At 36.6% G+C, this 281,730-nt stretch overlaps 6 protein-coding genes and 3 long non-coding RNA genes across 31 annotated transcripts; 4 read left to right on the forward strand and 5 right to left on the reverse strand.

Annotated features, from left to right (window-relative positions):
- Positions 1-33,271: 33,271 nt before the first annotated feature.
- On the reverse strand, positions 33,272-35,305 carry LOC127148778 (uncharacterized). The gene is made up of 2 exons (XR_007819866.1): positions 35,194-35,305; positions 33,272-33,435 (listed from the first exon to the last, which is right to left on the reverse strand). It is a non-coding gene; the product is annotated as an uncharacterized LOC127148778 (long non-coding RNA).
- A 73,916-nt stretch (positions 35,306-109,221) lies between these two features.
- LOC127148948 (uncharacterized) lies at positions 109,222-109,674 on the forward strand. The gene has a single exon (XM_051083382.1). It carries the CDS (start codon positions 109,222-109,224, stop codon positions 109,672-109,674), a length of 453 nt encoding a protein of 150 aa, XP_050939339.1.
- Positions 109,675-112,133: 2,459 nt separating this feature from the next.
- On the reverse strand, positions 112,134-113,006 carry LOC103503245 (uncharacterized). Its single transcript, XM_008467383.1, has one exon. The coding sequence runs from the start codon at positions 113,004-113,006 to the stop codon at positions 112,134-112,136; it is 873 nt and encodes a 290-aa protein (XP_008465605.1).
- Positions 113,007-117,795: 4,789 nt separating this feature from the next.
- LOC127148779 (uncharacterized) lies at positions 117,796-233,773 on the reverse strand. Of its 15 annotated transcripts, XM_051083077.1 has the most exons (8): positions 233,442-233,773; positions 232,990-233,156; positions 232,799-232,883; positions 232,613-232,712; positions 183,363-183,412; positions 128,527-128,663; positions 127,780-127,846; positions 121,147-125,111 (listed from the first exon to the last, which is right to left on the reverse strand). In XM_051083077.1, exon 8 carries the CDS (start codon positions 124,579-124,581, stop codon positions 121,147-121,149), a length of 3,435 nt encoding a protein of 1,144 aa, XP_050939034.1. In that variant the 5' UTR covers positions 124,582-125,111; positions 127,780-127,846; positions 128,527-128,663; positions 183,363-183,412; positions 232,613-232,712; positions 232,799-232,883; positions 232,990-233,156; positions 233,442-233,773. The 15 variants fall into 15 exon arrangements, 12 of the variants coding, with proteins under 12 accessions (XP_050939034.1, XP_050939031.1, XP_050939036.1 ...); XM_051083074.1 differs by lacking the exon at positions 233,442-233,773 and having other exon boundaries at positions 232,990-233,234; XM_051083079.1 differs by lacking the exon at positions 233,442-233,773 and having other exon boundaries at positions 232,799-232,890; positions 232,990-233,234.
- LOC103502003 (beta-galactosidase 17) lies at positions 133,721-143,930 on the forward strand. 8 transcript variants are annotated; one of them, XR_001764450.2, is made up of 20 exons: positions 133,783-134,110; positions 135,430-135,534; positions 136,042-136,237; positions 137,019-137,107; positions 137,952-138,032; positions 138,756-138,850; positions 139,613-139,683; positions 140,272-140,362; positions 140,442-140,543; positions 140,635-140,730; positions 140,817-140,865; positions 141,504-141,752; positions 141,846-141,923; positions 142,061-142,207; positions 142,573-142,623; positions 142,723-142,891; positions 143,035-143,180; positions 143,278-143,343; positions 143,446-143,694; positions 143,806-143,930. XR_001764450.2 is itself a non-coding variant. In XM_008465795.3 (19 exons), the coding sequence occupies exons 1-19, from the start codon at positions 133,922-133,924 to the stop codon at positions 143,578-143,580; spliced, it is 2,160 nt and encodes a 719-aa protein (XP_008464017.1). In that variant the 5' UTR covers positions 133,721-133,921; the 3' UTR covers positions 143,581-143,930. The 8 variants fall into 8 exon arrangements, 6 of the variants coding, with proteins under 6 accessions (XP_008464017.1, XP_016903128.1, XP_016903129.1 ...); XR_007819870.1 differs by having other exon boundaries at positions 133,792-134,110; positions 140,442-140,559; positions 141,565-141,752; XM_008465795.3 differs by having other exon boundaries at positions 133,721-134,110; positions 140,442-140,559; positions 141,565-141,752; positions 143,446-143,930.
- Positions 171,860-172,856, forward strand: LOC127148782 (uncharacterized). The gene is made up of 2 exons (XR_007819873.1): positions 171,860-171,912; positions 172,703-172,856. It is a non-coding gene; the product is annotated as an uncharacterized LOC127148782 (long non-coding RNA).
- On the forward strand, positions 224,657-228,362 carry LOC127148781 (uncharacterized). 2 transcript variants are annotated; one of them, XR_007819872.1, is made up of 3 exons: positions 224,673-225,034; positions 225,115-225,930; positions 226,705-228,362. It is a non-coding gene; the product is annotated as an uncharacterized LOC127148781 (long non-coding RNA). The 2 variants fall into 2 exon arrangements; XR_007819871.1 differs by lacking the exon at positions 226,705-228,362 and having other exon boundaries at positions 224,657-225,034; positions 225,115-225,798.
- Positions 233,774-258,745: 24,972 nt separating the features above from the next.
- Positions 258,746-261,209, reverse strand: LOC107992044 (uncharacterized). Its single transcript, XM_017047635.2, has 2 exons — positions 260,488-261,209; positions 258,746-259,828 (listed from the first exon to the last, which is right to left on the reverse strand). Exons 1-2 carry the CDS (start codon positions 260,503-260,505, stop codon positions 259,004-259,006), a joined length of 843 nt encoding a protein of 280 aa, XP_016903124.1. The 5' UTR covers positions 260,506-261,209; the 3' UTR covers positions 258,746-259,003.
- On the reverse strand, positions 260,578-261,072 carry LOC103502013 (uncharacterized). Its single transcript, XM_008465807.1, has one exon. The coding sequence runs from the start codon at positions 261,070-261,072 to the stop codon at positions 260,578-260,580; it is 495 nt and encodes a 164-aa protein (XP_008464029.1).
- Positions 261,210-281,730: the final 20,521 nt, after the last annotated feature.

Consider the following 281,730-nt stretch of genomic DNA (forward strand, 5'->3'; position numbering starts at 1 on the left):
TTCTACATACAAAAGAAGTCAAGAGTGAGGTTAGGAAAGATTTATTTTGTAAAATTCTTCACAAATTGAAAAGCAACAAAGAAGATAAACCTAGCCAAACCAGTTAACCTCTGTAGTTCTTTCTTCTTTCCCAAACCTTTCTTTTTATCATCTTCTTCTACTTATTAATCATTCTACCTTTAAACATCTTCTCTACCTGAAAGAGAAAGAGAGAAATTTCTCTTCTTTGAATGTCTGAAACAAAAGAGATTTTTTTTTATAGTTCTTAAATTTGCATGACTATAAGGCAGAGAGTAACTCAAGTTGAGTCCTTTGAATTTCAAGATAGAGCGCCTGTATGGTAAATGAAAATTAACATGGAATAATACTCTTATACAAGAAGATTTCACATTGTGTATGGGAAGAATAGTTGATAATCAACCAAGAAACAATCAAGAAGTTCTTGCGATAAACCAAGCATAGGAACAATCAAGAACAACCTCAAGATTTTCAACAATGGCATGAAAACAAACAACAAAACCTGTTAAGAAAGCAAGAATTACCTCAGAGTATTTTAGAATTTTCACCAAGAATTAAAGAACCTACATGATTACCTCAAACGATTGGAAACAGAAAAGAAGACCTTTATATAGATTCAAATTCTTCTAAGAGGAATTAATTCCTCAATCCTCATCCCAAAATTCTTTCAAGATTTCAGCCCCCAACTTTGTTTCAAACTCATTCAACATTACAAAAACATGAATCAAGAAAATTTTCAATATTCAAAAGAAGAATTTGACTCAAACAAAAGAGATGCAATTTCATCAAAAATTTCAAGTAAAAAAGACAATTATTTGCATACCCAATCTCAAATTCAGCAAACTTAGTTTTTTTTTTTTAAGAACAATCCACAAGAATTGCATGCAAAAAGAACCAAGATCGGATCTTATATTTGTATCCCTACCGGACCAACATTAAATTAGGGACTATATCAAACTTATTTTCATGAAGTATTCAAAACCTCTCAACTTAAACAGATTAACATTACTTGTCAAGATCGACATTAATATCGATTGCAAATGTTTCACAAATGGGAGCCATGGAGTCTCTCTCCCATTTCTCCATGAATCCAGTGCTCTTCTAGTTATGGTTCTTCCTTTTCATGTTAACTCACCTCCTTTTTCAACCTACATCTTTTAGAAATCGAACTCAATCGTGCAATTGGAACGAACAAAATTGGAATTCAATCAAGTCAATTCATTCTTGAAAATTTGAAAGCAAAACTACTTGGTTTTAGACTCACATATTCACATGTATATGTATGTGTGTACTGTTTTTTCTTGCTTGTTAACGTTTCCCTTTGTTATGTCATGCTTTAAAACTTAAAAATTTGAAACAACTTTCAACCTAAGAAAGAAACTCCATAACACAAGCAAGCAAAAGTGATTAATCACATTTTTGTTCAAATAGAGCTCACAATACCCTCCATAAGTCAAATGTGATGTGGGGATTTCAAACTTTGAGAGAAAAAGAGTTACTGAATGATTTCAGAATCAAACAAGCAAAAATCAAAATATATTGTGATAACTAGAGCATAATATATCTAACTAAGAATCACCAGTTTCACAACATAATAAAACACATAGTTAATAGGCATCACTTCATTAGAAAAACATTTGAGAAAATAGAAACCTATGTTGTCAAGATCCATACCTCTGGCAATGCTTCGACATGCTAACCAAGTTGGTTAGACAAAAAGAAATCAAAACAAAATACCTATTTTCTGATGTAACCATTAGGCTCATTGTTGAAGCACATCCTTTAAATTTCTACATGCAAAAAAAGTCATAAATGAAGTTGAGAGAGAGTTCTTTTAATAAAATTCTTCACACAGATTGAAAAGCAATAAAAAAGATAAACCTAACAGAACCAGTTAACCTTTGTTTTCTTTCTTCTTTCACTAACCTTTCTCTTCATCTTCTTCTACTTGTTCATTATTCTACCTTCAGAAATCTTCTATTTCTTCTCTTATGTACAATTGAAACAAAAGAGGAAAACTTTTGAGAGATCTAAGATTTGCATGACTGTAAGATGGAGAGTAACTTAAGTTGAGTCATTTGCATTTCAAGATAGAGCACCTATGTAGTAAATAGAAAATTAACATGGAAGAATCTCTTAATTATACAAAAAGATTTCACTTTGAGTATGGACAATTGGGTTTTAGAACCAATTGGAATAATAGTTGATAATCAACCAAGAAAAACACAACAGTTGCATCAAAACAAGCAACAAAACCTATTAAAAAACAAGAATTACCTTAGAGTATCCTAGAATTTCCACCGAAAATTGAAGAACTTATAAGATTACCACAAATGATTGGAAACAGAGAAGAAGACCTTTAGATAGATTTAGACTCTTCCAAGAAAGAGGAATTAATTCCTAAATACTCATCCCAACACTCCTCCAAGATTTCAGACCCTAACATTGTTTCATTCAACATTACAAAAACATGAATTAACAAAATTTTCAATGTTCTAAATAAGAATATGACTCAAATAAAAAAGAAATGCAATTTCATCAAAATTTAAGGGAAAAATACAATTATTTCCATATACAATATCAAACTCAGCAAACTTTAAGTTTTTATAAGAACATTCCACTAGAATTGACTATAATTGCATGCATTCTACTTAACCTAACCGACTGAACTCTAAGGGCAAGATAGGTCTGGTTTTGGTTACGCCAAAAGTGAAGAGTTCCCCACACAAGCTCTGATACTGAGGGAGCCCAACGCATTCTACTTGACCTAACCGGCTGAACTCTAAGGGGGAGCTAGGTCTGGTTTTGGTTAGGCCAAAAGTGAAGAGCTCCCCACACAAGCTCTGAGACTGAGGGAGCCCAACGCATTCTACTTGACCTAACCGGCTAAACTCTAAGGGCAAGGCTGGTCTGGTTTTGGTTAGGCCAAAAGTGAAGAGTTCCCCACACAAGCTCTGATACTGAGGGAGCCCAACGCATTCTACTTGACCTAACCGGTTGAACTCCAAGTGCGAGGCAGGTCTGGTTTTGGTTAGGCCAAAAGTGAAGAGTTCCCCACACAAGCTCTGATACTGAGGGAGCCCAACGCATTCTACTTGACTTAACCGGCTGAACTCTAAGAGTGAGGCAGGTCTGGTTTTGGTTAGGCCAAAAGTGAAGAGTTCCCCACACAAGCTCTGATACTGAGGGAACCCAACGCATTCCACTTGACCTAACCGGCTGAACTCTAAGGGTGAGGAAGGTCTTGTTTTGGTTAGGCCAAAAGTAAAGAGTTCCCCACACAAGCTCTAATACTGAGGGAGCTCAACGCATTCTACTTGACCTAACCGGCTAAACTCTAAGGGCGAGGCAGGTCTGGGTTTAGTTAGGCCAAAAGTGAAGAGTTCCCCATACAAGCTCTGATACTGAGGGAGCCCAATACATTCTACTTGACCTAATCGGTTGAACTCTAAGGGCGAGGCAGGTTTGGTTTTGGTTAGGCCAAAAGTGAAGAGTTCCCCACAGAAGCTCTGATACTGAGGGATCCCAACGCATTCTACTTGACCTAACCGGCTGAACTCTAAGGGCGAGGCAGGTCTGGTTTTGGTTAGGCCAAAAGTGAAGAGTTCCACACACAAGCTCTGATACTGAGGGAGCCCAACGCATTCTACTTGACCTAACCGACTGAACTCTAAGGGCGAGGCAGGTCTGGTTTTGGTTAGGCCAAAAGTGAAGAGTTCCCCACACAAGTTCTGATATTGAGGGAGCCCAACGTATTCTACTTGACCTAACTGGCTGAAATCTAAGGGCGAGATAGGTTTGGTTTTGGTTAGGCCAAAAGTAAAGAGTTCCCCACAGAAGCTCTGTTACTGAGGGAGCCCAACGCTTTCTACTTGACCTAACCGGCTGAACTCTAAAGGCGAGGCAGGTCTGGTTTTGGTTAGGCCAAAAGTGAAGAGTTCCCCACACAAGCTCTGATACTAAGGGAGCCTAACACATCTACTTGACCTAACCGGCTGAACTCTAAGGGCGTGGCAGGTCTGGTTTTGGTTAGGCCAAAAGTGAAGAGTTCCCCACACAAGCTCTAATACTGAGGGAGCCCAATGCATTCTACTTGACCCAACCGGCTGAACTCTAAGGGCGAGGCAAGTCTTGTTTTTGGTTAGGCCAAAAGTGAAGAGTTCCCCACACAAGCTCTGATACTGAGGGAGCCCAACGCATTCTACTTGACTGAACCGGCTGAACTCGAAGGGCGAGGCAGGTCTGGTTTTTGTTAGGCCAAAAGTGAAGAGTTACCCACAGAAGCTCTGATACTGAGGGAGCCCAACACATTCTACTTGACCTAACCTGCTGAACTCTAAGGGTGAGGTAGGTCTGGTTTTGGTTAGGTCAAAAGTGAAGAGTTCCCCATACAAGCTCTGATACTGAGGGAGCCCAACGCATTCTACTTGACCTAACCGACTGAACTCTAAGGGCGAGGCAGGTCTGGGTTTGGTTAGGCCAAAAGTGAGGAGTTTACCACACAAGTTCTGATACTGTGGGAACCCGACACATTCTACTTGACCTAACCGACTGAACTCTAAGGGCGAGGCAGTTCTGGTTTTGGGTAGGCCAAAAGTGAAGAGTTCCCCACACAAGTTCTAATACTGAGGGAACTCAATGCATTCTACTTGACCTAACTAGCTAAATCGTAAGGTTAAGCAAGTCTGGTTTTTGTTGAGTCATTTTTCCAGTGGCACATTTTATTACGTATAGTAATCACAATATTTAGAAAATGGATAGCATGTCTTCTACTCATTTCTAAGCTATAAAAGTATGCATTTTCAACATATTTAACATATTCAAATAACAAACACAATCACAAACTTGAGCTTCATGCTCAAAGGTTAGGCAGACATGCTTTTCTACGCTAAAAAACAAAGTAGGCATGGTATTTATTCTCAGAAAAATGAATTTTAAAATTTTTAAAATTTGGGCATTTTTGGCAAAATGAAAATTTTCAAAGGACATGGAACGTGCAAGGTTATAACCCCACCCCCCACTTAAAATTTTACTTTGTCCTCAAAGAATTTAAACCAAGATTCTAAAGATGGAAAAAAGAGAAGGGGAACAGAAAACCTCCCCTTGCTTGTAAAGGTTCCATGTTCGGTTATACTTCATTTTCCTTTATTCCTACATAAAAAAAAAAAACAAGAATTTCTATCAAATTTTATTAAAGATGTTAAACTAAAATTTTAAAAATATATAAACAGAATTTAAAAGAAAACCATAAAATTTTGCACTGTTTAAGATCGATCGTGCAACCGTACTTTCCCTAATTTAACCTGGATCAATGGCCAAGGGTTTCTCAAATAGTTTTAAACCTCACCTAGAAAACCTTCAAAACTTTTATTCCATAAGTCTTATATTTGTCCTTATTCAAGCATTGTCCTTACTCCAAGAACAAAATTGACCATTCAAACATGTCACTTTTAAGAGTTTTATTTGTTTTTTGGTCTCGATATATTCAATTCGAAGATAGTCTAGTAAAAAAGGGTATTATTTGTCAAAGATGGAGAACTTTTGGTGCTATTTCCAACCATCACCCAATTAAACTCTATCTAAAATGTAATGAAGCCTAGCATCAAAGACAATTTATGATTTAAGGAAGTGGGAAATAGATAAGCTTTAAAATACTATCATCTTACATAACTTGAAACAAAAGAACAACAAAAAACTCCTTTATTTTCAATTAAAGGAAAACACTTGGCTCTTATCACACTCTTCCTTCACTCAACAACACCACCATGCTTTTGGTCTGTCTTCAAAGAACAATCTTGAAATTGCAAAAAAGAAAGTCAAATTCAAATGTAAGATCACAGCTAAAATGAAAAAATTAATCGTAGAGATAAAAATTTAAGCATCTTCTAATAGTACAAAAGCTGCGAAAGAGCTCTTTTCAACCTCTATAATAACCGATTGAATGCTGACCTTTGTACAAATGTGCATATAATGGACATCAAAATTCTGCCCAAGCATGGTTTCTAGTGACCTCGCATTGATGTCAAATGGAATAGGTTTCAAGAGGTCCCATTCTGGAGGGTCAGTCCTCTTCTCTAAAACAGATTTGTCTACAAGATGTCAATGAGAGGTAAGGATGACATGATAAGAAGTAATGCAAATGTTTCGAAGCAGTTTAAAGACTTGAGGTAAAGTGAAGAACCATGACTTTGGAACATATAATGTATACTAGTTAAATAGGTTGTAAGTTATAAAATTTTTCAAAACCCAATACTTTAATCTCTAGTATATAGTTCCGTGAGATTTAAACACGCATTTTCTAATTGCCCACCTAAACATGTTTATTGCATCACATCCAATCCATTGAAGAAACAACAAATACTCTATCCATCCACAATCAATTACAATGACATACATTTTAGTTCCAGGAGGTCCACAAGCTGAGGTAAGTTCAAATGTAAACCCGATATTTTATTGGTTTAATTTCTTTAAATGTGGAAAGAAAAAAAAAAGAAAAAGAAAATGGAAATTAAGTGTAAATATATATATATATATATATATATATATATATATATATATATATTTATATATTAAATAGTTTTATTAAATAAAGTAAAGAAAAGAAAGAAAAGAAAGGATAAAAAGAAGAAAAGGAGAAGAAAATTTCATTTTTTCTTTTCTTCTTCTTCTTCTCTTCCCTTCACCGCCAAGATTTTAGAAGACATCCAAGTTCCATTTTTTTTTCTTTTTCCTTCTTCAATTTGCAGAGAACTTCTAAGAGAGAGTTTGGAAGAAGAAGAGAAATTTTACTAGAATTTTGAGGTTGAAGAAGAGGAGAAGAACTCAAGCAAAGTGTATCCATGGCTGAATTTTAGTTTATTCCGCACATCACTGGTTTTTAATTCGGTTTGAACTCTTCAAAAGGAATTAAGAGGTGAGAATTACATTTGCTGAAAGTTAACTCATTTTCAAACAAACTTTATGAAGAACGTTGGAGCAAATTCGGATATTCATTTGGTGCTTTTTGATGAAGAAAACAGGGCAGTTGGTTTTCACTCGAAATCAGGGGGTCCCTGGTTTTTCTTGTATTTCAGAGTGTATCGGTGCAGTTAGAATCTCTATTTGGTATGGTTGGAAATCTTATTCATTTACTACAACTTTCATGAAGAAATTGTAAACCAAAAACGACTAAACATCAGTTACATTGTAGGGACAAGTTAAAGAGGTCGTGTGCGCGCGATTCTGGAAGTGGTTCTGTTTTGAGGGTTATATGAATTTATGCACGGGAAATCAGATTTATATGTCTTCAGGTAAGTTTTATAAGATCTCAAAATGAAGATTTTGATATAAAGAACACTCATTTTGGTTAAGTATTGAGAAAGTTAGTCCTTTGAAGTTTATGTTAGAAATCTGGAAATTTTAGAGAATTGTTGAAATAGGATTTTATTTCTTAAGCTTTGTTTTCGTGAGCGTCATCTTTGGTGCGACATGTTATGTATATCTTTACGAAACCAGAATGTTTAGAGTTTTAATACTCGGTTGGGTTGTTGGCAGGTCGGGAAGAATTAAACCGAGCTTATAGACCAAGGATCTAGCCCAAGACTGTGAGTGACAAAACCAACTTTGAAATATTTTCCATAATTGTTATTATGATTGAATGCGATAAATGTTTGTTTACGAAGCCATGAAAGGTATTTGAATTTCATGACTATTTTCAAGTATACATTTGGAGACTAGATTTCTTAAAGAAATTTATGCTAGCACGTAGATATTAAATGTTTGGAAAGTATTTAAACCACAATATTTTAAGCAAAGCATGAATTAGTATGAAGTTTTGTTTTAAGAACTACAATTTTCCACGAAAAAGCTGAGTAAAGTTCGAGCTTTGTGTAAAATTTATAAGCAGGCATGTTTTAATATTTTAAGATGATTTATGAAATTTTCATTAACTACATGACTGAGATCTTGAGCCTGAGGCTAGAGATTACCGTGTGCACACTGGTTAGATTCCGTTGTTGACGTTGAGTGTACTCCGTAACAACGATGCTGTCGTGAGTACTGGGCGGGCCCCACTACATCGTAGTGCTTGGAAACGTTGTTGTACTAGGTGTACCCTACACAACGTAGATTCGTCATGTTAGTTAAAATGCTTCGATATACTTGATATGTCTTGCCAGATTTCAATGATGAACATGCTGAGTATTTAAGTATTATCCCAGCACATACTGCGAAGCCAAGAGGGATGAATTTCTAGGGTTGAAACAAGGATCACTTTCAGTGGCTGAGTATGAGAGGAGGTATACTGAGCTTTCACGGTATGCTGACGTTATTGTAGCTTCTAAGAGTGACAGGTGCCGAAGGTTTGAAAGAGGGTTGCGTTTTGAAATACGTACCCCAGTTACAGCCATTGCTAAGTGGACTAATTTCTCTCAGTTAGTGGAGACTGCCCTTCGTGTGGAGCAGAGTATAACAGAAGAGAAATTGGCAGTGGAGCTTAGTCGTGGGACTTCAACAGCTAGTGGATTTAGAGGCCGTGAGCTGCGGAGGTTCACGCCTGGGATAAATATTTCAAGCCGTCAAGATTTTAAGAATCGCTCTAGAGGCTAAGCATCGAGGAACGTGAGTTATGGTAGTGTTTTTCAGAGACAGAGCCAGAGAATACCTAGTCAACCCATTAGATCAACAGTAAGATCGCAACCAGGTTAGGAGTCCATTGCTAGTACCGTCAGGCGAACACCATGCACGAGTTGTGGCAGGAACCATCGGGGTCAGTGTTTGATAGGTGCCGGTGTATGTTACCAGTGCGGACAGCCAGGACATTTCAAGAAAGATTGTCCGTAGTTGAACATGACAGTTCAGAGAGATCAGGGAGTTGGGTCCCAGACAGTTGAGCAATCGAGAGTTTCAGTGGTTCCAACAGAGGGCACCAGAGGTGCAAGGCAAAAGGGAGTTGTTGGAAGATCGAGGCAACAGGGAAAAGTCTATGCTATGACTCAACAAGGAGCGGAGGACGCACCAAACGTTATTACTGGTACGATTCTTATTTGTAATGTACCTGCAGATGTTTTATTTGATCCAGGTGCTACGCATTCCTTTGTTTCTAGTATATTTCTGACTAAGTTGAATAGGATGCTAGAGCCTTTATCTGAGGGGTTAGCTATATACACTCCAGTTGGTGACGTTTTACTTGTTAATGAGGTGTTACGTAATTGTGAAGTTTTAGTAGAAGGTATCAGTTTGCTAGTGGACTTGCTACCACTAGAGTTACAGAGGTTAGATGTAATTTTGGGAATGGATTTCTTATTTGCTCACTATGCATCTATGGATTGCCATAGGAAGGAAGTGGTTTTCAGAAAACCAGGCTTTGCTGAAGTGGTTTTTAGAGGTATGAGGAAGGCCGTTTCTAGAAGTTTAATCTCAGTTTTGAAAGCTGAGAAATTACTGAGGAAGGGTTGCACAGCGTCTCTTGCACACATCGTAGAAGTGCAGAGAGAAAAGCTAAAGCCAGAAGATGTTCCTGTGGTGAAAGAGTTTCTTGATGTATTTCCAGATGATCTGTCAGGTTTGCCACCTGATAGAGAGATTGAGTTCACCATTGAACTATTACTAGGAACAGCACCTATTTCACAGGCCCCGTATAGAATGGCTCCAAACGAGCTAAAAGAATTGAAGATGCAGTTACAAGAACTAGTTGACAAGGGATACATCAGGCCTAGTGTTTCGCCGTGGGGAGCACCAGTGCTTTTTGTGAAAAAGAAAGATGGTACCCTCAGATTATGTATTGACTATAGACAGTTAAACAAGGTTACAATACGTAACAAGTATCCTTTACCACGCATCGATGACTTATTTGATCAACTAAGGGGAGCAACGTTGTTCTCTAAGATTGACTTAAGGTCAGGATACCACCAGTTGAAGGTTAGAGAATCAGATATTGCTAAGACAACATTTAGAACGAGGTATGGGCATTATGAGTTTCGAGTTATGCCATTCGGTTTAACGAATGCGCCAGCGGTTTTCATGGATCTTATGAACAGGATCTTCCATCGGTATTTAGATCAGTTTGTGATTGTGTTCATTGATGATATATTAGTTTACTCGGTTGACAGAGAATCTCATGAGGAACATCTGAGGATTGTTCTACAGACTCTACGTGAAAAACAGTTATACGCTAAGTTCAACAAATGTGAGTTCTGGTTGGAACAAGTAGTATTTTTTGGGCATGTAGTTTCAGCAAAAGGTGTTAGTGTCGATCCATACAAAGTAGAAGCAATTGTCAATTGGGAAAGACCAATTAGTGCCACAGAAGTACGTAGTTTCCTGGGTTTGGCAGGATACTATAGGCATTTTATTAAGGATTTCTCTCGATTGGCATTGCCTTTGACCGCTTTGACAAGGAAGAATGTTAAGTTTGAGTGGTCAGATAAATGCGAGCAAAGTTTTCAGGAATTGAAGAAAAGACTAGTTACAGCACCTATTTTGGCACTTCCTGTAACAGGGAAGGACTATGTGATTTATTGTGATGCTTCAAGGCTAGGATTAGGTTGTGTGCTTATGCAAGATGGGAATGTAATAGCTTATGCTTCAAGGCAGTTGAAGGAGCATGAGTGTAATTACCCTACCCATGATCTTGAGCTAGCAGCAGTTGTTTTAGCACTAAAAATCTGGAGACACTATTTGTTCGGGGAAAAGTGCCATATTTTCACAGATCATAAAAGTCTGAAGTATATTTTTGATCAAAAAGAGCTAAATCTGAGACAAAGGCGATGGCTAGAACTGATTAAAGATTATGATTGTACTATAGAGTATCATCCAGGTAAGGCCAACGTAGTAGCAGATGCATTAAGTAGGAAGTCAAGACTTCCGAAGAGTGCCTTGTGTGGTATTCGAGTAGCTTTGTTGAATGAGTTAAGAGGTTCCAAGGCAGTAGTAACTACATAGGATTCAGGAAGTCTCTTAGCTCAATTTCAGGTTCGGTATTCTCTAGTAACTGAGATTAAAAGAAGACAGTAATTTACAGAAGAACTTTGAGAAATCCAAGAAAGGCTTAGAGGTAGAGTTTGAGCTGAGAACAGATGGAGCCATTGTTAAATAGGGAAGATTATGTGTTCCGAATATCAGTGAGCTTAAGAATGCTATTCTAGAAGAAGCTCACGGTTCAGCTTACGCTATGCATCCAAGTAGCACCAAGATGTACAGAACTTTAAAGAAGACTTATTGGTGGTCTGGAATGAAGCAAGAGATAGCTGAATATGTTGATAGATGTTTGATTTGTCAACAGGTTAAACCAGTAAGACAGAGGCCAGGAGGATTTCTTAATCCTTTGCCAGTGCCAGAGTGGAAATGGGAGCATATTACTATGGATTTTCTATTTGGATTACCTCGTACATCCAGTGGACATGATGGTATATGGGTAATAGTAGACAGACTCACCAAGACGACACGATTTATACCGATTAAAATGACATCTACGTTAGACCAGCTAGCAAGATTATATGTTGATAAGATTGTGAGTCAGTATGGAGTACCAGTGTCCATAGTTTCAGATAGGGATCCGAGGTTTACTTCTAAATTTTGGCCTAGTTTACAGAAAGCAATGGGAACAGGGCTAAAGTTTAGTACATCATTTCATCCCCAAACAGATGGTCAGTCCGAGAGGACCATCCAAACTTTAGAGGACATGTTGAGAGCATGTGTCCTACAACTTAAAGGAAGTTGGGATATCCACTTGCCACTTATGGAGTTTGCTTATAATAATAACTATCAGTCTAGTATCGGTATGACACCATATGAAGCCTTATATGGGAGACCATGCAGAACTCCTGTGTGCTGAAATGAAGTGGGAGAGCGGAAGTTAGTAGGTCCTGAGTTGGTTCAGATTACGACAAACAATATTAAGTTGATTAGAGAAAATCTAAGGAAAGCCCAAGATCGACAGAAAAGTTATGCGGATAAGCGACGAAGAAACCTAGAATTCCAAGTTGGAGATCAAGTTTTCTTGAAATTATCTCCATGGCGAGGTGTTATTCGTTTCGGAAGAAAAGGTAAGTTAAGTCCTAGATATATTGGGCCATATCAGATAACGGAACGAGTGGGACCAGCAGCGTATAGATATGAGTTGCCAATAGAACTTGCACGAATACATGATGTTTTCCATGTATCCATGTTAAGAAAATATATACCAGATGCATCACATGTGTTGCAAGAGCAACCCGTTGAATTAAAAGAAGATTTGAGTTATGTTGAAGAACCAGTTCAGATTCTCGACAGAAAGGAACAAGTTTTGAGAAACAAAACGATTCCACTCATAAAGGTTTTGTGGAGACATCATGGAGCGGAGGAGGCAACTTGGGAACCAGAATATCAGATGAAGAAGAGATATTCGATACTTTTCAGTTAAGGACATTCTAAATTTCGAGGACGAATTTTTCTAAAGGGCAGGTAAGTTGTAAACCTGATATTTTATTGGTTTAATTTCTTTAAATGTGGAAAGAAAGAAAAAAAAGAAAAAGAAAATGGAAATTAAGTGTAAATATATATATATATATATATTTATATATTAAATAGTTTTATTAAATAAAGTAAAGAAAAGAAAGAAAAGAAAGGATAAAAAGAAGAAAAGGAGAAGAAAATTTCATTTTTTCTTTTCTTCTTCTTCTTCTTCTCTTCCCTTCACCGCCAAGATTTTTGAAGACATCCAAGTTCCATTTTTTTTTCTTTTTCCTTCTTCAATTTGCAGAGAACTTCTAAGAGAGAGTTTGGAAGAAGAAGAGAAATTTTACTAGAATTTTGAGGTTGAAGAAGAGGAGGAGAACTCAAGCAAAGTGTATCCATGGCTGAATTTTAGTTTATTCCGCACATCACTGGTTTTTAATTCGGTTTGAACTCTTCAAAAGGAATTAAGAGGTGAGAATTACATTTGCTGAAAGTTAACTCATTTTCAAACAAACTTTATGAAGAACGTTGGAGCAAATTCGGATATTCATTTGGTGCTTTTTGATGAAGAAAACAGGGCAGTTGGTTTTCACTCGAAATCAGGAGGTCTTTGGGTTTTCTTGTATTTCAGAGTGTATCGGTGGAGTTAAAATCTCTATTTGGTATGGTTGGAAAGCTTATTCAATTTACTACAACTTTCATGAAGAAATGATAGACCAAAAACGACTAAACATCAGTTAAATTGTAGGGACAAGTTAAAGAGGTCGTGTGCGCGCGATTCTGGAAGTGGTTCTGTTTTGAGTGTTATATGTATTTATGCACAGGAAATCAGATTTATATGTCTTCAGGTAAGTTTTAGAGGATCTCAAAATGAAGATGTTGATATAAAGAACACTCATTTTGGTTAAGTATTGAGAAAGTTATAGTCCTTTGAAGTTTATGTTAGAAATCTGAAAATTTTAGAGAATTGTTGAAATAGGATTTTATTTCTTAAGCTTTGTTTTCGTGAGCGTCATCTTTGGTGCGACATGTTATGTATATCTTTAGGAAACCAGAATGTTTAGAGTTTTAATACTCGGTTGGGTTGTTGGCAGGCCGAGAAGAATTAAACCGAGCTTATAGACCAAGGATCTAGCCCAAGACTGTGAGTGACAAAACCAACTTTGAAATATTTTCTATAATTGTTATTATGATTGAATGCGATAAATGTTTGTTTACGAAGCCATGAAAGGTATTTGAATTTCATGACTATTTTCAAGTATACATTTGGAGACTAGATTTCTTAAAGAAATTTATGCTAGCACGTAGATATTAAATGTTTGGAAAGTATTTAAACCACAATATTTTAAGCAAAGCATGAATTAGTATGAAGTTTTGTTTTAAGAACTACAATTTTCCACGAAAAAGCTGAGTAAAGTTCGAGCTTTGTGTAAAATTTATAAGCAGGCATGTTTTAATATTTTAAGATGATTTATGAAATTTTCATTAACTACATGACTGAGATCTTGAGCCTGAGGCTAGAGATTACCGTGTGCACACTGGTTAGATTCCGTTGTTGACGTTGAGTGTACTCCGTAGCAACGATGCTGTCGTGAGTGCTGGGCGGGCCCCACTACATCGTAGTGCTTGGAAACGTTATTGTACTAGGTGTACCCTACACAACGTAGATTCGTCATGTTAGTTAAAATGCTTAGATATACTTGATATGTCTTGCTAGATTTCAATGATGAACATGCTGAGTATTTAAGGAAGCTATTCTTACTACTACACATTTACATTTACGACTTGTGTAAACAGATTTATATGTGTAAAGTTTTCACGTGCTCTTATCTTTAAATTCATAGTTTTAAACTGAGTCACTCACTGAGCTTCATAGCTCACCCTTTCCAAAATGTTTTACCCATTTTCCAGGTAGAGATCGAGTTCCCGGTGCCTGATAGACTGCCTTAGTCTGCGGAAGCTTCATTATCGATTGCCAGTACGTGTTTTAAGTTGGGCATAGAGTCTGTTGTGTTGTGATGTATATACACCCTTGTATGTTACAGATACTCCACAGTTTGTATAAGCTTTAGGAGCTGTAGTTGTGTAAATTTTGTTGGTTATATTTTGATTAAGGTGTCTTTAGGTTTACTCGTGAAATCGGTAAATTTTGAGGTACACTTCATGTATGTGTTTGACTAGTTGTGTTTGACTAGCCTAGAATCCGCTGTGTTTTGTGGCATGTACAATAGTTTATATACTAGATTGGCAAGTTCATCACATGAAAGTTTTAAGCAGAGTCGACAGATACAGGTACAGAAAAACGTTGTTCGTCGGCTTCACGCCATCTTTCGGTCTAAGGTAGCAGGTAGTCCGGGAGGGGGTGTGACATCAAATGTTTACCTAGAAAAAATGAAAATTATTATGGTTAAGATCAAAACTAAATAGTTTCATTTGATTAACAAAAATTTTCTATTTCAAAGTTAAAAGAATCAAGGTAATTATGTGACAAATACGGATAGGGAAAAATGCAAGAGTTCTTATTAAAAGAAAGGGGATGGGGATAAACTCTGGCCTCTATCAAGGTTCCACCTTCGGTTGGGCGAACTTTTTCTAACTCACGAGCCCCTTAGTGCACAGGATTTTATAATGTTTTCCCTTCTCTTTTACTTTAAATAGTATCAAAGAAACTTTTTAGTTCTTTTTGTAGGGGAGAAACTTACCTAAAGAGACTCAACAGAGTAACAAAAGAATGTAGCACTAAATGGTGGTTATAACAAAAAGCATGCAGCATTTTCTTTGGCCATAACAGCCTCCACTTTTAGAGATATTCCTTTGTTTTCCTGGTAACTTTATCCTTTTTCGATAAGGGTTTGTGTTTTCCTTCTACTTCCCTTTAATGGGCCCTTTTCTAGTCCTTTTAATGCACTCATGACCTCACGTTAAATGTTCGTTTTCTCTAAATGAAAGTTGTGCCTTCATCAATTCATTAATGAAAAAGTAATGGAAATACCTTATACTACATAAAGCTTAGGTTTAAAAACTGTGTTTCTATCTCATACACACATAAATTACCTCGGCACATATTCTACTAACGGTTGAAACGGTTTCTACTGGATGTAATCCATGCAATGTCTCAGCCCCAAGAATAATTGCATCACTTCTTGCACACTCATGAGAAGACAGGTTATAAAAAACGTCATACAATCATACCCCCAGTCAGGAATGGAACTAAGAACCCTGATTTATACTAAATATAATGATACAATTGAACATAAAATAGATAAATTTTAAAAAAGTTCAACCCAATCTTCAACATCAGTTATTATGAGATCTGTGGCTTTAGAAAGTAGAGAGGGATTTAAAAGAACCATGACTTAAAAAATCCCTACATCTTCAGTCTTTAAACAATAGGAGATTTAAAAATTGAATAACTCAGCATCAAGTACAACATTGGCAACATCAATAGCTACTGCACGTGTAGGTCTCAAGTTTTTAGTCATGCTGTCTACCACACGAGTTAAAACAGCAGGCTTTCCAGCCATATTACATCTATAAAGGGCAGTTTTCTGAAACAAAAACACCTGTAACAATGTAGAAAACAGAAATAATCAATCCTAAGGTAAACTGAAGGAATGGAATTCCTAAAGCGAAAGCTTATGAACGCCCGTGCGAGTGAAATTCAATTTATGAAACCAATAAATTCAAAGAAAAATAATAAACATGCTTTTCATGGAAAAGGTGAAAATAAACTGACCTTTGTAGAACCAATTCTTCTTCCAAGCTTCGTGGCACCACAAAATCTTCCTCGTTATTCTCCAAGTAAAGAATCACAGAGAGTTGTGGGCTTCTGTAATTTTGGTGAGGGAAGAAGCTTTTGAGAGAATTTTGTTTTGTTGGGATACAGAGAGATCGTAAGATTGTGTTGTGCTATTAAAAAAGAAACCTTTTTTTTTATTTTCTTTTAAAACAAATCTCAACAATGGAGGGGGAAGTTATCTCATATAATATAAAATTAATATAAATTTAATTACAAATATATTATATCTCATATAATATAAACTTTATATTATATCATATATAATATAACCAATGATTTAGATCTCTCATATAATCTATAGTTCTAATATGAATCGAATTCAATTTTAACCTATAGTTTATTTATGAATCTCATTCATATTATTATTATTATTTGAATCATATTCAAATATTAACTTCTCTCATAAAAAACTTTACATTATAATGTATCAAATACATTATATTAATTGTATCATATACAATTTATTCCCTTTAATCAATTTGAACAATTCAAATTAAACCAAAATAAATTTGATTCTCATTTATCCTTATTGAGCTAACAAGGGGACCTTATGGACCTACAGATTGAAGCTCTAATGAAATGAGATTAATTAATTAAACTCTTTAATTAAATTTAATCTCTATTCATTAACTATTAGTCATTCCACTAAAGACTAATAGTTGCACTCTTCTAACTGTAGATATATTTTTGTGTCCATTAGATATAACCAATCAACAGTGCAATGACCCTTCACAAATTGCTCGTAAGTACAGCTAGGCCAAAAATTACCGTTTTGCCCCTGTAGTTACATCTAACTCCTTAAGTACCATTGATTCCTCTAATGAACAATAATTATAGTCCTACTATAACTGAACTCCTCTCAGGCCAAGAGAGGGTGTGGCGCCACATTGTTCAAGCCCTGAAATCAACCCTTAAGAGAGCAAATTCTCTACTTACTCTATCTATAGAGAAGGAGTGAATTCCTTCTTGTGTAGCTGCGTTCCCAGCTCCCCAATCAGACGAATCCCCAAAATGGTAAGCATATTGAGTCGGCTACATAGGCCACTCTCACCCATACAAATCAAAGGATCGCCTACATAGGCAGGAGTTCACAACTCACTCAAGATTCAGGTCAAGTCACCTATAGTCATCCTGGTGAAATGTAGTCTCAACTAATAACGGTGTTAATAAGAGAGACTATTCATTTCATGGTCCGGTCTTATACAAACTCTTTGTATAGAATACCCCCGCTCATAAATGATTAGGATCAAATCATTTGTAGCGCTTTAGAACAATTGTAACAACTACAAAGCAGACCGTATTCGTAGTGTCACCAGGATAAGGTATCCAGCCTTATCCATTTACTACAGACCATTTAGGTTATCACTTAAACATGATCCACTTGTATGTCTCTACATACATGTTTAGGTTACAGAAGATAACCTTGGATGTTAGTTTATTGGTTTTGTGAGTTAATGCAACTAAATATCAAATAAAATAAAACACTTTATTTTATTAGATAAATAAAAAGTTTGTATTATATATACAATTACAAACTACAAGACCACGAGATTTAGGGCATCAACCCCAACATAAACATGGTAAAGAATAAGAGTAAAAAGTGAGCTAACAATGAATTACCTCTACACTTTCAATCTTTGCAAATATTTGAGTTTGGTTAAGGTCACCTAGCTTAGAAAGAAATTGTCGAGCCTACATAAAAATTTAATTTAGCAATCAATATCCTCTATTCTAATAATCAACATAGTCAAATCACCCACAGTCGATCATTTGTTTAAAGTGAAGACTCAATGCAAGGAAATAATACTTGTCGAACATCTTCCACATGTCTAGCATGTGACAGAGAGAGGAAGTCAATCTTGTTTTTTACTCCCCACGTAGCTATGATCTAAAGTCACCAGTCAGCATCAAAAAATACTATGAGCTACCAATCATGTTAAGGTTGTATAAGCTAATTGCAAGCAATCAATTAGAGAGACTTAACAGGCATAACAAACAGGAAACAGAAGAATGTTACTCTGTCTTTCTCAGTAAGTGTTGGAAGATCAATGTGAATTTCAGCAGCATGCAAAGTGTACATTGTACCAACCAACGTGGCAGAGTTCTTTACCAGACAACCAACATCATCTCCTTTCACTTCGAAAACCTGATAAATCCCCAACAGACATAACTCAGCATAACATCATCTACCACGATTCCTTACAGTGAAAAAAAATTTGAAGATCGCTACCAATATGCTCCATTACCTTCAACCAGACAGATGTTTCACTTCCAGTAAAGAGGTACTGACCAAGAAAAAGGGTCTCCTTTCTTAAGGACCTATATAAGAAAATTTCAAGTTTAGTAATATGAAGGAGATCACTGTATAATCAATGCAGTGAAGGAAAGGACGCCTATCTTTTATGAAGTTTGACTTTGCAAAATACCTTATTTGCATAAACTAAAGAATATTAAAATCTCAACCTCTTATCAATTTTTAATGAAAAACTCACGTGTCTTTACGATGCAATTTTGACTGAGAGTAGATTGCATCAGGCAACAGACACGATGCAGACAAGTAATTAGATCATTAATACAGTCAGTTAACATTGGTTTAGTTGATGATTTTAGATTAAATAATAGTTTGGATTTATTTATTTGTTTTATTTTCTTGTAAAACAACAAATAGCCGCTTCTAGAAATATACAAGGGGCTTTTGAATATCAATTTAAAATACAACTTTAATTCATAGAAAGTTTTTCCTGAACTTCAGAGGCTAAAAATTTTCCTTGTTTGGCTATGGATTTGGCCTAATCTCAAATGTTCCACAAGTAGTATGAAGTTTTATAGTATTTCCCAACCTTTGAAAATCCACCATAATTTATAGGTAGCAGCTTCGAAGATGCCTCTAGTTCTTGATTGGGTGTTAGAACAACAAACCCATCTTCCTGAAGAGAGATAGATTTCTCACTTTAGTTACAACCAACACCTCAGGACCCGCTGTATCCAGCTTAACCTGAAAAAAGCAGAAGAATTATCTTACTTATTCTTTGGCCAAGTTACTAAGAAAATGGTAGGAAAGTTCAAATGATAAAATATACACTCAAACATATTAAAAACGAACATACAGCACAATGTTTCTTACGACATCATCGTTAGCCCAACTTTTACCAAAATACACTTAATCTTTTTGCCCTCTTACATTAACTGTTGCTATGGATTCATCTTAGAGGTCATGGACTCGTCGAAAAGAAATCTAAGAGGTCGTTAGTGTAACGCCCCAAAAATTAAGATAATTTTGGAGTTAATTATCTTAATTTTGTTTAATTAGACTTAATTTATTAGGCGTTATTTTGAATTTATTTAATGAGAATTATTTGATTTACGTGGGAATTGAAATTAATTAAATATTTGTTGGATGAATATTTAATTAATTAAAGGTTTTGGCATGTGGTGTTTGTTGAGTTTTTGATTAAATGGCAAGTTAAGATAATAAGTAAAGTTGGGGATTTTTAGTGTTGTTGAAGTTGAATTTAATTAAATAATTATGGATATTATTTAATTAAATTGTGGGGTGAAAAGTTTGTTGGAGATTTGATAATTATACGTGCACGTGGAAATATATATATATAATTATTATGTGGAAAGGAAAGATAATTATATTTACAAATATAATTATTTAAGGAAAAGATAATTGTATTTTGGAGAAAGGATATTTAGTAGGGGAGCAAAAGTGAAATAATTATATTTTGGGAAAATATAATTATTTGTAAAAGGATAATTACTTTAGAGAAAGATAAACAATAATTAATTATTGTGGAAGATAATTAATTATTTTGGAGAAAGATAAATAATAATTAATTATTGTGGAAGATAATTAATTATTTTGGAGAAAGATAAATAATAATTAATTATTGTGGAAAATAATTAATTATTTGGAGAAAGATAAATAATAATTAATTATTGTGGAAGATAATAAATTATTCTGCAGAAAGATAAATATTAATTATGGAGTGAAGTTGTTATGGTTGAGTTAACATAATTCATGTTGGAAGTTATAAGTGATTTATTGAAAAAAATTTGATTGATTAAATTAATTGAGGATTTAAGTTAATTTGAGATTTTGGAGGGAAAAGTTGGTTTTGGTGGAATTGGATTTAATTGAGTATATACATATATGAATATATATATTTAATTAATAATTTGGAAAAGTGAAGTTAATTATATGATGGAATATAATTATATTTGTTTGGAAAAGAAGATAATCCATGAGGAGAGAGATCGTTGTTTTGATTGGACGAAAAAGATATATATTTATTTATAAGAGAGAATAATGATTTAAATAAATATATATTTATTTTAGATTTTGGTGAGAGAAAATAATAATAATAAATAAGTATTATTATTATTATTAACGGTTATAATTGCCTAAGATTTTGTGCATTTAAGCATTTATTTAGGAAAGATATATGTCTATATTTGGTATTATATATATATATATATATATCCTCAAAGGTAAAGGAAAAGAAAATAATAATAATAATTGTTATTATTATTATTTGGGTATATAAATAGCATTGGAATGCTTAAGCTAGAAAGTAAAGGAAAAAGAAAAAAGTTCTTCATCTTCTTCTCTAAGATAACCCTCTTAGTCTCTTTTGAAAGCTTGAGGATTTAAAGTGATGAATTTTTCCCATCAAGAATAAGAGGATTTTTCAACCTCCATCTGAGTAACCTTGGTAAGCCAATGAAATTAAATTAATATTTTATTAATTTAATTTTAGATCTATTTGAGGTTTCTTTAAAGGTTCAATTGGCTAATTTTTTTTTAAGATTTAAATCTTGGATTTTTCCCAATCCAGATTGAATTGGTTTCAACCTCTTTTGTTTGAGAAGTTAATTAATTTGGGAAAATTTATGGATGTTAGCCAATTGCTAATTTCATTAATTAAGATACTGAGTTTTCCTTTTATGATTAGGATCAAGTTAATTGGAGATTTTTTTACTGTCACCTAGGGAATACTTTGTTTGGCTAAAATCTCAAGGTAAGAGATTCTACTACTGGACCTTCAAACTGAATTTACGAGATTGCATGTATTTACAATTATGCATTGATGGTTGCTAAGGCACATAATGCGATGCTATAGATGATGATTGTTATTGTGTTGATGATGACTGATACTATGATTGACAATGATGACTGGTATGTTTATGATATTTATGATACATGATATATTAATCACATGAATAAAGACGTTATGATTAATATTCATGTTATGTTATGATGTTTATGATGATGTTACATGCTTTGGATTGTGGTGTGTCTGTTAACTTGTCTGTTAAGCTTTTACCCCACTTGTATTGTGGCTCTATCTATGGGGTCACTCGCACGACAAAGGGTGTTCCTACGGGATCACTCGCACGATTAGGGGTGTACCTACGGATCACATGCATGATTAGGGGACAGTTATATTGTGTATACGGGGTCACTCGCACGATTAGGGGTGTACCTGCGTATTACATATATGTTTATGGAGTGTACACAGGGTAACTCGCACGACTAGGGGTGTTCCAACGGGATCACTCGCACGATTAGGGGTGTACCTACGTATTACATATATGTTTATGGAGTGTGTACCTGCGATCACTCGCACGACTAGGGGTGTTCCTACGGGATCACTCGCACGATTAGGGGTGTTCGTAAGGTCTCACTCACTCAGGTGTGCTCCATTGGACACACAACGTTATGATTATGTTTCTAACGGAAAGTTAACAGATCACCTAGCGGGACTAGTAGTGGGTCCCTTACTGAGTATATTTATATACTCACTCTTTCCTATGTTTAATATTTCAGGCTAAGGTAAAGAACTTAAGAAGCTGGCGAGCGACAGCGAGGGATTCGTGACATGTCATATGGGGACACAGTTTAGCTTCCGCACTCATTTATATGTCTTTCAGTATTTTTAAATTTTAACCATTTTACTTAAAGATTTTATTCTATTTATTTGTTTTTAGTTCTTTAAAATTGTTAGAACCGGTGGGTCACGTTTTCAAATTATTTTCGTTAATTTTGATAATCTTATGTTTTTCGTGAACGTTTTGATATTAATTTTCTAAAGATTTTAGTTATCCTATTTTTCAAAAAGTGTCCTTTGATGTTTATCTTTTTAGTAATGACCTTAACTTAGTTTAAAAGTTCGGGTCGTTACAGTTAGACCATTAAATGTGCATGTTGTAAACGGACAACATAGGTGGGTTGGCTCAATTGATATTTTCACCCCTCATTGGAGAGGAGGATAGTAAGAGCAAATTAGGATGTTAGTAATTTCACATATGATGGAAACAAAAGGTTTCAACAAAATAAAAAACTTTAATTTTAAAAAGTACAACATATTTCACTCATCTTCTAAATTTTTTAATGAACTATGATATTTAAGTAAATGGGTGAGCAGATTAATTGAGTTATTTTAATTTTCAAAATGCCTATATACAATCAAACTTATTATAATTTGAAATAATGACTCACAATAACACAACTTGATCTAATATTTTTTTTCTCTTTTCAGGTCAAATCCCTCATCCAGATGAATAAAAAATATTTATAGTCATAGTGTTGAAAGAGAGAAGAAGATTAACTGCACGAAACAACCAAAAGGGTTGCATCGTTAAAAAGATCCAACAAAAGAGAGCTCCATATCTTGAAAAGTTCCTAAATTCTTGACTTAACAAATACTTCAACTAAAAGCTTCAAAGAAGCTTCTCCCTTTGGAAAAATAGAAGTCAAGAAGAAGATTAGAGGAGATCAATGCATAAGTCAAAAGTATCGCAAATGAAATCCTTATAATTACATAACAAAAACATAGGCGTTTGATTGAAAATTGTGCTTGCAAAGAGCAGTAATAAGAGAGATAAACATACAAGGCATTCTTCATTGGGGACTATAATCACGAGTATCAACTGCTCTGTGGAAATAACTTATATGTCAAATCATAATCTCTAGGTATGTTTCAATAGAGGAATGGGAAAGGTCACATCTATCAAGCAATGAAAATTCAAAAGTGTGCAAATCTCAAACAAATATGGCATCTAGTGTTATTATATAAGCAATATATTAACTACAAGTTTCCTGACCTGACATTTCAAAAATGGAGCTGTCAAGTAAATTCTATTTATTGGTAGTAGAGTAATAGTGAAATTCACACATTCAACATCTGAATTTGATATGGTTTGAATCATAGATATTTTGATGACAAAAGCTGATGATCAGACGTGTAAGTGTAAGCCACTGCACTGTAAGGGATAATTAGTAAAAATTTGTGTGAAATTCAATAAATTGTTCATGGAAAATACAAGGCTACCATAACTTTTAAGATCTGGGATGTACTGACCACTCGAAGAGAAGGTATAGTTCTATCAAATACCAATTTGGCTTATAAGAACAGCTTATTTCGTTGCTTTGAACTTTGCTTTTAGATTGATTGCTAATACTAAAACCTCAGGAATCACAAACCTTTTCTCGAGGTAGTTCGTTGGGCCATAAGGGGTCTGTAAAATTTCACTCCTGCCTCTACAAGTTCAAATGCATCAAAGGATAAAGGCAATGACTATATGAAAAAACACGAACCTCCGGTTAAAAATTGAAGCTTCGAAAAAAGTGTTCAAAGAGGTGAAGACTATGATGTGATTTTTGACAAGTAACAAGTAAAAAGGAAAACTGCATCCTGCAAGTTACTTGAGCGAATATCCTCTCGCGTTGGGACGGAAAATATAGTGTCAAAGCAACTCAACTAAGATCACGAGTAGAACCCTTCTCAATATCTTATAGAGGTAATCTACTTATCTCCTTGACCATCTTGGAGTAAACAACTCTGTACAGATTAATAGATTACTCAATACTAATCACTTGATGTTACAATGCTATAAAAATAACTAAAGTAACAAAAAAAAAACGCACACACGAAGTAAAAAGAAAAAGTTTTATCTAATTGCAATTCATAAACAAAGATATATATACACACACAATAAAAACAAACTTCTTAAATCTCTGTATTATATATACTGATGTATAAAGCTTGAAATACCTCTAAATTTCACACGAAAAAGTTCCTAGTGAAAATGTCAATCTTCACAACAAATAAATACATTCAAATTTATAATTAATTTTTCTACTTTACTTTACTCCAGAAAGTATGTAAATACCACAAGGAAATGGTAATCATTATATAAAGCACATACACTCCATTTTAGGCTGGGTGTCCATGTCGAAAATGAACAAGCTCTTGTATATGCGAGTTTTTAGGCCAACTTACATGAACCCCAACTAATCTCATCAAATGGCCCACTTGAGAATCTAAATCAGGTTTGTATTTGCATTTTGTACGTTGTGCAAGGTTGTAGGACTTTTCGAGTAGTCAAAGTGCAGAAATGGCTTGAAGGATAGAAGTTTGATGGAATCAATACAACCAAATAAAAATTTAAGAGATTAAGCATTTTATTTTAAACAAGTCAGGAATACAACCAAATCAAATAAAAGATCATATTTCAAGATTGAAATTTTATAGTCCAGGATTCTACATACCTTGCCTCAACTAGTAATCTGTCACCCCAAACTACCAATTATTCATTAAGTTGACCGAGAAATTTTCCACAAGCAACATTTCTGCTCTCAAGTAAATCCTGCAGTATAATTATACCTTACTCAGGAATTATAATAAAAAAAGAAAGACTATGAGGCCCTAGAGCGAATTCCAAAGACCCAAAATTTTAGATCTAAAACTCATCAGTAGTTATAATACTAGAAAATAAAAGCTTAGGTTTGCATATCAATTCACTCCCTTCGTTGTTTTCCTGCAAAGAACTCCTCAAACCATAAAATGATATATATAATTTGGGTTATATACTCATACTTGATCTACGTACATAAAGTTCAAGTCTACACGAGATAGCCTTGGAACCTTAGTTTATTGGATTCAAGATTATAGTATTCTATTATTAATAATAAGTCCTCAATAACCACTTTATTGAATAGAATATAATTTAAACTACAAACTACGAGTTTTAGGACATATAAATTCCAATAGTTTTTACAGCTTAGGCACCTCTTGGACACTACTTAGGTTGGTTTGGCACTACAGTTGTTGCATTTGGGCACTTGGTTGCCATTTTTTGTTGTTAAGTTCTTTTTTCTCACTTTTTAGTAGATTATTAGTCGGGAAAACTCACACTTAAGCATTCTTTGGTTGCCTTTACAGCTTAGGCACCTTTTGGACACTACTTACGTTGGTTGGCACTATAGTTGTTGCACTTGTGCACTTGATTGCCATTTTGGGTCGTTAAATCCTTTTTTCTTACTTCATTTTATTTATTTATTTATTTATTGAAAAATACACTTTTAAATTTGAAATTTTGAGATTAATCCCTATTTATTTTAATTTATAATGTTTTAATATAATAATTTTGTTTTTTTTGTTTATAGATATATTTTTATTGAAAGTGTACTTTTCTTTTATTTTCAAGTACTAAAAACACCTATTCTATTTTATGAATTTGTTCATTTAATATTTTATTTTATTTTTAACATTTTCAAATTAAATTTATTTTTTGCAATTTCTTATAGAATTCTTAACCACATTCTAAAAACCGAAAACAAGTTTTTAAGTATTTTCTTTTACCAAATTTGACTTGTTTTTTAAAACATTCGTAAATAATAGATGACTAAACAAACAATTTAGCGGTACTTTGGTCGTTTATAAGCTTAATTTTTAAAATCCTTTTTTTTATCAAATAATTCTTTAACTTCTAGTTTTGAAGAAAAAAAATCTAAATTGTTTCAATTGGCTAATTAACGTGGAATCGATTTAGTATATGATTGAATTGACATATTGAAAAATTAATGAATTAACATCAATTAGTATTTAAAATCAATTTTCAAAATTAAGAATGTATTTTATAAAATTTTAAAAATGATAGAGAAAGAAATCTCAATTTGAATAAAAAAATATATTTTGACCTTCCTTCAATTCGTTTTATTCTTTTAATCTAAACACAACAAAATTATCAAAAATTCCAAGTATTTCAAATAAATATATTTTGTAAAAAGACAAATGTTTTAAATTATCAAGTATATTTATCATGAAATTTACTGTATCATCAACTACAAATTTTTCATTCATTCAACGAAATTGAAAATTCACTCTTTTTCTTTTTTTTTTTTGACAATATGTGGGACGATGTGGGGATTGAACCTCTCACTTAAAGATCATCATACATACTCGAAATTATTGATTTATGTGCGTGTTAAAAAAAATCATTCTCGAGAGGTAAAAAATAAAATAGTTAATAAATTATAATTATTATAGTTGTTTAAAAGATTTGATAATCAGAAACTTGGATCAGTCTTTGTACTTCAAAGAGTTCGTATATTTGGAAAACTTCAATTATTTTAAAAAAGTTCCAAAACATGTATGAACATATTTCTAATATGTTCGAGATTTTGTATCAATGTATTGCGAAGAGTCTAAGAGTAGTTTGAATTGAAACTTAAACAGATAATTATAAATCTTAACTTGTAGTCTAAAAAAATTCAAAATACTGTCTCAAAATAAAATGCAAAGAAAAAATAGAGGTAAAAGTTAAAATTAAAATTAAGAGATTGAGATTTACTTTAGAATCAATCATCTTGACACAAAAGAAAAAGAATAATTTTTTACTTAAAAAGCTTTTTATAAATTCTGCATGAGACTATTTATAGGGAAGATTAAGTTGGATATTTCAACGGTTTTTCTTTTATAGAATTTGAAAATATTAATAAAGATATATCAAAATAATATAAACAATTATGTTTTATATATCTTTATTTGCAAAAGACTTTCCAAATTCAATCGCTTATAAAAATTTGAAACCACATTTTTTGTTATTAGGAAACTAGAAGTATAGAATTTAAAACCAACTTAAAGAGGTAATAAATCAGTGAATATAACATTAAGCCCAAGTTGAATATGGAGAGAGTTGTGGCAAATTAACAATGCAACACGAGTTATACTAGTTTTAACATAAAAATATATGTCCAATTAGATACCACAATAAAAAATTATAATAAATTTTGTTTTAGTTCAACTTCTACGTTTTTTCTAATTGTCGATATATACTTTAACAAATTAAGTTATCTTGAATTACTAAATTCTTAGAGTAAGATCTTTTGTTTTTTGTTTTTTGTTTTTTTGTTTTTTGTTTTTTGTTTTTTGTTTTTTATTTTTTTTTTTGCTTCCATAAAATGTTTTTAAGTTTGGCTTTCTTGCATTGTACTATATGGTTCACTACAACTATTGAGTAAGAGGTAAAAAAAAACTATGACAACCAATATAAGATGCAAAATTAATTTTTTGGTGTACAAAACCATATTAACCTGCAATTAATATAAAGTTAATTACGGACTCTTGCAACACCTCATGAATTTATATGGTGGATGAACTTTTAACCAATTTGAGAATTTAGTTGACATGTTAAGATGGTATCAATGATAATTAGGTTTGAATTATTATTATTATTATGGATATTTTAAAATATAATAAAATGAGTTATCTTATTTACATATATAATAGAAGAGTTTACTTTTTACATGATAGATTGCAATCTAAATTTATTGCAATCTATCATTTAAAATTTTCTAGTATTTGTAAATATTTTCAATTTTGTTGTTTAAAACAATTTTCCTTCTTATTCTTATTAGTTTGTCACATTTGGTTATTGAAACTAATAAAATATATTCAATTTAAATTATTTAAGCAAGAAAATTTTTTATTTTCATTTATAATAAAGTTTTAAACTTCAAACGAGTTTAATAAATTTTTAACGTTTTTTTTTGTTCCAAATAAATCTTTAATTTTTCATATGGTACAATTTTTAAAATCACATAATTACTATATTTGCAACCTGATAATTCCTCAAGAAACACATCCAAAAATTCATGTACCACAACAATATCCTTTGGTTTAGTTTTACATGTTTGGAGATATACAACAAAGGCCAAGTAAGAACTACACCCTTTACTCAACAACCTCTCAGCTTTTATTGAGGATATAATACCAATAGGAAGTTGTTTCCTATCACCTCTGAAAACCTCTTCTAATTCACCTGGTTCTCTAAAATCTATGAGAAATCTACAGTCTTACAAGAAAACTACATGCACAAGGATCTGGTAGTAAATGTGACGTTGAAGATAACACAAAAACGATCTTCTTCAGAGCGAGAAACATATCATAATCATTGCGGTCTAGAAGGTTAAGTTTGAGCTGTGGACCATCGAACACAGAAGTTCAGTATTACTGGATCTCCGTACTTGAAAGAGTTGAAGAAACTTATGGTGTCGTTTAGAGCCTGGATAAAGTAGTCCACATCCTCATTTGTGTTGTAGAAGTAAAGGCTAACTCGAGCACTTGAGCTGACACCGAGAGATCGATGGAGGGGCTGTGCACATTGATGTCTTAATTTGATGGCTACACCATGCTACATTAAAATATTTTAAGAATCCAATCTATAGAAATTAGATGATTCACTCTAGTTATAACGTTAGTAATGATATTAATTAGCCCAAGTCCTTGAGACTGAAAAGGGTTAATGAAAAGAATTAAATTAAAATATACTTTAGTTCTAAACTTTCATCATTATTTGATTTTAGTTCTTTGGCTCTTAAGGATTTTGTTCAAGGATTGGAATCTTACATCAAAAGTATTTCAAAGGGACCAAATTCTGGGACATACCCGTTGATCGAGAAATGTTGCAATGTCCGTTGAATGAATGTCTCTAATATTGAAAGAACACAGTGCAGCTCGTTGAACATGTGCTATGGGAGATGGACCATATATCTGAATGTTATGGACAACACAAAGATTTTCATATAGATAATTCACCAATTCTTCCTGTTAGTAGACAACACCTCCTCATTGTTAAACTAAAATTTCAAAACTAGTAAACATATTTATCATCTCATTCTGAATTTTCAATGTTCTAGGTAACCTAGTTGATAGAAAAATAATACATAAATCCCTTGATTAAAGAAAATTTTCTATTACTAACTTGCTATGAAGGTACTTAGTTGATACCCTGATTTAGTTGCTTCACACATTCTTAACTTTTTCACCACCCAAAAAATCTCAAGCAAAGGGTTATTACATACCAAATTTCAGTCAACTCACTTCATAACTATGAATTTTTTGCATTATGATCCTAGATAAATAATCAATAGCAGCTCCCAAACTAATTGCCTCTCTAATTGCCAGCATCCCAGCTTCAAGTCTAATGAAGGGGGAATTGAATAATAAGTAGAATTAAGGACAAAAAATTGTTCACCAAAAAGACTTTTTAATGCAAATATCAAAAGGCATGTCACACCCCCTCTCGAATTACTTGCTAGTTTAGCTCGAAAGACGGCGTGAAGCCGACTAATATCGCTCTCCTCTGATGATATTTGTCGACTCTGCTAAAGTCTTGAACGTGATAAACTTGCTAATCTAGTATAAAATGATTATACATGCAACACAACACAACAGAACCTAGACTAATCGTATACATACATGAACCGTAGCCCCGAGACACCTTAACCAAAACATAACCAACAGACTCTATGCACAACTCTATCCACGTACTGGTAATCGATATTAGAGCTTCAACAGACTAAGGCAGTCTATCAAGCATCGGGAACTCGATCTCAACCTGGAAAGTGGGTAAAACATTTTGGAATGGTAAGTTATAAAGCTCAGTGAGTGACTTCGTTTAAAACTATAAATTTAAAGATAAGAACACGTGAAAGCTTTACACATATAAATATATTTATACAAGTCGTAAATATAAATGTATAATAGTAAGAATAGCTTTCTCAAATACTCAGCATGTACGTCATTGAAATCTAGCAAGGCATAATCAAGTATATCAAAACATTTTAACTAACATGACAAATCTACATTGTGTAGGACACGCTCAGTACCATCAACGTTTACAAGCTCTACAATGTAGTTGAACGTGCCCAGCACTCACGACAGCATCATTGTTACGGAGTACACTACTCAACACCAACAACGAAATCTAACTTGAGTGCACACGGTACCATATAGCCTTGGGCTCAATATCTCAGTCATGTAGTTAACGGAAACATCAGAAAATCAGACAAAAATGTTAAAACATGTCTGCTATCTTTATCTTTCGTAAAGCTTAAGCTTACTCAAATTGTTCGTGGAAAACTGAAAATCTAAAAATAATACTTGCTTAAAGTGATTGGGTTTCAGTTACTTTTCAGAAATTCGATAATAACGTGCTCATATATAAATTTCATCATAAAACTTTCTGCTTGAACGTATGCTCGAAACCTTTAATCGAAATCATGTACTATCTGTAGAAATATAATCATAGATAACAGTTTAGAAACCGTTCATAGAAATCATGTACTATTCATAGAAATATAGTCATAAATAGCAATTTAGAAATATGTTTGAAATCTATTTTGTCACTCACTGTTTTGAGCTAGATCCTTGGTCTGTAAGCTCGGTTTAATTCTTCTCGGCCTATTAACAACTAAATCGAGTATTAAAACCCTAAATATTCTGGTTTTCTAAAGATAGACTTAACAAGTCACACTAAAGATGACGCTCATGAAACAAAGCTTAAGAAATAAACTCCTCTTTGAACAACTCTATGCATTTTTCATAATTCTAGCACAAACTTCAAATGACCATAACTCCCTCAATACGTAACAAAAATGAGTGTTCTTTATGTCAAAACCTTCATTTTGATGTCCTCTATAATTTACTTAAAGATATACAACCCAAATGCTCAGTCGAGAATCTAAAAAACACCACACAATAAAACCACTCCAAAATCCCGCACTTACATACCTTCAACTTGTCCCTATAAATTAACACATTTCCAGTCATAATTGTCTCTCAGCATCTTCATAAAAGTTATAGGAAATTGACTAAGCTTTCCAACCATATTAATAAGAGGTTTTAACTCAATGTATACACACCAGAAAATGTAAAAAACCAGAGGATTTTTGATTTTGCATGGAAAACACCTACTCTACCTTCTCAGTCAAATATCACACAATTAACAACAAAATTGACTCAAACACCCTTCACAAAAATTGTTGAAAAATGAATTAGATTTCAGGAAATTCAAACCTTACATCTTAGTTCTTCTTGAGAAGATCAAACTGAATAAAAAACTATAAGTGTGCAGAGTGGTTGAAAATCTGCCATGATTGAAACTTCCTTTGAGTTTTTTCCCTTCTTCTTCAACCTTAGAACTAAGAAATCTTCTTCTTCTCCCTCAGGTTCTCTACAAATCTTCTCTCAAAAGAAAGCTCTGAAAGTTGGATGAAAATGGTGAGGAATGATCACTTTGGCAGTGGAGAGAGCTTGACCGAAAGAGAGAAAAATTTCTTTCCTTCTTTTCCTCTTTCTTTCCTTTTAATCCTTTATTTTCTTTTCTTTTTTTAATAAAACCTTTAATTATATAAAAATATTATATAATTAATTTTCATTTTCTATTATTTCTTTTATATAAAAAAAATCCAAAGAGAATCTCGATTTTACAAGGCATGTAGACAGAAAGAGATTACATAGAAGAGATAAAATGATATGTAAAAAGGCATCAATTAATGAATAGTTCGAATAAAATAGACATCACAAATGTTAACACCATTGAAGAAGTCATCTACTTAGATCTCATAATGACTCAAAAAAGATGATTTATCAAGTGTCAATTCCATTTCATACCACTCCCTATAAATAGAATTTTTTTTACTATGTTTTAAATATCACCGTTAGATCACATTGATATGCTCTAATCTATAACCACAAGAAGAAATCTGACCTTTAATGTCGGTTTTAAACCAACATTAAAGGTCTTTAATGTCACTTGGCAACCGACATCTTTGCGAACGTTATTAAAGGCCTTTAATATCGGTTGGGCTTTAATGTCGATTTAAAAACGACATTAAAGGCCTCTTTAATGTTGGTTTAAAAATGACATTAAGGGTCTTTAATGTCGGTTTAAAAACGACATTAAAGGTCTTTAATGTCGGTTTAAAAACGACATTAAAGGTCTTTAATGTTAGTTTTCAACCGACATCTTTAATAGTGTTATTGAAGCCCTTTAATGTTGGTTTGACTTTAATGTCGGTTTAAAAACGACATTAAGACCTCTTTAATGTCAGTTTAAAAACGACATTAAAGGCCTTTAATGTCAGTTTTCAACCGACATCTTTGATAGTGTTATTGAAGCCCTTTAATGTCGATTTTAAACCGACATTAAAGCCTAGTTTTTGGGTTCATTTTTACAAATTTATTTTTATTTAATTGTTGCATTATTGTCCATTTTTTATAGACCGACATTGGGTCCATCTAGATAAATATTTTTTCACGCCAAGAAATCAATGAAATTCATATTATTTTAGAAACTATAATATTTGTCTTTTACATTTGAATACACAAAATAAAATCTTAATATTGTGTTTATATATACATTCTACAACAGTACATGAAAAAAAATTCTAAGACAAGAATTAAATAATTAGAAATCCTAAATGCCTTCTCAGTCTTAAATTTTCAACGGTCGCCTTTCCATCTGCATACTCGCTTAGCTTTCAACCAGATATGACTTCAATTATCTACAAACAATATCCAAATAAACCATTATTTAGAATAGCAAAGCTGTTTGAAGCACTAAAATTGCAGAGAAGGATAAAAAGTTCTCAAGATTTTATATTCACACCCCAATCCACAGAAATCTCTTCAGTCTACCCCATCCATCAGGCTTTCCTAAATCTCTTCAGTCTAATATTAGAAATATTCCATAGATGCAATCATATACGATCCTTTTTCCCAAATTAAAAAAAAACATTTTATGTGGCAACTTATGAATTCTTGTAATTGATTAGCTCATAATATTGCTAGCCAAATGAAAAATCAACATTTTTTGCATAACATTATGAAAACCAATATCAATCTATAAGAAAATAGGCAACATGAACACAATAAGTTGAAAAGTAAATCAATCATATTTGTATACCTTGGGTGTGGAGAACCCTTCATTGGCTTTTGGCCATATTTCCTCCATGAATAATCATCATATCTGCTAGCTTGTTACTAATCGCGGGCACCTTAATCGACCGCTTCACTCTATGCTTCACTCTAGTGTTATTAAAGGTCTTCCCCTTTCCTACCATTGCATTTCTTAACAAAAATATCGACACAATATACACAATCAACAACCAACAATCCATTTGAAGCATCATTTAATCTTTAGAATTACAGCAACAAATATGCATTTCACACCAAACACTTTTTAAGGAATTTTTCTCATTTACAAAAGAATTACATAAACAAATATGTATTTTTTTTTTTTTGTCAAAGAATAAACTGACCCATAGAAGTATCTCTCTCCTTTAGCAAAGAATTACTCATACATTCAACTTTTAGAAACTAAAATAAATAGGCTTAACTTTTAGAAACCATGCAAAACTAAATTGTTAACAAACGAGATCTCTAAATGGTCAAATCCTAGTCCTTTAAATATGAAATTAAAGAAACTTACGCCCATTTGGGATCTAAGGCACCACAATCCGCACAAAATTCATATTCTCAAAATTCCAACTTGAAACAGTGAACAATTTAGTTCTAAAAAATCCTACAATTAAAGTTCTTAATCTCAACATCACAAGGCAAAATTTACAAATAAAAGTAATAGAGTCTAAAAAAAAAAGATCTTTTGGATATCATCGAGGTTGAACCCATAGACATTCCTTGCTGCGCAGCCCTAATGCCACATAGAAGAAAACATCTTAAGGAAAATTGTTCCTAGTTTTCAATTGACAAGGCCTCAATTCTAGTAGCATAGAACACAGAGTCATACAAAATAATTTCAACTTTTTACTCGGATTGGAACTAGTAATTAAATAAATGGGACATTGAGGGCTCATTTCATAGCATTCTTGTTTCTTATTTCTAGTTTTTCAAAAACATGTTAGACCTTGGTTTTCTGATACTTTTACACTCTCCAACACCAGTGAATAACAACAGATATGAGGAGAAAAGAACTTCCTACAGGGTCCTTATACTTAGTTTCCAAACTGTAAACTTCATAGCCCAAACTCTAGCAAGAGATAAATAAAGATATAAGAAAACAAAAAACAGATAGCAAAACCTTATATTACCACTCTCGACTATTTACTATAACTAAACTTCTAAATTCTGAGCAGTTACGTCTAGTCTATCGCTCACGGCAGGTTATGTAATAAGTAACACATATCCTATAGAAACTATTTTCATAAAAGCTCCCTAAATGAACTCAATTACAACCACAAAACCATAAAAGTACACCAGCAAGACACGTGAAATCAAATGCAAGCATCCAAAATAACACTGATAGCAGCCAACATCACATTAAAGTGTGCATAAGGACATTTAAAAATCAAAATGAATGTTTTCAAGCCCTTGGGTTGGGTACAAAGCAAAAGCTACATCTTATAAGAATTGGTTGGTGTGTGAATCTTCATGCAGCAAAGAAAAAAAATAAAAAGGCAAAACAAAACAAAACCCTACACCTTCAATGCAGCCTCAACAACATGGAAATATTATGACCAAGAGTTAAATGTAGATGAAATAAAATATAGCCTAATAAACATCGGATCTGGAGAAGATATCGAACGACGACAGGGATGGAAGAAACTTAATTACAAGGCGGCTATGGTGGTGGCAGCAGCTGTTGGAAAAGAGAGGGAAGAAAGTGATAGATTGAGAGGGAAGAAGGTAATGTGCTATTTGGATCCAGAGACCAAGAACCTCAACGAATCAGCCATAACAAAACAACCAACACCTTTAGACGAACCAAATTGAACACAAAGTCGTTTAATCATCTAATAAAAGTAATAGATTGATTCTTATCTACAAAGAGAGGAAAAGGAAAAGCAAGGAAAGTAATTAAGATCGTACCATAGAGATTTTGGCCAAACTTCTAAAGTTGAAATATTGTTTCAAAAAATCTTGTTGTGAAAACATGAATCTCCACAAATGCCTACAACAAACAACAACGAGATGAGTGTTATGCCAAACAACAACAACATACCAGTATTACCATCACCGACTGTAACGCCCCAACAGATTGGGGTTTTCATTTGTTCATCGCAAGAGTAAATTTGTAAATTCGAAATTGTTATGGAATTGGATTATTTTTTACCTTATAATTAATTAAGGTTAAAGAATTACTTTGGTTGATTATTTTTAATTATTGAAGTTTGAGGATAAAATAAAATAATTAAGTATGAAGGTAACAAAATTAATTAATGCCTTGGAAATGGTCAATTGTTGGGTTTAATGAAGAGAGAGAGAGGAGGGTTGTTATTGGATTAGAGTAGGAAAAGAAAAAAAAAAGAAAAGGAAGTAATAATAGTTTTTTTTTATTATTATTGGTTCTTTTAAAAAGGGGCATTGGGAGGCGTGTAACTCATCACCTTCCCAAGAAAACCCTAGCCCAAATTTTTCTCCACCATAGCCGCCGCCACCCTCCTCGCCGCCGCCGATCGACCGTCGCACGCCACCGAGCCGACGCCATCCTCCCAGCCGCGTCGGAGATCCGTCCAAGCCGATCCGCGCACGTCGAGCGTCTGCCGCATAGCCCGTCTCTCGCAGCCGTCGCCCGAAGCTGAACCACCCGCGCGTCTACAAGCCGAAGCCGTGTCGGCCAGCCAAAGCCGAGTCGCGCCGCTTCGATCCGGCGCAGAGCAGCCGAAGCCTCCGTCTGTAGCCGTCACCGAGCGAAGCCGTGGTTTTAGCCGGACCGCCGCAACCCGTCGCACCACCCGAGTCTGGAAGTCAGCGCCACGTTGCGCGAAGACCCGACCCGGCTGAAGCTTCCGCCCCGCGACCCGATCGCCCCGCGCAGCCGCTCTGCGTAGCCCAGCTGCGCCGTGTTCACCCGCAAGCCGAGCCGCACGCGCGCAACTCCTGCACCGAGCCGAGCCGCACGCGCGCAGCTCCTGCGCCCGAGCCGAGCCGCGCCTGCGCACGAGCCGATCCTTGCTCTTCCAGCCAATCAAGCCGAGCTGATCCCTACCTTTCGGAGCCACACAAATTTTGGCTGTTCCCCACGTTCCATGGTAAGTTTTGGAAGATAGTTGGGATTTGGTATACCCAACGAAGAGGAATTTTAGTTTCTTTAAATAATTTAATGGTTGAATTAAATTATTTTTTCTGAAAGGGGGCCGGTTGGACAAATTGGTGTTGGACCGTGGGATTCTTTCTCGACTTAAAGGGAGTTAGTGCAACCTTGATTTTAGGGTAAGTTGCTTCAAACGACTCTTGGGTCTCTATTCCTTAAAGGTTAGGTTTTGATTGTTGTTTCTAATCATTTAGGGCCCTGCTGCTTGGAAAGCATACCTTTTCTTACTTTTAGGACTCGACAACCAAATCTCTAGGTAAGAGATTTCTACTACTAGCTCTATATTTAGAACTACAAGATCACATACACCTTCAGTTGTGCATGTTAAGGACTAGGTTGTATGATACGTGTAATTAATGAGAGCATGATGCGATTGACGACATGGTTACATTATGGCATGATATTGTGATGACGTGAATTGTTATGACTGTACGCCGGTTATTGAGGTGAACAATGAGATGATGTTTAGTTGTTATGATTACATGATAATGCTACGTGCATGTATGTTATGGTTAGGGTACTTGTTAGCTTAGCCTATTAGAGTCGTACCTGCATGGGTATCCTTCGGGATCACCACCTATTTAGGGTTGTGTGGCCCGACGGTGCGCCAGTCTAGCATGGATATAGATATGACTCGAGTGACTCAACGGGGTCCTCGCATCCCGATTGTCCTAGGTGCTCCCCCGGGACACCGAAGACCAGATTTTCGTTCCTACGGGAGCGCATGTTGCACGTGTTCGGGAACGTGCCAGAGATTGGGTACTATTCACAGGACTCTAATAGGAAGCTAACAAGCACCTAGTGGGACTAGTAGTGGGTCCCTTACTGAGTATTTTATACTCACTCTCTTCATGTCATGGTGGCGAGCGACCAGAAGTGACCGTGGTGGGCCATAGGGATTTCTGCTTCCGCTTATACTTGTTTTTGACGTTAGCGCCTGGGTTTTATTTTTCTTCACTATTTACTATTTTTGAAAAGTAGATAGGGCCCGAGTAGGACTTTAGAATGAAATTTTATTTTCGCATATTATTTTGTTTGGATTTTCATAAATAAATTTCTCAAATTTTATTCGTATTTACTAAATTTTATGACTTAAACCACTTGTCCTACATTAGTAATGACTTCGACTCAACATAAGGAGTTGGGTTGTTACAGTTGGTATCAGAGCGCAGTGTTTTAGGTTCTGTAGACTGACCTACGATGTAAGTCATTGTTTTATTTTGGTTTTACTTCACCCTATGGCTATACGGTCCTTCGGCACTCGCCAGGTATGTCTAAAGCCTTGCTAATGTTAAGATTATAATGTTGCCTGAATAGACTAGAACTAGAGATAAGAGTGTTAAGTTCTTGTGGTGAAAAGTTTTGTTGGTGAATTTTAGGGAGAATACCGCCACGTAGAGGTGCACGACGAGGAGGTGGTAGGGGAGGCAGAGGAGCCGGTCGTGGCCAGCCGGAGGAGCAACCCGCTGCGCCGGCGGTCAACCCAAACGCACCGGTCACCCAGGCGGACCTCGCCGCGATGGAGCAGCGTTATCAGGACATGCTGCAGGCTGCTTTGGTGCCTTTCCTCGCTGTCCAGCAGAACCAGGCCGCCCCTGTTCAAGCCCAGACCGTCACTCCTCCAACCCCTGTGGAAGCTCAACCCGTGCCAGTTCAACTATCGGCTGAGGCTAAACACTTAAGAGACTTTAGGAAGTATAATCCTAAGACCTTTGACGGATCCATGGACAACCCCACAAAGGCCCAAATGTGGTTGACGTCCATAGAGAATATCTTTCGGTACATGAAGTGCCCAGAAGACCAGAAGGTGCAGTGTGCAGTTTTCTTCTTGGAGGATAGGGGCACCGCCTGGTGGGAGATTGCTGAGAGAATGCTGGGGGGCGACGTCAGCAAGATAACTTGGGAGCAGTTCAAGGAGAACATCTATGCTAAGTTCTTCTCTGCCAACGTGAAGCATGCCAAGCTGCAAGAGTTCCTAAACTTGGAGCAAGGCGATATGACTGTGGAGCAGTACGACGCCGAGTTCAACATGCTGTCCCGTTTTGCTCCCGATGTGGTAAGAGATGAGGCTGCCAGGACGGAGAAATTCGTTAGAGGACTCAGGCTAGACCTTCAGGGCATTGTCCGAGCTCTCCGGCCAGCCACTCATGCTGAGGCACTACGTATAGCACTGGATCTGAGCCTGCATGAGAGAGCTGATTCGTCTAAGGCTGCCGGTAGAGGGTCAGCCTTGGGATAGAAGAGAAAGGTGGAGACGCAGCCTGACGTAATACCGCATCGAACTCTGAGGTCAGGAGGTGTCTTTCAGAGACACCGACGGGAGCTTGCAGCAGCCGGGAGGACTCTGAGAGAGCTACCCGCTTGTACTACCTGTGGGAGAGTCCATGGAGGTCGTTGCTTGGCTGGGAGTGGAGTCTGCTTCAGGTGCAGACAGCCGGGGCACACTGCTGACGCGTGTCCTCGAAAACCCTTTGAGACGACACCGCACCAGCCTTCTGCTTCCCAACAGGGGAGAGTTTTTGCCACTACCCGGCAGGAGGCCGAGCGAGCTAGTACCGTGGTGACAGGTACGCTCCCAATCTTGGGGTATTATGCTTTCGTACTATTTGACTCTTGGTCATCCCACTCGTTTATATCCCCTGTATTCGTTCAGTATGTGGGTTTAGAAGTAGAACCCTTGGGTAGTGATTTGGCTGTTTCTACTCCATCTGAGGAGGTCCTGTTGTCTAAAGAAAAAATAAAGGCATGTCGAGTAGAGATAGCGAAGCATGAGTTAGACGTGACCCTGCTAGTGTTAGACATGCAGGATTTCGATGTGATTTTAGGCATGGATTGGCTGTCAGCTAACCATGCAAGCATAGACTGTTTTGGTAAGGAAGTCGTCTTTAATCCTCCATCGGTGCCTAGTTTCAAGTTTAGGGGGGCAGGCATGGTATGTGTACCCAAAGTCATCTCAGCCATGAAGGCTAGTAAACTACTCAGCCAGGGTACTTGGGGCATCTTGGCAAGCGTAGTAGATATTAGAGAGCCAGAAGTTTCCCTATCTTCCGAACCAGTGGTAAGGGAGTACCCTGATGTTTTCCTCGACGAACTTCCAGGACTTCCGCCTCCTAGAGAGGTAGACTTCGCCATCGAGTTAGAGTCGGGCACTGCCCCTATCTCGAGGGCCCCTTACAGAATGGCTCCAGTCGAGCTAAAAGAGTTGAAGCTTCAGTTACAGGAGTTGCTGGACAAGGATTTCATCCGGCCCAGTGTGTCACCTTGGGGAGCCCCAGTGCTGTTCGTGAAGAAGAAGGATGGGTCGATGCGCCTTTGTATTGACTGCCGAGAGCTGAACAAGGTGACAGTTAAAAACCGCTACCCCTTACCCAGGATTGATGAGTTGTTCGATCAGTTGCAGGGAGCCACTGTCTTTTCCAAGATCGACCTGCGATCAGGCTACCACCAGTTGAGGATTAGGGACAATGACATTCCCAAGACGGCCTTTCGATCGAGGTACGGACATTACGAGTTCATTGTGATGTCTTTTGGCTTGACTAATGCCCCTGCAGTGTTCATGGATTTGATGAACAGGGCGTTTAAGGACTTCCTAGACTCGTTCGTCATAGTCTTCATTGATGACATCTTGATTTACTAAAAAAATTGAGGCTGAGCACGAGGAGCACTTGCACCAGGTTTTGGAGACTCTTCGAGCCAGCAAGTTGTATGCCAAGTTCTCCAAGTGTGAATTCTGGTTAAAAAAGGTGACGTTCCTTGGCCACGTGGTTTCCAGTGAGGGAGTTTCTGTGAATCCAGCAAAGATCGAAGCGGTGACCAACTGGCCTCGACCGTCCACAGTTAGTGAAATTCGAAGTTTTCTGGGCTTGGCAGGTTACTACAGGAGGTTCGTGGAAGACTTCTCACGTATAGCCAGCCCGTTGACCCAGTTGACCAGGAAGGGAACCCCTTTTGTTTGGAGCCCAGCATGCGCGAGTAGGTTCCAGGAGCTCAAGCAGAAGCTGGTGACTGCACCAGTCCTGACAGTGCCCGATGGGTCGGGAAGCTTTGTGATCTATAGTAATGCCTCCAAGAAGGGACTGGGCTGTGTTCTGATGCAGCAAGGCAAGGTAGTTGCTTATGCCTCCCGTCAGTTGAAGACTCATGAGCAGAACTACCCTACCCACGACTTAGAGCTGGCAGCTGTAGTCTTTGCACTGAAGATATGGAGGCACTACCTGTACGGTGAGAAGATACAGATTTACACTGACCACAAGAGCCTGAAATACTTCTTCGCCCAGAAGGAGTTGAACATATGGCAGAGGAGGTGGCTCGAGTTGGTGAAAGACTATGACTGCGAGATTCTGTACCACCCAGGTAAAGCAAATGTAGTGGCTGATGCGCTGAGTAGGAAGGTTGCACATTCAGCAGCGCTGATCACCAAGCAAACCTCCTTACTCAGAGATTTTGAGAGAGTCGAGATTGCAGTCTCAGTAGGAGAGGTTACCTCACAGTTGGCTCAGTTGTCAGTTCAGCCAACCTTGAGGCAAAAGATTATCGTTGCTCAGCAGAATGATCCTTACTTGGTCGAGAAGCGTCGTTTGGTAGAGACAGGGCAAGGTGAGGACTTCTCCATATCCTCTGACGATGGTCTTATGTTTGAGGGACGCCTGTGTGTGCCGGAAGACAGCGCAGTCAAGACAGAACTTTTGACTAAGGCTCACAGTTCTCCATTTACCATGCACCCTGGAAGTACGAAGATGTACCAGGACTTGAGGAGTGTCTATTGGTGTAGGAACATGAAGAGGGAAGTAGCAGACTGTGTCAGTAGGTGCTTGGTGTGCCAGCAGGTGAAGACACCTAGACAGCGTCCAGCCCGGTTGTTACAACCCTTGAGTGTGCCAGGGTGGAAGTGGGAGAGTGTGTCGATGGATTTTATTACGGGACTGCCCAAGACCCTAAAGGGCTATACAGTGATCTGGGTTGTGGTCGACAGACTCACGAAGTCGGCCCATTTCGTGCCAGAGAAATCCACTTACACTGCCAGTAAGTGGGGGCAGTTATATATGACAGAGATTGTGAGACTGCATGGAGTACCCGTATCCATCATTTCAGACAGAGACGCTCGTTTCACATCGAAGTTCTGGAAAGGACTTCAACTTGCATTAGGTACGAGGTTAGACTTCAGCACGGCATTCCACCCTCAGACTGATGGTCAGATAGATAGATTAAACCAGATTTTGGAAGACATGCTGCGGGCCTGCGTGCTAGAGTTTTCAGGAAGTTGGGACCCCCATCTGCATCTGATGGAGTTTGCCTATAATAACAGCTATCAGGCTACTATCGATATGGCACCGTTTAAGACTCTGTATGGCAAGTGCTGTAGATCTCCTGTCTGCTGGGGCGAGGTTGGAGAGCAGAGGATGCTAGGCCCCGAGTTAGTGCAGACTACCAATGCAGCCATACAGAAGATTCGAGGCCGTATGCTGACAGCACAGAGCAGACAGAAGAGTTATGCTGATGTGAGACGTAAGAATCTCGAGTTTGAGGTGGGAGGCATGGTCTTTTTGAAGGTAGCACCTATGAAGGGTGTTCTGAGGTTCGTGAAGAAGGGGAAGCTGAGTCCACGCTTCGTAGGGCCGTTTGAGACACTGGAGCGGATTGGCCCCGTGGCCTACTGTTTGGCGTTGCCCTCATCTTTTTCTGCAGTGCATGACATATTCCATGTCTCCATGCTGAGGAGGTATGTCGCAGACCCGACGCATGTAGTGGACTTCGAGCCACTGCAAGTCAGCGAGAACTTGAGCTATGAGGAGCAGCCGGTCGAGATCTTGGCAAGGGAGGTCAGGAAGCTTCGTAGTCGAGAAATTTCACAGGTAAAAGTCCTTTGGCACAACCATGGAGTGGAAGAGGCCACGTGGGAGAGAGAAGAGGACATGAGGGCTCAGTACCCCGAGCTGTTCGAGGATTAGAACTTTCGAGGACGAAAGTTTCCTAAGGAGGGAAGGTTGTAACGCCCCAACAAATTGGGGTTTTCATTTGTTCATCGCAAGAGTAAATTTGTAAATTCGAAATTGTTATGGAATTGGATTATTTTTTACCTTATACTTAATTAAGGTTAAAGAATTACTTTGGTAGATTATTTTTAATTATTGAAGTTTGAGGATAAAATAAAATAATTAAGTTTGAAGGTAACAAAATTAATTAATGCCTTGGAAAGGGTCGATTGTTGGGTTTAATGAAGAGAGGGAGAGGAGGGTTGTTATTGGATTAGAGTAGGAAAAGAAAAAAAAAGGAAAAGGAAGTAATAATTGTTAATTTTATTATTATTGGTTCTTTTAAAAAGGGGCATTGGGAGGCGTGTAACTCATCACCTTCCCAAGAAAACCCTAGCCCAAATTTTTCTCCACCATAGCCGCCGCCACCCTCCTCGCCGCCGCCGATCGACCGCCGCACGCCACCGAGCCGACGCCATCCTCCCAGCTGCGTCGGAGATCCGTCCAAGCCGATCCGTGCACGCCGAGCGTCCGCCGCACAGCCCGTCTCTCGCAACCGTCGCCCGAAGCTGAACCACCCGTGCGTCTACAAGTCGAAGCCGTGTCGGCCAGCCAAAGCCGAGTCGCGCCGCTTCGATCCGGCGCAGAGCAGCCGAAGCCTCCGTTTGTAGCCGTCACCGAGCGAAGCCATGGTTTTAGCCGGACCACCGCAACCCGTCGCACCACCCGAGTCCGGAAGTCAGCGCCACGTTGCGCGAAGACCCGACCCGTCCGAAGTTCCCGCCTCGCGACCCGACCGCCCCGCGCAGCCGCTCCGCGTAGCCCAGCCGCGCCGTGTTCACCCGCAAGCCGAGCCGCACGCGCGCAACTCCTGCGCGGAGCCGAGCCGCACGCGCGCAGCTCCTGCGCCCGAGCCGAGCCACGCCTACTCCTGAGCCGAGCTGCGCCTGCGCACGAGCCTATCCCTACCTTTCGAAGCCACACAAATTTTGGTCGTTCCCCACGTTCCTTGGTAAGTTTTGGAAGATAGTTGGGATTTGGTATACCCAACGAAGAGGATTTTTAGTTTCTTTAAATAATTTAATGGTTGAATTAAATTATTTTTTCTGAAAGGGGGCCGGTTGGACAAATTGGTGTTGGAGCGTGGGATTCTTTCTCGACTTAAAGGGAGTTAGCGCAACCTTGATTTTGGGGTAAGTTGCTTCAAATGACTCTTGGGTCTCTGTTCCTTGAAGGTTAGGTTTTAATTGTTGTTTCTAATCATTTAGGGCCCTGCTGCTTGGAAAGCATACCTTTTCTTACTTTTAGGACTCGACAACCAAATCTCCAGGTAAGAGATTTCTACTACTAGCTCTATATTTAGAACTACAAGATCACATACACCTTCAGTTGTGCATGTTAAGGACTAGGTTGTATGATACGTGTAATTAATGAGAGCATGATGCGATTGACGACATGGTTACATTATGGCATGATATTGTGATGACGTGAATTGTTATGACTGTACGCCGGTTATTGAGGTGAACAGTGAGATGATGATTAGTTGTTATGATTACATGATAATGCTACGTGCATGTATGTTATGGTTAGGGTACTTGTTAGCTTAGCCTATTAGAGTCGTACCTGCATGGGTGTCCTTCGGGATCACCAACTATTTAGGGTTGTGTGGCCCGACGGGGCGCCAGTCTAGCATGGATATAGATATGACTCGAGTGACTCGACGGGGTCCTCGCATCCCGATTGTCCTAGGTGCTCCCCCGGGACACCGAAGACCAGATTTTCGTTCCTACGGGAGCTCATGTTGCACGTGTTCGAGAACGTGCCAAAGATTGGGTACTATTCACAGGACTCTAATAGGAAGCTAACAGGCTCCTAGTGGGACTAGTAGTGGGTCCCTTACTGAGTATTTTATACTCACTCTCTTCATGTCGTGTTTTTTCAGGTAGAGGCCGAGGCAAGGGTAAAGGCAAGCTGGCGAGCGACCAGAAGTGACCGTGGCGGGCCATAGGGATTTCTGCTTCCGCTTATACTTTTTTTTTACGTTAGCGCCTGGGTTTTATTTTTCTTCACTATTTACTATTTTTGAAAAGTAGATAGTAAATAAATTTTATTTTCGCATATTATTTTGTTTGGATTTTCATAAATAAATTTCTCAAATTTTATTCGTATTTACTAAATTTTATGACTTAAACCACTTGTCCAACATTAGTAATGACTTCGACTCAGCATAAGGAGTTGGGTTGTTACACCGACAATGTAAAATGTAAACTCAAACTTCACAGAGGCATTTATATAAACAGATTGCATACAAGATATGAATGACATGACAGAGCAAAAAGTAAATTGAGCACCTAAGAAAAGATTAAATCTATTAAGTAAAGAACTCACTCTATCATTATTATGGAGTATTAGAGCAAAATAATGACATGACAGAGGAAAAAACACAAGAGAATTAATGTAAAAATAGTAGGAGTGAATAAATTAAATGTAAATAGGTAGCATAACTTCTCTTAGCGAGTCTTCGAGATCCTACTTACATTGGCTCAAATTCAATAACACAAAAGGTATATCAAAATTCATTGTCCCCTTTATTTGAAATGCAATGGTCCCTCAAAAGCATATACCATTTCAAAAGCACAAGAATGAACGAATGAAATAGAAATAAAGTTTCTATTACTATCATCATTTCCTTTCTTTCAAATACCCAATAAAAGTATACATTTCAAACTATTATTTTTTTTCTTTAGAGTTGTAAAGATAAGTCTACCATTAACAATTATTTGCAAGGCCAAGTACCCAAATCCAAACACGCTGAATTCGAGTAAACAAAGCTAAGAAAACCCCAAAAATTGAAAAATCAAATAAGGGTTACAACAAATAAACGATGGAATAGAAGAAACAATACCTTGAGACCAAAACAACACATATAGAGAAAAAGCTTATCCATAGACATCCGCAAACCTAAAAAACACGTGATCAAATAACAATGAAGTTCAGTACTCAACTAAAGATATAGAGAAAAGACTAACCCATCATTCTTCAAAATTATCAATCAATAATCACACGTCCCACAAATTTTCAACCCCAGCTTGCAATGTGTTTGCGATCTACTCTCCCAATCACTATTTCTACAATATTCAGAAGTCGTTAAGGCTAAATAGATATCACAACAATATTGGCTATCATAAAATTAGTTTGCTTATATCTTATTTGAAAAAGGAAAAAAATTACATAAATAAAAAAATTCATCATACCAAAAAGTAAATCAGATAACTAATAGCAGCTTCTTTCTTCATATATTGACAATGAAATTATGATATAGCTGAATCAATACATCACCAGCCTTAACATTTAAGCATAAAAATTTGTCAATTGAATTTGAAGGTTTCTACACAAAGACATGTAGATAAAGCATGACATTACAGTAAAACTCGACCAAGAATTAAAGTACTATACAACGGCTCACCAAATAAAACTTCTAATAGCTTGCTCAAACTAATTTAAATCATTTCACTAATCTCCAACAAACCCACCTCACCCCAGCCCACATTCACCTCACCCCACCATAGTCAAGAACAAAACTGCGAATGAAAAAAATTGTAGGATAAGAGAATTTTTTATATCAGAGAAGCAAAGAACTAAATATTAATAAGAGCTTTGGACATACAATGAAATGATTGAATTACCTTAGATGCCCACAAAAATATCTATGAAAAAAGTGATTTTTTAACTCTGCCCTCCTAGATGTGTTACCTTGGTTGGAAAATCAATTGTTTATGGCTTTCAACTACAAGAGCTCCATCGTCATTTTACTATTTTTGACATTCTCTTATGTATCGTACCACAACTTCCTCAAAGTTCAAAGTCAAACAAAGAGCATAATCTGGTCATTTTGAGACTCTTTCCTCACTTTGACAATCAAACTTCAAAATAACAGAAATAAAATTGATAAACCAACCAAGAAAGAAATAGCAGTGACTCGCAAATAGCTGTAAAAATCTAGAAGATGAATGGCTCCATTGCTATATGTCTTTTTCAACAGAAGCACAATGTTATAAACCCATTAGTACCAAAGGGAGAAGTATGAGGAAAATAAGAAGAAACAAGAAGTTCAGTGAATTTGTAACGCCCCGACGTTCGAGGTAAAATTTTAGCATTTTAAGTAAATTGTTCGGAAATTTGAGTTTTGGTAAAACGATAAAATAATAATATAATATTGATTATATTATTATTATCGGGAATTATTATTATTATTTTTAATGTTAATATTTTCTTTTATTTTATTTAAAATAAATATTAATATTCTTATTTAATATTATTATAATAATATATATTAATATTCTATTATAAATTTATATTAATTTTATTCAATATATATATATATATATATATATCATTATTTATTTTTATTTTTATTATAATTAAGATTATTATTATTATTATTATTAGTTATTTTTATTACATATATATTTATTATTATTATTTATATATATATATATATATATATATATATTACAAAAAAAAAAAGAGAGAGAAAAACCCTACCTCGCGCGCGCACAGCCCCCTCCATCTTCGTTTTCTCTCCCGCACGCCGCCGGCCATCTCTTCCCCTTCATTCTCTTCTCCTTCGTCTTCTTCTCTTCGGCTTCTTCATCCGGCACACAGACGTCGCCCGCGCGCCTTCGTCGGCCGTCCACTTCTGTGTTCGCACATCACCGGCGGGAGGCATCAGCGACGGCCATCCCCGACTGCCCTTCTTCTCAGTTCCGCGTGCACGGCCAGCCGTCGACCGTTTCTGCCTTGGTGGTAAAACGTCAGCCGTCGTATTACCGTCGTCGACGAAAGAAACCGGGCAAACCATCTCTGCCATCGCCGCCGTGTTCCGCCGCCGGCAGTGTGAAGATTAAATCGGCTCCAAGCCGGCTGTCCAAGCCGAGCCGCAATCGCTGTCCAAGCCGAGCCGAGATCGCTGTCCAAGCCGAGCCGCGATACTTGTCCAAGCCGAGCCGCCATCCTTGTCCAAGTCGAGCCGAGCGAGCCGAGTGAGCCGAGCCACGAGCCGAGTGAGCCGAGTGAGCCGAGCCGTGAGCCGAGTGAGCCAAGCCACGAGCCGAGTGAGCCGAGCCGCGAGCCGAGTGAGCCGAGCCGCGAGCCGAGTGAGCCGAGCCGCGAGCCGAGTGAGCCGAGCCGCGAGCCGAGTGAGCCGAGCCGCGAGCCGAACCAAGCCGAGCCGAGCCGAGCCGAGCCACCTAAGCCTTCCTTCCTCCACTTCGGTTCACGGTGAGTCTTCGGTAAGGATTGTTTTGATGAATTCCCTAATGTTACCTCGTCCGATTCGAGTTTGAATGTTAGATTAAGATATGGCCCTACTTTTCTCCCTTGAAGGTAGTACAGAGTTGACGCTTAAGTTCTCGGGTTCCGCGACAGGCCTGGTTGGAGATAGCTTCCTTTCCTTGGGTAAGTCAACGGATGACCTTTTAAAACAACTGCTACTAAGGTCATCAACTAAAACTTTCGTGTTTCGTTAGGTGGATCTGTCGAGCGTAGTTTTCGATCGAGGGGCATAACCGAGTATCAGGTAAGGGTTTTCCTACTACTGGACCCCGAGTCCAGGCTAAAACCGTAGTAATCCACAGGGGATTACACGTTAGTGACTGTACTGAATATCTGTATGCGTGTTGACTGTTAAGTACTGATATTATATTTTGTCTGATGAAAATATACTGTGATTGCTATTTGTGGATTGAAATTTTATGTTGATGGACCTTAAAGTTACGGTTCAGTATGTAGTAAAACACTGGTCTGGATGTGGTTCATGGAGTTTGGACGGGGAAGGACAGTGAGTCCGGTTTTGGTTGGTTAGTCGATTGGACCTAGGGTTTCCTATTTGGTGTGCGAATCGGTAATGCATGTAGCAACTGAGGGTGTAGATGTTTAAACCTATACTATCTGACTGACAAAGCCTATGGCGGGACTGTGATATGAATGCCGTTGGGATGTAGTTGATGTAGACAGTTTAGTTGGGACTGAGGAGTAACGGTTAGCTTCATCTATGGGGTAGTGTGCCTTACGGATATGTGCGTCCTTCGGGAGTACTAGACTGATATGTGCATCCTTCGGGAGCACTAGACTGATATGTGCATCCTTCGGGAGCACTAGACTGATATGTGCATCCTTCGGGAGCACTAGACTGATATGTGCATCCTTCGGGAGCACTAGACTGATATGTGCATCCTTCGGGAGCACTAGACTGATATGTGCATCCTTCGGGAGCACTAGACTGATATGTGCATCCTTCGGGAGCACTAGACTGATATGTGCGTTCTACGGAACCACTAGACTGTTATGTAGGGTACCCCCGAATAGGAAGTTAACTGTTGTTCCCTAATGGGCCCAGTAGTGGGTCCCTTACTGAGTATGTTTATACTCACCCTTTCTCTTCTATAACTTTTCAGGTAGGGGTACAGCAAGGGGCAGACCGACGAGAGGCAGGAAGGATGCGTGAAGGCCATATGGACGCGTCTGGTTTTCTTTTCGCTTCCGCTATGTATTTTGTCAGAATATTTTGACTGTGATTTTGGACTGGTGACTGGACATTTTATTTTGTGACTTTTTTTGAATTATTTAAAATAGGGCCCGAAACTGTCTTTTGTAAGGTTTATAATGTTTTAATGAATCGTATCTGGTCCGTTTTAAATTTTATGTTGAATGGTCGAGTTTTGGTGTTTGGTAGTGACCTCAGCTTAGTCCGGAAAGTTGGGTCGTTACAGTTGGTATCAGAGCCTAAGTTTTAGGTTCTGTAGACTGACTTATAATGTGAGTCTGTGTTTTGTGTCCTTATGGCTGAAACGATCCTTGCCGCTCGTCAGGTACGCTCTCATGAAAGTATATGTATAACTCTACATGCATTACCTTACCTAAGTTAAACTGCAAATTCAATTACCAATTTATGACTAAAGGAATCGTTGGTGGTTGTTAGGGAAATGCCACCAAGGAGAGGTGCACGTAGGGGTGGTCGAGGAGGCCGTGGAAGGGGAGCAGGACGCGTTCAGCCTGAGGTGCAGCCTGTAGACCAAGCCCCTGACCCGGCTGCGCCAGTTACTCATGCGGACCTAGCCGCCATGGAGCAGAGGTTTAGAGATATGATTATGCAGATGCGGGAGCAGCAGAAGCCTGCCTCGCCAACTCCGGCGCCAGCTCCAGCGCCAGCTCCAGCACCAGTTCCTGCTCCAGCTCCGGCTCCGGTACCAGTTGCACCCCAGTTTGTGCCGGATCAGTTGTCAGCAGAGGCTAAGCATCTGAGGGATTTCAGGAAGTATAACCCCACGACGTTCGATGGGTCTTTGGAGGACCCCACCAGGGCTCAGATGTGGTTATCGTCCTTGGAAACCATATTCCGTTACATGAAATGCCCTGAGGATCAGAAGGTTCAGTGTGCTGTTTTTATGTTGACTGACAGAGGTACTGCATGGTGGGAGACTACAGAGAGGATGCTAGGTGGTGATGTGAGTCAGATCACGTGGCAGCAGTTCAAGGAGAGTTTCTATGCGAAATTCTTCTCTGCCAGTTTGAGAGATGCCAAGCGGCAGGAGTTCCTGAACCTAGAGCAGGGTGACATGACAGTGGAGCAGTATGATGCGGAGTTTGACATGTTATCCCGCTTCGCTCCCGAGATGATAGCGACCGAGGCGGCCAGAGCTGATAAGTTTGTTAGAGGCCTTAGACTGGACATTCAGGGTTTGGTCCGAGCTTTCAGACCCGCTACTCATTCCGATGCATTGCGCCTGGCAGTGGATCTCAGTTTACAGGAGAGGGCCAACTCGTCTAAGACCGCTGGTAGAGGTTCGACATCGGGACAGAAGAGGAAGGCTGAGCAGCAGCCTGTTCCAGTGCCACAGCGGAATTTCAGACCAGGTGGTGAGTTTCGCAGCTTCCAGCAGAAACCTTTTGAGGCAGGGGAGGCTGCCAGAGGAAAGCCGTTGTGTACCACTTGTGGGAAGCACCATCTGGGCCGTTGCTTATTCGGGACCAGGACCTGCTTTAAGTGCAGGCAAGAGGGTCATACAGCTGATAGATGCCCGTTGAGACTCACGGGGATCGCGCAGAATCAGGGAGCAGGTGCTCCACATCAGGGTAGAGTCTTTGCTACCAACAGGACTGAGGCTGAGAAGGCAGGCACAGTAGTGACAAGTACGCTCCCAGTGTTGGGGCATTACGCCTTAGTTTTGTTTGATTCGGGTTCGTCGCATTCTTTTATCTCGTCCGCATTTGTGTCGCATGCTCGCTTAGAGGTAGAGCCATTACACCATGTTCTGTCAGTATCTACTCCTTCCGGGGAATGTATGTTGTCGAAAGAAAAGGTGAAGGCATGCCAGATTGAGATAGCAGGCCATGTGATTGAAGTAACGCTGATAGTTCTGGATATGCTGGACTTTGATGTAATCCTGGGTATGGATTGGTTGGCCGCTAACCACGCCAGCATAGATTGTTCACGTAAGGAGGTAACGTTTAACCCTCCCTCGATGGCCAGTTTTAAATTTAAGGGAGGAGGGTCAAAGTCGTTGCCTCAGGTAATCTCAGCCATCAGGGCCAGTAAACTGCTCAGTCAGGGTACTTGGGGTATCTTAGCGAGTGTGGTGGATACTAGAGAGGCGGATGTATCCCTGTCGTCAGAACCAGTAGTGACGGACTATCCGGACGTTTTTCCTGAGGAACTTCCAGGGTTACCTCCGCACAGGGAGGTTGAGTTTGCCATAGAGTTGGAGCCGGGCACGGTTCCTATATCCAGAGCCCCTTACAGAATGGCCCCCGCAGAACTGAAAGAACTGAAGGTACAGTTACAGGAATTGCTTGATAAGGGATTCATTCGACCGAGCGTGTCACCTTGGGGTGCGCCAGTCTTATTCGTTAAGAAGAAGGACGGATCGATGCGTCTGTGCATTGACTATAGGGAGTTGAACAAAGTAACAGTAAAGAACAGATATCCCTTACCCAGGATTGACGATTTATTTGACCAGTTACAGGGAGCCACAGTGTTCTCTAAGATTGATCTTCGGTCGGGATACCATCAGCTGAGAATTAAGGATGAGGATGTACCGAAGACAGCATTTCGTTCCAGATATGGACACTACGAGTTTATTGTGATGTCTTTTGGTTTGACGAATGCTCCGGCCGTGTTTATGGACTTGATGAACAGAGTGTTTAGGGAGTTCCTAGATACTTTTGTGATTGTGTTTATCGACGATATCTTGATATACTCCAAGACGGAGGCCGAACACGAGAAGCATTTACGTATGGTTTTGCAAACACTTCGGGATAATAGGTTGTATGCAAAGTTCTCGAAATGCGAGTTTTGGCTGAAGCAGGTGTCCTTTCTGGGCCACGTGGTTTCTAAGGCTGGAGTCTCTGTAGATCCAACTAAGATAGAGGCAGTCACCGGTTGGACCCGACCTTCCACAGTCAGTGAGGTTCGTAGCTTTCTGGGTTTAGCAGGCTATTATCGACGGTTTGTGGAGAACTTTTCTCGTATAGCTACTCCTCTTACTCAGTTGACCAGAAAGGGAGCTCCTTTTGTTTGGAGCAAGGCATGTGAGGACAGTTTCCAGACCCTTAAACAGAAGTTAGTTACCGCGCCGGTTCTTACGGTACCTGATGGTTCTGGCAGTTTCGTGATTTATAGTGATGCTTCCAAGAAGGGTCTGGGTTGTGTTTTGATGCAGCAGGGTAAGGTGGTCGCTTATGCGTCTCGTCAGTTGAAGAGTCATGAGCAGAACTACCCTACACATGATCTAGAGTTGGCAGCAGTGGTTTTTGCTTTGAAAATATGGAGGCATTATTTATATGGTGAAAAGATACAGATATTCACAGATCATAAGAGCTTGAAATACTTCTTTACTCAGAAAGAATTGAATATGAGACAGCGAAGGTGGCTTGAGTTAGTGAAGGATTACGATTGTGAGATACTGTATCATCCAGGCAAGGCAAATGTGGTAGCTGATGCTTTTAGTAGGAAGATATCACATTCAGCAGCACTCATTACCCGGCAGGCCCCATTGCATCGGGATCTCGAGCGGGCTGAGATTGCAGTGTCAGTGGGGGCAGTTACTATGCAGTTAGCCCAGTTGACGGTACAGCCGACTTTGAGGCAAAGGATCATCGATGCTCAGAGTAACGATCCTTATCTGGTTGAGAAACGTGGCCTAGCAGAGGCAGGGCAAACGGCTGAGTTCTCGTTATCCTCTGATGGTGGACTGTTGTTTGAGAGACGCCTCTGTGTTCCGTCAGATTGTGCGGTTAAGACAGAATTATTATCTGAGGCGCACAGTTCCCCATTTTCCATGCACCCAGGTAGTACGAAGATGTATCAGGACCTGAAGCGGGTTTATAGGTGGCATAACATGAAGAGGGAAGTAGCAGAATTTGTTAGTAAATGCCTGGTGTGTCAGCAGGTTAAGGCACCAAGGCAGAAACCAGCGGGTTTATTACAACCCTTGAGCATACCGGAATGGAAGTGGGAGAACGTGTCCATGGATTTCATTACAGGGCTACCGAGAACTCTGAGGGGATTTACAGTGATTTGGGTTGTGGTGGACAGACTTACTAAATCAGCGCACTTCGTTCCGGGTAAATCCACCTATACTGCTAGTAAGTGGGCACAGTTGTACATGTCTGAGATAGTGAGATTACACGGAGTGCCAGTGTCGATTGTTTCTGATAGAGATGCCCGTTTCACTTCAAATTTTGGAAGGGTTTGCAGATTGCTATGGGCACGAGGTTGGACTTTAGTACGGCTTTCCATCCACAGACTGACGGTCAGACTGAGCGTCTGAACCAGGTTTTAGAGGATATGTTGCGAGCGTGTGCATTGGAATTTCCAGGTAGCTGGGACTCCCACTTACATTTGATGGAATTTGCTTATAATAACAGTTATCAAGCTACTATTGGCATGGCACCGTTTGAGGCCCTGTACGGCAGATGTTGTAGATCCCCGGTTTGCTGGGGTGAGGTAGGTGAGCAGAGATTGATGGGTCCTGAGTTAGTTCAGTCTACTAACGAAGCGATACAGAAGATTAGATCACGCATGCATACCGCTCAGAGTAGGCAGAAGAGTTATGCAGATGTGAGGCGGAAGGACCTTGAGTTTGAGGTAGGGGATAAGGTGTTCTTAAAGGTAGCACCTATGAAAGGTGTCTTGCGTTTTGAAAGGAGGGGAAAGTTGAGTCCCCGTTTTGTTGGGCCATTTGAGATTCTGGAGCGGATTGGCCCTGTAGCTTATCGCTTGGCGTTGCCTCCATCACTCTCGACAGTCCATAATGTGTTTCACGTTTCTATGTTGAGGAAGTACGTGCCAGATCCATCCCATGTAGTGGATTACGAGCCACTAGAGATTGATGAGAACTTGAGCTATGTTGAACAACCTGTTGAGGTGCTTGCTAGAGAGGTGAAGACGTTGAGAAATAAAGAAATTCCCCTGGTTAAAGTCTTGTGGCGGAATCACCGGGTAGAAGAGGCTACGTGGGAGCGAGAAGATGACATGAGATCTCGTTATCCCGAGCTGTTCGAGGAATAAAACTTTCGAGGACGAAAGTTCCCTAAGGAGGGAAGAATGTAACGCCCCGACGTTCGAGGTAAAATTTTAGCATTTTAAGTAAATTGTTCGGAAATTTGAGTTTTGGTAAAACGATAAAATAATAATATAATATTGATTATATTATTATTATCGGGAATTATTATTATTATTTTTAATGTTAATATTTTCTTTTATTTTATTTAAAATAAATATTAATATTCTTATTTAATATTATTATAATAATATATATTAATATTCTATTATAAATTTATATTAATTTTATTCAATATATATATATATATATCATTATTTATTTTTATTTTTATTATAATTAAGATTATTATTATTATTATTATTAGTTATTTTTATTACATATATATTTATTATTATTATTTATATATATATATATATATATATATATATATATATTACAAAAAAAAAAAAGAGAGAAAAACCCTACCTCGCGCGCGCACAGCCCCCTCCATCTTCGTTTTCTCTCCCGCACGCCGCCGGCCATCTCTTCCCCTTCATTCTCATCTCCTTCGTCTTCTTCTCTTCGGCTTCTTCATCCGACACACAGACGTCGCCCGCGCGCCTTCGTCGGCCGTCCACTTCTGTGTTCGCACATCACCGGCGGGAGGCATCAGCGACGGCCGTCCCCGACTGCCCTTCTTCTCAGTTCCGCGTGCACGGCCAGCCGTCGGCCGTTTCTGCCTTGGTGGTAAAACGTCAGCCGTCGTATTACCGTCGTCGACGAAAGAAACCGGGCAAACCATCTCTGCCATCGCCGCCGCGTTCCGCCGCCGGCAGTGTGAAGATTAAATCGGCTCCAAGCCGGCTGTCCAAGCCGAGCCGCAATCGCTGTCCAAGCCGAGCCGAGATCGCTGTCCAAGCCGAGCCGCGATACTTGTCCAAGCCGAGCCGCCATCCTTGTCCAAGTCGAGCCGAGCGAGCCGAGTGAGCCGAGCCACGAGCCGAGGGAGCCGAGTGAGCCGAGCCGCGAGCCGAGTGAGCCGAGTGAGCCGAGCCGCGAGCCGAGTGAGCCGAGCCGCGAGCCGAGTGAGCCAAGCCACGAGCCGAGTGAGCCGAGCCGCGAGCCGAGTGAGCCGAGCCGCGAGCCGAGTGAGCCGAGCCGCGAGCCGAGTGAGCCGAGCCGCGAGCCGAGTGAGCCGAGCCGCGAGCCGAGTGAGCCGAGCCGCGAGCCGAACCAAGCCGAGCCGAGCCGAGCCGAGCCACCTAAGCCTTCCTTCCTCCACTTCGGTTCACGGTGAGTCTTCGGTAAGGATTGTTTTGATGAATTCCCTAATGTTACCTCGTCCGATTCGAGTTTGAATGTTGGATTAAGATATGGCCCTACTTTTCTCCCTTGAAGGTAGTACAGAGTTGACGCTTAAGTTCTCGGGTTCCGCGGCAGGCCTGGTTGGAGATAGCTTCCTTTCCTTGGGTAAGTCAACGGATGACCTTTTAAAACAACTGCTACTAAGGTCATCAACTAAAACTTTCGTGTTTCGTTAGGTGGATCTGTCGAGCGTAGTTTTCGATCGAGGGGCATAACCGAGTATCAGGTAAGGGTTTTCCTACTACTGGACCCCGAGTCCAGGCTAAAACCGTAGTAATCCACAGGGGATTACACGTTAGTGACTGTATTGAATATCTGTATGCGTGTTGACTGTTAAGTACTGATATTATATTTTGTCTGATGAAAATATACTGTGATTGCTATTTGTGGATTGAAATTTTATGTTGATGGACCTTAAAGTTACGGTTCAGTATGTAGTAAAACACTGGTCTGGATGTGGTTCATGGAGTTTGGACGGGGAAGGACAGTGAGTCCGGTTTTGGTTGGTTAGTCGATTGGACCTAGGGTTTCCTATTTGGTGTGCGAATCGGTAATGCATGTAGCAACTGAGGGTGTAGATGTTTAAACCTATATTATCTGACTGACAAAGCCTATGGCGGGACTGTGATATGAATGCCGTTGGGATGTAGTTGATGTAGACAGTTTAGTTTGGACTGAGGAGTAACGGTTAGCTTCATCTATGGGGTAGTGTGCCTTACGGATATGTGCGTCCTTCGGGAGTACTAGACTAATATGTGCATCCTTCGGGAGCATTAGACTGATATGTGCATCCTTCGGGAGCACTAGACTGATATGTGCATCCTTCGGGAGCACTAGACTGATATGTGCATCCTTCGGGAGCACTAGACTGATATGTGCATCCTTCGGGAGCACTAGACTGATATGTGCGTTCTACGGAACCACTAGACTGTTATGTAGGGTACCCCCGAATAGGAAGTTAACTGTTGTTCCCTAATGGGCCCAGTAGTGGGTCCCTTACTGAGTATGTTTATACTCACCCTTTCTCTTCTATAACTTTTCAGGTAGGGGTACAGCAAGGGGCAGACCGACGAGAGGCAGGAAGGATGCGTGAAGGCCATATGGACGCGTCTGGTTTTCTTTTCGCTTCCGCTATGTATTTTGTCAGAATATTTTGACTGTGATTTTGGACTGGTGACTGGACATTTTATTTTGTGACTTTTTTTGAATTATTTAAAATAGGGCCCGAAACTGTCTTTTGTAAGGTTTATAATGTTTTAATGAATCGTATCTGGTCCGTTTTAAATTTTATGTTGAATGGTCGAGTTTTGGTGTTTGGTAGTGACCTCAGCTTAGTCCTGAAAGTTGGGTCGTTACAGAATTTGAAATTATAGTAATTTCCACCAATAGAGTTCTCAAGCTAGGCTCTTACCGACTACAATTATATGAAGAAGATAGATGTTTTCTTCAACATAAACTCTATGCATCTAGAACTAATAATAATCCTCACAAATGTTTGAGTCCATAAATAACGGGAAGATTAAGAAAAATTTTAGATAAACAAATTTTCTCAAACATAATAGTCATTAATAACAATTTAGCATGACATTAAATACGAGATCTAATACTTACATTCACAACTTATCACATTCAATTTTAAAACTAGTAATCTACTTTTTAAATTTCATTAACCAAATTAAAGTTTGAGTTCACAGTGAAAAATATAAAGAAATAATCTAAATGAAGAAACCAATTCTAATTACCACCAGTCATGTGTTTTGCTCTTACAAATAAACTATTGAGGAGCACCATTAAAGATATCTACCTCAACATTTAGAAATAGAATTCAAGTGACATTTACTGATCTAAGGAAAGATGTTAATAAAACAAGTGCCAAAAAAATGATGTAAAAAGTATTACAAATTAACCGTGAATCTACCTATGTTCCTAAATATTGAAGCAATCAGCACCAATGCCAATAACAGAAACCATACAGATTTTAACTACATAGACAAATCATCAAATCGTCTTCCAAGAAAAAAGAAAACCTTATATCCTTAGAATTCCATATATCCAAGCATCATAAACAACTTCAGTTTGAACAAAAATTTCAAACACTTACTGAAGATAAAGAGCAATAAGTCGCTGGTGAGCCCTGCTGTAACGACCCAACTTTCCGGACTAAGCTGAGGTCACTACTCAGTGCTAAGACTCGACCACAAAACACAAAATTCATAACGGACCTGTTACGATTCATTAAAACGTTAGAAATATTACAAAAAAAGTGTTTCGGGCCCTATTTAAATCACAGTCACAAAAGTTTCAAATAAAATACTCAGGTCATCAACTCAAAATCACAAAACCAAATATTCTAACAAAATACATCAGCGGAAGCATAAAGAAAACCAGACGCGTCCATATGGCCTTCACGCATCCTTCCTGCCTCTCGTCGGTCTGCCCCTCGCTGTGCCCTTACCTGAAAAGTTTAAGAAGAGAAAAGGGTGAGTATAAACATACCCAGTAAAGGACCCACTACCGGGTCCGTTAGGGAACAACAGTTAACTTCCTATTCAGGGGTACCCTACATAACAGTCTAGTGGTTCCGTAGAACACACATATCAGTCTCGTGATCCCGAAGGATACACCTATCAGTCTAGTGATCCCGAGGGATGCACATATCAGTCTAGTGCTCTCGAAGGATGCACATATCAGTCTAGTGCTCCCGAAGGATGCACATATCCGTAAGGTACACTACCCCATAGATGAAGCTAACCATTACCCCTCAGTCCATACTAGACCGTCTACAACAGTCATACCCCAACAACACTCATATTACAATTTCGCCATAGGCTTCGCCAGTCAGATAATATAGATTTAGACAACTACATCCTCGGTAGCTATAAGCGTCTCCGCTTCACACACCATTGTGATATCCCTAGATCCAGTCAACTAGTCAATCAAACCAGACTCACCGTCCTTCCACAACCAGACTCCATGACCAAAATCCAGACAAAAGACTACCACGTACCTAACCGTAAAATTTTTAGGGTCCATCGACATACCATTCCAATCCACAACGTAGCCCATTAATATAACTACAATATACCGAACATCCGGCATCGGTGCCTATCCGTACGCTATTCCTTACACCCGATGGCACACAAGCTACAACTAACGGTCGCGTTACCTTTACATCAGACAAGAACATAGCAACGATACTTAAAGTCAAACACACATGCATTTATTCAGTACAGTTATTAACGTGTAATCCCCTGTGGATTACTACGTTTCCAGCCTCGATCCGAGGTCCAGTAGTAGGAAAACCTTTACCTGATACTTGGTTATGCCCCCCGATCGAGTCCACGCTCAACGGATCCACCTAAACGAAAACACAAGGGTTTTAAACGAGGATACTAGTATAAGTCATTTTAAATGGTCCTAAGCAACATCCGTTGACTTACCCGAGGAAAGGAAAGCTATCTCCAAATTAACTTGCCGTGGGACCGTGAACTTGAGCGTCAACCCCTATTACCTTCAAGGAACAAAAGATAGGACCCAGTCTTACTCCAATATTCAAACTCGAAACGGTTATGGCAACATTGGGTAAATTATCAAACACAATCCTTACCGAAGACTCACTGTGACCCGAAGTGGAGGAAGGAAGGCTTAGGTGGCTCGGTGAACAGGGAGCTCGGCTTGGCTTGGAGGTGTTCGGCTCGGCTCGGCTCGGCCTGGATCAGTTCACGGCTCGGCTTACGGCTCGGCTCAACTCGGATTGCGGCTCGGCTCGTGGCTCGGCTCAACTCGGCTTGCGGCTCGGCTCAACTCGGCTTACGGCTCGGCTCGCGGCTCCGCTCAACTCGGCTTGCGGCTCGGCTCCCGGCTCGGCTCACGGCTCGGCTCGCGGCTCGCTCGATTCGGATTCGTGGCTCGGGTCGGCTTCACTTCGCGGCTCGGGTTTACTTCTTTCTCCTTCCGGCAACGACGACGGCAGAAGGCAGCTCCCCTCGGTGTTCTGTCTGCGTCGGGAACACGAGATGATAAGGGAGAAGCAGCCGGCAGTGGCAGAGACGAAGAGAGAGAGAGACGTCGGCTGCAGATGGACGGCAAACGGCGCAACGCGCAGATGGTGGCTGCGGCGAACGAACGGTGGAGCTATGAACCGACGGAGATGGAGACGGGGACAAAGGACGGTGACAACGGACGGAGACAGAGATGGGACGACGACGGGACGCGAGCGGAAGAGAGAAAGCTGGAAAGACGGCGGCGACGTTCGCGAGCGGAAGAATATGAAGAAGAAGACGAATTCGAAAGAGGGGGGGGTAGCGCGCTCCTTAGGGTTTATTTTTTAAAAAAATATTATTATATATATATATATATATATATTAAAACAAAATAAATATATAAAAATAATAATAATAATATAAATAATAAAAGAAAATATTAAATAATAAAAATAAAATTAATAATACAATTTTTAATATTAATTAATTAAAATAACATTAATATCACATAATGAATATAATATTCAATAAAAAAAATAAAGGTTTTAATATTAATTTATAATGATAATAATAAATAATGATAATAAGATGAGTAATATTATATTATTATTTCATCATCTACAAAATTTTAAAATCCCAAAAAATTCACATAAATGCTAAAATTTTACCTCGAATATCGGGGCGTTACACCTGCCATAGCCAAGATTGAGGCTCACCACTTCCTTACACTATTTCACTACCTCACCCAGCCGGCCAAGTGAAATCAACTATGCTGCCTTGTTGCTACAATAAGCAACATTTTCCGAGAACAATGAAATAAACTATTTTTCAACTAATTTGGCTCTATGTTTTTCTTTACAGATACTGAGAAGCTTAATGATTTGTTTATGCAAAGAAAATGACAATTCTCAACCACCGGCCTTTTCTTTTGTACACTTTTCCTCCTTATTTGTTTGTTTAGTACAATAGCTGTGAATATGAAGGTCAAATTTTTAATTAGAGTCAAGTGTCGTGATTATGATAAAAGTTAAATGATTCACGTCCATTGCCAACCAAACTAGGGATAAGTTATAAAACAATTTACTTACACTACCAACCAAATAGAATAATAAGATGTAACAACCCAATAAGAAATTTTATCAAGTAGATGGTGTGCGTGTGGAAGAAAAAAGAAATATAAGAACAATATGTGGAGGGGGCAGATTTCATTTTAGAAAGCAACGTTACACAGAATTGCTTATGTACTTCAAAGTTCCACAAAATTGCTTTATCACTCAACTTCTCACTCTCCACATTTCAAATGCTTGAATCTTTCTATTTATTATACTGTACAAAAGCATTTTAAAAAGTAGCAAGAAATATAAGAAATTTTTAAAGTTACATAGTGAGCAAGTGAAACTCACATTGCCGACTTCGAAATCGTTCAAGGCGTTCAATGGTCGGTGCTTCGAATGTAGATCTGGCCACGAGTAGACCAAATCTAAGCTTACGAGACAGACGCTATGGATGTCAGAAATGGCTGGAAAACATAAGGACGACGTAGAAAAATGGAAAAAGATGGAGAAGGGATTGAAGCAGAGGAGAAAAGAAGCCATGGCGTGAACTGGGAGCCGTGGTGACAATGGCGATAATTCAACCCATCAATACTTCATCGGCCGGTGGCGGCAATGTTCACGGATTGCAGGGAAAAAACTCACTCTCTCTCTCTGGTGACTGCCTGCTGCACACCCCTCACCCTCCCACTCTCCTTCATCTCTTACTAAATATATGAATGTATATGAAGCCCTAAAAAAATAAACGAGGAGAGACAAAATTTTAAATTCTTAACTTTAATGTCGGTTTTAAAAAAGCGGGTCTTTTATGTCGATTTTAAACCGACATAAATCCTTTCTCTTTGATGTCAGTTTAAAATCGACATTAAACATCCGCATTTTAAAAAGCGACATTAAAGATCCGTTTCCATTTTTTCCAACTGACATTAAAGGTCATATTTCTTCTAGTGAACATATAGACTGATGTTTTAAATATCAAGGGTCAGGGATAAACAAGAACCACATGATAAAATAAAACGTTGGAGGCCAGGGATAAACAAGCACCATCATAATAAAACTAAAATGTTGGGGGCTAGAGATAAACAAGCACCATCACAGCAAAATAAAATGTTGGGGGCCAGGGATAAATAGACACCTCTACAACAAAAAGAGTCAAAGGCCAGAGATAAACAAGCACCATCACAACAAAAATTGTCAAGGGTCAGGGATAAACAAGTACCACATGATAAAATATATCACTGGAGGCCATGGATAAACAAGCGCCATCACAGTTAGAATAAAATACTGGGGAGCAAAGGATAAATAAACACTTCCCCAACAAAAGGTGTCAAGGGCCAGGGATAAACAAGCGCCATCACAGCTAAAAACAAAAAGATAAATGACATTCATGAATGCATGTATGCATGTATATGCTTACTAAGACATGCTTATTTTAATATTTTTTTTTTTTTAAGCATTCTCTAGATTTTTTCAAAAGAAGAAAACGAATCAAAACATACAAAATAAGTGGTTTACTTTTCCACAAAAATTGGCAATTAGGTATCATGTACTTGAGTTGTAATCTGACTTCTAATTTGCCTTGAAAATCTCTTTAGAGTGACTATTTCCCAAATAAAACACTATCTCTAGTCCTCGAGACCCACGGTAAACAAACATACTTTTGTTGCCAAATGCAAGCTCATACTACTTTCAAAGTTTTTGACCTAATATTTGAATAATCCTCCTATTCTCTTTTCCAACTACTTGTGCACCACATATTCTAATTCTTCTCCTCGTGTTTAAGAGATGAAAAATTTGTAATCAAACCTTCGTGTTGATTTCATTTCTAAAGTATTCATTAATATCATATATTTTTTTCTTGGTGACCAAAAAGAAGTTAAAAATATACTTGAAAAAAAATGGAAACCAACAATCCATTTTATTGTGGAAAAATAGGACACATATGGTTATGAAGATGCCATCCAAATTCAACAAAACATTAAAAGATGCACATGTTACAAAGGTCTTGCCCTGATCTTGAGGATAGCCAATTGAAAATAATTTCTCATATCTCTAGCAATATTAGGTAGTTCTTTATTTCCAATTGTGATGCTCCAAATTTTGCAAGCATGGAACTCATAAGATGGAATTGCATGCACTAGTAAAGATGATAGGGACAAGTGCTTCATCGTCATTTCTTTGTCTATTATTTACTTGACTTTTCATCTTCATAGTTTACTTATTTAAACGATGATAGTGAGACACATAGCTAATAATGCTCTACCCCGAGTTGCACTTCATCTTTTCTTTTAAAGGGTTTATGCATTTGATGATACTAACTTCTACTTTTGCATCACTTATAATCCTTTCTCCTTTAAACTTCATTCTCAAGTTTTTCTCTCATTGTAAGATCCATTTTATCATAGTATGGAGCATTCATAATGCTTATAAAACATTGGTGACATTTCCTTACTCAGTCAATGGACGTTGCTTCTAATTGACTATTTTTTTACATCTTTAAGCATATTCCTTAAAAGTGGCAAAAAATGCTTTCTTTTTTTTTTTATACACTAGAGATTTAAATGGTATGAGGCCAAATTAATAAAAATTGTGTGCTATTTCAATACTTGTGCACTTGAGAGATATCCAACTACATGTACTATTGAGTAGTTGAGCCAATTAGCCTATCCTTTTATGAATAAACAGATAAAAAAGAGAGATGGGATCAGTATGCGCATTAGAACATCTCAACTAAGTTGACACCTTCGTAGCGCCTTCATCATACCTCATACCTAATAAAGAATACGTTCCTTATCATGAGATCAAATAGTGTCAAATTAGGCACTCTTGAAAGTGGTGAATAAAAATTGTCATCATGGAAGTGGATTGACATTCTTCAGTCGTACATGATGAAAGGACTTTTAAGGTAGTTGTCCCATTATACTTTCCAAATTTTAGCATCTTGAAATTGGGTCGAGTAAAGATGACGTCCGAGACTATACACACTTGTGTCGCCTCAATGTCTCCATAAACGTTATTGTTCTATATTACACCGAGTCTCTCTTCTTTAAAACTCAATATAATCTTCCTGTGAGATTTGTGTCTCCAAAGGTCTCCTTGTTGGTTTTGTCATTCATCATAGAAACTAAGTCATTCAAATGGCTTGCTTGTTGTGGAGCTTGACCACAATCTTGTGTCAGGTATGCTCTCAAGTCTACCAATGATAAATTTAATAACTTTTTAGAAGTAAAAGCATGTGGGTAAGGAGAAACATTGTCTGGAGCTTGGTTCTAAAGAATTTCACTTGTTTGAATGTCCCTGTTACTAATCTATCTTTAATTGAAGTGAGGGACTTTGAAACCTTTGCCATTTGTTCTTTTTTAACACTCTGACATATCTCTTCTGATTACTTGCACTTAGTTGGAGAACTCTTCCATGATCTCGGACAATAATGAATGAGGGGTGGAAATCTTTTCAACAATTGTAAAAACTTTTACTCTTTTGATCTTTCTAAAGAGAAAGAATGGTTAAATTATTTGAAGTTATTTACTAGTGTGAGGTTTATGCACGTGAAATTTCAACAACGCAATATTCATCATTCTAAAGTGAATAAAATTTACTAATATTTGCAAGAAGAAATAGTTAAATGCAATGACTAATGAGAATTTTAAACAAAATACTAGCCAACAGTTTATAACATACAGACAAGTACTTGTTTATAAACATGTGATTATAATGTATGATAATGAAATGACTCTTAGTGCTAGATCATGCAAGTAAAAAATAAAGATGAAATAATAGCATAATATAATACACTCCATAATATATATTTATTTCCTTAAAAAATAATTCTTTTAAGCAGATATTTCCACTCTTTTAAGTCATTAACATTAAAACATTATTAGTTATTTCTTAAACGAGGTAACAAAAAATACATTAGCAATAGTATAACTTCTTATGAAGAAATCACAATTTTTTACTAGATGCAATCTTTAACATGATAAAATGGATAATAATGTGGTTATGTGACATAAAAAAAGTTAATAGATAAAACTCACCCCAAAAGTTTTATGAAACCATCAAAATTAATCATTCACTCTAAACAAATAGTGATTTAAGAGCTTCTCTCTTTTGATTAATTAATCAAATTTGTTTGATGGCTATTAAAATGTAAAATTTAATTTAAGAAAATCGAAAAAGGTTAAAGATTTTCTTTATTTTCTTTGATTATTTTTTTACTTTGAAATATTTTCCTCCTTTAAAATAACTTTCAAAATATTCAAGATATAATAAGAAAATAATATGCAAGTTGTTTCACAAAAGTAAGTTGATGAAACAAAAATAAAAATTACACAATAGGGTTTTTCTGTTTTTACAAAATTCTTTTTATTCTTGATCATATTTTTAGCACTTCAAAGAATCCTTCTCAAAATTTTAATTTTTAAAGCCAATGTTATTTAATTCTAACATGTTTTTTTTAATATATTTTTAAATAGTTAATATATTTCCAAAAAATCATTAAACGATACTACTTATTATTGAATAAATATTCTTTTTTTTTAAAAAAAAATATAGTTGGATAAATATGTTATTTAAAAACATTTTATAAAAAAAAATGTTGTTCAATCTTTGAAATACATGAAGAAAAGTTCTTGAATTCTCTTAAAAATATATTTTTTTTTTGAAATATGAAAAAAAAAACTTTATAAAACCTTAATAGAATTACTAAGATGTTAATTGATTAAGAAAAATTAAATCAAAATTGGCAAATTGGCAAATAAAATATTGTTAAACTTTTACTAAAATCTTCATGCAATTGTGATATTTGAACCAACATAAGTAAAGAACCAATGAAATTAAAAATAAATAAATAAATACATGTGTAAACGCATGGTGTAATACACTAGTATACTGTATACAAGTTTTAAAAGTGAGGTTAATTCTAAAATCCCTAAATGATAAAGGTTCCAAAATTGATTGAAGTCATACATGACAAATTGACCAAGTCGTGTGAGAATTTTTCTTGTACCTGCACGGAAGCATAAGTTTCTCGAAAGTCAACACTACTCCGTCCTTAGTTCTAGTCTTATAAGGTAAAGCCCGGGTAGGAGGCTTGTGATAGTGTGTAGCAAAACAATAGTTTAAATAATGTCAAAATAAAAGGCTCCAAACAAAGTGAGGTTTGCTCTAAAGTTTTATATAAAAGGTCCTCAAATTGGTCAAAAGTTTGTGCATGACAATGACTAACTTGAGTGAGAATTTTTGGTGTGCCCACACGGGAGTATAAGCTCCTCGAAGGTCAACACTACTTCGTCCTTAATTCTAATCTTATGAGGTAAAGCCTAGGTAGGAGGCTTGTGATTGTGTGTGCACAAATAAAATACACAATAACTACACACAATAATTTCAAAATAAAATTAAAGAATAAAATAAATCTAGATAAAGGAGAAAATGGCCAAACTCTCGAGGTAGAGCCTCATGTCTCCAGCAGAGTTGCTAAGCTGTTGCCACGTACTCGAGACAACGCGTAGCGGCCGACGTCCTCAAAATGGTCAATTTCAAAACAAAATAGAAGTTGACACCAATTTTTTTTACGGTGTGATTGAACACTGAAATAAAATAAACAATTTGAAAGTAAAATCACAAAAAAATGGTCTGCGAAAACTAAAGTTGAGTTCGGGAGTCATTTGTGTATGGGGAAGGTGTTAGCACCTCACAACACCCGTTAAGAAAACGGTGGTCAAATTTCAAATCTTGAATTGAAAATTCTTTAGTTTCTTTTAAAACTAATGTCTTATTTTACCCCTCATTACTCAATTATTTGAAGCAATGATCTCATAAAATAAGTGGAAAACATTCCATCAATTATACTATATTGAAAAAAATCTTCCACCTCAAGAGAGTGAGAAATTAGTACAATTTCTCAAAAAAAAAAATTATAACTTTAAAAGAAAAATTTTCTAAATGATTTAAAAAAAGAGTTTTATGAAAGATTTTAAAACTTAGAGAATTTTGAATTAAGTATTTTAAAACATTGAAAATTTTAATTAGAAAGAGTTCGAAAATTTTAAATATGAAACAAAATGAGGTTTAATAGGAAAATTAGATAAGTAGATTTAAAAGTAAAGAACTATCGTAATAAATTAGCAAACATAAAATAACATATCTAAATTTTAATAAAAACATATTGGAGATTGTTCTCGGACTTCCAAAGAATCGATTTCCTCACCTCTAGAATTCTTCTCCCAAATTTCCTAGATTCCGTTGTCGGATGTTTATAAAGAAAATTAATTTAAAATGTTAACAAATTTAAACTATTATTAGCAATAACATATTAAATTGATCATAAAAGAAGGGGGAAAATAAAATATTAAATAATATATAAAAGGCAAGAACATATTAAAAAAGCAATAATCAAGATGAGAAAAATATTAAAAAAGCAATAATCAAGATGAGAAAATACTTGTTGAATAAGAAATTTTGGAACCAATTACAAATTGCCACGTCATTTACTAAAATAATTGTATTTGAGATTAACTAAAAATTGACATGTGTCTCAAATTAAATTTAAAGACAAACTGGACAATTCTAATGATGTCACATGTCTTTATTATAACAATTGGATCAAATTAATTATTTTCGTTCAATTAAATATTATTTACTTAGACTAAAATTCAATTGAGCCCCAAAATAAGCTTAATTTAGGGGTTTTTTTCATTAATATAACAAAGTGGCAAGTTATTTACACTCTATAGAGTAATTTCAGAAACGGAAAAAGCCCATAGGCCCACAATGCAAAATATCAAAAATACCCCAATAAACGCGCGATTAATCGTCCGCGCACGTGCACGAGTAATATTATTAAACCATTATTAGACACCATCATGTAAAATAAATACAATTGATACACGATCTCGTAAACTACAAAATACATAAACGATCAACAATAAACGCTAAACGCTAACAATATACTTTGACGATTGTACATCTGATCACGTTTGTAAACACAAACGATAAGCATACACGAGTCTGTACATTATATAAACGATAATCATATATATAAATGATAAGGTAATAAACAGTAAAAGATGACGAAAGAGTTTAAGTATACACGATCGTGTAGAGAAATTTCAACGATCGTTTATAAACGAAAATTTATAGAAACTCAAATAAACTGTAATTACAAAAATGCCATCCAAATAAAGAGGCTATAAAAAGGTGAAGGAACTTGCTCGGACTTTTTCTTTCATCGTCTTTGTTGTCAATCATTTACATCCTGTAACTACTTCAACAACTGTCCTGATCGACGATCTGCCTTGCATACAAAAAAGTTTGAATCTATATTCATTTCGATCCATCTCCATTATCCACATATATCTAGCACCATCTATATCGCATACAAAAAGGTTTGAGTCTCTATTCATTTCGATAAATTGAGTCTATATTCATTTCGATCTATCTCCACCATCCACATATACGTACCACGATTTATGTCGCATACAAATAGGCCTTCATCTATATTCATTTCGTTCAATCTATATCTATCGTGATCTATGCCACATACAAACATGTTTGTTTCTATACTGTTTGTATAATTTATATTAGTCTTCTTTTTTACAAATAGATGGAGAGCAAGAATCAACAAGCATCGTGTAGCAAATCAATAAGGTGTAAAGCAAAGACAGAAGAAAGTAAAGTAAAGAAAGAAAAGGTAAAAAAGGTAACAAACTAGAATGTGAATATTTGTATGTGTATCGTTGTATATTTCTGTATCTTTTTTTTTATAGCGCTCTGCATTTGTAAATTTGTTTAAAGTTGCCCTTGTTTGAAGCATACTATTTATTGTGTCATTCAACAAGTGAAACATTATTCAAATGATATTATTATGGAAGATGAACAAAAAAACCTTAGAATTACTGTATACTACAGCTTAGAAACATTGAATCAGATCAAGTCAAAAATAGACAAAAGGATTTGGTCTCGAGTTTTGACAAATAGCACTTTTGGCCAGTTCCTTAACATTAAAATGGCTAAAATACCAACACAATTTCTGAATTTTCTATTAAGAAAACAATGCCATAAAAAAAAAAACTAATGTCCTTGCTTTCAACTTCAATGGACATATAGCAGAATTTGAGCTGAAAGACTTTTGTTTTGTGACTGGACTAAAAAGTCACAAATTCCCGGTGTTAAATCTAGGAGAAAGAAAAGAAAATGGTCTGAAGAATGCACTTTTCCGTCATGATGACTTTATAACAAGAAGAGATATAGAAAGAACTTTCAAAGCGTTGTGCAATGAGGAAGACTCATTGAAAAATAAACTAACCTCTATATCTTAAAAGCATTTGTAATTCCCAAACAACAACACAACCACTTAAATTTCCTACATCTAGACATGTTGGATAATGAAGAAATCTTCAAAGGCTAACATATCAGTTCTTGAAAAAAGCATCCTACAGTGACAAGGATGTTGTATACCTTCAAGGATTTCCCCTAGCTTTAGTCTATTGAGGTTTTGAGAAAATACCAAGACTTTCCAATTTAGATGTTGGGTTTGTAAGAAAGCTTGCAAAGGAAGGGCCACCAATTGTAACATGGGAATGTTTGGAAACAAGTGATTGGAGGACTCTAAACATTGACATTTTTTAATCTGAAAATGTAAGTAAACTTAGAGCATGCTTATATATATATGTCTATCTAGATAGACAATGAAAGATTTTCTATCCATCTCTATCTTGAATAGATGATGATATAAATCTATCATTGTTTATCAATGCTACTACTTTTTTACTAATAATGTAATATCATTTTATTTGTAGTTCTCCATGACACCTCTAGACTCATCAGAAGAAGAGTCTTAAACAATTTTAAGATATTTCAAAAATATTGAGAAGCAGGAAAGAAAAGAAAAGCAGGGGAACAAAAAAAAAGAGAGAGAGAAATAAATGAAAGAAAACAATGAAACAAATAAAATCTTAAATGAAATAAGTGAAATAAAAAAAATCAAGAACAAATAGAAACAGAACAAATATTATTAAGACAAGGAATAAAAGAAATAAAATGCATGTTAACAATGGTTATGACAAACTTGAATGTAGCACCACCATTAGCCAAACTTCAACAACAACATAATGAGAAAGAAGTTACAAATACAAAAGTTGTGGAGAAAATAGACCACCTACTTGTAGCCTTGATCTTCTTGATGATGATGAACAAGTTAATACAATGGTGAAGTATGCAACAACAAATTGCCCTACGGTTAGTGCCTTATTCATTTTCCACTCCTTTATTTTGTTTAATGTTCCTCACTTTCCAAATAAAATAAAACATGATTATGTTGTTTCTTCTTCTTTACAGAAAACTGTTGTTTTGGAAACACAAAGTAGCTTCAGCAACTACAGATTTAGAAACACCCAAAACACAAATATTGTCGAAGGTTTAACTATTTTCCAAACAATAAAAATAGCTCGTATAGACAAATATAATTTATCTGTCTGGATGTGTTTTCTTCATGATGTATCTGAATATTCTTACTTTATGTGCTTGCAGATAGATGAAGAAGACGAAAACAACAACTTGATTATTCATTTAGGAACACCAAAAACACACGTATTGACACAGGTTTTAATTTGTTTACTATACAACTGAACTGGTTTCAAGATTGTTTAAATATAATTAAACGATCGTTTAACATAACTAAACGATCATTTGACATAATTAAACAAGACATAACTAAAGGATCGTTTGACATAACTAAACGATCGTTTGACAAAACTAAAAGATCATTTGACATAACTAAAAGACCGTTTAATATAACTAAACGATCTCTATATTGCATGGCTGTCTACATTTTGTTGCACAATCATTTTGAAAGCGCGTTCTCTTTTTACATTCAGATAATTTAATTTAAAGATGGAGAAAAAGAAGAAGAAGTTGAAAATAGGAGGAGCCAGGAAGACAAAACAAAACGAAGCCAAATTCAATTGGGAAATATTGTAATCGTTAAAGAAAAAAATATAGAAAAATAAGGGAAAGAAAATACAAAAGATACAACAAAAGGAAAACAAAAGTTGATTGATGAAGATGAATTTGATAATAACGAAACTGAAACTGAAGAAGAAATTGACACTGATAGCAGTCAAGAACCACAAGAAGAAATTGACACTGATAGTAGTGAAGAACCACAAGATCAAGTTGAAACAAAAGGAAACAATAAAGAAATTAAAGAGATGCAAAAGGAAAATAATGTTAGTCAGCAAAAAAAGACAAAAGTCTCAACACAAGGTGTCACACCCCCTCTCGGACTACCTGCTAGCTTAGACCGAAAGATGGCGTGAAGTCGACGCTGCTTAAAACTTTAATGTGATGAACTTGCCAATCTAGTATATAAACTATTATACATGCACACAATGCACCGAATCCTAAACTAATCATATACATGCATGAAATGTATATAAAAAATAACTAATTATACCAGTAAACCAAGAGACACCTTAATCAAAACATAACCAACAAAGGTTTACACAACGGTAGTTCCTAAAGCTTATACAAACTGTGGAGTATCTATAACATACAAGGATGTATATACATTATAACACAACAGACTTTATGCCCAACTTTAAACACGTATTGACAATCGATAACGGAGCTTTAGCAGACTAAGATAGTCTATCAGGCCGGCACTCGATCTTTACCTGGAAAGTGTATAAAACATTTTGGAAGGATAAGCTATAAAGCTCGGTGAGTGACTTAGTTTAAAACTAGAAATTTAAAAGTAAGAGCACGTGAAAGCTTACACTTATAAATCTATTTATACAAGTCGTAAACATAGACATATAATAATAAGAATAGCTTTCTTAAATACTCAGTATATACGTCATTGAAATCTAGCAAAACCTATCAAGTATATCGAAATATTTCAACTAACATGACAAATCTACGTTGTGTAGGTACACCCAATACAACAATGTTTACAAGCTCTATGATGTAGTGGGGTCCGTCCAGCACTCCCATCGTCTTTGTCGTAGTGGGACCCGCCCAGCACTCACGACAGCATCGTTGTTACAGAGTACACTTAACGTCAACAACGAAATCTACCTGTGTGCACACGGTACCATATAGCCTCAGGCTTAACACTTCAGTCATGTAGTTAATAGAAACATCAGAAAAATTGTATAGAAACATTAAAACATGTCTGCTATCATTTTCTTTTGTAAAGCTTAAACTTACTTAGATTATCCGTGAAAAGCTATAGTTCTTAAAACAAAACTTGGTAACTCATACTTTGTTTGAAACAAAGTGGTCCAAATAATTTCCAAACATTCAATAATCACGTGCTAGCATAAACATTCACTAAGAATTCTAATCTCGAAACTCTGTAACACCCCATAAATTTAGGGAACCTATTTTGGGTGTTACATTAAGTGGAATTGGAAGTTAAGGAATGTATTCGGTTGTTTTATGTTGGATTAATTAAATATATATACATGGGTGTGTATATTTAATTAAAGATTATGGAGTTTGGTAGAATTTGTTATTAATTAAGACTTGAGAACCCAGTATCCCAAGTTGTTCAAAGATTAGAACTTTCGAGGACGAAAGTTTCATAAAGAGGGAAGATTGTAACGTCCCAAAAATTAAGATAATTTATTGGGTGTTATTTTGAATTCATTTAATGAGAATCATTTGATTTATGTGGGAATTGAAATTAATTAAATATTTGTTGGATGAATATTTAATTAATTAGAGGTTTTGGCATGTGGTGTTTGTTGAGTTTTTGATTAAATGGTAAGTTAAGAGAATTGAGTAAAGTTGTGGATTTTTAGTGTTGTTGAAGTTGAATTTAATTAAATAATTATGGACATTATTTAATTAAACTGTAGGGTGGAAAGTTTGTTGGAGATTTAATAATTATATGTATATGTGGAAATATATATATAATTATTATGTTAAAAGAAAAGATAATTATATTTGTTGAAATATAATTATTTAAGGAAAAGATAATTGTATTTTGGAGAAAGAATATTTAGCAAGGGAGAAAAAGTAAAATAATTATATTTTGGGAAAATATAATTATTTGTAAAAGGATAATTATTTTGGAGAAAGATAAATAATAATTAATTATTGTAGAAGATAATTAATTATTTTGGAGAAAGATAAATAATAATTAATTATTATGGAAGATAATTTAGTTTTGGTGGAATTTGATTTAATTGAGTATATATATATGGATATATATATTTAATTAATAATTTGGAAAAGTGAAGTTAATTATATTATGAAATATAATTATATTTATTTGGAAAAGAAGATAATCCATGAGAAGAGAGATGGTTGGTTGATTTCGATTAGACAAGAAAAGATATATATCTATGATGGTTTAAATAAATATATATTTTTATTGTAGATTTTGGTGAGAGAAAAATAATAATAATAAAGAAGTATTATTATTATTATTAATGGTTATAAATGCCTAAGATTTTGTGCATTTAAGGCATTTATTTAGGAAAGATAATGGAAATAAAGATATATGTATATATTTGGTATTATATATATATATATATATATATCCTAAAAGGAAAAGAAAAAGGAAATAATAATAATAAATATTATTGTTATTATTTGGGTCTATAAATTGCATTGGAATGCTAAAGTCAGAAAGTAAAAAAAAAAAAACGTTCTTCATCTTATTTTCTAAGATAACTCTCTATCGCCACCTCATAAGTTGAAGTTAAGATTGGTCTCTTTAAAGTGATGAATTTTTCCATAAGATAAGGGATTTTCCAACCTCCATCTAAGTAACCTTGGTAAGCCAATGAAATTAAATTAATATTTTATTAATTTAATTTTATATCTATTTGAGGTTTCTTTAAAGGTTCAATTGGCTAATTTTTTAAGATTTAAACCTTGGATTTTTCCCAATCAAAGTTGAATTGGTTCCAACCCCTTTTGTTTGAGAAGTTAATTAATTTGGGAGAATTTTTTGATGTTAGCCAATTGCTAATTTTATTAATTAAGATACTGAGTTTTTCTTTTATGTTTAGGATCAAGTTAATTGGAGAATTTTTACTGTCAGCTAAAGAGTACCTTGTTCGGCTAAAATCTCCAGGTAAGAGATTCTTCTACTAGACCTTCGAATTGAATTCAAGAGACCGCATGTAATTATGATTATGCATTGATGGTAGCTAAAATGCATAACTTGATGCTATTGATAATGATTGAGATTATTATGTTGATGATTGATGATGATGGCTGATGTTATGTTAATGACCGGTACTATGTTGTTGTTGACGACTGTTGATGTTGATGATTGTTGATGCATGATATATTAATCACATGATTAAGGACGTTAAGATTAATATTCATGCCATGTTATGATGTTATGTTATGCTACATGCTATGGATAGGGTGTTATGTTAACTTTATCTATTAGAGTCGTACCCACTGGGTGTCCTTCGGGATCACCACTCTTTTGACACAGACATGATGGAGAGATCCAACGGGATCACTCACGCTTATGACTGCGTATTCCGACGGGATTACCAGTCTGACATTGACATTGACATAGACATGATTTGAGTGATTCGACGGGATCACTCACAGCCCGATCTTCTTAGGTGTTCCCTTGGGTTCACCAGAGACCAGCTTGTTCCTATGGGATCACAGTTTGCACGTGTTTGAGAACGTGTCAGTTCAGGGGTACTTCTTTACAGGACTCTAATGGGAAGTTAACAGACACCTAGCGGGACTAGTAGTAGGTCCCTTACAGAGTATATATTTATACTCACTCTTTTTATGTTTAATATTTCAGGCGAAGGTAAAGGTAAAGGAAAGCTGGCGAGCGACAGAGAAGGATCCGTGACATGCCATATAAGGACTTAGTTTTGCTTCCGCGTTTATGTATCAGTGTTTCAGTATTCCGTTTTTAATGAAAATTTAATCTTCCCTCGTTTAAAGAAAGTGTCTATTGTTATTGTTTCTTTTTAGTAATGACCTCAACTTAGTATAAAGAGTTGGATCGTTATATTATTTTATAAACGATCGTTTACTAGCTTGTTTGATATACAACGTATTAACAATTCTTTGATTGTAACATTGTAGACTGTTGTTCAAGCTAAACTCAAGCTATCCACCCAAGAGAAAGCTTTCATGGAAAGTCGAATTCGAGGGGAGGATAACATGGAATTGGAGGATGATGAATCCATGCCAGATATTGACAACCGTGATAACACTACTCTTGATGATACAACAAACAATCAATCATTGGACAACAACAACTTGCAGTCAACCTCATCTCCACAACTGTCACCACAAAAGAAAAAAAGACAAACAGTGGCTGACGAGTCCAAAATGCATCCAATGACCAAGAAGAAAAGACACAGATCCAATGACAAAGAACAACAAAGTCATTCAAAATCCTACAAAACACTGAAAAAGAACATCAAAGAAGTTCATAAGGATGTATTTGCATTAACTTCTATAGTCTGTAGAATGGATGACACAATCAGAAAGCAGTCATTGGAGCTGTCTGAAATGAAGCAAATATTGGAAAGATTGCTCCAGGTAAACTTGGTTTTCAGAAAGTATTTAGTTTATCAGTTGTTTAAAAAAACGATCGTGTAACTAACATATCTGATCGCTTATCAAATTTCAACGATCATTTATCATAGTTACACGATCGTTTAGGTTTTATACATCATTGTTTACTTTTTTATACCCGATCGTTTAACAATCATTTTTTTTAATTTTATTTTCATTTTTATTTATTTATTAGAATCAAAATCAAAATCAAGGCAATGATGATACTCATCACTTCCAAGATGATCTTCATGATGGAATTAATCAAGACAATATGGACAAAAATGATGATCATCAGAATAGAGAAGATATGATGAGCAATGACCAGCCATATGTTGAAGAACAACACACTCAAGATCATAACGTGGAAACTCAAAGGTTAACATTTCATTCATTGTTTACTGTTTTATAATGTTCAAAATTGCTTACATTCTGAATAAGTAACAGTTTTATTTTATTTTTATTCTCATTTTTTTTCTCATTTTGTTTAGGGAACAACAAGAGGAATCTGGTAGTGATATAAGCATAGACGGGCAGGGATGCAGACTTGCTACTGACTATAAGAGATATATCGGATAATCTAAATGCTCAAAGTCAGAAAGAAAAATACCTGCTAGAAATGATTACTACCCTTCCAATTGTGAGCCAACCTCTTCCACTTTGTGAGATACTATCATCATCAAGTAGTACTCTCAACCAACCTGCAATTGCTCCATTGGATCAAATTGTACAAAATCATGACGTGCCACCATCAATTTCAATTGTAAATGAAGAATCTCAACTGGTATGTATACACAACAACTATGTAATCCTTTGAATTAAGAGTTTGTTTCTTATCTAATATTATGCATTGTAGGAAATATAAAAAAAAATGATCAACCAGTTACTTTGGTTGAGATAGAAAAACAAAAAGAAAATGAACAAATAACTAAGGATCAAACAATTGGAACTGTGCAGCAATCTACCTCAACTGAAAAATAAAATCTTAATTGGTATGTATACACAACAAAATGTGTAGTCCTTGTAACGCCCCGAAAATTCGAGGTAAAATTTTCTCGTTTTATGTAAATTATTCGGAATTCTAAAATGTTGGTGTAAGTTGATATAATAATAATTATATTATTATTATTAATATTTATTTTATTTGTTAAAATATTAATATTATAATTATTATTATTATTTAATATTATAGTAATATTATTATTTTAAAACAATAACATTATTATTACATAATATTAATTTATTATTTATTTAATATTAATATTATTATATATTATTATTATTACTTTATATTATTATTATTATTATTTTATAATATAATTATTAAAAGTATATATATATATATATATATATATATATATAATAAAACTTTTTTTTTTAAAAACCCTAAAGGAGACGCGTGCCGACCCCCCCCTTTTTTTTTTTCGTTTCCGCCTTCCATTTCCGTTTCCTTGCGCCGCCGCCATCCACCGTCTCCATCTCTTCCTTCTTCATCCCGCATCATCGCCGCGTCTCTCCGTTTTTCTCTTCCGCCTTCGTCCCCGCCACCATCACCCATCCTCTCCGTTCTCATCTCGTGTTTCCGACGCCGGCAGAACACAGAGGGGAGCGCCGTCCGCCGTAGCCATCCATCTCTGATCTCTTTCGGTCTTAAGCAGCTACGAGACTTGCCGGCCGCCTCTGTCCCAACCGCAGGTGGTATCCCTTCCTTTCAGCGTCGTGCCTCATGCGTTGTCTGCAAATCGCCGCCGCCCTCGTTCGCCGGAAGATAATAAACCAACCGTGGCTGCCGTTTTCATCCAACCCGACCCGGTTCCAAGCTGACCCGACCCAAACCCGTTTCCAGTCCGAGCCACACACAAATCCGGGTGAGCCGAGCTGAGTAAGCCGAGCCGAGTGAGCCGAGTGAGCCGAGCCACGATCCGAGCCGCGAGTCGAGTGAGCCGAGCCGCGAGCCGAGCCGCGAGCCGAGTGAGCCGAGCCACAAGCCGAGCCGAGCCAAGGCTAAGCCGAGCCGAGCCGAGGTGGAGCCGAGCCGAGCCGAGCCGAACGCCTTCAAGCCGAGCCGAGCTCCTTGTTTCACCAATCCACCTAAGCCTTCCTTCCTCCGCTCTGGGTCACGGTGAGTCTTCAGTAAGGATTGTTTTCGATGAATTCCCTAATGTTGCTACATCCGATTAGAGTTTAAATATTGGAATAAGATGTGACCCTACTTTTCTCCCTTGAAGGTAGTACAGAGTTGACGCTTGAGTTCTCGGGTCTCGCGGTAGGCTTGTTTGGAGGTAGTTTTCCTTTCCTTGGGTAAGTCAACGGATGTCGTTTCGGACCTTCTAAAAAGACTTCTACTAGAGTCATCAACTAAAACCTTTTGTGTTTTCGTTAGGTTGATCCATTGAGCGTGGATTCGATCGAGGGGCATAACCGAGTATCAGGTAAGGGTTTCCTACTACTGGACCCCGAATCCAGGCTGAAAAGGTAGTAATCCACAGGGGATTACACGTTAGTGACTGTACTGAATAACTGTATGCGTGTTGACTGTTAAGCACTGTTATCATATTTTGTCTGATGTAAAGATACTGTGACTGCTAATTGTAGATTGAGATTTTATGTTGATGGACCTTGAAGTTACGGTTTAGTATGTAGTAAAGCATTTGTCTGGATGTTGATCATGGAGTTTGGACGGGGAAGGACAGTGAGTCCGGTTTTGGTTGGTTAGATGATTTGGATCTAGGGTTTTCCCTAATGGTGTGCGAATTGGTGATGCGTATAGCAACTGAGGGCGTAATTGTTTAAATCTATACTATCTGACTGACAAAGCCTATGGCGGAACTGTAATATGAATGCCGTTGGGGTATGACTGATGTAGACGGTTTAGTATGGACTGAGGGGTAACGGTTAGCTTCATCTATGGGGTAGTGTGCCTTACGGATATGTGCATCCTTCGGGAGCACTAGACTGATATGTGCATCCTTCGGGAGCACTAGACTGATATGTGCATCCTTCGGGAGCACTAGACTGATATGTGCATCCTTCGGGAGCACTAGACTGATGTGTGCATCCTTCGGGAGCACTAGACTGATGTGTGCATCCTTCGGGAGCACTAGACTGATGTGTGCATCCTTCGGGAGCACTAGACTGATGTGTGCATCCTTCGGGAGCACTAGACTGATCTGTGCATCCTTCGAGAGCACTAGACTGATGTGTGCATCCTTCGGGAGCACTAGACTGATGTGTGCATCCTTCAGGAGCACTAGACTGATGTGTGCATCCTTCGGGAGCACTAGACTGATCTGTGCATCCTTCGGGAGCACTAGACTGATATGTGCATCCCTCGGGAGCACTAGACTGATATGTGCATCCCTCGGGAGCACTAGACTGACATGTGCATCCCTCGAAAGCACTAGACTGATATGTGCATCCTTCGGGAGCACTAGACTGATCTGTGCATCCTTCGGGAGCACTAGACTGATGTGTGCATCCTTCGGGAGCACTAGACTGATGTGTGCATCCTTCGGGAGCAATAGACTGATATGTGCATCCCTCAGGAGCACTAGACTGATATGTGCGTTCTACGGAACCACTAGACTGTTATGTAGGGTACCCCCGAATAGGAAGTTAACTGTTGTCCCCTAACGGGCCTAGTAGTGGGTCCCTTACTGGGTATGTTTATACTCACCCTTTCTCTTCTTTAACTTTTCAGGTAGGGGCACAGCGAGGGGCAGACCGACGAGAGGCAGGAAGGATGCGTGAAGGCCATATGGACGCGTCTGGTTTTCTTATCGCTTCCGCTATGTATTTTGTCAGAATATTTTGACTTGTGATTTTGAACTGGTGACGTGAGTTTTTATTTGTAACTTATGATTGATTTAAAATAGGGCCCGAAACTGTCTTTTTGTAAGGTTTCTAATGCTTTAATGAATCGTAACTGGTCCGTTTTAAATTTTATGTTGAATGGTCGAGTTTTGGTATTTGGTAGTGACCTCAGCTTAGTCCGGAAAGTTGGGTCGTTACAGTTGGTATCAGAACCTAAGTTTTAGGTTCTGTAGACTGGCTTATAATGTGAGTCTGTGTTTTGTGTCCTTATGGCTGAAACGATCCTTGCCGCTCGTCAGGTACGCTCTCGTGAAAGTATATGTATAACTCTACATGCATTACCTTACCTAAGTTAAACTACAAATTCAATTACCATTTATGACTAAAGGAATCGTTGGTGGTTGTTAGGGAAATGCCACCAAGGAGGGGTGCACGTAGGGGTGGCCGAGGAGGCCGAGGAAGGGGAGCAGGGCGCGTTCAACCTGTAGCCCAAGCCCCTGACCCGGCTGCGCCAGTTACTCATGCGGACCTAGCCGCCATGGAGCAGAGGTTTAGAGATTTGATTATGCAGATGCGGGAGGAGCAGAAGCCTGCCTCGCCAACTCCGGCGCCAGCTCCAACTCCAGCTCCAGCACCAGTTCCTGCTCCAGCTCCGGCTCCAGTACCAGTTGCGCCCCAGTTTGTGCCGGATCAGTTGTCAGCAGAGGCTAAGCACCTGAGGGATTTCAGGAAGTATAATCCCACGACGTTCGATGGGTCTTTGGAGGACCCCACCAGGGCTAAGATGTGGTTATCGTCCTTGGAGACCATATTCCGTTACATGAAATGCCCTGAGGACCAGAAAGTTCAGTGTGCTGTTTTTATGTTGACTGACAGAGGTACTGCATGGTGGGAGACTACAGAGATAATGCTAGGTGGTGATGTGAGCCAGATCACGTGGCAGCAGTTTAAGGAGAGTTTCTATGCGAAATTCTTCTCTGCTAGTTTGAGAGATGCCAAGCAGCAGGAGTTCCTGAACTTAGAGCAGGGTGACATGACAGTGGAGCAGTATGATGCGGAGTTTGACATGTTATCCCGCTTCGCTCCCGAGATGATAGCGACCGAGGCGGCCAGAGCTGATAAGTTTGTTAGAGGCCTCCGACTGGACATTCAGGGTTTGGTCCGAGTTTTCCGACCCGCTACTCATGCCGATGCACTGCGCCTGGCAGTGGATCTCAGTTTACAGGAGAGGGCTAACTCGTCTAAGACCGCTGGTAGAGGTTCGACATCGGGACAGAAGAGGAAGGCTGAGCAGCAGCCTGTTCCAGTACCACAGCGGAATTTCAGATCAGGTGGTGAGTTTCGCAGCTTCCAGCAGAAACCTTTTGAGGCAGGGGAGGCTGCCAGAGGAAAGTCGTTGTGTACCACTTGTGGGAAGCACCATTTGGGCCGTTGCTTACTCGGGACCAGGACTTGCTTTAAGTGCAGGCAAGAGGGTCATACAGCTGATAGATGCCCGTTGAGACTCACGGGGAACGCGCAGAATCAGGGAGCAGGTGCTCCACATCAGGGTAGAGTCCTTGCTACCAACAGGACTGAGGCTGAGAAGGCAGGCACAGTAGTGACAGGTACGCTCCCAGTGTTGGGGCATTACGCCTTAGTTTTGTTTGATTCGGGTTCGTCACATTCTTTTATCTCTTCCGCATTTGTGTTGCATGCCCGCTTAGAGGTAGAGCCCTTACACCATGTTCTATCAGTATCTACTCCTTCCGGGGAATGTATGTTGTCGAAGGAAAAGGTGAAAGCATGCCAAATTGAGATAGCAGGCCATGTGATTGAAGTAACGCTGATAGTCCTGGATATGCTAGACTTTGATGTAATCCTGGGTATGGATTGGTTGGCCGCTAACCACGCCAGCATTGATTGTTCACGTAAGGAGGTAACGTTTAACCCTCCCTCGATGGCCAGTTTTAAATTTAAGGGAGGAGGGTCAAAGTCGTTGCCTCAGGTAATCTCAGCCATCAGGGCCAGTAAACTGCTCAGTCAGGGTACTTGGGGTATCTTAGCGAGCGTGGTGGATACTAGAGAGGTCAATGTATCCCTGTCGTCGGAACCGGTGGTGAGGGACTATCCGGATGTCTTTCCTGAGGAACTTCCAGGGTTACCTCCGCACAGAGAGGTTGAGTTTGCCATAGAGTTGGAGCCGGGCACGGTTCCTATATCCAGAGCCCCTTACAGGATGGCCCCCGCAGAACTGAAAGAACTGAAGGTACAATTACAGGAATTGCTTGATAAGGGATTCATTCGACCGAGCGTGTCACCTTGGGGTGCGCCAGTTTTATTTGTTAAGAAGAAGGATGGATCGATGCGTCTATGCATTGACTATAGGGAGTTGAACAAGGTAACCGTAAAGAACAGATATCCCTTGCCCAGGATTGACGATCTATTCGACCAATTACAGGGAGCCACAGTGTTCTCTAAGATTGATCTTCGGTCGGGATACCATCAGCTGAGGATTAAGGATGAGGATGTACCGAAGACAGCATTTCGTTCCAGGTATGGACACTACGAGTTTATTGTGATGTCTTTTGGTTTGACGAATGCTCCGGCAGTATTTATGGACTTGATGAACAGAGTGTTTAGGGAGTTCCTAGATACTTTTGTGATCGTGTTTATCGATGATATCTTGATATACTCCAAGACGGAGGCCGAACATGAGGAGCATTTACGTATGGTTTTGCAAACACTTCGGGATAATAAGTTGTACGCAAAGTTCTCGAAGTGCGAGTTTTGGCTGAAGCAGGTGTCCTTTCTTGGCCACGTGGTTTCTAAGGCTGGAGTCTCTGTTGATCCAGCTAAGATAGAGGCAGTCACCGGTTGGACCCGACCTTCCACAGTCAGTGAGGTTCGTAGCTTTCTGGGTTTAGCGGACTATTATCGACGGTTTGTGGAGAACTTTTCTCGTATAGCTACTCCTCTTACTCAGTTGACCAGAAAGGGAACTCCTTTTGTTTGGAGCAAGGCATGTGAGGACAGTTTCCAGAACCTTAAACAGAAGCTAGTTACCGCACCGGTTCTTACTGTGCCTGATGGATCTGGCAGTTTTGTGATTTATAGTGATGCTTCCAAGAAAGGTTTGGGTTGTGTTTTGATGCAGCAGGGTAAGGTGGTCGCTTATGCGTCTCGTCAGCTGAAGAGACATGAGCAGAACTACCCTACACATGATCTAGAGTTGGCAGCAGTGGTTTTTGCTTTGAAAATATGGAGGCATTACTTATATGGTGAAAAGATACAGATATTCACGGATCATAAGAGGTTGAAATACTTCTTTACTCAGAAAGAATTGAATATGAGACAGCGAAGGTGGCTTGAGTTAGTGAAGGATTACGATTGTGAGATACTGTATCATCCAGGTAAGGCAAATGTGGTAGCTGATGCTCTTAGTAGAAAGGTATCACATTCGGCAGCACTTATTACCCGACAGGCTTCATTGCATCGCCTCATGCGTTGTCTGCAAATCGCCGCCGCCCTCGTTCGCCGGAAGATAATAAACCAACCATGGCTGCCGTTTTCATCCAACCCGACCCGGTTCCAAGCTGACCCGACCCAAACCCGTTTCCAGTCCGAGCCACACACAAATCCGGGTGAGCCGAGTTGAGTAAGCCGAGCCGAGTGAGCCGAGTGAGCCGAGCCACGATCCGAGCCGCGAGCCGAGCCGCGAGCCGAGCCGCGAGCCGAGTGAGCCGAGCCACAAGCCGAGCCGAGCCAAGGCTAAGCCGAGCCGAGCCGAGCCGAACGCCTTCAAGCCGAGCCGAGCTCCTTGTTTCACCAATCCACCTAAGCCTTCCTTCCTCCACTCCGGGTCACGGTGAGTCTTCGGTAAGGATTGTTTTCGATGAATTCCCTAATGTTGCTACATCCGATTAGAGTTTGAATATTGGAATAAGATGTGACCCTACTTTTCTCCCTTGAAGGTAGTACAGAGTTGACGCTTGAGTTCTCGGGTCTCGCGGTAGGCTTGTTTGGAGGTAGTTTTCCTTTCCTTGGGTAAGTCAACGGATGTCGTTTCGGACCTTCTAAAAAGACTTCTACTAGAGTCATCAACTAAAACCTTTTGTGTTTTCGTTAGGTTGATCCGTTGAGCGTGGATTCGATCGAGGGGCATAACCGAGTATCAGGTAAGGGTTTCCTACTACTGGACCCCGAATCCAGGCTGAAAACGTAGTAATCCACAGGGGATTACACGTTAGTGACTGTACTGAATAACTGTATGCGTGTTGACTGTTAAGCACTGTTATCATATTTTGTCTGATGTAAAGATACTGTGACTGCTAATTGTAGATTGAGATTTTATGTTGATGGACCTTGAAGTTATGGTTCAGTATGTAGTAAAGCATTTGTCTGGATGTTGATCATGGAGTTTGGACGGGGAAGGACAGTGAGTCCGGTTTTGGTTGGTTAGATGATTTGGGTCTAGGGTTTTCCCTAATGGTGTGCGAATTGGTGATGCGTATAGCAACTGAGGGCGTAATTGTTTAAACCTATACTATCTGACTGACAAAGCCTATGGCGGAACTGTAATATGAATGCCGTTGGGGTATGACTGATGTAAACGGTTTAGTATGGACTGAGGGGTAACGGTTAGCTTCATCTATGGGGTAGTGTGCCTTACGGATATGTGCATCCTTCGGGAGCACTAGACTGATATGTGCATCCTTCGGGAGCACTAGACTGATATGTGCATCCTTCGGGAGCACTAGACTGATATGTGCATCCTTCGGGAGCACTAGACTGATGTGTGCATCCGTCGGGAGCACTAGACTGATGTGTGCATCCTTCGGGAGCACTAGACTGATGTGTGCATCCCTCGGGAGCACTAGACTGATGTGTGCATCCCTCGGGAGCACTAGACTGATGTGTGCATCCCTCGGGAGCACTAGACTGATGTGTGCATCCCTCGGGAGCACTAGACTGATGTGTGCATCCCTCGGGAGCACTAGACTGATGTGTGCATCCCTCGGGAGCACTAGACTGATGTGTGCATCCCTCGGGAGCACTAGACTGATGTGTGCATCCCTCGGGAGCACTAGACTGATGTGTGCATCCCTCGGGAGCACTAGACTGATGTGTGCATCCCTCGGGAGCACTAGACTGATGTGTGCATCCCTCGGGAGCACTAGACTGATGTGTGCATCCCTCGGGAGCACTAGACTGATGTGTGCATCCCTCGGGAGCACTAGACTGATGTGTGCATCCCTCGGGAGCACTAGACTGATGTGTGCATCCCTCGGGAGCACTAGACTGATGTGTGCATCCCTCGGGAGCACTAGACTGATGTGTGCATCCCTCGGGAGCACTAGACTGATGTGTGCATCCCTCGGGAGCACTAGACTGATATGTGCATCCCTCGGGAGATATGTGCATCCCTCGGGAGCACTAGACTGATATGTGCATCCCTCGGAAGCACTAGACTGATATGTGCATCCCTCGGGAGCACTAGACTGATGTGTGCATCCCTCGGGAGCACTAGACTGATGTGTGCATCCTTCGGGAGCACTAGACTGATGTGTGCATCCTTCGGGAGCACTAGACTGATGTGTGCATGTAAAAGCATTGTGCATTATAGGAAAAAAATGAAGATCAACAACAACCAATGAAGAGAAGAAAGAAGCTATGTAAAATAGCGAATAAAAACTTGTCTGATCTCAACAAGTTAATCCACCCACAACATCTACTGAGATCATATCAGAACCGACAATACCTGTACCAGATGTCGAAATCATTGATGTAGATACATTCTCATGTGGCAAGTGGATGAAAAATTATGGAACGAATACTTAACATGGAAAAGATCAAGAAAAACAACTCATGAAGAAAGGAAAGTAGTCTCCACAACCAAAAAAGAAAGATTTCTTCAAAAAGCTTGAAGAAAACACATGGATACTAGGAGACGTAAGTACTCTTTCCAAATTTCATTTTACATATAAAAATGCATGATCGAGTACAACATACTTTATCTAAACTAAACGATCGTTTATATATATTACACGATCGCTTAGTAAGGAAAAATGTTGTAAACGATCACTCGTATTTTCTAAACGATCGCTTCTATTCACTAAACGATCATATATATATATTAAACGATCATTAGTAAGTAAACGATCACTTGTATTTTCTAAATGATCACTTATACTCTTCTTTCATTCACTAAACGATCGCTTAATTTTTTTTGTAGACCATGGATTTGTTATTATCCCACTTGCAGAAAAAAATGTTGTATATCAAGAAACTTTGCAAGTATACTTTTAGAGCAACAGATTCTGCGTTTATAGTAAGTTGTTATTCTTTAATGTTTTTTCTTTTTTTGTATAGAAGTTATAGTGCATAATTATATTCTGACTAAATTGTTTTACTTGTTCTTTAAGACTGGAATCAATAAGCTACACTGCATAGTTTGGCAAAGTCTTTTTGATACTCATTTGCTGACAGCGAACAATAATAAAGCTGATTAGAAAGAAACAACATCACACTTAAATCTATAGGCAGAAAAAGATTTGGAATACTATTTCAACACAGCTGTTGGTGATTTCAAGAAAAGCCAGGGTGGGGAGATGTTAACTACGTGATTGGCTGCATCAACATAAAAGAACACTGGTTGGCTGTTGCAGCTGATATGAGGAAATGCAAGATCTACGTGTTCGACTCGATGCCAAATTATGTTGATAAGAAGCTTGTTGATCAAGCTCTTGAAATGCCTGTACGATGCATCGACTCACTCACAATTGCAATTGGAGTTGACCTCCATTTAAAACGATTCAAATATGGCCTTCGACCAGTACTCAGGTCAACTACCACATTATCGAGAGGGCGTTCATTGGATTGTGGCATTTTCTATTCTAAATTTATTGAATGCCTTCTAACAAATGCTGACCATGATTGTCTAACTGTCAAAAACATGAAACTGTTTAGACAACAGTATGTACTGGAACTTTAGGCAAATAAATACTTTTGGTAAATAAATATATATTTCGTTATTGTACTTTTGAGTTAATGTTTGTATTCGTTTAGATACATATCACAAAACAATTGTATAAAAATATAAAAATATTCGCGTACAGAAATACTCATCGAGCATATATCTTTAAGCGATCGTTTAGTAAAGTCTAAACGATCTTCTTAATAAACATAAAAAATATCAAGCGATCCTTTAGTAAAGTCTAAATGATCTTCTTAATAAACATAAAAAATATTAAGCGATCATTTATATAAACCACAATAATATCTAAAAGAATATTAAGCGATTTCCTAACGTACTGGTGAAGAATATTAAGCGACCGTTTATATGTATCACACTAATGTAAAAGATCGTGCATATATCTTTAAGCGATCGTTTAGTAAAGTCTAAACGATCTTCTTAATAAACATAAAAAATATTAAGCGATCGTTTATATAAAGCACACTAATATCTAAAAGAATATTAAGCGGTTTTCTAATGTACATGTGAAGAATATTAAGTGATCGTTTATATGTATCACACTAATGTAAAAGATCGTGCATATATCTTTAAGCGATCGTTTAGTAAAGTCTAAACGATCTTCTTAATAAACATAAAAAATATTAAGTGATCGTTTATATATCTAATGTCTAAACGATAACAACTCTCCATCAAATTTAATATCAAACGTGTATACATAATAATGAAAGAAACATAGTACACATTTTCATTAATTGTTCAAATCTTGCCTTGCTTACAAGTCCTACTATAATGTCCTTTACGATTACAATTGGAACATCTGGTTGAACTACTAAATTCCCCAACAGATGCAATTCTTTGTTTTCTTGGTCTTCCAGCCTACCATTTAAAAACTGGAGGTAATATTTTCATGACAGAATCTATAATTCTCCAATCAAAATGAGATCCAGCAGGTTTAATACAACCATTGTATGTTGCTGATAGTGTTTCTCTATAATAAAACTCAGATACATAAGAATAGGTATCTAAATTAAGCATTCGTAGAACAGCAAGAGCATGTGCACAAGGAATTTCTTCAACATTCCATACTCGACAACTACAACATCCCACATTTAACTTCACAATAAACTGTTGATTTTCATCCGTTACTTGGTATTCAGTTGTACTTATTGGATCAACCTAATACATAGCACAAATAAAGTCAATTGATAACATAAGAAGAAATAGATTCCAATCTTTGTAAACATCATATGTGTATATATATATATATGTATGTATGTATGTATGTATGTATGTATGTATGTATGTATGTATGTATGTATGTATGTATGTATGTATGTATGTATGTATGTATATGTATATATTAATCTATCAGCGCCTATTTGAGAAAGGAACAGGTAAATTGCATCTTTATCTATGGGATAGACGAAGATAACAATCTATCTCTAACTGTTCTAGATAAAATAAATAAATAATTTTACTAACAATCTTCTCGACTTTTCATGTTCTAAACGTAGAATATTCTCAGCCTAAGAAGTCAAATGACTCTTCATTGTAGAAGCAGCTTTACTTCATTCATAAAACCACTTTTGCAATATCCCTAATTGAACAAAGCATCGTTGCCACAGGTAGTTCTCTAAGATCTTTAAACACTGAATTTACACTTTCTGCACAATTTGATGTCATCATTCTATACCTTCGTCTACATGAATATGTCCGAGACCACTTCTCAAAACCAACACTACTAAGATAATCTCTAATATTTAAACAAACAGACTACATGCATCTCATGTGGTACTCAAATTCTTTAACAGTGTAGGCATAAGCACAACTAAAGAAATACTTATCAAGTAGTGGATCCTTATAATGAAGTTTCAAGTTACTTAGATGTTTTGTGCATACACAATACTCAACATTAGAAAACACTCTTAAAACTCCTTTAGGGATGCTAAGATGCCTATCAGAAACATTGACTAAATTAGCTCACTCTGAAAAACTACTTTCGTATCTTCTCAAAAAACCATGTCCATGATGCATTATTTTCAGAATCTACAATGGCAAAAGCAAGAGGGAAGATTTAATTGTTACCATCTTGTGATGAAGCTGTTAATAGGATGTCACCAAACTTAGACTTCAAAAATGTCCCGTCAACAGAAATAATAGGTCTACAATATTTCCACCCCTCAATTGATGCACCAAAAGCCATAAAACAGAACTTGAAATGACTATTATCATCCATTTCTAAAGCAGTGCATGTACCTATAATAATTAAAAACACATTTCTATCAGCACAAACAAAACAAACATAAAGAATATCAAAGATGCCAATATTAGTCTATCTAGATAGACTGTGATATTAGTCTATCCACATCTATCTGCAAATCAATAAAAATTTGATATAAAAAACTGATCATACCTGGGTTAGGATTCAACCAATTTATCAAAGAATCTTGGAATCAATGCATACGATTCAACTGTGTCACCGTGTAATATCTTTACCATATGTTCTTTTGCCCTCCAAGCTTTCTGGTAACTTATATTAACTCCAAGATTTGTACGAGCCTTATGCACAATCTCTTTAGGAATGGAACAATCAGTAGACATGAATCTAAAATCATCTATCAAACAATTATAAATTACTGTTGAAGAAGCTTGCATGTGAGAACTTTGGGCAGTACTCAATGAACAATCATGGACAGAAGTGTATTTTCGTAGCATCCACAAATCACTCTTCTTATAATGAGATGTCCTTACATACCATTTGCAGCCTTCTTGTAGACATCTAAATTCAAGAGACCTCAAATTTGATACTATAGTCCTAAATTGAAAGTTGTTCTTCACTACTATTATGCAAAAATCCTTTGAAAGCACTTCTTTACTTTCCAATAAACTTTTTTCCTTCAAATCAGAATAGTAAGAGATGTGTCTTATAAATTCATCATTTGAAACAGAGGAAGAAAAACTTATATTCAGTGACATATCAACATTTTCATGTACACTACTAGATGAAGAAGACGTTCCCAAACAATCAACACTTACATGCGCAACTAATGGATGTCTACTAGTTGCATCTTTAACAAAAGCTAAATACCAAGCAACATCATTGTCCTTCTTTATCAACACCACAGTTTGAACATTACTTTTACCAGAATCAAGTAAAACAGATAATTCTACTGATTCATTCAATTCAAGTTGTTCACATATCAAAGAAACCAAAGAATTTAAGCTGACTCGCATGTCTACCAAAATTCCAGACACTAAGTAATTCTCACAAACATTGCAGCCATTCCATTGACGTCCATAAAAAACAACAATAGGAATAGACATTCTAACCTGAAAAAAAAAAAAAAAGAAAATATAATTAAGTATTAGATGTAATAAGAGAATACGAAACGATCCTGCAAAGAAGTTAATAAATACTAAAGGATCGTTTAACACCATATACAAGATCGTACACAATAAATTGAACGATCATTTAAAGACATTTATCATTTAAACCATCGTGCAAAGAAGTTAATAAATACTAAATGATCGTTTAACACCAACACACGATCGTTTTAAGACGCTGATCATTTGAACCATCGTGCAAATAAGTTAATAAATACTAAACGATTGTTTAACACAAATAAACGATCGTATATAATAAATTAAACGATCGTTTATGTTTAAACCATCATATTCAATTTAATACACGATCATTTAAAGATACTGTTCGTTTAAACTATCTTATTGAAATTGATACACGATCATTTTTAGACACTCATCGTTTAAACAATCGTATTGAATTTGATACAAAATCGTTTAAAGATGCGAATTATACAAAATATTGAAAATTTTCGTGTTCATAAAGATGAACGATCGTGTTCATATAACAAAACGATCGTCTGTATATTGTTAAACGATCGTGTTGATAGAGGTAAACGATCAAGTATTTCAATGAAAATTATCCTGAAAAACATCAAACTATTGGAAAGACCCTGTATTTGAGTAGTGAATTACCTAGAACTGATATTGGAAATACCCCGTATTTGTACCTCCTCAGAAGAACTCGACCACTTTAACTTTGAATTCCAATTGGCAATCGTTTCTTAGAACTAGTGATCCCCGCGGCACTTAACCAATCACTTGTTCATGTTTTAACCTCTCCCTTCCCCTTTTTCATCTTTATATTCTCCACAATTTATAAAAATTGTTAAGGACAATATATATTTATAACTACACAACAAATCCCAATTAATCTTCCTAAAATAAAGGACATATCTATTCACATTTTATACCCTTTATTTTAGGAAGATTAAATTAAACAAATAAAATATAAATATATCTAGGGGCTCTTGCAAATTTAGCAAAATTAGTTTGATAAATTAGGTCCATAGCGCACTACTTTTAAATTTGTAAAAATGGCAAAATTCAAGCCCAACCCACATTTGAAAAATGAAAAATTACAAATCTACCCACTAGAATTATCAACATTTTTACGCATCACTTAATGTGTGGTTGATACACTCGATGTGTGGTTGATACACAACAAAAAATGATTATCGAAAATCTGGATAAAAATGGTGAAAAATAAAAGAAGAAGAAGATAAAGATGCCAAAAATGGAGATTGAACAAACGATAGTTTTTTTTTTAAAAAAAAAAGAACCTACAGAAAACCAATCGAAAAATAGTGTTTGAGAAAAACAAATATTTTTTATTATTAGATTAATTTTTTATTATGAATACAAATATGATATAGAGGTTTACAAAAAAGAAGAAGAGAAAGTGGAAGATGAAACTTCAAAGAGAGATGATCAATAAAGAGGAAAGAATGTAAGGGGCAGTTTGGGAATAATAAAAATTTTAAAGTAAAAAATATCTCCAAAATATTTTAAAGATTAAAATTTTCCATTTTTGCAAAATTTAAAAAGTATGTGCCATAATTGCTAAAACCTATTCTCGTAGTGTTATATATCTATCTATAAATTTAACATTTAATTGGAAAAAAAAGTTAGTACTATATTTTCAAAATCGAAGAACACCAGTCAAGAACAAAATTGAAAACAGATGTCGGTGGAAAGCGATTTGAAAATTTGAAGAATGTTAGAACAGGGAACAAATCTTAAGAAGAAAATTTGAGGACCGGGTATTTTTTATCTACCTACAGAAGATGTGAGAATAGAGGACAAATCTAAAGGTTAAACGAACAGAAGCGTGAAAACAAAACAACTCACAGATAGTTAGCAATCTACCTACAGAAAACGAACAGAAGGTTGAAGAACAAACAGAAGGGTACAAACAAGCGAAGGTCGGTGGAAAGAGATCTTAAAAGGGAACGGTGGAGTGATCTTAAAAGGGCGGTGGAAAGCAATCTTAAAAGTCACCGCAACACAAGAGAACAGAGATGGTCGCGCGTATCTTAAGTGATGTGTGGAAAGCGTTTCAAAAAGGAAGGGTGAAAGCGATCTTCTTTTTCGAAGGAAAAGAGAAGGTTCAAAAAAATTCTAGGATTTTCTTGGAGAAGTGAAGTGGTTGTATGCAGAAGATGTGATGTTTTCCAGAAGATGGTTTTTTTTTTTTTTTTGGTGGAAAATTAAAATATTCAAGAGTGTGCATAGTTTGTATTAATTATAGGGTATTTGTGGTTTTTGTTACCATTGTATTTAGAAATCAAATTTGTCAATTAGATAAAAGCATTTAAGGCATAGTTGTCCCTTTTATTATTTAAAAATTAACTGTTTTGCTATTTTGCCAATTTAAAAATAAAATTGTTATTTATCCAAAGTAAGCCTTATATTTTGTTATTCTTCTTGTCACCTCAAAATTAAAATCACAAAAATAGTATAATGATTTATGATTTTTAATATTATTATTAATAAATAATTGTTAATAGACTAAAATACTCCCACATTAGAATTACAATATTTCAAATAAAATCTAAAACTTAAATCTTAACCACATGTATTCTTTTCTAAATCAATTACAATATTTCAAAAATATTTAATACTTAAGGGAGTGTTTGAGGAAGGGTAGAGTCATAGGAATAAGAGTTGTGATAATTCTATGGTTTTATTATAAAATTAGTATTCTGATTATGATAGGTAGTATTATGATAATATTTGTTAGGGGAAGGATTATGATAGTGGTGGTATGATTTTTATAATATATATCCGATAAACAAATTTAATATATATATTTTTTTAATTAATCATATTAGGAAGTAATTTCAGCCATAAAAAATCATTTTCTTTTTTAAAAAAAAATTCTCTAGACCTTTAAGTTTTCTTGGTCTTAAAAAAATCAGCCTTAAGATTCTGTCTTCCATTTTTTATTAAAATTATTTTTTTACAATTTTTTACAATTTATTAAAGGGAAACTTTCCTAAATATAACAAACTACTGAAATATTTACGGCCCGTCTAACAAAGCCCATCAATTTAGCCATTTTTTAAATATTCCAGATTTGCCCTTCCATCCTTTTCTTCTCTCTGCGATTTTTTATCGTCCTCTTCCTCTGTACTCATGCGATTTCTTCCATCTTTCTTTTTTTAATTAGATTTGGGTAACCAAATCTATTTCTTTTTATTCCTGTTTCTTCTTTTTCTTTTTTTTTTTTCATTGTATCGTCTTTCTTCTTTTCTTTTTTAAACATATAGTGTATAAAGAATCTTGAAAAAATTGGTTAGACATTTAAACTAGAGGAACCAAAAACTAGAAGATTGTGTATAAAGAATATTGAAAAAAATCGTCTTTCTTCTTTTCTTTTGTACGCAAATGGTGTATAAAGAATCTTGAAAAAATTGGTTAGGGATTTAAATTAGAGTAACCAAAATTAAAAAATCGTGTATAAAGAATATTGATAAAATCGTTTATACCAAATTTTGGAAAAAAAAATCATTTAGATTTGGGGGTAGCCAAATCTAAACGATCTTGTAAGCAAATCTAAATGATCGTGTAGCCAAATCTAAACAATGGTATATCAAATTTTGAAAAAAAAAAGATTTGGAACCCCAAATGTAAACGATCATGTAGCCAAATCTAAACGATCGTATACCAAATTTTGAAATTTTTTTTTAGATTTAGAACCCCAAATCTAAACGATCATGTAGCCAAATCTAAACGATCGTATATCAAAATTTGAAAAAAAAATGGTTTAGATTTGGGGTAGCCAAATCTAAACGATCGTGTAGACAAATCTAAATGATCGTGTACCAATTAATTAAACGATCGTGTACCAAATCGCGTTACCAAATATTACGCGCATTGTTGACGGGGCATCTTTTGTATTTTACATGGTGGGCCTCTGGGCTTTTCTCATTTTTTGGATTGTTCTATACAATGTAAATACTTTGCTGTTTTTTTATATTTTTTAAAAGACCCCTTTATTAAATGTAATGGTTATTTTCCCCCCAAACTTAATTTTAACGTTAAATAAAATTGAAATTTCTAATTAAATTCTAATTCTAAAAATGAAAACTAACCCTTTGATTTTTTTTTATATATAGTTTCTCAAATTTTGATTCAGTAAAACATTAGTAAAAAGTAATAACAAAGTATCCAAGCTTGTGTATGCAAATAATGTTCAACTTAATTTTAATTTTAAAAGGTAAATAAAAAATCTTAGTTGGTTAATCATTTTTTTATTTTTTAAATTAAGTAATATTTTTTAACTACAAGAATGAAATTAATAACCAAACTTAAAAAAATAATAATAATAACAATTTTTTAAAAACTATATTTTTCTTAAAATTTCAATTTAATTTTTAAAATATTTGTAAAGTAGGTAACTAGTTAATAAAAAAAATATGTTCTAAGATACATTTCTATAAAAGAAACTAAAATAAAAACCAATGGCATGTTTAGGGAAGGTTCAAGGGGGATTAGAGTTATCATAGTCCCCCACTCCCTTGTTTGGGGAAGGATTAGCATAAGATTACCTAATCCCCTTATCCCATTTCAACCCCCATCCATAACACTCCATTTTCATTTACTAGTAAACAACACGTGCGATGCACTTAAAAATCATGCATGAACAAATTATAGTTTTAACTTAACTTTATAAAATTGGAACAATCATTTCAATATTTTCATATTTATATCATTTTTATATTCATATCATGATGAGTGGAAAATGAATTTATTCAGTAAAAAGACAATTTTGTCATCTTTTGAATGTATTTTTGAATTTGATTTGTTTACATAATTCAAATTTCATTTCTTAACATCTTGAACTTATACGTTGCAAACTTAATCATCTAATCTATACATATCCAAATAAAGTGAGAGATAGAAATGTTGTTTGTTGTGTAATAACATATAGCATTATATAATCTCAGTTAAGGAAGATGGAAAAGTTACATTATTACCCTAATAACATAGAGCATTATCTAATAACGGTTATGGAATCAAAACCTTCTTTTTTAATAAGGAGATGAAAAGTTAATGAAATGCAACTTCTATCCCGTAGAATGTGAAAATGACCATAAACATTAAATCTATATGAGTGACAAAATTTTCACTAAAGCAAGACTTAAAATAAATTTATAATGAAAGGGTACAACATCCACCAAAATCATATTCCTTTTTGAAATTATGAAATTATGAAATTATAAATATGAAATCATAATTTTTTAAATGATTTTGTAGGTAAAAAATTTAGTTAAAAGATATTTCTTGTTTTACACATTTTATTACCTTTATGTATACTTAATAAATTCCAACAATATTTACATTGTTTTTAAAAAATCAAAGTATAAGTCACTCAACCATTTCATTAATAAAATAGCTTTAATAAAATCAAAGTATAAGTTACTCAACCATTTTGTAAATTACGCATAACCAATTCTTTTCTCTCTATTTTTATGCTTAATGAGCTCTCAACCTTTGACTTCTTACACATGCTCAAGATAGGATAAGAGTGCTCACAAGGTGCTCTCTGATATGCATCCTTGGAGCATTCTTAATGAATGAAAGGCCTTTATTATGATCTTCTTCAATCTTTCATCCTTCGAAGGCCCGTATAGAAGCTCGTGTCTTGGAGATAAAGGGTATACCTAGGTGGATATTTTGTATGTGTACACTAAGAGGAGGTGCTTCTCTTTTCCAGAGGTTACTTAAAAGAAAAAAAAAACATGAGCAAAATTCTCATGGTTACATTAAAAAAGATTATTGGTATTACATGATTTAGCACTCGTTTTCAATTGGTCACGCAGCTTCAGTCACCTGCCATCTCCATCACCTCCCCTTCAATTGGAGATTACCCAAATTGACAATTACATTTGCAAACGGAAAAAATTCAAGATAAAATTTATTTATGTACTTTTTTTAAAGTAAGAACCTATTCTTCATCTCGGTTAGGAATCTAAATAGGGATCAGAAATATCAAAATTGCAATAGGGATCATTTTCAAAATTGATATCATTGACAAATGAATCTGAAAGATTTGTGATATCTTTAGGGTCATCTTGTTTGTTATCGTCCGAAGTATTGTTGACGACTGTTTCCATGATCGCTTGGAGGTATGCCTCAGACTTTGCTCCAGCAATGGAGGTTATAATTAAGTTCTTTACAAGAAGAAACTGATCTTCGAGAGAGAGAGAGAGAGAGTGTAACGACCCAACTTTTCCGGACTAAGCTGAGGTCACTACCAAATACTAAAACTCGACCATTCAACATAAAATTTAAAACGGACCAGATACGATTCATTAAAACATTATAAACCTTACAAAAGACAGTTTCGGGCCCTATTTTAAATAATTCAAAAAGTCACAAAATGAAATGTCAAGTCACCAGTCCAAAATCACAGTCAAAATATTCTGACAAAATACATAGCGGAAGCGAAAAGAAAACCAGACGCGTCCATATGGCCTTCACGCATCCTTCCTGCCTCTCGTCGGTCTGCCCCTCGCTGTACCCCTACCTGAAAAGTTAAAGAAGAGAAAGGGTGAGTATAAACATACCCAGTAAGGGACCCACTACTGGGCCCGTTAGGGAACAACAGTTAACTTCCTATTCGGGGGTACCCTACATAACAGTCTAGTGGTTCCGTAGAACGCACATATCAGTCTAGTGCTCCCGAAGGATGCACATATCAGTCTAGTGCTCCCGAAGGATGCACATATCAGTCTAGCGCTCCCGAAGGATGCACATATCAGTCTAGTGCTCCCGAAGGATGCACATATCAGTCTAGTGCTCCCGAAGGACGCACATATCCGTAAGGCACACTACCCCATAGATGAAGCTAACCGTTACCCCTCAGTCCAAACTAAACTATCTACATCAACCACATCCCAACGGCATTCATATCACAGTTCCGCCATAGGCTTTGTCAGTCAGATAGTATAGGTTTAAACATCTACACCCTCAGTTGCTATATGCATTACCGATTCGCACACCAATAGGGAAACCCTAGGTCCAATCGACTAACCAACCAAAACCGGACTCACTGTCCTTCCCCGTTCAAACTCCATGAACCACATCCAGACCAGTGTTTTACTACATACTGAACCGTAACTTTAAGGTCCAACAACATAAAATCTCAATCCACAAATAGCAGTCACAGCATATTTTCATCAGACAAAATATAATATCAGTACTTAACAGTCAACACGCATACAGATATTCAGTACAGTCACTAACGCGTAATCCCCTGTGGATTACTACGGTTTTAGCCTGGACTCGGGGTCCAGTAGTAGGAAAACCCTTACCTGATACTCGGTTATGCCCCTCGATCGAATCCACGCTCAACAGATCAACCCAAGGAAAGGAAGCTATCTCCAACCAGGCCTGCCGCGGAACCCGAGAACTTAAGCGTCAACTCTGTACTACCTTCAAGGGAGAAAAGTAGGGCCATATCTTAATCCAACATTCAAACTCGAATCGGACGAGGTAACATTAGGGAATTCATCAGAACAATCCTTACCGAAGACTCACCGTGAACCGAAGTGGAGGAAGGAAGGCTTAGGTGGCTCGGCTCGGCTCGGCTTGGACTCGGCTCGGCTCGGCTCGGCTCGGCTTAACTCGGCTTGGTTCTCGGCTCGGCTCGGCTTGGTTCTCGGCTCGGCTTGGTTCGGCTTGGTTCGGCTTGGTTCGGCTCGGCTTGGTTCGGCTCGCGGCTTGGCTCACTCGGCTCGCGGCTCGGCTCACTCGGCTCGCGGCTCGGCTCACTCGGCTCGCGGCTCGGCTCAGTGCGGCTCGCGGCTCGGCTCAGTGCGGCTCGCGGCTCGGCTCACTCGGCTCGGCTTGCTCGAATCGGATCCGTGGCTCGGGTCGGGTTTTCTTCCTTTTTCTTTGCTCCGCCCGACAACGCTCGAGTGAGAGACGTCGACGGCGGACGTGGGTGGCTCTCCTCGGCGTTCAGTGCTGCGTCGGGAACACCGATTGAAGTGGAGCCTTCGACGGTGACAGAAACGGAGGAAGAGGAAGAGATATCGGCTGCCGGCAGATGGAAGCGAAACGGAGATGGATGGAGGCCGCGGCGAACGTCCGGCGAGGCTACGCACACCGACGGAGAGGGAGATAGGGCAGAGGACGGAGACGGAGATGAAGAGAAAAACGGAGACGAAAGAGAAAGAGAAAAACGGAGGCGGACGAGAAGACGGTGAGGCGCGGCGTCGGGGAGAGGAAGAAGGAGAAGAAGAAAAATCGGGGGGGGGGGGGGGGGGGGTAGACGGCGCGCGGTTAGGGTTTTTTTTTAAAAAAAAATTTATTATATATATATATATATATATAATTCTTAATAATTATATAATATTAATAATTTAAATTAAATAATAATATATATATTAAATATATATAATAATAATAATAATAAAGTAATAATAATAATATATTAATAATATTAATATTAAATGAATAATAATTTATTTTATTGTTTTAGAAATAACAATATTTCTATAATATTAATTAATAATAATAATTATAATATTAATATTATAACAAATAAAATAAATATTAATAATAATAATATAATTAATATTATATTATTATTATATCAACTTGCACTTTACATAAAACGAGAAAAATTTTACCTTAAATTTTCGGGGCGTTACAATCTTCCCTCCTTAGGGAACTTTCGTCCTCGAAAGTTTTATTCCTCGAACAGTTCGGGATAACGGGACCTCATGTCATCTTCACGCTCCCATGTAGCCTCTTCTACCCGGTGATTCCGCCATAAGACTTTAACTAGGGGAATTTCTTTATTTCTCAACGTCTTCACCTCTCTAGCAAGCACCTCAACAGGTTGTTCAACATAGCTCAAGTTTTCATCAATCTCTAGTGGCTCGTAATCCACTACATGGGATGGATCTGGCACGTACTTCCTCAACATAGAAACGTGAAACACATCATGGACTGTCGAGAGTGATGGAGGCAACGCCAAGCGGTAAGCTACAGGGCCAATCCGCTCCAGAATCTCAAACGGCCCAACAAAACGGGGACTCAACTTTCCCCTCCTTTCAAAACGCAAGACACCTTTCATAGGTGCTACCTTTAAGAACACCTTATCCCCTACCTCAAACTCAAGGTCCTTCCGCCTCACATCTGCATAACTCTTCTGCCTACTCTGAGCGGTATGCATGCGTGATCTAATCTTCTGTATCGCTTCGTTAGTAGACTGAACTAACTCAGGACCCATCAATCTCTGCTCACCTACCTCACCCCAGCAAACCGGGGATCTACAACATCTGCCGTACAGGGCCTCAAACGGTGCCATGCCAATAGTAGCCTGATAACTGTTATTATAAGCAAATTCCATCAAATGTAAGTGGGAGTCCCAGCTACCTGGAAATTCCAATGCACACGCTCGCAACATATCCTCTAAAACCTGGTTCAGACGCTCAGTCTGACCGTCAGTCTGTGGATGGAAAGCCGTACTAAAGTCCAACCTCGTGCCCATAGCAGTCTGCAAACCCTTCCAAAATTTGGAAGTGAAACGGGCATCTCTATCGGAAACAATCGACACTGGCACTCCGTGTAATCTCACTATCTCAGACATGTACAACTGTGCCCACTTACTAGCAGTATAGGTGGATTTACCCGGAACGAAGTGCGCTGATTTAGTAAGTCTGTCCACCACAACCCAAATCACTGTAAAACCCCTCAGACTTCTCGGTAGCCCTGTAATGAAATCCATGGACACGTTCTCCCACTTCCATTCCGGTATGCTCAAGGGTTGTAATAAACCCGCTGGGTTCTGCCTTGGTGCCTTAACCTGCTGACACACCAGGCATTTACTAACAAATTCTGCTACTTCCCTCTTCATGTTACGCCACCAATAAACCCGCTTCAGGTCCTGATACATCTTCGTACTACCTGGGTGCATGGAAAATGGGGAACTGTGCGCCTCAGATAATAATTCTGTCTTAACCGCACTATCTGACGGAACACAGAGGCGTCTCTCAAACAACAGTCCACCATCAGAGGATAACGAGAACTCAGCCGTTTGCCCTGCCTCTGCTAGGCCACGTTTCTCAACCAGATAAGGATCGTTACTCTGAGCATCTATGATCCTCTGCCTCAAAGTCGGCTGTACCGTCAACTGGGCTAACTGCATAGTAACTGCCCCCACTGACACTGCAATCTCAGCCCGCTCGAGATCCCGATGCAATGGGGCCTGTCGGGTAATAAGTGCTGCTGAATGTGATACCTTCCTACTAAGAGCATCCGCTACCACATTTGCCTTGCCTGGATGATACAGTATCTCACAATCGTAATCCTTCACTAACTCAAGCCACCTTCGTTGTCTCATATTCAATTCTTTCTGCGTAAAGAAGTATTTCAAGCTCTTATGATCTGTGAATATCTGTATCTTTTCACCATATAAATAATGCCTCCATATTTTCAAAGCAAAAACCACTGCTGCCAACTCTAGATCATGTGTAGGGTAGTTCTGCTCATGACTCTTCAACTGACGAGACGCATAAGCGACCACCTTACCCTGCTGCATCAAAACACAACCCAGACCCTTCTTGGAAGCATCACTATAAATCACGAAACTGCCAGAACCATCAGGTACAGTAAGAACCGGCGCGGTAACTAGCTTCTGTTTAAGGGTCTGGAAACTGTCCTCACATGCCTTGCTCCAAACAAAAGGAGCTCCCTTTCTGGTCAACTGAGTAAGAGGAGTAGCTATACGAGAAAAGTTCTCCACAAACCGTCGATAATAGCCTGCTAAACCCAGAAAGCTACGAACCTCACTGACTGTGGAAGGTCGGGTCCAATCGGTGACTGCCTCTATCTTAGCTGGATCCACAGAGACTCCCGCCTTAGAAACCACGTGGCCCAGAAAGGACACCTGCTTCAGCCAAAACTCGCATTTCGAGAACTTTGCATACAACTTATTATCCCGAAGTGTTTGCAAAACCATACGTAAATGCTCCTCGTGTTCGGCCTCCGTCTTGGAGTATATCAAGATATCGTCGATAAACACGATCACAAAAGTATCTAGGAACTCCCTAAACACTCTGTTCATCAAGTCCATAAATACTGCCGGAGCGTTCGTCAAACCAAAAGACATCACGATAAACTCGTAGTGTCCGTACCTGGAACGAAATGCTGTCTTCGGTACATCCTCATCCTTAATTCTCAGCTGATGGTATCCCGACCGAAGATCAATCTTAGAGAACACTATGGCTCCCTGTAACTGGTCAAATAGATCGTCAATCCTGGGCAAGGGATATCTGTTCTTTACGGTTACTTTGTTCAACTCCCTATAGTCAATGCACAGACGCATCGATCCGTCCTTCTTCTTAACGAATAAGACTGGCGCACCCCAAGGTGACACGCTCGGTCGAATGAATCCCTTATCAAGCAATTCCTGTAACTGTACCTTCAGTTCTTTCAGTTCTGCGGGGGCCATCCTGTAAGGGGCCCTGGATATAGGAACCGTGCCCGGCTCCAACTCTATGGCAAACTCAACCTCTCTGTGCGGAGGTAACCCTGGAAGTTCCTCAGGAAAAACGTCCGGATAGTCCCTCACTACTGGTTCTGATGACAGGGACACATCCGCCTCTCTAGTATCCACCACACTCGCTAAGATACCCCAAGTACCCTGACTGAGCAGTTTACTGGCCCTGATGGCTGAGATTACCTGAGGCAACGACTTTGACCCTCCTCCCTTAAATTTAAAACTGGCCATCGAGGGAGGGTTAAACGTTACCTCCTTACGTGAACAATCTATGCTGGCGTGGTTAGCGGCCAACCAATCCATACCCAGGATTACATCAAAGTCCAGCATATCCAGAACTATCAGCGTTACTTCAATCACATGGCCTGCTATCTCAATCTGGCATGCCTTCACCTTTTCTTTCGACAACATACATTCCCCGGAAGGAGTAGATACTGACAGAACATGGTGTAAGGGCTCTACCTCTAAGCGGGCATGCGACACAAATGCGGAAGAGATAAAAGAATGTGACGAACCCGAATCAAACAAAACTAAGGCGTAATGCCCCAACACTGGGAGCGTACCTGTCACTACTGTGCCTGCCTTCTCAGCCTCAGTCCTGTTGGTAGCAAAGACTCTACCCTGATGTGGAGCACCTGCTCCCTGATTCTGCGCGATCCCCGTGAGTCTCAACGGGCATCTATCAGCTGTATGACCCTCTTGCCTGCACTTAAAGCAGGTCCTGGTCCCGAATAAGCAACGGCCCAGATGGTGCTTCCCACAAGTGGTACACAACGGCTTTCCTCTGGCAGCCTCCCCTGCCTCAAAAGGTTTCTGCTGGAAGCTGCGAAACTCACCACCTGGTCTGAAATTCCGCTGTGGCACTGGAACAGGCTGCTGCTCAGCCTTCCTCTTCTGTCCCGATGTCGAACCTCTACCAGCGGTCTTAGACGAGTTAGCCCTCTCCTGTAAACTGAGATCCACTGCCAGGCGCAGTGCATCGGCATGAGTAGCGGGTCTGAAAGCTCGGACCAAACCCTGAATGTCCAGTCGGAGGCCTCTAACAAACTTATCAGCTCTGGCCGCCTCGGTCGCTATCATCTCGGGAGCGAAGCGGGATAACATGTCAAACTCCGCATCATACTGCTCCACTGTCATGTCACCCTGCTCTAAGTTCAGAAACTCCTGCCGCTTGGCATCTCTCAAACTGGCAGAGAAGAATTTCGCATAGAAACTCTCCTTGAACTGCTGCCACGTGATCTGACTCACATCACCACCTAGCATCCTCTCTGTAGTCTCCCACCATGCAGTACCTCTGTCAGTCAACATAAAAACAGCACACTGAACCTTCTGATCCTCAGGGCATTTCATGTAACGGAATATGGTTTCCAAGGACGATAACCACATCTGAGCCCTGGTGGGGTCCTCCAAAGACCCATCGAACGTCGTGGGATTATACTTCCTGAAATCCCTCAGATGCTTAGCCTCTGCTGACAACTGATCCGGCACAAACTGGGGCGCAACTGGTACCGGAGCCGGAGCTGGAGCAGGAACTGGTGCTGGAGCTGGCGCTGGAGCTGGCGCCGGAGTTGGCGAGGCAGGCTTCTGCTGCTCCCGCATCTGCATAATCATATCTCTAAACCTCTGCTCCATGGCGGCTAGGTCTGCATGAGTAACTGGCGCAGCCGGGTCAGGGGCTTGGGCTACAGGCTGCACCTCAGGCTGAACGCGTCCTGCTCCCCTTCCTCGGCCTCCTCGGCCACCCCTACGTGCACCTCTCCTTGGTGGCATTTTCCTAACAACCACCAAACGATTCCTTTAGTCATAAATGGTAATTGAATTTGCAGTTTAACTTAGGTAAGGTAACGCATGTAGAGTTATACATATACTTTCATGAGAGCGTACCTGACGAGCGGCAAGCATCGTTTCAGCCATAAGGACACAAAACACAGACTCACATTATAAGTCAGTCTACAGAACCTAAAACTTAGGCTCTGATACCAACTGTAACGACCCAACTTTTCCGGACTAAGCTGAGGTCACTACCAAATACTAAAACTCGACCATTCAACATAAAATTTAAAACGGACCAGATACGATTCATTAAAACATTATAAACCTTACAAAAGACAGTTTCGGGCCCTATTTTAAATAATTCAAAAAGTCACAAAATGAAATGTCAAGTCACCAGTCCAAAATCACAGTCAAAATATTCTGACAAAATACATAGCGGAAGCGAAAAGAAAACCAGACGCGTCCATATGGCCTTCACGCATCCTTCCTGCCTCTCGTCGGTCTGCCCCTCGCTGTACCCCTACCTGAAAAGTTAAAGAAGAGAAAGGGTGAGTATAAACATACCCAGTAAGGGACCCACTACTGGGCCCGTTAGGGAACAACAGTTAACTTCCTATTCGGGGGTACCCTACATAACAGTCTAGTGGTTCCGTAGAACGCACATATCAGTCTAGTGCTCCCGAAGGATGCACATATCAGTCTAGTGCTCCCGAAGGATGCACATATCAGTCTAGCGCTCCCGAAGGATGCACATATCAGTCTAGCGCTCCCGAAGGATGCACATATCAGTCTAGTGCTCCCGAAGGATGCACATATCAGTCTAGTGCTCCCGAAGGACGCACATATCCGTAAGGCACACTACCCCATAGATGAAGCTAACCGTTACCCCTCAGTCCAAACTAAACTATCTACATCAACCACATCCCAACGGCATTCATATCACAGTTCCGCCATAGGCTTTGTCAGTCAGATAGTATAGGTTTAAACATCTACACCCTCAGTTGCTATATGCATTACCGATTCGCACACCAATAGGGAAACCCTAGGTCCAATCGACTAACCAACCAAAACCGGACTCACTGTCCTTCCCCGTTCAAACTCCATGAACCACATCCAGACCAGTGTTTTACTACATACTGAACCGTAACTTTAAGGTCCAACAACATAAAATCTCAATCCACAAATAGCAGTCACAGCATATTTTCATCAGACAAAATATAATATCAGTACTTAACAGTCAACACGCATACAGATATTCAGTACAGTCACTAACGCGTAATCCCCTGTGGATTACTACGGTTTTAGCCTGGACTCGGGGTCCAGTAGTAGGAAAACCCTTACCTGATACTCGGTTATGCCCCTCGATCGAATCCACGCTCAACAGATCAACCCAAGGAAAGGAAGCTATCTCCAACCAGGCCTGCCGCGGAACCCGAGAACTTAAGCGTCAACTCTGTACTACCTTCAAGGGAGAAAAGTAGGGCCATATCTTAATCCAACATTCAAACTCGAATCGGACGAGGTAACATTAGGGAATTCATCAGAACAATCCTTACCGAAGACTCACCGTGAACCGAAGTGGAGGAAGGAAGGCTTAGGTGGCTCGGCTCGGCTCGGCTTGGACTCGGCTCGGCTCGGCTCGGCTTAACTCGGCTTGGTTCTCGGCTCGGCTCGGCTCGGCTCGGCTTGGTTCTCGGCTCGGCTCGGCTCGGCTTGGTTCGGCTTGGTTCGGCTTGGTTCGGTTCGGCTTGGTTCGGCTCGCGGCTCGGCTCACTCGGCTCGCGGCTCGGCTCACTCGGCTCGCGGCTCGGCTCACTCGGCTCGCGGCTCGGCTCACTCGGCTCGCGGCTCGGCTCACTCGGCTCGCGGCTCGGCTCAGTGCGGCTCGCGGCTCGGCTCAGTGCGGCTCGCGGCTCGGCTCACTCGGCTCGCTCGGCTCGGCTTGCTCGAATCGGATCCGTGGCTCGGGTCGGGTTTTCTTCCTTTTTCTTTGCTCCGCCCGACAACGCTCGAGTGAGAGACGTCGACGGCGGACGTGGGTGGCTCTCCTCGGCGTTCAGTGCTGCGTCGGGAACACCGATTGAAGTGGAGCCTTCGACGGTGACAGAAACGGAGGAAGAGGAAGAGATATCGGCTGCCGGCGGATGGAAGCGAAACGGAGATGGATGGAGGCCGCGGCGAACGTCCGGCGAGGCTACGCACACCGACGGAGAGGGAGATAGGGCAGAGGACGGAGACGGAGATGAAGAGAAAAACGGAGACGGAAGAGAAAGAGAAAAACGGAGGCGGACGAGAAGACGGTGAGGCGCGGCGTCGGGGAGAGGAAGAAGGAGAAGAAGAAAAATCGGGGGGGGGGGGGGGGGTAGGCGGCGCGCGGTTGGGGTTTTTTTTTTAAAAAAAATTTATTATATATATATATATATATATATATATAATTCTTAATAATTATATAATATTAATAATTTAAATTAAATAATAATATATATATTAAATATATATATAATAATAATAATAAAGTAATAATAATAATATATTAATAATATTAATATTAAATGAATAATAATTTATTTTATTGTTTTAGAAATAACAATATTTCTATAATATTAATTAATAATAATAATTATAATATTAATATTATAACAAATAAAATAAATATTAATAATAATAATATAATTAATATTATATTATTATTATATCAACTTGCACTTTACATAAAACGAGAAAAATTTTACCTTAAATTTTCGGGGCGTTACAGAGAGAGAGATGAGCGTTTGTTTTAAATCATTCTGCTATTTGTTATTCGTTTGGGTGGGAATCGTCATACTTATCCCACCATTTGACATGCAAAATCTTACCTAAGATTTTGAATTTTGCTCTGGATGAAAGTTGGTGACTCTAGTAAAAAATCCAGGACACTTGAAAATAAAGAGAGAATTGATATGTCGACGAAAGTGCAGATGAATAGATACTCGTTGAGAAGTGGTGGTAGGCTCTTTGGACCTCAACGGGAAAGATCTCTAGAGTTAGTCCGAAATAGCTCCACCATTTTTTAAACCAATTTGAAAAATTAGTTTTGTAAGATTTCTTACAAAACATAATAAACCAAGAATGGTTGTGGGACTCATGCCAAAGTACTTTGTAGCAGGCTTCCATGTAGTCTCGGTACGTGTATAATTGAGGATTAAACGGTTTTGAAAATTTTCGACGAACAAACATCCCTTGAGGCCAGTGAGATAGTGTTAGAACCCTAAAATTTTTAGCTTGGAATAGACAATTTTATCCGGATTATTTCGATCCAGAATGTGGGTGATTTCAGTAGAGACGGTGTCCACCAAAATGAACTCATAAAATTGTCTTGTTTTCTTGATATCTTCTGGGAAGATATTGAACCCATGGGGGTAAACTTGGGAACAAATTTCTAGAACGGAAGGTTCTTCAAATTCTGGTTCAATGACTACATCTTCTAGAATCGTTTTTGTTTGATATCCTGTGATCGGTGGCCTTGGCATAAACACCACCGATTTAATCGTTCGGGCATAGTATTGAGGCTGGTCTATTTGATGTTGCGGCTCTTGTTGGGCGCAACAAAGTTGTTGAGGGATCTGGAGTGAATCCAACTATTAGATTCCTTTGCGAGGAACCTTGGTGACGCTGGGATACCTTTTCAAAGCTCAGATCCATGGCGTAATTGTCTGCACACATTGAAGTGAGTGCAGATGCTTAAGATATAGGGTGCTTGCCTTTAGAAGAGCTTGCTCTAGAAGAGCTAACTAGTTGAGGGTTAGCCAGATTAGTCTGATTAGGAGGAAGAGGAGGCGAAGGCCTTCCTGACGGCTGAGGACGGTCGGAGCTCGGAAGCATTTTTTGAGACACTTGAGAATTTTGAGAGCTTATGCTTTGGGAGATGCTTTCTTGATAGATAATCCGCAAGGTAGTTGTTGGTGCCTTTTATAGGCTCAATTGTGAAATCAAAGGAAGATAATATTGCATGCCACCTTGCAAAGATTTGTTTTGAAACAAGATTTTTTACATCTTTTTCAAAGATGAATTTACTTTCTTTTGAACCTATTCTGACAAGAAAATCTTTGTTGATAATATCTCCTTGGAATTTTTAAACAGAGAGTACTATAAGACTTCCTTTTTTACGTTGGAATAGTTTTTTTGTGCACTATTCCAAACATTAGAATGGAAACAGACTAATGATTCTTTTTCATTAATATTTTGTTTGAGAATGTCGCCGTAACCTTTCTCAGATGCATCTGTTTCGATGATCATTTTGGCTTTTTCATCTACAAGCAATAAGCATGGAATGCCTTTAGCCAGGGATTTGATTGACTGGACTACTTGAGAATGCTCAGTCGTCCACGATTTTGGGTGCTTTTTTAGTCTTTCATAAAGTGGCAAACAGATTGTCCGGAGGTTTTTAATGAAATCTCCAATATAATTGACACATCCAATAAATCTCTATAGCTGGGTCTTATCTTGGATTTTATCAGGAAACTTATCCACAAAGTCTAATGATCTTTGGATAGGCTTAATAATTCCTTGATCAATATCAAAACCAAGAAACCTTACCTTTGTTTGAAACAACTTAATTTTTTGTAATTGATCAATATCCACAAGTCGCCATCGATTATCTTCCTCGTTTACGCGTCCAGTTCGTTGTTGCTGTCAAATTTCAGAACTCACTACCCTATACTCGTCATTAGATTCAGTTCGTGCGTAGCTTTTGCTCATTGTAAGTTTTGTGGTGAGGACAAATCGTGGATTATTTTGATTGTTATGCTTTAAATCTTTTTCTCGAATTGCAAGTGTTGGATTAATGGGTTGGTTTATTTGTTGATCCTTGAAGGTGTCGTTGGGCTATAGTGCTCGAATACCTTAAGTTCCAACTAGTCTGATTGAAGTTCAATTCTCCACTACTTTGGTATGTTTCTAGCATTTACGTTTAGGTGAATTAAACGAGAGACTTTATTGGTTTAATTTTCTTACCTTTATGTTTAAGTTAATTTTCTGGATTTTAGTTGGACTAAGGAACGTAGCTAAACTTCAGGTAAGGCATTTCGTTTATGGATTTGATGAATAGAGTGTTTAAGGATTTCTTAGACACTTTTGTAATTGTGTTATTGACGATATCTTGATATATTCCAAGACAGAGGCAGAACGTAAGGAGCATTTACACATGGTTATAGAGACCCTTCGAGCCAATAAAATTTATGCAAAGTTTTCAAAATGTGAGTTTTGTTTGAAGCATGTATCTTTTCTAGGCCATGTGGTTTCTAAAGATGGTGTTTCTGTGGATCCAGTTAAGATAGAAGCTATTATCCGTTGGCCCCGACCTTCCACAGTTAGTGAAGTTCATAACTTTCTGGGTTTAACAGGTTATTACCGACAATTTGTGGAGGACTTTTCTCGTATAGCTACTCCCCTTACTCAGTTGACCAGGAAAGGGGCTCCATTTGTTTGGAGCAAGGCCTGTGAGGATAGTTTTCAGAACCTTAAACAGATGCTTATTACTGTACCGGTTCTTACTGTACCTGATGGTTCAGGGAGTTTTGTGATTTACAGTGATGCTTCTAAGAAAGGTTTGGGTTGTGTTCTAATGCAGCAAGGTAAGGTCATCGCTTATGCTTCTCGTCAATTGAAGTGTCATTAGCAGAATTACCCTACCCATGATTTAGAGTTGGCAGCAGTAGTTTTTCACTTAAGATATGGAGACATTACTTGTATGGTGAGAAGATACAAATCTTTACGGACCATAAAAGCTTGAAAATACTTCTTCACTCAGAAGGAGTTGAATATGAGACAGCGAAGATGGCTTGAATTAATAAAGGATTATGATTGCGAGATATTGTATCATCCAGGTAACGCGAATATAGTAGCAGATGTCCTTAGTAGGAAGGTATCACATTCAGCAGCACTCATTACCAAACAGGCCCCTTTGTATCGAGATCTTGAGAGAGCTGAGATTGCAGTATCAGTAGGTACAGTCGCTTCACAGTTAGCTCAGTTGTCAGTACAGTCGACTTTGAGACAGAATATTATTGTTGCTTAGTGTAATGATCCTTATTTGATTGAGAAATGTCGTCTAGCAGGAATAGGGAAAGCTGTTGGGTTTTCCATATCCTCTGATGGTGGGCTTTTGTTTGAGAGGTGTTTTTGTGTGCTAGCAGACAAAGCAGTTAAGATAGAATTATTGACTGAAGCTCATAGTTCCCCATTTTTCATGCACCCAGGTAGTACAAAAATGTATTAGGATCTGAAATGAGTTTATTGGTGGCGTAATATGAAAAGAGAGGTGCATAATTTGTGAATAAATGCTTGGTGTGCTAGCAAGTTAAGCACAAAAACAAAAACTAGCAGATTTATTACAACCTTTGAGCGTATTAGAATGGAAGTGGGAGAATGTGTCTATGGATTTCATTATAGGATTGCCTAGAACTCTGAAGGATTTTACAGTGATTTGGGTTGTTGTTGATAGGTTTACCAAATCAGCACACCTCATTCCAGGGAAATCCACTTATACTGCTAGTTAGTGGCCACGTTGTACTTGACTGAAATTGTGAGACTGCATGGGGTGCCAGTATCGATTGTTTCTGATAGAGATGCCCGTTTTACTTTTTCGTTCTGAAAGGGATTATAGGCTGCTATGGGAACGAGGTTAGATTTCAGTATAGCTTTTCACCCACAAACTAATGGTCAAACTGAGCGTTTGAACCAAGTTTTAGAGGATATGTTGCAAGCTTGTGCATCAGAGTTTTCAGGTAGTTTGGATTCTGACTTGCATTTGGTGGAGTTTTCTTATAACAACAGTTTTTAGGTTACCATTGGCATGGCACCGTTTGAGGCTCTGTATGGGAAATGCTGCAGATCCTCTATTTGTTGGGACGAGGTTGGTGAATAGAGATTGATGGGTCCTGAGTTAGTTCAGTCTACTAATGAAGCGATACATAAAATTAGAGCACGAATGCCAGCAGTACAAAGTAGGCAGAAAACTTATGCTGATGTGAGATGGAAAGATCTTGAGTTTGATGTGAGAGACAAAGTGTTCTTGAAAGTAGCACCTTTGAAAGGTGTTTTACGATTTGAAAAGAAAGGAAAGTTGAGTTCTCGTTTTGTTAGACCGTTCAAGATTCTAGAGCGAATTGGCACTATGGTGTATTGTTTGGCATTGCCGCCATCACTCTCTGCTGTGCATGATGTGTTTCATGTTTCAATATTGAGAAAGTATGTGACAGATCCATCTCATGTGGTGGATTACGAGCCACTAGAAATTGATGAGAATTTGAGTTATGCAGAACAACCAGTTGAGATTCTGGCTAGAGAAGTAAAGATGCTACGTGTAACAGAGGAATTTCTTTAGTCAAAGTTCTATGGCGTGACCACAAAGTTGAAGATGCTACATGGGGGAGAGAGGAGGACATAAGGGCTCTCTACCCAGAGTTGTTCGAGGATTAGAACTTTCGAGGATGAAAGTTCCTTAAGAAGGAAAGATTGTTATGCCTTAAGACCTCGAGGTAATTTCTTAACATTATTCATCTTATATTTTTAAGATTTTCTTTTGGTAGGGTGCATGTTAATTGTTTCGATGAGAAAGAGAAAAGAAAGAAAAGATAATAATAATATAATATAATATACTATGATATAATATAATATAATTACAATTTATTATATATTATTACATATTATTAGTATTTTTAAAAGAATCCCCTCACGCATGCCCTTTCCATCTCTTTCGTCTCCTTTTCGTAACCCCAACCGCATGCCCCCACCCCATTTCCAATCTTCTCCTTTCAAAGTCGTTGCCGTCGTTTTCGTTCGGTCGTTTTCGTCCATGCCCAATCGTCGTCATCCTGTTCTTGTCCCCGCAAAGCTCACTTCACCGCACGCCTCGGCCTCATTTTCTTCTTCCGTTCAGTTTCACCATCGTAGCCGTGACCGATCGTTGTCTCTTCGTCCGCGCAAGCCGCCATCGGTCGTCGTCCTCATTTGCGCGTTTAGTTTGTCCTACCATCCAATTTTAGAACTCATTGCTCTATACTCATCATTAGATTCAGTTCGTGCGTAGCTTTTGCTCATTGTAAGTCTTGTGGTAAGGAAGAATCGTGGATTATTTTGATTATTATGCTTGAAATCTTTTTTTTTCGAATTGCAAGTGTTGGATTAACGAGTTGGTTTGTTTGTTGATCCTTGAAGGTGTCGTTGGGTTATAGCGCTCGAATACCTTAAGTTCCAACCTGTTTAATTGAAGTTTAATTCTCCACTACTTTGGTATGTTGTGGCATTTACGTTTAGGTGAATTAAACGAGGTACTTTATTGGTGAAAGTGTTTGATTTTCTTACCATCATGTTTAAGTTAACTTGCTGGATTTTAGTTTATCTAAGGAACGTAGCTAAAATTCAGGTAATTGGTGAAAGTGTTTGATTTTCTTACCATCATGTTTAGGTTAATTTTTTGGATTTTAGTTCAACTAAGGAACGTAGCTAAACTTCAGGTAAGGGATTTCCTATTACTTGACTCAAATTTGAGATTTAAACGTAGTAAATGATACGAAAGTATGCTTTAGAAGCTGCATTAAATTGATGGTTATGCGCTTATATAGAAGGTAGTAATGATAAACTCTTGACTAGTTTTAGACGACATGTCTGTTAAGTGTAGTTTGTATGCATTGATGGGTTGTGCTGTTGACTGAATATAGATGATGAGGATTTGACTCCTATATGTAACTTAGATATACTATAGTATAATATAATTTGAAAAACAATAAAAGATAATCAAAGACCCTTCAGTTACGACTGCATCTAATAATATACGTATAACTGGTGAGATAGTAGAAGAGAATAACACATGAGACTTTGGTAACCCAGTTCGGCCAATAATGCCTACGTTTGGGGAGCTGTGCACAACTCAGATGAGTAATTTTATAATAGTCACCATAAACATCAAAACATCAATATAGCTTAAGTATACATCTCAATACTATAACTATATGACTTGTGAATCAACATCAGACTCCAGGCTCCCCCTGGAATAAAGAAGACTCCCATCGACAGCGTCTGATGGTCAGGTTCCCCCTGAATGTATGTGTGACTCAGTCATTAATCAAACTAACCGTAGTCTCATTCTGTATATTACTCATCCTCAAAACTCTACTTTAGGTAGTCATGTTGCTCCAGAAGTTATAAACTACCTTTCGTTTCAGTCGTAGCCGCTTCAATCACCAATCGGAAGATCAGTCTTCGTAATCAACTCCCAAGCTTTTTTTTCTATCTTTTTGCGCATGTTTCAATCCTCTTCAAAAAACATATATAACCCAACTTGTATCTTCTAAAAATATAAGATCCCTAAAGAAGAGGAACTTATTTTATATCTTGGAGATAAATAGAGGGATTCCATAAATATAGGAGAATCAAATATTCTTTGATTATCTTCTCTTAAATATATCTTCTCTTTTAATTTAAAAGATATTCTTTTAGGCAAACTACACTTCAACAAACTCCCCCTTTTGTCTAAAAGAAATTTCTTATCTGGTTCAACAACAGCAGTACCACAGAGTTATTTCATTCATTCGCAGCCGTCAGTTCTTAGTAAGACAGATGTCATTCCATTCAGAAGATATTTCAATTTATGAGACAAAAGATGATTTTATAAAACTACATCTGTCACAAAAGAAAACTACAGCCACCAAAAGAATAGGGCCAGAACATTATCCATTTCTGCACAAAACCATCAAAAACAAAAAACATCCCACAATATTTCCCCCAGTACATTTACTCCCCCTTTGAACCTGAAAATTAATGACATTAACCAGATGGTGGCTGCTAACGACTAGTAGATGGTGTCAAAGACTTCAAATGTCGAATGAGAGCATCAACCTCTAATTGACGTTCAGACAATAGAGTGATGGAGTTAGTTAGTGCATGAGATTCAGCAGTCAAGAAATTAATAATGCGAGTAGCTAACTCACAATCCACATAGAAGCCTTCAATAGAGTCATCCCAGTCAGTAGTGTCAAAAATACGTGGGCCCCGAGTTGGATGCACACCATGGTCAATATCAGGCACATGACTGCCTTGAAAGAGTCTGTAGCTAAGTGCAATTGTCTTAGGTTCAGGTCCAGGAGCATCAGATGCAGTAAGCATCGCTCCATTTAGGTGAAGTAGCAGACTGGAGAACAACCTCGAAAAAGCAATGGGAACCTTGATCCCAAACGACCCAACATGTCTCAACAGTTGATTGTAAATGAAGGCACCCATATCTACTTTATCATCATTGCAAATTTGATACAAGAATGTACGTAAGGCAGCAGATATGCTTGAGGCATGTGAGGAAGGGAACCAATTGGCAATGCCAATCTTGTGCAAAATGGCATACTTGACGTTGAGAGCAGCTGCAAGGATTCCATTCACAGGCCATGTGAACAAGGTCCCTCTAGATAAGACAGTAGCTAGAACCTCAGTAGTAGGACATGATGGAGAGCAGTCAATATCAACAGTATTTCCAAGAAAACCATTTATCACAGCAGATGAAACCACAAATTTGAACCCTCTAATGTGCACCGACTGATAGTCATCACTACTCGGATCATTAAACTCATCAGGCAGATTGACAATAAATTCTTTAATTAACTGAGGATAAAAAGGGCCAACATTCGAGATAGTTTTTTTCAAACCAGCCTTATGGATAAAGTCCATGATACTCATGCAGGATTAGTGTTTGTCAGATATATTTACCTCATTGGCAATTCTCCTCTGCATCACAAACTTCCAGCATTAAACGCTTTCCTCGTGATGAAAAGAAATTCCATCAATAGGAACAGATGGAACATTTGCAGGGATTTTCTTTCTGCCAATTTTTGTGGTAACATTTCTCCTAGCCTGTTGAGTTTTTCTTTTGAGGGTTTAGGACCTTTAGGAGACTCTGGCCTTCCTTCAGAAGATGGTGCAATGGGATCATCAGTAGGACGAGGAATGTCTTCAGGAGGTATCTCAGTCTCGTTAAAAGAAGCACACTGATCATCATTTTGAGAACCATCAGTCTGTTTCTCACGTGTAGTAGTAGCGATTTTAGGAATGTGTGCAGGTACCGCATCCGATTGCGAAGTAGGTAGTTTCAATCGAGAAGGGTGAACAGAGGGAGAATGACCCGAAGGTATAGCTGGTGAGCGTCAAGGGTCTCATCCGAGGTTTCCAATATGAGTAGTTTTTACCATCTAAAACAGGAGGACGAGATGCAGATGGTCCTTCTCTGATTATCTCCATGATCTTTCAACCCACTTTGATACCAAATGAAAAACAGTAAAAGATAATTAAGGACCCTTCAGTTACGACTGCAGCTAATAATATATGTAATAACTGGTGAGATAGTAGAAGAGAATAACACGTGAGACTTTGGTAACCTAGTTCGGCCAATAATGCCTACATCTGGGAAGCTGCGCACAGCTCATATGAGTAATTTTATTGATAGTCACCATAAACATCAAAACATCAATATAGCTTAAGTATACATCTCAATACTATAACTATATGACTTGTGAATCAACATCAGACTCCAGGCTCCCCTTGGAATAAAGAAGACTCCCGTTGACAGCGTTTGATGGTCAGGCTCCCCCTGAATGTATGCGTGACTCAGTCATTAATCAAACTAACCATAGTCTCATTCTGTATATTACTCGTCCTTAAAACTCTACTTTAGGTAGTCATGTTGCTCCAGAAGTTATAAATTACCTTTCGTTTCAGTTGTAGCCGCTTCAATCACCAATCGGAAGATCAGTCTTCGTAATCAGCTCCCAAGCTTTTTTTTCCTATCTTTTTGCACACGTTTCAATCATCTTTAGAGAACATATATAACCCAACCTATATCTTCTAAAAATATAAGATCCCTAAAGAAGAGGAACTTATTTTATATCTTGGAGATAAATAGAGGGATTCCATAAATATAGGAGAATCAAATATTCTTTGATTATCTTCTCTTAAATATATCTTCTCTTTTAATTTAAAAGATATTCTTTTAGACAAAATAAACTTCAACATAATTATATTTTATTATATATTATTACATATTATTATTAGTAGTAGTAGTATTTTTAAAAGAATCCCCCCACGCCTGCCCTTTCCATCTTTTTCATCTCCTTCTTTTCGTAACCTCAGTCGCACGCCCCAACCCCGTTTCCAATCTTTTCCTTTCGAAGCTGTCATCATCGCCAAGGTTCTCCCTCCTCGTCCGATCATTTTCGCCCAAGCCCATTCGTTGTCGTCCCATCCTCGTCCGTACGAACCTCGCTTCGCCGCCCGCCTCAACCTCATTTTCTTCTTTCGCTCAGTTTCTCTTTACAGTCGTGATTGGTCACCATCTCTTCATCCGTGCAAGTTGCCACCGGTCGCCATCTCTTCATCCGCGCGAGCCGCCATCGTTCACTGTCTCTTCATTCGTGCAAGCCACCACCGTTCGTCGTCTCTTTGTTCGTGCAACCGTCCGGCAAGCCGCCACCGATTGTCGTCTCTTCGTCCGTGTAAGCCACCACCGGTCGCCATCTCTTCGTCCGTGCAAGCCGCCATCGATCATCATCTCTTCATCTACGCAAGCTGCCACCAATCGTCGTCTCTTCGTCCACGCAAGCCACCACCGATCGTCGTCTCTTCATCCGCGCAAGCCGCCACCGATTGCAGTCTCTTCGTCCGTGCAAGCCACCATCGATCGCTGTCTCTTCATCTGCACAAGCCGCCATCAATTGCCTTCCTCGTATGCACGTCTAGTTTGTTGTTGTCGTCGAATTTTAGAACTCACTACCCTATACTCGTCATTAGATTAAGTTCGTGCGTAGATTTTGCTCATTGTAAGTCTTGTGGTAAGGACAAATCGTGGATTATTTTGATTGTTATGCTTCAAATCTCTTTTTCGAATTGCAAGTGTTGGATTAATGGGTTGGTTTGTTTGTTGATCCTTGAAGGTTTCGTTGGGTTATAGCGCTCGAATACCTTAAGTTCCAACTAGTTTGATTGAAGTTCAATTCTCCACTACTTTGGTATGTTTCTAGCATTTTATGTTTAGGTGAATTAAACGAGAGACTTTATTGGTTTGATTTTCTTACCTTTATGTTTAAGTTAATTTTCTGGATTTTAGTTGGACTAAGGAACGTAGCTAAACTTCAGGTAAGAGATTTCCTACTACTGGACTCAAATTTGAGATTTAAACGTAGTAAATGATACAAAAATATGTTGTAGAGGCTGCATTAAATTGATGGTTATGTGCTCAAATAGAAGGTAGTAATGATATACTCTTGACTAGTTTTAGACAACATGTTTGTTAAGTGTAGTTTGTTTGCATTGATGGGTCGTGCTGTTGACGGAATATAGATGATGAGGATTTGACTGTTATATGTAACTTAGATATAATGTGGAGTTATGCTTGTTGATGAAGTAGATTTGAATGTTCTGTGTAGTCTATGCATATTGTTGTGTGGTGCTATTGATGGACTACTAAGGGTTTAGGGCCATCATGTGTAGGTTGTATATTTACTGATAGATTGTGTCGCGGACTGAATATAGATGTTATGCATGTTAGAATTTATGTCCTAAAACTCATACTTTGTTATTTGATTCAATAAAATTTATTATTGAATGCTATAATCTTAAAACCAATAAATTAAGATTCCGAGGCTATTTGTCAATACACTTGAACTTTATATAGAGACATAAACATGGATTAAGTTCGAGTTAATAGCCCAAATAGTCTATAGTGTATGAATAAGGTTGGACACCTTATTCTAGAAAAACACTATTGATGCAGCCAGCTCCATAGTTAGTACAAATGATGTAATCCTAAATCGTTCATGTAGAGACATGGGAGTGGGGGGCGTCCTATGTAAATGGTTTGCATAAGACTGGAACCACGAAATAGTCACTTTTAGTTATAACGCCATAAACTATAATATGACTATTTTAATTATAATGACCTAGGTAACTTGATTTTAATCCTGAGCTAACTATGAACTTCTGTTCATTCGGTAGTATCCATAGATCTGCATAGGTGAGAGCTGCTCATCATCGCTGGCCCAATAAGCCTCCCATTTCAGGGATAAGATCGAGTGGATAGCTAGGGATATAGAGTGCAAGATGGAATACACTCCTACCCACTTTTGGGATAGTAGATAGGTTGTTCCCTTAAGGACTGAATCCAAGTCTTGAACAAGGGGCCCTACCTTCTCATTGGCCCGAGAAGAATTCAAGTTTATAGGTTGGACCTTAAACCAATTGTTTAATAGTGGTTTAGTGGGTTTTAAGGAGCAAGATGTAATCTCGAGGGTAAAACGGTATTTTGACCCAACCAAGATTACGAACAACCTGTGGAGGATCAACTTACTCATCATGGTTATATCAGGTGGACAGAAATATATCTATAGTGAGGGGAGTGCAACTAAGAGTCTTTAGTGGAATGACTTTTTAGTTAACGAATGTTGATTAAGCTTGGTCTAAAAGAGTTTAGCCAGTTAATCTCGAATCGTTGGAGCCCATGATCTATAGGTCCATTAGGTTCCCCTACTAGCTCATATGGATTCAACTAAGAATGATACATTGGAATAATTCAAATTGTTCGAATTAGGTAAGGAGAGATAAACCGACTAGTGTATATGATATAAGTCGGTAAATATAAACTTTAAGCTTTATGTTTAAATATGATTTGAATTTTAGAAAAATGAATGCAGATTCATACTCGGGGGGTTGAAATTAGTCAAGACGAATAAAATAGCAAAAAGTCAAAAACGTTGACTTTTGACTAAGAAAGTCAAAGTTTGACTTTGACTTAATTGGTCAAATGACCAAATTTCCCTTTGACTAATATACTTATTAACTAAATGTTAATAGGAAATGTGGCAGCTTATAATGTATTTAGAAGCCACTAATTCCATTAATAGTTAATGGATGAATTAGGTGTTGAGATTTCATGAAATAAATTGCATGCATTTTGCATGTACTTTTTCTATATATAAACTTCCATTTACAGAATGTGAAGATGATGATTCTGATGAAAAATCTCTAAACGATACACCTACCTCCATCGATCTCTATAAACGTTTCCTTCACAAAAACGAGTCTCACAACTCGATTCTTAGTCCTGAGATTAGTAGGTCAACATAGTGGTTGTCCTTCGCTCGTGATCTTTAGGCAGAGAAGAAGTTTTGGAACGAAGTAGAAGTTGAGAACTACAAAAGTAAGTTCATCGTTTACCTTCTATTTTCTTTGTTTAGGTCTATCGTTTAGTTACTGCATGTTAATTTCTAAATCGTTTAGATGCATATAGAGTAAAGCATGATCCTTTTCTTCCGTTGTATGTTTCTCTGATGTTTTCTTTTCCTTCAATGCATAGTTTGTGCTATTGTTTAGACTGAGACGATGTGTAACGACCCAACTTTTCGGACTAAGCTAAGGTCACTACTCAGTGCTAAGACTCGACCACAAAACACAAATTCATAACGGACCGGTTACGATTCATTAAAACGTTAGAAATATTACAAAAAGCAGTTTCGGGCCCTATTTTAAATCACAGTCACAAAAGTTTCAAATAAAATACTCAGGTCATCAATACAAAATCGCAAAACCAAATATTCTAACAAAATACATCAGCGGAAGCATAAAGAAAACAAGACGCGTCCATATGGCCTTCACGCATCCTTCCTGCCTCTCGTCGGTCTGCCCCTCGTTGTACCCTTACCTGAAAAATTAAAGAAGAGAAAAAGGGGTGAGTATAAATATACCCAGTAAGGGACCCACTACCGGGCCCATTAGGGAACAACAGTTAACTTCCTATTCAGGGGTACCCTACATAACAGTCTAGTGGTTCCGTAGAACGCACATATCAGTCTCGTGATCCCGAAGGATACACCTATCAGTCTAGTGATCCCGAGGGATGCACATATCAGTCTAGTGCTCTCGAAGGATGCACATATCAGTCTAGTGCTCCCGAAGGATGCACATATGAGTCTAGTGCTCCCGAAGGATGCACATATCCGTAAGGTACACTACCCCATAGATGAAGCTAACTGTTACCCCTCAGTCCATACTAAACCGTCTACCACAGTCATACCCCATCAACTTCCAATCCACAACGTAGCCCATAACATAACTACAGTATACCGAACATCCGACATCGGTGCCTATCCATACACAATTCCTTACACCCGATGGCACATAAGCTACAACTAACGGTCGCGTTACCTTTACATCAGACAGAGCATCGCAACGATACTTAAAATCAAACTCACATGCATTTATTCAGTACAGTTATTAACGTGTAATCCCCTGTGGATTACTACGTTTCCAGCCTCGATCTGAGGTCCAGTAGTAGGAAAACCCTTACCTGATACTCGGTTATGCCCCTCGATCGAGTCCACGCTCAACGGATCCACCTAAACGAAAACACGAAGGTTTTAATCGATGATACTAGTAGAAGTCATTTTAAATGGTCCTAAGCAACATCCGTTGACTTACCCAAGGAAAGGAAAGCTATCTCCAAACAAGCCTGCCGCGGAACCCGAGAACTTAAACGTCAACTCCTTAATACCTTCAAGGGATGAAAGGTAGGACCAAATCTTATTCCAATATTCAAATTCGAATCGGATGTAGCAACATTAGGAAATTCATCAAAAACAATCCTTATCGAAGACTCACCGTGACCCGAAGTGGAAGAAGGAAGGCTTAGGTGGCTCGGTGAACAGGGAGCTCGGCTTGGCTTGGAGGTGTTCGGCTCGGCTCGCGGCTTGGGTTGGCCAGCTCGAGGCTTGGCTCGGTTTGGATCAGTGCACGGCTCGGCTTACGGCTCGGCTTACGGCTCGGCTCAACTCGGCTTGCGGCTCGGCTCGCGGCTCGGCTCACGGCTCGGCTCGCAGCTCGCTCGATTCGGATTCGTGGCTCGGGTCGGCTTCACTTCGCGGCTCGGGTTTACTCCTTTCTCCTTCCAGCAACGACGGCGACAGAAGGCAGCTCCCCTCGGTGTTCTGTCTGCGTCGGGAACACGAGATGAGAAGGGAGAAGCCGCCGGCGGTGGCAGAGACGAAGAGAGAGAGAGACGTCGGCTGCAGATGGACGGCAGATGGTGGCTGCGGCGAACGAACGGTGGAGCTATGAACCGACGGAGATGGAGACGGGGACAGAGGACGGTGACAGCGGACAGAGACAGAGATGGGACGACGACGGGACGCGAGCGGAAGAGAGAAAGCTGGAGAGACGGCGGCAGCGTTCGCGAGCGGAAGACGATGAAGAAAAAGACGAATTTGAAAGGGGGGGGTAGCGCGCTCCTTAGGGTTTATTTTAAAAAAAATATTATTATTATTATTATTATTATTATATATATATATATATATATATATTAAAACAAAATAAATATATAAAAATAATAATAATAATAATATAAATAATAAAAGAAAATATTAAAAAATAAAAGTAAAATTAATAATACAATTTTTATTAATTAAAATAACATTAATATCACATAATGAATATAATATTCAATAAAAAAAAATAAAGGTTTTAATATTAATTTATAATGATAATAATAAATAATGATAATAAGATGAGTAATATTATATTATTATTTCATCATCTACAAAATTTTAAAATCTCGAAAAATTCACATAAATGCTAAAATTTTACCTCGAAATTCGGGGCGTTACATTCTTCCCTCCTTAGGGAACTTTCGTCCTCAAAAGTTTTATTCCTCGAACAGTTCGGGATAACGGGACCTCATGTCATCTTCTTGCTCCTATGTAGCCTCTTCCACCCGGTGATTCCGCCATAAGACTTTAACCAAAGGGATTTCTTTATTCCTCAACGTTTTCACCTCTCTAGCCAGCACCTCAACGGGTTGTTCAGTATAGCTCAAGTTTTCATCAATCTCTAGTGGCTCGTAATCCACTACATGGGATGGATCTGGCACGTACTTCCTCAACATAGAAACATGAAACACATCATGAACTGTCGAGAGTGATGGTGGCAACGCCAAGCGATAAGCTACAGGGCCAATCCGCTCCAGAATCTCAAACGGCCCAACAAAACGGGGACTCAGCTTTCCCCTCCTTTCAAATCGTAAGACACCTCTCATAGGTGCTACCTTTAAGAACACCTTGTCCCCTACCTCAAACTCAAGATCCTTCCGCCTCACATCTGCATAACTCTTCTGCCTACTCTGAGCGGTATGCATGCGTGATCTAATCTTCTGTATCGCTTCGTTAGTAGACTGAACTAACTCAGGACCCATCAATCTCTGCTCACCCACCTCACCCCAGCAAACCGGGGATCTACAACATTTGCCGTACAAGGCCTCAAATGGTGTCATGCCAATAGTAGCCTGATAACTGTTATTATAAGCAAATTCCATCAAATGCAAGTGGGAGTCCCAGCTACCTGGAAATTCCAATGCACACGCTCGCAACATATCCTCTAAAACTTGGTTCAGACGCTCAGTCTGACCGTCAATCTGTGGATGGAAAGCTGTACTAAAGTCTAACCTCGTGCCCATAGCAGTCTGCAAACCCTTCCAGAATTTGGAAGTGAAACGGGCATCTCTATCAAAAACAATCGACACTGGCACTCCATGTAATCTCACTATCTCCGACAAGTACAGCTGTGCCCACTTACTAGCAGTATAGGTGGATTTACCCGGAACGAAGTGCGCTGATTTGGTAAGTCTGTCCACCACAACCCAAATCACTGTAAAACCCCTCAGAGTTCTCGGCAGCCCTGTAATGAAATCCATGGGCACGTTTTCCCACTTCCATTCCGGTATGCTCAAAGGTTGTAATAAACCCCCTGGTTTCTGCCTTGGTGCCTTAACCTACTGTCACACCAAGCATCTACTAACAAATTCTGCTACCTCCCTCTTCATGTTACGCCACCAATAAACCCGCTTCAGGTCCTGATACATCTTCGTACTACCTGGGTGCATGGAAAATGGGGAACTGTGAGCCTCAGATAATAATTCTGTCTTAACCGCACTATCTGACGGCACACAGAGGCGTCTCTCAAACAAAAGTCCACCATCAGAGGATATGGAGAACTCAACCGCTTGCCCTGCCTCTACTAGGCCACGTTTCTCAACCAAATAAGGATCGTTACTCTGAGCATCAATGATCCTTTGCCTCAAAGTCGGCTGTACCGTCAACTGGGCTAACTGTATAGTGACTGCCCCCACTGACACTGCAATCTCAGCCCGCTCCAGATCTCGATGCAATGGGGACTGTCGGGTAATAAGTGCTGCGGAATGTGATACCTTTCTACTAAGAGCATCAGCTACCACATTTGCCTTGCCTGGATGATACAGTATCTCACAATCGTAATCCTTCACTAACTCAAGCCATCTTCGTTGTCTCATATTCAATTCCTTCTGAGTAAAGGAGTATTTCAAGCTCTTATGATCCATGAAGATCTGTATCTTTTCACCATATAAGTAATGCCTCCATATTTTCAAAGCAAAAACCACTGCTGCCAACTCTGAATCATGTGTAGGGTAGTTCTGCTCATGACTCTTCAACTGACGAGAAGCATAAGCGACCACCTTACCCTGTTGCATCAAAACACAACCCAAACCCTTCTTGGAAGCATCACTATAAATCACAAAACTGCCGGAACCATCAGGTACAGTAAGAACCGGTGCGGTAACTAGCTTCTGTTTAAGGTTCTGGAAACTGTCTTCACATGCCTTGCTCCAAACAAAAGGAGCTCTCTTCCTGGTCAACTGAGTAAGAGGAGTAGCTATACGAGAAAAGTTCTCCACAAACCGTCGATAATAACCTGCTAAACCCAGAAAGCTACGAACCTCACTGACTGTGGAAGGTCGGGTCGAACCGGTAACTGCCTCTATCTTAGCTGGATCCACAGAGACTCCAGCCTTAGAAACCACGTGGCCCAGAAAGGACACCGGCTTCAGCCAAAACTCGCATTTCGAGAACTTTGCATACAACTTATTATCCCGAAGTGTTTGCAAAACTATACGTAAATGCTCCTCATGTTCGGCCTCCGTCTTGAAGTATATCAAGATATCATCAATAAACACGATCACAAAAGTATCTAGGAACTCCCTAAACACTCTGTTCATCAAGTCCATAAACACTGCCGGAGCATTCGTCAAACCAAAAGACATCACAATAAACTCGTAGTGTCCATACCTGGAACGAAATGCTGTCTTCGGTACATCACCATCCTTAATCCTCAGCTGATGGTATCCCAACCGAAGATCAATCTTAGAGAACACTGTGGCTCCATGTAACTGGTCAAATAGATCGTCGATCCTAGGCAAGGGATATTTGTTCTTAACGGTTACCTTGTTCAACTCCCTATAGTCAATGCATAGACGCATCGATCCATCCTTCTTCTTAACAAATAAAACTGGCGCACCCCAAGGTGACACGCTCGGTCGAATGAATCCCTTATCAAGCAACTCTTGTAACTGCACCTTCAGTTCTTTCAGCTCTGCGGGGGCCATTCTGTAAGGGGCTCTGGATATAGGAACCGTGCCCGGCTCCAACTCTATGGCAAACTCAACCTCTCTGTGAGGAGGTAACCCTGGAAGTTCTTCAGGAAAGACATCCGGATAGTCCCTCACCACCGGTTCTGATGACAGGGATACATCGACCTCTCTAGTATCCACCACGCTCGCTAAGATACCCCAAGTACCTTGACTGAGCAGTTTACTGGCCCTGATGGCTGAGATTACCTGAGGCAAGGACCTTGACCCTTCTCCCTTAAATTTAAAACTGGCCATCGAGGGAGGGTTAAACGCTACCTCCTTATGGGAACAATCTATGCTGGCGTGGTTAGCGGCCAACCAATCCATACCCAGGACTACATCAAAGTCGAGCATGTCCAGGACTAACAGCGTTACTTCAATCACATGGCCTGCTATCTCAATCTGGCATGCTTTCACCTTTTCCTTCGACAACATACACTCCCTGGAAGGAGTAGATACTGATAGAACATGGTGTAAGGGCTCTACCTCTAAGCGGGCATGCAACACAAATGCGGAAGAGATAAAAGAATGTGACGATCCCGAATCAAACAAAACTAAGGCGTAATGCCCCAATACTGGAAGCGTACCTGTCACCACCGTGCCTGCCCTCTCAGCCTCAGTCTTGTTGGTAGCAAAGACTCTACCCTGATGTGGAGCACCTGCTCCCTGATTCTGCGCGTTTCCCGTAAGTCTCATCGGGCATCTGTCAGCTGTATGCCCCTCTTGCCTACACTTAAAGCAAGTCCTGGTTCCAAATAAACAACGGCCCAAATGGTGCTTCCCACAAGTGGCACACAATGGCTTCCCCCTGGCAGCTTCCCCTGCCTCAAAAGGTTTCTGCTGGAAGCGGCGAAACTCACCACCTGGTCTGAAGTTCCGCTGCGGCACTGGAATAGGCTGCTGCTCAGCCTTCCTTTTCTGTCCCGAGGTCGAACCTCTACCTGCGACCTTCGACGAGTTAGCCCTCTCCTGTAAACTGAGGTCCACTGCCAGGCGCAGTGCATCGGCATGTGTAGCGGGTCGGAAAGCTCGAACCAAACCCTGAATGTCCAGTCGGAGGCCTCTAACAAACTTATCAGCTCTGGCCGCCTCGGTCGCTATCATCTCGGGAGCGAAGCAGGATAACATGTCAAACTCCGCATCATACTGCTCCACTGTCATGTCACCCTGCTCTAAGTTCAGGAACTCCTGCCGCTTGGCATCTCTCAAACTAGTAGAGAAGAATTTCACATAGAAACTCTCCTTGAACTGTTGCCACGTGATCTGACTCACATCACCACCTAGCATTCTCTCTGTAGTCTCCCACCATGCAGTACCTCTGTCTGTCAACATGAAAACAGCACACTGAACTTTCTGATCCTCAGGGCACTTCATGTATCGGAATATGGTCTCCAAAGACGATAACCACAGCTGAGCCCTCGTGGGGTCCTCCAAAGACCCATCGAATGTCGTGGGATTATACTTCCTGAAATCCCTCAGGTGCTTGGCCTCTACTGACAACTGATCCGGCACAACCCGGGGCGCAACTGGTACTGGAGCCGGAGCTGGAGCAGGAGCTGGTGCTGGAGCTGGCGGGGCAGGCTGCTGCTGCTCCCGCATCTGCATAATCAAATCCCTGAACCTCTGCTCCATGGCAGCTAGGTCCGCATGAGTAACTAGCGCAGCCGGGTCAGTGGCTTGGGCTACAGGCTGCACCTCAGGTTGAACACGTCCTGCTCCCCTCCCTCGGCCTCCTCGGCCACCCCTACGTGCACCCCTCCTTGGCGGCATTTCCCCTAACAACCACCAATGATCCCTTTAGTCATAAGTGATAATTTACTTCGCAGTTTAATTTAGGTAAGGTAATGCATATAGAGTTATACATATAATTTCATGAGAGAGTACCTGACGAGTGGCAAGGATCGTTTTAGCTATAAGGACACAAAACACAGACTCACATCATAAGTCAGTCTACAGAACCTAAAACTTAGGCTCTGATACCAACTATAACGACCCAACTTTTCGGACTAAGCTAAGGTCACTACTCAGTGCTAAGACTCGACCACAAAACACAAAATTCATAACGGACCGGTTACGATTCATTAAAATGTTAGAAATATTACAAAAAGCAGTTTCGGGCCCTATTTTAAATCACAGTCACAAAAGTTTCAAATAAAATACTCAGGTCATCAATACAAAATCGCAAAACCAAATATTCTAACAAAATACATCAGCGGAAGCATAAAGAAAACCAGACGCGTCCATATGGCCTTCACGCATCCTTCCTGCCTCTCGTCGGTCTGCCCTCGTTGTACCCTTACCTGAAAAATTAAAGAAGAGAAAAGGGGTGAGTATAAATATACCCAGTAAGGGACCCACTACCGGGCCCATTAGGGAACAACAGTTAACTTCCTATTCAGGGGTACCCTACATAACAGTCTAGTGGTTCCGTAGAACGCACATATCAGTCTCGTGATCCCGAAGGATACACCTATCAGTCTAGTGATCCCGAGGGATGCACATATCAGTCTAGTGCTCTCGAAGGATGCACATATCAGTCTAGTGCTCCCGAAGGATGCACATATGAGTCTAGTGCTCCCGAAGGATGCACATATCCGTAAGGTACACTACCCCATAGATGAAGCTAACCGTTACCCCTCAGTCCATACTAAACCGTCTACCACAGTCATACCCCATCAACTTCCAATCCACAACGTAGCCCATAACATAACTACAGTATACCGAACATCCGACATCGGTGCCTATCCGTACACAATTCCTTAGACCCGATGGCACACAAGCTACAACTAACGGTCGCGTTACCTTTACATCAGACAGAGCATAGCAACGATACTTAAAATCAAACTCACATGCATTTATTCAGTACAATTATTAACGTGTAATCCCCTGTGGATTACTACGTTTCCAACCTCGATTCGAGGTCCAGTAGTAGGAAAACCCTTACCTAATACTCGGTTATGCCCCTCGATCGAGTCCACGCTCAACGGATCCACCTAAACGAAAACACGAAGGTTTTAATCGATGATACTAGTAGAAGTCATTTTAAATGGTCCTAAGCAACATCCGTTGACTTACCCAAGGAAAGGAAAGCTATCTCCAAACAAGCCTGCCGCGGAACCTGAGAACTTAAACATCAACTCCTTAATACCTTCAAGGAATGAAAGGTAGGACCAAATCTTATTCCAATATTCAAATTCGAATCGGATGTAGCAACATTAGGAAATTCATCAAAAACAATCCTTACCGAAGACTCACCGTGACCCGAAGTGGAGGAAGGAAGGCTTAGGTAGCTCGGTGAACAGGGAGCTCGGCTTGGCTTGGAGGTGTTCGGCTCGGCTCGACTCGGCTCGCGGCTTGGGTTGGCTAGCTCGCGGCTTGGCTCGGCTTGGATCAGTTCACGGCTCGGCTTACGGCTCGGCTCAACTCGGATTACGGCTCGGCTCAACTCGGCTTGCGGCTCGGCTCGCGGCTCGGCTCAACTCGGCTTGCGGCTCAGCTCGCGGCTCGGCTCAACTTGACTTGCGGCTCGACTCGCGGCTCGGCTCACGGCTCGGCTCGCGGCTCGCTCGATTCGGATTCGTGGCTCGGGTCGGCTTCACTTCGCGGCTCGGGTTTACTCCTTTCTCCTTCCGGCAACGACGGCGACAGAAGGCAGCTCCCCTCGGTGTTCTGTCTGCGTCGGGAACACGAGATGAGAAGGGAGAAGCCGCCGGCGGTGGCAAAGACGAAGAGAGAGAGAGACGTCGGCTGCAGATGGACGACAGACGGCGCAACGCGCGGATGGTGGCTGCGGCGAACGAACGGTGGAGCTATGAACCGACGGAGATGGAGACGGGGACAGAGGACGGTGACAGCTGACGGAGACAGAGATGGGACGACAACGGGACGCGAGCGAAAGAGAGAAAGCTGGAGAGACGGCGGCGGCGTTCTCGAGCGGAAGACGATGAAGAAGAAGACGAATTTGAAAGAGGGGGGGGTAGCGCGCTCCTTAGGGTTTATTTTAAAAAAAATATGATTATTATATATATATATATATATTAAAACAAAATAAATATATAAAAATAATAATAATAATAATAATATAAATAATAAAAGAAAATATTTAAAAATAAAAATAAAATTAATAATACAATTTTTTAATATTAATTAATTAAAATAACATTAATATCACATAATGAATATAATATTCAATAATAAAAAAATAAAGGTTTTAATATTAATTTATAATGATAATAATAAATAATGATAATAAGATGAGTAATATTATATTATTATTTCATCATCTACAAAATTTTAAAATCCCGAAAAATTCACATAAATGCTAAAATTTTACCTCGAAATTCAGGGCGTTACACGATGTGATTTCCAGGTGTAATTACATAGTGATGATTTGATTTGTTGACTGGATTTAGGTAGGGTGACTGTATTGTGTGGATTGGATATATGTGTAGTGACAGATGATACTATCGACTGAACCTAGACTGTCTGATTGATTATGCTTAGAGACTAGGCTGTTAGTTTGAGCTATATTGTGATGTGACTGTTGTAGACTATTTAAAATGAACTAAAGGGTAATTGTCCCACCCCCTCCCGGACTACCTGCTACCTTAGACCGAAAGATGGCGTGAAGCCGACGAACAACGCTTTTCTGTACCTGTATCTGTTGACTCTGCTTAAAACTTTCATGTGATGAACTTGCCAATCTAGTATATAAACTATTGTACATGCCACAAAACACAGCGGATCCTAGGCTAGTCAAACACAGCTAGTCAAACACATACATGAAGTGTACCTCAAAATTTACCGATTTCACGAGTAAACCTAAAGACACCTTAATCAAAATATAACCAACAAAATTTACACAACTACAGCTCCTAAAGCTTATACAAACTGTGGAGTATCTATAACATACAAGGGTGTGAATACATCACAACACAACAGACTTTATGCCAAACTCAAAACACGTACTGGCAATCGATAATGAAGCTTCCGCAGACTAAGGAAGTCTATCAGGCACCGGGAAGTCGATCTCTACCTGGAAAATAGGTAAAACATTTTGGAAAGGGTGAGCTATGAAGCTCAGTGAGTGACTCAGTTTAAAACTATGAATTTAAAGATAAGAGCACGTGAAAACTTTACACATATAAATCTGTTTATACAAGTCATAAATGTAAATGTGTAATAGTAAGAATAACTTCCTTAAATACTCAGCATGTTCATCATTGAAATCTAGCAAGGCATATCAAGTATATCGAAGCATTTTAACTAACATGACGAATCTACGTTGTGTAGGGTACACCTAGTACAACAACGTTTACAAGCACTACGATGTAGTGGGGCCCGCCCAGCACTCATGACAGCATCGTTGTTACGGAGTACACTCAACGTCAACAACGAAATCTAACCAGTGTGCACACGGTAATCTCTAGCCTCAGGCTCAAGATCTCAGTCATGTAGTTAATGAAAATTTCATAAATCATCATAAAATATTAAAACATGCCTGCTTATAAATTTTACACAAAGCTCGGACTTTACTCAGCTCTTTCGTGGAAAATTGTAGTTCTTAAAACAAAACTTCATACTAATTCATGCTTTGCTTAAAATATTGTGGTTTAAATACTTTCCAAACATTTAATATCTACGTGCTAGCATAAATTTCTTTAAGAAATCTAGTCTCCAAATGTATACTTGAAAATAGTCATGAAATTCAAATACCTTTCATGGCTTCGTAAATAAACATTTATCGCATTCAATCATAATAACAGTTATGGAAAATATTTCAAAGTTGGTTTTGTCACTCCCAGTCTTGGGCTAGATCCTTGGTCTATAAGCTCAGTTTAATTCTTCTCGGCCTGCCAACAACCCAACCGAGTATTAAAACCCTAAACATTCTTGTTTCCTAAAGATATACATAACATGTCACACCAAAGATGACGCTCACGAAAACAAAGCTTAAAAAATAAAATCCTATTTCAACAATTCTCTAAAATTTCCAGATTTCTAACATAAACTTCAAAGGACTATAACTTTCTCAATACTTAACCAAAATGAGTGTTCTTTATATCAAACTCTTCATTTTGAGATCCTCTAAAACTTACCTGAAGACATATAAATCTGATTCCCCGTGCATAAACACATATAACCCATAAAACAGAACCACTTCCAGAATCGCGCGCACACGACCTCTTTAACTTGTTCCTACAATTTAACCAATTTTTAGTCGTTTTTGGTTTACAATTTCTTCATGAAAGTTTTAGTAAATTGAATAAGCTTTCCAACCATACCAAATAGAGATTCTAACTCCACCGATACACTCTGAAATATAAGAAAAACCAGAGACCTCCTGATTTCGAGTGAAAACCAACTGCCCTGTTTTCTTCATCAAAAAGCACCAAATGAATATCCAAATTTGTTCCAACGTTCTTCATAAAGTTTGTTTAAAAATGAGTTAACTTTCAGTAAATGTAAAGCTCACCTCTTAATTCCTTTTGAAGAGTTCAAACCGAATTAAAAACCAGTGATGTGCAGAATGAACTAAAATTCAGCCATTGATACACTTTGCTTGAGTTCTCCTCCTCTTCTTCAACCTAAAAATTCTAGTAAAATTTCTCTTCTTCTTCCAAACTCTCTCTTAGAAGTTCTCTGCAAATTGAAGAAGGAAAAAGAAAAAAAAATAAAGGGAACTTGGATGTCTTCAAAATCTTGGCGGTGAAGGGAAGAGAAGAAGAAGAAGAAAAGAGAAAATGAAATTTTCTTCTCCTTTTCTTCTTTTTGTCCTTTCTTTTCTTTCTTTTCTTTAATTAATTTAATAAAACTATTTAATATATAAATATATATATTTATATTTACACTTAATTTCCATTTTCTTTTTCTTTTTTTTTCCACATTTAAAGAAATTAAACCAAGAAAATATCGGGCTTACAGTAATTGTTAGCTTTATCTATGGGTTAGTGTACCTTGCAGGCACGGTGTCTTACGGGATCACTACATGTTGTGTATCCGACGGGAATCACTATATTGATATGTGTATCCGACGGGATCACTAGACTGATATGTGTATATGATGGGATCACTAGATTGATTGATGTGTGTGTCCTATGGGACCACTAGACTGTTATGTACAAGGTACCCCTTAATAGGAAGCTAATTGTTATTACCCTAACGGGATTAGTAGTGAGTCTCTTACTGAGTATATTTTATACTCATCCTTTTATGTTTAACTTTTTTAGTTAAAGGTAATGTACGAGGTAGACTGACGAGGGGCAAGAAGGATGTGTGAAGGCCATATGGAAATGTCTTGTTTTAATGCTTCTGCTCAATGTCTTTGTTGTTTTCGTTTTGAGAATTTTAATTTGAGTTCTGGCTAGAACATTTGTTTGTTTGTTTTGTTTGAAATTTCATAGACTATGTTTTGCAACTTTTGAAATTGATTTGAAATAGGGCTCGAAGACGATTTTATTACATCTTGAAGTTTTTAATGAATTTTGAACAGGGTCTTTGTTGAGGTTTTTATGTTGGATATCGTGTCTTAGCAGTAAGTAATGACCTCAGCTTAGATTAAAAAGTTGGGTCGTTACAAATATTTAGTATTTGCAATCAATTTTATTTCTTAAAACAATAGAATTATGTGATCTAAACAAAAGGTAGAGTACTTAAAGAAAAAATGCACCCATAAACATAACATAACAACAAGAAGATATAATTAACATCCTAGCTAACCTTCTTTGAACCAACAAAGTTGAAGATCAAAGAAAACAAATAATCCTTAATTCGCACTTTTTCTTCAACATTTTGGAGGCTACATGATGATGTTTAGATCACGGCGAGACAAAACATAGTTGAATGTAGAAGTGAAGTTGGCAAGTGTATATTCGAAGGCATTGCAATTTCAGGACGATGTGATTGTTGGAAATACAATCGACAACAAACCAGTTGTAGGAGACTTTCATCATCTTCATTTCATATGACTAGTTTAAACCATAAGATCTTGAAAGCCAAATTTAAGTATCATCGATCCTAGAACATAATTATTGAAAATGATGTTCTGAGAAGAAACAAAAGCACAAAATATGTGTACGAGTGACCAAGATCGATAACTGGAGAGAGTAACCAAGGTCAATGAGCTTGAGTTTGCAAGATCATCAAAAGTCAGACATGTTATTTAAGAAATGGTTGTTGAACCAACGATAAAAAACCTGAGATTGAGAAGGAGAAAAAGAGATCGGGGGAAGGTGAGGGGGCTAAGTTGGAAATATGAGATTTAGATTTCTTTTTGTTGGTATCTTATTTTTTTAGATTGCTAAATAATAATAATAATAACCATGATAATGATGATGAATAATAATAATATTATCATCAATAATATATATATATATATATATATAAATAAAATGGGGAGAGGAGAAAAGTAAGGAAGATTTTATTTATTGTGATTAATTCGAAAATTAGTTAGATAAAATTTAATTCGATAATAAAACATAAATTCAAATAAAATTGGAGGGAGAATTTGCCATATTCCCATATTCCACAAGTTAAAATCATCCTACCTGATTCAATTGACAATAAGGCCCATGAACTAAATATCCTAAAGACTTTAGATGGGCCAGCCTACATCTTTAGGCCCACTTTCTAAACTGGGGAATAGTGAATATTTTGCTTTGACTTGAAGAATAGCAAACTAATAATGTTTATTTTGGAAAAATAGAAATGGTAAAAATGAAAAAAAAAAAATGAATAATAGATTGTTACCAAAAGGATTTAAATGACCATGCTCTAATAAAAATCACACATTATAAAATTGTTGAAATGTAGAGTTGGATGAGTTATAAAACCCAACAAAAAAGATAATAATGATACTGTGAACTTTTATTCCATTTACTATAAAAAAACAACCTTATTTGTTGTAAAAATTTGAGAAAGTAGACAGAATATTTGATTATAAAAAATAAAAATTTTGTTATTAATTTGAATTTTAGTTAACTAGTCCAAACCATTAGATTAGATGAATGAGAAAAATTCTTTTGATATTTTAGAGAAAAGAAACTCAATCTAATAAAATGTGTTTAAAATATTAAAATAACAAATAAATATTTATTGTTTTACAAAGTTTATTAATCGAATATTTTAATATTTTTGGAAAACAATTCAATAAAAGTTATTAGTGATAAATCCAAGTTTAAAATAATAAAAATGAATAAGGTATTTCGAAAATTTTATTAAACCTATATATTTTCGAACTTCTTAGTAAAAATATATAATAAGGATTATTTAAATATATATTTTTGAAATTTTAGAAAATAAATATATAAGAGAAAAAGATTTAGGACATGATTTTTGAAAATCTAATATATACATTTATCAAGAATAAATAAATCAAAACGAAAATTATATTTAATATCGATTCCAAGATTCCTATATTAGATCTGTTGTGATTCGTCCTTAAATCTCGATTTAGTCAATGATATAATCCCAGTTCACAAAATCAACCACTTTATTAATATCCACTTTGTAAAACCAAGACAAAATTGAAAATACACTATGTAGGAAAGATGATGTACCCAACAACCAAAGGCAAAAATAGGATATCAATGAAGTTAATGCACCTATCACAAATTTGCTAAAAATCTTATTGTCGTTGATTTTTGTTATGTTTTCAAATGCCACCTCCATTTTTGCCATTCCTACAAAGTTGTTTTTCTCACTTATCCACAATCCAACCACCCAATTGAAATAAACAATACCTAGTGGAAATTCACACTTTTTTAAAGAAAATAGGCATAAAAAAAAGCTGACTACACTCCAACGAGTCTCATCACTAACACTAGGCGATAACCAAACAAGTATTTCAAAAGATTTTCATCGAACTAAAAGATAGGAAAGAGATCTACAAATCACACCAAAAAATTACGGAAAATAGACGAACCACACGTACAAGAAGATGTGTTACCTCACAGAAAATAAGTTTAATTTATTTTTGAAACAATAAATTAAATTGCATTCTTGGTTAATAAAGTTGAAGAAAATTACTGGTCACACATTATTGCCAAATACATGTTAAAACTTAGAAGAATTTATACAAAATTTTAAAATCAACTTCGTTAAATTTTGTCAAAAGAGTATAGTTAAATAAACATAAATTATGTACCGTCGCTTAACTTTATCACCATCTTTGTATAATATGTATGAAAAAAACTATTTAATTTTTAATAAGTAAGTGGGTGATTACTTTTGTTTATAAGATATTCAACTTCATTTATTTTATTACTTTTTTTTACTTTATAAAACTTTGAACTTAATTATTTTTTTAGTTTTTTTCAATTTTTTTCTTCTTTCTTCGACATCTTCTAGTAGCTTATGAAGTAAGTTTTTGTTTATTTATTTTCTTTGTAAGTTTGTTATTTTATTTATATAAATTCATTCTAATATTTAAAATTATTCTTATTTTTTGTTTTAGTTCTTAAAATTTCTACATCAACTTCTTCTTTACATCTTCTTCAACTTTATCCTTTCATTCATGAGGTAAGTTTTATAATTTATTTTCTTCTCTATTTAAATTTGTTATTTTATTTTTATACATTTGATTTTCATATCTTAAATTATTTTTATTTTTTTATTAAATTATTTATTTTATACCTATTTTATTAATTTTTGAAATAATTTATAGATATTAAAGTAATTTTAGAATCGCTGATAAATTATTTTAACTTAATGATCCGTCAATAAATTTTCGAATTTGCAATAAATTAAAATTTTTAAAATATTTTTTAAATGATGGAAATACTTGAAAATAAAAAGAAAACAGAGATTAATGAAGAGAGACAATTAGAACAACAAATGCATAAGAAGAAAAATATTTAGAACAAAGTCTTACCATTTTTTTAATATTTCAGTTTTTTTTCTATCTTTCTTCTCCTTCTAGCTGCAATTTTAGATTTTTTTTTATGATTTTTTGGTTTGTATGTATGTGTATCTTGAATCCAAACCATCTTTTTTTTTGTGATGTTTTTGTTATATTTTTTAAAAGGAAGAAAGAACGAAAATAATACTACGGAGCAAATGTTTTAATTCGAACAAAAAGGAAGAAGAAGAAAAAGTTATTGAATTTCGTTGAATGAATTGTAGTTCGAAGCTTTCATCCATGGCGAAGAGACGGCACCTGATACCTTCTTTTTTCTTCCTCCTCCTCATCTTCCTTACAGTTCTTGGAGTGATCGTTCCAGTCTTTGCTCTTCTTCCTTCATTACATTCTCACTCCCAAGGTCTCTTCCGCCATCACCATGATCGTTCCAACTTCAACAAGGTTCCTCGACTTTCCTTTTGCGTCTCATTAATGTCTAACTCATTACTCAATTGCTGTCTCGATGTTACCCCATTTTCTTTCATAGCAATTCTTCATCTTTAGAGTGCTTGATTAATGTTTCATTTCATAGCAGTTCTTTGAGCTGTAATTCACTTCATCTTGGTAAATAGCACCTCTTAATCGTTTTCGCGCTTTTTAAGTTCTTGGATTTGGGTAGTAGTTTAATACTGAACTTGAATCGGGTTCGTATAGCATATATCATGTTCTATTCGGATTAGAGGAAGTCAAGACTACATTTCCAGGTTTTTGGATTTAGATAATTTACAGGTGTTTTGAGTCCTTGAAGTCAGTAGAAGTAAGTGTTCATTAATCTTTTGGAATTCTTTCCTCGAATTTGGATCGTCAGTCTGCCACTTTACACTTTCAGCAACCAATCTGAAATAAGCTGGGCTGTGAATTTTACCATGAAGGAAGCCACTTCGGGGTTGTTTGGGAGGCTAGGATGTAAACGGAATTACTGAGAATCTAACGGGTGTTGGAATAAGTTTTGAAGTTGAGGGTGGAAACAAAATGAGATCGTGAAGCGTAAAAAAGGTGGGAAAGAGGATTGAGTTGAAAACTATGAGAAGGAAAGGAGTTTATTATTACAAACCGGGTCCGAAATACTCAATCTAAACATGAGTTTGGAATTAAAACCCATCACAAACCCATTCTGTTCAATGCTCCCAAATATGCCCATAATATGAGGATGGCATTTCCTCTTGAATTATATCTGGTAGGGAATTTTCTCGAAGTTTCCTCCTAATTTTTCATTTTTTATCTCCTTGACTGCAATCCCAGTTAACTTTCCCTCCTAGTTTCTCAAACTGGAACCATACTCTGTCAAGTCTTCTAAACCAAAAACTCCCTCTCAAGTTTGAGTTATTTGCAGTTCGTTTAGAAAATAATGATAAAAAATAAAAATTCAGACAAGCTTTAATGGAATAACTACTTACTGATAGTGAGACAACGAGGCTTTCAACAAGAAATCAGTTAGCATTTAAATAGTAAACATTAAAATTATGTTCTCTGTTCTTCTAATTAGATGAGTTTGATTCCACTAACAGAAACAATTTTCTCTTCATCAGTTTTTAACTCTATTAAATAGAACACAAATAACTATTGAATATGTTTATTCTTTGTTTGCACTAATAAAGGTCTTGGCCTTCTCTTGTAAACGGTGTGGCATAGCCTCATCTTTGACCTTCATGTTTACATTTTAAGATGCAGCCGGCATTCCACAATTCTCAAGCAGTTGGATGGTTTGTACTTTATACCAGGTTCATACTAGAAAGTTTGAGATTGATGATGACATGTTCTGGAAAGATGGTAAACCATTTCAGATTATTGGTGGTGACCTGCATTATTTCAGAACTCTTCCTGAGGTATTTATTATGCACTTATTTCCTTTCATGGTTATAAAGTAATAATACATCATGGATGGAAATGCTCTCAGCGATTGGCACTCCTCTATGAATTTCCTTTGGCTTATTACTTCATCTTTAAAGTGTCATTCTTCGTCTTTCGGTTCAGTTCAGACTAGTCAGAAATGGATTTTGATACAATACTTTGGAGCAGGTCAACGAAGTTTCTGGGCAGAAATAAGGTTTTGATTCTTCAAATATGTTTAGCAAAACTGTTGACTTCCTTCCACTAACTTGCCCTTAATAACTTTCAAGTTACACTTACAGTCACCATGCTGAGAAAATTAGTTGACGCTCCCATTCAACCTTTTCACCACTTTTCATTTATCTTAGAGAAATTAATTGAAAGTAGTAATTGGTGCATATCCTCAAGCATCAAGTTGTTGACTGGAAGATCCGTGACTTCAAAGTTTGTTTTTTTTTCTTGCATATGACCTTTTATCATGTGAAATTATGTCACGCTTGCAGTACTGGGAAGATAGACTGCTTAGAGCAAAGGCATTGGGATTAAACACGATCCAAACTTACATTCCCTGGAATCTGCATGAGCCAAAACCTGGAAATTTCACATTTAATGGGATTGCAAACATAGTGTCGTTTATCCAACTCTGTCAGAAGCTAGATTTTCTAGTTTTGCTCCGGCCAGGGCCTTATATATGTGCAGGTAGACTCTCATTGGCATTAATTTTAATTCAAACAATTCAGAATCTTATTTTGATTTAGAACCAGCATCTTTTCTTTCTTATGACACCAGAGTCTTCTTTCAATATTTCGGGAGATTCATTTGACCTATTTTATCATTATCAGCAGCAGTGCCCGTAGATCCTTGGCCATTTTGACTTCTGCTATAGATGTTCCTGTGTGCCTGCACACTGATTTTAATAAGAAAATGAGATTGGTTTGGTGACAACTACTTTGTAGTGAGACTAAAAGATTTTCAAATCACCCAATACTCTTTATGGTTAGAATTGATTCCATTCTCTAACTGATTCTTTATTCGAAAACTCACGAGATATATAAATCTAAGTATGATCAAAAGGTTTTTCAATCCATGGCAGCATGTTTGAACTGAAAGGGTATGTTATTGTTATATAAAATCAAAGACAACGTACGTCGAATAGCTTTTCAATCCATGACACCTTGTTTGGATTAAAAGGGCTTGATCCCATTACATCAAATCTTGGATAATCTTGAAATTTTTTGAAACTCTTGGTTTAGCATACAATTATAAGTCTGTTTGGTTTGGTCTGCAGTCACTTAATTGGTTAAGAGAATCTATTCATTGAAAGGTCTGTTTTCATGACCTGACCATTAGTAATGATGATACGATTTCGATGTTGATAATAAATGTTTAGTTGAGAACTCGGAGCCATTAAAAAAACGAAAAAAGGAGGGGAAAAAATGGACATGTAATTGAAAAAGATTCTTATTGTTATTTGCTGCAGAGTGGGACCTTGGGGGTTTTCCTGCTTGGTTGCTTAGCAAAATACCAGCTTCTAGGCTAAGATCCTCAGATCCTGGTTACCTCCAATGGGTATGTGTTCTTTATTATAAGCTTCCAAGTAAGTTAAGAACAGTGTAGTAGTTCATCCCTTGACTCTGGGATAAATATTAAATTCAGATAAGTCAGTCTTATGCGTGTAATGTGACATTTTTTCATGTTATTACTTGATACACTACTGTTTTTATGAGAAACTTTAGTTCTTATGATTTGATTGGAAAAGATGTTTGAGTGCGGAAAATTTTAGGGAAACAATTCTACTGACTATATATCAGGTTCATGCACTTGCTTGTTGAGTTAAAATGTGTAGTGTGACCTTCTATTACCCTATCATTAACTTTTTCTGGTTCATTAATGAATTTCTCTTCCAATTGTATAATTGTATTCACGCTTTGGTTCTTTCTGTAATAACATATTACCTTCTCTTGATTTCAAATTTTCTTTCACATTTGTCTATAACTTCAATAATAAAATAAGTGAGTCGTTAATGGAAATGGTTACCGCATATACATTCCATGATTCATATGTTTTTATTTATTTATTTTTACTTTGAGATGGAGAAGTTTGAGTAACGAAGTATAATATGTAGTTTATACATGGTTACCCACCCATGCTCACGCTCTTATCTTGTACATTGTCTACTTCTGCAAACAAATTCTTTTATTGTGTGATAGTTTCTTATATGAGCCGACTTTCTTTTATTAAGAACTGTGAAATTGAAGCCCATCCTTTCAGCTGCCCGAGTCCTTAACTTATAAAAGATGTATCTTATGTTTTAGGTTTGCTTGGTGTATATGTTTTGACCTATTATTTCCTCTTGATTAACCCAACGGGTTCAAGATCTACCTTTTTCTTAACTTGGTATGACTGATTATAGGTTGAACGATGGTGGGGGGTTATTCTTCCAAAAGTAGCTCCCCTTCTTTACAATAATGGAGGCCCTATAATAATGGTCCAGGTATGTAAAATTATTATTTTTTGCATCTTCTAAGAGTATATAAATTGGACTTATTCTTTGTGCATTGTTTGTCAAAAACTTTTTAGGCTTCCTACAATACTGGAAACGTTCTTAATTTTTTTAGGTGTCCTTTAAGTAGTCTCTTGGTCCACTTTCACTCTTCATGGGCCACATTCTATTTCCCGTCACTGAAAAGGAAAAATAAAAGGAAAGGAAGTCAAGGTTTTATTTACTAATCCCTCTTGTATGGTCATGCTTTAGTACAGGTGATGTAGGGTATTATTATTTATTACTTCTAAATACTTCTAGATCTACTTAGCAGTCTTGTTAACACAGCATGACTGACTATTGTGGTTTTATTTGTACTCAAGAGAATGGTAATGGAAAGATGACGTGGAAAATGTTAAAACTCATATTTGGGAAAGGATATATTATATGCAGTTATGTGGTGAAGCATTAATGTATGTGCCACCTTGAAGCAGATAGTTACAATTCTTTTCGACATAACTTACTGTTTTATTGCTACTTTTTCATTACTTGTTTAATGGTTAATGACTTGAAAATTTTTCGGATGAGATAGGATTCCTAAATTAGAAAACCATCAAATTTGTTGGTCCATAGTCTTCTACCTTGTCCGGTTCAAATGATAATATTGTTTTCCATTTTGAACATCCTATGGTTGTAAACACTGCGCTTAGAGCCCCTGAGGGACTGTTTTGACAGATTGAAAATGAATTTGGTTCATATGGAGACGATCAAGCTTACCTTCACCATTTGGTTGCGTTGGCAAGAGGTTACCTTGGGGATGAAATAATATTGTGAGCAGTTCTACTTATTCAAACTTACGTTCATTGTTAAAAATAATGTTTTCAGCTAAATGACATGAAATAACAATTATACATGCTCTCTTTGTGGCCGAACAACTTTACAATATTCATCTTCATAATGCTTCTCGTGGCTATAGAATTTAATTTACAAACTATAATCTATTGAAAGACCTGAATGGAATGATTTTTTAAGTGCATATTTATTTTTTGGACAAATTGCAAAAACCACCCCTAAAGTATGGTTGTAGTTGCAATGACACCCTCAAACGTTCAATAACAACAATTGGGTCCCTAAACTTCTAAAAGTGTTAAAATTAGACCCTTAAGCCTACAAAAATTGGAAAATTTGGAACCACAAATGATAAAAATTGAATCATCAAACTTGTATAATCAATACAATTTATACGATCCAACTATAAAGTTTGGATAAGTTTGAAAGTTTAATTTTTAGTTTTAAAAATTCAAGGGTATAATTGTAATTACTACCAGGTGTTGTTTTGCAATTTGCTCTTTTATTTTAGATAGACATTTCAAACAGACCTCTAATTGGCCGTTCAAATAGGCCTTGATATGCATCTAATGCATGGTTCAAATGGATGCTCATGTATGAGAACAAGATTCTGCTAGCCTACGGAGATCTTTCTCATCTTATATCAACAAAGAAGTCCACTTATCTTCAATTTTATTTTTAAGCAGCTTTACAGTCTTCCACAACTAACTGTTCTTGTGACACTGTCCTCTGATGACCTTTAGGTATACTACGGATGGAGGTACTAGGGAAACTCTTGAGAAAGGAACCATTCGTGGCAATGCCGTGTTTTCGGGTACATTCATCATTAGACTATGCTTAGTTTTCTAACATAACTACTGATTTTATCTTCTTATTTCTCCAAATTTTCAAACTTGTAGAGCAATTATTCATGAAAAATAGGGCAGCGCTGACTTTCTGGCTATTTTGAATTCGAACACTTCCATGTGCATTCTCTGTGAATGGAAATAATGTCGATTTTATCTTTTACTGTCAGAAATGAGCGAGTATGAGGTGTATTAGTTAACATAAAATGGCTGCACTAGTCCCTTTTTTTTTTTTTTTTTTTTTTTCTATTTCTTTTTCTGTGGTGCTTAATGGAAGTTTTTGTCTCAGTGAATTCTATGCTCACTCACAGGCCATGTATTCAAATTATGATTCAAAGTAATACATTTTTATGGGGAAGTGATAGATATCAGAATAAAATGCCAATACAGTTTAGTTTCATTTTTCTTGCTCCTGGAATAAGTTCTTGAAACATACAAACTTTGATTTAAATGGGTTTCCCTCTTCCTAATTCTTTGGTATTATGAAAATACAATGATGTACAGTATCATCCTCAGTCCTGTATTTGACCTCCCCCAACCTTATTTCCACTGTGTAGCTGTTGACTTTTCAACCGGTGAAAGACCTTGGCCTATTTTTAATTTACAGAAGGAGTTCAACCCTCCTGGAAAATCTCCACCTCTTACTGCGTGAGTGTTATACGCTCTTAAAAATTTCCTCTTTTGACTAATAATAGAGTTTTAATTTCATGAAAATTTGTCTGTTTAGAGAGTTCTACACGGGCTGGCTTACACATTGGGGAGAAAATATTGCAACAACTGATGCCAACACTACAGCAGCTGCCTTGAATGAAATATTGGCAGGGAAAGGGTCTGCTGTGCTTTATGTATGTCTGGAAAAGTATATACTATAGTTACTCCTCTATTGTGATTTTTGAAAACTATTTCATCCTTATTTTTAGATGGCTCATGGTGGAACAAATTTTGGATTCTATAATGGAGCAAATACTGGTAATGATGTATTGGATTACAAGCCTGATCTCACTTCGTATGATTATGTAAGAACGCCATTAATGTTGCTTTACTTTTTCCTTTTCACTTATTTGTAATTGTGAAACGTAAATATCAAGTCGCACCTTTTCAGGATGCACCAATTAAGGAATCTGGTGACGTTGACAATGCTAAATATGAAGGTTATCTTCCCCCATTCTCTTCCTCTTTTCCTTTATCTTTACAAACTTTTGGATGAATCGGAACTTCTTTTCCCCCTTGGCACTACCTACCAGACTTGGATAGAGAGTGGCTCCTGGTCAACCCGACCCCATTTCAATCAAATGATAGGGTCCATAAACTTTCTATGAAATTACTCTTTTCTTGTAACTTGACATCATACAAATACAATTTTATTTCCTTTCTAAAAAGCCATTCATGCTTTTAGTTACAAGTAGTTGAGTAAGAACTAAGAAGTGGGCTAGGTTGTTGCACTTGTTAACAACTATGGATGATGGAAGTGCTTGTATCACATATATACAAAGCTAATATCTTGTTATTTTCCCTCCTTCTTTTGTGTATATATGTATGTATGTATTTGTAGTATCTTTAAATTTTAAATTGATTTGTCCTTGCATTTTGTCATTTTTTAGATGAGTGACATGTAAGGAATACAAAGTCAACAATCATATCATTTCCACTTCATGATGCATATTTTTTAGAGATTCTTGTTAATGCTACCTTTTACAAGATTTGTGTCTAGACAGTACTACTTTCTTGAACATCATCCACCAAACTTAGGCCTTTTCAAATTCTAACTTCCATCATTGTAATCCTCTAGCAATTCGAAGGGTTATACAAGGCCTTTTCAAATTCTAACTTCCATCATTGTAATCCTCTAGCAATTCGAAGGGTTATACAGCACTACAGCGGAGCGCTGATTCCTTCCGTTCCTTCTAACAATGAAAAGATAGGTTATGGACCAATTCAGTTGCAGAAAGTTGCATTTTTGTTTGATCTAATCCATATGATGGATCCAGTTGATGTGGCTGTGTCTGAAGAACCACTGTCAATGGAATCTACGGATCGGGTGTGTTTTAGTTTTCCATTTTTATTATGAATGACCCAAGGTTGTTGAAACTTTGAATATTTAATTCTTAGAAGTTAATTGTTTTTCTTTCAGAGCTTTGGATTTTTGTTATATACGACCGAATATGTGGCCAAGGATAATGATGATGGACACGTTTTATTTATACCAGAGGTGCATAATTATTGAAGCATTTCTCTTTTATTTTGATTTTTATAGAAAATGTTTTTTTTGTTCAGGTCTTGAGATCCTTCTAATTCTGTATTATAAACATCATGAATGCACCACTTATCTTGATATCCTTTTTGCAGGTGCATGATCGAGCACAAGTGTTCCTCTCTTGCTCTTCTAAAAACAAGGGTGTACGGCCAACTTCGGTTGGCATTATTGAAAGATGGTCAAACCGGCGGCTTAATCTACCAAATACGAGATGTGACTCAAATACTTTATCCATTTTGGTATCAGCGTCTTGCCTTCCTCTGCCATTGTTTTGTTCATGTTTGATATACACGCACAAACAATCTGGGCTGAATATATTTTCTTTTCTATTCTTGTTATGCCATTATTAAGATTATTGTGGTGATAAATTGCTTCATGGCAAACATAAACAGTTGCCCTTAAATTATTCTCGATCCTATTCTTGTTATGTCATTAAGAATTTATGCAAATGACTATTAACCCAACAATAACTAAAATGTTTAGCACAGTGCTAATTTGCTATGTTATGAATGAAGAGAACTCTTGTGTTCGTTTACATTATCATTTTGACTCCGTGATTAAGAAGTGTTGGAGTATATTAATTAGTATGTTCATTTTATCTTAGGTTGAAAACATGGGTCGCATAAACTATGGACGCTACTTATTTGACAGGAAGGTAAAGTCACCAATGCAAACTTTTTTTCTGTTCCTCTAGACATCTGAAAAAATTAATGATTTGATTTTACAACTGATTATTCTTGCTTGCTTTTTGCAGGGTATCTTATCATCTGTTTACTTGGACAACAATGTTCTACATGGATGGAAAATGATTCCATTGCCTTTCAACAACCTGAATGAAATTCCAAGAGTCGATTTCTTCTCTCAAATTGCACAATCTAGACTCAGCAAAATCATAGCAAAGAGAGGCTTAGAAGCCAAGTTTGGTACGGGTTCATGAAACTGCATGAGAATCACGAAGCAAACTCTTCGTCGCTTTATTTCTCTGCTATATTGCAATTTTCATTTCATTTCATGAAGGAATGGTGAATATGAATAACTTGCGTTTGTTTTTTTATTCTTTCTCCAGGTAACATCTCCGGCGAACCGACACTATACAGTGGTTACTTTTATGTCGACGAAGCGAACCTCAGAAAAGATACGTACTTATCATTTGGTGGTTGGACTAAAGGAATTGCATTCATTAACGAATTTAATCTTGGAAGATTTTGGCCGGTAAACTAGAGTTCGTTTTTTGTCTCAAATATGTTGGATGTGTTAGATAGTGCATATTTATTTTACATCCTAGCATTGATCAATGAAGACTTTGCAGGTTGTAGGGCCACAATGCAACCTATATGTTCCTGCTCCAATTCTTCGGCTTGGGAAGAATATACTGGTATGAGAGTTTTTTGCATTGTTTCTCTCATTCCCATTTCCTTCAAATTGCCATTTTTGCTCCAAACATCTCAGTTTGAACTTGAAGTACTACCTGACACAGGTCATACTCGAGTTAGAATCTCCAAATCGTGATACTGTTGTACATTCTGTTGATCGGCCAGACTTCACTTGTGGTTCTTCCAAGTCCAACTTATCTCAGCAGCTTTTAAGCCACCAACATTCTGTGGGCCTTTGAATTTGATACGAAGGCACAACCTTAAATCAGCCATCCAAACTGAGTGAAATGAGTGATGAATGTAGGTAATGGGGATTATATCAAGTTCAAGAGCAAGTTTGTCATATTCAAAAGGTAAAATCTTTTTACGGTTATTGAGGAATCCAGTAAGGCTGTAAGCTATTTTCTTGAAGAATTTATAACCTTGAATTCTAAAATTTAGGGTCTGTTTTTTTTTAACTTCAGGTGATGTAGAAACAAAAATGGCGCATGAAATAGAGAACTCCCAAACGACAGTAGACTATTTTAGTAGTTCTTGTTAAACGTTTTTGAAGATTAAGTCTATGGATGAGTTTCATCATTTTCTTGTATTTTTTTTGTTTTCCAAAACAGTATTACCACTCTAATCACTTTTTCACTTTTGCAGATCCTTTAAATGGTTTAAATCATTTTTAAAGCATCTTGAAACGTATTTCTAATCATTCAAAACTATTTTTGATGATAGTAAGATTACATTATATTAAAAAGTGTAATGTTAAATATAAAATTATTTTTGAAAGATTAAAATATGGGAGTGGTTTTAAACCTTAACAAAAATGATTTTAACAAATTCAAAATCACTAACATACATTCTTACGTATATACCCATTTCTCAAATTATAATTTTTAAACATGGTACAATCAAAATTTCTTGGATATCTTGAATATTTAGGGTTGTAGTAAATCAAATTTGAATATTCCTAAAATGAATGCTTCCTCACACTTACATGTACTAAAATGAAGATTAGTAATAGCATGTCAATGACCTAAAAGTTGGGCAAAAATTGCTAATGACCCAAATTTCAAACGGGGAGTTACAAAAAATGGACCAATTTTGAAGGAGTTGAAGATTTTTAGAATTACTTTTTTAAAAAGTTGGGTTTTAGGATAAATAATGAATGAAAAGTAAAAAAAGTTCTTACATGCAAATTTTATTTATTTTTCTTTTTTCCTAAAAAAATATATAAAAGAAAAGCTTTCTTTTCTGGCATTTTCTCTCGTTTTTTTGGATTTACTTTTTCTCAAGCTCTCTTGTCATTTCATAGAATTTTTAGTCACTCTTGAATAAACTTTCTTGCTGCTTTGGGAAGTGTTTATGTTTTTTTTTAGTATTATTGTTATGGACTATCTCTTAGGTTTTAATCTCCTTTTGATGGGATGTTTAATCCAAAATCAAATTTATAATTGTTTTAAGTGATTTAGAGTTGTTTAATATATATTCGGCAAGTTTTTTTTCATCTCACAAACATTTCGCAACTTTCAAATTTCAAATGTTTAATCTCAAGTTAATCATATACTTGTTTTATGTGATTTAAAGTGCTTCAACACCTATTTTAGAAAGTTTGCGGTTACTACTTTTTTATTTCACATACATCTCACAAATATTTTGCAATGTTCAAATTTGAAATACCAAACTCCAAATTAATTATATAGTTGTTTTAAAGATAACTTAGAGTGATTTTAAACCTATTCAGCAAATTTGTTACAATTTTTTATCTTAAACATATTTGAGCAAGTTTTAGGTTTTATTTAAGTTCCAAAAAATTCTAGACGAATTCCAAACAATAAAATGTAAAAATAAAAAACAAACCTTCTTCCATCTTTACCTTCCTACTAACTTTCCAATGGCAGTGACAACTATATACCACCTTTCTAACTCTCCAATGGTTGTGACGGCCACAGACCAACTTGTGACTCAAAATGTTATTTATTTATTTATTTTTTGTCTATCTTCTTCTCTGTGTTTTGCCACGGGCGAGCTCCACCTCACGCTAGTCTCAATGGATTAAGGTATTTCAAATTTGGATATTGTAAGGTGTGAGCAAGATGTTTGCAATATTAAAAGGTACCTAACAAAACTATTTGAACATGTTATAAAATCACTATATATAAATTACAATAAAACAAGTATAGAATTGATTTGGGATTGAACATTAAAGTTTGGAAGTTGCGAGATGTTTGCTAGCTACAAAAACAATAGCTACAAACTTCCTAAAACATGTGTAAAATATCCCTAAATCACATCAAACAAGTTTATAATTGATTTAAAATTGGACATTTAAAGTTTAGTAGTTGCAATATGTTTGCAAGATACAAAAACAGTAGTTATTAGCTTCCTAAAACATATTTAAAATCACCATAAATCACATAAAATAAGTATATAATTGATTTGAGGGATTTAGCATTTGAAGTTGCGAGATGGGTGCGAGATAAAAAAAGTAGTAGCTAAAAATTTTATAAAATAAATGTAGAAGCATCCTAAATCACATAAAACAAGTATAACATTGATTTGAAATTGAACATTTGAAGTTTGGAAGTAGCGAGATATTTGTGAAGTCTGCAAGATATTTGCAAAATAAAAAAAAGAAACGAACTTCCTAAATATGTATTAAAAACAAGGTTCATTTTCATAAATGTAACAAAACACCAAACTATTTACGGTCTGTGTAACAAAGCGCATGAAATTAGCCATTTTCTTAATATTTCAGGTTTGTCTTCCATTTGTCTTCTCCTCCTTGCTGCGATTTCTTTCATCGTCTTTCTTCTTTCCATTGTATTTCTTATTTTTCTATTTTTTTCCCATCGTTGCGAGATGTTTGCGAGATACAAAAACAATAGCTATAAATTTCCTAAAACATGTGTAGAATAACCCTAAATCACATCAAACAACTTTATAATTGATTTAAAATTGAACATTTAAAGTTTGGGAAATTGTATTGGGTGGCACAATAAAAATCTAATTTAGTAATATTAGCACTAACCTTTTCAATTTTGCAAATATAGCAACTTTTTAATTTTGGTTGATATTTCTTATTTTATTTTTTTAATTATTCCAAAAGTGCCATTCTCTGCTGTTTTCTCTTCCTCTTTTGTTTTTTTTTTATTGTTCTCCTTCATTTTTCGTTTTCTTCTTCTCTTCTATGTCGTTCTTCTTCACCATTTCTCCTATTCACCTACTTCTCTTCTCCTCGTCTTCTTCTGCCTCTTCTCCACCATCCTTCTCTTCTCTCTTTAGTTTCATTCTTTTAGATTTTTCCCTCTTCGTCAACTTTTTTTTCTTTTTTTTTTTATCATCTTCTCCTTGTCTTCTTCTCCTATTCTCCTCATTTTTTCTTCAGTGAAAACAAAAATTATGTATGTATTTCTTCCCCTTTTTTGAAGCCCTAATATTATTTCTTTGAATTGCTCATATATTATTTATTAAAATTAGGGTTACGATTTGTTCTTCCTCATCTCTTTTATTTGTTCCTAATATCTTTTATTGAAAGGAACTTCGTAGATCAGTTTGGTTTTATTTAGTTACGTGCGATTCTGTTTTTTTTTTTTTTTTAATTTGTATCAGTTTTTTATATCAGCGATATGATATACTTATATTATATGTATTAGTTGACTGATATACTTACTACATGTTTTTTTATTTTTTCAAAATTGTTGCAGTTCATTGTAGTTATGGTTAAATTGACAGTAATTGTTTTTTAGAGTGGTCAATGGAATGAGCAACATTACTACGTGGATTACAAAACAAATTGTGTTTTGGTTGATGAAGTGATATCATCATTTGATTCTTTTGTGAACTTGATTCATACTGAAATTCAGGTTGAGTCATGTATTCAACTTTCAGTTTTAATTTGTTAACTATAGGTGATAATGATGTTCAACATGTTCTTAAGATTGTAAACATACCATAACAACTGTATCGACAATACATAAAGTGTATCATGCTTAGTGTATCAGGTGTATTCAATTAATTAAGTTTATCAATAGTTTCACAAGTGTATCAACAACATATCAAGTGTTTCAAACTAATAATATGTATCAATGAAGTTTAGCAAGTGATTAAGTGTATTACATCTATCAAATGTATTAGCAAACAAACAATTGTATCAACGATATATAAAGTGTATCATTCTTAGTGCATCAAGTGTATTTAATTGATTGAGTGTATCAATAGTTGAGCAAGTGTATCAACAACATATCAAGTGTTTCAAACTAATAATATGTATCAACAAAGTTTAGCAAGTCATTAAGTGTATTAAATCTTTCAAGTGTATCAGCAAACAATAACAAGTGTATCAATGATATATAATGTGTATCAACGATATAAAAAGTGTATCAACAACATATCAAGTGTATCAAACTAATAATATGTATCAATGAAGTTTAGCAAGTGATTAAGTGTATTAAATCTATCGAGTGTATCAGGAAACAATAATAAGTGTATCAATGAAATATAAAGTGTATCATTTTGGGTGCTTCAAATGTATTTAATTGATTGAGTGTATCAACAACATATCGAGTGTTTCAAACTAATAATATATATTAGTGAAGTATTAGAGAGTAAAAAAAAAAGTGTACGAGCAGTACATCAGCAAAACAAATCAGGTGTATCAACGGTATATATTGGTGTATCAACGATATATATTGGTGTATTAACCGTACATATTAGTATTAGTAATGACTGAAAGGGTAGCTTCGCAATTTCGTATTTTTAAAATGCGGGTTGGACTTCAATTTTGCTATTTTTGCAAATGTAAAAATGATGTGCTATGGGCCTAATTTATGATACTATAATTGTCATATTTGCAAGAGCCCCTTAAAGTTTAGTAGCTACAAGATGTTTGCAAGATACAAAAATAGTAGCTAAAAACTTCCTAAAACATATTTAAAATCACCCTAAATCACATAAAATAAGTATATAATTGATTTGAGGGATTTAGCATTTGAAGTTGCGAAATGTGTGCGAGATAAAAAAATAGTAGCTAAAAATTTTATAAAATAAATGTAGGAGCATCCTAAATCACATAAAACAAGTATAATATTGATTTGAGATTGAACATTTGAAGTTTGGAAGTAGCGAGATATTTGCGAAATGTCTGCAAGATATTTGCGAAATGTCTGCAAGATATTTGCAAAATAAAAAAAAACGAACTTCCTAAATATGTATTAAAAACAAGGTTAATTTTCATAAATGTAACAAAATACCAAACTATTTACGGCCTGTGTAACAAAGCGCATGAAATTAGCCATTTTCTAAATATTTCAGGTTTGCCTTCCATCTGTCTTCTCCTCCCTGCTGCGATTTCTTTCATCGTCTTTCTTCTTCTTTTTTTTTTTTTTTCGCTGTGATTTCTTTCCATCGTATTTCTTATTTTCCTATTTTTTTTTACATCGTTTAATCTTTTCATTGTCTTTCTTCTTTTCCTCTTCTTTTTTTTTTCCGCTGCGATTTCTTTCCATCGTCTTTCTTCTTTTCCTCTTCTTTTTTTCTTTTTTTTTTTCCGCTACGATTTCTTTCCATCCTCTTTCTTCTTTTCCTCTTCTTTTTTTACATCGTTTAAATTTGAGTAACCAAATCTAAATGACCGTGTACAAAAAATAACAAAATCTAAAAGATCGTGTATAAAGAATCTTGAAAAAAATCATTTAGATTGGAGTAGCCAAATGTAAACGATCGTGTAAAAAACTAAATCATCGTGTAGACAAATCTAAACGATCATGTATTAGAAAATCTTGAAAAAATAAACAATCGTGTAAACAAATTTAAACGATCGTGTAAAAAAAATCGTGTACCAAAAGAATTTTAAAAAATCATTTGGCCAAATCTAAACATACCAAATTTTGAAAAAAAATCCGATCAAATCTAAACGATTGTGTAACCAAATTTAAACGTAACGTAACTAAATTAAACGATCATGTAACAAAATTAAACGATATAATTAAAAAATAAATTGTAGCCAAATCTAAACGACCAAATATAAATGATCGTGAATCAAATATATTACGCGCATTGTTGACGACGTGGTTAATGAGGAATTTTTTGTATTTTCCACCATGGGTCTGTAGGCTTTTTCCGTTTTCAAAGTTGTTCTATACAATGTAAATATTTTGATGCTTTGTTATATTTTTTAAAAGACCCCATTAAACAACCTTAAATCACTTAGAATAATGAGAAACTTACATAAATGTAACAAAACTGAAAACTATTTATGACCTGTATAACAAGCCCATTAAGAAAAATTATTTTTTTCAGAATTCCTTATTTACCCTTAATCTTTTATAACGATCTCTCAAATATGATTTTCTACTTATTTTCGATATTTTCACGATCGTCATTTTCGAGTTATTCATCTCGTCTTTTATATATCTTTCATCTTGATCATTCTTTGCCTTTTCGTAATTTTCGGCAACATTCACTCTCATATCCATCATCTTCGATAACATCGTTTCTCTTCTTGTCATCTTGGACAATCAAGATTGTATATATTGCTCTGTTAATATCGCCTCAGTTATTTTGGTTTTGGTGAGTATTCTAAATATTAGTTTTTTTTGAACTATTTAATTGATTATAAAATTTCGTTCAAAATTATATATTTCGGCATGAAGATAAAATGTTTAGAATATATAGGTAGTACTGTAAGACATCTTGTATTTGGTTATGAAGATCGTTGAAGATTTTGATTAATGTTTACGTTGATTTAAGAATTTATATTTCAGTATAAATGTCGTTTTTGTTTTTTATTGTTTGTAAGAATTTAAAGTTTTTTTTTTTCATTTTGAACTTTTAAGAATCACCGTAAGAATTGTGTATTTCATTATGAAGATTGATAATTTGAAGTTTTTGAAGATAATTTTCATTGAATTACTTGATCGTTTACCTCTATCAACATCATCGTTTAACAATATACAGACGAGCGTTTTGCTATATGAATACGAATATTTTCAATATTTGATATGATCAGCATCTTTAAACGATTGTGTATCAAATTCAATACGATTATTTTAATGATCAGCGTCTTTAAACGATCGTGTATCAAATTAAATACGATTGTTTAAACGATCAACGTCTTTAAACGTATATCAAATTCAATATGATTGTTTAAACGATCAACATGATTAAACGATCGTGTATCAAATTCAATACGATTGTTTAAACAATCAGTATCTTTAAATGATAGTGTATCAAATTCAATACGATGGTTTAAACGATCAGTGTCTTTAAACGATCATCTATTACTTATTCTATGCGATGATTTAATTTATTATATACGATCGTCTATTGGATTTAAACGATCGTTTAGTATTTATTAACTTCTTTGTACGATCGTTTAATATTTTCTTATTACGTCTAAATACTTAATAATATTTTCTTCTTTTCCAGATTAGAATGTCTATTCCTATTGTTGTTTTTTATGGACGTCAATGAAATGACTGTAATGTTTATGAGAATTACTCGGTGTCCGAAATTTTGGTAGATATGCAAGTCAACTTTAATTCTTTGGTTGCTTTGACATGTGAACAACTTGAATTGTATGAATCAGTAGAATTATCTGTTTTACTTGATTTTGGTAAAAGTAATGTTCAAACTGTCGTGCCAATAAAGAAGGACAATGATGTTGCTTGGTATTTTGTTTTTGCTAAATATGCAACTAGTAGACATCCATTAGTTACCCATGTAAGTGTTAATTGTTTGGAAACGTCTTCTTCATCTAGTAGTGTACGGGAGAATGTTGATATGTCACTGAATATAAGTTTTTCTTCTATTTCAAATGATGAAGTTATAAGAGACATCTCTTATTATTCTGATTTGAAGGAAAAAAGTTTATTTGAAAGTAAAGGAGTGCTTTCAAAGTGTTTTTGCATAATAACAGATAAAAACAACTTTCAATTTAGGACTACAGCATCAAATTTGAGGTCTCTTGAATTTAGATGTCTGTAAGAAGGCTGCAAATGGTATGTAAGGGCATCTCGTTATAAGAAGAGTGATTTGTGGATGCTACGAAAATACACTTCTGACCATGATTGTTCATTGAGTACTGCTCAAAGTTCTCACATGCAAGCTTCTTCAACAGTAATTGGCAATTGTTTGATAGATGATTTTAGATTCATGTCTACTTATCGTTCTATTCTTAAAGAGATTGTGCATAAGGCTCGTACAAATCTTGGAGTTAATATAATTTACCAGAAAGCTTGGAGGGCAAAAGAACATCTGGTAAAGATATTGCATGGTGACACAGTTGAATAGTATGCCTTGATTCCAAGATTCCTTGATAAATTGGTTGAATCTAACCCATGTATGATTAGTTTTGTATATCAAATTTAAATTAATTTGTAGATATATGTGGATAAACTAATATTACAGTCTATCTAGATAGACCAATATTGGTATCTTTCATATTCTTTTTGTTCTTTTTTTGTTTGTGCTGATAGAAATGTGTTTTTAATTATTATAGGTGCATGCACTGCTTTAGAAATAGATGACAGTGGTCATTTTAGGTTTTGCTTTATAGTTTTTGGTGCATCAATTGAGGGGTGGAAATATTATAGACCTATTATTTTTGTTGATGGGACATTTTTGAAGTGTAAGTTTGGTGGCATCCTATCAACAGCCTCATCATAAGATGGTAACAATCAAATCTTCAATCTTGCTTTTGCCATTGTAGATTCTGAAAATGATGTATCATGGACATGGGTTTTTAAGAAGATACGAGGTAGTTTTTCAGAGTAGGCTAATTTAGTCATTGTTTCTAATAGGCATCTTAGCATCCCCAAAGGAGTTTTAAGTGTGTTTCCTGATGTTGAGTATTGTGTGTGCACAAAACATCATTTAAGTAACTTGAAACTCCATTTTAAGGATCGACTACTTGATAAGTATTTCTTTAGCTGAGCTTATGCTTACACTGTTGAAGAATTTGAGTTCCACATGAGACGCATGGAGTCTGTTTGTTCAAATATTAGAGATTATCTTAGTAGTGTTGCTTTTGAGAAGTGGTCTCGGGCATATACATGTAGACGAAGGTATAGAATGATGACATCAAATTGTGCAAAAAGTGTAAATCCAGTATTTAAAGATCTTAGAGAACTACCTGTGGCGACGATGCTTTGTTCAATTAGGGATGTATTGCAAAAGTGGTTTTATGAACGAAGTAAAGCTGCTTCTACAATGAAGAGTCATTTGACTTCTTGGGCTGAGAACATTTTGTGTTTAGAACATGAAAAGTCGAGAAGATTATTGGTAGGATTTTTTTATCTTGGACAGTTAGAGATAGATTGCTATCTTTGTCTATCAAATAAATAAAGATAGCAATTTATCCGTTTCTACCTCAGATAGGCACTGATAGATTGATATATATATATATATATATATATATATATATATATATATCTAATGTATACAGAGATTGAAATTTATTTCTTCTTATTTTATTAATTGTCCTTATTTGTGTTATGTATTAGGTTGATCCAATAAGTACAACTGAATACCAAGTAACGAATGGAAATCAATAGTTTATTGTGAAGTTAAATGTGGGATGTTGTAGTTGCCGAGTATGAGATGTTGAAGAAATTTCTTGTGCACATGTTCTTGTTGTTCTATGAATGCTTAATTTAGATATCTATTCTTATGATCTGAATTTTATTATAGAGAAACACTATCAACAACATACAATAGTTGTATTCAACCTATTGGATCTTATTTTGATTAGAGAGTTGTATATTCTGTCATGAAAACATTATGTAACGCCCCGAAAATTTAAGGTAAAATTTTCTCGTTTTTTTTTGTAAATTTTTTCGGAATTCTAAAATGTTGGTGTAAGTTGATATAATAATAATATAATATTAATTATATTATTATTATTAATATATATTTTATTTGTTATAATATTAATATTAGAATTATTATTATTATTTAATATTATAGTAATATTATTAAACAATAACATTATTATTTACATAATATTAAATTATTATTTATTTAATATTAATATTATTAATATATTATTATTATTACTTTATTATTATTATTATTATTATTTTATTTAATATATATATTATTATTTATTTAAAATTATTTAATATTAATAATTTTAATATTTATTTATATATACTTATTTTGTTTATATATATATATATATATATATATATATATATTTTAAAAAAAAAAGAGAGAAAAGAAACCCTAGGAGACAGCGCCGCCCCCCCCCCCCCCCCCCGATTTTCTTCTTCTTTCTTCTCCCTTCCACGCCCGACGCCCGAGCCCCCCCTTCCACCTTCTTCTTCGTTTCGTCTTCCCGGCGCCGCAGCCGTCTCTCTCCCTCCCTCTTCATTTCCGTTTCAGCGCCACCACCATTCTCCTCAATCTTCTCCTTCTTTTCCGACGGCAGCAGCACCGCTTCCACCTCCGATCTCCGCCTCCATCTCACCGCTACGGCCGCCTCCATCTCCGATCTCCCTTCGGTATTAAGCAGCTACGGGTCCGCCGACCTTCTCTGTCTCTACCACCAGCAACACCTCCTCCTCCGTGCCGTCCGGTGCAACCCATAAAGTCCAAGGTAAGCCGAAGATCGTCGCCGCCATCGCCGGGTTGTTTTTGTCTGTCGTCGCGCGCAGCCGAGGTGATCGTGAAGCCGAGCCGCCATCCTTGTCCGAGCCGAGCCCCAAGCCGAGCGAGCCGCGAGCCGAGCCGCGAGCCGAGTGAGCCGAGCCGCGAGCCGAGTAAGCCGAGCCGAGCCGAGAACCAAGCCGAGCCGAGCCGAGCCGAGCCGAGAACCAAGCCGAGCCGAGCCGAGCCGAGCCACCTAAGCCTTCCTTCCTCCACTTCGGTTCACGGTGAGTCTTCGGTAAGGATTGTTTTGATGAATTCCCTAATGTTACCTCGTCCGATTCGAGTTTGAATGTTGGATTAAGATATGGCCCTACTTTTCTCCCTTGAAGGTAGTACAGAGTTGACGCTTAAGTTCTCGGGTTCCGCGGCAGGCCTGGTTGGAGATAGCTTCCTTTCCTTGGGTAAGTCAACGGATGACCTTTTAAAACAACTACTACTAAGGTCATCAACTAAAACTTTCGTGTTTCGTAGGTGGATTTGTCGAGCGTGGATTTCGATCGAGGGGCATAACCGAGTATCAGGTAAGAGTTTTCCTACTACTGGACCCCGAGTCCAGGCTGAAACCGTAGTAATCCACAGGGGATTACACGTTAGTGACTGTACTGAATAACTGTATGCGTGTTAACGTTTAAGCACTGATATTATATTTTGTCTGATGTAAATATACTGTGACTGCTATTTGTGGATTGAGATTTTATGTTGATAGACCTTAAAGTTACGGTTCAGTATGTAGTAAAACACCGGTCTGGATGTGGTTCATGGAATTTGGAGGTGGAAGGACAGTGAGTCCGGTTTTGGGTTGGTTAGTCGATTGGATCTAGGGTTTTCCCTAATGGTGTGCGAGTTGGTAATGCATATAGCAACTGAAGGTGTAGATGTCTAAACCTATACTATCTGACTGACAAAGCCTATAGCGGGACTGTGATATGAATGCCGTTGGGATGTGACTTATGTAGACAGTTTAGTTCGGACTGAGGGGTAACGGTTAGCTTCATCTATGGGGTAGTGTGCCCTACGGATATGTGCGTCCTTCGGGAGCCCTAGACTGATATGTGCATCCTTCGGAAGCACTAGACTGATATGTGCATCCTTCGGGAGCACTAGACTGATATGTGCATCCTTCGGGAGCACTAGACTGATATGTGCATCCTTCGGGAGCACTAGACTGATATGTGCATCCTTCGGGAGCACTAGACTGTTATGTAGGGTACCCCCGAATAGGAAGTTAACTGTTGTCCCCTAACGGGCCCAGTAGTGGGTCCCTTACTGGGTATGTTTATACTCACCCTTCTCTTCTTTAACTCTTCAGGTAGGGGTACAGCGAGGGGCAGACCGACGAGAGGCAGGAAGGATGCGTGAAGGCCATATGGACGCGTCTGGTCTTTCTTATCGCTTCCGCTATGTATTTTGTCAGAATGTTTTGATTTGTGATTTTGAACTGGTGACTTGATATTTTTATTTTGTGACTTTTTTTTTTATTTATTTAAAATAGGGTCCGAAACTGTCTTTTGTAAGGTTTTTAATGTTTTAATGAATCGTAACTGGTCCGTTTTAAATTTTATGTTAAATGGTCGAGTTTTGGCATTTGGTAGTGACCTCAGCTTAGTCCGGAAAGTTGGGTCGTTACAGTTGGTATCAGAGCCTAAGTTTTAGGTTCTGTAGACTGACTTATAATGTGAGTCTGTGTTTTGTGTCCTTATGGCTGAAACGATCCTTGCCGCTCGTCAGGTACGCTCTCATGAAAGTATATGTATAACTCTACATGCATTACCTTACCTAAGTTAAACTGCAAATTCAATTACCATTTATGACTAAAGGAATCGTTGGTGGTTGTTAGGGAAATGCCACCAAGGAGAGGTGCACGTAGGAGTGGCCGAGGAGGCCGAGGAAGGGGAGCAGGACGCGTTCAACCTGAGGTGCAGCCTGTAGCCCAAGCCCCTGACCCGACTGCGCCAGTTACTCATGCGGACCTAGCCGCCATGGAGCAGAGGTTTAGAGATATGATTATGCAGATGCGGGAGCAGCAGAAGCCTGCCTCGCCAACTCCGGCGCCAGCTCCAGCGCCAGCTCCAGCACCAGTTCCTGCTCCAGCTCCGGCTCCGGTACCAGTTGCACCCCAGTTTGTGCCGGATCAGTTGTCAGCAGAGGCTGAGCACCTGAGGGATTTCAGGAAGTATAATCCCACGACGTTTGATGGGTCTTTGGAGGACCCCACCAGGGCTCAGATGTGGTTATCGTCCTTGGAAACCATATTCCGTTACATGAAATGCCCTGAGGATCAGAAGGTTCAGTGTGCTGTTTTTATGTTGACTGACAGAGGTACTGCATGGTGGGAGACTACAGAGAGAATGCTAGGTGGTGATGTGAGTCAGATCACGTGGCAGCAGTTCAAGGAGAGTTTCTATGCGAAATTCTTCTCCGCCAGTTTGAGAGATGCCAAGCGGTAGGAGTTTCTGAACTTAGAGTAGGGTGACATGACAGTGGAGCAGTGTGATGCAGAGTTTGACATGTTATCCCGCTTCGCTCCCGAGATGATAGCGACCGAGGCGGCCAGAGCTGATAAGTTTGTTAGAGGCCTCAGACTGGACATTCAGGGTTTGGTCCGAGCTTTCAGACCCGCTACTCATGCCGATGCACTGCGCCTGGCAGTGGATCTCATTTTACAGGAGAGGGCCAACTCGTCTAAGACCGCTGGTAGAGGTTCGACGTCGGGACAGAAGAGGAAGGCTGAGCAGCAGCCTGTTCCAGTGCCACAGCAGAATTTCAGACCAGGTGGTGAGTTTCGCAGCTTCCAGCAGAAACCTTTTGAGGCAGGGGAGGCTGCCAGAGGGAAGCCGTTGTGTACCACTTGTGGGAAGCACCATTTGGGCCGTTGCTTATTCGGGACCAGGACCTGCTTTAAGTGCAGGCAAGAGGGTCATACAGCTGATAGATGCCCGTTGAGACTCACGGGGATCGCGCAGAACCAGGGAGCAGGTGCTCCACATCAGGGTAGAGTCTTTGCTACCAACAAGACTGAGGCTGAGAAGGCAGGCACAGTAGTGACAGGTACGCTCCCAGTGTTGGGGCATTACGCCTTAGTTTTGTTTGATTCGGGTTCGTCACATTCTTTCATCTCTTCCGCATTTGTGTCGCATGCCCGCTTAGAGGTAGAGCCCTTACACCATGTTCTGTCAGTATCTACTCCTTCCGGGGAATGTATGTTGTCGAAGGAAAAGGTGAAAGCATGCCAGATTGAGATAGCAGGCCATGTGATTGAAGTAACGCTGATAGTCCTGGATATGTTGGACTTTGATGTAATCCTGGGTATGGATTGGTTGGCCGTTAACCACGCCAGCATAGATTGTTCACGTAAGGAGGTAACGTTTAACCCTCCCTCGATGGCCAGTTTTAAATTTAAGGGAGGAGGGTCAAGGTCGTTGCCTCAGGTAATCTCAGCCATCAGGGCCAGTAAACTGCTCAGTCAGGGTACTTGGGGTATCTTAGCGAGCGTGGTGGATACTAGAGAGGCCGATGTATCCCTGTCATCAGAACCAGTAGTGAGGGACTATCTGGACGTTTTTCCTGAGGAACTTCCAGGGTTACCTCCGCACAGAGAGGTTGAGTTTGCCATAGAGTTGGAGCCGGGCACGGTTCCTATATCCAGAGCCCCTTACAGGATGGCCCCCACAGAACTGAAAGAACTGAAGGTACAGTTACAGGAATTGCTTGATAAGGGATTCATTCGACCGAGCGTGTCACCTTGGGGTGCGCCAGTCTTATTCGTTAAGAAGAAGGACGGATCGATGCGTCTGTGCATTGACTATAGGGAGTTGAACAAAGTAACCGTAAAGAACAGATATCCCTTGCCCAGGATTGACGATCTATTTGACCAGTTACAGGGAGCCACAGTGTTTTCTAAGATTGATCTTCGGTCGGGATACCATCAGCTGAGAATTAAGGATGAGGATGTACCGAAGACAGCATTTCGTTCCAGATATGGACACTACGAGTTTATTGTGATGTCTTTTGGTTTGACGAATGCTCCGGCAGTGTTTATGGACTTGATGAACAGAGTGTTTAGGGAGTTCCTAGATACTTTTGTGATTGTGTTTATCGACGATATCTTGATATACTCCAAGACGGAGGCCGAACACGAGGAGCATTTACGTATGGCTTTGCAAACACTTCGGGATAATAAGTTATACGCAAAGTTCTCGAAGTGCGAGTTTTGGCTGAAGCAGGTGTCCTTTCTGGGCCACGTGGTTTCTAAGGCTGGAGTCTCTGTAGATCCAGCTAAGATAGAGGCAGTCACCGGTTGGACCCGACCTTCCACAGTCAGTGAGGTTCGTAGCTTTCTGGGTTTAGCAGGCTATTATCGACGGTTTGTGGAGAACTTTTCTCGTATAGCTACTCCTCTTACTCAGTTGACCAGAAAGGGGGTTCCTTTTGTTTGGAGCAAGGCATGTGAGGACAGTTTCCAGAACCTTAAACAGAAGCTAGTTACCGCGCCGGTTCTTACTGTACCTGATGGTTCTGGCAGTTTCGTGATTTATAGTGATGCTTCCAAGAAGGGTCTGGGTTGTGTTTTGATGCAGCAGGGTAAGGTGGTCGCTTATGCGTCTCGTCAGTTGAAGAGTCATGAGCAGAACTACCCTACACATGATCTAGAGTTGGCAGCAGTGGTTTTTGCTTTGAAAATATGGAGGCATTATTTATATGGTGAAAAGATACAGATATTCACAGATCATAAGAGCTTGAAATACTTCTTTACTCAGAAAGAATTGAATATGAGACAGCGAAGGTGGCTTGAGTTAGTGAAGGATTACGATTGTGAGATACTGTATCATCCAGGCAAGGCAAATGTGGTAGCTGATGCTCTTAGTAGGAAGGTGTCACATTCAGCAGCACTTATTACCCGGCAGGCCCCATTGCATCGGGATCTCGAGCGGGCTGAGATTGCAGTGTCAGTGGGGGCAGTTACTATGCAGTTAGCCCAGTTGACGGTACAGCCGACTTTGAGGCAGAGGATCATTGATGCTCAGAGTAACGATCCTTATCTGGTTGAGAAACGTGGCCTAGCAGAGGCAGGGCAAACGGCTGAGTTCTCGTTATCCTCTGATGGTGGACTGTTGTTTGAGAGACGCCTCTGTGTTCCGTCAGATAGTGCGGTTAAGACAGAATTATTATCTGAGGCGCACAGTTCCCCATTTTCCATGCACCCAGGTAGTACGAAGATGTATCAGGACCTGAAGCGGGTTTATTGGTGGCGTAACATGAAGAGGGAAGTAGCAGAATTTGTTAGTAAATGCCTGGTATGTCAGCAGGTTAAGGCACCAAGGCAGAAACCGGCGGGTTTATTACAACCCTTGAGCATACCGAAATGGAAGTGGGAGAACGTGTCCATGGATTTCATTACAGGGCTACCGAGAACTCTGAGGGGATTTACAGTGATTTGGGTTGTGGTGGACAAACTTACTAAATCAGCGCACTTCGTTCCGGGTAAATCCACCTATACTGCTAGTAAGTGGGCACAGTTGTACATGTCTGAGATAGTGAGATTACACGGAGTGCCAGTGTCGATTGTTTCTGATAGAGATGCCCGTTTCACTTCCAAATTTTGGAAGGGTTTGCAGACTGCTATGGGCACGAGGTTGGACTTTAGTACGGCTTTCCATCCACAGACTGACGGTCAGACTGAGCGTCTGAACCAGGTTTTAGAGGATATGTTGCGAGCGTGTGCATTGGAATTTCCAGGTAGCTGGGACTCCCACTTACATTTGATGGAATTTGCTTATAATAACAGTTATCAGGCTACTATTGGCATGGCACCGTTTGAGGCCCTGTACGGCAAATGTTGTAGATCCCCGGTTTGCTGGGATGAGGTAGGTGAGCAGAGATTGATGGGTCCTGAGTTAGTTCAGTCTACTAACGAAGCGATTCAGAAGATTAGATCACGCATGCATACCGCTCAGAGTAGACAGAAGAGTTATGCAGATGTGAGGCGGAAGGACCTTGAGTTTGAGGTAGGGGATAAAGTGTTCTTAAAGGTAGCACCTATGAGAGGTGTCTTGCGTTTTGAAAGGAGGGGAAAGCTGAGTCCCCGTTTTGTTGGGCCGTTTGAGATTCTGGAACAGATTGGCCCTGTAGCTTATCGCTTGGCATTGCCACCATCACTCTCGACAGTTCATGATGTTTTCCATGTCTCCATGTTGAGGAAGTACGTGCCAGATCCATCCCATGTAGTGGATTACGAGCCACTGGAAATTGATGAAAACTTGAGCTATGTTGAACAACCTGTTGAGGTGCTTGCTAGAGAGGTGAAGACGTTGAGAAATAAAGAGATTCCCCTAGTTAAAGTCTTATGGCGGAATCACCGGGTAGAAGAGGCTACATGGGAGCGTGAAGATGACATGAGGTCCCGTTATCCCGAACTGTTCGAGGAATAAAAACTTTCGAGGACGAAAGTTCCCTAAGGAGGGAAGATTGTAACGCCCCGAAAATTTAAGGTAAAATTTTCTCGTTTTTTTTTGTAAATTTTTTCGGAATTCTAAAATGTTGGTGTAAGTTGATATAATAATAATATAATATTAATTATATTATTATTATTAATATATATTTTATTTGTTATAATATTAATATTAGAATTATTATTATTATTTAATATTATAGTAATATTATTAAACAATAACATTATTATTTACATAATATTAAATTATTATTTATTTAATATTAATATTATTAATATATTATTATTATTACTTTATTATTATTATTATTTTTATTTTATTTAATATATATATTATTATTTATTTAAAATTATTTAATATTAATAATTTTAATATTTATTTATATATACTTATTTTGTTTATATATATATATATATATATATATATATTAAAAAAAAAAAAGAGAGAAAAGAAACCCTAGGAGACAGCGCCGCCCCCCCCCCCCCCCCCCCGATTTTCTTCTTCTTTCTTCTCCCTTCCACGCCCGACGCCCGAGCCCCCCCTTCCACCTTCTTCTTCGTTTCGTCTTCCCGGCGCCGCAGCCGTCTCTCTCCCTCCCTCTTCATTTCCGTTTCAGCGCCACCACCATTCTCCTCAATCTTCTCCTTCTTTTCCGACGGCAGCAGCACCGCTTCCACCTCCGATCTCCGCCTCCATCTCACCGCTACGGCCGCCTCCATCTCCGATCTCCCTTCGGTATTAAGCAGCTACGGGTCCGCCGGCCGTCTCTGTCTCTACCACCAGCAACACCTCCTCCTCCGTGCCGTCCGGTGCAACCCATAAAGTCCAGGGTAAGCCGAAGACCGTCGCCGCCATCGCCGGGTTGTTTTTGTCTGTCGTCGCGCGCAGCCGAGGTGATCGTGAAGCCGAGCCGCCATCCTTGTCCGAGCCGAGCCCCAAGCCGAGCGAGCCGCGAGCCGAGCCGCGAGCCGAGTGAGCCGAGCCGCGAGCCGAGCCGAGCCGAGCCGAGAACCAAGCCGAGCCGAGCCGAGCCGAGCCGAGTCGAGAACCAAGCCGAGTTAAGCCGAGCCGAGCCGAGCCGAGCCGAGCCGAGTCCAAGCCGAGCCGAGCCGAGCCACCTAAGCCTTCCTTCCTCTACTTCGGTTCACGGTGAGTCTTCGGTAAGGATTGTTTTGATGAATTCCCTAATGTTACCTCGTCCGATTCGAGTTTGAATGTTGGATTAAGATATGACCCTACTTTTCTCCCTTGAAGGTAGTACAGAGTTGACGCTTAAGTTCTCGGGTTCCGCGGCAGGCCTGGTTGGAGATAGCTTCCTTTCCTTGGGTAAGTCAACGGATGACCTTTTAAAACAACTACTACTAAGGTCATCAACTAAAACTTTCGTGTTTCGTAGGTGGATTTATCGAGCGTGGATTTCGATCGAGGGGCATAACCGAGTATCAGGTAAGGGTTTTCCTACTACTGGACCCTGAGTCCAGGCTGAAACCGTAGTAATCCACAGGGGATTACACGTTAGTGACTGTACTGAATAACTGTATGCGTGTTGACGTTTAAGCACTGATAGTATATTTTGTCTGATGTAAATATACTGTGACTGCTATTTGTGGATTGAGATTTTATGTTGATGGACCTTAAAGTTACGGTTCAGTATGTAGTAAAGCACCGGTCTGGATGTGGTTCATGGAATTTGGACGTGGAAGGACAGTGAGTCCGGTTTTGGGTTGGTTAGTCGATTGGATCTAGGGTTTTCCCTAATGGTGTGCGAGTTGGTAATGCATATAGCAACTGAAGGTGTAGATGTCTAAACCTATACTATCTGACTGACAAAGCCTATAGCGGGACTGTGATATGAATGCCGTTGGGATGTGACTTATGTAGACAGTTTAGTTCGGACTGAGGGGTAACGGTTAGCTTCATCTATGGGGTAGTGTGCCTTACGGATATGTGCGTCCTTCGGGAGCACTAGACTGATATGTGCATCCTTCGGGAGCACTAGACTGATATGTGCATCCTTCGGGAGCACTAGACTGATATGTGCGTCCTTCGGGAGCACTAGACTGATATGTGCGTCCTTCGGGAGCACTAGACTGATATGTGCGTCCTTCGGGAGCACTAGACTGATATGTGCGTCCTTCGGGAGCACTAGACTGATATGTGCATCCTTCGGGAGCACTAGACTGATATGTGCATCCTTCGGGAGCACTAGACTGATATGTGCATCCTTCGGGAGCACTAGACTGTTATGTAGGGTACCCCCGAATAGGAAGTTAACTGTTGTCCCCTAACGGGCCCAGTAGTGGGTCCCTTACTGGGTATGTTTATACTCACCCTTCTCTTCTTTAACTCTTCAGGTAGGGGTACAGCGAGGGGCAGACCGACGAGAGGCAGGAAGGATGCGTGAAGGCCATATGGACGCGTCTGGTCTTTCTTATCGCTTCCGCTATGTATTTTGTCAGAATGTTTTGATTTGTGATTTTGAACTGGTGACTTGATATTTTTATTTTGTGACTTTTTTTTTATTTATTTAAAATAGGGCCCGAAACTGTCTTTTGTAAGGTTTCTAATGTTTTAATGAATCGTAACTGGTCCGTTTTAAATTTTATGTTAAATGGTCGAGTTTTGGCATTTGGTAGTGACCTCAGCTTAGTCCGGAAAGTTGGGTCGTTACACATTACCTCCAATCTTTAAATGGCAGGCTGGAAGATCAAGAATACAAAGAATTCCATCTGTTGGCAAATTTAGTAGTTTAAACAGATGTTCCAATTGTAATCGTAAAGGACATAATAGTAGGACTTTTAAGCAAGGCAAGGTTTGAACAATTAATGAAAATGGGTACTCTCTCTTTCATTATTATGTATACACATTTGGTATTAAATTTGATGGAGAGTTGATATCGTTTAGACATTAGATATATAAACGATCGCTTAATATTTTTTATGTGTATTAAGAAGACCGTTTAGACATTTACTAAACGATTGCTTAAAGATATATACATGATCTTTTACATTAGTGTGATACATATAAACGATCGCTTAATATTCTTCACATGTACGTTTAGGAAATTGCTTAATATTCTTTAGATATTACTATGGTTTATAAACGATCGCTTAATATTTTTTATGTGTATTAAGAAGATCGTTTAGACTTTACTAAACGATCACTTAAATATATATGCACGATCTTTTACATTAGTGTGATATATATAAACGATTGCTTAATATTCTATACATGCATGTTTAGAAAATCGCTTAATATTTTTTAGATATTATTGTGGTTTATAAACGATCGCTTAATATTGTTAATGTGTATTAAGAAGATCGTTTAGACTTTACTAAACGATCGCTTAAAGATATATGCACGATGAACATTTTTCTACACGAATGTTTTTATATCTTTATACAATTGTTTTGTAATATCTATCTAAACGTATACACACATTGAGTCAAAAGTACAAGAACCAAATATACATTTATTTACCAAAATTATTTATTTGCCCAAAGTTCCAGTACATACTGTTGTCTAAACAGTTTCATGTTTTCCACAGTTAGACAATCATGGTCAGCATTTGTTACAAGGCATTCAATAAATTTTGAACAAAAAATGCCACAATCTAATGAACGCCCTTTTTGTAATGTGGTATTCGATCTGAGTACTGTCCAAGGGCTATATTTGAAGCGTTTTAAATAGAGATTCGTTCCAATTGCAATTGCGAGTGAGGGGATGCATCGTGCAGGCATTTCAAGAGCTTCATCAACAAGTTTTTTCTCAACATATTTTGGACTTCAGTCGAACATGTAGATCTTGCATTTCCTCATATCAGCTACAATAGCCAACCAGTGTTCTCTTATGTTGATGCAGCCAATCACGTAGTTGACATCACCCTACCCTTCTTTGTCTTGGAAATCACCAAGAGCTATATCAAAATAGCATTCCAAATCTGAATCATTCCATAGCTCTAAATGTGCTGTTGTGTTTGTCCATTCAGCTTTCTTATTGTCTGCTGTCAGCACATGAGTATCAAAAAGTCGTTGCAAAACTATGCAGTGTTTTTTATTGATTCTAAATCTTGAAGAACAAGTAAAAAATTTAGGCAAAATATAATTATGCAGTTAAACTTCTATACAAAAAAAAATAATAATAAATTAAGAATGATAACTTACTATAAACGCCGAATCTATTATTCTAAAAGTATACTTGCAAAGTTGCTTGATATGCAACATTTTTTTCTGCAAGTGGGACAATAACAAATCCATGGTCTACAAAAAAAATTAAACGATCATTTAGTGAATAGAAATGATAGTTTGAGAGATCATTTAGCAAATACAAGTGATCGTTTACAACATTAATTTCCTTACTAAGCGATCGTGTAATATATATAAACAATCGTTCAGTTAATAAAAGCGATTGTTTAAGCTATCGTTTAGCAAATACAAGTGATCATTTACAACATTCTTTTCCTTACTAAGCGATTGTGTAATATATATAAACTATCATTTGGTTAGATAAACTATATTGTACTCGATCGTGTAGTTTTATATATAAAATGAAATTTGGAAAGAGTACTTACGTCTCCTAGTATTCATGTATCTTCTTTAAGCTTTTTGAAAAATTCTTTCTTTCTGGTTGTGGAGACTACTTTCCTTTCTTCATGAGTTGTTTTTCTTGATCTTTTTCAAGATAAGTATATGTCCCATAATTTTTGATCCACTTGCCGCATAGGATTATATCTATCTACATCTTTGATTTTGACATATGGGACATGTATTGTAGTTTCTGATATGACCTCAGTAGATGTTGTGGGTGGATTAACTTGTTGTTGTGGGTGGATTAACTTGTTGATCTTAATCAAGCACATTTTTATTTGCTATTTTACATAGATTCCTTCTCTTCATTGGTTTTTGTTGTTCATTTATTTCCTATAATGCACAATGTTGTTAACTAAGGAAAAAATAGAAAACAATAATAATCGATGCAAAGTAGTTCAGAGTTCTTTTATATACATACCAATATAGATTCTAAATCAATTATAGAACTTTCTTTCTCTGTTACTGATTCATTTTCAACCAAAGTAACTGCTTCATCATTTTTTTGAATCTCAACCTGTTGTTTTGGTTTTTCCTATAATGTATGATATTAGACAAGTAACAAACTATTAATTTAAAGGACTACATATTTTGTTGTGTATATATACCAATTGAGATTCTATTTTTTCAGTTGAGGTAGATTTGTGCACATTTCCAATTATTTGATTCTCAGTTACTTGTTGATTTTCATTTTCTATCTCAACCAAGGTAACTACTTGATCATTTTTTTGTTTTGTATTTCCTACAATGCATAATATTAGATAAGAAACAAACTCTTAATTCAAAGGACTATACAGTTGTTGTGTATACATACTAGTTGAGATTCTTCATTTTTAATTGAAATTGATGGTGACACTTCATGAATTTGTACATTTTGATCGAGTGGAGCCATTGCAAGTTGTTTGAGAGTACTATTTGATGATGGTAGTATTTCACAAAGTGGAAGAGGTTGGCTCATAAGTGGAAGGGTAGTAATCATTTCTGGTAGGTCTTTTTCTTTCTGATTTTGAGCATTTATATTATCCGATAAATGTCTTATAGTCAATAGCAAGTCTGCATCCCTGCTGTCTATGCTAATATCACTACCTAATTCCTCTGGATGTTCCTAAAACAAAATGAGAAGAAGAAAAAATACAGTTACTTATTTAGAATGTAAGCAATTTTCAACAATATAAAGCAGTAAACAATGAATGAAATATTAACCTTTGGGTTTCCTCTTGATGTTCAGTATGTTGTTCTTCAACATATGGTTGGTCATTGGTGATCATATCTTCTATATTCTGATGATCATCATTGTCATTCTGATGAGTATGATCATTCCCTTGATTTTGATTTTTATTCTAATAAACAAATAAAAATGAAGATAAAATTTTTAAAAAATGGATTGTTAAACGATCGTGTATATAAAAGTAAATGATGATGTATCATATCTAAACGATCGTGTAACTTTGATAAACGATCATTGAAATTTGATAGGCGATCAGATATCTTAGTTAAACAATCGTTTATTTAAACAACTGATAAACGAAATACTTTCTGAAAACAAAGTTTACTTGGACCAATCTCTCCAGCATCTACTTCATTTCAGACAGCTCCACTGATTGCTTTCTAATTGTGTCATCCATCTTAGAGACTATAGAAGTCAGTGTGGATAAATCCTTACGAACTTTTTTAGACTGGTCAGCCACTGTTTGACTTTTTTTTCTTCATGGTGACAGTTGTGGAGATGAGTCTGATTGCTCCAATGATTATTGTTCATTGCATAATTAGAAGTATTGGTATCATTGTTGTTAATATCTGGAATGGATTCATCGTCCTCCATTTCCATGTTATCATCCCCTTGAATTCGACTCTTCATGAAAACTTTCTCTTGGGTTGTAGCTTCAGTTTAGGTTTAACAACAGTTTGCAATGTTACAATAAAAGAATTGTTAATATAAACGATCGTTTCTAAAATAATATGATACTACATATGGTATTCAATATAAACGATATTGCATTAAGCTAAACGATCGTATATGTTAAAATGTAAACGATCGTGTAATTGTATTAAACGATCATGTGATTGTATTGAACAATTGTGTAATCGTATTAAACGATCGTTGACAAGTTTTACTTACATTTTTGTTGTCGAATATGTTCTTTTGCAGCACTTTGTAAGATGGAGCTTGTGTACAATTCCATCTCAATATCCTAGGGATTGATCCCTTACTGTTTTTTGTGGCCAAGTGCTCACTTGCAGTTGAGAGTACTTCATAAGCCCACACCTAAAACATTTAAAAAAATATGTTAAACTTTGATGTTTAATTTGTATTTAATTAAAGTGTATAAACAAATAAAAATCACCTGAAAAGAAAGCACATAGCCTTTGATGTTGTAGTAAGCCACTACTTTGGAACTTTTTGTCTTCTTTAACTCGTGTGCTTCTTTTTTTCTTTGTAAACTTTTCTTTAAACTGTTGAGCAGACGAGTGTAGAAGAAAGTTGACCAATCACAGTTCTTAAATACATCTTCATCATCAACTCTTTCCAAAATATCCATATCAAACTGTGTTTTCTTATCCTTGCCGACCATCACAGTTTCAATAAAGGCTGCCAAGGCGACCTTCACAGCATCATGGTCATTTGTAAACTTAAAATTCTTGAAAATTTCCTAAACTTCCAAGCATGTTATTATTTTCTTGTTTTCTGATCTGAATAGAAGGCTTTGTAGGCACTTATTATCATGATCTTTCTCCAATGTTACAGTGGTTGGTCACAATCCAGTTATGATATTGAATTTCTTTTGGGTGAAACAAACGTTTTTTTTTTCCAAAATTGAAAAACAGATTCCACGTGCGTTGGCTTCTTCAGGTATCTGCCTCAGCAATAAATGATGGATCAACTGGTTGTTGAAGAACATGTTGACATTCAGCAATAGACCAAAAATTTTTTTGTCAAACATATGCAGCTGTTTCTTGGTTAGTTTATCCTTAATAAGACTGCTAATCTTGTGCACTTGGCATGAGACAGTGGCAGGGAAGTACTTGTCGCTAGGTACAGCCATTCTGAAAATAATGTTCATTGTATACTTTCATTATGTATAAGACCGTTTATAAAACACTAAACCATAAACCCTAAAATTAAATTATTGTTTACTTGATGTAACAGATCGTTTAATCCAAACAGAAAGACATTCGTAATATAATTAATCGGCAAGTAATGATAAATTGAAACATTTAACAATCTCTAGAATAGAAGTTTAAACGAATCCGAAAACCTAAACGGTTGAGAATAAGAATTTAAGAACAAAATGATAGTTTTCAAGACAGAAGTTGAAATGTTTGAAATACAAAAAAGACAAAGTGTAACGTTATAGTATGAAAAGTTCAGCAAAATACCTTTTGACATTGAAGAGAAAAATGGACTGAGAAAAATGGAATAGGAAATCTTTGAGACAAAAAACTGAGTGATCATGCGATCGTGTATTGCGAAGTGAAGAAAAATGAATAAGGCGGTACGTATATATTGGTTGTTTTTACCAAAGGGGCAATATTATAAATTCGCATGCAATTTTTAAAATGTTGAATCGCATTTCTTATCGTTTAATATATATATATATATATATATATATATATATATATATATATATATATATATATATATATATAAACAATCATATAATTAAGTTAAAATGATCTTTTAAAAGATGTAATTGATCGCATTGTTAAACGATGGGAAAAACATATAATGTTAAACGATGATGTTGTAGAACTAAACGATTGTGTAGGATTGATTTATAAGATGTTGTTAAACGATGATGTTGTACACTTAATGCGATCGTGGAGTATTTTATTTAAACAACTATGTGTTTATACGATTAGACGATGATATTGTTGAATATAAACGATCCTGGTAATAAATGTAGGATATAAAGAGTGAAATGGAATACAGATTTCTCAAGTATAGAATAAAGAAATTTTCGAAAGTTAAATTTAAAGATTTGAAGCTTTACAAACACTATAAATCATCTCTAAAATATTAAGAAATTTATAGGTCGAAGGAAGGAGCATTATCAATGCATTCTTGAGTTGACATTCTTCTTTCGTTTCTCTTGCCGCTTTCTTCTTGTGTTGAGACTTTTGTCTTTTTTTGCTGACAAACATTATTTTCCTTTTGTATTTCTTTAAATTCTCTCTTGTTTCCTTTTGTTTCTAACTTCTTGTGGTTCTCGATTGCTATTAGTGTCAGTTTCTTCTTGTGGTTCTTGACTGCTGTGAGTGTCAATTTCTTCTTTAGTTTCATTATTATAAATCTCATCTTCTTCAATAAACTTTTTTTTTCCTTTTGTTGTATCTTTTGCATTTTCTTTCCCTTGTTTTTCTATTTTGTTCTTCAACGATTACAATATTTCCCAACTGAATCTGACTTTTTTTTGTTTTGTCTTCCTGGTCCCTATTTTCAACTTCTTCTTCTTTTTCTCCATCTTTAAATTCAATTATCTGAATGTAAAAAGAGAATTTGTTGTCAAAATGATTGTGCAAGAAAATATAGAGAGCCATGCAATATAAAGATCCTTTAAATATGTACATACGATCATGAAACTAGTTAAGTAGCAAAGAAATAAAAAATATATAAATTAAAGAATTACAAACTAAACGAAAAGTCATGTGAAAATATAAATGATCGTTTAATATATTTAAACGATCGTGAAACTAATTGTATATTAAACAAATTAAAACCTGTGTCAATACGTGAGTTTTTGGTGTTCTTAAATAAATAAACCAGTTGTTCTTTTCATCTTCTTCATCTATCTACAAGCACATAAAGTAAGAATGTTCAGAGACATCATAAAGAAAACACATCAAGACAGATAAATTATATCTGTCTATACGAGTTATATTTATTGTTTGGAAAAGAATTAAACCTGCGACAATATTTTTGTTTTGGGTGTTTCTAAATCTGTAGTTGCTATTGTTTCCAAACTACTTTGTGTTTCCAAAACGACAGTTTCTTGTAAAGTAAAAGAAACAACATAATCGTGTTTTATTTGGAAATTGAGAAACATTAAACAAAATAAAGGAGTACATAATGAATAAGGCACTAACCGTAGGGTTGTGTTGTTGCATACTTCACCATTGTATTAACTTGTTCATCATCATCAAGAAGATCAAGGCTACAAGTAGGTGGACTATTTTTCTCAACGACTTTTGTATATGCAATTTCTTTCTCATTCTGTTGTTGTTGAAGTTTGGCTGATGGTGGTGGAACATTCAAGCTTGTCATAAACATTGTCAACATGCTTTTTATTTCTTTTATTCCTTGTCTTAATAATATTTGTTCTGTTTCTATTTTTTCTTGATTTATTCTAATTTCACTTATTTCATTTAAGATTTTATTTGTGTCATTCTTTTTTCCATTTCTTTCTTTTTTTTCCTGTTGCTCTGCTTTTTCTTTTCTTTCTTTCTTCTCAATATTTTTGAAATATCTCAAAATTGTTTGAGACTCTTCTTCTGATGAGTCTAGAGGTGTCATGGAGTGTAACGCCCCGAAAATTCGAGGTAAAATTTTCTCGTTTATGTAAATTATTCGAAAATCTAAAATGTTGGTGTAAGTTGATATAATAATAATATCATATTAATTATATTATTATTATTAATATTTAATTTATTTATTATAATATTAATATTATAATTATTATTATTATTTAATATTATAGTAATAATATTATTTTAAAACAATAACATTATTATTACATAATATTAATTTATTTTTATTTAATATTAATATTATTATATATTATTATTTTTACTTTATATTATTATTATTAATATTATTTAATTATTAAGAGTTATATATATATATATATATATATATATATATATATATATATATATATATAATAAAAATTATTTGTTTTTAAAAAAACCTAACCCTAAATTGCGCGCCGTCTCCCCCCCCCCCGATTTTCTTCTTCTTCTTCTTCCTTTCCCCGGCAGCTTTTCCCTCTCCTCCCGACAATCGTCGCCCGACGCCGCCGCTTCCATCCGTTTCTCCTTCTTCTTCATCTCTTCTCCTTCCGACCGCAGCGCCACCACCATCCTCCTTAACCTTCTCCTTCGTTTCCGACAGCGTCGGCACCGCCTCCATCTCCGATCTCCTTCGGTCTTAAGCAGCTACGAGACCTGCCGGCCGCCTCTGTCCCAACCGCAGGTGGTATCCCTTCCTTTCAGCGTCGTGCCTCGTGCGTTGTCTGCAAATCGCCGCCGCCCTCGTTCGCCGGAAGATAATAAACCAACCGTGGCTGCCGTTTTCATCCAACCCGACCCGGTTCCAAGCTGACCCGACCCAAAACCCGTTTCCAGTCCGAGCCACACACAAATCCGGGTAAGCCGAGCTGAGTAAGCCGAGCCGAGTGAGCCGAGTGAGCCGAGCCACAATCTGAGCCGCGAGCCAAGTGAGCCGAGCCGCGAGCCGAGCCGCGAGCCGAGTGAGCCGAGCCGCGAGCCGAGTGAGCCGAGCTACAAGTCGAGCTGTGAGCCAAGGCCAAGCCGAGCCGAGCTCCTTGTTTCACCAAGCCACCTAAGCCTTCCTTCCTCCGCTCCGGGTCACGGTGAGTCTTCGGTAAGGATTGTTTTCGATGAATTTCCTAATGTTGCTACATCCGATTAGAGTTTGAATATTGGAATAAGATATGGCCCTACTTTTCTCCCTTGAAGGTAGTACAGAGTTGACGCTTAAGTTCTCGGGTCCCGCGGCAGGCTTGGTTGGAGATAGCTTCCTTTCCTTGGGTAAGTCAACGGATGTCGCTTCTGACCTTTTAAAACGACTTCTACTAAAGTCATCAACTAAAACTTTCGTGTTTCGTTTAGGTGGATCTGTTGAGCGTGGATTCGATCGAGGGGCATAACCGAGTATCAGGTAAGGGTTTTCCTACTACTGGACCCCGAATCCAGGCCGAAAACGTAGTAATCCACAGTGGATTACACGTTAGTGACTGTACTGAATAACTGTATGCGTGTTGACTGTTAAGTACTGTTATTATATTTTGTCTGATGTAAAGATACTGTGACTGCTAATTGTGGATTGAGATTTTATGTTGATGGACCTTGAAGTTACGGTTCAGTATGTAGTAAAGTATTGGTCTGGATGTTGATCATGGAGTTTGGACGGGGAAGGACAGTGAGTCCGGTTTTGGTTGGTTAGTTGATTGGGCTTAGGATTTTCCCTAATGGTGTGCGAATTGGTGATGCGTATAGCAACTGAGGGTATAGATGTTTAAACCTATACTATCTGACTGACAAAGCCTATGGCGGAACTGTAAGATGAATGTCGTTGGGGTGTGACTGATGTAGACGGTTTAGTATGGACTGAGGGGTAATGGTTAGCTTCATCTATGGGGTAGTGTGCCTTACGGATTACGTGCATCCTTCGGGAGCACTAGACTGATAGGTGCATCCTTCGGGAGCACTAGACTGATAGGTGCATCCTTCGGGAGCACTAGACTGATGTGTGCATCCTTCGGGAGCACTAGACTGATACGTGCATCCTTCGGGAGCACTAGACTGATATGTGCGTTCTACGGAACCACTAGACTGTTATGTAGGGTACCCCCGAATAGGAAGTTAACTGTTGTCCCCTAACGGGCCCAGTAGTGGGTCCCTTACTGGGTATGTTTATACTCACTCTTTTCTCTTCTTTAACTTTTCAGGTAAGGGCACAGCGAGGGGCAGACCGACGAGAGGCAGGAAGGACGCGTGAAGGCCATATGGACGCGTCTGGTTTTCTTATCGCTTCCGCTATGTATTTTGTCAGAATATTTTGACTTGTGATTTTGAACTGGTGACTTGAGTTTTTATTTGTGACTTTTTGATTGATTTAAAATAGGGCCCGAAACTGTCTTTTTGTAAGGTTTCTAATGCTTTAATGAATCGTAACTGGTCCGTTTTAAATTTTATGTTGAATGGTCGAGTTTTGGTATTTGGTAGTGACCTCAGCTTAGTCCGGAAAGTTGGGTCGTTACATGGAGAACTATAAATAAAATGATATTAGATTATTAGTGAAAAAGTAGCAAACGTATTGATAAATAGTGATAGATTTATATCATCATATATTTAAGATAGACATGGATAGAAAATCTTTCATTCTCTATCTAGATAGACATATATAAAGCATGCTCTAAGTTTACTTACATTCTCAGATTCAAAAATATCGATGTTTAGAGTCCTTCAGTCACTTGTTTCCAAACATTTCCATGTTACAATTCGTGGCCTTTCCGTTGCAAGCTTTCTTCCAAACCCAACATCTAAATTGAAAAGTCTTGATATTTTCTCAAAAGCCCAATAGACTAAAGCTAAGGGAAACCCTAGGTATACAACATCCTTGTCACTGTAGGATGCTTTTTTTCAAGAACTGATATATTAGGATGTATAATAACTTTCCCCATGGATAACCTTTGAAGATTTCTTCATTATCCAATATGTCTAGATGTAGGAGATTTATGTGGTTGTGTTGCTGCTTGGGAATTAAAAATGCTCATATGATATAGAGGTTAACTAGTTTTTCTTTCAATGAGTCTTCCTCGTCGCACAACGCTTTGAAAGTTCTTTCTATATCTCTTCTTGTTATAAAGTCATCATGATAGAAAACTGCATTTTTCAGACCTTTTTCTTTCTTTCTCCTAGATTTAACTCAGGGAATTGTTGACCTTTTAGTCCAGTCACAAAACAAAAGTCTTTTAGTCTAAATTCTACTATATGTCCATTGAAGTTGAAAGCAAGGACATTAGTTTTTTTTAGTATGACATTGTTTTCTTAATAGAAAATTCAGGAATTGTGTTGGTATTTTGGCCATTTTAATGTTAAGAAACTGGCCAAAAGGATTGTTTGTCAAAACTCGAGAAAGAATTCTTTTGTCTATTTTTGACTTGATATGATTCAATGTTTCTAAACTATAATATACAGTAATTCTAAGGTTTTTTGTTCATCTTCCACAATAATGTCATTTGGATAGTGTTTCACCTGTTGAGTGACATAATAAATTGTAACGACCCAGCTCTTTATACTAAGCTAAGGTCATTACTAAAAAGAAACAATGACAAGAGACACCTTTTTGAAAGGAGGGAAACTACGTTTTTCATTAAAAACGGAATATTAAAACATTGAAACATAGACGCAGAAGCAAAACTGAGTCCCTATATGGCATGTCACGGATCCTTCTCTGTCACTCGCCAGCTTTCCTCTACCTTTACCTTCGTCTGAAATATTAAACATAGAAAGAGTGAGTATAAACATATACTCAGTAAGGGACCTACTACTAGTCCCGCTAGGTATCTGTTAACTTCCCATTAGAGTCCTGTAAAGAAGTACCCAAGGACTGGCACGTTCCCGAACACGTGCAATCTATGATCCCGTAGGAACAAGCTGGTCTCTGGTGAACCCAAGGGAACACCTAAGACGATCGGGCTGTGAGTGATCCCGTCGAATCACTCAAATCATGTCTATGTCAATGTCAATGTCAGACTGGCAGTCCCGTCGAACAACGCAGTCATAAGTGTGAGCGATCCCATTGGATCTCTCAAATCATGTCTGTGTCAATGTCAATGCCAGACTGGTGGTCCCCTCGGACTACACAGTCTTAAAAAGGTAGTGATCCCGAAGGACACCTATGTGGGTACGACTCTAATAGACAAAGTTAACAGAACACCCTATCCATAGCATGTAGCACAACATAACATCATAGCATGGCATGAATATTAATCTTAACGTCCTTAATCATGTCATTAATATATCATGCATCAACAACCATCAACATCTATCTACCAGTCATTAACATAACATCAGTCATCATCATCAATCATCAAAATAATAATCTCAGTCATCATCATCAACATACTACCAGTCATAACATGACATCAGTCATCAACATCATCTCAGTATAACGACAGTCATTATCAATAGCATCAAGTTATGCATTTTAGCTACCATCAATGCATAATCATAATTACATGCAGTCTCTTAAATTCAGTTCGAAGGTCTAGTAGGAGAATCTCTTACCTTGAGATTTTAGCCAAACAAGGTACTCCCTAGTTGACAGTAAAAATTCTCCAATTAACTTGATCCTAATCATAAAAGGAAAACTCAGTATCTTGATTAATAAAATTAGCAATTGACTATCATCCAAAAATTCTCCCAAAATAATTAACTTTCTAAAAATTGGGGTTGAAACCAATTCAACCTTGATTGGGAAAAATCGAAGATTTAAATCCTCAAAAAGTTTAGCCAATTGAGCATTTAAAGAAACCCCAAATAGATCCAAAATTAAATTAATAAAATATTAATTTAATTTCATTGGCTTACCAAGGTTACTCAGATGGAGGTTGAAAAATCATTTTATCCTTGATGAAAAATTCATCACTTTAAATCCTCAAGCTTCCAAAAAGACCAATCTTAACTTCAACTGATGAAGCGGCGACAACAGAGGGTTATCTTAGAGAAGAAGATGAAGAACTTTTTTTTTTCTTTTACTTTCTAACTTAAGCATTTCAATGCTATTTATAGACCTAAATAATAACAATAATATTTATTATTATTATTTCCTTTTCCTTTTCCTTTTAGGATATATATATATATATATATAATACCAAAAAATATACATATATCTTTATTCCCATTATCTTTTCTCAGTAAATGCCTTAAATGCACAAAATCTTAGCCATCTATAATCATTAATAATAATAATAATACTTCTTTATTATTATTATTTTCTCTCACCAAAATCTACAATAAACATATATATTTATTTAAACCATTATTCTCTCTTTTAAATAAATATATATCTTTTTCTTCCAATCAAATCAACCATCTCTCTTCTCATGGATTATCTTCTTTTCCAAACAAATATAATTATATTCCATAATATAATTAACTTCACTTTTCCAAATTATTAATTAAATATATATATCCATATATATACTCAATTAAATCCAATTCCACCAAAACCAACTTTTCGCTCCAAAATCTCAAATTAACTTAAATGCTCAATTATTTTAATCAACCAAATCTTTTCCAATAAATCACTAACTTCCAATATGAATTATCTTAACCCAACCATAACAACTCCACTCCATAATTAATATTTATCTTTGTGCAGAATAATTAATTATCTTCCACAATAATTAATTATTATTTACCTTTCTTCCAAAATAATTAATTGTCTTCTACAATAATTAATTATTATTTATCTTTCTCCAAAATAATTAATTATCTTCCACAATAATTAATTATTATTTATCTTTCTCCAAAGTAATTAATTATCTTCCACAATAATTAATTATTATTTATCTTTCTCCAAAATAATTAATTGTCTTCCACAATAATTAATTATTGTTTATCTTTCTCCAAAGTAATTATCCTTTTACAAATAATTGTATTTTCCCAAAATATAATTATTTTATTTTTTCTCCCTTACTAAATATTGTTTCTCCAAAATACAATTATCTTTTCCTTAAATAATTATATTTCAACAAATATAATTATTTTTTCCTTTAACATAATAATTATATATATATTTTCACATATACATATAATTATCAAATCTCCAACAAATTTTTCACCCTACAATTTAATTAAATAACATCCATAATTATTTAATTAAATTCAACTTCAACAACACTAAAAATCTACAACTTTACTTAATTCTCTTAACTTATCATTTAATCAAAAACTCAACAAACACCACATGCCAAAACCTCTAATTAATTAAATATTTATCCAACAAATATTTAATTAATTTCAATTCTCACATAAATCAAATAATTCTCATTAAATGAATTCAAAATAACACCCAATAAATTAAATCTAATTAAACAAAATTAAGATAATTAACTCCAAAATTATCTTAATTTTTTGGTGCGTTACATAAATAGTATGTTTCAAACAACAAGGGTAAGTTTAAACAAATTTACAAATGCAGAGCGCTATAAAGAAAAAGATACACATATATACAATGCTATACAGACAGATATTCACATTATACTTTGTTACCTTTAGTTCTTTTTCTTTATTCTATCTTTGCTTTACACCTTATTGATTTGCTACACGATGCTTGTTGATTCTTGCTCACAATATATTTGTAAAAAAGAAGACTAATATAAATTTATTCAATGAAATATATACAATTAGTATAGAAATAGACATGTTTGTATGTGGGATAGATCGTGATAAATATAGATTGATCGTAATGAATATAGATTAAGACCTCTTTGTATGCGATATAGATCGTGCTAGATATATATGGATGATGGTGATACATTGAAATGAATATAGACTCAGACCTTTTTGTATGCAATATAAATCGTGGTAGATATATGTAGATGATGGAGATAGATCAAAATGAACATAGATTCAAACCTTTTTGTATGCAAGTCAGATCATCGATCACGACAGTTTTGTTGAAGTAGTTACTGGGATATAAACGATTGACAAGGAAGAGGATGAACGAAAATGTCTGAGCAAGTTCCTTCACCTTTTTATAGCCCTTTCATTTTGATGGCATTTTTATAATTATGAGTTATTGGAGTTTCTGTAAATGTTCGTTTATACTTATATAAACGATCGTTGAAATTTCTCTACATGATCGTGTATACTTAAACTTTTTCGTCATCTTTTACTATTTATTACCTTATCGTTTATATATATGATTATTGTTTATATAATGTACAGAATCGTGTATGATTATCATTTAGATTTTCAAACATGATCAGACGCACATATGAGGTAATCGTTAAAGATAATTTACGCGATCGTTAAAGATAATCGTTAAAGTATTTTGTTATCGTTTAGCGTTTATTGTTGATCGTTTATGTATTTGGTAATTTACAAGATTGTGTATCAATTGTATATTATTCTACACAATGCCGTCTAATAATCGTTTATTAACATTAGTCGGGCGTGTGCGAACGATTAATCACGCGTTTATTGGGGTATTTTTGGTATTTCGCATTATGGGCCTATGAGCTTTTTTCCGTTTCTGAAATTGTTTTATAGAGTGTAAATAACTTGCCACTTTGTTAAATTATTGAAAATATCCCTAGAATAATTATAAAATTGATTTTGGACTATACATTTAAGGTTTAAACATTTCATCAAGAGAACATTAAAAACTAATAGGATTATTATTTATAACAATAATAAAAAAACATAAACACTTTCTAAAATAGTCAGAGAGTTTTTTCGGTGACTAACCATTCTAAAAAAAATGGGAAAAGGAGATAGAGAAAGGGTGGAAAAAGAGAGTTTTTGTAACACCCCATAAGTTTAAGGAACCAATTTTGGGTGTTACATTAAGTGGACTTCGAAGTTAAGGAATATATTCTGTTGTTTTGTGTTGGATTAATTAAATATATATACATGGGTGTGTATATTTAATTAAAGATTTTGGAATTTGGTAGAATTTGTTATTAATTAAGACATGAGAGACAAGTATCCCAAGTTATTCAAAAATTAGAACTTTCGAGGAAGAAAGTTTGTTAAAGGAGGGAAGATTGTAACGCCCCAAAAATTAAGATAATTTTGGATTTAATTATCTTAATTTTGTTTAATTAGATTCAATTTATTGCGCGATATTTTGAATTCATCTAATGAGAATTACTTGATTTATGTGGGAATTGAAATTAATTAAATATTCTTGGATGAATATTTAATTAATTAGAGGTTTTGACATGGGGTGTTTGTTGAGATTTTGATTAAATGGTAAGTTAAGAGAATTAAGTAAAGTTGTGAATTTTTAGTGTTGTTGAAGTTGAATTTAATTAAATAATTATGGACGTTATTTAATTAAATTGTGGGGTGGAAAGTTTGTTGGAAATTTGGTAATTATATGTATATGTGGAAATATATATATAATTATTATGTGAAAGGGAAAGATAATTATATTTGTTGAAATATAATTATTTAAGAAAAAGATAATTGTATTTTGGAGAAAAGATATTTAGTAAGGGAGAAAAAGTAAAATAATTATGTTTTCTCAAAATATAATTATTTATAAAAGGATAATTATTTTTGGAGAAAGATAAATAATAAATAAATTATTGTGGAAGATAATTAATTATTTTGCAAAAAGTTAAATCTTGATTCTGGAGTGGAGTTGTTATGGTTGGGTTAAGATAATTCATGTTGGAAGTTATAAGTGATTTATTGGAAAAGATTTGATTGATTAAAATAATGGAGGATTTAAGTTAATTTGAGTTTTTGGAGGGAAAAGTTGGTTTTGGTGGAATTGGATTTAATTTAGTATATATATATGGATATATATATTCAATTAATAATTTGAAAAAGTGTAGTTAATTATATTATGGAATATAATTATAATTGTTTGGAGAAGAAGATAAACCATGAGAAGAGAGATGGTTGATTTGATTGGACAAGAAAAAAAAATATATTTATGATAGTTTAAATAAATATATGTGTTTATTGTAGATTTTGGTGAGAGAAAAATAATAATAATAAAGAAGTATTATTATTATTATTAATGGTTATAAATGTCTGAGATTTTGTGCATTTAAGGCATTTATTGAGGAAAGATAATGGGAATAAAGATATATGTATATTTTTTTGGTATTATATATATATATATATATATCCTAAAAGGAAAAGGAAAAGGAAATAATAAATATTTATTTATTATTATTTGGATCTATAAATAGCATTGGAATACTTAAGTTAGAAAGTAAAGGAAAAAGAAAAAGGTTCTTCATCTTCTTCTGTAAGATAACCCTCTGCTGTCGCCGCCTCATCAGTTGAAGTTAAGATTGGTCTCTTTGGAAGCTTGAGGATTTAAAGTGATTAATTTTTCCATCAAGGATAAGATGATTTTTTCAACCTCCATCTGAGTAACCTTGGTAAGCTAATGAAATTAAATTAATATTTTATTAATTTAATTTTGGATCTATTTGGAGTTTCTTAAAGGGTTCAATTGGCTAATTTTTAAGATTTAAATCTTGGATTTTTCCCAATCAAGGTTGAATTGGTTTCAACCCCTTTTGTTTGAGAAGTTAATTAATTTGGGAGAATTTTTGGATGTTAGCCAATTGCTAATTTTATTAACTAAGATACTGAGTTTTCCTTTTATGATTAGGATCAAGTTAATTGGAAAATTTTTACTGTCAGTTATAGAGTACTTTGTTTGGCTAAAATCTACAGGTAAGAGATTCTCCTACTAGACCTTTGAACTGAATTCAAGAGACCGCATGTAATTATGATTATGCATTGATGGTAGCTAAAATGCATAATTTGATGCTATTGATAATGATTGTCATTATACTGAGATTATGATGATGACTGATGTTATGTTAATGACCGGTAGCATGTTGTTGACGACTGTTGATGTTAATGATTGTTGATGCATGATATATTAATCACATGATTAAGGACGTTAAGATTAATATTCATGCCGTGTTATAATGTTATGTTATGCTACATGCTATGGACAGGGTGTTCTGTTAACTTTATCTATTAGAGTCGTACCTGCATGGATGTCCTTCGGGATCACCACCTTTTTAGGACTGCGTAGTCCGACGGGACCGCCAGTCTGGCATTGATATAGACATGATTCGAGTGATTCGACGGGATCGCTCGCAGCCCGATTGTCTTAATGTTTCCTTCGGGTACACTGCAGACCAGTTTGTCCTAGGTGTTCCTTTGGGATCACCGGAGACTAGTTATGTTCCTCCGGGATCACATGTTGTACGTGTTCGGGAACGTGCCAGTTCTTGGGTACCACTTTTCAGGACTCTAATGGGAAGTTAATAGACACCAAGCGGGACTAGTAGTAGGTCCCTTACTGAGTATATGTTTATACTCACTCTTTCTATGTTTAATATTTCAGGCGAAGGTAAGGGTAGAGGAAAGATGGCGAGTGACAGAGAAGGATCCGTGACATGCCATATGGGGACTCAGTTTTGCTTCCGCGTTTATGTTTTAGTGTTTTAAGATTTCGTTTTTAATGAAAATTTAGTCTTCCCTCGTTTCAAGAAAGCGTCTATTATTATTGTTTCTTTTTAGTAATGACCTCAGCTTAGTATAAAAAGTTGGGTCGTTACAATAGGTATGTAAAATGGTAGGCAATAAAGAAGAATTCTTGGAAATGACTAACCTCCCTTTGAATTGCAAGACTCCTTGGTGTACTGTAGATCTTGCTCAACCTTACTTCAAATCTCCTTCAATTTTGAGTCATTCTCCACGTCTTCTTGTATTTTGGCCAAATCAATTAGGGCAGAAGCTGAAAGTTGGTTCAGATGGACTGTAGGTGGCACCCTAGATAATGCATCGGCGGCTTTGTTTTCTAACCCTTGTTTATATCCACTTCAAACGAGTATCCCAGCAACTTAGCAATCCATTTCTGGTATTGTGGTTGGATCACACGCTGTTCCAAAAGGAACTTCAATGATCTCTGATCAGTTTTCACAACGAACTTGCGGCCCAAAAGATATGGCCTCCATCTCTGCACTGCAAACACTACAGCTATCAATTCCCTCTCATATACCGGTTGGCTTTATCCCTCATGCTTAGAGTTCAACTGAAGTAGGAAATAGGTCGTTTAGCTTGAGTTAATAAAACCCCCACTCCATAGCCAGATGCATCTGTTTTAATTTTAAATGGCAGGTTGAAATCTGGTATTGCTAACACCGGCAAGGTCATCATAGCTTTCTTTAGCTGTTCAAATGAGGCTGTAGCTTCTTCATTCCACTTGAAACTCCCATTCTTCAATAGTTGAGTAAGTGGCCCTGCTATGTTGCCATAATTGTGCACAAATCTACGGTAATATCCGGTTAAACCCAAAAATCCTCTTACCTCACACACATTGGTTGGAATAGGCCATTCGCTAATAGCCCTAATCTTATTGGGATCCACTTCCACTCCTTTTTAAGATATAACATGTCCCTAGTAATTCACTCTCTCCTTAGCAAAACTGCACTTACCTAGATTAGCGTACAACTCATTTGCTCTCAGAATTTCCAACACCAATTCCAAGTGTTGTATATGTTCTTCCAATCCTTTGCTGTATACTAGGATGTCATCAAAGAAAACCAGTACAAACCTCCTCATATACTGTCACACCCCCTCCGGACTACCTGCTACCTTATACCGAAAGATGGCGTGAAGCCGACGAACAACGCTTTTCTGTACCTGTATTTGTCGACTCTGCTTAAAACTTTCATGTGATGAACTTGCCAATCTAGTATATAAACTATTATACATGCAACAAAACACAGCGAATCCTAGGCTAGTCAAACACAGCTAGTCAAACACATACATGAAGTGTACCTCAAAATTTACCGTTTTCACGAGTAAACCTAAAGACACCTTAATCAAAATATAACCAACAAAATTTACACAACTACAGCTCCTAAAGCTTATACAAACTCTGGAGTATCTATAACATACAAGGGTGTATATACATCACAAGACAACAGACTCTATGCCCAACTCAAAACACGTACTGACAATCGATAATTGAGCTTCAGCAGATTAAGGCAGTCTATCAGGCACCGAGAACTCGATCTCTACCTGGAAAATGGGTAAAAAATTTTGGAAAGGGTGAGCTATAAAGCTCAGTGAGTGACTCAGTTTAAAACTATGAATTTAAAGATAAGAGCACGTGAAAACTTTACACATATAAATCTGTTTATACAAGTCGTAAATGTAAACGTGTAGTAGTAAGAATAGCTTTCTTAAATACTCAGCATGTTCATCATTGAAATCTAGCAAGGCATATAAAGTATATCGAAGAATTTTAACTAACATGACAAATCTACGTTGTGTAGGGTACACCCAGTACAACAACGTTTACAGCTCTACGATGTAGTGGGGCCCGCCCAGCACTCCCATCGTCTTTGTCGTAGTGGGGCCCGCTCAGCACTCACGACAGTATCGTTGTTACGGAGTACACTCAACGTCAACAATGGAATCTAACCAATGTGCACACGGTAATCTCTAGCCTCAGGCTCAAGATCTCAGTCATGTAGTTAATGAAAATTTCATAAATCATCTAAAAATATTAAAAAAATGACTGCTTATAAATTTTACACAAAGCTCGAACTTTACTCAGCTCTTTCGTGGAAAACTGTAGTTCTTAAAACAAAACTTCTTACTAATTCATGCTTTGCTTAAGACATTGTGGTTTAAATACTTTCCAAACATTTAATATCTACGTGCTAGCATAAATTTCTTTAAGAAATCTAGTCTCCAAATGTATACTTGAAAATAGTCATGAAATTCAAATACCTTTCATGGCTTCGTAAATAAACATTTATCGCATTCAATCATAATAACAGTTATGGAAAATATTTCAAAGTTGGTTTTGTCACTCACAGTCTTGGGCTAGATCCTTGGTCTATAAGCTCGGTTTAATTCTTCTCGGCCTACCAACAACCCAACCGAGTATTAAAACTATAAACATTTTGGTTTCCTAAAGATATACATAACATGTCGCACCAAAGATGACGCTCATGAAAACAAAGCTTAAGAAATAAAATCCTATTTCAACAATTCTCTAAAATTTCAAGATTTCTAACATAAACTTCAAAGGACTATAACTTTCTCAATACTTAACCAAAATGAGTGTTCTTTATATCACAATCTTCATTTTGAGATCCACTAAAACTTACCCGAAGACATGTAAATCTGATTCCCCGTGCATAAACTCAAATAACCCTCGAAACAGAACCACTTCGAGAATCGCGTGCACACGACCTCTTTAACTTATCCCTACAATTTAACTGATTTTTAGTCGTTTTTGGTTTACGATTTCTTCATGAAAGTTGTAGTAAATTGAATAAACTTTCCAACCATATCAAATACAGATTCTAAATCCACCGGTACACTCTGAAATACAAGAAAAACCAGAGACCTCCTGATTTCGAGTGAAAACCAACTGCCTTGTTTCTTCATCAAAAAGCACCAAATGAATATCCCAATTTGCTCCAACTTTCTTCATAAAGTTTGTTTGAAAATGAGTTAACTTTCAGTAAATGTAAATCTCACCTCTTAATTCCTTTTGAAGAGTTCAAACCGAATTAAAAACCAGTGATGTGCAGAATGAACTAAAATTCAGCCATGGATACACTTTGCTTGAGTTCTCCTACTCTTCTTCAACCTCAAAATTCTAGTAAAATTCCTCTTCTTCTTCCAAACTCTCTCTTAGTAGTTCTCTGTAAATTGAAGAAGAAAAAAAAATGGAAGTTGGATGTCTTCAAAATTCTTGGCGGTGAAGGGAAGAGAAGAAGAAGAAGAAAGGTAAAAATGAAATTTTCTTCTCTTTTTCTTCTTTTTATCCTTTCTTTTCTTTCTTTTCTTTAATTTATTTAATAAAACTATTTAATATATATATATATTCCAAACTCTCTCTTAGTAGTTCTCTGTAAATTGAAGAAGAAAAAAAAATGGAAGTTGGATGTCTTCAATATTCTTGGCGGTGAAGGGAAGAGAAGAAGAAGAAGAAAGGTAAAAATGAAAATTTCTTTTCTTTTTCTTCTTTTTATCCTTTCTTTTCTTTCTTTTCTTTAATTTATTTAATAAAACTATTTAATATATATATATATATTTACACTTAATTTCCATTTTCTTTTTGTTTTCCACATTTAAAGAAATTAAACCAAGAAAATATCAGGTTTACATATACGGCCTGAAAACGACATTCATCAAAGCTTGGAAAGTAGAAGGTGCATTAGTCAAACCAAAGAAACTGTCCACCACCTTCCAGTTGTCCAATAGTACCTCTACTTTTCCACAAATTCCTTTCCCTTTAATGGCTGCTCCTAAACCCAAAATCACCCCATAATTGGTTGTAGCTTTCAACGGTAGATTCAGGCCGGTTACCAATTTTTCAGATTTAAAATTGTGGGTAGCCCCACAGTCAATCAACATCACCACTTGCTCATCCTTCACCTTTCCTTTCACCTTCATCGTTCCCGAATTGGTCAACCCCACTACCGAATTAAAGGAAAGCTCTATGTTCAAATTCTCCACTGCTCCAACTTCAATAACATTTTCATCCGCCACTTCTTCTTCTCCATCTTCCTCAATGATCTCAAACTCTTCTCCATTCTCCCGTACTACCAGTATTCTTAACTCCTTGTTTTCTTTAATTTTACATCGATGGCCCGCATGATATTTCTCTCCACACTTGAAACACAACCCCTTTTCCCTCCTAGCTTGAAATTTAACATCTGTCAAATGCTTGGAAGGTCCTTCCCTTTGGTTATCCGCCGCCGTGACTCCTCTGAGTGTGACTGTTCTCATTGGAATATTTCCACTAGCTGTGGCTACCACTGCTTTAGTCTCTGTCCCTTCTTTTGCCTTAGGCAGATTATACTGAAACTTGCTTCCATACACATTGCTCAACCCACATTCCTTCCTCACTCTCTCACTTTTCTCAATCTTAAGAGCCAGCTTCATCATTTACGCTAACCCTTGCGGTTCTAGAACTTCAACTTCGGTTTTCAACCATTGACTGAGCCCATTCATGAAAGTCTCTTCAAGCACCACCGTTTGTAAGAAAGCTATCGGAGCTAAATATTTGTCAAATCTATTCCGATACTCCTCTACCGTGGTCTCTTGTTTGATCGTCAAAAACCTGCCTACCAACGTACCATCCCTGATTGTTCGAAACCTTGTTAGCATCTTTTGGTTCAAATCATCACAGCTCTTGAAAGATTCCCGTTCATCCAGAGATCGATACCAGTCGAGGGCCGGTCCATCAAAGCTAATAATAGCCACTGACATCTTCTCTGATTGGTTAAGTTATGAATCTTGAAATATCGGTCTGCTCGAAATAACCATGAATCAGGATCTATTCCGTTGAAGATCGACATTTCAACCTTCTTGAATTTGCTCCTATCAAATGCCTTATCCTCTCCACTCCTCCCTTCTCCCCTCGATTCACCAATTAGCACTTCTGCTGTAACGTTGCTGCCAATTCCCTTACTCGGTGATCCCTCCAAATCAGTCGATTCAACTACCTTTTCTCGAATGATTCCTTGGATGTACTTCAGGATCACTTGCTGCTGTGTTTGATGTTTCTTCATCTGCGCATTCATATTTTCAATACTCTTCGAAATCAAGGACATATTTCCTCCATCGTGGGCAGCTTCTTCAACTATATTCTCATTTCCCTAATTTCCTGTTCCACAAAATCCAACCGTTCTTCGCTTTTGTTGGCCATCTTCTTACGCTTTCCCAGTTTCTACCGCTCTGATACCAAATTGATAGAACACTGATTTGGTGATTCTACTTTTATTGATATCCAAACGTAATTACAATATTTGATAAAAACAGAAAGCAAAACAGTACTACTAGGATCTCAATCCTTCCCTAACCGAAGCCAAGATACAATATTCAAATTTAACAGAAAATAAAAGACAGAACAAGAAACCAGAAAGCAAGGAAAATTCAGAACCAATGTACTACTCCTCCTGTCTCTCAAGGAGTGAGTTAGCCCTCTTAATTTCAACAAAATTCTGCACCCCAGTTTCTGCTATCTCCCTGGCTTAAATCCCTCTCCAATCCCAACTAACTACTGGGCCCACAACTACAGTTTCCTCCCTCCGAATTCTCCTCCACCTCTCTAACTAACATATCCTGTGCCCACTTCCCCTTATTTCTCCTATTATTTCTTCTATTATATGCGAATAATATTGGTGGTTTAACATAATCACATTGAAAACTAAAATGGAAGAAAGAGCTCATAATCTCTATGAGATATAAGGGCTAGTAACATATTTATCTCATCGCCAATTGAGAGCGAAGTTGCTCCATATTATCTTGTATGATATGACGGTTTATTTAAAATTTTGTTTCACAAGTCCAAATATGTTCATTTCATCCAAGAAAAAAAAGGTGAAATTTGAAAATTGATCTAAGAATGGTGAGAAAGCCATTAGTTGAGAGCTTTCACTCAGCTATGTATGTATTATGTAACTCTTTTTTGATTAATGGAAGCATCACCTTTTTTGGCATGAGAGCATGATGAGGGTGGTAAGGAGATTTTGACATATAGTTGAGATGTCTCAATGCACCTACTCATCCATGCATTTTTTTAATATCTTCTTAAAAAAAAAAATAAAACTTCCAAAAAGCGTGGAAAACCTAAAATCAGGCATATATACGAGAAGAAAATATCATAAAGTTTAACTTCTATTTTTTATCTAATTAATGAATCTTTGCATATACACACCACATATATCCACAAGGCAAGTGTAAAGAGATCTGCAGGGAGATCAATTAAGATAGAGTTGAGAAGGGAGAACCATCTAGGAATTACATCACTTTTCAATTCTTCAGATGCCCAAAATAGCCAAGTTGTAATTCAAATGTCAGCCAGGGAAGAAGATATTATAAGAAAGCTTTATGAGGCATCAAAGATTGGATGTGTACAAACATTGAAAACTCTCATTCAAGACAATCCAGATCTCATTGGGAAGGCTTTGATTTATACAACTTCCATTACAATTGAGACCATTATTGCACGTCTCAATTTCTCATGGCCACCTTGAATTCACTCAGTTGCTTTCGAATCACAACCCTCAACTTGCTGTTGAAGTTGATGCCTTTCAAAGAACACCACTTCACATAGCTTTTGCTAATAATGGAGATATGGAGATTATTAGAGCTTTGTTGGAGAACGCAAGTGCTTGCTTGGTTCAAAATGTTAATGACTTCATTCCTCTTCACTACGCAGTGACTAGTGAAAATATTGAGATGATGGAATTGTTGATAAGAGCAAAGCCACAATCTGTTTTGATGAAGCTCAACAATGGTAGAACTGTTTTACATTTATGTGTTTTGGCAACCATTTGGAGGGAATGAAGCTGCTTGTTGCTCAAACAGTATTATTTGGTAAAGATCACTTACTTAATGGATGATGTAGGGAATGCAGTTTCAGATTTGTCTTTGATGTTGCGATGAATTGAGGTAAACTATGTACTGAATAATTCTTTGAATCTTTATAACCAACAGTTTAGAAATTAACTTCGATTCATACATGAATTTAAAATTTCCAGGTACCATGGTAAAGAGAATATAATGTAAGACACTCTTGATTAGAAAATATCTTTTGGATTATTCCAAACAAATACATTTTGTCATTTACATTTGTTATGAAAATTATCAATACAACAAAAGAGAAAAACATATATGTATATCGATTTGAGCCCAACAAATCCACGTTGTCTCCTTAAGACAAATTTACTCACCCTAGTGCTTGAGTTTTTAGAGTAATTGTCTCCAAGAGTAGAACATATTACCTTTGTTCTAAGAGTAGCACTCCGTCTAGAAGATCAGCGAACAAAACTTTGTGGATCTACCGAACGTGAAAATTGTGGATAATGGAGAGAAAATAGTTTTTGAAAGAAGACAAATGATAATGAAAATTTTTCCTCTTCTTCAACCAAATAGAAAAGGACCTATTTATAGACTTATTCGTGGCCATTTCGAAAAATCGTGTCCTTTTTTCTATATCACTTTTCATGAAGCGATGCATCCACTCATGATGCATCCACTCATGATGCATCCATTCATGAATAAACATAAATAGTTATCGGTTTTTCATGAAGTGATGCATCCATTCATGATACATCCGTTCATGAAGAAACACGAACAATAACCATTTATTCCAACAATCCCCCCCATAAATGGTAAGTTGACAAATTGAAGAAAAATGAGCATTCGGTATTTCGTGCCCTTCCAATAGCTGCCTGGCTATCACTATGTATACATATTGCAGACACCGGTTTAGACCAACTGAGAATATCTTCTAAAAGATTACGAAGCCATTCTGCTTCTTCCCCAGCCTTGTCTAGAGCTATAAATTCAGATTCCATTGTAGATCGTGCTATACATGTTTGTTTAGAAGATTTCCAAGATACAGCCCCACCGTCAAGGGTAAAAATGTAATCACTTGTGGATTTGGTGTCTTTAGTGCTTGATATCCAGTTAGCATCACTATAACCTTCAAGTAAAACAGGATAACAAGTATAATGTAATCCATAATTTTTAGTATGCTTTAAGTATCCTAAAATTCTCAAGATAGCTTTCCAATGATCTTGACCTGGATTACTTGTATAGCGACTTAACTTGCTTACAGCATACGCTATATCAGGACGTGTACAACTCATAATGTGCATTAAACTACCAATGATGCGAGATTATTCTAATTGTGCTATACTATCTCCATTATTTTTACCTAAATGGAGACTAGCATCAATTGGGGTCTTTTCAATCACAATGTCATGTTTTTTTATATTTCTTCAATATTGTATCAACATAATGTGATTGAGATAGCATTAACCCTATGGGGTTCTAGAAAATTTAATACCTAGAATAACATCTGCGACACCCATGTCTTTCATCTCAAATTTATTGGCCAACATTTGTTTGGTAGTCTTAATAATATTGATATTGCTACCTATAATTAGCATGTCATCAACATACAGGCACACAATGACATGGTCATTCTGATTGCTTTTGACATATACACATTTGTCATTTTCATTGATTTTAAATCCATTGGTCATCATTACACTGTCAAATTTTTCATGTCATTGTTTTGGTGCTTGTTTTAGTCCATAAAGAGACCTAATTAATTTGCAAACTTTCTTTTCTTGACCGGGGGAAACAAACCCTTCAGGTTGTTGCATGTAGATCTCTTCATCTAACTCACCATTTAAAAATGTTGTTTTAACATCCATCTGATGTATCTCAAATCCATGCAAAGCTGATATTGCTATGAGCATGCGAATGGAAGTAATTCTAGTAACTGGTGAGTATGTATCAAAATAGTCAAGTCCTTCTTATTGCTTATTACCTTTGGCAACAAGTCTTGCCTTATATTTATCTATTGACCCATCGGTCTTCATCTTTGGTTTGAAAATCCATTTACAACCAAGTGGTTTACTTCCTAATGGACGATCAACTAGCTCCCAAGTATGGTTATGCATAATGGACTCAATTTCACTATTCATAGCCTCTTACCAATATGGAGCTTCAGGAGAGGACATGGCCTCTTTAAATGTTTTAGGTTCGTTTTCCAACAAATATGTTAAAAAATTAGGCCCAAATGATTTTGAAATTCTCATCCTTTTACTTCGTCTAAGGTCCTCATCCTTGTTTAAGTCATCATTTGATCTATTGTGAGATTCACTCGTTGTAGCATCAAAAGAACGTTTTTGTAACCTTGCTTCATAAAACATTTTGCGTGAAAAAATATTCTCAAAGAATGTTACATTCCTTGATTCTATGATAGTACTAACATGTATATCTGAGATATCTGATTGATGAACTAGGAATCGATATGCACAACTGTTGATAGTATAACCAATAAATATGCAATCAATAGTTTTTGGTCCTATTTTAACCATTTTGGGTTTAGGCACTGCAACCTTTACTAGGCACCCCCACACTTTTAAGAATTTGTATGAAGGTTTTCTTCCTTTCCATTTTTTCATAAGGAATATTTTTGTGACTTCTTATGAGGTATCCTGTTTAATAAGTAGTTAGCTGTCAACAAAGCTTCTCCCCACAAATTTTAGGGTAAACCTGAACTTATAAGCATTGCGTTCATGATTTCCTTAAGTGTTCGATTTTTTCGTTCAGCAATTCCATTGAATTGAGGTGAGTAGGGAGCAGTAGTTTGGTGAATAATGCCATGTTCTGAACAAAATTGTTCAAAAGGAGGACCATATTCACCACCTCGATCACTTCTTATTGCCTTAATTTTTGTGCTAAGTTGATTTTCAACCTCTTCTTTATAAAGCTTAAACACTTCAACTGCCTCATCTTTGCTTTTCAGCAGATAAACATAACAATATTTTTGTGCAATCATATATAAAAGTAATAAAATATTTTTTCCCACCTTTAGTTTGTACAAATTTCAAGTCACAAATATCACTGTGAATTAACTCTTAAGGTTTGGTCATTCTCCCAGTGGAATGAAAAGGTGCTTTAGTGATTTTTGATTCCACACATACTTCACATCTATGACTTGTATCAAAGGTGAATTTTGGAATCAAGTTCATATTAATCAGCCTACGCAAAGAATTGAAGTTGACATGTCCGAGTCTACCATACCAAACAAATGACTCAACAATATAAGCAAAAGTAGATACTTTATTATTATTAATACTTTTGGGTACAACTGTGAGTACATTTAATTTAAACAGACCATCACTCAGATAACCTTTTCCAATGTACATCTCAATCTTGAAAAGTACAAATTTATCACATACAAAGACCAATATAAAGCTTTTCTTACTAAGTAATGAACTAGAAACTAAGTTCTTGCGAATGTCAGGAACATGAAGCACATTGTTGAGAGTGAGTTCCTTCCTAGATGTCATCTTAAGAATTACTTTTCCTTGTTCCTCGACCTTTGACGTAGAGGAGTTACCCATAAATAATTGTTCTACATTAGAGACTGACACATATGTTGCTCACTTTAGTAAGATTATTAGAACTGTGCTCACTTTTTTTAGAATTGTGTCGATGACAATACTCTAGAATTACATGTGTCGATGACAATACTCTTCTAACAAGATTATTAGAATTGTGCTCACTTTTTTTTCCTATATAAACAACAATGTCAAAATGTACTATAAAACATAGTTTAAGAACTTTTAAGAGTGTTAAGACAAGCTTACCTTGTCCTTTAGTAAGGAAGCTACCACACCTTTCAGCTCATCTACATATGACGTTACGTTGTTACATTTTCTTTCAAGAGATGCAATAGTTTTATATTTATGAATTGATGTTGACACCTTTCAATAGGGTCACACCAAAATCTTATTCCTTTTACATACCCGAAGATCGGGACCGATAACTCTACTAATTGCATAATCAATTATACTACTTAAAGAAGACATTCCCACATGATTTTGTTCGATACGCTCCTAATCAAAAATCATAGTAACTATTCAAAAGTCATGGTGGGTGGGGGGGGGGGGCATGAGACAGTCACAACAAGTTATTTAGTTGAAGGCAACAATCCAACTACAAATCAATACTCAGTAAACCATGGGACATAAAAAGATCACTGGGGGTGGGGGCAGAAGGCATTAGAGAAAGTCACAACATTTAAAACCTACTTCAAAAATAAATTCTAAGGTTTCAATATTAATTGCCAGTACGTTAACAAATAGATTGCACTCAGTTAAAAATAAAGTGAATTTGGTGTGTGTTAATGTTCAATGCAACACGTACATTAGAATTACATGACCAAAGTAAAAACGAAGACAAATTAAAATGCTAAAGATTAAGATGATTATGGAAAAATCTATCATTCATTGCATCAATCTCATCGTCAGACCATTCATCCAATGTTATTGACAAAACTAAAAGTCATTAAAACTAGCACCATCGTTGAAACATTAAAGAAAGGGGTCTTTTTACAAATAGAACAAAGCGACAAAATATTTACACTATATAGAACAATTTCGAAAATAGAAAAAGCTCATGCTCACCATGTAAAATACAAAAAATGTCCCATCAACAACGCAAGTGTAATATGTTGGTACAAAACACGCGCATAATATATTTGGTACATGATAGTTTACATTTGACTATTGTTTGGTACACAATCGTTTAGATTTGGTCATTTAATTTGACAATTATTTTTTTAATTCTATCGTTTAATTTGGTTACGTTTAAAATTGGTTACATGATCTTCTAGATTTGGGTAGGCAAATCGTTTTTCTTTTGGTACACAATCGTTTATATTTGGTCATTTAATTTGGCAATTATTTTTTAAATTCTATCGTTTAATTTGGTTACACGATCGTTTACATTTGGCTACTTCAATCTAAATGATTTTTTTTCAAGATTCTTTATACACGATTTTTTAGATTCTGCCATTTTTTGTACACGATAGTTTAGATTTGGTTGCCCAAATATAAACGACATAAAAAAGAAGAACAACAAAAAAACAAGAAAGACGATGGAAAGAAATCGCAGAGAAAAAAAGAAAAAAAAGAAAGACGATGAAAAGATTAAACGAAATATAAAAAGAAGAGGAAAGGAAGAAAGACGATGAAAAGAAATCGCAACGGAAAAAAGAAGAAAAGAAGAAAGATGATGGAAAGATTAAACGACGTAAAAAAGAATTGGAAAAGAAGAAAGATGATGGAAATAAATCGCAGCAGAAAGCAGAAAGACGATGAAAAGATATCACAGCAGAAAAAAAGAAGAGGAAAATAAGAAAGATGATAAAAGAAATCGCAACGAGTGTAATGACCCAACTCCTTATACTAAGCCGCGGTCATTACTAATTAAAAGATAAATAAAATTTCTTAAATTAAAAATAAAAAATAAAACAAAACCTCAAATTTACTCATTTAAAACATAAACAAATGTATAGAAATAAATTAAATAAAATCCCTACTCGGGCCCTATCTAGTTTTAAAGAAATATAAATAATAAAATAAAATAAAATAACATAAAATAAAATAAAAAATGTATCTGATTAAATGACATAAGGCGGAAGCAAAAATGATCCCTATGGCTCGCCATGGTCACTTCTTGTCACTCATCAGCTTCCCTCTGCCCTTACCTCTACCTCTGCCTGTAAAAATTAAACAAGAAAAAGTGAGTATATAAATATACTCTATAAGAGACCACTACTAGTCCCGCTAGGTGTCTGTTAACTTCCTATTAGAGTCCTGTAAAGTGGTACCCCTAAACTGGCACGTCCCGAATATGTACAATCTGTGATTCCCGTGGGAACATATCTAGTCTTCGGTGAACCTAAAGGAATACCTATCACAAATCGGTCTTCAGTGTACTTGAAGGAAACACTAAGACAATCGGGCTGTGAGTAACCCCGTCGAATCACTCATAATCATGTCTATGTCTATGTCATACTAGACTGGTGATCCTGTCGGACTACACAGTCATAAAAGGTGGTGATCCCGAGGGACACCCATGTGGGTACAACTCTAATAACTAAAGCTAACAGCACAACCTAACCGACAACTGAAGAGACGCGACGCACACACTCCCTTGATGCGAACGATTCAGCTTGGATTATTTCGGACGAGTGGCTGACAGACGGAAAAAGTACGACGGCGACGATGGAGGTGAGAGGTGGCTAGGGTTTTGAAGGTTAAAACTTTAGGGTTTTCTTTGTGGAAGAAGATGAATAGTTCCACATATCCCAATGCCCTATTTAAGAAAAATAATAATAACCCCTTTTATTTTTCTTTTTCCTTTTTCTCTTCCCCAAAAATTTTCACACGCTCTCTCTTCATTTAAAACCCACCAAATCTACCTTTTAAACTCAAATCTCTCTCTCTCTCCAATCAAAACACTTTTATCCTTCCCAAAAATAAATACCCTTACATAATTATATTATCTACATAATATAATTATTTCAACTTCAAATTTAATTAATTACATAATCATATATAATTAATCAAATTTCTCCCAAATACAAATCTCTTAAAACATCCAAAAACAATATAATTTCCAAAATTCCAACTTTAAAAAATTAGATATTTTCCAAGATATCTAATAAATTTCAATCTCCACAAATCAAATAATTCAACCATTGAACCAATTAACACGCAAAAATTACAAAATTTTCAAGATTAAACTTAGAATACTTAAACTTAAAATTACTTACTTTGGGACATTAAAGAGGAAGACGATGAGAGAAATTGCAGCGAGGAGGAGAACAAGACGGAAGGGCAAACCTAGAATATTTAAAAAATGACTAATTTTATGGACTTTATTACACGGACCGTAAATAATTTAGTGTTTTGTTACCTTCATAAAAATTTGCTCGAAAGAAAATTGAAATAGAACTTCAGCATAAAATATTTAGAACAACACAAATAAAACAAATTTTTATTCAAAGCAACCTAAAAATACCTAAGTGCGATTTCTATACATTTCATGGTAAGTTTCTTAGTCTTTAAATTAAAATAGTTTCACATTTCTCAAACACATTTTCTTGAAGTTGGTGTATCCACATAAACTGTTGTTCGAGATTCTGTATGTGTTAGTCCATAGTTATCAGATCAATCAGGAGAAGTTAGCACACCTCACTATAAAAGCAATTATGGTCCATGAGATCGTGAAAAATGGAATGTAACAAAGATTACATACACATTTTGAACTGAAAACAAATCGCACAAGACAACCTAAAGACGTGGAGTTCTGTTTAGCAAGAGTGTGGATGGCTTTGGCTACATTATTTCCTATGATAAATTTTAAAACAACTTAATAAACTAAATGTGCATGCTAAAAACAACTAAAAATCACATGATCCCACAATCCACCCATCATCTAAAGAAAGCATCTTTTTTGCAATGCTTGATCAATATTATACTGTGCCTAAAAATCAAAACATGAAATGAAACTAACTTATGGATAAAAATAAAATCATTTACCTATTCAACCATAACATGCTTGAGTACATATCTTAGAAAATGCCATAAGATTATTTTTTGCCTTGTTAAAACCTTTGTCCAACTAACAAAATATATATATATATATATATATATTGGACTAAAAACTTAAAGGGCGCTTCGATAGTTTTGATGTTCACCTTTGACCCTCCAGAAATCCCCCATCGTTGTAGCAAGACCAAACCTAGCAAAATCGACAAGTTCCATGCTCTTATAAGTCAATGAGCAATCTTGACGTGCTGGAATAGCATTATGACGCATAAGTTTATAAACTTAATTAATATATATATATATATATATATATATATATATATATATATATATAAAGGAACTTACCAATATTGTCCTTTATAACCAACATGTAAAGGTTTGCAAGACTAAATCATTAGAAACAGTCTTTGAATATAATATATAGCATGGAATAAAAATGAATTGAAATTTAAGGCCTAATGGTAACAAAAATGGACAACTTAACAATAATCACTAAGTATCATTTTAACTATGAAAACCATTTAAAAATTTTCAAAAAGTATCTAGACACGTTGTGGCTTTCCAAATAGCCTTAACTCCATCTAAAGTCACACTTTGAATCTCAAAATAACCCAAGAAGTGGTAAAGTTTCTTAGTCACACTTTGACTCTCAAAATAAACTAAAAAGTGTATGTGTCACTTGACTTTCAAACTCACCTACAAAGTTCCTAATAAATGTCTAAACATTCATTTCACTCTCAAAGCTGTTGGAATTTATGTTCTAAAATGCGTAGTTTGTAGTTTAAATTATATTCTATTGAATAAAGTGGTTATTGAGGACTTATTAGTGAAAATAGAATACTATAATCTTGAATTCAAGTAACTAAAATCCCAAAGTTATCAAGTGTAGACTTAGACTTTATGTAGAGACATAAACATGGATCAAGTTTAAGTTTATAACCCAAATGGTCTATAGCGTATGAATAAGGATTCAGTGCCTTATTCTGGAAATACTATGGATCTGCATAGGTGAGGGCAGCTCAATGGCGCTAGCCCAATAAGCCTCCCATTTCAAGGGTAAGATTGAATGGATGACTAGGGATATAGGGTGCAAGACGAAATTTACTAGTACTTGTTTTAGGATAGTAGATAGGTTGTTCCCTTAAGGACAGAATCCAAGTCTTGAACAAGGGATCTCGCCCTCTTATTGGCTTGAGAGGGGTTCGGTTTATAGGTTGGACCTTAAACCAAATGTTCAATAGTGGATCAGTAGGTCTTAAGGAACAAAATGTAGGGGTAAAATTATATATTTTGACCCAGCCGAGGTTACAAACAACCTGTGAAGGATTAACTTACTGATTATAGTTATATAAAATGGACAAATACATCTATAGTGAGGAGGAGTACAACTACGGGACTTTAGTAAAATGACCTGCTAGTTAATGAATGTTGATTAGCATGGTTAAATTAAATGATATATGTGATATAGTCGTCGGTTATAGAGCTTTATGTTTAAATATAATTTAAATATTAAAGATATGAATATGGATTCATATTTGGAAGCTCGAAATTGATGAAAAAGATCAAAGTTGTAAAAAGACAAAGTGTTGACTTTTGACTTTGGAAAGTGAAACTTTGACCAGTTTTATATTAAAATGTGATTTGAATTTTAGAAACATGAATGTGGATTCATGCTCCAGAGGTCAGAATTAGTCAAAATGGACAAAATGGTAAAAATTAAAAAAGTTGACTTTTGACTTTGACTTAATTGGTCAAAATGACCAAAATGCCCTTGGACTAAGTTAGTGGAAAAATCCAACATTTTGTTGGATAATCCCACTAACACTTCGTGGCCGGATAGGTGGCTACATGAGATGTAAACACCTAACTCACTAAGTTCCGCTAATTGTTAATGGATTATTAGGTGTTAAGATTTAAGAATGTGATTACATGCAATGTTGTTTTTCAAATTGATTTTTTTCTTTTTGCCATTTTTGTCATTTTAAATTAAAAAATAAACCATTTTTTTCTCTCTATAATCTCAACTTAATCTCCTAACATAGGTTTATATTCTTTATTTCTAATTGTCTAATTTTATTTCTAATTGTTGAACTTATTGTATACATTATTTTTCTATTTTCTAACTTTGATGTAATGGAAGCGACCAACTTTCTAATGCTACAAATGATCAAGTGGTTAACAAAGTTGCTACTAACCCGATTGAAACTTCATCTTCAGTAAGGTCTTTAATCATTAATTTCTAACTTCTATAACTTGCTCATTATACTTAATATTGCATTTTTATATTGCCCTTGTTGGTGTAGAGTTATTAATAACAACAATACTCTTTGTAAGTGCAAATTCCTAGATTAACTTCTAGCTCGCTTTTCCAACTAAAATTTTCGCGTATAAACACTAGAAGAAATTTGACCTTTAATGTTGGTTTAAAACCGACATTAAAGGGCTTTAATGTCACTTGGCAACCGACATCTTTGCGAGCGTTTTATTAAAGGTCTTTAATGTCGGTTTAAAAACGACAATAAAGGCCTTTAATGTCAGTTTTCAACCGACATCTTTGATAATGTTATTGAAGCCCTTTAATGTTGGTTTAAAAACAACATTAAAGGCCTCGTTAATGTCGGTTTAAAAATAATATTAAAGGCCTTTAATGTCGGTTTTAAACCGACATCTTTGATAGTGCTATTGAAGCCCTTTAATGTCGATTGAGCTATGATGTCGTTTTAAAATGGACATTAAAGAGGCCAATAATATCAGTTTAAAACCAACATTAAAGGCTTGTTTTTGTCCATTTTTAGAAACTTATATTTGTTTAATTGTTGTATTATTGTCCATTTTTTATAAACTAACATTGAATCCATATAGATAAATATTTTTTTCTCACTCCAACAAATCAATAAAATTAATATTATTTTAGAAACTATAATATTTATCTTTTACATTTGTATACATAAAATAAAAACTTAATATTGTGTTTATATATACATTCTACAATAGTACATGAAACAAGATCCTAGTACAAGACTTAAATAAGAAATCCTAAACGCCTTCTCAGCTTCAACCTTCAACGATCGCCTGACTATCTACACAATTGCTTAGTTTTCAATCTGATGACTTCTGTAACGCCCCGAAAATTTAAGGAAAAATTTTCTCGTTTTTTTTTGTAAATTTTTTCGGAATTCTAAAATGTTGGTGTAAGTTGATATAATAATAATATAATATTAATTATATTATTATTATTAATATATATTTTATTTGTTATAATATTAATATTAGAATTATTATTATTATTTAATATTATAGTAATATTATTAAACAATAACATTATTATTTACATAATATTAAATTATTATTTATTTAATATTAATATTATTAATATATTATTATTATTACTTTATTATTATTATTATTTTTATTTTATTTAATATATATATTATTATTTATTTAAAATTATTTAATATTAATAATTTTAATATTTATTTATATATACTTATTTTGTTATATATATATATATATATATATATATATATATATATATATATATATTTAAAAAAAACAAAAAAAGAGAGAAAAGAAACCCTAGGAGACAGCGCCCCCCCCCCCCCCCCGATTTTCTTCTTCTTTCTTCTCCCTTCCACGCCCGACGCCCGAGCCCCCCTTCCACCTTCTTCTTCGTTTCGTCTTCCCGGCGCCGCAGCCGTCTCTCTCCCTCCCTCTTCATTTCCGTTTCAGCAACACCACCATTCTCCTCAATCTTCTCCTTCTTTTCCGACGGCAGCAGCACCGCTTCCACCTCCGATCTCCGCCTCCATCTCACCGCTACGGCCGCCTCCATCTCCGATCTCCCTTCGGTATTAAGCAGCTACGGGTCCGCCGGCAGTCTCTGTCTCTACCACCAGCAACACCTCCTCCTCCGTGCCGTCCGGTGCAACCCATAAAGTCCAGGGTAAGCCGAAGACCGTCGCCGCCATCGCCGGGTTGTTTTTGTCTGTCGTCGCGCGCAGCCGAGGTGATCGTGAAGCCGAGCCGCCATCCTTGTCCGAGCCGAGCCCCAAGCCGAGCGAGCCGCGAGCCGAGTGAGCCGAGCCGCGAGCCGAGTAAGCCGAGCCGAGCCGAGAACCAAGCCGAGCCGAGCCGAGAACCAAGCCGAGCCGAGCCGAGCCGAGCCGAGTCGAGAACCAAGCCGAGTTAAGCCGAGCCGAGCCGAGCCGAGTCCAAGCCGAGCCGAGCCGAGCCACCTAAGCCTTCCTTCCTCCACTTCGGTTCACGGTGAGTCTTCGGTAAGGATTGTTTTGATGAATTCCCTAATGTTACCTCGTCCGATTCGAGTTTGAATGTTGGATTAAGATATGACCCTACTTTTCTCCCTTGAAGGTAGTACAGAGTTGACGCTTAAGTTCTCGGGTTCCGCGGCAGGCCTGGTTGGAGATAGCTTCCTTTCCTTGGGTAAGTCAACGGATGACCTTTTAAAACAACTACTACTAAGGTCATCAACTAAAACTTTCGTGTTTCGTAGGTGGATTTATCGAGCGTGGATTTCGATCGAGGGGCATAACCGAGTATCAGGTAAGGGTTTTCCTACTACTGGACCCCGAGTCCAGGCTGAAACCGTAGTAATCCACAGGGGATTACACGTTAGTGACTGTACTGAATAACTGTATGCGTGTTGACGTTTAAGCACTGATAGTATATTTTGTCTGATGTAAATATACTGTGACTGCTATTTGTGGATTGAGATTTTATGTTGATGGACCTTAAAGTTACGGTTCACTATGTAGTAAAGCACCGGTCTGGATGTGGTTCATGGAATTTGGACGTGGAAGGACAGTGAGTCCGGTTTTAGGTTGGTTAGTCGATTGGATCTAGGGTTTTCCCTAATGGTGTGCGAGTTGGTAATGCATATAGCAACTGAAGGTGTAGATGTCTAAACCTATACTATCTGACTGACAAAGCCTATAGCGGGACTGTGATATGAATGCCGTTGGGATGTGACTTATGTAGACAGTTTAGTTCGGACTGAGGGGTAACGGTTAGCTTCATCTATGGGGTAGTGTGCCTTACGGATATGTGCGTCCTTCGGGAGCACTAGACTGATATGTGCATCCTTCGGGAGCACTAGACTGATATGTGCATCCTTCGGGAGCACTAGACTGATATGTGCGTCCTTCGGGAGCACTAGACTGATATGTGCGTCCTTCGGGAGCACTAGACTGATATGTGCGTCCTTCGGGAGCACTAGACTGATATGTGCATCCTTCGGGAGCACTAGACTGATATGTGCATCCTTCGGGAGCACTAGACTGATATGTGCATCCTTCGGGAGCACTAGACTGATATGTGCATCCTTCGGGAGCACTAGACTGTTATGTAGGGTACCCCCGAATAGGAAGTTAACTGTTGTCCCCTAACGGGCCCAGTAGTGGGTCCCTTACTGGGTATGTTTATACTCACCCTTCTCTTCTTTAACTCTTCAGGTAGGGGTACAGCGAGGGGCAGACCGACGAGAGGCAGGAAGGATGCGTGAAGGCCATATGGACGCGTCTGGTCTTTCTTATCGCTTCCGCTATGTATTTTGTCAGAATGTTTTGATTTGTGATTTTGAACTGGTGACTTGATATTTTTATTTTGTGACTTTTTTTTTATTTATTTAAAATAGGGCCCGAAACTGTCTTTTGTAAGGTTTCTAATGTTTTAATGAATCGTAACTGGTCCGTTTTAAATTTTATGTTAAATGGTCGAGTTTTGGCATTTGGTAGTGACCTCAGCTTAGTCCGGAAAGTTGGGTCGTTACAGTTGGTATCAGAGCCTAAGTTTTAGGTTCTGTAGACTGACTTATAATGTGAGTCTGTGTTTTGTGTCCTTATGGCTGAAACGATCCTTCCCGCTCGTCTGGTACGCTCTCATGAAAGTATATGTATAACTCTACATGCATTACCTTACCTAAGTTAAACTGCAAATTCAATTACCATTTATGACTAAAGGAATCGTTGGTGGTTGTTAGGGAAATGCCACCAAGGAGAGGTGCACATAGGAGTGGCCGAGGAGGCCGAGGAAGGGGAGCAGGACGCGTTCAACCTGAGGTGCAGCCTGTAGCCCAAGCCCCTGACCCGACTGCGCCAGTTACTCATGCGGACCTAGCCGCCATGGAGCAGAGGTTTAGAGATATGATTATGCAGATGCGGGAGCAGCAGAAGCCTGCCTCGCCAACTCCGGCGCCAGCTCCAGCGCCAGCTCCAGCACCAGTTCCTGCTCCAGCTCCGGCTCCGGTACCAGTTGCACCCCAGTTTGTGCCGGATCAGTTGTCAGCAGAGGCTAAGCACCTGAGGGATTTCAGGAAGTATAATCCCACGACGTTTGATGGGTCTTTGGAGGACCCCACCAGGGCTCAGATGTGGTTATCGTCCTTGGAAACCATATTCCGTTACATGAAATGCCCTGAGGATCAGAAGGTTCAGTGTGCTGTTTTTATGTTGACTGACAGAGGTACTGCATGGTGGGAGACTACAGAGAGAATGCTAGGTGGTGATGTGAGTCAGATCACGTGGTAGCAGTTCAAGGAGAGTTTCTATGCGAAATTCTTCTCCGCCAGTTTGAGAGATGCCAAGCGGCAGGAGTTTCTGAACTTAGAGCAGGGTGACATGACAGTGGAGCAGTGTGATGCAGAGTTTGACATGTTATCCCGCTTTGCTCCCGAGATGATAGCGACCGAGGCAGCCAGAGCTGATAAGTTTGTTAGAGGCCTCAGACTGGACATTCAGGGTTTGGTCCGAGCTTTCAGACCCGCTACTCATGCCGATGCACTGCGCCTGGCAGTGGATCTCATTTTACAGGAGAGGGCCAACTCGTCTAAGACCGCTGGTAGAGGTTCGACGTCGGGACAGAAGAGGAAGGCTGAGCAGCAGCCTGTTCCAGTGCCACAGCAGAATTTCAGACCAGGTGGTGAGTTTCGCAGCTTCCAGCAGAAACCTTTTGAGGCAGGGGAGGCTGCCAGAGGGAAGCCGTTGTGTACCACTTGTGGGAAGCACCATTTGGGCCGTTGCTTATTCGGGACCAGGACCTGCTTTAAGTGCAGGCAAGAGGGTCATACAGCTGATAGATGCCCGTTGAGACTCACGGGGATCGCGCAGAACCAGGGAGCAGGTGCTCCACATCAGGGTAGAGTCTTTGCTACCAACAAGACTGAGGCTGAGAAGGCAGGCACAGTAGTGACAGGTACGCTCCCAGTGTTGGGGCATTACGCCTTAGTTTTGTTTGATTCGGGTTCGTCACATTCTTTCATCTCTTCCGCATTTGTGTCGCATGCCCGCTTAGAGGTAGAGCCCTTACACCATGTTCTGTCAGTATCTACTCCTTCCGGGGAATGTATGTTGTCGAAGGAAAAGGTGAAAGCATGCCAGATTGAGATAGCAGGCCATGTGATTGAAGTAACGCTGATAGTCCTGGATATGTTGGACTTTGATGTAATCCTGGGTATGGATTGGTTGGCCGTTAACCACGCCAGCATAGATTGTTCACGTAAGGAGGTAACGTTTAACCCTCCCTCGATGGCCAGTTTTAAATTTAAGGGAGGAGGGTCAAGGTCGTTGCCTCAGGTAATCTCAGCCATCAGGGCCAGTAAACTGCTCAGTCAGGGTACTTGGGGTATCTTAGCGAGCGTGGTGGATACTAGAGAGGCCGATGTATCCCTGTCATCAGAACCAGTAGTGAGGGACTATCCGGACGTTTTTCCTGAGGAACTTCCAGGGTTACCTCCGCACAGAGAGGTTGAGTTTGCCATAGAGTTGGAGCCGGGCACGGTTCCTATATCCAGAGCCCCTTACAGGATGGCCCCCGCAGAACTGAAAGAACTGAAGGTACAGTTACAGGAATTGCTTGATAAGGGATTCATTCGACCGAGCGTGTCACCTTGGGGTGCGCCAGTCTTATTCGTTAAGAAGAAGGACGGATCGATGCGTCTGTGCATTGACTATAGGGAGTTGAACAAAGTAACCGTAAAGAACAGATATCCCTTGCCCAGGATTGACGATCTATTTGACCAGTTACAGGGAGCCACAGTGTTCTCTAAGATTGATCTTCGGTCGGGATACCATCAGCTGAGAATTAAGGATGAGGATGTACCGAAGACAGCATTTCGTTCCAGATATGGACACTACGAGTTTATTGTGATGTCTTTTGGTTTGACGAATGCTCCGGCAGTGTTTATGGACTTGATGAACAGAGTGTTTAGGGAGTTCCTAGATACTTTTGTGATTGTGTTTATCGACGATATCTTGATATACTCCAAGACGGAGGCCGAACACGAGGAGCATTTACGTATGGCTTTGCAAACACTTCGGGATAATAAGTTATACGCAAGTTCTCGAAGTGCGAGTTTTGGCTGAAGCAGGTGTCCTTTCTGGGCCACGTGGTTTCTAAGGCTGAAGTCTCTGTAGATCCAGCTAAGATAGAGGCAGTCACCGGTTGGACCCGACCTTCCACAGTCAGTGAGGTTCGTAGCTTTCTGGGTTTAGCAGGCTATTATCGACGGTTTGTGGAGAACTTTTCTCGTATAGCTACTCCTCTTACTCAGTTGACCAGAAAGGGGGTTCCTTTTGTTTGGAGCAAGGCATGTGAGGACAGTTTCCAGAACCTTAAACAGAAGCTAGTTACCGCGCCGGTTCTTACTGTACCTGATGGTTCTGGCAGTTTCGTGATTTATAGTGATGCTTCCAAGAAGGGTCTGGGTTGTGTTTTGATGCAGCAGGGTAAGGTGGTCGCTTATGCGTCTCGTCAGTTGAAGAGTCATGAGCAGAACTACCCTACACATGATCTAGAGTTGGCAACAGTGGTTTTTGCTTTGAAAATATGGAGGCATTATTTATATGGTGAAAAGATACAGATATTCACAGATCATAAGAGCTTGAAATACTTCTTTACTCAGAAAGAATTGAATATGAGACAGCGAAGGTGGCTTGAGTTAGTGAAGGATTACGATTGTGAGATACTGTATCATCCAGGCAAGGCAAATGTGGTAGCTGATGCTCTTAGTAGGAAGGTGTCACATTCAGCAGCACTTATTACCCGGCAGGCCCCATTGCATCGGGATCTCGAGCGGGCTGAGATTGCAGTGTCAGTGGGGGCAGTTACTATGCAGTTAGCCCAGTTGACGGTACAGCCGACTTTGAGGCAGAGGATCATTGATGCTCAGAGTAACGATCCTTATCTGGTTGAGAAACGTGGCCTAGCAGAGGCAGGGCAAACGGCTGAGTTCTCGTTATCCTCTGATGGTGGACTGTTGTTTGAGAGACGCCTCTGTGTTCCGTCAGATAGTGCGGTTAAGACAGAATTATTATCTGAGGCGCACAGTTCCCCATTTTCCATGCACCCAGGTAGTACGAAGATGTATCAGGACCTGAAGCGGGTTTATTGGTGGCGTAACATGAAGAGGGAAGTAGCAGAATTTGTTAGTAAATGCCTGGTATGTCAGCAGGTTAAGGCACCAAGGCAGAAACCGGCGGGTTTATTACAACCCTTGAGCATACCGAAATGGAAGTGGGAGAACGTGTCCATGGATTTCATTACAGGGCTACCGAGAACTCTGAGGGGATTTACAGTGATTTGGGTTGTGGTGGACAAACTTACTAAATCAGCGCACTTCGTTCCGGGTAAATCCACCTATACTGCTAGTAAGTGGGCACAGTTGTACATGTCTGAGATAGTGAGATTACACGGAGTGCCAGTGTCGATTGTTTCTAATAGAGATGCCCGTTTCACTTCCAAATTTTGGAAGGGTTTGCAGACTGCTATGGGCACGAGGTTGGACTTTAGTACGGCTTTCCATCCACAGACTGACGGTCAGACTGAGCGTCTGAACCAGGTTTTAGAGGATATGTTGCGAGCGTGTGCATTGGAATTTCCAGGTAGCTGGGACTCCCACTTACATTTGATGGAATTTGCTTATAATAACAGTTATCAGGCTACTATTGGCATGGCACCGTTTGAAGCCCTGTACGGCAAATGTTGTAGATCCCCGGTTTGCTGGGATGAGGTAGGTGAGCAGAGATTGATGGGTCCTGAGTTAGTTCAGTCTACTAACGAAGCGATTCAGAAGATTAGATCACGCATGCATACCGCTCAGAGTAGACAGAAGAGTTAAGCAGATGTGAGGCGGAAGGACCTTGAGTTTGAGGTAGGGGATAAAGTGTTTTTAAAGGTAGCACCTATGAGAGGTGTCTTGCGTTTTGAAAGGAGGGGAAAGCTGAGTCCCCGTTTTGTTGGGCCGTTTGAGATTCTGGAACGGATTGGCCTTGTAGCTTATCGCTTGGCATTGCCACCATCACTCTCGACAGTTCATGATGTTTTCCATGTCTCCATGTTGAGGAAGTACGTGCCAGATCCATCCCATGTAGTGGATTACGAGCCACTGGAAATTGATGAAAACTTGAGCTATGTTGAACAACCTGTTGAGGTGCTTGCTAGAGAGGTGAAGACGTTGAGAAATAAAGAGATTCCCCTAGTTAAAGTCTTATGGCGGAATCACCGGGTAGAAGAGGCTACATGGGAGCGTGAAGATGACATGAGGTCCCGTTATCCCGAACTGTTCGAGGAATAAAAACTTTCGAGGACGAAAGTTCCCTAAGCAGGGAAGATTGTAACGCCCCGAAAATTTAAGGTAAAATTTTCTCGTTTTTTTTTGTAAATTTTTTCGGAATTCTAAAATGTTGGTGTAAGTTGATATAATAATAATATAATATTAATTATATTATTATTATTAATATATATTTTATTTGTTATAATATTAATATTAGAATTATTATTATTATTTAATATTATAGTAATATTATTAAACAATAACATTATTATTTACATAATATTAAATTATTATTTATTTAATATTAATATTATTAATATATTATTATTATTACTTTATTATTATTATTATTTTTATTTTATTTAATATATATTATTATTTATTTAAAATTATTTAATATTAATAATTTTAATATTTATTTATATATACTTATTTTGTTTATATATATATATATATATATATATATATATATATATATATATATATATATATATATTTAAAAAAAAAAAAAGAGAGAGAAAAGAAACCCTAGGAGACAGCGCCGCCCCCCCCCCCCCCCCCCCGATTTTCTTCTTCTTTCTTCTCCCTTCCACGCCCGACGCCCGAGCCCCCCTTCCACCTTCTTCTTCGTTTCGTCTTCCCGGCGCCGCAGCCGTCTCTCTCCCTCCCTCTTCATTTCCGTTTCAGCGCCACCACCATTCTCCTCAATCTTCTCCTTCTTTTCCGACGGCAGCAGCACCGCTTCCACCTCCGATCTCCGCCTCCATCTCACCGCTACGGCCGCCTCCATCTCCGATCTCCCTTCGGTATTAAGCAGCTACGGGTCCGCCGGCCGTCTCTGTCTCTACCACCAGCAACACCTCCTCCTCCGTGCCGTCCGGTGCAACCCATAAAGTCCAGGGTAAGCCGAAGACCGTCGCCGCCATCGCCGGGTTGTTTTTGTCTGTCGTCGCGCGCAGCCGAGGTGATCGTGAAGCCGAGCCGCCATCCTTGTCCGAGCCGAGCCCCAAGCCGAGCGAGCCGCGAGCCGAGCCGCGAGCCGAGTGAGCCGAGCCGCGAGCCGAGTAAGCCGAGCCGAGCCGAGAACCAAGCCGAGCCGAGCCGAGCCGAGCCGAGTCGAGAACCAAGCCGAGTTAAGCCGAGCCGAGCCAAGCCGAGTCCAAGCCGAGCCGAGCCGAGCCACCTAAGCCTTCCTTCCTCCACTTCGGTTCACGGTGAGTCTTCCGTAAGGATTGTTTTGATGAATTCCCTAATGTTACCTCGTCCGATTCGAGTTTGAATGTTGGATTAAGATATGGCCCTACTTTTCTCCCTTGAAGGTAGTACAGAGTTGACGCTTAAGTTCTCGGGTTCCGCGGCAGGCCTGGTTCAAGATAGCTTCATTTCCTTGGGTAAGTCAACGGATGACCTTTTAAAACAACTACTACTAAGGTCATCAACTAAAACTTTCGTGTTTCGTAGGTGGATTTGTCGAGCGTGGATTTCGATCGACTGGCATAACCGAGTATCAGGTAAGGGTTTTCCTACTACTGGACCCCGAGTCCAGGCTGAAATCGTAGTAATCCACAGGGGATTACACGTTAGTGACTGTACTGAATAACTGTATGCGTGTTGACGTTTAAGCACTTATATTATATTTTGTCTGATGTAAATATACTGTGACTGCTATTTGTGGATTGAGATTTTATGTTGATGGACCTTAAAGTTACGGTTCAGTATGTAGTAAAACACCGGTCTGGATGTGGTTCATGGAATTTGGACGTGGAAGGACAGTGAGTCCGGTTTTGGGTTGGTTAGTCGATTGGATCTAGGGTTTTCCCTAATGGTGTGCGAGTTGGTAATGCATATAGCAACTGAAGGTGTAGATGTCTAAACCTATACTATCTGACTGACAAAGCCTATAGTGGGACTGTGATATGAATGCCGTTGGGATGTGACTTATGTAGACAGTTTAGTTCGGACTGAGGGGTAACGGTTAGCTTCATCTATGGGGTAGTGTGCCTTACGGATATGTGCGTCCTTCGGGAGCACTAGACTGATATGTGCATCCTTCGGGAGCACTAGACTGATATGTGCATCCTTCGGGAGCACTAGACTGATATGTGGATCCTTCGGGAGCACTAGACTGATATGTGCATCCTTCGGGAGCACTAGACTGATATGTGCATCCTTCGGGAGCACTAGACTGATATGTGCATCCTTCGGGAGCACTAGACTGTTATGTAGGGTACCCCCGAATAGGAAGTTAACTGTTGTCCCCTAACGGGCCCAGTAGTGGGTCCCTTACTGGGTATGTTTATACTCACCCTTCTCTTCTTTAACTCTTCAGGTAGGGGTACAGCGAGGGGCAGACCGACGAGAGGCAGGAAGGATGCGTGAAGGCCATATGGACGCGTCTGGTCTTTCTTATCGCTTCCGCTATGTATTTTGTCAGAATGTTTTGATTTGTGATTTTGAACTGGTGACTTGATATTTTTATTTTGTGACTTTTTTTTTATTTATTTAAAATAGGGCCCGAAACTGTCTTTTGTAAGGTTTCTAATGTTTTTATGAATCGTAACTGGTCCGTTTTAAATTTTATGTTAAATGGTCGAGTTTTGGCATTTGGTAGTGACCTCAGCTTAGTCCAGAAAGTTGGGTCGTTACAACTTCAATCATTCTACAAGAAATATCAAAATAAACCATTTAATCTTTAGAATTCTAATAAGGTAACTTTGAAAAAAAAATGTTGGATCCTAGCAACTTCAAGGCACTAAATATTTCAATGGTTAGAGCTAACCTTCACTATGTTCACGATCATAAATCTTACACATTTGATGCTGTAAATACCTCTCTCTAAAGTAATGAAGCTTTCTTCTTACATTATTAATATAATATACCTCATTTGATACAGATCAGAAAGGAAAATAGTCAAATTAAACTAACTTAAATTTGCATCGACCTACTCAAAAGTTTGGCTTCTAAAGAAACACCTTCTCCCAGAGCAGCAACCTGACAAATTAGAAACACATATCAATTGCAGTGACAAATATTTTATCACTGATGTTTTTAATAGACCACTAGTTTGAGTATTGTTCAAGAACACATCAGCATAAAATCCAATATTGCACACATCCCCCCCCCCCCAATGTAAAAAGTTCATATAAAAAAGAGAAATCAAAACAACACACCAATCTATAAAGTACAGAACAACCAACGAGTCCAAAGAAACTGTGCAAAATGTCAACCCCACAACGAATGATGGATACAAATGATCGTCGTTTCATAAACATTTATTTTTGTATCCTACATGTATACACATATACTAAAGAATGAGAAGCTTCTGTAAAACAAATCCATCCTTGGATTAACAGTTGCCAATTTCATTGAAAGAAACTGCATCAAATCCAAAACTATATACATATATATACAGAATGTGACAGATCTTTTGAATATTCAGTGATTACCTTGACTTGGCGCTGCAAAGACTAAACATAGTTTATAATTTCATTAAGCATTATTGCCTTTCCCGTTACCTGTTGTAAGGAAATAATAGGAACCTTAAATTAAGCTTTAACCATAAGAAGGCATTAAAGAGGTTTTGGTCATTTTGATAAACAATACCTAATCCTAAAGTATGCCTATTGTTATTAAGGTCCAATGATTTTATCTTAATACCACATCAACGATGATCTCATGAGATGCATACAATTGATTGCATACCTGCCCATACTTATAGCTATTATTATGATTTTCACTATCATTGTTGTCTTCACCATTTGCTAAATTATGTTTACTATTATAAGTCACTAAATCAGCCAAAGTGAAACCATCGTGTGCACAAATAAGTTGATACTATTCTATGGTTTCCTTCCTCTTCCCTGTAAAAACGTTGTTAGACATTAAACTCAATATGCAAATTTAAAAACATTGTTAGAAGTCTAGTCAATATGCAAATATCCTAAACAACACTATAACTAATAGGACAAACAAACAAACAAAAAAAGTTTAGACTTCAAATAAAGAACAAAAAATCTTAACCATTAAAGGTCATTAATTGAAAAATTTTATGATATATGAAACTTATAATTTCCAAGTGTAGTAAATGTATTGGGAGAGCTTCTCACAAAGCTAAAAGGCTACAACCAAAGAAACACAAGTCAATATTATTGTTCACAAAAGCACAAATGAGTAAACAACAATCTCAATACATACCTGGTTCATCTATTTTGCAAATCGAGCGATGCCACAATGATTATGTGCATGTACAATTCACTAACAAGTAAAGAACTTGGGAAGAGCTCTAATAAATGCTTCAAATTCAGTGAAATATCTTGTTGAATAAGGAAGCAATCTTGAAGTATCTATCAGAGAAAAATTGAAATGGCAGTTCAATAAAGAGAGCAAATGTCAATTGTCATCGTTTATATTAAAAAGAAGTGAACTACATCACAACCTTGTTTTTCCAAACATCTACGTGCAATTACTTGGTACGTAAGTGATTTAATGAGCTCATACGCATGTTAAGAATAAAAGAGACATTCCATCGGAAGAACAACTAATATATGCCTCTATAGAAGGTTCATCATTGCTCAGAAGTCATGGAAACAAAGTACACAACATGAATTCCTTAACAAATACTACTGAATAGCGAATTGCATAATTATGCAAGTGTTATAAGAAGAAAGTGCTCTAACCTTTAAAACAAAAGTTATATTTATGAATAAGCTCTGATTTGGAGAATAGGCAAGCTCACAGAACCGATTCAAAAAGTTCCTTAAGTATGTTGGGCAACCTACAAGAAATGGAATAGTCTGCATAAAATACATTATTCATTAAATGGGGCCAAATATTGAAGGTGACAGACAAATTAACCCATGATTTTGGAATACAGCTGTATAACGACTAATACAAATATAGCACTCAGCATAAAAGTAACAAGCAGGCTTCAAGCACACCTGTTTTTTTTTTTTTTTTTTTGGCATACAAGCACACCTGTTCATATAAAGGGGACTGGTTTTTTTAAACCTAATATTTTCAAGTTTCACGTCTTTCAGGCTAACAAAAAGATGGCACTTTCACTAAACGAATAGTTGGCCTTCCAATATTTGGACTACCACCTAAGAAATTTAAAGATTATGGTACCAATTTTTGAACTTTAAATCCATGACCTTTGAAGTAAATCCAAGGGTCAAACTTGCACCATTGACCAGTGCAGCAACTTGTATAATAAATATCTAAAGGAGATAGATTTCTTAATAGCATCTTACACCCTAACTAATAATGATGAACAAGAAAAACACAGAAATATGAAAACCATGTATTCCTAATCCTAACCTGCAGCTTCACAAATAAAATCAAGTAGAAGCTAGACTTTCGGTACGAAATTATTAGATCAAAAAATTGAAAAAAGTTTCCTTTCAACGCTTTGCTGTCATCTAAACAATATAAGCAGCATGTAATTACACAAAAATTCATATAAATTATTTTAAAGAACAATTACTCACTCTCCACCAAACTTAAGAACCAGAAGCCTTTTCTTTTTTTTGACTCACTGAAGCGACTTTTAGCAGCATCTATGATGTCATTGATTCCATCTAGACCATAATTACCAACAATTTCTTTAAGTAATAGTGCACCTGGAAGAAAGGCATACACTCCTTTTAGAATATATGAGAACTCATCAAAGAAAAGATGTACAAATTGGTAACATAATCCTACTAAATAATTAAAGTTCATAAATGTAGGGCTAGACATTCGATCCTACAAAGCATACAAAAAGTGGGAGATATCTCAAACTTTTAATTAAGTCAGAGTAACTCAAGTACAAAATGAAGTATTATAGCCACACTAGGTATACACCATTAGCCAACATTTCAAAAAGTTCAAATATCTTCAACCCCACATCTTGTTAAATTGAGTATTTTATAAAACAAACTTAGAATAAGTAGTTTATACAACAAACTTGAAATAAGTAGTTTATACAACAAACTTAGAATAAGTAGTTTATACAACAAACTTAGAATAAGCGCTTTTAAAAGTCTTTAACTAGTATGACTCAAAACATTATTTTTATCAATATCTTGAATAAGTTCTTTCAACATATAGAATACGTTATAAAATGTAAAAGAATAAACATATCTCAAGATTAGGAATACATTGAAGTACTGTTGCCCATACCAATATTTAGTGTTGAACTAAATCCCTATATGCCCGAGAAATATAATGAAAAAAGTAGAAAACCTGTTGCTCCGTAAATTTGTAGAAAAGCAATTGTGTAATATACCAGCTCCCCTAGATTGTCTTTCACAACCTGCAAAATTAGACCAAGTGAAGACAAAGAAGGTGGCATTGTAAAACAATTAGATGCATTAAATAATTTGGAATAGAAGAAACAATACCTTGAGGCCAAAACAACACATATAGAGAAAAAACTTACACATAGACATCTGCAAACCTAAAAACACTTGATCATATAACAATGAAGTTCAATACTCAACTAAAGATATAGAGAAAAGACTAACCCGTAATTCTTTAAATTATCAATCAATAATCACACATCCTACAAATTTTCAACCCCATATTGCAACGTGCTTGTATGTTATACAACAGAGTTGGAATATTGTCTCTAAAAGTTATGGTTATTATAAGCATCAATGCATGAATAAAAAACATATGTTTAGATAGGAAACAAGAAAGGTAAGCTTATAGAGAAATCACAAATCCCTTAACAAAATAAGCAATCATATTCCAGGTGCATGAATCAACCAAATTTATGTCCCATTCTTGTATCACTCTCCACTCATCCTTTATCCTACTCTTCATTGACAATTACTTACAAGTATACAATTAAATACATTAACAACAAGTAAAGCACAAACAGTGAAATAGATAAAAACTCTCTTTCCAACGGTTCAAGTAAGGAAGTAACAATTTGAATACCCAATTGCTTCTTCTTTACCAACCACATTCCTTACAATCTCCATATAAATGGCTCCTTTGAATTTAGTATTTCCATTAACAAACAATGATTAAACACAAAATTTGATTCCACAAACATTAATTAAATTACCTGCAAATAATGGATATATACAAGAACATGGCAGTGAGGTAGAATAGTCCCACATATGAAACCACATAAATAAAATTGCACAAAAACATACTACGTTACTTTACTTTACTTTACTTTACATTTTGATCAGATGAATTTTTTTTTGTGTTTCTCCCCGATGTGGATGTCGTTAGTGTATGAAGATCCTATAACAAAAGTTGCAATCTAAAAAATGAAGGCAGATCTCGATACTTCCTTCCACATTATTAAATCCACTAACCAAAACGTAAAAAGAAAAAAAAAATTGGGTGAGGAATTTTTGAACACCCATTAATCCAATCCCAAAAATGTTGAGATAATCGGGGCGTGTAAAAAATCATATCAACAGAAATTAGGAAGCTAACATACAAAATGTGCAAACTTGTTGTAGAGCTGTCACCCCTTTGTCAGTGCGCCCAACAACCACAACACATTCTTCTAATGGTAAGCATTTATCTTTCAGCATTTGAGCTTTCGTCTCATCTACAAACTTCCCAATAGATATTTCTTACAATCAAACTTAGTTAGTCATTTCGGTTTGTTCATAATTTTTTTGTAGGTTAACGAAAGAACAATTGTACAAAGCCTAAGAATGTCTTGACCAAGAATTGTACAAAGCCCTATTACCCTTTTGTAACTAATGGATAATATAGGTTGATCATTGTGCTGGATTAGATGATATATTAGTGACTATCTCTTATATGAATACTTAACCATAAAAATAGCATTTTGTGCATGGAATTATAAATCTTTTGAGTTATATTTTGTACAGGACAATATGTAAGGATATTTTTTTGTTACTTGACTTTTTATATATGAATCATGAACCATAACATTTGAAATATATTTTCTTCACATAAGTGGGATGATTTTATATTTTTATGTTGGGAATGGAATATTGATATTTAAAAATGTTTATTATAGATAAACTATGTGAAAAATCCTACTTTATTAAAGCTTTTATCTAAAGGTATGATTAAACGTTTAAACTTGTAAAAAAAAAATACTGTTATAAACAATAAATAACAATTTATACTTGCTATAAAAAGTTTTTCATAGCTCTAACCAGAAGCTATCATAAATAATATACATACAAGAAATGCTATTAAAAAGATATTTTTATAGCCATTCTAAAATGCTATCAAAATGCACACTTTTCATAGCTTTCACAAGACACTATAAAAACGTTTTCATAGCTTCAAGAAAACGCTATCATAAATGATACAAATAAAAAATCACTATTACAAAGTTGTTTTCATAACCTACATAAAACACTATAAAAATGCACACTTTTTTATAGCTTTGGAGAAATGTTATTAAAAATTCAGACTTTTAATAACGTTGGCTGACACGACTTTTTGTTAAACGCTATAAAATGTCTACGATAGGATTGTTTGTTAGCTATCATAGACCTTTTTTTTCCTGTAATGTGTCTAGTAGTCTTGTTCATCTGTGATTGCTCATGCATGAAAACAATTATATTATTTATTTCTTATACATATTAAAAGTTGAAATCATAATTGTTAGAATTATTAGAATTAGTGGGCTTAGCCCATTGGGAAGTTTACCCTAAAATATTCTTTCCTTTTTTATCTCTTTCTACTTTTCTATTTATTCCCTCTTGTACCTATTGTCAGAAAATAATAAAACTAAAAACATCATGATGTTTCTCTCAGTTCTTGGGTTTCCACGTAAGTCGGTTTCGTGCTTATTGCTTTCAATATGGTATAAGAGCGAAGCAACAACGAAACCCTAGAAAAAAAGATTAGGCATCACCCAGACCAAAACAGTTGTTGTTTCCGTTGCCGCTGTGGACACCACTATGGAAAAACTACTCCAACAGATTCAGACGCCGTCGATCTATCCAATGGACCAACCCTTGCCGCCATCAGTGCAACCTTTCGGTCAGAAAGCACTTCACGCGTCGCCTCTACCGAGCGTGTGGGCCCACACATCGCCGTCTGTTAATCTCACTGCCCATCACATCCGCTTCTACATGTCGTCCCCTGTTCAACCGTCTCACCCTTTCGGTCATCCTTCGTCGGATAGCAACCTTCAAAACTGTCAAATCTATACAGTAGTGCAAATCTGTACAGCGGTGTAAATCTGTCCGTCGACCATTTACAACAAACTTTCTTCTATAGGAACGGGGCTGACCAACACAATAACAGATCGGGGGATGAAGCGAATGAGTCATCGACACCCTTCGATTATGGATATCCATATGTTCGTGGTCTTGAGATTAATCAAACCTACAGAAAAGCTGTTTTTGAAGTTAGTACATCCTTGGCACAGACCGATCTATCGATGTATTCCAAGAACCCGATATTTCATTTTCTAACGTGCCTTCAAATTATATAACTAACTTTGTTGCCTTTAATGCTCGATCCTTGACCCATTATAATAGGAAACCAATTCTTGTTTGTGAGCACTGCAAGAAACAACAACATACCAAGGATTAGTGTTGAAAACTCCACGATCGGCCCCCAAGAGGTAACAAAAGCTCCTCCAAGGAGCAATTGAACTCAGGGCATACCGATGTTAGGGAGACTGCCAGCACCTCTCAGCTCATTGGCCCTACTACTAGTCAGACCAGCTCTCCTACTCTAAATGTCATTGCTCAATCAGGTATGTCTTAGTCCCTTGGCCTTATTAGTGTTGATGGGACGAATCCCTAGATTTTTGACTCAGGGGCCACAAATCACCTGACAGGTTTCTCGTAGCACTTTGTCTCTTATACCCTCTGTGCCAGTAATGAGAAAATCTAGTTGTCGATGTCTCTTTAGCCCCAATTACTGGGAAAGGACAAATAGTCATCTTTGACGGTTTCTCCCTCCAGAATGTTTTGCATGTGCCTAAGCTTTTTTACAATTTTTTATCTATCAGTAAGATCACCCGTGAGTTGCACTGTAAAACTACTTTCTTACCTGAGTTTGTTTGCTTTCAGGACTTGAATTTAGGGAGGACGATTGGCACTGCTCGGCATAGCAGGGGACTTTACATCCTTAATGATGATACCTCTGGTAGTAGTATCTCTACGACTAGTTTACTATCTTCCTATTTTAGCACCTTTGAACATGACTTTATGTTGTGGCATTTTCGGTTAGGTCACCCGAACTTTATGTATATGAAATATTTGTTTCCCCATCTCTTTCTTAAAATAGATGTCTCCTCCTTATCTTGTGATGTATGCATTCGGACAAAATAGCATCGTGTTTCTTTTCCCTCACAACCATATAAACCCACACAACTGTTTACCCTTATCTATAGTGACATTTGGGGTCCCTCCAAGGTTACCACCTCATATGGGAAAAGGTGGTTTGTAACCTTCATTGATGATCATACCCGTTTTACCTGGATCTACCTTATCACCGATAAATTTGAGGTTTCCGCTATTTTCCAAAACTTCTATCACACCATTGAAACACAATTCCATAAAGAAATTGTTATTCTTCGGAGTGATAAGGATCGAGAATTCGAAAACCATAACCTTAGTGAATTTCTAGCCTCCAAGGGGATTGTTCACGAAAACTCGTGGGCCTACACTCCTTAACAAAATGGAGTGTCCAAGGGAAAAAATCGTCACCTTCTAGAAGTAGCCCGTTTCCTTATGCTTTCCACTTCCCTTCCTTCATACCTGTGGGGAGATGCTATTCTTACAGTAGCTCATTTAATCAATAGAATGTCTTCTCGTATCCTCCACCTTCAGACTCCTTTAGAATGTCTTAAGGAATTCTACCCCTCTACTCGTCTTGTTTCAGAGGTCCCTCTTCGTGTGTTTGAGTTTACCGCTTATGTCCATACTTTTGGCCCTAACTAGACCAAATTTACTCCTCGGGCTCAAGCTTGTGTGTTTGTTGGAAATTTGGTCTGATTAGGGCCAAAACTATGGAGTTACTTTCTATGAGGACCGACCCTATTTTCCCGTTAGCCATCTTCACGAGGAGAGTGTGAGTGAAGAGTCTAACAGTACCTTTGAATTTATCGAACCTACTCCTAGTACCGTGTATGACATTGATCTTCACCCTATAATCCTACCCACAAATCAAGTTCCTTGGAAAACATATTACAGGAGGAATCTCTGAAAGAGAGTCGGGTCCCCTACCAGTCAGTCGCCGTCTCCAGTCCAAGACACCAAACCTCCTCGAGATCAAGGTATGGAAGATCCTACTGAACCTTGCACTAATAATACAATGAATGAGAATGACAGGTCTGATGTTGCTGTTCTTGAAAATGTGGAAGAAAAGAACAGTGGTGATGAGACTGAGGTCAGAATAGAAACCAGTAACAATGAAGCTAAACAGGGTCATACAGGGAAACTTGACAAGTACGATCCTTCTCTTGATCTTCCTATTGCACTGAGAAAAGGTACTAGGTCTTGTACAAAGCACTCCATATCTAATTATGTGTCATACAAGAATCTCTCACCACAGTTTATAGCTTTTACTGCCAACCTTGACTCTACCACAATATCAAAAAATATTCATATTGCTTTAGAGTGTCGTGAATGAAAAAATGCTGCCATGGAAGAGATGAAAGCTCTTGAAAAGAATGATACGTGGGAGATCTGTGCTCTACCCAAGGGACACAAGCCTGTGGGATGCAAATGGGTGTTCACTCTCAAATACATAGCAGATGAAACACTTGACAGACACAAGGCAAGGTTAGTTGCAAAAGGATTTACTCAGACCTATGATGTTGATTACTCAAAAACTTTTTCTCCTATTGCTAAGTTGAATACTGTCAGAGTCCTTCTTTCTGTTGCTGTAAACAAAGATTGGTCTCTATATCAGCTGGATGTTAAAAATGCTTTTCTGAATGGAGATCTAGTAGAGGAGGTTTACATGAGCCTTCCGCTTGGCTTTGAAGCCTAGCTTGGTCAACAGGTTTGTAAACTCAAGAAATCTTTATATGATCTGAAACAATCACCTAGAGCATGGTTTGACAAATTCACTCCTTTTGTCAAGTCCCAAGAATATCGTCAGGGACACTCTGATCACACTTTATTTACAAAAGTTTCCGAGACAGGAAAGATTACAATTTGATAGTTTATGTGGATGACATCGTTTTATCTGGAGATGATCAGGCAGAAATCAGTTAACTTAAACAGAGAATGGGTAATGAATTTGAAATCAAGGATTTGGGAAATCTAAAATATTTCCTTGGAATTGAGGTGACCAGATCTAAAGAAGGCATCTTTGTATCTCAGAGAAAATACACCGCTGATCTGCTAACCGAAACAGGTATGTTGGGATGTCGTCCCACTAACACTCCTATTGAATTCAACTATAGACTAGGAAACTCTGATGATCAAGTTCCAGTTGATAAAGAACAATATCAGCGCCTTGTGGGTAAATTGATTTACTTATCTCATACTCGTCCTGATATTTCTTTTGTAATGAGTGCTATCAGCCAATTTATGCAGACTCCCTATGAGGAACAAATGGAAGCTGTCAAAAGAATTCTAAGATCCTTAAAAACAACACTTGGTAAAGGGTTGATGTTTAGAAAGACAGACAAAAAGACCATTAAGGCATATACTGACTCGGATTGGGTAGGATCTGTTGTTGACAGGAAAGTCTACCTCCAGTTGTTGTACCTTTATTTGGGACAATCTTGAACTTGGAGGAGTAAGAAGCAAAGTGTTGTGGCCAGGAGCAGTGTTGAGGCCGAATATAGAGCTATGAGTTTGGGAATATGTGAGGAAATTTGGCTCCAAAAAGTCCTATCTGATCTTCATCAGGAATGTGAGACTCCATTGAAGCTCTTTTGTGATAATAAAGCTACTATTAGTATTGCTAACAACCCAGTTTAGCATGAGAGAACTAAACATATTGAGATTGATTGACATTTCATCAAAGAAAGACTTGACAGTGGGAGCATATGCATTCTGTACATCCCTTCAAGCCAACAGGTTGCTAATGTCCTCACCGCTTCTCAGGCCAAACTTCGACTTTTGTGTTAGCAAGTGGGCCTCATTGATATTTACGTTCCAACTTGAGGGAGAGTGTTAGAATTATTAAAATTAGTGGGCTTAGCCCATTGGAAAGATTTACCCTAAACATTTTTTCCTTTTTTATCTTTTTGTACTTTTCTATTTATTCCCTCTTGTACCTATTGTATGAATATCAGAAAATAATAAAACTAAAAACATCGTAGTTTTTCTCCTGATTCTCGGGTTTCCACGTAAGCTGGTTCTCGGGTTTCCACGTAAGCTGGTTTTGTGTTTATTGCTTTCAATAATAATTAAGCATGATAAATACCTGGAATGCACGACTCATGTAGTGGTCACAGAGAAAGTGTCAATCATCATAACGTCCAACCAATACGTTTAGTGGGCTGGCACGAGACTCCTTGGGGTTGCTATACTTTTTTGAAGTGTCTGTGACAGTCGACCCGAGACTCTTTAAAGGTGGTGACCATTTGATGCTCAACAAACCTATTCATTGCTTGATCATTGAAATTAAGCACAAAAAACCGCTACATATTACAAAAATAACACATTAGATTGGTTAACTTAGATATGTTTCATAAATGTATAGTGGACTTAATTACTTGGAGGTCCCTTTTATCAACCTCAATGTATTATCTACCAATGTCCACCCACTTAAGGCGACGAATGAGAAATGTCTTTCGCATGCACACGCCTATCGTCTGGCTGAAGCGAATGACGTGTGGGAAATAGGCTTCTCTGCTCCAGGGGCGATCGTCATCAGAATGCGCCCATTGACTGCAACGTGGCGCTCCAACTCTAAGAGTCAAGACTGCGTACGTCTCCTAGGAGTCAAAGTCGCAGATGGTTGAGAAGATGACCCTACTCAATAAATTTATTGAGCATGGTCGTCTTCTCTTATAATAACATATAATGTTAAAGAAAAAACATGAAATAATTCTAAGTTAAAATGAAGGAAATTCTTAGACTCATCCACATTGTCTCCCACGAACAATGACCCTCCCGCAAGGTTATCTAATCGTCCTCAAACTCAAGGAACATAGCGTCCGTCTCCAGAAAATTATTACATGGCTATGACGATAACATAATGCCTGTGGATATAGAAAACAAACATTCAATAAGCAAATACGAACACATAGCTAGAATCAAATATATAAATTACATAAAAATATGGGTACATGGTTTGTCACTATAACATTTTCAATTCAAACCCCCCACCACCTTCAAAATTTCTATTCAATCCTCCCTCACTTCAAATTTTCAATTCATCTGATCTCCACCCCTTCAAAATTTCAATTAAACCCCCCCTCCTCCCACACTTCAAAATTTAAATTCGGGGTCCCCCCCTTTCAATTCAACAATAAACTCCCCTTTCAAAATTTAAATTCAACTAAACCCACTTCAAATTTTCAATTCATCCCTCCACCCCTTCAAATTTTCAATTACCCCCCTCAAATCTCAATTCAACAACATTAAAAGTTTCAATTCAACACACATTCAATACAAAAATACATTTAACAAAAAAAATTTGTGGAACCCTCAACCAATAGAATGAAAAAAAAAACACTACAATTAAAAAAGCAAAACTATCAATGAAATCAAGGGCCGAGTTAAATGAAAATGCACATAAAAGAAACAAAAATGAAATCAATTAAAGAAAAAAAAAACTTCCGAATAAACAGAAAAAAAAATCCAATAAATCATTGGTCAAGAGGATAGAATAATATTGTTATGTTGAACAAAAAAAAAAAAAGAAAATTATATCAAAAGCAACATATACAACACCAAAAACAATAGAACTAAACCAAAGAGTTTTACATAAAAAAAAATAACACAAAAGAGAGAAACAAGAAGGAAAGCTTTGAATAATCATACACAATTAAGTTTCGAAGAGCAAGTGAAAAGAATTTAAACGACATCATAGAGAAAATGCAACTACATAGAAAGAAAATGAATTCCTCCTTTGTTTGAAGAGAAAATATCGCCAACTAACAAAATAAAAGAAAGAAAAGAAAAACATGAGCCTTTTTTTAAAAATAATGTATTTTTTAAAAGTAATGTCAAAAATAGGATATAAGCCAAACTATTGACGAAAATAAGGTAATTTTGGCGAAGTCGTCGACGGGTCCATGACTCCAATGCGTGGACCCCACAATTTCTTTTTTTTTTTAAAGATGTTTCATATATATATATATATATATATATATATATATATATATATATATATATATATATATATATTAAATATTTCAAAACTCTAAATTTCAATTTTCAAAAATATCTTTCTTATTAAATATTTTCCAAATTTCAAATTCCAATCTCCAATTTTTTTTTAAAAATATATCTATTAACAAAATATGTTATTAAATATTTAATACTCCAAATTTCAATTTTCAAAAATATCTTTCCTTATTAAATATATTTCCAAATTCCAAATTCCAAATATATTTAATAAGAAAAGATATTTTTGAAAATTGAAATTTGGAGATTTAAATATTTAATAACATATTTTTGTTAATATTTAATATATATTAAATATTAAATATATTAAAAAAGAAGAAAGTGTGGAGTCCACACAAGGGTCCACCACTTCCAAGAAAGTCATTACATTGCCTAAATTACCATATTTTTGTCAATAGTTTGTCTCCTACTCTATTTTTTAGATTACTTTTAAAAAACACATTATTTAAAAGAAAAAGAATAAAAAAACAAAGAATACCAAAAGTAAAAATTTCAAGACAATCTCGAATACTAAATACAAGCTAAAAAAATAAATCTAAATTAAAAATGCCCCATATCGTATAACAAATGACCAGAAAAATAAAAAGTAGAAAATCAAAATGTAGAACAAGCCATAATGCAAAAAAAAAAAAAAAATTATAATAAATCTAAATTAAATAATTAATAATACAAAATGTGGAAGCTAAAAGATCATAAATCTAAATTAAAAATATTTCAAAAACTAACACACAACAAAAGAGTTTAGAAGAAAAAGAAAAAACACAAAATTTCAAAAACCAATCCATAATACAAAACGCTAAAAAATAATATATCTAAATTAAAAATATATAAAAAAAAGTTATCACACAACAAAGACCAAAAAGAAAAAAAAAAAACTCAAAATTCCGCAACAACCAATAATGCAAAAATGTAAGACCACCACAAAGGATGAGAAAAGATAAAGAAAAAAACTCAAAATTTCATAACAATCCATAATACTAAATGCAAGCAATAAATTAAATTAAAAATGAAAGATAAATCTCACTAGAAAGGAAAAAAAAGAAAAAACAGAAACTCAAAATTAAATAATCTATGGTGCAAGGAGCAAGCCAAAAAGATAATAAATCTAAATTAAAAATGTCTCATAAAAAACATCGCACAACAAGGACAAAGAATGTATCATAAAATATAATATATATAAATTAAAAATGTATCATAAAAAGTTATCACATAACAAAGACAAAAAAAAAAAAAAAAAAAAAAAAAAGAAACTCAAAATCCCACAACAACCATAATGCAAAAATGTAAGACATCGCACAACAAAGAATCAGAAAAGATAAAGAAAAAATTCAAAATTTCATAACAATCCATAATACAAAATGTAAGGGTCCATTTGGATTGCCTATGAAAAAATATTTTTTAAAAGATACATTTTTGAAAAAATATTTTTTGTAAAATGAGTTTAAAATTTAAATACTCACTTGAAACACACAAAATTGTTTGCTTTACTTCATATTTATGAACAAATTTCATAAAAAATACACAAATTTTGAATTTTTTTCATAAATATATTTTAAAATTAATTGTACATTATCTTGAAATTATTAAATTTTTAGTTACTTGAAACTAAACATTAATTTAATTATGTATTAATTTTTTTTTTTGAAAAATTTAATTTTAAAAGCACAAATATCTTGAAATGTAAATATATGATCATAAAAAAATTTGATTTCCATCAACAAAATATAAATAAGATAAATAATTTTTTTCAAGACAATATAATATCAATTAGACAAAAAGATGTGTAATTCGATCACATTCTTCATTTATCTTTATTTCATGAACCGAACGATCATGTTCTTCATTAACGTCCTCGTCATTTCTTTCATAGATGTTAAGTCGAAATAGATTTGACCGAGAGAGAAACTTTTGCTAATCTTTATATTTAAATGTGTGTTCATATACATTGAAAAAAATATTCAAAGTATTTAAAAATAGAAAAAAACAAAAAAAAAAAAAACGACGGAGTAGAAAATAGATAGTAAAAAGGAATGGAAAAAATAAATGAAAAAAATAGATATTTGGAAGGGATTTCTCACTAAACATAAAATAAAAATTTATTCTAAAATTTGGTTGCATGTGTTTTCTTAGAATGATTTATTTCATAATCTCATTTTTCAAAAGATTATTTCAAATGAATGCCAAACACCTCAATTTATCTTAAAATGAATTATTTTAAAAATTAAACATTCAAAAACCATTCTAAACAAACCCTAAGTAAGCTATAATAAACCTAGATTAAAAATGAAAGAGAAATCTCACAAGAAAGGACGAAAAAATAATAAAAAAAGAACAAAAACTCAAAATTTAAAAATAATCTACGATGCAAGCAAGCTAAAAAAATAATAAATCTAAATTAAAAATGTCTCATAAAAAACATCGCAGCAACAAAAGACGAAGAATGTATCATAAAAAATAATATACGTAAATTAAAAATGTATCACAAAAAGTTATCACACAACAAAGACAAAAAGAAAAAAAAAACTCAAAATTCCACAACAACCCATAATGCAAAAATGCAAGATATCGCACAACAAAGGTTCATAAACGATAAAGAAAAAACTCAAAATTTCGTAACAATCCATAATACAAAATGTAAGTAAGCTATAATAAACCTAAATTAAAAATGAAAGAGAAATCTCATAAGAAATGACAAAAAAAGAGCAGAAACTCAAAATTTCAAAATAATCTATGGTGCAAGTAGCAAGCTAAAAAGATAATAAATTTAAATTAAAAATGTCTCATAAAAAACATCGCACAAAGGACAAAGAAAAAAAGCACTACTAGAAAAAGACCATTTCTTGAATAGGAAAACCGTCAAGAATTTTGATGAAAAGGCGGAGGGGAGGCAATTTTTAGAATTCTTGACGATTTTAAACCGTCAAGCAATATGAACGTTTTTCTTGACTGTTATAAACTGTCAAGGATTATCTTCTAAATTCTTGACGTTTTTAAAACGTCAAGATTTATTATAAATCGACATTCTTGACGTTTTTCAAACGTCAAATAATATGTAATTATACTTGACATTTTAAAAACGTCAAGAAATATTCATTACATTCTGGACGTTTTATAAACATCAAAAAATATCGATTAAATTCTTGACGTTTTAAAACGTCAAGAATTTTAATGAAAAGGCGGAGATTGAGAAATTTTAAAATTTCTTGACATTTTTAAAACGTCAAGTAAGAGAATTTTACTTGACATTTCAGAAACGTCCAGAATTACTAAATTAATTGAAAAAAAATAAAAAATATTTTAAAAAAAAAACTAAATTCTTTTAACTTTTTAAATAAACAACTAACTTAATTTATTAAAAAAAAAATTATACCCCCAATTTTCCCTTTCTTCCAATCTAAACCCTCAATTTCCTCTTCTCTTCGTCTTCTTTGTTCGCGGTCGCCCTAAATCTCTCACATGAACCTTCTCTTCGTCTTCTCTTGGTCGCCCTCTGTCGTTTTCGTCGGTTTGCACCCCACCGTTTACCTAGTCGTCAACATTTAGATTCACCATCGTTCTCCCTTCGTCGGTGTTCGTGCAATCAACGCCTATCGTGCGAGGTCGTTCTATTTCGCGTTTCTTCCAGTTGTCGTTGCACCCAAACTCGTACCTTTTATTTTTATCAAATTTAGTTTTCGTTCCTCCAAGCCCCACCCACCCTCATTCGATCCTCTCTTCCAATCAATCTCTCCCCACATTCACTCTTCGATGATTTCATTCACGCACAAGGTCAGAAAAATTCCTCCCTTTGTTTTCGTTCAAACTAAAGTCTCCAACATCTCTTGTTTTCGTTCTCATCTTGCTTGCAGGTTTTCATTCGTGTCGAAGCAGGTTGCCTATACATGAAGCGTAATGGTGTGTTTCAAGCGAATGGTACATTTTTGAAATTTCAGCACTCATAATATCTTCCTCTTTTTTAAAGCTACAACCGGATAACACTGTCGTTCGTCGGGGTATGGATAGTATCGGAGATCACTACTTGAATTCCTTAGGGACCGACATTTTCATTGGAGAAGACCTAGACTGGTCTTTACCATTTCTCTATTTCTCTGTTTCTCTATTTCTCTCTCTTTTGAAAATGTTGATGATGTGTGTTATGTAATGAGAGATGTAGAGATTGTTTCTTTTTCTTTTCTTTAACTGGAATTTGACATTGGTGTGCTTTTGTTGAAGACAATTGAGGATTCGAAAAGCCGCTTTTTGGTTATTATGATTCCAGTTTGCCGGATGGATCAGCTGCTTCCAACAATATAATATAGAAAAGGAATAGAAGCAGGAAGGTTAACGATGAGGGAAAGCTCTCTTAATTGATAATTTTTGTTTCTAATTTGATTTAAATCAATTTGCAGAACTACTTACAAAGGGTGATGAGGTAGGAGTAAAGTTTCACTCTTATGATAATTTTTTTTTTTGTTTATAAGAAGTAGCGAGGAAGTGTGTTTTAAGAATTAAATGTCTGAAAATGAAGGCTGTTCATCTGTTGTATTTTTCTTTTTTTTTTTTTTTTTTGCGCACATGTTTTAGCATTTCATCAGTTACTGCTTGGTTATATAATTATGTTCTTATTGTTTCAAAGCTATTGTAGGGAAGGCAGAGAGAAGTGACATCCCTAGCATTGATAAGAAGTAAGAATTACCAACATTCATTTTGTAGTTGTCTGTTGTATTTATCTTTTCTTTTTTGTTATATCAAGTCGAAGTAAACTTTAAAGAAGTATCTTTTGGGGAAGTATTCTGTGTTCAACTCGTTTTCATCAAAGGAAACATAGCTACTGGTAGCTGATAATTGAATTTTCTTGCTTCTATGATAGAATGTATGTTCAATGACTGACTGCTTTTTATTAGTTTCTTTCTTTTTGTCTTTTGATTGATGTTCAATGAGCTGAATATGCCAGCGCACACATACACTGTAGCCTTACTGGAATGCTCCTTTTCATCTCTTTGAAAATGGCCTTATTTAACTTTTAAAATTATTTTCCTGTTTTCTTCACATAGTTCTATTGTCTATTTGCTTTATGCATACAATTTCCATAGTTCAAGTTATGTACTTTTTCTTGTGTATAAAAGTGAAGGTAGAAAACATGATTATTGAAAATGTTTTTTTTTCATCTTGTCTTATGTTCTTCTTTTCCACTTTTGTGGTATGATTTTTTCTTCAAATTAACACAATAATGTTCATTACAGATTAGGTAGATTTTATTTTATCATCATTGCCACATTCTATTAGTCAAGAATACCACATTCTATTGCTATGTGGTAATATTTACTTAAGTTGTTAATGGTCATAAGTTGAATATAAAGTTTCATATTGATTTAAAAGAATGTACATGGGTAAATGCATAGTTATGTTCTGTGTAAGTTTAATATCAACTTCATTTTATTTTAACTTGGAATTGGAAGAAGAACTAGAAGGGCTTTGACATAGATGTGAAGAAGTTGGAACAATTGGATTATTTTGACTTGGGACTGTGTATGATTTCAAAAAAATTTTGAAGGACTGAAACACACTTGAAGAAGAAGTTCGCCAGGATATTAGACAAGTCTGTTTGTACGCTGCTCTACTGAATGTTTATTAATAGTATTATATTTTGTAAAGTATATATTGTGATGGGGTTTGATTACTACTCTGCCCATGTTTTATCCATCTTTTACTTTATTTTACATGGCAAATAAAGGATGAAATACTAGTCATGAAAGATTTATTTTTAAAATTTTTTATTTAATTTTATGGAGAGAGAAGGCCTAGAAGGTGTTTGATAAAATGTGTGAATAGAGAAAAAGGTGAAAAATAGTGAAGAACAAGGCTTGGTTATTGCCGTTGTGCTCCACACTCTTCAATAGTATCAGATGGTACATTTTACTTATTCCCAAGGAATTATATTGATTAGTATCAGATGGATGCATTTTGCTGTGTCTTGAATTTTTTTTAAGAAACTGCTATAAACAGGGTTGATTTTCATTCTTATGAATCAATTTAATACAGGAGTGTGAATGGAGGTTACTGGTCATGGATTTTTCCTAAATACCATTGTAACGCCCCAACAATTTGGAACTTAATTTATCGTCTTAAGTGTAATTATGGGAACACTGGAAGTAATTGAGGAACTTGATTATTTTGACTTTGTGTTTAATTAAGATTTAGAGTTATATAATTACCTTGTTTTTTATAATAAAATTGGTAGAGTTAAATGTGGAAAATAAATATAATTGGGGAAGGAGAGAGAGGATTGATTTTTTTGTTAAAGTTAATGGTGAGATATTATTTGGAAAAAGAAAGAGAAAGAGAAGGGATTGATGTAATTGGTTGAAATTGAAAGAGAGAGATTTTGATGGATTTAATGGAAGAAAGAGAGTGAGATTTTTGGGGAAGAGAAAAGATAATAATGATGATAAAGAATTATTATTTTTGCATTAAATAGCCCACTATTCATCTTCCTCTTCAACCAAACCAAAAAGAAAAAAAAAACCCTAGCTTTAAAAGCGCCGCCGAAACCCTCCTCCCTCGCCGCCGCGCCGCGCCGTCCGCCCAAGCCTTCCGTCAAGCCTTCACTGTAAATGAACCCGAATAGATCAGCCGAGCCGATCGACACCCATCCGAGCTGCCACTCTTCGCGTCTCCAAGCCGTCGGACCAACGCCACCAGCCGCCCGAATCCGGAAGCCCGTGCGCCGCACCTCGTTCACGCGTAAACCCGACCCGATCGCATCTCCACCCCGCTCCCAAACGAAACGCCTGTCGGATCGCATCTCTTCCGCCTGTAAGCCATCGCCGAGTGCCGCGTTCCGTCCCCGCCGTCACCCGAGCCGGAAACGCGACCCGCGCTTTCAGCTCCGCGCGAATTAGATCGATCTGCATCACCCTTTGCGACCCGAGTCGCGCCACACCTATCAGCGCCGTAGCCAGGCCGCGCCTCTCCGCGTCGAGCCGCGCCTTCTGCCGCAAGCCGAGCCGACTCCAGCCTTCAAGCCGAGCCAATTCCTGCTTTGCTAGCCGAGCCGATTCCCCTGTCCTTGAGCTGTCAGCCTGCTCCGGTCCTTTGCACCTATTTTGGTAAGTTAATTGGGTTTTTAGCACACCCAGCAAGGACTTAAGACTTTTGAACCTAAATAATTTATTTGGATTAAACTGATTTATCTCTCTTAAAAAGGTAGCTTGGACCAATTGAATTGTAGAGTGAAAGACTCCTCTAGTAAGAACCACCTCCTTGTAACCCTACCACGAGTAAGTTATTCCAACTAAATCCTTGAGTCCTTGCTCGTTTAATATTCAAGTTATGAAAATTGGCGTTATTAAACATTTAGGATCTCGCTGCTTGGAAAGCGCATTTTCTTGCTATTAGGTCTCGTTGAGCAAATCTCCAGGTAAGAGATTTCTACTACTAGCTCTATGACTAGAATCATGAGACCGCATGCATTTCTAGTTATGCACGTTGAGGACTAGACTGTATAACGATATGTCAACTAATGAGGGCATGATGGGACTGATGATGTGATTTGATATGATGGCATGGTATAATGTGATGATGTGGCTTGTTATGACTATATGTTGGATATTGTGATGAGATGTGATGTGATGATTAGACTGATATGATTACGTGATGATGCTATGTATATGTATGCTATGGTTAAGGTACCTGTTAGCTTAGCCTATTAGAGTCGTACCTGCATGGATGTCCTTTGGGATCACCACATATTTAGGACTGCGTAGTTCGACGGGACCGCCAGTCTGGCATGGATATAGATATTATTCGAATGATTCGACGGGATCCTCGCAGCCCGATTGTCTTAGTGTTTCCTCCGGGTTCGCTACAGACCAGTATGTCTTAGGTGCTCCCTCGGGACACCGAAGACAAAATTCTGTTCCTACGGGAGCGCATGTTGCACGTGTTCGGGAACATGTCAGTTATTGGGTACCATTTTCAGGACTCTAATAGAAAGTTAACAGGCACCTAGTGGGATTAGTAGTGGGTCCCTTACTGAGTATTTTGTACTCACTCTTTCCATGTCATATTTTTCAGGTAGGGGCAGAGGTAAGAGTAAGGGCAAGGGCAAGCTGGCGAGCGACCAGAAGTGATCGTGGCAAGCCATAGGGATTTCTGCTTCCGCTTTACACCCCATTTAAACTTTTAGTACTTGAGTTTTTATTATTCTTTATTTACTTTTTCGTTTCTTTAAAAGTAGATAGAGCCCGAGTATGATTTTAATATTTGTTTACATTTCGCACATTACCCTGATTTGGTTTTTAAATAAATAAAATTTTGGGGTTTTGTTCGTTTTAGCCAAACTTTATAACTTTAATTATGTTATTTACATTTAGTAATGACTTCGACTCAGTATAAGGAGTTGGGTCGTTACAACCATGAACGAGATGAATGAACAAGAGGCTACTCTGCCATGCGCCCAAACAAAGTAAAAAGCATAAGCCATAGGTATATAAGGTTATGGAAATGAAGGCATTGATTTTACAGCGTTTGTAAATTCCCTTTCAGTTTCTCAATGAAAATGCTTCCTTTTTTTGTTTTTGTTTGTCTTTTTTTGGTTCTTTAATATATATGTATGCCCAGTGTCCTCCAGGGTTTCTCTTCTTTAAGATAATTGATAGAATGAATCTCCTTTTTCAACTAATATTTTATTTTGTATTTTTTTTCTTTATCATTTTGATGGCTAAGAACCGTTGTGATGCTTTGTTTAAAAAAGTGCTTCAGTCCAATCAAGCTATGCCTTTAGATTCAAATTTTACTTATTTTTGGTGCAACCAATGTGATGCTGAGAATTTTAAAGGCCAAATTTGATTACTTTTGTTAATAATATTGCTAAAATAGCATTATGAATCGATGAATCTTCGACCTTTAAAAGCATTACTAATTTCTTAATAAGAATGTCCAGTTGAGGTCTATGATTAGCATCTTTTTTATCCCAATTATTCTAAAAGAAACTACACTTGAAAAGAGTACAGAAACTAGTTTATCATCTAAATTAATTTTTGAACTTGGAAATTTATTCCATCTAAGTTTTTAACTTTTCATAATAGGATATTTTAATGTCTAAAAGGTGTCCATGTCTTGGAGCTATATCCTAAAGAAATAAAGTATAAAAGTTCTAGAAAAGATGTCAACACTCAACATACCTTAACTTGTGATAAAGCATTCTCGATCCAAAATAAGGTCGTTGATAATGTAAGTACTTTCCATATTGTTTATTTTTTTTGTATTACACTTTCTTATGATTATTGAATATATGTGGCCCTATCTTGATAAGGTTTATCTGTTTCATCAGCAATATCCATTCTTAAGTCATTCTATCAACTTTTTTTGTTGGTTAACTATGTTAACTCCACCTGTCATGTTGCATTTGTTCAGAATTTTTTTTTCTGTTTTTTCTTGACACAGGCAATATGCAAAACAACAAGAAATATTACCTAACCTATACTTGCAGAGCAAATTCCCAAATTTAAGATCGATTCTGTTGAATTTGAAGCACTCACACCAGGGTCCTTGCCGCCAACATTTCAAGGTACTGATGTGATTCAACTCTTCTTAGTTCAATATAAGGCATGGTTGTAGTATAGTAAACCTCTATAAGGCATGTTGAAAACTGGAATCATTTTTTTGTTGTGTCCACTTGAGATTATGTTGAAAATGAATAATTGAAAAACAAGCAATGTTGATATTTTAGATTTTATTTGTCTTTGTCTTGAATTAAGGACTATTTTTGTGGTTAGTTTCTGACGGGCACCGTTTGGTCTATTAATGTCACACCCCCTCCCGGACTACCTGCTACCTTAGACCGAAAGATGGCGTGAAGCCGACGAACAACGCTTTTCTGTACCTGTATCTGTTGACTCTGCTTAAAACTTTCATGTGATGAACTTGCCAATCTAGTATATAAACTATTGTACATGCCACAAAACACAGCGGATCCTAGGCTAGTCAAACACAGCTAGTCAAACACATACATGAAGTGTACCTCAAAATTTACCGATTTCACGAGTAAACCTAAAGACACCTTAATCAAAATATAACCAACAAAATTTACACAACTACAGCTCCTAAAGCTAATACAAACTGTGGAGTATCTATAACATACAAGGGTGTGAATACATCACAACACAACAGACTTTATGCCCAACTCAAAACACGTACTGGCAATCGATAATGAAGCTTCCGCAGACTAAGGCAGTCTATCAGGCACCGAGAACTCGATCTCTACCTGGAAAATGGGTAAAACATTTTGGAAAGGGTGAGCTATGAAGCTCAGTGAGTGACTCAGTTTAAAACTATGAATTTAAAGATAAGAGCACGTGAAAACTTTACACATATAAATCTGTTTATACAAGTCGTAAATGTAAATGTGTAATAGTAAGAATAGCTTCCTTAAATACTCAGCATGTTCATCATTGAAATCTAGCAAGGCATATCAAGTATATCGAAGCATTTTAAATAACATGACGAATCTACGTTGTGTAGGGTACACTTAGTACAACAACGTTTACAAGCACTACGATGTAGTGGGGCCCGCCCAGCACTCCCATCGTCTTTGTCGTAGTGGGGCCCGCCCAGCACTCACGACAGCATCGTTGTTACGGAGTACACTCAACATCAACAACGAAATCTAACCAGTGTGCACACGGTAATCTCTAGCCTCAGGCTCAAGATCTCAGTCATGTAGTTAATGAAAATTTCATAAATCATCATAAAATATTAAAACATGCCTGCTTATAAATTTTACACAAAGCTCGGACTTTACTCAGCTCTTTCGTGGAAAATTGTAGTTCTTAAAACAAAACTTCATACTAATTCATGCTTTGCTTAAAATATTGTGGTTTAAATACTTTCCAAACATTTAATATCTACGTGCTAGCATAAATTTCTTTAAGAAATCTAGTCTCCAAATGTATACTTGAAAATAGTCATGAAATTCAAATACCTTTCATGGCTTCGTAAATAAACATTTATCGCATTCAATCATAATAACAGTTATGGAAAATATTTCAAAGTTGGTTTTGTCACTCACAGTCTTGGGCTAGATCCTTGGTCTATAAGCTCGGTTTAATTCTTCTCGGCCTGCCAACAACCCAACCGAGTATTAAAACCCTAAACATTCTGGTTTCCTAAAGATATACATAACATGTCGCACCAAAGATGACGCTCACGAAAATAAAGCTTAAGAAATAAAATCCTATTTCAACAATTCTCTAAAATTTCCAGATTTCTAACATAAACTTCAAAGGACTATAACTTTCACAATACTTAACCAAAATGAGTGTTATTTATATAAAACTCTTCATTTTGAGATCCTCTAAAACTTACCTGAAGACATATAAATCTGATTCCCCGTGCATAAACACATATAACCGTCAAAACAGAACCACTTCCAGAATCGCGCGCACACGACCTCTTTAACTTGTTCCTACAATTTAACCAATGTTTAGTCGTTTTTGGTTTACAATTTCTTCATGAAAGTTGTAGTAAATTGAATAAGCTTTCCAACCATACCAAATAGAGATTCTAACTTCACCGATACACTCTGAAATACAAGAAAAACCAGAGACCTTCTGATTTCGAGTGAAAACCAACTGCCCTGTTTTCTTCATCAAAAAGCACCAAATGAATATCCGAATTTGTTCCAACGTTCTTCATAAAGTTTGTTTAAAAATGAGCTAACTTTCAGTAAATGTAAATCTCACCTCTTAATTCCTTTTGAAGAGTTCAAACCGAATTAAAAACCAGTGATGTGCAGAATGAACTAAAATTCAGCCATTGATACACTTTGCTTGAGTTCTCCTCCTCTTCTTCAACCTAAAAATTCTAGTAAAATTTCTCTTCTTCTTCCAAACTCTCTCTTAGAAGTTCTCTGCAAATTGAAGAAGGAAAAAGAAAAAAAAATAAAGGGAACTTGGATGTCTTCAAAATCTTGGCGGTGAAGGGAAGAGAAGAAGAAGAAGAAAAGAGAATGAAATTTTCTTCTCCTTTTCTTCTTTTTGTCCTTTCTTTTCTTTCTTTTCTTTAATTAATTTAATAAAACTATTTAATATATAAATATATATATTTATATTTACACTTAATTTCCATTTTCTTTTTCTTTTTTTTTCCACATTTAAAGAAATTAAACCAAGAAAATATCGGGTTTACAACTTACCTTCCCTTTAGAAAATTTCGTCCTCGAAATTTAGAATGTCCTTAACTGAAAAGTATCGGATAGCTCTTCTTCATCTGATATTCTGGTTCCCAAGTTGCCTCCTTCGCTCCATGATGTCTCCACAAAACCTTTATGAGTGGAATCGTTTTGTTTCTCAAAACTTGTTCCTTTCTGTCGAGAATCTGAACTGGTTCTTCAACATAACTCAAATCTTCTTTTAATTCAACTGGTTGATCTTGCAACACATGCGATGGATCTGGTATATATTTTCTTAACATGGATACATGGAAAACATCATGTATTCGTGCAAGTTCTATTGGCAACTCAAGTCTATACGCCGCTGGTCCCACTCGTTCCGTTATCTGATATGGCCCAATATATCTAGGACTTAACTTACCTTTTTTTCCGAAACGAATAACACCTCGCCATGGAGATAATTTCAAGAAATCTTGATCTCCAACTTGGAATTCTAGGTTTCTTCGTCGCTTATCCGCATAACTTTTCTGTCGATCTTGGGCTTTCCTCCGATTTTCTCTGGTCAACTTAATATTGTTTGTCGTAATCTGAACCAACTCAGGACCTACTAACTTCCGCTCTCCCACTTCATTCCAGCACACAGGAGTTCTGCATGGTCTCCCGTATAAGGCTTCATATGGTGCCATACCGATACTAGACTGATAGTTATTATTATAAGCAAACTCCATAAGTGGCAAGTGGGTATCCCAACTTCCTTTAAGTTGTAGGACACATGCTCTCAACATGTCCTCTAAAGTTTGGATGGTCCTCTCGGACTGACCATCTATTTGGGGATGAAATGATGTACTAAACTTTAGCCCTCTTCCCATTACTTTCTGTAAACTAGGCCAAAATTTAGAAGTAAACCTCGGATCCCTATCTGAAACTATGGACACTGGTACTCCATACTGACTCACAATCTTATCAACATATAATCTCGCTAGTTGGTCTAACGTAGATGTCATTTTAATCGGTATAAATCGTGTCGTCTTGGTGAGTCTGTCTACTATTACCCATATACCATCATGTCCACTGGATGTACGAGGTAATCCAAATAGAAAATCCATAGTAATATGCTCCCATTTCCACTCTGGCACTGGCAAAGGATTAAGAAATCCTCCTGGCCTCTGTCTTACTGGTTTAACCTGTGACAAATCAAACATCTATCAACATATTCAGCTATCTCTTGCTTCATTCCAGACCACCAATAAGTCTTCTTTAAAGTTATGTACATCTTGGTGCTACCTGGATGCATAGCGTAAGCTGAACTGTGAGCTTCTTCTAGAATAGCATTCTTAAGCTCACTGATATTCGGAACACATAATCTTCCTTGTTTAACAATGGCTCCATCTATTCTCAGCTCAAACTCCACCTCTAAGCCTTTCTTGGATTTCTCAAACTTCTTCTGTAAATTACTGTCTTCTGACTGTCTTCTTACAATCTCAGTTACTAGAGAAGACCGAACCTGAAATTGAGCTAAGAGACTTCCTGAATCCTCTGTAGTTACTACTGCCTTGGAACCTCTTAACTCATTCAACAAAGCTACTCGAATACCACACAAGGCACTCTTCGGAAGTCTTGACTTCCTACTTAATGCATCTGCTACTACGTTGGCCTTACCTGGATGATACTCTATAGTACAATCATAATCTTTAATTAGTTCTAGCCATCGCCTTTATCTCAGATTTAGCTCTTTTTGATCAAAAATATACTTCAGACTTTTATGATCTGTGAAAATATGGCACTTTTCCCCGAACAAATAGTGTCTCCAGATTTTTAGTGCTAAAACAACTGCTGCTAGCTCAAGATCATGGGTAAGGTAATTACACTCATGCTCCTTCAACTGCCTTGAAGCATAAGCTATTACATTCCCATCTTGCATAAGCACACAACCTAATCCTAGCCTTGAAGCATCACAATAAATCACATAGTCCTTCCCTGTTACAGGAAGTGCCAAAATAGGTGCTGTAACTAGTCTTTTCTTCAATTCCTGAAAACTTTGCTCGCATTTATCTGACCACTCAAACTTAACATTCTTCCTTGTCAAAGCGGTCAAAGGCAATGCCAATCGAGAGAAATCCTCAATAAAACGCCTATAGTATCCTGCCAAACCCAGGAAACTACGTACTTCTGTCGCACTAATTGGTCTTTCCCAATTGACAACCGCTTCTACTTTTTGTGGATCGACACTAACTCCTTTTGCTTAAACTACATGCCCCAAAAATATTACTTGTTCCAACCAGAACTCACATTAGCTGAACTTAGCGTATAACTGTTTTTCACGTAGAGTCTGTAGAACAATCCTCAGATGTTCCTCATGAGATTCTCTGTCAACTTAGTAAACTAATATATCATCAATGAACACAATCACAAACTGATCTAAATACCGATGGAAGATCCTGTTCATGAGATCCATGAAAACCGCTGGCGCATTCGTTAAACCGAATGGCATAACTCGAAACTCATAATGCCCATACCTCGTTCTAAATGCTGTCTTAGCAATATCTGATTCTCTAACCTTCAACTGGTGGTATCCTGACCTTAAGTCAATCTTAGAGAACAACGCTGCTCCCCTTAGTTGATCAAATAAGTCATCGATGCGTGGTAAAGGATACTTGTTACGTATTGTAACCTTGTTTAACTGTCTATAGTCAATATATAATCTGAGGGTACCATCTTTCTTTTTCACAAAAAGCACTGGTGCTCCCCACGGCGAAACACTAGGCCTGATGTATCCCTTGTCAACTAGTTCTTGTAACTGCATCTTCAATTCTTTTAGCTCGCTTGGAGCCATTCTATACGGGGCCTGTGAAATAGGTGCTGTTCCTGGTAATAATTCAATGGTGAACTCAATCTCTCTATCAGGTGGCAAACCTGATAGATCATCTGGAAATACATCAAGAAACTCTTTCACCACAGGAACATCTTCTGGCTTTAGTTTTTCTCTCTGCACTACTACGTTGTGTGCAAGAAACGCTTTGCAACCCTTCCTCAGTAATTTCTCAGCTTTCAAAACTGAGATTAAACTTCTAGAAACGGCCTTCCTCATGCCTCTAAAAACCACTTCAGCAAAGCCTGGTTTTCTGAAAACCACTTCCTTCCTATGGCAATCCATAGATGCATAATGAGCAAATAAGAAATTCATTCCCAAAATTACATCTAACCTCTGCAACTCTAGTGGTAGCAAGTCCACTAGCAAACTGATACCTTCTACTAAAACTTCACAATTACGTAACACCTCATTAACAAGTAAAACGTCACCAACTGGAGTGTATATAGCTAACCCCTCAGATAAAGGCTCTAGCATCCTATTCAACTTAGTCAGAAATATACTAGAAACAAAGGAATGCGTAGCACCTGGATCAAATAAAACATCTGCAGGTACATTACAAATAAGAATCGTACCAGTAATAACGTCTGGTGCGTCCTCTGGTACCAGTAATTCGGGCATCGGTGTCTATTCGTAAACAACTCATTTCACACGATGGCACACAAGCTACAACTAGCGGTCGCGCTACCCGAGGTCCAGTAGTAGGAAATCCCTTACCTGATATGTATTAGTCAAACGTGCATCAATTCATTCAGTACAGTTTCTAACATATAATCCCCTGTGGATTACTACGTTTCCAGCCTCGACCCGAGGTCCAGTAGTAGGAAATCCCTTACCTGATACTTGGTTATACCCCTCGATCGAGTCCACGCTCAACGGATCTACCTAAACGAAATCACAAGGGTTTTCAACAATGATACTAGTAAAAGTCATTTTAAATGGTCCTAAGCAACATCCGTTGACTTACCCGAGAAAAGGAGAGCTATCTCCAAATAAGCCTGCCGCGGAACCCGAGAACTTGAGCGTCAACTCTCTAATACCTTTAAGGAACGATGGATAGGACTATGTCTTACTCCAATATTCAAACTCGAATCAGTTATAGCAACATTGGGTAAATTACCAAATAATCCTTACCGAAGACTCACCGTGACCCGAAGTAGAGGTAAGAAGGCTTAGGTGGCTCGGTGAATGGAAAGCTCGGCTTGGCTTGGAGGTGATCGGCTCGGCTCGGCTCGCGGCTTGGGTTGGTCAGTTCGCGGCTCAGCTCGGCTTGGATCAGCTTGCGGCTCGGCCTGGATCGTTGCTTGGCTCGACTTTGTGGCTCAGCTCGGCTCAACTCGCGGCTCGGCTCGGATTACGGCTCGGCTTGTCATGACTCTCGGCTCGTGGCTCAGCTTGGCTGAACTCCCGGCTCGTGGCTCGGTTCGGCTCAGGCAAGGATGGCAGCTCGGCTCCACTCAATCGACTTGGAGTCGATTTAAATTCCACACCACACGGCGGCGATGGCAAAGAAGATTTGCCCGGTTACTTACGTCGATGCAAGATGTACGACGGCCGACGCTGCACAACCAAGGTAGAGACGGCCGATGGCTGACCGCGCACGCAGAACGCAGAAGAAGGACGGCCGGAGACGGCTGCAGTTGGGTGGTTTTCCGTCGATGATGTGTGGTCGGTTGGATGAAGGAGAAAGCGTTCATGCGGACGGTGAAGTACTACCGAGCTGGTGACAAAGAGGAGGTCGGAGACGGGGATGGAGGTGGAGACGTGCGCGAACGGAAGGGGGATGGTTGCGAGGCGGCGGCGGCTTCGCGTGTGGGAGACGATGAAGAAGAAGATGAAGTGGATGGAGGGGCGCGCGCTCCTTTAGGGTTTTTTTTTTTAAAAAAAAATTATTATTATATATATATATATATATTAAATAAAAATAAATAAAAATAATAATAAAGATAATACAATTAATAATAATATTAAATAATAATAATAATATTAAATAATAATATTATTAAATAATAATAATATTACTATTAAATAATAATAATAATAACATTAAATAATAATCTTAATAATAGTATTAATATTACATAATAATAATAATAATAATAATAATAATAAATAATAATAATAATAATAATAATATAATTAATATTATATTATTATTATATTAATTTACACAATATTAAATTTAAAGAAATTCATATCCCTAAATTTCTTTTTTTTTTCTCCCCTCTTCAAAAACAACCAAGAATTCACTCAAAAATTTTAAATTTTCGAAAAAATTACATAAAAGATAAAAATTTACCTCGAAGTATCGGGACGTTACAGAAAATGTGGGTTTTGCAGAAAGGTTCCTCATGTGCATTTTGATTGAAGGGTATAAATTGTTTGTGTTAATGATTATTATGAACCTTCCCAAAAGCAAATTAAGGTTCCTCATGTGCATTGCGATTCAAGGGTACAAAGATGCCATTTTTTTTCAAAGCTACCTGAGTAGAATTTTAAAGATTAAATGGTTTATTTAGATTTTGTTTGTGGAATGATTGAAGTCATATCGAGTTGAGAGCTAAGCGATTGTGTAGATGGCTAGGCGATTATTGAAGGTTGAAAGCTGATAAAGCGTTTAAGATTTCTAATTATTTAAGTCTTGTATTAGGATCTTTTTTCATGTATTGTTGTAGAATATATATAGATATAAATACAAATATTATAGTTTCTAAAATACAAATGTAAAAGACAAATATTACAGTTTCTAAAATAATATTAATTTCATTGATTTATTGGCGTGAGAAAAAAATATTTATCTACATGAACCCAATATCAGTCTATAAAAAAATGGACAATAATGAAACAATTTAATAAAAATAAATTTGAAAAAACAAGTCTTGGACAAGACAAAGATGTCGTTTCTAAATTAACATTAAAGAGACATTAAAGATGTCAGTTTAGAAACATTAAAGATGTCAGTTTAGAAACAACATTAAAGGCATCTTTAATGTCGGTTCTAAACCGACATTAAAGGTCAACCAACATTAAAGCTGTTCAATAACACCATCAAAGATGTCAGTTTATAACCGACATTGAAGGCCTTTAATGTCGGTTTTGAACCGATATTAAAGAGGCCTTTAATGTCGATTATAAACCGACATTAAAGCCCAACCGACATTAGAGGCCTTTAATAACGCTTGCAAAGATGTAGGTTTCCAACCGACATTAAAGGCCAAATTTCTTGTTGTGTATGAACAAAAATAAATGGGAGAAACTCCAAATTTCGACAGTACCATACTGAACAAAGAAAAGTTACTGACTGGAGGAAGAAGATCTGGTTATTGTAGTCACGTCCATAAAAGTGTGATGTAGCGGTCAGTAAACTCTGCCCAAAAGAAAGAGATAAAGTGAGGTAGAAGGATTTGAATGAAAGAGAATCGATCGAGAGACAGTCGAACTAATAAAGGAAATAAGACTAATAACTCACTGATAACAATCTTAGGTGGCATTGGTTCGACAGACTCTTAAAGAGAAAGGCATCTAATGGAGGCGGCTTAGGGTTGAAGCAACGAACAGGGTCTTTGAAATCTAATATAGATCCAAAATGGTTCTTTTACCATGGAATCCCTTGAAGAGTAATTCGAAGATGGGATAACTCGTGTCTAGGATGAGGAGAAACCTGCCTTCTCAAAGCTGATGAATGCCTTACCACCACACATCCGAAACTAGGAGGACCAAGACAAAGAAAGACAAAACTTCCACAAGAATTGGGGCAAGGGATCGATGGGATAGCGTAGCTTTCTCCTTTTTCCGTTCTCTGGGGTTGAGCCCTTGATCCTCAGGTTGTTGAGCCTTTCGCCTCAAACAGTATATTTGTGGATGTGGATGTCTTACGCCTGTGATTCATAACCTATCCTGATCATTCTTGAAAGGGATGCAACTTGACTAACAAGGTTTGTTTGACTCGGCAGTGGTTGGTAGTTGAAGGATGGCGATCGTAGTTAGAGTGAGGGTGAGAGATGCAAGGGCGAGATAACAAGGGATAAAGATAGATTTTTTACTTCTTTGATTTCGTGGGAAATGTAACAAAATTTAGATGATGCTGTGATGGGGTGAAGATAAAGGAAGAAGAAAAAACGAAGAGGGCAGCCTAGAGGATTTGATTGAACACTTTACAAAGAGAGATGGGAGAAACGAAAATCTAAGATTTTGGGAGGAAGAATAATTGCAGTAGGAAGATATGAAATTTGTTATGGGAAAGAGAGGAAACTGAAATTTCGTCCAGCAAATTTGCTTTTCTATTTTAGCGCCCATTTTTCATTTTTGAGCCACCGCCAATTTTTTTTCTATAGCATAAATAAACCCATGCTATAAATTGATGCTATAGAAAGTCACTTTGTTGCAGTGTTTCTTTCTTAAACATTTGATGATTTAAAATGATGATTTCAATAAGAAATTTTCTAAAATAGATTTATATGAACAGTTTTTTTATGTTTCAAAGTATATTTTAAATGTATCAATATTTATGAAATGACGTTCAAATCATAAGTCTAGTTTCTAACAATAAGCTGACTGTTATGTGCACATAAAGAGTAAAGGCAGTCATGTATAAAAGACGTGCATGGTGATGTGAGGCGGGACAATTTATAAAAGATGTGCATTATGTCTCTGCCTGAGCAACAAGGATGAATCAAGATATTCTCGAATGTTATTAACACAGTAGTCTAAACGCAAAGTAATGAAACCTAGCGTAACAAATGATTCGAGATCCTTAGAGAAAGGAATGATTGTTGACTAATGTGTGTTTATGTCAAATGGTGAACTTATGTGATTTGTATTGCAAAACAATATGTTTATATGAAAAGGTGATTTCATGCAATTTAATGCTTAATATATGAAATGATCTTACAAAAGGATTTCTTAAAACCTCACTAAGTTTGTTGACTTAGGTTTAAAAGTTTTATCTTCCACAAATTAGGTGTTTAGGCCAAGTAAAAAAAGGGTGAGGAGATGACTGGACAAGAAGGTTATTAGGCATTTTGCTTTTAAAGTTTAAGTGTTGTATTTTGCATTTTTGCTTAATTGTGTAAAGTATTGTAGAATGCCTCCTTTTATGTTAATAAGAGTAGAATTATATTACTTCTTTGTGTTAATTGTTCATATCGCCTAAAAGTATATTTTCTAAATTTAGTTTAAGAGACTAGGTGATTAAAAAAATAAAGTTTAATGATCTCAAGACTGAGTGTTTTGGCATCTAACACGTCAGAATATTCAAGTCATATTCCGTCTCGCATGGCAAGCAAGGGCGTGTGTGGGACGAGGTGTGACACACTCGCTTTCTTCATTTTTCCACCTTTATCCATTTTCAACATTAGTTTTTGGGTTTTCTTTAATTTATTCTCTGTAGTAAGGCCTAAAACGATGGCAGACCTATCTTTTCCACCATTATTAGAAGATAATATCTTTGATTTTTTTTTTTTTTGAGAATTTTGGAGGAACCCATTGTATTTTATGTTTGAAAATTTTGATAGTATGATTGATATTTCAATGTCTATGGGTTTTACTACTCATGATTTATTGATTCTTACAAATTACATTTTCTTGTTATTGATTGACAACCAATGCTTGATTGTGCAATTCCTTGTTTTAGATTAACGTATAATAGGTATCATATAATTCTATGTTAATCTCCAAGAAGCAATAGGTTAGATAGGCTTGTGATTTATGTTTGACAACAAAAAGTATTGTTTTATTGACGTAGAGAAAACCATATTAAATTTCTAAAAGGAAAGACAAGCTTTAGGGATTACGTGATGGAACATGAGACACGTGCATTGAAAAAACAGGATCTATTTTACTCTCATTGCAACTAAACTAATTAGTAATTAAATGCAAAACTACCCTAATTAAATGAAATTAGGGTTAAAAGAAAACTCATACCTTCGTAGCTTCCTGTTCCTCGTAATCTCCTCATGAACTCAAACTGAGGACCACCACTAGTGTTTACCCACTATTCTCCTGACTTAAAACCAGGTTGTGGAACCTGATAAGTGTAGGAAATTGAAAACGAAAGATGGAAATTGGAGATGGAATTTTAGGTTGAGATTTGAGAGAGAAAAACAATTTGGTATAATTTTCAAAGTCAAATAAATACCAAAAAATACCTATTTATAACCTAATTACATGCATTACCTAATTACATGAAAAAAATGCATGTAATTAGTTTATAAAATCTCAACAACTAAAATTCCATTAACTATTAGTGGAACTTAATGGGCTAGGTGTCTATATCTCATGTAGTCACTTATCCAACTAAGTGTTAGTTGTCACATTCCGCCCCAAACGTCACTTCTTACCACCAGATGGGGGCTTGATCGCGTACCGTATCGCGAGATGATGCACTGAATGCCTAATAAGTGGAACATCTCACTTAACTTTTCTTTTTGTTAAACCTTTACTTCAACTAAGACTTTCATTGCAGCGGAAAATTTATGACTTTTGGACTTTGCTCTATCCCTAGTACTTTTACACAATACACTCAACTTTGAATCCTAGGTGACAACTCAAAAAAATAGTCATAATGCAGTGGAATAACATAACTTCTCCTTTTTATTGACTTAATAATTTTATAAGATTATGTGTTACAAATTACATTCCTCTTTTCGCGGAACATAAAACTAAAGTTGGCTCCTGGTCCACCTTTCTTCATCCACCCACTAATGCAGTTCTTTGTGGCAGGATACTTAGTGTAAGGTCCTCTTTCCATCCTTTCACTTGGTTGCCCAGCCAATCCAACTAAAGGACAAGCTTCAAGGCTTTCTTTCTGTGGCTCAGTTTCTTCACGCATCGTCTTCGACTCTGGTTGTACCAACCTAGGTGCAGCACTCGCCTTCCTTATGAACTGAGCGTTAGGCATTAAAGAGCAGTTATCGGCTCCTTAAACATAAGATAAGATGACACAGCTTGCACATTACACAAGTCTACACAATCATCCTCTTTCTTCTTACTTACTTGGCTTCCACACCTAACCTCCATCCCTTAATTGGCTTCAATGCCTAACAACTTGGGGAGGGGAAAACTTAAAACGTATAAGTCAAAGACTTAGTGAGTGATGAGTTTAGAAACACATTTTGGCGAATACAACAAGTCAAATATATACAACATTAATGCCAACGCAAACATATAACAACTCATTAATTCACAATCAGACAGGTTTTTATTGCATCAAACAAAACCACAATTTTCATCATTGCGCAATCATTTCTCATCACTGGGACCTGGGTTTCTCCCCTCGTTTGAACCTGGGATTCATCTTAACCAGCATCTCGCGAGTTTTTTGGGATTTTCATCAGTGTCTCACTCATCATTTCTTGCCTCACGGGTCAGAGATTCTCTCTTCGCCTTGACCTGGGATTCATTTTCGACCAGCGTCTCACGAGTTTCCTGGGATACCCAACACCACCTTGTGATAGATCTTATCACCACATGTCACCTTCTTCATTGCCAACTAAATCTCGTCATGTCACATTCTGTACCGAATAGCTTTTAGGCTTACATGCTTCTTTTCACATCGTCCTTTCTCCAATCGCATCTCTCTTCGAAGGATACCTCTTTTTTATACTTAGTCAAACTTACCTTCCTTGGAGAAGCTCTTCTTTAAAAAAATTTCCTTTTGGATCAGGGTCTCACATTAGTGGGATTATCTAAGAAAATGTTGGTTTTTTCCACTAACTTTAGTCCAAGGGCAATATGATCATTTAACCATTTAAGTCAAAGTCAAACATTGACTTTTCAAGTAAAAGTCAACATCTTGACTTTTCAAGTAAAAGCAACATCTTGAATTTTTACAATTTTGTCCATCTTGACTAATTTTGACCTCATAAGCATGAATTTGCATTCATTTTTCTAAAATTCAAATCACATTTGAATCTAAAGTCGGTCAAAGTTTGACTTTTCAAAGTCAAAAGTCAATATTTTCACTTTTTACAACTTTGACCATTTTCATAAATTCCGAGCTTCCAAATATGAATCTTCATTCATATTTTTAATATTTGAATCACATTTAAATATAAAGCTATATCTCAAACTGATAACCGATAATTATATCACATGTATTTGTCGGTTTCTCTTTCTTTACCTAATTTTAATGATTCAAATTATTCCAACATATTGTTCTAAGTTAGTTCCATATAAGCTAGTAGGAGAACCTAATGGACCACTAGAAGAAATTTGGTCTTTAATGTCGGGTGAAAAAAATGAAAAATGAGCTTTAATGTCGGTTTTCAAAAGGTGAATGTTTAATGTCGGTTTTAGACCGACATTAAAGATAGAGCTTTAATGTCGATATAAAACCGACATTAAACATCCTGCTTTTTTAGAACCAACATTACAGCTCTTTTTTTTTTATTTTATTTTGTAAAAAATTAAAGCTTTTCTCTCTCTTACTTTACCCTTTTCTCAAAACCACCATGTAAATACAATGCCCTGAAAACCAAATTTCCTTCGCAACAACAATTCCTTCGCAATTCTTTGCAATCTTCCGTCTCTCGACCTCTCCAAATTTTCTTACAAGTCTCTCATTTGCACTGTTAACTTCTTCAAAGCCCTAAATGTGTCTCTACCCCTTTCGAAATTACAAGTTACACCAGATCCTTCACTTGTGCCGTGTTCACCATCCGTCCGTCCGCGTTCATCGCCGTGTTCCACCTCTCCAAAAATGCATACCAGATCCTTCACATTTCGTTCGTCCGTCCGACTCTCTCCCTGCCACAGCCCTCTCCGATTCTCTCCCTGCCTCTGTCTTCGACTTTCTCCCCGCTGCCCTGTCTCCATCTCTCTTGCCTTCCTCTCAATCTACATTTTGTTACATTTTTGTTCTTCTCCTTAGGGCTTTCATTTCTTCAAGTTTCAATTGATTAGTTTGTAATTTTCCTTTAATTTCTTTATTCTTAATATGATTTCCATCTCAATTTTTCTTTTTAATTGTAGCTTGTGATGTGTCACATTCCAAGCTAAAGAGTTCTTCTTCTTACTTCTTAGTTATCTACTGGTGTAAGTATTTTTTGCCTTCTTTTCTTTTTATTGAATCTTTAAGTTTCTACATTTTGGGGAATTGAAAATTTTCTTTGTTCTGTTTCTTTCTTTATTGAAATCTTTTTTTCTTTTTCTTTGTTTGACATTATTTCTTATGTAAATGTAATCTTTACTTTTTGTTTATTTGTTAATTTCATTTGTAAATGTCTTATACTCTTCTTGCCTTCTCCTCTTTGGTTTTTAAATGCCTTACCTTGGCTACTCTCATTTGGTTTTTGTTCTAGTTTTGTTCTCCATCTCTGTTTGTTTCCATGTGTGCTTTCTGTCGCACCTCTTTAATTTGTGATAATTGGAACTTTTTTTGTTCTTGCTTCTTTGTTGGCTGAATGCTTAGAGTCAAAGACTTGGTTGTGAGGATTATTTGAAAACGTGTTCGGATAATGACATTTATGTCTTGGCCTGGCGAGATTTGAAATTCACATTTTTCTATCCCTATGTATTTCAATTTGGGCAAGCTTAGTATTGTATGTGAAAATGTCTCCATTTCACACGATCCAACTGTATACAATATCTCTGATGGAAACTTAATAGTACATTTTCCATTGTGAAAGCAAGCTAGTCTTGGTAAGGCATATATTTCGATTTCTTCCACGTTTTTGAAAACAATTTCACCATTTTCTTCTTCTCCTTCTTCGGGTGCAACTATACATCTCATTTCTCTAAAGCTTGATATTTTGCACCATATATAAAGTTGTTCTCAATTTTCAATGTTCAACAAGTGAAGTTAACCAAATTGCACAGGTGTTTGTTTAGTATCCAACATTTCACTTGGCATTTGATGAAGGTTTCATGTTTTCTTGTTAATGATAAATGCCCCTTTTCTAATTCAGCTTTGCATTATTATACACACCATCAAAATATTTAGTTTAAAAATATTTGATTACTCATCAGTTTTAGTGTGGTTGCATGTTTAGTTATTGCTTTGTTATTTATTTGTCAAATGAACTTTTGATGGTTGCTCTAAGAGAGTCATCCATGATTCACAAATGTAGTCAATCCTATTAGGGGGGCTTGACTTTGCTCAACAACAATGGTTTTGTGTGTTGTAAGTTGATACTTTTAATGAGGGGTTGAAAATTTTTCTTGCTATTTTAAACCTGAAACTTTATGCAAAAACAAATGTTGAAGATGGAAGTGTATCTAGGGATTCACATTCGTCTCAAATTAGATTCATTCTTTTTCAGTTTGTAGCTATTAGAAATTTTTGGTTTTTTTTTAAATATTTTTGGGTATTGTTATTCATGTTGCTGCAAGGGGTTTGAATTTAGTTCTCTTGGTTACTAAGTGGAATAGAAAAGAGGTTATTAGGAAAGAAAAAACGTTTCATCGATGCTTGTGATGCTATCATGCCATTAGGTGCACAGAAGGTCTAGGACAACCCTCCTTACAAAGCCTCGATTGCAGTCGCTTGTAATACAAATGAATGATTAATTATTATTAGGTCTGCATTAGACTTGGGGTGGTCGATGGCATAGGTTGTTGGATTTGGTTTAAAACTTGGAAAATAGTGTAATTGTTCTTTTGTGTTCATTTATCAAAATTTGTTATCTATTCAATCACGACACCTCATTCCAATTTTATGAAGTTGAGTGCCAAGTCAACATTCCATCAAAATTGCAAGGACCGAAAATAGTATAGATCAAAGTTTAGGAGCAATGGAACATAGATGAAAATTTGCTCAGTAGATACATAGATACAATTATAAAAGGCACATGAATATGTAACTTAACTTTTTGAATAGTAGTGTCTAAGTTAGTTTTCTCTTCACAGCATTGTATGAGAAGAGAAGAATTAATTGGTTAAGTGTTTTCTCTTGGTTCAAATTCAAACACTCTAATTAAACTTTAAAACATTCTAATCAATAAGCATTCTCAATATTTACATTTGATTTTTGCCGTAAATGTTGGTCTGTAGTACTTTTTCCCTTCAACATATGATATAGTTTTGCCTTCCAATGTTGGAGAAACATGACCTTTAATGTCAGTGAAAGTGCCATCTTTTTGTTAGCAGGAAAGACTTGAAACTTGAAAATGTTAGGTTTAAAAAAAAAACCAGTCCCCTTTGTATGAACAAGTGTGCTTGTATGCCAAAAAAAAAAAAAAAAACCAAGTGTGCTTGAAGCCTTCTTGTTACTTTTATGTTGAGTGCTGTATTTGTATTAGTTGCTATACAGCTTTATTCCAAAATCATGGGTTAATTAGTCTGTCACCTTCAATATTTGACCCCATTTAATGACTTGTGTATTTTATGCAGACTATTCCATTTCTTGTAGGTTGCCCAACATACTTAAGGAACTTTTTGAACCGGTTCTGTGAGCTTACCTATTCTCCAAATCAGAGCTTAGTCATAAATATAACTTCTGTTTTAAAGGTTAGAACACTTTCTTCTTATAACACTTGCATAATTATGCAATTCGCTATTAAGTAGTATTTGTTAAGGAATTCATGTGTTTGTGTACTTTGTTTCCATCACTTCTGAGCAATGATGAACCTTCTATAGAGGCATATATTAGTTACTCTTCCGATGGAATGTCCCTCTTTTATTCTTAACATGCGTATGAGCTCATTAAATCACTTACGTACCAAGTAATTGCACGTAGATGTTTGGAAAAACAAGGTTGTGATGTAGTTCACTTCTTTTTAATATAAATGATGACAAGTGACATTTGCTCTCTTTATTGAACTGTCATTTCAATATTTCTGTGATATATACTTCAAGATTGCTTCCTTATTTAATAAGATATTTCACTGAATTTGAAGCATTTATTAGAGCTCTTCACAAGTTCTTTACTTGTTAGTGAATTGTACATGCATATAATCATTGTGGCATCGCTCGATTTGTAAAATAGTTGAACCAGGTATGTATTCAGATTGTTGTTTACTCATTTGTGCTTTTGTGAACTATAATATTGACTTGTGAACATAGGGAAGGTTAGCTCTAACCATTGAAATATTTAGTGCCTTGAAGTTGCTAGGATCCAACATTTTTTTTCAAAGTTACCTTATTAGAATTCTAAAGATTAAATGGTTTATTTTGATTTTGCTTGTAGAATGATTGAAGTCATCAGATTGAAAACTAAGCGATTGTGTAGATAGTCAGGCAATCGTTGAAGGTTGAAAACTGAGAAGACGTTTAGGATTTCTTATTTAAGTCTTGTATTAATTAGGATCTTGTTTCATGTACTATTATAGAATGTATATATAAACACAATATTAAGTTTTTATTTTGTGTATACAAATGTAAAAGATAAATATTATAGTTTCTAAAATAATATTAATTTTATTGATTTGTGGGAGCGAGAAAAAAATATTTATCTATATGGATTCAATGTTGGTTTATAAAAAATGGACAATAATACAACAATTAAAAAAATATAAATTTCTAAAAATGGACAAAAACAAGCCTTTAATGTCAGTTTTAAACTGACATTATTGGCCTCTTTAATGTCGGTTTTAAAACGACATCATAGCCCAATCAACATTAAAGGGCTTCAATAACACTATCAAAGATGTCGGTTGAAAACTGACATTAAAGGTCTTTAATGTCGTTTTTAAACCGACATTAAAGAGGCCTTTAATGTCGTTTTTAAGCCGACATTAAAGGCCTTTAATAACACTCGCAAAGATGTCGGTTGCCAAGTGACATTAAAGCCCTTTAATGTCGGTTTTAAACCGACATTAAAGGTCAAATTTCTTCTAGTGGACCTATAGATCATGGACTCCAATGATCCAAGATTAACTGGCTAAACTCTTTTAGACCGAGCTAATCAACATTCATTAACTAATAGGTCATTCCATTAAAGTTTTGTAGTTACACTACGCTCACTATAGATATATTTGTGTCATTTTGATACAACCATGATCAGTAAGTTAATCTTTCACAAGTTGTTTGTCAGACCCTACCCCACACTCCATGCGAGATGCTATATGACTTTTAACATTTCTGACATGTTAAACATCAAAGCCTCAGCTTGAGGTCTTTAAACTTAGCATGTTAAACATCACACTTAATTTTATGTTCGTACTTTAGGCGAAATAATGCACTTAACACTACTAAAAATAAGCCATTCTTTTATTAACTTTTAAACAAGCGTTTTACAACTGCTTCCATGATACAAGAAAATAATTCTAAAATCTAAACTAAAATGTTAGCAACCTCTCCACGGCTAGGAGCTTCTCACCATTTTCTTACTTGGCCTTAACGCCTGAAACCTAGAAGGTGAAAACTTAAAACATAAGTCAAAAGACTTAGTGAGGAAATTTTAAGAAAACCTTTTGGAATACATATTACAAACATTAACATTTCATTGAAATAGGCTCATCGCCTTACAAATCTTATCGCATAAATATACTTTAGTCCTTAAACATTTTTCACCAAGAACCTGAATCATTCTCTACACTAAGACTCATCATTCGCATTTAGACTACTGTGATGTCCTTTTCATCAACAACATCTGAGAATATTCTGGTTCATTCCTTATTGCCCATACTGCCTAACACAATACACATCTTTTATTCATTGGCCGACTTCCTTCCACCATGTAGTCATTTTCTACATGGCTACTTTTACTTCTTATGTGCACATAAGAATTAGTTGAATGATAGGAAGAAAACTAATGGTTTAACACCATTTCGTTTACATTATCAGAAAACATACTTTAAATATAATATAAACTTCCTTTCGAAATCATTTTAAAACATAAATCATCATTTCAAATCAATCAAAACTTTGTGGAAAACCTTTTAATATAAACATACTCTCTTTAAAAAGAAAGACACTCATAACAACTTGTTCCTCTTCTCCCAGAACGTCTAGGGTCGTTTTGTACTTGATTTCTTTTTGATTTTCAGCAGCAACAAACTTCTTATTAAACTGATCTCACCCTCTATTTATATTGGTCTTTAAAAGATTAGTCATCCTTAAACTTTTAGTAACTCACCAGCTCCTACTCTTCATCGCCTAGTCTTCAATTTGTAAGACACTCAGCCTATGTTCTAAGGTTTCCTCATCGTCTCCTTTTCTAACGAAGAACTCTAAACACCTACTTTTTATCGTCTAACTCAAGTCAAAACGCCTTTCCTTAACACTAAGCCAAATTTTAGTCCTTCTTAGGTCGGGTCTCACATTGTTCATAACCTCGACTGAGTCAAAATACCATTTTACCCCTAAGATTACTCTTGCTCCTTAAGTCTCATCGATCCACTATTGAACAATTGGTTTAAGGTCAAATCTACAAACTAAATTCCTCTCGAGTCAATGAGATGGTGGGGCCCCTTGTTGAAGACTTAGATTCAGTTTTTAAGGGAATAATCTATCTACTAATCATAAAGTGGGTAGGAGTGAATTTCATCTTCCACCCTATGTCCCTAGTCATCCACCCAATCTTACCCCTTAAATGAGAGGCTTCTTAGGCCAGCATTGTTGAGTTGCTCTCAATTATGTAGATCTAAGGATAACTCCACTTGAACAGAAGTTTATAGCTAGTTCAGGATTGAGATTCAGTTACCTAGGTCATCAATAGTCGAATAGTCAGTTTTATACAGTCAACGGTATTATAACTTAAAAGTGACTATTTCATGGTTCCATTCTTATGTAAACTCTTTACATAGGATGCTCCCACTTTCATATCTCTACATGAACAATTCAGGATCACATCATTTTTACTAACCACAAAGTGGGTCGCATCTATAGTGTCCCCAAAATAAGGCACCCAAAATAAGGTACCCAACCTTATTCATACACTATAGACTGTTTGGGCTATATACAAGAACTCTATCCACGTTTATGTCTCTACATAAAGTTCAAGTTTCAGTAGATAGCCTCGAGACCTTAGTTTATTGGATTCAAGATTATAGTATTAAATTTTCACTAATAAGTCCTCAATAACAACTTTATTAAATAGAATATAACTTTTAACCACAAACTATGAGTTTTAGGACATAAATTCCAATAGTATGCTAGGACAAATTTTTAAGTCCTAGGTGTGACGCCCCACCCTAAAATCACTTCATGCTATAATGTGGAGACTTGACCACCTAACATTCTATGTGAATCTCTCTACGTTATAGCACGTAGAACATCTAGTAAGCAAAATAAAAACACAATCAACATGGTTAACGCCAAATGAGAACTCCATTTGAAAACACCACTACTTCATTGATAATGGATAAATGAATACATTTAACACAAGGACAAATTTCCTTCAACTGGAAATATATACAAGTCTCCAAACAATAGTTTGACTCTCCTCGCCGAACTTATATATGCTATGTGTGGTGATAATGGGCACTGTCGAGGTTATACGATTAATGTATGGCACGTTAGGCGTTCAAGACAGCAAGACAAATGCTGGATGTTCCTCGCTACGTGGGGGACAAAACAATACATTTGTAAGGTTAAGCAAAAATGTCTGGTGAGTGTAGGCTTTTACCAACATATTTATTAAGTCAATTTCAGACATAATGCATTGCGATTCATTTCACCAAAACAGATGATATAAATGTGTTCCAATAATAAAATATTGTATTCCAATCAAACATCTAACTAGTTACGTGATTAAACCAATCCAACTTTCGTTAAAAACATTTATCCTGCCCCGCCCAAAAAGTCACCTCTTGCAACTAGATGGGGACGTGTCACCTAGATACCCAACGCATACCTCACCTTGAGTTAACGTACTGAATGCCTAGTAAGCGAACAACCACTAGTACAAATTTAGGTTTTAACGACACTACAAATCAAAACATTGTGTTGTTAAAAATAAAAATGGGGTAGGGTGGGAGTAAAATGTGTCGTTGAAAATAGAATTGATACACTATTTCTTGACACAATTCTATTGTCACAATTAAATTTTTCTTGACACATTTAAAGTGTCGTTAGTTAACGACAAATTCTTTGTGTCATTAAATAAATTTTGAAATAAAAAAAACAAAAATTCAAAACTTTCCAATTCCCTCTTCGCACGACATTCAAAAAGAGTTTTACAATTTGCTCAACATTTTCTCTCTCTCCCTACCAAAAAACGAGAAGCAACATAACTCATCTCCAAATCTAAGAGACTGTCGTCAAACCCACTAATCTCGCACCGTCGAACAAGTAAACATCATCTAAGGGACTATCGTCGAACCCACCAATCTAAGAGACTGCCGTCGAAGAATCTTGGTCGTTCCGATTTCTCTTCTCCCCCAGCTACTAGAAAAATGAGTTTTAATGACACTACTAATCAAGATATTGTGTCATTGAAAATAAAAAAGATGGGATGTGGTACAATTGTGTCGTTGAAAATTATTTATTGACACAATTCTATTGACACAATTTAATTTTTCTTGACACATTTAAAGCGTCGTTAATTATCAACAAATTTTTTGTGTCATTTAAAAAATTTCAAAATAAAAAAACCTCGAATTTCAAAATTTATTAATTCCTTGTTTCACGCAATTAAAATTATATGACAATAGCATATTTTCTCTCTGTACCGAAAACGCGAAAGCCTAGGCTCTCTCTACCGAAAACACGAAAGCCTAGGCTCTCTCTACCTATATCATGCATATATTCTTTATTTTTATAATTTTATACAGAATTAGAATCTAGACTTTATTACGAACCCAATGCAATGAAAAATACTTAAAACGAAGTCCAAACAAAGAAAAACGGGTAAATCAAATATTAGAGCCAATTGGTAAATAACAAAAAAGATTCAATACTTCCATGCGCGTAAAACACCTCAAGGTCGCGAGTTAGAATCCCAACCGAGCGTATTCCTTTATTCCCTATTTTTGAAAGACTTCACGCATGCACCTTCTCCACCCTTCAACCAATCTACGCATGGCACGTGTCGTCTTCTCCTCACGCGCGAGCCATTGATGTCATGTGTTCAAATCTCAAAGCCTGTAAATCATTTTTTCTCACATATTTTCAATGACAATCTTGTAAATATATAACTTTCCGAAAATCCTCTCCTTTTTGTCAAATTGAGCGAGCGCATGGGTCTGAAGTTATGAGTTTGAAATCTATGAAGCGTTTATTTTCATTTCTTTTTTATATATAACTCATTTTTTTCATAAATCTTAATCAATTTTCAGTTATATTTGATACATTCATAAATCCAACTCCAATTTTCACCTAAATTCTCTTTAAATATCATTTTTTTCAAAACTCTCCCATCTCATTCTGTTATTTTCTCTCTCAAAAATATTCCGGCAATCTTTTATTTCAATGGAGAAAAAATTCAAACAAGATATTCCATCAATCTTTTCTTCCAATAGAGGGGTAATCTTCTAAGAGGTAAGAGGATCATGAGTGTTCAATTTCTTTGAGAGTTTCTTCTATTTTCCTTCTAATTTAGCATGTTGATTCTTTAATTTTTGTTCAGAACAAATTCAATTTCATGTGATCTCTATGAAACAATCTTTTAATTTTCTCTTGATTGTTTAATTAGTATACAAGATACATTTTGTTTAGAAAATTAAAATGCAAAATTCAATTGATTATCTTTGTCTACAACAAATAGATAACGATGACACATGATTTGCATCAATGTAAGGGTATTAATGACAATATATTGGTGTCGAGTTATAGATAACGATGACGTATTTATTGCATCAAGGTAAAGGTATTAATGACACAATTTTGGTGTCATATAAGCATATTTAATGACACATTTTCCAAACCGTTGTTAAATAGCCTTTCTTGACAGTGGCTTCAATGACGCCAAAATCGTGTTGTTGAAAGTCTTTATGATGCAAAATTTGCGTCGTTAAAGCCCAAATTTTTAGTATTGACCTTACTTACTTGTCTCATCGTGAAGCCTTCGCCTCGAACTTTGGAGACTTACTCATTGCGACAGAAAATGTGTAACTTTTAGACTTTACTCCATTTCCTAGCACTCTTGACATAACACAAATTCATTTACTAAGTGATAAGTACAATCAATAATGAAGCGGAATAAACATAACTTCCTTCTTTATTAACTTAACACTTTACATAGAGTTCACACTTAACAGGTACATTCCTTTGCTCGCAAGGCACAAAGTAAAACCTAAGTTCTGATCCACCCATCTTCCAACATCCACTAGGGTACTACTCTTTGCGTCAAGGTCTTTAGGAGTATAAGAACCCCGTTTTCATCCCTCTCCTTGGGTACCCAACAACCATTTCAGGGACAACTTTTTGGGTTTCCTTTTCCTGGCTCAATTCTTTCACACTCATCATCTTTGACCTCACAAACTGTGACACGTCAAGCAGCCTCTCTTCGATCTAAGCTGTAGCTCTTAGCATTAAGGACCGAAGTTCTTACCTACTGACTCCTTAAAAACAATATGGAATGACATGACTTGCTCACTGCACGAGTTTACATAACAACCCACCTTTCCCTCCTTTACTTGGCCTCTACACTTGACATCCATTCTTTACTTGACTTCAATGCCTGACAACTTGAGGAGGAGAAACTTAAAATATAAGTTAAAGACTTAGTGAGTGATGGGTTTGAGAAATACCTTTTTTAAGAATACAACAATCTTAATAACAACAATATGAAATTTCATAAACACAAGCTTTTATAGCATAAACACATCCACAATAATCATAATAATTTCACCCGGTTCAAGTCAACAAACATTCACTACTCATCACCGAGACCCGGGATTCTCCCATTGCCTGGACCTGGGATTCACATCCCAACGTCTCGCGATATACTTGAGATTTCTACCAGTGTCTCGTAATACTCATTATTTTCTCAAACTTGGGATTTCCTTTCACCAACATCTCATCCCTAGACCTGCGCTTCACTTCCACTAGTCTTATGATAGACTTGGGATTCGCTTTCACCAGTATCTTACATTTTATTCCTCGCCTAAATCTGGGATTCACACTCACGAGCATCTAGCATCAAGAACACAACTTATTCTCACTCAGACCTGGGATTCACTTTCATCGACTTTTTGCCACCTAGGCCTCGGATTCACTTCCACCAGCACCTCGCGTTAAACCTCGAATTTCCAGCATCTTGCGATAGATCAGTCACCATTACTCGTCACACAACAATACCTTCAAATGAGAGGCATTAGCTCAATAAATCACTGTTAACACATAATATTGATATGATACGGAAAACATCAACGAAAGAATTACAAAAGAATGCTTTTCATACTAACATTCATAACATTCTTTCTTCGTCGTTTGTAAAGATCATAATTACAACGTTTCTATGATTAATGACATGCATTCATTTAGAAAGATCATTCAATCATAAAATTATTCACAAATAATAATTCGTTTATAAGGGTCACTCACTACAATACTTAGCTCAACTCTTTCTCCCTTAAGCTTTCAGCTCCTTCTTCTTGTCAGTAGTTTCCATCAATCGATTTTTCAGTACTCCAAAATCTTCTCTCCACAACTTAGTAAATCGTTTAGCATTTTTTCTACCATTTTATTTCGGCTTTTGGTCCTATTTATAGCGACCTTTCACATCCAAATGTGTCACTTTCACGTTTTACACATGTCACATTACTGTTTCGCCATACTATGCAGCTAACCTAAACTCGACATGTAAGCCAACCGTCAGTTGCAATTAGACATTTTCCTTGAGACGCTAACATTATCCCCTTGAAAATCTAAACTTCTTTAATCGCTTGACTCTCTTCTCAAGAAACAACAAAGTTTACTTTCCTTAGAGGGCCATCTAGTCACTTCAATCGAACACCCACCTTATCATTACACTCTTAGGTGTAGGCACTTCTTCATGCATTGTTACCCTAATCGCCTAGTTCTTAGCGTTAGATGCAAGTTTCTTTTTTGCCAACAACCTCAACACGTTACTTACTTTATGCAATGGCTTTTAAGACAAAAATATTTCGCATCATCCTTTCTCTATCACATATTTCTTCGCAAAATATCTCTTTCTATACTTAGTCAAAATAGCCTATCTCAACGGAGCTCCTCTTCAATAGGACTTCCTTTTAGATCAGGGCCTCACAACATTTATTTTCAAATCATTTATAATAACTCATATCTCATAAGCATTCATCTCGCATAAGGCATCATTTAAATCATATCACAGAATTGCTCTGCATGTTCAATTACATCTGTGTACCCTTTTCTCAACTTAAGTGCTTACCACACTCTTTTGCTGGATTGTGGTTGTGTGGAGTGATCTCAACGCAACAACAATTCACCATCAATTCCATAACGCATTATGCGTCTTCCAATGCCAGATCACACAACAAGCAAAGGACATCCCATACCATATCACATAGCAAATATGAGACATCCTATTCTAAATCACACAGAAAAAATAGGGCATCTAATCCCAAATCACATAATAAGGATAAGGCATCCCACACAAGAACACATAGCGAGTGCGAGACATCTCATCGCATAGGGTACCAAAGATCTTCTAATCACACCATTCGAGTTCATTTCAAATCCAATGCATGTATAAATCAAATATATTTTTAAGAATTAAAGAACATAAGAGAAAACATGTAACTTAGGGTTTCACTAGAAATACATTTAAGGATTTAAACACACTAGAAATTCTTTTTAATTTTGAAAACATTTATAGGAAGAAACCACTCCCAATCAATTAATTTGCTCATCTAACTTCTTAGCTAAGAATTTCCTTGCACTTTCTTGCATTTCTTTGTCAAACTCGAGCTCGTAATGGATCTCCTAAAATCTTTGAAATTCTCTTAATTCTTTCTCAAGTGAATACAAGTAAAAGGAGCCCAAAAAATGGTCGAACTTCACCTAGTTATAAGTCTCTCCTATGAAACTTTCCATGCCGTAAAGATTACCCCAGTTTGACAGTGAGACTCAGCCAATGTCAGAACAACACATGTTACTTTCACCTCCATAAATATTATATATATGTATAGATATATATAATATTAAAATTATTAAATGAACAACTTAATTAACAAGGTTTAATAAAATTAAATCACATCTCAATTTTTATAAAAGAGGTTATATTATAAAATTTTATAACAAGTGCGAGGTTTGTATAAACTGGTGGAAGATATAGTATGAACTATGTTTTTAAAAAAAGTACTACTTCATGTACCTAAATAAATATTTTTTTTATAAAATAATAGTATTAAAAAATGATCTAAGATAACCAATATTTAATTTACTTTACTGCTATAATTTGGATTATAATAAGGGGAATAATAAAAAACAACAAATTTGACAAAATACTTACAACATATAGCAAAATTTTAGATTCTATCAATAATAAACATTAATAGACATTGATATGCTTCTATTAGTGACATTGATAGACAATGATAGAATCCAAAATTTTGCTATAGCTTATAAATATTTTAATTTATTTTTCTATTTTTAAAAATATTCTTTATAATAATCTGCACCAAAACACAAACTATAATACTATGCATCACAAATACAGACTATAATAATTCATATATTATAATACTTTGTGACCCAATCACAAACTGTAATAACTCACTTTGCTCCTCAAATGTCCCCTTAATTTCTAGCTCATCTAGAACTTTGTTCAAATAGTCCAAATAGAGATAACAAATAAGAAACGAGATAATAGTGGATCTCCCTAACTGGTACCCCTTTTTGGCTAAATACGCCCTCTTGGTTTCTATTGATCTTGATAGAGTAGCCGACACTACGCTAATACAAGCTTTGATCTATTTCCTCCGCGTTCTATTCGGAGCAAATAATCAATGAAATGTCAGTTGATTTTGTCAAAAGCTTTTTCATTGTGAAGCTTAATATGGAAACTTCTCTTTTTGCATTTGCAGAAGTCAACAGCTTCATTATTTGCCAGGAGGATAGCATGTGTTATTTGTCGGCCTCTGTCAAAAGCGAATTGCGTTTGTCGGATATAGTTTCAGGCAGAGTGATCTTAAGCCTAGCTCTCTGCAAGAATCTTCGCAATGAGCTTGTATAAGGATATAGTCGGACTAATAGAAATGTGATCAGCGGGTCTGTTGGATTGATCCTTTTTTGACGATTAAGGCTATTATAAGTTTCGTTGACATTTTTGTTTACAACTGAAGAGCTAAAAGATCATGGAACACTCCCATCACTTTGCTAATAAGAATGTTCCAGAATGTTTTTTGTAAAATTCCATAGTGAAACCGTCAAAGACCGCCTTTTTGCATAAACCAAATTCATGTCCCAATTATTGTTTCTTCAGACTGTGCCAAAATTACGACAAGCATCAACTTTTCTCCATATTCCTGTTTAAAATGGAAGTGTTAAGTTAAATTAAAATTTGGTCCTCTGAGTTTTAAAATTTACCCACGGTTGCTTTTAAACAAAGTCGTTACATCAAACCATAAAGATTACATTCTGAATTTTTCAAAATCATAGACTAATTAAACATTCAATTTATCGCAAATGTACACCATTTCAATGTCAAATCACCACTATAGAGTGTATTAGAGAACCACTATATCCAACACACAGAAATGGGATCAATAACATACACATATACAGACATTATTCAAATTAACATACATGTAAAATTAAATCATTGCAGTGTGTACAGGTAAAAATATAATTAAATAAGTGAAACACACGCACACTAGAAGCTATAATAATTAATATACTTACTTACCCCTTCTTTAACTAAATAGTGGATTGGAAGAACGTATTATTGTTGAGTTTACCTTGAAGTTGCGAGAGATTTGAGCTTAGAGGTGAAAATGTGAAATAAGGACTTGAGAAAGTGAGTAAGTTGCCATAAGCCAACCATTCCAACCACCCCAAGACAACACATAATTGTTTCAGGAAATGCATTGTCATATGGATTGATCTCTATATAATCACTAAATGACATGAGGTTAACCATTTTAACTCCAAGCAAATACCCAATTGCTAAGGATACCACCGCTATGCACGTCGCTAAGGTCAATAGGCAACTACAAATCCTATTTTGTAACAGAAATCGGCTAACGATCATCAACATCAAACTCATCGATGCTAAGAAAGACACCGTGTTAATCCATAAGTATATCCAGTACTCTTCCTCTTGTTGGTAAACCATTATTGAAGTTCCAGCTGGTAAAACAACAGTTCTGTTATTGTAGTCACTTAAACTGCTATATAATCCCATCCCAGTATGTGTACTATTCTTCTCAAAGCTCGTATAACTGAATGAAGTATCTTGTTGCCAGACACCGCCTGGATGGTTAACTCCAGCTTGAAAAGTTACGGTTGCGATCACGGTAGCGACTAGCATCATTGTGACTTGCACCTCTTCAATCCAATTCCCTTTGTACTTTAAATTCTTCTTCCTCCATATCTTCCATTGCCCTGTCGTCTTTTTGGTGTACAATGCCATAGATTCTCGTCTTTTTCTTTTGGAGTTTCTTCTTTTTGTGAACTTTCGGGATTTTACACTTTCTTTTGTATTGTTTGAGGATGCACTACGATCGTCTATGAATGCTCTAGTTTTTATTTCTGGAATTGTGAGAAAATATCCTACCATCTGTAAAAGTAAAAAAATTATGTATCATCTAGTTGTTTGAAAATGACTTTCTCTAAGGGTGAAGGAGTGATTGTATCATTTATGATAGCTTATTGTGTTTGGGATACAAACTATTTTATTTTGGATAGAAAATAGTAAAAAACAAAAAAAGTTTGAGTTTTCTGGTTATTTCAATGTGGGAATTTCAATATGTCTCCACAAGACGGTATCATTTTTTAACACACCATTTATCATTTTTGAGCACACCATTCTTATCGGGTCTCAATTTCATTTTGGACTGACCCATTGGAATTTATGTATTGGCTCTGAACTTCTATCCGAGAAAACCAAATGGTAACTAGAGGAATATAACATATCCTACCTAAATTATAAAGAGTCTGAGTCTATGAGTTTTTTTACTATCGTGCGAAGTGATCTATAAAGTTGGGCCAAACATCCTTAAATCTCGTAAAATTGTTCCTTTGACTATCCTTCTACTTACTTCAATAATTGGCTTGTCATAGCCTAAGTACAAATTAGGAAATAATCCATTTAATTATAATTGAGTACACAGCTAACTACCATGTACCAAGAAATTTTGAATTCATGTATGAATCTAGCTTAATTAATTTCTAACTATTGGTTTTATAATCGATATAATTAATTAATAATTACTTTACCTCAATTCGTCGTAACATGAAAGACAAATCCAAAATAGTATTGCCCTCATCATCCACTATGTTGAGAAACTCTTTATCAATTAATAATGTTTAAGCAATTAGCAGCTTCATTCCCTGTAGATGGTTACCTTCCGCACATAAATGTAAAACAGTTTGACCATTTTTAAGCTTCATCAAAACAGATTGTGGCCTTGTTTTTATCAACAAGTCCATCATCTCAATATTCTCACTAATCACTGCGTAATGAAGAGGAATGAAGCCATTAAGATCTTGAACCAAGCAAGCAGTACTTGTGTTCTTCTCCAACAAAGCTTTAATGATCTTCATATCCCCATTATTTGAACAAGCTATGTGAAGTTGAGTTCTTTGAAAGGCATCAACTTCAGCAAGTTGAGGGTTGTGATCCAAAAGCAACTGAGTGAATTCAAGGTGGCCATGAGAAACGGAGACGTGTAATAATGGAGTCTCAATCGTAATGGAAGTTGTATACATCAAAGCTTTTTGAATGAAATCTGGATCGTCTTGAATGAGAGTTTTCAATATTTGTATACACCCAATCTTTGATGCTTCATAAAGCTTTCTCATAACATCTTCTTCCCATGGATGACATTTCTATTACAACTTGATTGTTTTGTGCATCATCTGAAGAATTAAAAAGTGGTGTAATTTCTTTTTGGTTGTCCTCCATTCTCTCTTATTAATCTCATTGATGTCTTTACTTGGCCTGTGGATATATGTGATATATATGGAAAGAGAGTAACAGATTCGATAAAAAGGGAAAGTTAAGTTTGCGATATTATCGTTGAAGTGAATCTTAAGTTGATATGCCTGTCCTACAAGGAAACATGGTCTGAGAGACCATTATACTAAAGCTAAATCTTTATTCCCTCGGTGAAAACAACTTTTTGTCACATCTATTTATTGTTAGTGCGATACACGTACGTGCCTTTAACAAATTCTCTAGTAACAACGGTAACACATCTATCTACTTTCACAAGGACTTTTTGCCCAATTTGATAGCTTTATTTTTCAAACAGCTATCAAAAAGATTCCCCCCAGATGAGATAATTGCACAATGCTTTTCCACACGTATATATACTCAATCTGATTTTATTTACGCTCTTAACAATCTTCTCCTCGAATAAAGAACTACCTTTAGTGTTTCCTCGTTCATCCAATCCCGATCTCCAGCAAGAGCTTGCTCTTATCAAAGCCTAGTTGTGAAGCTAGAATATAGAGTATAATAAAAATCATTTTGGCTATAACATATTTAGTTTTGATCACTACTTATCGCACCCTTAATCTCTCTTTCAAGTTTCAACCAAAGACCTACTCCTTCACTAGTAAACTCATTACTTCTTTTCCAAATCACTTAGATCAATCTCACCCACATAATAGATTATATACCATGGCTTGGGTACTAATAACAATAAAACCTCCACCTACATCAAAAATGGTCTGTGATATGATCTATTTTAGACATAAATTCCTGTAACTTACTTTTAGAACTACTTGAAATGAACTATATTAAAGGAAGATAACTGTTCTTACTGATATGCTCACCATCATTTTTTTTCTAAAAAATGTAAAACTTTGTTAGAAAGACGCGAAAGTAAAAAAAATAAACAGACACAAAAGAGAAGCACTAATAAAAAGGAGAGCAATAATATTAATCAGAAAAATTAGAATAATGCAGAGAGACCAAGGCAATAAGACAGAAAAACTTTTAAGTGGTTCTCACCCTCTGAACCCCACATATACACTGTCCGTGAGGGAAAATATGCATACTTTATTACTCAATCAAATGTTTCTTTCGCCTTTTACAAAGTTCTCTCAAATTGGAACTCTTTAACCACATCTCGCTGTCAGATAACAGAGCCAACTACTATACATATTAGAATCATGTACTGATTTGCTTAGATATGTATAATCATGCTAGATTTATTGATATGTAGAATATCTTTATAATATATCAAAACATTAAGGATGTTTTTCAAATTCTTACTATATTATTTACTCACCTACCACAAACAACGGTGTTAGTTGATGTTAAATTAACGTTTAAAAAAACGTCAACTAAGTCAGTGCCAAGAATAGGAGAAATTTTTTTGATATGTTATAGATGTCAAGTTTGTTAAGACAACAGACAAGATATTATCCACTTTGGATATGGACCCTCATGACATTGCTTTTGGTACCACTTCAAAAGGTCTCCTATCAATAGAGATAGTTATCCTCACTTATATACCCAAGATCATCCTTTTATCTAACAAATGTCGAATTTTGGTCACATTACAAAGTATATATGTGATAATTGGCTTGTTAAATCTTGACATTTTTTAACTATCAAATGTACTTTTTGTTGGAAGCGTTTGATGAACACCCCAAATAAGTAATCACCAAATAGAATATTTGATAGAAAACAAAAAACTTTTTGAAAAACTTGTTGTGTGTGAATACTTGGATGACTCAACTCACACTTGGATGATTTAGATTAAAACATTTCAATCCTATTTATAGGATTGTCATAAGAATAACTCATATCACAATTAAATACAACAAATTAAATCCTAGATTTAACTAAGGTGAAACTCTTACTAAATTAACTCTAACATTTTTAACTCACATCCTTCTCTAACTTACATAAATTAATTCACATATAACTTATTTATTTAAAACATGTTTAAATTTCAACATCCTCCCTTAAACATGTTTTTTTTGAAAAACTCCAAGCAAAGTTCTTAAGTTGTTAAACACATTAACTTTGAGTGGCTTCGTAAAAATATCTGCAATTTGATCTTCAGCCTTCACATATTCAACTTGAACTTCCTTCCTTGAAATGCAATCTCTGATGAAGTGAAATCTTGTATCAATGTGTTTGCTACGATCATGGAACACAGGATTCTTTGCTAAAGCAATTGTTGACTTATTGTCTACATGAATCACAGTTGGATCATCTTGCGAAATTCCAACTGTCTTTAACAAATTTCATAACCAAACTGCATGACAAACACAGGAAGCTGCAACAACGTATTCTGCCTCACAAGTGGATAATGTCACAATAGGTTGCTTCTTAGAACTCCATGTAAATGCAGTATTGCCAATGAAGAAAACATATCCACTAGTGCTCTTTCGATCATTAGTATCTCCAGCCCAGTCACTATCATAATAGCCTTCAAGCTTGAATTCTTTAGATGAAGAATAAAACAACCCATAGTCAAGCGTACCTCTGAGGTAACGAAGAATTCTCTTTGTCACTTTCAAATGAGTAGTTGTAGGAGATTCCATAAATCGACTCACCAATCCAACGCTGAAAAGAATATCTGGTCGTGTGCAAGTCAAATATCTCAAACTCCCAACCAAACTTTAGAAATATGAAGGATCAACATCATCTTCTTCTTCATGTTTAGACAGTTTGGTCCCAGTTTCAATTGGAGTTGCGACAGGCTTAGAATTCATCATATTGAACTTCTCTAGTATATCGTTCTTGAGAGATGAAAATTCCTTCCTCTGACTGCTTCACTTCAATGCCAAGATAATATGACATTAGTCCTATATCTGTCATTTCAAATTCTTGTGTCATTGCGTTCTTGAGATCTTCAAACATACTTGCACAATTTCTTGTAAAAATTAAGTCATCCACGTACAAACAAACTACCAAAATATCTCCATAACCATTAACCTTAATATAAAGAGAATGTTCATAAGGACACCTCAAATACCCATTATCAAGGAAATATTTGTTGATTCTGCTATTCCATATTCTTGGTGCTTGTTTCAATTCGTATAATGCCTTCTTCAATTTTAAAACTTTATCCTCTTGGCCTTTCACAGAATAACCAGGAGGTTGTTCTAAGTAGACTTCTTCTTCTAGATATCCATTCAAAAATGTCGATTTGACATCCATCTGAAAGATTTTCCAATTATTTTGTGCAGCAAGAACAATTAACAACCTTATAGTTTCCAAACCAGCAACGGGAGCGAATACTTCATCATAATCAATGCCTTTTCTTTGAGAATATCCTTTTCCAACTAATCTTGCTTTGTATTTCTCCACTTCTCCCTTTTCATTTCTTTTTATCTTGAACACCCATTTGACACCTACTGCTTTCTTTCCATTTGGAAGAGTAGAAAGTTCCCACGTATCATTCTTTTTTATGACTTTTATCTCTTCATCCATAGCAATCTTCCATTTGTCATTTTGCGAAGCTTCTTCAAAATTCAAAGGTTCACTGTCACTAAATAAACAAAAAAGAGTAAGGTTATCAAAACTTTGACTTAACTCTTCAGTTTTATCATATATGTCTCGTAAGCTTCTCATGCCACGAGGCCCTTCACTTGAACTTGCAGATGATGAAGATGTGCTTTGTTGTGGAGTGATTGGCGATGTTGGTGGAGAAGCAATGTCACTAGGCTCATCATGATCATCGGTAAAAAATAAAAATTTGTAATCTTCTAGTTCGTCATTCCAATTCCATGATGCTTCTTCATCAAACACAACATCGTCTTCTTTGTAACAGGATTATAAAGCTTGTAGCCTTTTGAGCTTGCATCATAGCCGACAAACACATATTTCTCACTTTTATCATCAAGCTTACTACGCTTTTGATCAGGTATATGCGCATAAGCCATGCATCTGAATACTCTAAAATGACCAATGGATGGTTTTCTTCCTGTCCATGCTTGTTGAGAAGTTTTGTTCCATAAGCTTTTAGTAGGGGAACGATTTGACAAGTACACTGCACACTCAACAGCTTGTGCCCAAAATTCTTTTGGCATCTTCTTGCACTTCAACATGCTTCGAGCCATGTTAAGTATTGTTCGGTTCTTCCTTTCAACAACACCATTTTGTTGAGGAGTAAATGGAACTGTCATAGGTCGACGGATTCCATTTTCTGCGCAAAAAGTTTTGAATTCATTTTTAGTGAATTCACCTCCCATGTCTGATCTCAAAGCTTTAATGTAATAACCACTTTCTTTTTCAACAAGAGCTTTAAATCTCTTGAACATGCCAAATACTTCTGATTTCTCCTTGACAAAGTAAACCCAAGTTTTTTGGCTGAAATCATCAATAAAGAATAAGAAATAATTATTCTTACCAAAAGAACTTGGTTTGATCGGTCCACAAAGATCCGTGTGAACTAACTCCAGTGGTCTCCTTGCTCTCGAAGATGATTCTTGTGGAAAACTCTTCCTTGATTGTTTTCCATGAAGACAACCTTCACAAAGTTGATCTGGATGTTTGATATATGGCAACCCTTTCACCATGTTCTTCCTGGCTAATAATCTTAAGCCATGAAAGTTCAAATGCCTAAATCTCAAGTGCCAAATCCAATTGGGATCTTTCAAACATGACTTTAAACATTGAGCAACATCAGTTGGAATGTTTAATAAAAACATTATATTTTTCGTCATTTGCACTTTAGCAATAATTTTGTCATGATTATCTTTTATCAAAAGACTATAATCCTTCATCAAAATATTATAGCCTTTCTCTAAGAGTTGCCCCAAACTCAAAATGTTGTTCTTCATATTGGGCACATAATAAACATTAGAGATAAACTCATGCTTCCCATTCTTCAAATTGATCAAAATTTTACCTTTTCATTTAACTGAAATTTTTGTGGCATCACCAAATACGATATCGCCACCAACAAATTCATCAAGTTCCACAAACATTGATTTACTTCCACACATGTGATTGCTTGTACCACTATCGAGATACCATGCACTGTTTTCACATGTTTTCGCACCTTTGCATGCTAGAAACAATGAGGAATCATCGCTTTCTTCATCTTCCTCAGCATAATTTGCATTTTCTTCAACTCTATTTTTGCATTCCCAAGAATAATGGCCGAATTTATGACAATTATAACATTCAACCTGTCTTTTGTCATACCTCCTGTCATTATTTGATCTTTCCCCACTTTACCTCGAATAATGTTGTCTTCCTCTACCTCTTGATGAATTTGTGTTTGAATTACTCTTATCAAATTTTCTTTGACCGTAGCTTCCTCGACCTCGATCTTTGAAATCACCACGCCCACGATTACCACCACATCCTCGGCCTCGATTTCCTTTTTCTAGCCTGTCTTCCTTGTCTTTTAATTTCAACTTTGACTGAAAAAGTTGCTCAGTCATCTGCTTGTTCTTTTTAAGAAGCTTCTCTTTATGGGCTTGTAGACATTGTACTCAAATCCTTTGATTCTTCAATAGCTACAACGATGAAATAAAATTTTCCATCCAATGAGCGACGTATCTTTTCTACTACTTGCTCATCGCTTATTGTCTCACCAAATCTTTTCATTTCATTTGCTACTACTAGCAATCTTGAAGTATAATCTGAAACTCATTCAGACTCCTTCATATGTAGTGATTCATAATCACCTCTCAATTTTTGAAGGTGAACCTTCTTGACTCGATTTACTCCTTTATACGTATTCTCCAAAATTTTCCATGCTTGATATGCAGTAGTTGCTTCAGAAATTTTCTCAAAATTGTTATCATCAATGGCTTGATGAATGATGCTGAGAGCCTTTTGATCTTTTTTTCTTGTATTTTGTAAAGCTTCTCGTTGAGCTTGATTCAAAGCTGCATCACTTTCTGGTTCTTCATAACGATTATTAACAATGTCCCACACATCTTGTGAACCAAGTAGAGCTTTCATTCGAATACACCAACTACTATAATTTTCGTTCGTAAGTCGAGGTAGTTGGAAGGGAACTAAATTGTTGTTTGCCATTTGCAAAACCAATTTTTTTGACTCCAAATTCAAGCTCTGATACCACTTTGTTGGAAGCGTTTGATGAACACCCCAAATAAGTAATCACCAAATAGAATATTTGATAGAAAACAAAAAACTTTTTGAAAAACTTGTTGCGTGTGAATACTTGGATGATTCAACTCACACTTACTAAATTAACTCTAACATTTTTAACTCACATCCTTCTCTAACTTACATAAATTAACTCACATATAACTTATTTATTTAAAACATGTTTAATTTTCAACACTTTTTCGTAAAAAAAAACTGACAACTTAACTAATACTTGATATATTGCGTGTCAAACTTGTATATATATATATAGTGAATGAAAAAATTTGTCCTACAAGAAATTTCATATAAGAATCACATCGATAAATATAAGAAAAACAATATTTATCAACCAAATAAATAACACAGTTCCAAACCTTAAACTATACTATCATATACTTATTACAAACTCATGCATGTTAACAAAGTTCATATGAACAATTTCTACTTCTAACAGTTTTTTTTTAATTCATTATTCCAATCCATCGCATTAAGAAATATTAAAAGGTCAACAACATAACCACACTCTCGGCTAAGAAACAAGTCATCGATTTCCATCAACTAAAGTTGGTCTTTTCAGAAAATTAATATAGCTTCACACAAAATCATAAACTAAACAAACTCTAACGCAAACTAAGCTTGTAAAAAGAAATAAATTTTAACAAGCTTATCAAACTTCTTGATTAATATTGATTTTCTACGAGTTAGATGTTTTATAAATTTTGTAAATGTGAATGAGAAAACTATTAGCAGTAGAAAAGTTTCCACAAATGTATAAAGGTATATATTTTTACTTTTAAAGAACAATTTCATCCCTTGATGAACTATACTAGTTTTGATCTATTACTACAAGCAATCGAGGTTTTTCCTATCACAAAAAGATATCGGAAGAAATGACGTCGGAAAATAAGCCTTATCCCGACGCCACTTTTTACACGTTAGGTAAAGGAACTACTTTTTCCGACATCGTGATAGAGTTGTTGGATAAGATGACAATATTTCTGACGTCTGGGTGAATAGCATCGGGAATAATAATTTATCCCGACGCCCCATGCACGCGTCGGGAACTATCAGTCGAAGATGTTTATAATTTTTTTAAATATATTTAACTTTTCCGGATGTCATTGTGTATGGAGTCAGTAGATGTTTATAATTTTTTAAATATATTTGACTTCTCCCGACGCCGTACATAACAACATCGGGAGAAGTTTACAATTTTTTAAATATATTTAATTTCTCGCAACGCCGTAATTTATAATTTGAGGGAGGGAGGGAGAGAGAGAGATTAATTTTTCCATTCGTTTGTTTAGATCTCATTCTATGTTTTGCAAAAAAAAAAAAAAACTTCCATTTAATAATGGAAGGTATTCTTTTAAAAAAAATAAAGGATCTCCCAACGCACAAATATAGCGTCGGGCCAGGAGATCCCTTGACGCTATATTTTGTGCGTCGAGAGATCCTCTCCCGACTAATTTTTTCCGACTCCAACCTCCATGCAGATTTATGTATTGGGAAATGATTTCCCAATGCTTTTTCATATATCTCTGGGCACCTTTTTGTGCGTTGGGAGACCTCCATTTTCTTGTTGTGTATGATTATAAATTATTTCAATAGGTATTTTCTCTAGTTTTACTTTTCTAATGAGGCTTCTTGCATCTTGACAAAATAAGTTCAAAAAATTAGGTACATAGCACAAACTTATTTACTTTTGCAAAAATGACAAAAAAAAAAAAAAAAAAAGCTCAACTCACTTAATACACTCGATACACCTGACAACACCTAATATGTACTCGATACACCACTGATACACATGACTTGATACACTTGATAAACTTGACACACTCGATACACTACTAATATACATTTGATACACACTTTGATACATGTAATATCCACTTCATATACACTTTGGTACACACTTGATATGTACACTTGATATAAACTTAATACATACATGATTTGGATTTATGATAAAAGATTTTGATTTTTTGTTAAAGGATTGGGCAAAAAAATATATTTATTGTAAAAATATAATATAAACTACAAACACATATACTATTATAACTAAAACTGAAATAATCTACATTACACCTAATTAAACACAAACTATAGTAACTCACTCCTTTCCCCAAACACCTTCTAAAAAACTATTTCGTGTTTTTTGGCCCTAAAGTTGATAAAGATCAACTTGTTTACAAAAATGTGCACATTGGTTTATCTACCCAAACGTCACATTACAAGAAAAAAAGGATCTCTCGATGTTTAAAATAGTTATCAAGAGATAAGGCCTTAAGAGAGACAATATCTCACGACGCAATATATTGTTTTTGGGAATTAGGAAACATATTCTAAAAAATGAGAACTCCCAACACCTTACTTAAATGTGTAAGGTGTTTGATGTAGCATTTTACTATCACATGTAAATTGGCAATCAAATGAAATTATACCAACATTAGTAGAAAAAGGGCCTACGATGACAGTCAAATGTTGTCATAGAAAGATTTTGTGACAGTTATTTGCAGTTATTAATGCGGCAATCATGGAAAGTATTTTATGACAGTTCTACAAAACTGTCATGAAATGTGTTTTTCATGACAGAGAATAAATTAATGAATTTATTATTTTATGACAAATTATAACTTTCATTATTTAGATATGATGACAGATAAAAATTGTCATTACTTATATTTATGGCAAATAATAACTGTCATTGTTTATATTTTATGCCAGCAAATAAGTGTCATTATTAATCTTGTTTGACAGATATTAAATGTCATTGTTTATCATTTATGACAATTATTAACTGTCATCATTTCACCTACCATGACTTTAATTAACTGTCAAGAAAAAGTTTTCAAAGACAGTTTTTTTAGATTCAAATGCATAATTGTATTTTCAGTCCCTGTTTTTCTTGCCCTATTTTTTTTAATCCCTGTTTTTCTTGCCGCTCTACCATTACACAAACCAATACAATCACAAAGTACTATATAACACACCCATATGGAAAGAAACGGTGAACACTTTAATATACATATATATTTTAAGATACACTTTCTAATATCTATACAATTGATGGTATTGAAAGCAATTAACAACAACCTGAGGCTTACGTTGAAACCCAAGAATCGAGAGAAAAACCATGATACTTTAGATTTTATTATTTTTCTTATGAATGAATACAATAGGTACAAAGGGAGAGAATAAACAGAGTACTATAGGAGTAAAAAAGGAAAAGATTTAGGAGATATTTAGGAAACAAAATCTTCTATATTATTCTTTCTAAAAATACTCTAAGGGAAAAGCCCTATTAATTCTTACACTTCCCCTTAAGTTGGGATGTAAATATCAATGAGTCCCAACTTGCTAACACAAAGGTCGAAATGTGGTCTGAAAAGCCCCTTGGTTAGAACATCAGCAACCTGTTGGTTTGAAGGAATGTACGGAATGCATATGCTTCCACTGTCAAGTCTTTCTTTGATGAAATGCCAATCAATCTCAACATGTTTAGTTCTATCATGTTGAACTGGGTTGTTAGCAATACTAATAGCAACTTTATTATCACAAAAAGCTTCAATGGTGTCTCACATTCCTGATGAAGATCTGACAAGACTTTCTGGAGCCAAATTTCCTCACATATTCCCAAACTCATAGCTCTGTATTCAGCCTCAACACTGCTCCTGGCCACAACACTTTGCTTCTTACTCCTCCAAGTTACAAGATTGCCCCAAACAAAGGTACAATAACCGGAGGTAGACTTTCTATCAACAACAAATCCTATCAAATCGGAGTCAGTATATGCTTCAATGGTCTTTCTATTTGTTTTTCTAAACATCAACCCTTTACCAGGTGTATTTTTCAAGTATCTCAAAATTCTGTTAACAACTTCCATATGTTTCTCATTTGGAGCCTGCATAAACTAGCTACAAACACTCATAGTAAAGGAAATATCAGAATGAGTATGGGATAAGTAAATTAATTTACCTACAAGGCGCTGATATTGTTCTTTATCAACTGGAGCTTGATCATCAGAGTTTCCTAGTTTACAATTGAATTTAGTAGGTGTATCAGCAGGAAGACATCCCAACATACCTGTCCTGGTTAGCAAATCAAGGGTGTATTTTCTCTGAGATACGGAGATATCTTCTTTAGATCTAGTCACCTCCATTCTAAGGAAATATTTCAGATTTCCCAAATCCTTGATTTCAAATTCATCACCCATTCTCTGTTTTAGTTGACTGATTTCTGTTTGATCATCTCCAGTCAAAACAATGTCATCCACATAAACTATTAGAATAGCAATCTTCCCTGTCTTGAAAACCTTAATAAATAAAGTATGGTCAGAGTGCCCTTGACTATACCCTTGGGACTTGACAAAGGTAGTAAATCTGTCAAACCATGCTATGAGAGACTGTTTCAGACCTTATAGGGATTTCTTGAGTTTATACACTTGCTGACCAAATTGGGTTTCAAATCCTGGCGAAGGGCTCATGTAGATTTCCTCCATAAGGTCTCCATTCAAAAAAGCATTCTTAACATCCAGCTGGTATAGAGGCCAATCTTTATTCATAATAACAGATAGCAGGACTCTAACAGTATTCAACTTAGCAACTGGAGAAAAGGTTTCTAAATAATCAATACCATAGGTCTGAGTAAATCCTTTTGCAACTAACCTTGCCTTGTGTCTATCAAGCGTACCATCTTCTTTGTATTTGAGAGAGAACACCCATTTGCATCCGAAAGTCTTATGTCCCTTGGGTAGAGTACAAATCTCCCAAGTTTATTCTTTTTAAGAGCCTTAATCTTTTCCATAACAACATTTTTCCATTCAGGACATTTTAGAGCACTGTAGATATTTTTGCGGTATTATGGTAGAGTCAAGGCTTGCTGTAAACGCTCTAAACTGTGGAGAGAGTTTATCATAGGAAACATAGTTGCAAATGGGATGTTTAGTGTATGATTTGGTACCTTTTCTCAAAGCAATGGGAATGTCAAGAGAGGGATCATACTCATCAAGTTTCCTTGTATGACCCTCTTCAACTTCATTGTTACTGGTTTTTATTCTAACCTCAACCTCATCACCACGGTTCTTTTCTTCCATCTTTTCAAGAACAATGCGATCAGACCTGGCATTCTCACTCATCATATTATTAGTACAAGATTCTGTAGAGTTTTCCATATCTTGGTCTCAAGGAGGTTCGAAGTCTCGGACTGAAGCCGGCGGTTGATTAGTAGGGGACCCAACTTCCTTTCTGAGATTCCTCCTGTAATATGTTTTTCAGGGAACTTGGTTTGTGAGTAAGATTATAGAATGAGGATCAACATCAGATACGGTACTAGGAGTAGGTTCAATAAATTCAAAGGTGCTGTTAGACTCTTCCCTCACGCTCTCCCCCTGAAGATGGCTAACGGGAAAGTAGGGTTGGTTCTCACAGAAAGTAACATCCATAGTGACAGTATTTTCTAGACGGTGGGTGAAAACAATATTTATAACCGTACTAGTGAAGGGGATACTCAACAAACACACAAGCTTGAGCCCGAGGGGTAAATTTGGTCTGATTAGGGCCAAAATTATGAACATAAGCAGTACACCCAAACACACGAAAAGGAACCTTAGAAACAAGGCGAGTAGAGGGGTAAGACTCCTTAAGACAATCTAAGGGAGTGTAAAGGTAGAGGATACAAGAAGGCATTCTATTGATTAAATGAGCGGATGTAAGAATAGCATATCCCCACAGGTATGATAGAAAGGAAGTGGAAAGCATAAGGGAATGGGCTACTTCCACAAGGTGATGATTTTTTCGTTCGGCCACTCCATTTTGTTGAGGAGTGTAGGCACACGAGGTTTGGAGAACAATCCCCTTAGAGGCTAGAAATTCACTAAGGTTATGGTTTTGGAATTTCTGACCATTAACACTCCGGAGAATTGAAATTTTTGTATTGAATTGTGTTTCAATAGTATGATAGAAGTTTTAGAAAATGGATGAAACCTCAGATTTATCTGTGATAAGGTAGACCCAGGTAAGACGGGGATGGTCATCGATAAAAGTTACAAACCACTACTTTCAGTTGTGTAGGTTTATATGGTTGTGAGGGAAAAGAGACCCGATGTTGTTTAGCCCGGATACATACATCACAAGATAGAGAAGAGATATCAAGTTTAGAAAAAAGGTGGGAAAATAAATATTGCATATATGTAAAGTTTGGATGGCTCAGTCGAAAATGCCATAACATACAATCTTGTTTAGAAGTGCTAAAGTAGGATGATAGTAAACTAACCCTAGAAAAACTACTACAGGAGGTATCATCATCAAGGATGTAAAGTCTCCTACTATGGCTGGCAGTGCCAATCGTCCTCTTCGAGCTCATATCTTGAAAATAAATCGATTCAGGTAAGAAGATAGCTTTACAATGCAACTCACGAGTGATCTTGCTTATAGAAAACAAATTGTAAGATAGTTTAGGGACATGCAAAACATTCTGGAGAGCAAAACCGTCAAAGGGAACTATTTATCCTTTGCCAGCGATCGGAGCTAGAGAGCTGTCGACTATTCAGTTTTTTCGTTACCGACACATGGGGCATATGAGATAAAGTGTTTCGAAGAACCTATCGAGTGATCTGTAGCCCCCGAGTCTAAGATCCAGGGATTCTTCCCATCAACGTTAATAAGCCCAAGGGACTGAGGCATACCTGACTGAGCAATGACACCTAGAGTCGGAGTCTTGGTCTGGCTTGCAATAGGACCAGTTGATTGAGAAATGCTGGCAAGGATAGTCTTACTAATGTAGGCACGTCCTGAGTTCTGTTTCTCGTTGGAGGACCGTATCTTACCTCCTACGAGACGACCTTGGAGTTTCCAACACTGATCCTTGCTGTGCCATTGTTTCTTGCAGTGCTCACACACAGGGATTGAATTCCCATTATTCTTATCACTATCATGATTTGAGGATCGAGCGCTAAAGGCAACGGAGTCAATGGTAGAGGTAGTCAATACACCCATGGCATTAGTGCGATCCTCTTCCAGGCGGACTTCAAAACAAACTTCCATTAGGGAGGAAAGAGGTCTTTGTTCGAGTATACGACCACAAACAGTATCAAATTTGAGATTAAGTCCTACAAGGAAGTCATAAATATGGTCAGCCTCTTCAAATTTAGGATATTATTGTTGGGTTTTATGTCCTAAAACTCGTAGATAGTAAATATAATCAATTAACCGTCATTAATAAAGTGTTTTATTATTATAATTTCAATAAGTGTTATTGATTATATTATTAATTTTGTCTTAATAACCTAAATCCAATAAACTAACATCCTAAGCTGTTTGATGAGTCTTGAACAGTATGTAGAGACATACGAGGATTAATGTTCAAGATCAGCTTACAGGGTCTAAAGTATAGGGTTAAGGTTGGGTACCTTATCTTGTTAACTAGTTGGATTTCTATTTCATTAGGATGACCTAGGTGACTTATTCTTAATCCTGAGTGTATTATGAACTCCTGTTTGCGAGGGATTGTCCTTCGATTTGTACGGGTGAGAGTGGTCAAATTGCCGACTCAATATGCTTATCATTTTAGAGACAAGACCGAGTGGGGAGCTGGAAACATAATCACACAAGATGGAATTCACTCATTCCCACCTTTAGGGTTAGTAGATAAGTGTTCCCTAAAATGGTGTCTCCGGGACTTGAACAAAGGGCCGTACCCTCTCTCTGGCACGAGAGGGGTTTCTGTTTAGTGGTTGGACCATAAACAGATTGTTCATTAGAGGAGCACTGGTATTTAAGGACTAGAAGTAACCTAGGGGTAAAACGGTAATTTGACCCAGCTGGTGCTATGAACACTTGTGAATGACTAACTTACTGGTATTGGTCTATATCCGTGGACACAGAAATATATCTACAGTGAGAAGAGTTCAGTTGTGAGTCTTTAGTGGAGTGTACGCACAGTTAACGAATATTGATTAATGTGGTTAATGAGTTTAGCTAATTAATCTCATATCGTTGTAGCTTCTGATCTGTATGTCCATTAGGTCCCCTTCCTAGCTCATAAAGAGTAATGAGATTTATTTATATTGGTTGTAATTTGAAATGTTCAAATTTACTTTGGAAATTAATATAATGTATATCAATATATTATAATATAAAGTTTATATTTTAATTAGACTTTATTATATAAATTTAATTTTGGATTTGATTCAAAATTAAATTACGAGAGAATAAAATATTTGAATGAGTTCAAATATTAGTTTAATGTGAATTAGATTCATATTAAAACTATGGTTAAAATTTAATGTGTATGTGATACATATTAAAACTATAGGTTTTGAGAGAAATTTATATTTGAATATGATTCAAATTTTGGATTAAATTAAATATAAGATATTTAATTTAGAAATTAATTAATTGGAGAATTAATTAATACTTTAGTTTAATTTCATTTAATTAAATTTGATTAAATTAAATTAATTAGATTAAAATTATAGGTTATGTGAGAGATATTCATTTAAATATGATTTAAATAAAATATTAATTAAATATGATTTAAATAAAATATTAATTAAATATGATTTAATTAATAATTAATTAATTTAATATATATATGAATTTAATATTTATTTATTAAATTAATAAGGAACGTGAGTGGTTTTTCCACGTTCCCATTTATTCTCTCTAACTTTCCTCTTCTTCAGTCGGAAGAAGAGGAAATTTTTTGCGTAACGAAAATCAGAGGGGTGAGTTCTGCGAAGTTTGAATTGCTCTCCGTTCTCTCTGAACAAATTTTTCTCTCTAAAGAAAAATTCCCTTATTCCATTTTTGGTTCCCACAAACCATCTTAATCAGAGAATAGAAAGGTTTCCAAGTGGTGGTGCCCAAATTGGTGATTGGTAGATTAAGAGTTGTCAACGAGCGTAAGTTTTCTTTTCTGTATTTTTCTTTAAAGCATGTTTAAGCATAAAAATAATTTTTTATTTTTGCCAATGTATTGGTAATTTTAAGGTTCCAATTAAAATTAGGTCTCTGTAATTCTTCCGCTGAAAAGGATTTTCATCCCTTCAATTATGTACCGTCATTTGGTGTGTCCCAAACTGTCTCTATGCACAAATCCATCTCTTGCCAGAGAAGAAAGAGCTTGTTAAAATAGGTAGCCACATCCAGGGTCCCTTGTTTGCAATTATGGACCTGTTTTCGCAGTGTATACAACCGAGAGGCATTCTGTCCTTTCGAGTAAAGAGTCTGAGTTGTATCCTACAAATCTTTTGCTATGGCTGCATATAGTAGATGCTTGTCGATCTGTGGTTCCATACTATTAATCAACATGGACTGAATAAGTGAGTCCTCCCCTTTCCAGAGTCGTTCCAAGGCATCTCCTGGTGGAGGACGTACAGTCTCTCAAGTTAAGAAGTCGAACTGGTGGCGTTCTTCGAGGAACATCTTTATTGATTGGGACAAAGAGAAATAATTTTTCCCATTTAATTTTTCACCTGAAAAATTCTCTGTAGACGAACCCAAAGAGCTAGTTATATAATTTGACGGTAAATTAGGGAACAAAGTTACCGAGTTCTTGGAATAATCAGTAACTCGGTTGGTTTAGAATGCGTTAAAGACTCGCCCTCTTCAATGTCTGATCTGTTCTGGGGTTGATCAATCTCGTTAACAGAAAACAACGGTTGCTGTAAAGAGTCAGCATACAGGGTATGCGTGAGGATGTGGATGGCCGGAAGGATTTAATGGTTGGACATCCGAGGACACGTAGAACGGAATGGGTTGGGCGATGAGATGAAAAGCCGATAGCGCGTAAGGCATCTTCTGGTCAGACGGCAGCGCATATGGCTGTGAAACCACTCCCGTTGGGTAGATTGGCGGTTTCTGTAAGTTTTGGAGCAGTTTCTCCATGGCGGCGGTAGTGACGGGTTTAGTTTCGATCTGGGTTTCTCTTAGGTTATTTTCTAGGGTTTCGTTATTGCTTTGCTCTGATACCATATTGAAAGCAATTAACAACAACTCGAGGCTTACGTGAAAACCCGAGAACCGGGAGAAAAATCACGATACTTTAGTTTTTATTATTTCTCTTATGAATGAATACAATAGGTACAAAACGAGAGAATAAATAGAGTACAATAGGAGTAAGAAAGGAAAAGATTTAGGAAAGAAAGTCTTCTATATTATTCTTTCCAAAAATACTCTAAGGGCAAATCCCTACTAATTCTAACAGTTAGTAAAGTATTTGTACAATGAAGCAATGAACATATACATGAATAAATTGCGCAAATATGGCTTTACTGCTCCAATGGATTCTTGTAAAACCTAGTAAGAAAAGAAAAAGAAATTTTAGATTTTTGCAATACCTTTAAGTGTCTATGTTTCCTATAGATGTATTTAATTCCTACCAATAAACTATTCTAGGATTTGGAAGTTTGGTTTTCTATTGCTTGGTAAAACTTGGGAATTTCTTAACCCTTTTCTGGTGTGAATTTTCAAAAAAATACTATAAAATAAAATAAAAGATTAAAAATGATAAAGATGAAGAATGATGAAGAGGGGGGTTATTTGAGCTGTAAATACACTACACAGCTTGGTTATAAATAAGTTGTTTTTCATAAAAGTGTACACAAAGTATAAAATTTCTTTTTCTTTTCTTACTTGCAAAACCTAGTAAGAAAAGAAAGAGAAATTTTAGATTCTTACAATACCTTTAAGTGTCCATGTTTCCTATAGATGTATTTAATTCCTACCAATAAACTATTCTAGGATTTGACAGTTTGGTTTGCTATTTCTTGGTAAAACTTGAGAATTTCTTAACCCCTTTTTGGTGTGAATTTTCAAAAAATACCATAAAATAAAATAAAAGATTAAAAATGATAAAGATGAAGAAAATGATGGGGGGCGGGGGGGGGGGGGGGGGGGGTTATTTGAGCTGTAAATATACTACACAACTTGGTTATAAATAAGTTGTTTTTTCATAAAAGTGTATACAAAGTATAAACAACCATATAAATTTATACAAGTTGCTGTAGATCAACAACTATGCTTATTAGAACCCTCAAATAAAAATTTTGCACATTTCAAGTTGAGATGGAAGAATTGTCCATGTAGTCAGTTTCCAAATTTAATAAGTTTGCTATTTCACCACGACATTTCATTTCCACACAAAAAAAAAATGACAAAGGTGAGCAGTATACGCCACACTATTTATCTGTGACATAGAAAATAACAATGACAAGTTGAGATCAGTCTAGAAGAACTAAATGCAAGTTCACTGAGCAGAGGATAAACCTAAAACACTAGACAAGTAATAGAGTACCTCGAAGGATAAGTCCACAAACTTAGCTAAATTAATTACAAAACTTCGCACAAAGTCCAAAACCAACGGCCAATAATAAAACTCAAAGCTAAAACACCTACAAGCATATCAATGGCTAAAAGCAAAAAAATTGATCAAATGATGCAGTACCACAAAGTACAAAATGAGAGAAAAACAACCTTTTAAATGAAAATGGATTTTAAAGTGCTGAGATTTGAAGTAGAAGGCTGAGAAGAACTTTTAGCACCTGGCAAGTAAAAGAGAGTGTCTCATCTTAGCAAATAATGTAACATAGAGGCAGAAAACCAAAAGAAAGAAATAGGAATAAAGAAAATCTAAGAGTCACATAGTAAGGATGGACGGGAGGGGTAATAAAAGTATAATGTTAAAGCAAGAAACAGAGAAGTAAAAAAGGAATAATAAAAGTATGATGTTGGAAAAAGTGAAAGGGCCCATTTGGATTAATTATAAAATCGCCTTCATAACAAAACACAACATTAATACACAACAGAAAAAACATAAAAATAGTGAAAATTCTCATTTTTGTTGAAAATAGATAAAAAAAAAAAAAGAGACAAAGGGACACTTAGATTGTCACGTAGATATCCTGCACCAATAAAGAAACAACAAACGTGTAAACTAAAGTAGTCACCAAAAGCAACTTATAATCAATCCATAAACAAAATTACAGAATCACAAAGCAAAAAAAAAAATCAAACAGAAAAAAAAAACCCATATTTTTTTTATTAAGTCTCATAATTAGTTTGATTCTTGAATTGTGGTTCAAAGTTCTACATACTCTCACACAAAGCAATTCTGGGTTGGAACGTAAACGTTTATTAGCATTTGTTCAATCTTTTAATTTGCTCTAACTAATGTACATATTTCATGAGATTTAACAAACCAAGAATGTTGTGTAGTTGTGTTGAACTTCGACAAAAAATGTTGTTCATGAGGTGGTTACAAAAAAGCTATCTGATTAATCAATACTAAGATGAATGGTGCAAAAAAAAAAAAAAAAACATCAGCAAAATAAAGTTAGTTACAAAAAAGCTATATTATTAACCATGAGGTGGTTACAAATAAAGTTTCAACCTTTGTTAGAGACATATCCTCGAGGATAATATATAGAGATGGGTAATCAATCACCTAAGGCAATAAGCATAGCCTTTAGAATAGGTAAAGAGATGAGGAGAAAATGAGACATTTAGCTATACTCATAGGAAAGCCGATTTGCTTGTTGCTCTGCAAAATACTAACAACATCAGCAACCTTAACAACACGAGGGAAAGAGACAACCCTACACATATACTTTACAGAAAACTTTATTTTTCCTTTTCTTGATATAGTTTTTTTTCTTTTTCGCATGGGCTTCAATGAAACATAAGCCTTGATAATACTCTGTACTCAAAATACTACACAAGAAGTTTAAGGAATAAGCAAGATCACCCATTTTCCACATGCCTCCTTTGCTGTAATTTTCTGCATCTGGTACTTTGGTCTTCATTTTAGTAATGGAAAATACCCTTCAAGTGAGCTTGCTCTTCATACAGGCCTTCATTAAAGGCATCACCAATAACATGAAGTGATTATATACATAACCCACTCTCAGGTGGAAATAAACTTGCTGAACGGTTAAAATTTCAATTTTCAGTTTGCTAACTTACCTTGGACATCAGAAGTATAAGCATGATGAGAGGTAAAAATTTCAAATTGTTTGAAATTTCAACCATGATGATGCACATACCCATTAAATTTTTTTGACAAATAAACAAATCATTAATCATACCAAACAATCAAAAACAAAAATTACGTCTCAGACCCATTTCGTATCATCAAGTAAATTCAATTTGAAAGTACATGCCAATCAACTACATTTTGCTTAATCCATCCTAAAAAAAAGAATCAAAAGCTATAATTGTCACGACCACATTTCAGATAATCAAACATGTCAAATTTGAAAGTAAATATCAACAACTACATTTTACTCAATCTTGAAAGTTCAACAGTAAAATCCTCGAAACTGACCAAATATACATAACTCACTAGCTTGCAGTAATTTCGACATCGTGAACAAAAATCCTATAGTTTCTTTGTATCTTCGATTCTTCAACATTAGAATCTCAACTACATAACAAAAATTCGTGAAAACCAGAACATTTTCAACACAAAAGAAGACCTCAATACATACACCAACACATGACATCCTTCAAGTTTCTAGTTAAAAGTTTCTCCAAGATAACGAGTACTGATCATAAGATAACATTTAAATAGATAAATCCATGCAAACTCAAGTTCAAAATGGACAATATCATAGATATACGAAGAGCCTCATTTCTCTAAACACTATCCAGCCCCAAATGTTTTTGAATCCAGGGGGGAAAGGGGAAAGGAAATTCCATCTAACCTTGAATTTTGTTGGTGATTTCCTTTGCCAAAGCAGAGTTAACAGGATAAAGAGTGTCATCTAGATCTTAAAGTAAATAAATAATTCTTTGAACTTGAAAAAAGATAAGAAGTCCAAAATGTTATACCAAAGAGAAGGCATTCATATTTAGCATCATAAATCTAATTGAACTCATCACCATTCTCCATTTCCAGGTACCCACTTCAAGTTCAACCCACAAAACTAAAAAACACTTCAATCTGCAACGCCTAAAAATACAGATCAAACAGATCTCAAACTAAATAAAATCCCCAATAAAATAACTACAAAACAAAAAAAAAAATCGCATTTCATCTATCAACAGATTTAGATTCAACAAACACAAACCCATGCAAATGAAACAAGAAAATGGTCATAACAAAATGTGGGTTGACCCCAAAATCACTGAAAAAACAAAAGTCCAATGAAACAACGAAAGCCCATGAAAGCATTCTCCAAATGGTGCTAAAAAAATGAACAATCAGAATGAAAACCGATACTCACAAAAATACAAATCGAATCGCATGTGAAAAAAATCGCTTGAAGAAGAGAAACCAATGAAAATACACAAAAAGTTGTTGAAAGATGAAAAAGAAATGGAAAGATACAATTCTATATTGTGGGCTTATAAGATATAGACACGATCTTATTTCTTTCACGCCTTTTTAATTACATTGAAAAAGCTTGCACTTTTCCATTTTTGGTT

The sequence above is a fragment of the Cucumis melo genome, chromosome 4 (assembly GCF_025177605.1).
Source record: "Cucumis melo cultivar AY chromosome 4, USDA_Cmelo_AY_1.0, whole genome shotgun sequence".
NCBI lineage: Eukaryota > Viridiplantae > Streptophyta > Magnoliopsida > Cucurbitales > Cucurbitaceae > Cucumis > Cucumis melo.

Coding starts and splice junctions, on each gene's coding strand:
- LOC103503245 (XM_008467383.1), bottom strand. CDS start 113,006: ATGGACTTTATCCATAAGGCTGGTTTGAAAAAAACTATCTCGAATGTT.
- LOC103502003 (XM_017047639.2), top strand. CDS start 133,922: ATGAATTGTAGTTCGAAGCTTTCATCCATGGCGAAGAGACGGCACCTG. Junction 140,544..140,634: donor GAAATATTGGCAGGGAAAGG/GTCTGCTGTGCT, acceptor CCTTATTTTTAG/ATGGCTCATGGTGGAACAAA. Junction 142,624..142,722: donor GCTACTTATTTGACAGGAAG/GTAAAGTCACCA, acceptor TGCTTTTTGCAG/GGTATCTTATCATCTGTTTA.
- LOC127148948 (XM_051083382.1), top strand. CDS start 109,222: ATGGGTCCTGAGTTAGTTCAGTCTACTAATGAAGCGATACATAAAATT.
- LOC127148779 (XM_051083077.1), bottom strand. CDS start 124,581: ATGCCGCCAAGGAGGGGTGCACGTAGGGGTGGCCGAGGAGGCCGAGGG.
- LOC103502013 (XM_008465807.1), bottom strand. CDS start 261,072: ATGAGAAAGCTTTATGAAGCATCAAAGATTGGGTGTATACAAATATTG.